This window comes from Pituophis catenifer, unplaced genomic scaffold (genome assembly GCF_029215685.1).
Source record: "Pituophis catenifer annectens isolate HBS135680 unplaced genomic scaffold, rPitCat1.0.hap2 SCAF_2, whole genome shotgun sequence".
Lineage (NCBI taxonomy): Eukaryota > Metazoa > Chordata > Lepidosauria > Squamata > Colubridae > Pituophis > Pituophis catenifer.
In genome coordinates, this window is record NW_027256882.1 from 132056497 (window position 1) to 132314183 (window position 257687).

General features: G+C 39.4%; 9 protein-coding genes across 14 annotated transcripts; 7 read left to right on the forward strand and 2 right to left on the reverse strand.

Annotated features, from left to right (window-relative positions):
• Positions 1–5781: 5781 nt before the first annotated feature.
• EVPL (envoplakin) lies at positions 5782–52814 on the forward strand. Its single transcript, XM_070937538.1, is given in 23 exon segments — positions 5782–5806; positions 5809–5992; positions 21608–21710; positions 24456–24610; positions 24767–24890; positions 26185–26310; positions 27699–27737; positions 28838–28999; positions 30118–30225; positions 32991–33086; positions 34884–35009; positions 36597–36743; positions 38075–38229; positions 40799–40896; positions 41608–41789; positions 42444–42622; positions 43260–43398; positions 44916–45109; positions 45990–46140; positions 46460–46543; positions 46641–46751; positions 47524–47616; positions 49162–52814. Coding segments are annotated over 23 exon segments (6207 nt in total). The 3' UTR covers positions 52588–52814.
• A 1996-nt stretch (positions 52815–54810) lies between these two features.
• CDK3 (cyclin dependent kinase 3) lies at positions 54811–67422 on the reverse strand. Its single transcript, XM_070934610.1, has 8 exons — positions 67393–67422; positions 63800–63948; positions 62485–62562; positions 61591–61711; positions 59568–59738; positions 57803–57904; positions 55249–55452; positions 54811–54930 (listed from the first exon to the last, which is right to left on the reverse strand). Exons 1-8 carry the CDS (start codon positions 67420–67422, stop codon positions 54811–54813), a joined length of 975 nt encoding a protein of 324 aa, XP_070790711.1.
• Positions 67423–68196: 774 nt separating this feature from the next.
• TEN1 (TEN1 subunit of CST complex) lies at positions 68197–79059 on the reverse strand. Of its 3 annotated transcripts, XM_070934613.1 has the most exons (6): positions 78925–79059; positions 78564–78619; positions 78351–78444; positions 77379–77496; positions 73207–73364; positions 68197–69759 (listed from the first exon to the last, which is right to left on the reverse strand). In XM_070934613.1, the coding sequence occupies exons 4-6, from the start codon at positions 77465–77467 to the stop codon at positions 69626–69628; spliced, it is 381 nt and encodes a 126-aa protein (XP_070790714.1). In that variant the 5' UTR covers positions 77468–77496; positions 78351–78444; positions 78564–78619; positions 78925–79059; the 3' UTR covers positions 68197–69625. The 3 variants fall into 3 exon arrangements, with proteins under 3 accessions (XP_070790714.1, XP_070790713.1, XP_070790715.1); XM_070934612.1 differs by lacking the exon at positions 78564–78619; XM_070934614.1 differs by lacking the exons at positions 78351–78444; positions 78564–78619.
• A 224-nt stretch (positions 79060–79283) lies between these two features.
• Positions 79284–111235, forward strand: ACOX1 (acyl-CoA oxidase 1). 2 transcript variants are annotated; one of them, XM_070937553.1, is made up of 14 exons: positions 79284–79437; positions 80569–80728; positions 89125–89285; positions 95104–95211; positions 95690–95809; positions 99711–99826; positions 100649–100818; positions 102201–102363; positions 104018–104208; positions 105347–105526; positions 107090–107195; positions 107291–107434; positions 108154–108360; positions 109756–111235. In XM_070937553.1, the coding sequence occupies exons 1-14, from the start codon at positions 79329–79331 to the stop codon at positions 109804–109806; spliced, it is 1986 nt and encodes a 661-aa protein (XP_070793654.1). In that variant the 5' UTR covers positions 79284–79328; the 3' UTR covers positions 109807–111235. The 2 variants fall into 2 exon arrangements, with proteins under 2 accessions (XP_070793654.1, XP_070793653.1); XM_070937552.1 differs by lacking the exon at positions 89125–89285 and adding an exon at positions 92974–93134.
• A 996-nt stretch (positions 111236–112231) lies between these two features.
• On the forward strand, positions 112232–155696 carry FBF1 (Fas binding factor 1). 2 transcript variants are annotated; one of them, XM_070934615.1, is made up of 30 exons: positions 112232–112735; positions 114746–114852; positions 117225–117252; positions 120852–120893; positions 122495–122582; positions 122909–122969; positions 123170–123220; positions 123696–123837; positions 125359–125442; positions 128751–128867; positions 128956–129091; positions 130673–130806; positions 132323–132422; positions 132508–132939; positions 133556–133633; positions 134532–134629; positions 138596–138654; positions 139619–139774; positions 140721–140821; positions 141790–141996; positions 142217–142324; positions 143383–143522; positions 143925–144043; positions 144865–144987; positions 145897–146082; positions 146372–146548; positions 148066–148203; positions 149553–149691; positions 155014–155144; positions 155505–155696. In XM_070934615.1, exons 2-30 carry the CDS (start codon positions 114778–114780, stop codon positions 155586–155588), a joined length of 3534 nt encoding a protein of 1177 aa, XP_070790716.1. In that variant the 5' UTR covers positions 112232–112735; positions 114746–114777; the 3' UTR covers positions 155589–155696. The 2 variants fall into 2 exon arrangements, with proteins under 2 accessions (XP_070790716.1, XP_070790717.1); XM_070934616.1 differs by having other exon boundaries at positions 128757–128867.
• Positions 155697–158413: 2717 nt separating this feature from the next.
• On the forward strand, positions 158414–169687 carry MRPL38 (mitochondrial ribosomal protein L38). Its single transcript, XM_070937555.1, has 9 exons — positions 158414–158503; positions 160022–160201; positions 160777–160911; positions 161006–161214; positions 162854–162926; positions 164364–164409; positions 166391–166549; positions 167518–167654; positions 169300–169687. The coding sequence occupies exons 1-9, from the start codon at positions 158437–158439 to the stop codon at positions 169434–169436; spliced, it is 1143 nt and encodes a 380-aa protein (XP_070793656.1). The 5' UTR covers positions 158414–158436; the 3' UTR covers positions 169437–169687.
• A 4412-nt stretch (positions 169688–174099) lies between these two features.
• On the forward strand, positions 174100–189670 carry TRIM65 (tripartite motif containing 65). Its single transcript, XM_070937554.1, has 6 exons — positions 174100–174559; positions 177068–177163; positions 177402–177635; positions 179639–179804; positions 181492–181575; positions 188529–189670. Exons 1-6 carry the CDS (start codon positions 174104–174106, stop codon positions 189104–189106), a joined length of 1614 nt encoding a protein of 537 aa, XP_070793655.1. The 5' UTR covers positions 174100–174103; the 3' UTR covers positions 189107–189670.
• A 2174-nt stretch (positions 189671–191844) lies between these two features.
• On the forward strand, positions 191845–224685 carry TRIM47 (tripartite motif containing 47). Its single transcript, XM_070937556.1, has 6 exons — positions 191845–192531; positions 202335–202430; positions 204526–204756; positions 205503–205698; positions 221232–221306; positions 222207–224685. Exons 1-6 carry the CDS (start codon positions 191866–191868, stop codon positions 222830–222832), a joined length of 1890 nt encoding a protein of 629 aa, XP_070793657.1. The 5' UTR covers positions 191845–191865; the 3' UTR covers positions 222833–224685.
• Positions 224686–229038: 4353 nt separating this feature from the next.
• WBP2 (WW domain binding protein 2) lies at positions 229039–246112 on the forward strand. 2 transcript variants are annotated; one of them, XM_070937557.1, is made up of 8 exons: positions 229039–229185; positions 231178–231286; positions 232410–232545; positions 236456–236548; positions 238046–238186; positions 238747–238866; positions 241414–241490; positions 243926–246112. In XM_070937557.1, the coding sequence occupies exons 1-8, from the start codon at positions 229127–229129 to the stop codon at positions 243977–243979; spliced, it is 789 nt and encodes a 262-aa protein (XP_070793658.1). In that variant the 5' UTR covers positions 229039–229126; the 3' UTR covers positions 243980–246112. The 2 variants fall into 2 exon arrangements, with proteins under 2 accessions (XP_070793658.1, XP_070793659.1); XM_070937558.1 differs by lacking the exon at positions 241414–241490.
• Positions 246113–257687: the final 11575 nt, after the last annotated feature.

Genomic DNA, 257687 nt, shown 5'->3' on the forward strand with positions numbered 1-257687 from the left:
ATTTCCTCATAAACCTTACCTTTTGCAATAACTACGTTTCAGTAATGATGTTGATAATCAATGATGTTGATTACACTTGCTTTTAACGTCTTCCTTTCAAAACCTTCCAATGTTCCTATGTAGATGTCCCTACCAGAAACAGTCTACATACATAGAACCAAGAACTCTTAAAGGCAGGGCATCATATTATGCCAAGAATGAGTAAATAACTGCTACTTTTGTAAAAAAACACAGGTATTCTTTATTCCATTGTGAGATTTTGAGCAGTTTTGCAAAAGGTTTATAATTATAACCATCAAATGCAATTGCTACTGGAAACATCATTTCTATTCCTTTACCCCGAAGCCTTCTGTCTTCTTTTGTTCTGCACAACATTTTGTTGCATTTAGTAGGTGCCTAAAGGGTTTATTTGCAACACCCTCTGTTATTTTTGCCAGATCCTGCTCAACAAGTACAATATAGAGTGATTTCTGCCTAGTATGCATAGAAACTCACTGACATTGCAGTCCTTCCAGTTAAACTACTTGCCCAAATTCCATCATTAGGTCACTTTTCTTACCTTTGAAAAGATCCTCTCAGACACTCGTCCCTAAACTGGCACACTGCAGTTATGTTGGGCTTGCAAATATCAACTGGAAAAGATTTCTGGGAGTCACAGTCTCACTCTCAACATGCCTGCAAGCATCAGTTTAGAAAAAGCTATTGTCAAGTATATTGTGTGACTGGTAAATTCTTAGAAATGCCCATTCCGAGTTCTATGCCCACAAATTCCCCAGCACAGTTATTGCGAGTGTTCTCACTACTATCTTTGCTGCACTTCTACTTCCCCTGAATCCAGACTGTTCTCCCTCCAGCTAGCCAATAGCGGAGCACAAAAACAATGGCTAACTGGTTTCCTCTCCTGATCATTGTTCTTCCCATGATGCTTTTGCTTTTTATGGAAAAGGAAACTACCTCAGTTACTACGAGGGGGGAAGTAGAAAACTCCCCCACTCCACACAGTGTAACCAGAAATGACAGGAAAATGGTGGCAACATGCTATGGTACCTTGGCTTCAGGGATGGGGACTCCAAGTTGGGAGGTGGAACTAAACAGGAGTTATTATCTTACTACCTTTGAGATGTTTCTTGTGGGACAGTCATATGTTAACCATCTCCATGTGGAACAGGCCGCCATGTTCAAAATGGATTGTGGCTCTGGCATTGGAGAGGGTGGGTGCTAACTTTCAGCTCATAAAATGCAATAGCAAATTTAAATTTAGCTGACAATTTGAACCAGCATGATACAATGAGATGCAATGAGTTCCCTTTCTCGGTGTCTACTCCTTCATAACATAATATTCACGTTAGTAATAGGAGTATTTAATGATCACTTCTATGAAACAAATGTTAGGGGTTTAATGTTATAGTCAGGGGATTTTCACTGGATCTGTTCTTTCTTCTAATAAAAGCTAATGCAGACTTTCTAGAGTAGGAACTGTTGAATACTCAAGTCAGAAAATGCAGTGTATGTCCCTGTAGGAAATGATCGAAGAAAAACTAAAGAGTTCTTCATTTTCATTTCATATGCCTATTAGCATCAGCTATTGGCTGTTTTTCTTTTAATCCAACATGTTAAAATTGGTTGTGATGTCCAGAAATATCAGATCAAGACATGATCACTTCCTATTTTGTGCTTTCTTCTGTTCTCCGGTGATGAGAAAATTGGAATAATAATGAAAAAAATATTTGGGAACATTTAACATCATTGAACCAGTAATGCGTCTGATACCCTTCCTCTGGTCTCCAGCTGTGACCAGATCAGATGGCAAAGATGGCAAAGAGCAAACACAGGATGTAGGATTTTGTACCTCTTGGTTTCTAACACAAAAAAAAATCCTGAAATATGGATGCTTATCATATAATACTGTATCTCGTCCTTCTGTAACACAACAAATACAATCTCAATGGTTTTCAGCTATTTACTAGTATTTACTGGAAATTATGGGAACTGAGCCCCTAATCTCTAAAAGGCATCTGGTTGGAGAATTATGTTGTATCTTATCTTAAAGAGATGCATTAATACAACGTGTTTGAAATGAACAGGATTGCCATTTGTGATCTGCAAAGTTCCAGGTAATATTAAGCAGAAATTGCTAAGTCTTTGCTCCTATCTTGTAGTCTCCAAGATTTTCTGCAGTTTAGATATTGCTACTCTAGCAGAAATGCTGTAAGAATCCCTGCTACAAGCAATTTGTGAATGCACAGAAACACCCTGAATCCTGAACGCATGTGAAGTATTTGCATTCATATTCAGCATTCAACAAAATGCTCTGATTTGTTTCCCTAAGCGGTACCAATACGTTCTAATTAAATGGATATCTTTAGATTCTGCCTAGATCAACACGTGTATGTCTCACTTCTTCAACTTCAATTCCAGAAAATGACACAAACCGCACACAAAAACCATTTGAGTTCTATGTTTATTTTGCCTGTGAAGGAGTGTCATGCTCTGATATTATTTCTGGCAAGATTTTTCTTTCCAGTCAGATTCTTGGCAGCAGATGTAAAACGAGTTGCATTTTTTCCTGCACACCCATATCAATTGTATCACAGATGGCATTGATCACCAAAGCCAAAAGAGCCTAGCAAACCACTAATGCCAATTTTGACTAAACTTGATCCACTCTAAACTTCCGCCTTGGGAGGCAGAAAGAAATAGCTAGTGCAGTTTGCCTACATATTTGTAAAGAGGAATGTTAAATCCATTGAAACCAAAATGTAGGTCATTGTTGGATCTATCTACTATCCTATGAAAGTATCAGAGGATTCTTTCTCTCTCCCTCTCTCTCTCTCTCTCTCCCCCCCCCTCCCTCTGTGTGTTTGTGTGTGGTGTGTATTTGGGGTACTTTAGAATGAAGCCACTTCAAATCTCACATCTATACAGTGAATTCAATATCACTGAATTATTAGTTGTGAAGAAGGCTGCAAGTTGCCAACTCACTTACAGTTGTGCTGTGGGCTGTGCATTCTATAAACTAGATCAGTGATGGCTAACCTTTTTGCCATTGCGTGCCAGGAGAGGGAGGGGGTGGGGGAGGTTCGCGTGTGTGTGCGTGCTCACACCCATTCTATGCACCCTGCCCTGCGCATGCACGTGCTCCCCCCCCCCCCCCGCTCTTGGCACGCGATGGCCTGGTAGGCCTCTCTAGGAGTCTCTGGAAGCTGGGGACAGCAAAAAATGTCACTTCCTGCCCCAGCGGGAGTTGGGAAATGGGCCGTTTCAGGCCTGCAGAGGGCCTCTGAGGGAGTGAGGAAAGCTGTTTTCACTCTCCCCAGATGCAGAGAGAATCTGGAGCCAGGTGAGAAAGAAAAATGGGCCTTCCCCCACCACCCGGCCCTCCGGAGGCAGGAAACAGCCTGTTTCCCTACTTCTGGTGGGCCCAGAACACCCGAAAATCAGCTGGCTGGCGCGCGCATGTGCACAAGAGCTGAGCTGGCATGCCCACTGATATGGCTACGTGTGCCAGCTGTGGCACACATGCCATAGGTTCGCCATCACAGAACTAGATTTTCATCAGATAACACAGGAAGGTCCACAAATGAATGCTCAGCCTCAGTGAATATCCTAAATACGGTAGTCTTCCAAATGCATATATTTGGAAGACAGGCAAAGGAAACAATAAATATAAAAAAGATATGTGGCACCAATGAGGTACACTTGATAGATACCGTAGTAATAAATAATGTAATGCTATAATGCTGGTCAATGTGTTTGTTTTATTCTTTATTACTTTCCTATCCAACCTTTATCCTCACAACATCCCTGCAAGGCAAATTAAGCTGGTTCACCAAGTGAGTTTTGTGTCTAGGTGAAGGCAGGAACTGACAGGTGCAGAAAGTTTTTGTTTGTTTATAATTGGGCAAGCTCTTTTCTGTTACAGAAGATCAGTGGAAAACAGATAAATAGTGAGAGAAATCAAGGCATCAGTGTTTTTTGCCAGCTGCTCCATTAGAAATCTTAGGGCATAATGTGTTGTTGATGTAATCTAGGCTTGCCTGGGCAATGAATGGTGGCAGTCAATCCCTTTGACAGATATGAGTTTGGGAAAGACTAATCAGAGATGTTGCATGGCATGTCAGGAGAATGGAGGCAGAGGACATGCCTAAAGGATGCAAGTCAGGAATAAATTTTGTTTAGAGACGTCCTAATATTGCAGCTGGGGCCACATAGTCTGTAGAACTCAATTTCCATTTGTTTCCACATTGTTTCCTTGTGCTGAGCTTTTTGTTAGAGTATAATATGCAGTATGTAGTGTGTATTTTGTTGTATATTAGTCTATACAAACTATGTACAGTATATACTCTGTGTTGCTCTTCAGCCCATTTTAGATTGAAACCAAATAAAGTCTGTTCATAACACACTGAATTCAATTGGTTTAGTAAGGCATTACATTTTTGAAATTCCTATTGTCAAACTTGTGAGCACCATATGCATGTTGAATTACCTTAGGACTTGCCAGGAGCTGTGTCTCACCTGGCTTTTCAAATATTTTGATATATGTTTAAAGGCCATTAATGGGAATTTGGAATGCTGCAAAACTAAAATCCAATCTCAACATCATCATTTCCAAAAATGCTTCTGGGTTCTTTAGGGGCACCATAAGATTTTTTTAAGTATATAAAAATGTGGTTGGCTACATAAACTACTTGAGGGATGACAAGGAGGCCAGAGCCAATAGGAAGCCTCATGTATCTTCAGATAAATTCATGACTTGTGATTGGTAATGCCTAGGACTACCAACTCAAGGTTGCAGAAATATGAATGACTATCAGTAGATAGAAAAGAGATACATAAAATATATATACTGTGTTTCCCTGAAAATAAGTTCCTGTCTTATATTGTTTTGAACCCTGAAATAAGCGCTTGGCCTTATTGCAGGGGTGGGCAACTGTGGCTCTTTTACAACCTGTGGACTTCAACTCTCAGAATTCCTGAGACAGCCAAGATAGATGTCTTGTTTTGGGGGAAATGGGGTATATATTGGCACCATGCTACCATCTAGTAATCTTCTAAAGTTTTATAGATAAGAGCTGATAGTTTTACCAACTTTATCAAGAATGAGCATGAAAAGCCAGTTGCTATATGATCTTCCCATTCCTGACAGAGATGATGGTCTAACAAAATGTTAAAGGAGTATTCCTATTGGGCACTCTAAATATAACTAAAATATATATTTTCACTACAACCGTGGGCTTCCAATGTGGCAGATATTGAAGCAAACAGATTTATTGTAAGTCACTTCTGAGGCATGGGTTCTTGATACTTTTCTTAATTAAGCCTGCTTTATGGAATACTTGCTTCCTAAAGGAAGATACTTCCATCATAGATAGGCAAATATACAATAATGTAGAATATCTCTCTCAACATGAATATATAGCTTGGACAGCACGTTTTGTAAACATGTTATCTATTCTGTGCTTTAGCTATGAATAGGGTTGCACTTTATCCTTTACTATAGACAAACATGATTTGCAATGAGATAAGCCTTTGCAGGCAAAGAAAGGTATTGCATGAAATGGCTGTTGAAAACCGTGTGAACGTAGCTGGGAAAGTCTCAGCTTGTACAGAGGCACATTCTTCTGAGTACCAGGGTGGGGTCTCCCACTCTCCCTCTGGCTTTTACTCATTCAGTCATAAACTGGTTTTTCAAGTCCTTCTTTTTTTTTTAAAGCAAGTTTTCATCACTGCTGTTGATCACCTGCACTTTGGGGTGGAGTTTTCCAGATTCCGCTTTTAACAATGTGCACACCTTCTCAACCTTTCCTGTCAGATCATCTCAACAGGAGCAGAGGCAGAAGCAGGTACAGCACACACACGCCTCCCATCACGACCCTTCCCGATATCAGCAACAGGGAGTTTCCCAGGATAACGCTGAGATGTTCAAAGGGGTGGCCAAAGGCTCGCCAAGTGGGAGCGCCCCAAACAAAGGGTCCCCAACCAAGCAATTCAAGTAAGTTGCTGAGTCTGTCAATTTTCTTTTTGCAGAATTGAATAAGAGCCGGTGTTAATAAGATAAACCTAAAGGGAGAACAATTGCCTACATATATCTTTAAAAAAAAAACAAAAAAACCTTAAATAATGTAAAGGCTAAGAATCCAGTCTTCTGTCTACTTGTGGGGCATAACCTCACTGAATTCAGTGGGATTTATTTATGAAGAGGCATACGTGATAAGGTACTCAACAAGATGCTAAGGAAAATAGTTTTTCCTGTTTAATAAAAGCAGTCCAGGTTCCTTCTTAGTTGCTTAAATAGATTGCAAGGAACAAGTATTATTTGCCTAACAGGATACCTGAAAACTAAAATCTGTTTTTGTCCCTTGTGCAAGTAGGCCAAAGTTGAACGTGAATTCTGTTTCTCTCATATCCGCCCATCAGCTCATCCCAATCCAGTATCCATGCTGGATGGGAATTTTAGGACTTGTAATTTAATATGCCTGAACGGCTTTAAGACTGGACAAACTTATAGCTCTTTTTCTCATAGAGAAACTTGTATATCAGTCAATATCTCTAAAGCAAGGAAATCTTAAAAGAGGTACTCTGTAACAATGATTGCCCCATGTAGTGGAAGAAAATACATACAATGGACATAACACTAGTTCTACTTTAAAGAGGTTTCCAGACTCCTTATTGTTTGAAATTATATTGATTATGGTCAGATTTTCTTTTTTAAAGGATGTGTATTTAGACAGCATGGATTTGACATTTCAAACACATGCACCCTCTTTTCTATTTTCCATTCGTTTAATTCCTACAAATATTTTCTAGTAGACATGTTATTTTTTAACATGTCTACTAGAAATATAATCCATCTGTCAGGTACCCTCTTTTGATCATCAGCTAGATTTGGCTACCTTTTTTTGTACACTGTAAAGACTAAGAATCTCATATTCCAAAAATCATATTGGGAGTTATCCATGGAATGTGGTATTGCCTTTTTGCTGGCATCGCTACAACTCTAAGAAGCATGTAATTCTTTTTTGCATCATACTAACAGAATAAGTAGCTGAAAAAGTGGGGAAAATATATTATCAGAGGGGCATTAATTTGTTAATTTCTCACTTTTCCTTTGGGAGCTCAACTCTTCTTATTTCTTCCACCCCCAACAATACCGTTGTGATGTTGGCTGAGCTAAGAGAGAATGAATGAAATGAATCAAAGTCACTCAAGATAGTCAATAGTTGGATGTTGATTAATTGTTTTCTTCTCTACCCAATTGTTCTCTCCATTTTGTTCCTGGTCTGGTGAAAGGCGGCAACTTTATCAGGAACTTAATTAGTCTCCAGAAGAAAATTTCATAATGCTACAAGTCTAATAAAAAGTAAAATCTGCCAAATTTAATAACCTTTGATCTTAGATAAATGCATAAGTAACGTTGCACTTGTGCCTACTGCTTCTGTATTTAGATAGATGGTGTACTTGAGGCTAAAATGTTGTGCAATATCCAGCCTGTCATTTCATATATAGTACACACAGTTGATAAAGTATATTATAATTATCATTTTAGAATGATTAATTCTCATATTTTTAAAGCAAAAAAAAAATATGAGTGTTGCAAAGGAAACAGCCAACAGCCAGGAAGTGATTCAGCAATAGATCAAATCACTTCCTGGAACAGGGACAAAAAATCTGGTTTTGCTTTATTTTCTGAAATGTTGAGAGGAATGGGTTTGCTCGATTTCCTGAGTTCTATTTCCTTTTTGAGAAGGAAAAAGATGTTACTGTTAGAAGGCTCGTCTGCTGAAGTCTCAGATGAAGCTGTGCTCATGAAAAGACGTGATTTGTAATGTTGATTACTTGTATAGTGGATACAGCTGCAAACACTGTATCCATCACAGATATCAATTATCAGATATCAATTATCAATTCTCCATGCTATGATAGCTTCAGGGTTTGTTGTTGTTGTTGTTGTTGTTGTTGTTGTTCTGTTTATTTTCTTTCTTAACTACACTTTTCAAAATGTATGCCTCCCCTGAATTTTTAGATCCCTCCATCTTGTTGAAAGGTGGAATCATTTTGACACAACAAAAGGAGCAGCACTTACAAAAATGATTTTCTTATTATTATGAACATCTTAGACTAGCAACAAAATATTGTACTGATTAGAACATTGCTGGGTTCCATCAGCCATGGCGTCTTCCAGGAGATTCCATTCCACTCCAGTTTTTTATCTCTTCTCCCAACCAACTGAATGTTCAATCCTCAATGCCTATATTAGGAATTCATTCCTCAGATTTTTGTCCTTTTTAAATTTTCTCATCCATCTGAATTTCACTTGTTTTCTTCTGAAGTTTGGGAGGAGCAAGAAAAAATGATGGAAATACTTTGGTTAAAAAAGAAAACATTTACTGCAGTCTTTCCATTCATCGCCAGCATCTATTTTGCCTTTTTATTATAGTGCCTAACCATGGATTTGCGAATATATTTTTTGAGCCTAAGAATACTGTGGGCTAGTGAAAAGCCTAGAGAAAAGGCTTCTATTCAAATGACAACTGAAAAGAGAGAGAGAATTCATTAGGTTTTACTCAAAGGTAGCAGAACTCAAAAATAATCTTGGTTACAAGTTCTTACTTTACTTCTCAAATTTTACAATCAAATGTCTTGATTTTATGGTATAGCATCAGCTGCATTTTTTTGGGTAGTTTATCCAGAGCATTATGAAGAATGTGATTGTTTGTTTAGGTGACTTTCTTGAAGCTAATCAGGTAGCTTATCTTGAAACAAATTGAAGGTATAATATTGTTTCTTTACTTTTCTAGATTGCACCTCACTTATGCAATAAATGTGCAATATGAAGTATGTAGCTGAAGTAGATGTACAATGTTAGTACTTTGTCAAAACTAAAAGTCTCTCAGCTATGAGAATTCTTGAATGTAAATTATGTGGGACTATTTCATTGCATACTCTCTATGCAGCATTTTTATATTGTATATACTTATCTGAGAATTAGTCCTATAGGGCATTAACATGGTACTGTTGACTTCTCAGGGGAAAATATACAGCGGATAAAGAAATCCATGGTGATGTTATAAAACCCATCCATCTGAATTAGAAATGTTTCAAGAATTCCACTGATTTGCAGTATATATGTTTGTAATAAACAATGAAAAGAATTTGGTTTGCATCCCTGGCTGATGTATGCATGTGGGCAAGGGTGTGTGCTTCAATGTGCACAATAACTCCGTGGTGAATGCTTTCACTAGGAGAGAGTTCTACCATATTGCTGGAGGAAGCTGTCTTGTATTTACTGACACTATGGCTATATTCCCCAATCATGTTAATCATACTTGGCTCTGTTTAGTGCAAGATGTGAATGCAGTAATTGTGGCTTTTAAATAATTATTTATTTTATTGCAAAACCGAGTCAATTAAGAAGCAGCTGTCCAGGATTTTAGCCTGCAAGGAATATTTTTACTAATGATGCTAAATAGTAAGGTTTCATTTTTTTAAACATGTAAAGTATATTCTATTCTAAACCAAAATACAATGGTCAGTTCAAAAGAACAGCAATGATAAATTTTAATCCATTTTCTTTTATGGGCTGTCCTTGAGATGTGGGCTTTCTGATAAAGATCAGCAATGTGGTTTTCTTGTGATAGTTTTCTCTGGTAATTTCAATAAACATGACCCGGATTCCAGAAAGATGTAGAATTGTGATATGCTATGATGTAAAGTAACACCTCTGAAAATGTAGAATATCTATATTAACCTGATAATATATTCTTCCTACTTTACAGTATATCTAGAACATCTATAGTTAGATACATATGGCTTTATATTCAGCTGAGTCTGTGTATTCTAAATCTGTTATTTGTTCTTTTGTGTTGTCAATTGGTTTTTCTTCACCAAAACAAAAGGCAAATGACACTGGTGGTGTAAACCCATGCAACTATAAGCAACTATAAGATGCATGGACTTCAACTCCCAGCATGCTGGCTGGGGAATTCTGGGATTTGACATCCATGCATTTTAAAGTTGCTGAGGTTGAGAAACACCAGTTTAGACTAACTGGGATTGCCTTCCCAAAACTCCCCTCAAATGTGAGCAAATTCCAAACATATTCAGTGGGCTTTAGTCTTGGGAAAGTCTGGTTTAGATTTTGGATCCAAGATTATGATGTTTCATTTAGTTTTCCAGATTTTGCTTTTGATACAAAAAACTTTTGTAGCTTCTGAATCCATTGTAATTTAATATAAATCTATCCATGCTATCCCTGTTTTACAGTCTATGTAACATGGCTGGCAGTGTTCTGAACATGTTCACTGTTTTTATTTATTATGCCTGCCTGCTTGTCATGCAGCTCAGGGCAATGAACAAAACAACCGAGAGGGCAAATAAGCTAAAAAATGTAATTAAAAACATTTCATGCCAAGGGCAGTTTAGGCATTGAAACAATTAAGATGGGCTTCTGATTCATTACCTGAAGGATGAGCTGGATCTTCAAGGCTTTTTAAAAGACAGGCAGGGTCAAAGCCATCCAGGGGGAATACTGTTCCGAATAGTGACAGAGGAGGCACATCGGCTTGTCCAACAAGATAAAACTTGAATGATGGAACTTGGAGAAGGTCAACTCAATCAGATACAGGCAGAAGAAATAGGAGACCTGAAGAACTTTATAAATGAGAACCAGCACCTTGAATTGGAAGCCCATTGGCAATTAATGCTGCTTGTATAGTAGTGGTATTCCATGGGAGGGGATATCCATAGCTACTCATGCTATGCTGCATTCTACCTATAGCTTGAGTTGTGTTGAAAGGCAGTCCCAGGTAAAGAGCACATCCCAGTGGTCCAAAGACAAAAAAAGGAGCGCACAGAGGGCCAGTTCAGCAGTTCGGATCCTTAGTGCAGGTTTCCTACGTGAGCAGGGGGTTGGACTAGATGACCTCCAAGGTCCCTTCCAACTCTGTTACTGTTAATGTGTTAACATGCAGCTTCTTCAAGGCTGCATCTAGCATCTCTTAGCCTCTCCTTAATCTAAAGACATCTTTTCCTAGGATTAAGGTCCACCATAGGTGAAGGATGATCTCAGGAGACCCTGCCGCTTTAAGTTTTTGCTCTTTGCATGCTCTGAAATAACATTTTGGCTTTGAATTTACATATAGATACACCATACATAATAAGACATGCCAAGCAATTATGTTATATCATGTATTCTGAGTTCCAATCTTTATGCTCCTGAGATCAGATTTGTTTTAGGAAACTTATTAAGCTCCTCCATATGCAGTCTGATGCGCAAAACATCCTCAATATGCTTTATTTCAATGGTGTTTTACAGTATTACCACCCACAAACCACCACCACCCAGCTCAGCTTTCATTCAGTAGTTGAGTGTAGAGAATGGCAGCCTAGCCTGAGATATCAGCTAATCAGCATTCAGTTTCTCTGTTCAAACATGCCACAGTTTACAGTTCCACTCCCTGGACCTGTTTCTAGAACTCCGTGAATTCATAAGCAGCACAAAGGAAGCAAAGATTTATAAAGAGGCAAAAAAAAGTTTCAGGCATCTCCTCCATATGCACAGTCCATGAATTTGTCTTCATGAATTTCATTGCGTTGCTCTATTGCCTTGCAAAGCCATTCACTAAGGTAGTCAGTTACGTGGGAGATGGAACAGGTAAATTGTTTGGAGGACCTGTAGCAAAAGCAGAGAATCTAAACATGGCTTTTGGGTTCATGGTAATGGTAATGAAGTTATTGACAAACTGCATATTTTGCTACAAATCTTTCAGGTAAGTGTCTGCACTTGGCAGGAGCTGGATGTCAGGGACCACAGTGGATAGTCTGTCCATTCGAGAATAATATATTTTCAACCATAGCAGAATCAGAGAGAAGATGAAAAAGATTTCACTTTTAGGATGTTAAAAGAAGTATCATATTTATGATTTTGCAGAACATACCACAGCTTTGCAACTGGAGAAATGTGATTGGCTTGGTGCAGGGTATTTCAAACTACCCATAATTGTTGCCAACTAGTTGACAGCTATGAACAAGGCACTTTTCTTCAAGCCTAACTTTTTGGGAGAGGACAAAACTCCTTGATACAAAAGCAATTGCATAACTAGTTGGCATGGAAGCCTTTGTATTAGCTGAAAACATTTAGGAGTAGTAGAGGTGAGAATAATTACTGATTTGTAAGAAAATAGAAGATTGTAGATAATCTGACATAGGCTGGGCTGATACAGGCTGGCTGCAGTTATTTTACCTTGGTAAGGAAATATAAAACAAACAAACAAACAAACGCATTTGGTCACTCTTTTAGAAAAAGACTGTCCTGAATGCAGTTGGTAGTTATTTCTGAATCTGTTATTCCAGAGAGATGCTTTGAAGCTGCCCTGGCTTGATTTCATTATATAAGCTTTGAGGAGAGCAAGCATCGGCTTTATCATGTACACCAAATAGGAAACATGATGAGATAAGCTAATTCTACTTTATTGTAAAGCTACATTAACCAAACTTTACAAGTTTGAAAGTACAAATTTCCCACCATTTTCTTCACAGCTTAAAAAACTAGCGAGTGTCCCTTCTGAGCTTCTTGCCCTGCCCAATATCCAGCTCTGTCTCTTATCTCACCATTCCCTAGGCAGCATCACTTTCAGAGGTGGGTTTCATCAGGTTCTGACCAGTTCTGGAGAACTGGTAGCGGAAATTTTAAGTAGTTCGGAGAACCTGTAGTAAAAATTCTGACTGGCCCCGTCCTCATCTATTCTCTGCCTACCAAGTCCCAGCTAATTGGGAGGAAATGGGGATTTTGCAGTAACCTTCCCCTGGAGGGTGGTGGGAATGGAGATTTTACAGTATCCTTCCTCTACCATGCCCACCATGCCATGCCCACCAAGCCACACCCACAGAACCAATGGTAAAAAATTTTGAAACCCATCACTGATAACTTTGCCCTGTCTCCCAAGGTCTCTCCTGCCTACTATTATAGGACATGCGTGCTTGGGATGGTAGGAAGGATCCAAAGGAGAGGATTCTGAACTCTCCAATTCAGACAGAATAACAGAGTTGGAAGGGACCTTGGAGGTCTTCTAGTCCAACCCCCTGCTCAAGTAGGAAACCCTATACCATTCCAGACAAATGGTTGTCCAATCTGTTCTTTATAACCTTCAGTGATGGAGCATTCACAATTTCTAAAGCCAAGCTGTTCCACTGATTGATTGTTTAACTGTTAGGAAATGTCTCCTTAGTTCTAGGTTGGTTCTCTCCTTGATTAGTTTCCATCCTTTGCTTCTTGTCCTGCCTTCAGATGCTTTGGAAAATAAGTTGGCTCCCTCTTCTTTGTAGCAATCCTTTAGTTATTGGAACACTGCTATCATGTCACTCCTAGTCCTTCTTTTCATTAAATCTCATTTCCTAATTTGATTTCCATTTGGGAACTCCCACAACCAGAAAATGTATCTCCAGAGGACATATGTATGGGTTAAATGGTGGGAAAATCATGGAGTTAAGGAAGCAGCTAGCAAAAAATATTTGATGTAAATAGACAGGAAGAATTATTTAAATGAGAGGAAGAGTTAGCATAAATCCTGCAAAAGAGAGACCAGCCTCGTCAACTATTTAGAACCTTTTGAAATATAAACCAGGAATAAGAAGGGGATGATCAGTTGTCCCTATGAGTAGTTGGGCTTCCAGACAAGTGATGGTTGTTAGATCCACCCTGTACCAAAGACTCCTAAGTAAGGCGTGTGTGTGTGACTTCAATTCATATCCTACCTTTTCTTCAATCAGTTCATGAGGACAGGTGTGATTTATTTTGCCCAGATGTTTTTTTCTTGGAAAGCTAAGTAGGAGGCCTCTCCCTCTAGCATTTGAATTTCCCACAGTGCCCTAGAGCATCTGGTATGGCATGCAATTTGCTCAGAAATTGCAGAAACCTTTGGATGATGGGCAGCATCCCAAACTCATCAACTATTGCCAGTTAAATTCAATGACTTGTAAAAACAGGTAGACAAGCCAAAATAAGTGAGTCAGTAATGGCATGTTACTAAATGCTAGACACTATCATTGTCCTTCCTGGCCATCTTAAAAGAAGCACATAGAACTTTTCAATCCTGTGCATTTAGAGAGAACTTCTGCTGATGGGGAAAGGCCAAAGTCCAGAGAACAAGAAAGAATTCTCTGTGAACATACATTGTTCTCTCCCCCCTAATTCCTGCATGGGTTTCTTTTATTTAAAAAAAAAGGTGGGTCAACATAACACCCTGAGTCACAATGTTATGGTTTCTTACATTCCATGCCATGAACAATAGAGTGTGAACAAGCATCTTGAAACTGTGACTTTCCTTTGGTTGGTCTATAGAAAGGGACTTCATGAAAGCAAATACATTGATAGATTTGTCTCAACATGCCTGAGAAGCAATGTAGAATGACTCACATTCCTTCTAGTTTGGCAGGAAATAACACTGGAATTCTGGGTGGTGCTCAAGTATTTGCTACCATGTCTCCTCCTCATTCCTGGGAGGGGAAGGCGATGAGGCTGAGCAGGAGACAAGCAGATTGTGCAATTGACTGAAAAGAATGACAAACTAGTTTCTATTTCCAGGCTGCGGGGGCCAATGACCTCTGAGGAGTGGAGTGGGAGAAAAGAAATCATTACACAGGTGTATAATTTTTTCCCCCAGCTACAGTGTTCCTGTTATTATTTAAGTGCTAACAAGTTGACATTAGATACAAGAAATTGCAGTAATGCAGAAGCAGGGGCAACCTTATGCTTGGAACTCCAAAAGGTGGAACTGGAGCCATTTGGTGGTAATTTTAGGGTGCCAAATTTCAAGTTAAACAGTAGGAGAAAGTTTTGAATGTTAATCCTTTTCTACAGTAAAAACAAATCTGCTTTAGGAGGTAAGTGTTGCTGAGCACATTGTAAGCCGCCCTGAGTCTTCGGAGAAGGGCGGCATATAAATCAAATTAAAAAAAAAAAAAAAAAAGTGTGCCCTCTTTTGCCTGACACATTTTGAGCAATGGCTGGGAAGCTATTTTTCAGCAATGTTATCGCTGCATTCTGTACCTGAATTTGGTATCGAATAGGAGCTGGCCTCCCATGCCTCCCCAAAAAAATCATCCAACATTATAACTATCTTTGTATGATATGCTAAACTAAAGCATACCAAGGTTAGGCTTAATATGCTGTCCAAACTTGCAGTCCTGACTTGCCATAATCACAGTTTGGAATCATAGTTTAGAGCAGTGTTTCTCAACATTGGCAAGTTTAAGGTGGGTGGACTTCAACTCCCAGAATTCCTCAACCAGCTTGGGAAAATCCACCCTTCTTAAACTTGCCAAGATGGTTTAGAGTATGTTTATTTTCCTTGACTGTGCTCTCAAAACTGTAATACCAGAAATAATCCCATCCCTTCATCCTCTAGAAACAGGGTCAGGTAGCAAGAACATACCAAATCTGCTCCTATGGTATATGTAGCTCAAGTTGAACTATTACCTGTTTGGGGCTTTTTGAGAGTATTCTGAGAAGAGTAAAAAAAAAAACAAAAAGTGAGAGACTGCCCGAGAAAGAATGACATTGCTTACTCATGTATGGGCCTGTCCTGCAAACACAGTTTATGCGTCTATGAAAATATGATGTTCCTGAAACATAAAAGCTTCCTTTGAAGAACAACATCTAGATTGAATAAAATTAATTAAACAACATTTTGTTGCAATGTCAACCATTTTTTCTGGAAGGGCTGGTTCATTTCCCTACATATTGCCAACGGTATTATTTTCACATGCTTATGTATCAATATCCCTCCTTTCTTTGGAGGATCAGCACACACTATTCCACAATAATAAGTTATTCTAGGATTATTACTGTTCTAGTAATGTATGATTAACAAATGAGAGGGCTTAAATTGGATTTTAATTTTAAAGACCAGTCAGCATTTTAGTTGTAATGCCATGAAACTCTTTGTGAATCTCTTAAAGGTTTTGAGTTCTAACTATTTATGATCCCATTGATTTTGTCTCATTGAAATGATAGGATGTGTTTTAAGACATACAACCCTGATGTACAGAAAGCTTTTGATTATTTTCTGGTCTACTTAGAAAGGCTACTACCTATTGTGAGGAGAGGGTGCTTCCAGATGACCAGCCTCTCCGTTGACTTAAGGGCCAAACTGGATTTTGCACAGCAAATTAAAGAAAATGCTCCAGTGTAGGAAGAATTAAGACTCCTTCTGTAAAGTGTATTATACTATGATTCTTATTAGGGATGTTCACAGGGTGTGGACAAACAAAACCAAGATGGCAGTATAGTCAAAGCTCCACCTATTTTTTTATGTGCCTCATGGAGCTTCAGTTGTATTATTGTCACTGCCATCTTAAGGTTCTTTGATCACATAAAGCCCAGTTTCTTATACTTTGTTTTCCATTTTATTATTATGTTCTTTATGTTGCAATTAATATCTCTGCAACCTGGAGGCTGTTCTTTTCACATGGTTACGTGAAGGTTTTGTAGAATGCCTGGTTCCCAAATAGTAATAGCACTTAGACTTATATACCACTTCATAGTGCTTTTACAGCCCTCTCTAAATGGTTTACAGAGTCAGCATATTACCCCCAACAATCTGAGTCCTCATTTTACCCATCTAGGAAGGATGAAGGCTGAGTCAATCTTGAGCCAGTGAGATTTGAATTGCCGAATTGCATCTAGCAGTCAGCTGAGGTAGCCTGCAGTACTGCACTCTACCCACTGGACTACCTTGGCTCAAATGGTTTAAACACACCTGGTGTATGATATTTTACAATTTATGATGACAATGGGCACCACTTATATTGATATTAACATTTATTAGTTGATATAAAATGGCTTTGTTTTATCTTATAGTAGTTGAGAGGTTGTATTATCTGCCTCTGATATTTAGTAAGCATTAAAATTTGATGGAAAAATGAAGTAATAATTAAAATATGGGACTTAACTGTCAATGAGTTCAGAGTTTTTGAGTTTGTTTGTGAATATCAGAGTTGTCAAACTCGCGGCCTGCGGGCCAGATGCATCATGCACTGGTCACACCAATGCCCAGTTTAGCAAAGGGAGAAAAAGTCACGATACGTCATGTGACAACACCGTAATGATGTGAGTTTGACACCCCTGGTGTATATTATATAATTCCTGCTCAAGATACAAGCTTAGTTGTTGAAAAGCTAATGAAGAAAATGAGGTGGTGTCTAGAGGAGGTGTCATGAACTGAAGATGGCGCGGAAATGTAGAGTCGACAATCACAGCCAAAGACCAAGGAATTAATGAGTAAACTGATTCCTTGGAACCTCTCCAGATAAGGAGAGAATGAGAGATCATCCACATGTGCTCTGGACAGCTGCTCCTCATAAGGCGATCGTGTGACAGATGTTTTCTGAGGTTCTGAACACTGGAAAACAGTGTGATTAGCCATCTTGCTTGTGACCGTAGCAGAACTTTTTAAAGGACACTAAGTTTGCAAACCTCACTTTTTATCCACTTTCAGAAATTTCCTATAAATAATCTTTAATCTATTAAGAGACCTTTGGAACAACCAGTTTGAAAAATCTTAACTACGTGAGGCTATCTTCAACCATGAACAAAAGAATAATTAATTACAAGCTTAAGAACTTAAAAGAATTTGAAATAAATAGCAGAAAGCTAAACAAGATTTTGATCTCAAGTAACTTCCAAATGGATAAATGGTCCAGATAAATTTGGAATATTGTGTTTTACTGTAAAATGTTGGTATTAACTATAAAAAATAAACATTTTTTATGAGAAACATTTTTATTTTTTCTATCCTGGCAGTTGCAAGTTAATAACAAAAGATAATTGATTTTAGGAGCTGGACAGTAGAGGAGACAAAAGAGTTTAAGCAACAGAAAAAAATACAAGCTGGATGAAACTTAATACTGGGACTTATAAAACAATACAAAACACAATAAGATCAGAAATATTAAAGGAGATCTTTGATGAATGGAGCAGGGGTGGGTTCCACTTAACTTTACTACTGGTTTGCAGCGGGGACGCGTGCGCACACGTTTGCTTCTGCGCATGCAATATCAATATTATCGGTCATAATGCCTGCCCCTATGGATAGACTATGAACAAAAATTGTTAACGAATGACAAATATGGAGAAAATTTATTTGACAAAATAAAAAAAGTACAGAATGTGAAACTATAAATGACAGGCAAAGAGAATGATTTGGAAATACAAATGATAAACTAAAATGACCTAAAAAATGTTATCTTATTGGATCTACAAAAGAAGCTTGTTAAAGACTTGAAGCTATCTGTATGATGGGATAAAGGAGAATGGAAAAGAAATCAAATCCTATGGTAATATTTGATTGAATTAAAGATTAAAATTCTTAGGAGTAAAACGAAAGGTTGGTTTATTTGAGCAAGGTTAATATAAGATTATTTTTTTTTCAATGTTTGAGCAATTATTTATCGAATTTTTGCTGATACCAGAATTGAATTTATGTTTTATGAATTTGCTTTTAGGTAAGGGATGAGATATGAGATGAGGAGATATCTGTTTAACTTTAAAAGGAGTGAATAATTATTAAATTTGTTTATACTTAATGTAATGAAGATTGGAAATAACTTTTTATATAACCATTTTATTTTTCTTTATCTATTTCTTATTCTTTTTTCTTCTTACTTTTTCTTTCTTACTGCTCTTTTTATTTTTTTCATTCTCTTCTTTTTTCTCTAAGTTTAGTCTGTATTAGCTTATACATCTGTAATAATTATATAATATATATATATGCTGAAATTTGAAATGTAATCAGAAACTAAGTATAAAAATTAATTTCTACTCTTAGCATTTTCTTTCTTTCAGGAAAAACTTCAATAATTTAACACATCTCTTTTGTAAATCCAAGATAAGAAAATTCCAAATTATTCTTCTGATTTGTTATTTGCATGTCCTCTTTAGTTACTAAGACATCAGCCAGTTTTAAAGGTAAATTCATTTGGTATCTTTTTCCATATCAGTCTTGTAGTCTGGGTTTTTCTTAAAATCCATTTTCAAATCCACATTCAAATCAGATCCAATCTCTGTTTTATCCAATAAAATCTGTTCTTCTATAGTGTTTGTTGAATCTATTTTTATAATATTAGACAATCTTGTGAATAATTTCTGAGTATATTGTTCCCAAACAATCTTAATTAGAGTATTGCTCCATTGCATTAATGGGTCTTTTCTCTAATAGGCATCCTTAGTTGCCTCTGGTCAACCTTCATATCTCCCTTTATCATTATTCTTTATTCAGCAAAACTTTTCCATGGGAGAATTTCTTACAGTTAAATTTAAAATTTTCATATACTCTTTTATAAAATGTTAAGTGCCTCACCTCACACTGAATGTAGATCAATATCTACATTCCGATTCTCACGGCCCACTGGAGCACAAAATGGGAGTGATGAAAACTCTACACCACTGGGCTAAACATTTGCCTATCAGCAAAGATGGAAAAGAAAAAGAATTAAAACACATCAAGGAAGCCCTCAGAACTTGTGGCTATCCCAATTGGATCTTCATCAAATCCAAAAAAAGACCCAGCAGGAGCTCCTCCATAACAAACAAAGAAGAGAACAAGCAAAGCAATGTTGTCATTCCATACGTTGCAGGAATATCTGAAAAGCTCAGGAGGATTTTCAACCAACGTAATATACATATACACTTTAAACCCCGAAATACACTATGGCAGGAGCTTGTTCACCCCAAGGATAAAACACCCAGACACAAACAGACCAATATGATATATGCAGTACAATACACAATGATGTGTACATTGGAGAAACAAAACAACCACTTCATAAAGTCATGGCACAACATAGGAGAACAAACCCACCAGGACAAAATTCAGTAGTCCATCTGCATTTGAAAGACTTCAGTCTTATGAAGTCCAAATTCTGTGCAGAGAGGACTCCTGGTTTGAAAGAAGGGTCAAAGAGGCCATCCACATTAATATTGAACAGCCCTCTCTCAACAGAGGGGGAGGGATATGACACCACCTATCTCCTGTTTACAAGACAATCCTTTCAGCAGTTCCAAGAAGCTTCCACATCCATTTGCACTGTTGAGGGTACAGATAAATCCCCAAGTGGCCTCAATGACTCTCAGAAAGAGTGCTAACAACCAGATGACTGCAAGGAATATAATTTTTTCCATCCTCCACCATTCAGTCAGAACTAAAGAAGCTTCCTGGATGAGAAGCAAAACATCTTCAAGGAAAAACAAAGTCCAATTGCCTTTTCGGAAAAAAAAAGCACCTTTGGGTCAATTCAAGATTACTTGCTATTCATAAAATTCAACAAGCTTCAACAATTAATACTGTCTCGATCCCTCTTTAGTTGCCAACCATTTACTTCCTTGATTAAAATTCTTCTTCCCAGAGTTCTTCTGGATTTTTAAGACTCCAGTTTCCTTTGGTAGTTCATTAGCACCTTTGCTGACTCCAGCTTCCTTTGCTAACTCATTTCTGCCTCCTAAGGGAAAGTCATCTTTTGGGAAACAGAGCTGATTCTAACTTTCATTTATAAAATAACTTTTATTTATAAATAAATATTTATAAAATAACTTTTATTTATCTCCTTTCTAAAACAGTTTGTTTTGTGGTATAGACTGCTTTGTGTCTCTGTGACAGGTTCACAGAGAGGTATGGCATCCTGTAACTTAAGGGTGTCAAACTGGTGGGCCGTGGGCCAGATGCGTCACGTGCAGGCCACACCCACCCCAGCTGCGCGAAGGGAAAAAAATCATGAAACGTCACATGACAGCAACATGATGCCGCGAGTTTGGCACCCATACTGTAACTCATCACAGACATCATTAGACAAACATCAGAAGATTCTAATTTGAAAGTTATTAGATTAGAAGATTTTGGACGGGGAGGTATCTCATGGTTTTCTTTGACTTACGTGCACATTAAGGACATAAGAGCGCTAATCATTCTTTCTCGCAAAAGATTTGTGTTTTATTTGTTACTTATTATTTAGAACATTCAGATAGTCCTCAACTTGCAACCACAATTGACCCCAAAATTTCTGTTGCTAAGCAAGATGTTTGTTAAGTGAATTTTGCCTCATTTTACGACTGTTCTTACCACACCTGTTAAGTGAATCACTGAGGGAACACAGTTGTTAAGCGAATCTGGCTTTCCTATTGACTTTGCTTGTCAGAAGGTCACAAAAGGGGATCACATGACCCTGAGGCACTGCAACCGTCATAAATATGAGTCAGTTGCCCAGTATCCAAATTTTGATCACATGATCATGGGGATGCTGCAATGGTTGTAAGCGTGAAAAATGGTCATAAGTCTCTTTTCTCAGTTGTAACTTTGAATGGTCACCAAATGAACTATTGTAAGTTGAGGAGTATTATCAAGTAGATCATAGGTGAATTTATACTTCACTGCTATGTAATTATTGATTCTGGAGATTTTTAAAGGAATTTACTATTGAAGCTAATGTTCCAGTTTGGGTTCTAATTCTATGGTATACTGAGCAAAAGAATTGAGCAAAAGAATGTGGCTTCAGTATGAAATTCTGAGCAAAAAAACTGGATCTTTAATCTACGTGATTTCTATATCCTTATCTGCAGATCATCAAGCAGCAATGATCTAGCGGTGCTCATCTCACGCATGCAAAAAAATGCTGACCAGGTGGAAAAGGACATCCTTGAAACACAGTCCAAACTTAAGAAGGTAAAATTGGAACTTGAATACAAAAATCATGCTATATGTTTGACTCTAAAGTTTATCGGAGAAAACTCCGAATAGAATAGTAAGATCTCATATGATGGTTGGGCAAATACATAAAATAAATCTAATCAGATACAAGGGGAATATGTGTGTCCTTTATTTCAAAATGACAAGATTATAGAAAATCAGAGTTGCCTGGATGTATGAAAAATATTAAAAAATAAAATTAAGAAAGTGGACTGAACTCATGAAATAGTTTCTTGTAACAAAATGGTCCTCCAGATACCTTCATTAGAAACTCAAGAGGTTTCTTCTTTGAAACTTCTTTAGTTTTTTAATATTAGATAAAATACAAACTGTGTTTTATTTTTATTTATTTGAATTCATTAGCCACCTATCTTCAGTGGACTCAGTTAATGGATGATGTTAAAGAAAGAAAAATAGATATTTTGTGCTTTTTAAAAAACTATGTGGAAACCTTTAATAGATCTGAATGGAGGTGGTCTAATCTTGTGAAGAGGACTTCATGAATACATGTATGAAAATGAAGATTGGAGTTAATTGTGAATGAAATATATGTCAGAAGAATGAATTACTATCTTCTAAATAAGAGGAAATCAGGGTTTTTCAGAATGTATTATACAGAATCCTACTGGCCAGTCATAGATTCATATATGGAATGCTACCACATGAGAACTTGATGGGGTTCCATGAGAGACTAAGAAAGAGAAAAAAAACTCACTTAAACACAGTGAATTTGTTTCTTAATCAAGGATTCTGGGAGTGGAATGAAAGAGCTAGACTTTTCTATATTGTACAGACAATGGGAGAGTGTCTTCTATAACAAGTGTGTCAGTGGACCTCAAATTACAAATCATGCAACAAAAAATAAAATTAAAAGAGAAAAGAAAATGCAAAGCAATTTTAATGAAAAAGTGTTCTGGCGGTATGTGAAAAGGGCTAAAGAACAACTTTTGTAGGAGGACTGGCAGAGTTTGAGGGCGGAGTGAAAATGGGATCAGCAGTGATGTATTAACCATTAAGCAGACTAAGCACGTGCTTAGGGCACTAGGCCCAAAGGGGGCACCACAAAGTTGAGAAAGAAAAAAAAACCCAATGAAGATGGGTTCTTCATTGAAAGGAGGGGGGCACCAAGATTTGTCAGTGCTTAGGGTACCAGTGAGCCTTAATCCGCCACTGGGGATCAGCCTAGGATTGTTACGTAGCTACAAGCAACCTTAATCCAACCGTTGATCCTTATCTAACTCCAGACAGGTGCTGTTAGTTGAGAAGATTTCTATGTATAGGCTTTAGCAATAAATTAGTTTAACTGAACCTTCATGTGAGGACTTGATCTTTCACAGACTGGTCTTTCGCACCTGACAGCCTTTGGCAGAGTGAACAGAATGATTGAATAATTTGGGAAGAAACATTGGAAATGTTAAAAAAAATATTTCTTTGGGAATGCTAGTGAGATGTTAGAGAGTGAAACTAAAATCAGTGCTATGAACCTCACACTCACTAGTACTGATAATGTTACCTAGTCAGGTAATGAAACATCTGCCAGCAAACAACCAAGCTCAGAAAGCATCAAGGAGAGCTGACATATCGAAAGAGTAAAGTCAGTGTTTGAATCAGGATGTGAACTTAATGGAAGCAAGAATGTTTTGCAAGGACAGAGAACTATAATTATGGCTGTTGGAGCAAATTCGAATTATTTTTCCTTTCCTTTTCTTTTATTTCTTGCCCTTGGTTTCTTTTGCTGACTTTTTGCATTTTATACAATGCTGCTATCTGAAAAGGGATATAGTGATGGTTATGTTTGAATGTATGATAACTCTAAGCTTGGAACTAAAAAGACTATGACTAACTCTTGAAAATATTTTTTAAATTTTTTTTTATCTTAGAATGAGAGGACAGAAGCTCAATGATTCTTGATGACTGTTTACTTGGTGTAGTGTACCTCAGTTGCTAATCTAGTATTACTTGAGCCTCTCCTTCCATGTTTGATAGAGGATAATCATTCAAAAGTAGTTCTAGGTACTTTCATGGCTACTATCAGGGAACTCAGAATATATGAAACATGGCTTGCCAAATCAAAACAATGAATATTTAATTCAGTGTTCAGCCAAAGTTATTTTTCCCTTAATCTAAGAAGTTTATTCAATGGGATGAATTCTGTAAATTAACTGTATAAGGTAAAGGTAAAGGTTCTCTTCACACATATGTGCTAGTCGTTCCCGACTCTAGGGGGCGGGGCTCATCTCCGTTTCAAAGCCAAAGAGCCAGCACTGTCCGAAGATGTCTCTGTGGTCATGTGGCTGGCATGACTAAACACCAAAGGTGCACAGAACACTGTTACCTTCCCACCAAAGGTGGTCCCTATTTTTCTACTTGCATTTTTTACGTGCTTTCGAACTGCTGGGTTGGCAGAAGCTGGGAAAAGTAACGAGAGCTCACCCCATTACGCAGCACTAGAGATTTGAACCACTGAACTGCCGACCTGTCGATTGACAAGCTCAGCATCTTAGCCACTGAGCCACCATGTCCCAAAATTAATTGTGTACTATATGATAAAAGCTGACATGATAAACTATACAGAAAACCTGCATTTATGGAATTAAATCAGGATCAATAATTACATACTTACAGCCTAAAACATTACCTTCTAGATTGATAAATGCCACTTCCTCTCTGTCTTCTCTGCTGGGAATGAGGCGTATGCATATTATGCTCTTCTTGTTGTAGGATGCTCTTAATCGTCAGCAGAACAAGCCTTTGGAATTCCAGCAGATAAATGGTAAAAACTTGAAAGACGCCGAGACACTTTTGAAAGACCTTTTCCTAGATGTAGACAAAGTCAAACATCTGAAACATCCTCAAGCCTTTGAAATTGAAAAAGAGTAAGTAATGCTTTATATTCCATGCAGCCCTCTTGAGAAATAGTAAATGCATAGAGACACCCCTACATGACAAGCTTCAGATCATGTTTGGGCAATTCTTCCTTGAAGAAGCCCATTTTCTAACAAAGAAATTCCCTTTCTTCTCCCCTCCAAAAGTATCAAGCAGCTCCATGTCCGAATGACACATCAGTGTGCAGAATATCGAGAGCTCTATGAAAAATTTACACTTTCTGAAGTTGGTTCCAAAGTGGACTGGGCAAAAATTCTAGAACAAAAGCAGGTAAGAGTTGCTGCTTGGGTGTGTGGCATTTCATTTGATCAAGTGCATTTCTTGATCAACAAAATTCATAAGGTTGAACATGAATTCCAGCTTTACTTGGAGACCACAGCAGAAGGACAAATGTTTTTTTTATCCTTGCAAGGCAAAGATGATACCGGCATAATAAAAAATTACCTCAATCAATGCTTATCAGAGCATACATGGCTTTGACAATGCACTGATTTGACATAGAAATACAATATTTTTTTCAATAACCTTTTATCCAAATTCATGATGAAACCAGGAAGTTTGCTTTGTCACAGACAAATCTTTAAGGTGGACCAAGTCATATTGGCCACGTTTACACATGATAGTGGTTTGTTTGATCTTAACTTTCTATGTTATATAAACATAACCAACTGTAGCTTATGAATGAACCACAGTTACGCAAGCTATAGTTTAGCTCAATGGGTAAAACAAGTTGTTCTCATATACTGAAAAACTATTATTAAGCCAAATAAAACTAACTCTGGTTTAATCATTCATGCCAGACTAGGTTTCAGGAAATATTATCAAGAACATGCAGTTTGACTGGTAATGCAACCTAGCAACTATATTTCAGCCCACTTGTCTCACCATCGTGGAATTAATTACAGAAATAGGGATGTGTATTGTTGTTAAATGCAATTTCTCAGCAAAGTTTTTTTAAAGTGCAGTAAGAATATCCTTGTTTTACAGAGCTCCATATAATGTCATCTCCCATTTGTATTGCGTTTAGTAGGTTATCAACACACCTAGATTAAGGGTGGGAGAGTTTGCATGTCACCTCATATTGCTGTTGCCTTGGGTATCAACATACTCAACAGCTTTATTTGTGTAAGCTTTCAAGATACCAGGTTTTCTTCATTACTCGACATGAGTAATGAAGATACCAGATTTTCTGCCTATGTTTTCACAGAAATATAATATCATAATTGACTCTTTGTAGCAAATGGGTCACTTCTGCAAGGTACAGGTTTATCAGTAAGAGGAGTTTTTTAGTGAGACAGCTACAAAATCTTTCAAAATGATCCCATCAGTCTTTGCCTGTCTCACTTCTTCCCATAACCACTTTTCCTGCACCTTTTTTTGGTTTTGACTTCCACTCGCTAACATTTCAGGATCATTTGGCTTGAGTGCTAGCAGCGGTCACAACTATTAGGAACAACATTGCAATCATTTGGACAAGAGATCAAAGAAATGAATTACATTTTTCTTGCAGTTGAATAACTCTAAATGTAAACAGTGTGGTGACTTACTGGTGGGTTTGTTGCAGAAACAAATCAGTGGAGGGCAATATGGACCTACGATGCCTGAGCTGGAAAAACAAATTGCAGAACACAACATTCTTCAGAAAGAGATAGAAGCATATGGCCTGCAGATCAAAAATCTTCACAGTATGGTAAGATGGCATGTGGTCAGTCTTTTCACTGTAGAAATGAATATATGTACACGTCTTCCCAATGCTGTGTGGTTGGAGAGTGAAGAATAATTAATCTGATCATTTTAAGTAATATCCAACTTGGAAATCACACACCTTGAACCATTACACATTCACAAGACCTGTTTAAATAAACCAAATTCTTAACTCCTGGTGAATTTTAGTATTCTAGTGGAGGTTTCTAGAATTGATAGTTTGTATGAAGTTCCTATTTTTGTGAAATTCACAAGAAAGAATATATATGAAAGAAAAATTTATGAAAATATCAGAAGTCTAAGACAACAAACTTGGAACTTGATTCTGCATATAGAGATATGATTATTGTAACCCAGTAATAGGATGGAAGAACTGACAGTGTTTATTGTGAGCATTTTTGTGTTGCATAATTGTGGGTGTATTAACAGTGATGGTGAAGAAGAAAAACACAAAACAAAGTCATAATGGACCACAAGTCCCATCACCACTAGCTAACCAGTAATTGTCCAAAGCTCAGTAGGGATATTTTGAACTGTAATCCAACACATATTGGCTGAATTTGTGAAGACAAAAGGGGCAGGCAATCTGATGCCCTTCAGATGTTGTAGTCTACAGCTTTCAAAGTCTTCAGCTTTGGCCATGCTCTTTGAAACTAAATTCAAACTCAAACCATCAGCATTTGAATGGGAATGACTACTTTTTCTTCTTATCCAGCAATTCATTCCAAAGCTGCAAGATAAGAAAAATCGTAAAATTTCAAATGATTAATGTTTTAATGTTGTAAGCTGCTGGGAGTCATTTGTGTGCAAGCTGGACAGCCATATAAATTTGTTTAACAAAATGAATGGATAAAATTTGCAGAACATAGTTGAAAAGATTTCTTAAATGTCAGCATACTGGAAGTCCAGTACTAAAATGTTCCATTACTGTAATGAATGTTTTCATAAAAAGATCTCTGCAATCTTATTATAATTAAAGGCCCTTTAACAATACTTGCACTTCTGCTATCAGTGAATTATCAGACAATAACAGTTTATAGACTGAATCATAATTAGCCTTTAAAAAATGAAATATCTATTCACAGTACTGACAGTCAAAAGCAAATTTGATTTTTTTTTTAGTTAACAGTTTAATTCCTTCAATATTTAAACGGTAAATATTGACTAAAATATTGACTACATTATGAAGGGCTCAGTTTGCTCGTGGAAATTGGTTTTTTTTAAGCAAAAGGCCATATTAAATCCAAATATTATAGTATATATTTGTAATTTCACAGTAAGATAAAGCAAAATGGTATATCTTTTTAACACATAATGTAAACCATTAGTATTGTCTCTTTCAAGAATAAAATTGTTCTCATTCTCTCCAAACAGGAAGCTGGAGATTTAAAGACTCAATACAAGGACTTGCTGGTAAGAATTGTATTCACTATTGTAACCTATAACTTTTTAAAAAGAAAATATTATTAAATTGCTATTTCAGATTCATGTAAGCTGTCATCAGAAAATCTGGCTGTTAAAGATAGGAGTCATTTGGTTTTGAAAGAATGTGATGACACCTTCCCAAACTGAGTGCCATGATAGACATACCTATATACAAAATGGCTGCCATAGTGGTTATGACCCTTTACAATACTCCCATTTAATGGAATATGAACTAAACTCATAGGTGCGCTCTTCTATTTCATTGGGACCTTAATCCAAAGAATTTACTGCAAACAAATATGATATTAGAGGCTGGGATTGTGCTTTGCTGTTTCCAGCTTTTTCTTTAATTTTGTAAAATTAGGATAGGAGAGAAGATCTGATGGACACTAACAGAAGTACCTAGAAGCATATTGGTGTTGTGTTGTACAATATTGCCCACTTCTGATTTGAGGACTCTTTACAAGAACAAAAAATAAATAAGAGCATCAACACTGCTGAGTGTTTTCCTGTCCTACACATATGACACACCATTTTGGAGTTTCATCCATTCAAACCAGAGACATGACTTACTGAGAGCAGGCCAACATACTCTCCTGCCTCCACCAAGCAGCCAGCTTCTGCAGAGGATCATGAGGTAGCTCAAGCGTGATGCTGGAGAGAGTTATTCTCCTGGCAGAGAATTCTAAGAGCCAGCATGGTGCAGGTGTGGGCACAGTGTTGGACAAGGAATAGGAAGACTCAAGTTCTAGTCCACTCTCAGCTACAGAAGCAGGTGGTTGTGGGGAAAACAGGAGGAAGAAGTATTATGTTTGCCATCTTTAGCTTCTGGATGAAAATCAGGATAGAAATCTTATTAAATATCTGACATTAAATTAGATGGGAATTATAAAAATCTTCAGCACACTTTCCCAAAATGGCGTTCTCCAACCTTATTAGAGTACCATTCCTGGAAACCTCAGACCATAATACCAAGAGCTGTAATGCTCGAGAATGCTAGGACTTGTCATTGCAATATCTGGTTGGTGACAACTGGACAACAACAATGAAATGAAACGACAATAATATTTTTCCCCTCAATCTGACAGAAAGCCTCTATCTGGCGAGGCCAGAGCTTGAATAGCCTCTATACCCACCTCCAAGGCTGCATGAAAGAGCTGGCGTATCTCTCAGAGCAACAGCAGAAGATCTTGAAGCAGGACTGGAGTGATCAAATGATTGATCCCCAGTCAGTCCGGCGTGAGTATGAGGTAAATGAAAAGTTGGATGTCAAACTGTATCTGTAGGTGTGGAAAGTCTTGGTTCATGAACTCTGTTAAGGAACATGATACTCCTGCAGCATCCATTTCAGATGTGCCCAATGGCACATATACTACATACAGTTTTGCAGGAAAACCCAGGCAAAAATTTCCTCCAGCCATATTGATTTCAACAAAATGTATTCATTGTTAAATGTAGAGGTTAATGTCCATTCTTTCAGGGACCAGTCAAACTTGTGATGGTGCTGAATGAGTGATACTTACAGCTCCAGCTGTTGCAATGCCCCCACACTCACATGATTGCAATCCAGATGCTCAGCAACTGGCCCAGATTACGTGTTTGTGATTTGCAATATTCTGTGCCAGTTTCCTACAAGAAAAGCCAATGGAGAATCTGACAGGAAGTTGGAAGTCATGGTCATGTGAAGTCCATGTTTAACAAGCTGTGATGATTCATTTAAAAGTGGTAACCAGGAACGGCCAGAACTGTCATCACTGGGCAGTGTCATCATGTGACATCATGCTTTATAACTGCATTGCTTAGTGCAGGGGTCAGCAACCTGCGGCTCTGGAGCTACATGTGGCTCTTTCACCCGTCTGCTGCGGCTCCCTGTCACTCAAAATATGCATCACAGCCGTCAATGTGCGACACCCGCCAGCACACGATTTATTGAGCTTTTCAACCCCTGGTAGGCCAACCATGGATAAATCCAAGAAAAGAAAAGTTTCAGAAGAAAACAGAATGTTTAATTCAACTACATATGCTAGTTTTGTGGCCGCTCAAGAAATAGTCAGGCACGGGAAGGGTTTTGTGGCTCCCGCTGTTTTCTTTTCTGTGGGAAACGGGTCCAAATGGCTCTTTGAGTGTTTAAGGTTGCAGACCCCTGGCTTAGTGGTTGAAATTCCTATCCCAATTACCATCATGATGACCCCCCTATACTTGAATTTCATAAATAACCTACTAGTGCTCTGGCAGGGTTGTGGTGGCTTCCAAAGAAGTAAATTGCCTTTTCCCACTAGTCCATTTGTGGCATATGTATCATTTACATCACTCAGCTCATTCATTGTGGCCACATTAGTTGTATTAATTCTTTCTTCCTTCTCTTCAGGAGTTCAGAAACAATGAGCTTCTTAACCAGGAAGAGTATGTGAATATGCTTCAGGATGATGGAGAACGGATGATTGAACTGAAGCATCCAGCAGTGACCCCAATCCAGGTAAATAGCAAAATTATGTAATCTAAAGGACCAGACTCTTTTCATTAGTTTGATTATCTGAAGAATATTTGTCCTATTCTTCTCAGGAGCTAACAAAGTTTTTTGGTTTTTTTTTTTTGTTTTGTTTTTAAAGAAAAACAAGAACAAAGGTAAGTTCCTGCCTTCAGACTAACAAAATTAGATTGGGACCAAAACTTAATAGCAAAAGGAAAACAAATATTGCCACCTGTTCTTAATTACAAACATCATCTCTGGAGCAACTGCTTTAGGAAAAGATCAAAGGTAAAGAGGAGCCACAAATTACTGGCCTCTCAACAATGATATGGACTTTCCTCTTTTCTCTCTCACCTTGCCCTGAGGGAATGGGTGCTGCCAGGCATCGGAAAAAAAAAATGCTTCTGAATGAGGGTATAATTAGGGGATTTCACTGTTTATGAGATATCCATATAAATTTTTCATCCTTTTTGTAAACCTCTTGGCTTTTTCATTAGTAGTTCCATCATTATTCTTTTCAGACAAATTTTGTCAAGTAGGAAAAAATGGAGTGGCTGAATAACTTTTTTTTTTTTTTACTAATAGTTGAGAATCCATTTGTCTGGAAGACAGAATGTTCCCCCATTGCCTCTGTACAATCGGTATAGAAACTGAAGCTTGAAAAGATCTTAGGTATTTACACAAGACAATGATCTGAAACAATCTTCCAAATCAAACAATTTGCAGAAAGGAAGATAAAGGATTTTGGAGTGGCCTTTTCTAACTCCAGATTTGAATATCATTAAAAATCTATGGGGAGATATCAAATATATACTACATGCAAGAAGAACTAAAAATATTTCTGGGCTAGAAAAAGTAGGTCTACAAGGAAACACAGAGAAGAAACCAGGATAGCTGGCAGGAAGTGTTTGTAACACTTGTCATGATACAAAACATTAATTTAGTTCCATACAGGAGTGGCTTCAGCTTATGTTCATTTAGGAACTGAAACCTACAATTTGACCAAGAATGTCTAAATGTTATCTACAATTGTCTCTAATGCTGAAGTATTAATAAATGCTATAGATAACTATACAGCTTCCAGAAACGCCTGTTAAAGAGAGGCATTTTGGCATATTGGAGAGGATTTAGGTATGCCTTAAATCAGGGGTATCAAACTCGTGAAGTCGACATGTGATGTATCACAATTTTTTCCTCCTTTACTGAAATGCAGGTGGGCGTGGCCAGTGCATGACGCATCCAGCCCACGGGCCATGAGTTTGATACCCCTGCCTTAAATGTTCATGCAGAAAAGGGTTTAGCAAGCATAAACTACCTCTAGAACTAAATTAAGAAATTTAAGAAATGTTTAACCATAGATGTCACTTTAGAAATTGAATGTCTCAATAAATTTCTAGATTGAAACAGTATGATCCTCATCCTTTTCTAGAAGATTTGCTTCCAGAAAACTAGAAAGGCGAGATGACCAAATAACAATATTCTAATTTGATTAGATAATAAATGAATGAATTTGCCTCAAATCTATATTAGTATACATTCATGTCTATTTATTGTAGCAGCCATCAAGATATACTACATATCAGATAATGTGATGTAACATATTTTTCCCTGAATATCTGTGGACTGTAGGCCTGCTTTACAATTAATATAGCTACTACTGATGAAAATGAAAATACATACTATCTGATATAGAAATAAGGTTAAAGGCACACTTTATTAATGACGCAGTACACTGTTGAACAAGTCAGGAATAATAATTTTAAAATTATTATCTTTACAGTATTCATAGTTCCAAGTATACAAATTAATGCAAATTCAGATTAAAATAGAGTATTAGCACAATATTTCCTGTTAGTGAAAAACTAAGCTATAATTAGCAGAATAGGTGCAGTATTGGTATTAAACTAATCAAAACTTACCATAATTTGAAGAGCATAATCACAAAGAAAATTGACTAAGTCTTATCACTGTAATTACAACTGAGCATTGAGATTTGTTGTGATGGACTCCCCTTACTTTTATTTTTATTCATTTACTTATGACCCACCTTTATAATTTTTACAAATAACTCAAGGCAACAAACCTATCCAACACACCTGCCTTCCCCATTACCAACCCGGTGAGTTGGCCTGAGAGTTACTAACCCAAGGCCACCCAGTTGGCTTTCATGGCTAAAGTGGGACTAGAACTCACAGTCTCCTGTTTGTAGCCTGGTGCCTTATCCACTAGACCGAATAGTGTTCCAAATAAGCAATCTGTGCTTCAATGGGCAAACTATGCTTAATAAAATAAGATTTCACAGCAATTTTAACTATCCCAGTAAAACAGAAAACCTCATAAGAATTTTTGAAAGTATATTGTAAAGAGACTCTTGGAAAATACCATACTTTAGAGTGCTGCACAGTTTATGGCCCAAAAAATGGCTGTAAAACCAAACAAAGCTTTGCTGATTCTCTAGGCATGGTCACCGTCCATCCAGAAGAAAATGTTTATATAGATACCCGAGGATATATTCTGTGCAGACAACAAAACAAAGTGTGCTCCAAGATAGATATTTTGAATGTGGCCTTGAATATAGCCAAATTTGAGATGAAATTTGATTGATTTATTTTATATTTGATCAGCCATGGTTATCTGTTGCTGCTAGAGAAGAAATTAAATTAAAAAGTAACAGATGTGAAAATTATGCTTATCTGTCTGTCTGTCTGTCTGTCTGTCTCTCTATCATTCATTCATTCATTCATTCATCTATTTATCATTTATTACTGCAGGCCCATCAGGAAGCCCTGAAGAATGAATGGCAAAATTTTCTCAACTTGTGTATTTGTCAGGAGCACCATCTGAAGAGCATAGAGAATTATAGAAAGGTAAACGGACGATGCAAAAGAAGAAAACTGAATGCAGCTTATTTTTCAATTTGTCAATACCTTTCCTAGAATCCAGTGTCCAGAAATGGACATAATATTCTAGATATGGTCTGACTAATACAGTAGAGAGGAGAATTATAACCTCTCTTCAGCTTGACATGTTCCTTCTTTTAAATTTCCTTTTTTACAGCTGAATCACACTGCTGACTCATGTTCAGCTTGTGATCCACCCAGATACCCAGATTATTTTTGTATGAATTACTGCCCAATATGATATCCTCCATCATATAATGCTATTGTTTCCACCCAAAATGAGGTCCTTGCATATATAAGGGTGTTGAAATTCACTCTTTTTTTGTTTTCTACTTACTGTTCAAGCTTGTCAAGATCCTCATAAATATTAATACTTTCCTATAATATATTTGCTATTTCCTCTTTGTGTCATCTGCAAATATTGCCAAATTTTCTAACCCCTTATTTCTGTCATTTATAAATGTACTAAAAAGCTTAAACAAAAACAAATCCAATTTATTTATTAAATCCACGTTGCCAATATTTGCTAATTTCAATCTTATTATTATTATTTTAATGTTCCCCAAGTTCCAATTTTAAAATCCAAATCCAAATCCAGTTAAAAAGAAAAGAAAAGAAACCCTCTGTTATAGGGCTTTAGGATTAAACTTTTCTTTATGTTCAAAAGTTTTAAAATTATTTCCAATCCTCTTCATCCCTATTTCGGGTTTCTTCTTCTAGTAATTTAGATATCTCCAGACAAATTCTAAACCAAAGCTCAAATTCCATTTCGGCTTTGACACTTTAAACTTCTGTTTTGTTCTTCTCTCTGCATTGACATTCCCCACCGCCCATTAGCTGCTGTTTCTTCACTGGAGCTTCTTTTAGCAATTTAAAAGTATTTCTTTTTTACCTATGAGTTGGACAATCACTCATCCGGTACCAGTACTCCCTCCAAATCACCACTCCTGCTCAAAGCTTTAGTCCGGATGCCCCAGTTTAGTGACGGCCGCAATGGCCGCCACCGCCACCACCACCAAGTCGAAGAATTTCCTCCAACCTCCAAGGAACCTGCCTGTTCCTCTTGGTCTTCCGAGGTGCCTCTCCTTCTTCTCCATCCCTATAGGACAGATTTGGTCCAAAGACCCACGACAGCGGCTTGTCAGCCCAGGTTTTCACGAGGCTCATCAGAGCCCGCTATTCCCCGACTGTATCGCCACAACGCTTCCGGTCAAATCTCCAATCTCACAAGAGACTTTGTAAAGGGTTTGCTGAAGAAGTCACAGTATACTTTCCGTCATATTCCCATGGTCATCAAAACTAATCATCCCCAGATAACCTCTCCAGAAGAGCATGCCAAAGAATGATACTGAGATGTCCCAATAAAAAATCAAAATGTTTCACTCTCCCCTTTTTTCTTTCTCAATTCATCCCGGAAGTTCAAATTCAGTTTAAATTCTAAACTCCAATTGAGTTGGGTTAAATGAACCCAACTCCAATTGAGTTGCGTTCATTTAAAACCAAAATGAACATATATGCAAAATAACATGCATGGATTCTTGGAATTGCTAGGATTGATTTAATGGTACAGATATCAGACATCTAGTTATGCAATGCAAGTAAAATTAGATAATACCAGCAGGGATCTGATTTCCTGAAGTTGATTGGTTTGCTATAATGAGACAAAATGTCTCTGTCCCTGAAAAATGATCCAGTCTTCATGACTAAAGAAGTACTTCTTGATCAATCTGTTTTTCTGTATTTTTTTGTTTCTTCTCTCTTTAGTTCTATGATGATGTTGATGACATGAGCCACTTTTTAAACAAGCTGAACAGTGATCTTGATAACAAATACAGCAAGTTCAATAAAGACAGTCCGGGAATAGTGTCTGACTTAATGTGCCAACTGGAGGTGAGAGCCCAAGGGAGAACTGAAAGATATCAAGCTCTTGTCTTAATAACCTAGAATAAATAATGATTTTGCTAAACTACTATGGCGACCAAACTTGTTTATTATTTATGGCTTCATCTAAGTTCTGTTAAGTGTAGTTCTGCAGGACCAGGAATTATTAACAAAACAGACCCAAAGGAAGGAAACGCTGGCAGCAAGAAAAACTGTATCCTGTTCAGTTGTTGCAGCTGGATTTGCAACCCAAAATAATAAGTTAAACATGAGCCAGTAATGTGCTATTGCTGTTGAAAAGGCAATTGAAATGCAATAGAATAGAACAGCACAGCACAGCACAGCACAGCACAGCACAGCACAGCACAGCACAGCACAGCACAGCACAGAACTTGAAGGGACCTTGGCAGTGGTGGGTTGCCCCTGGTTCACACTGGTTCTATAGAACTGGTAGTAAAACCAGCGGGAGGCTCTGCCCACCGACCCCAATGTCATCAAAACGCTTCTGCATATGCGCAGAAGAGCGGACAGCCCCGCTGCGAACCGGTAGTAAAGGTAAGTAGAACCCATCCCTCAACCTTGGAGGTCTTCTAGTCCAGCCTCCTGCTCAAGCAGGAGAACAAGTGGTGGTTGCCCCCGGTTCGGACTGGTTCGCAAGAACCGGGAGTAAAACCGGCGGGAGGCTCTGTCCACTGACCCCGACGTCATCAAGAAGCATCTGCAGATGCGCAGAAGTGCGTGAGCATGTATTCACGGCCCCGTTGTGAATCGGTACCCTGTTTCCCCCAAAATAAGACATCCCCTGATAATAAGCCCAATCGGGTTTTTGAGTGTATGGCAATAAGGCCAAGCGCTTATTTCAGGGTTCAAAAAAAATATAAGACAGGGTCTTATTTTCGGGGAAACACAGTAGTAAAGGTAAGTAGAACCCACCCCTGAGGAGAACCTATACCATTTCAGATAAGTGACTGTCCAGTCGCTTATGGAATGGATTGGAAGAGCACTTTTACTTGAACTGGTTTGCCCAGTCCTAACCACTCTACCATGATGCAGAATTATATGTAAATTGTGATCGGCCCTTCATATCTTCACAGCCACGCATAAGATAGAAAGATGAATAATATGTATCTCCCATGCATTCTTTTGAATATGGGAACGTACTTTAAATTATTAACCCATAAATATTCTCAACATAAGGATTGGTCCTTTTATTGCTTCAACATGTATCAAATATAATATAACTAGTGTTTCACCAAACCAAACCCATATTCACTGGCCAGTAAGTCAGCCCTTCATAGAACATAGACTGAAAGTGCTGAAGGGACCTCAGAGGTCTTCGAGTCCAACCACCCTTTCAAGGCTTACAGAATAAATGGCATGCTCTATAAAAGTGTTTTTTTCTATATATACTACGGCTGTTGAATTATATTTCATGGCTAAACCTCATAGCAGGGGTTTTTCATGGTGGCAGCCATCTTTTGATTTTTTTTTTTTAAAGTAAAGTATTTTCCCATTACTGGAGAAAAATAACTCTGGCTGCGTAATTTTTCTCAGATACATACCAGCTCTAATTCTCCACTCTTCTTTCTTTTTCAGAATGATGAGAAGACTGTGAAACAAGCTGAAAAGACCATTGCAGAACTGAAACGAAGGAGTAAAGAGATTAGTCCTTTGAAACTGCGAAGAATCCAGTGTTCTCAACCAATTATAATAGATGCCATTTGTGACTGGGATTTGGGTGAGGTATGAAACATTTTATAATGGGTGATAGAAATTGTTCCCTCTGCCATTCTGCTTTGCTAATATGTATCTCACTGTATTTTTTAATTCTTGCTTATGTCACTTTGGTGGTGGTACTTCTCAAGAACAGAAGGGAAAGGAGCTGTGAAGTACTCTAAAAAGGATACAGTATGGTGTGAAATCACAGCATAATGACCTGTCCCTCTGCAAAATATTTATCTCTAATACAGTAATGTCATTCATTTTAGTTATCTAATGGGTTACAAACCGACCATGTAGATTTCCTGATGGGTTTTGTGTGTGTCTGTGTGTCTTGTAGAACAAACTCTTAAATCCTCATTAACTAATTAATCTCAGGTTTATTATATAGAAGAGCATGGAAACTTGGAAGATCTTAGAACAGAGCTGTCAAACTCGCGGCCCTCAGGCCGGATGTGTCACGTGCCGGCCACACCCATGCTCGGTTTAGTGAGGGGGGAAAAGTCACTATACGTCACTTGATGCCACCATGAAGACATGAGTTTGACATCCCTGCCTTAGAACTTTGATTTCTTGCACCGAGCTAGACTCCTCTAGGTCACAGTCCCCAACCCCTGGTCGTCTGTGAACCGGCACCGGTCCGTGGCATACCAGAAACTGGGCCACACAAACAAGTGAAGTTCCATCCACAGGATGCAGGCAGCATGCAAAACCACACCCCGTCCAATCCATGGAAAAACCTCTCTCCATGGAACCGGTCCCTGGTGCCCAAAAGGTTGGGGGCCACTGCTCTAGGTCCTGAAATAACTCATAATATAACAATACAGATCAGACGTGGTATTCAGCAGGTTCTGACCATTTCAGGAGAACCAGTAGCGGAAATTTTGAGTAGTTCGGAGAACCAGTAAATACCACCTCTGACTGACCCTGCCCCCATCTATTCTCTGCCTCCCGAATCCCAGCTGATTGGGAGGAAATGGGGATTTTGCAGTATCCTTCCCCTGGAATGGGGTTGAAATGGAGATTTTACAGTATCCTTCCCCTGCCACACCCACCAAGCTATGCCCACCAAGCCATGCCATGCCATGCCACGCCCACCAAGCCACGCCCACAGAACCGGTAGTAAAAAAATTTGAATCCCACCACTTATACAGATATACAGTAGTGTGCTACAACATCAAACAGACATGACAACACAAAATACTTGTCTTCTAAGGACACATAAATACCCCCCCCCCCCCAATTCTGGTGATCAAGAGAACAATGCTCTGAAAAAAGTTGAATTTGTACTGCTGCAGAAGTTGAAATCCATCAGAAACCAAACTCCCTTTTTCCCCCTACCTTCATTCTTCTAGGTACAGCTTGAAAGAGGTGAAAAGTATACTTTGAAGAATAATAGCAACCAGGAAAACTGGGCGGTGCAGAATGCCAAAGAAGAGAGTAAGATAGCACCTGCTGTTTGTTTCTCCATTCCACCTCCAGACTTAGAGGCCATAGACAGAGTTAATAGGTTAGTACAAAGCTCCTTTGCTCTTTTTCCTGCAAATATATAGCTAGTATTGCTGTTTCTGTTATAATTCCATCTTTCAGGATAATGATCTTCCAATGATTTTGATGAGCAATATAAAGAAGCTTCTTTCCTGCATCTTTTTCCTGCCCGCTCATTAATTAAAAAAATAAATAAAATAAAAGATATCCAACAGAACCAAATACTGCTGATGAATGCAGATATTAAATCTTCATTCGGGGTTTTACCTTGGATATAGAATGGGAGATTCGGATTAAAACAAAAACAAAAATTGGAGATGGAACTGAATATGCGGTGATGGGAATATTCTCATCACAGCATTTTGTTTACCTCTGTAATAATATACACCCTGAAATATAATAAAAATATATAATATATAATATAACATGTATAAATTTTTAAATTAAAAAAAACTGTTTTTTTCTCTTTCCTGTTTCTAAGCACATAAGTAGAAAAATATTCAAGTAGCAATTAGTGGTTGGGGGGGTGGGCTGGGAAAGATCAGGGAGAAAGTGAAGGGTGGTACCAAAGTGGCATGTGTGTGCGTGTGTGTGTGTGTGTTTCCATTATTTGTTTCATGTTTAGTGTCAGGTGGCATGTCAGAAGGCTATATATATTATAGTGTTTTCCCGCATCATTAAAAGTCTGTTAGTTGAAATGCTTAAAATCCTGGCTAAAATCCCAGTTTAAGATCCTCCAAAATCCCAACAAAACACTTTGTAAGGTCTTTTGAAACTCTGGCTAAAATCCTAACCAACTCTTTAAAAGTTTTCTTTCTAGCAACGTTTCGACAAGCTCTCTAACTTGTCATCATCGGGCCCCTACTTTCAGTTTAGAAGCTGTGGGATTTTAGCCAGGATTTTAAGCATTTCAACTGACAGACTTTTAATAACGTGGGAAAACACCCGAGATTTTAACTTTTTACATACACACACTCGTGAAAACTTGAGAAGACACACACACACACACACACATATATAATCATAATACTAGATAATAAAGCTAAGCATTGTAAAACTGATTACTGTAGTAAGGATTAAGATCAGGTGGGCGCATAAACTGTCCAATCATCTTGATAGCTCACAATTTAGCAAACACAGAAGGAAGAGGAGACATCTCAATCTCTGCTTCCCCACATTCCCCCAAAGGTTTAATAGTCAATAAAGTATGGCTACCAAGGCAAGCAGGAGCCTGGATAGCTCTGCAGACTAAGCACTGTAATTTAACACCAGCTGTCTGCAATTAAAGTAAGTTCGAATCTTGCCAGGCTCAAGGTTGACTCAGCCTTCCATCCTTTCTAAGGTAGGTAAATTGAGGACCCAGTTTGTGGGGGCAATAAACTGACTTTGTATAAATATACAAAAATATGAAGGCTATTGCTTAACTCACTGTAAGCCGCCCTGAGTCTCCGGAGAAAGGCGGCATATAAATCAATTTTTTTTTAAAAAAAAAAAAGCAATCTGGAAGACTCTGTCCTCTATACTTGCAACCATTCCCACCAGCCAACCCTGCAATATTCTCTGTAATAGGGAAATTGATATACTTTACTCAAAAACAGATGGAAATCATAATCACCCCAAAACACCCTGAGGAATAAAAGCAACTAAGTGGCAAAAAAAACCCCAAACAGAATACAGACAGTTCTCAGCTTACAATCATTCATTTAATGATCATTCAAGATTACAATATATTCCCAAAGGTGCTTTTTTTCAAGACGCAACTGGATTTTCTGGTTTTTCTTTGAAAACATTTTGCTTCTCATCCAAGAAGCACCTTTGGGACAACCATGACCTGGGTAACTGAGAATCTCCATAGACAATGACAACACACTGGGGAAAAAAGTAATTTACAATCAGCCCTTGCATTTACAACTGTTGCAGCATCCTCAGGGTCCCATGATCAAAATTTAGCCACTTGGCATCTGGCATGTATTAATGACTGTTACAGTATCCCAGGGTCATATGATTGCTGTTTACAACTTTCCTAAGGGGTTTCCAAGAAACAAAGTCAAGGAGGGAAGCCAGCTTCTCTTAATTACTGCAGTGATTTGCTTAATGACCACAGCAAAAAAGGTCATAAAACCCCATGGTTTAGCGATGGAGGTTCCATCCAAACCCATATGTGGTTGCAAGTTGAGGAGTACCTGTACTGAGTAAAAGTAATGTCACAATGACACGATAAGAGCGTTGGGCGCTTTATGCTTGAATTAAGGTAGGCGCTGGTATAATTTGGCAAAGCAAGCAAAAATATTGTTGGTTTATAAATGCTTCTGGAATCGTATGGGAAGAATCTATAAAAAAGCATTTGTTACAGTGTTCATCAACGTATAAATAGGCCTGTGTCATAAATAGTATGTTCAGATGTTGCACTTCCAATTATGGATCTAATCCACATACTTCATTCATGGGATGAAAATACATTCTGTTCATTTTAAATTATTCTTTAATTAGAACCTGTGATTGTGTAGCTTTTCTAACAAGTACCTCCTATACATAAGTACTGTAGGAATTCTCTGTGCTATGTACACTCTTGACTCCTTTGTTGTGCTTAGGCTAGAAGGTGAGCTGAACTCAATAAAACAGAAGAGAGCTTCCATCCTGACCACCCTAAGAAGCAGCAACAAGGAATCAGTGAAACCCAGCCATCAAGGTCACTATCTTAACCAGTTTTTGTTAGAAATATATCATTGTGTAATAAGAATGCTAAAGTACTCAGGTGTTGCTCCAGAGACTTCAACCTGTGACTTCAACCTTCAGCCCCAAAGATTTCAAGACCATGTGATGATATGCTTCTTATAAAGTCACTACTGGAGCCAAAATTCAGAATCTCAGACCTCCCATGGAAGGATTGTTTTTTAAACTCGAGGTGAACATGGAAGAGTTTAGACACAGCAGTTATTTAGTTTACTTTATTGTCATTGCACCTTGTACAACAAAATTAAATGCCATCTTCAGTGTACATCATACATAAGAAAACTATAAAAATAAAACAAAAACATCCTTCACATTCTATACAATTGAGTTGAAAACCCCTGATATTGCATTAATATTACACTATACAGTAGAATTCAATATAGTTACTGCCCTGGGATAGAAGCTGTTTTTCCAGCCTATTTGTCCTTGTTTTTATTGTCCTGTACCATCTGCCAGATGGTAATAGTTGAAAAAAAGGGTTCCCAGGATGAGATGGATCTTTAAGAATGTTTTGAACTTTCTTAAGGCAGCGGGAGCTATAAAGCTCTTCCACAGAGGGGAGAGGGCAACCTGATGGATTAATATGTATGTGAATGAGAAATTAATGTGGACATTTTATTTAATTTGGACCATGCCATAGGAATGCCAATGTTATTTGTCATTCTAGCCACAATCAGAACCTTTACTGCAGTTCAGGATGACTCTGAAGCTGACCATTTGCTCCATAAACTGAATAAAATTGATAATGATTTGGAGCAAATTAAGATGGATATTTTTAACCGCACAAGGTCTCCGCTAAATCACAGTGACCCTATAGAAGATGTTACTCAACGGATCAAACATCAGGAGGCAAGTACCGAAGGAGTTTGACTGCTTACTTGTCTGTGATAGCAGATACTCTCATATTTGGCTGGATACTACCCAAAGCTAAAATATTTATATACTGCACATGTCAAAAAAGAATGGAGTGCATTTACTGCTGATGTAAAACCAAGCAAGAATTAATGCTCACTGACATGATTGAATACTAAAGAACAGAGAGAGGCCTTATAATCCAATATTTTTAGTTGTTTGATTAAGATTAGATTCACATTCTATCAACTCCCCTACTATTTTGTAGAAGGGATTGTTTCCTGTCTTTTTCTATTTTTCAATGCTTTAATCAAATGTGTGACTAGCTATACTGTTCATCAGTACAGAGAATACAAAACAGTACAAAACAGAGAATACATTGTGTTTTGTGTTCAATTGGGTATAAACTACTGCATTATGGAATAGTCTGTTGGATTACTTTGGATTAGCTACCATCCAGAATCCAGAATCTACTGATTGTTCCAGGTTTCAGACAAAACAAAATATGGAGGCATCTAGGATAGATATTATAGGACAAGACAAGGTTGGTGTACATCATCCCCTCAACTCCATCACCCTGCCATACATATAATCATTGCAGCCCATTCAGTTGAACTAATTTTTTTTTTTAAAAATCTTCATTTTTATCAGGGAACAAACTGGAGAATTCAGATTATAGGAACAGAAAAAGAAGCTGCTCAGAAAGCATGTGAGACCTATCTTTCAAAAAAGCCTGCTGGTACCTCTGCCTCTCAAATTCCTGTGATGCTCAACAACATCAAGAATAAATACAATGATATTAAAGTACTCTCCAGATTATATGATGAAAAGTAAGTAACTTCCATAGTATCTTTTGGCCAAAAATCTTTAGCGGTAAAGAAGCAGCCTTCTTCAAAATGTTTCTGTAAATACAAGTTGAAAGATGTAGGGCAGTGGTGGCAAACCTTTTACTCACTGAGGGTCAAACATGTATGCACTTTGTGTGCGCTGTGCTATACATGCTAACGCGCAGCTCCTCCCCTGTACGCTGTATGTGCAACCGCACCACTGCACGTGCGCATGGCTTTCACGCGGCTCCCCAGCACGCTGCGTGCATTATCACACCATCTGCAAATGCACAGTTTTCACATGTGCAATGCACTCGCACGAATGCCATCTATGCATGTGCACACTGCGCAAAAGTACTCTTGTGCACATGCACAAACTCACACGCATGTGCAGGATAGCTCCAAAGACCAACTAGGTCCCCTGAATTGTGCGGATGCGCACCAGAGGCCTGAACACCAGCTGGGGCGCATGCTCAGGTGAGTTGCAGTGACAGCTCGCATGCCCGGAAAGATGGCTCTGCGTTTCACCTCGGGCACGTGTGCCATAGGTTCGCCATCATAGATGTAGGGAAAGAACTTTTTGTTTTATTGTGCTACTGATGAAAACAGTCTTAGTGTGAAATTGTCTCCCACTCCTCAGAGCCAAAGCAAGTATAAACTTGGAAACTCAGATAGAAAATGTGGACAGGATCATTAGCACCATTGAGGCCAAGCTATCTCATGATGGTACCATTCCAGCTTCACCTAAAGCATTGCAAGATCGGGCTAATGAACTTCAGGTAAGAGTTGTCTGAAGTCATGGATACCCCATGTAATAATGCTCATCCATCCAACCATCCAATCTCACACTCTTACATTAACAGAATAGAGTTGATCAACTAAAAGCCCAAACAAAGATCAAACCATTAAGATAAACTTATTTGTTTGCTTACTTGTTTGTTTTTGAACCACCCATCTCCAACAGAGAGGAGCTCTGGGTGGCATACAATAAAATTATGGAGAAGAACATATTAGATATTCCACCTTAAGCTCATGGAGGAAAGATGGGATATAAATGGTCTTGTTCAATTTATATGGCTGCCCACTCATCAATGAATAAAATGTAGTTAATGTTGCTTTTGCCCAGCCTTATTATTAATCATTTTCTCCTTTAGTTATGTTCAAAATTAAAATTCTGTATTTATGTTTAAAGGATATTTAGAACTCACTTAACCCTCAAATTGTGCCCTTTGGCCATAATATGTAGGTCACACACATTCATGAATGATTAAAATGGTATACAGGTTGCGTTTCTTTGCACTAAGACTCTTGTGGGAAAGATTTCTTGATTTAAAACAATTAGTCCCTTTTAATAATTTAAACAATACAGCCAAAAGACGAACAGAGGTAGATGCAAGCATTTCATATTGACTCATTAGTACCTACGCTACAATAATTTCTTGATTTGCCAATAGAAGAAACCAGACACAGTCAGAGGCACTGTGCTTGGAGCACAACATTTTCACTGATGCCCTGCAATCTCTTTCATAGATCTCTTTTTTTAAAAAAAAAAGAGAGAGAGATTTAATTACATTAATAATATATAAAAAGAGTAGAATTGGGAAATGGGGATACTGAAAAGAACTGTGCCCTAACATTTTTTTATGTAGAGATGTACATTTGGAGCCCAGAAAAATCCCAAAAGTATTTCTGGCTGCAGTGTGCATTACAGTTCCGAAAAAAATAAGTTGCCTTCACAACAGAAACCCATCTAGAGGGGAGAAGGAAAAAACAGTGTCACCAATCATCTTCTGTTAAATGGCTGTTTTATGAGCAACATAACTACCATCATTTATGAAAGACAAACTCTCTTCCATCTTCCCCACTTGACAGTCATTTAATGAGAAGATGCAATGATGTGCTGTCAATAATCCAAATATGTCCTTGGCTCAAAAAAACACATTATTCTTGATGCGAGGCATTTGGTTCCAGCATCCTAACTATAAAACAAGGAAAATTATTATTTTCTCCCACAGAGCCTCTTCCCGATCTCTTTCTGCATTTCATTTCTCAATTTTTCCCTCAGCCTTAGCCACTTTTCTATGCTGTTTCTTTCCCCGCGACTGAATTTACAGCTCCTTTCTTTTCTTAAAATCCAATTATTTGTCTATGCTCTCTTTCCCCTAATAAACCGATCGAAAGAGAAAGCAGATAGAACACTTTCAAAGATCAGATGATTTGAGTAAACAGTTGCACAAATACATATTTATGCCATTTGTATGTCTCCATGACACATGTATCTTTTCCCTTTTTTCAGAAACTGAAACGTGATTTGGTGAAACAGGAGAACTGCTTGCTCAAGTTAAACCGAAGCCTTAAGGATGCAGAGCACAGCTGCAGTGCCGTGCAGAACAATTTTCAAGAATACTGTCCAGATCTGCCCAGGCAGAAAAAGGAAGTCCAGCTCATTAATGATCGGTATCATATTGTAGCTGACCAGCTGGATCAACGGTGAGAAACCTCGCTTACTCTAATGGCGGAAATGATTAGTATGAAAGTAAGGTCATAAATGTAAAAAATGGCCATGTCACTTTTTTCAGTGCTGTTGTAACTTTGAACAATCACTAAATGAATTATTGTAAATCAAGAACTATGTATACTGTTTCTTGGTGTTTTTAATTCTTTCAAGCCACACAGAGTTGTGTTACATAATATAGTGGCCATGTAAGTCTTTTAAACAAAGAAACAAAGATATTGAAAATGTTGCTTTTGTAAGATCTTAGCAATAGAGGATTGACAGTTTTTATAAACTCCCTTCTCATATTCTCAGGGGATTTTAAAGCTGGATAGGAATTTTTTGCAGTTTTGCTCTTTCTTGGATATTCATACACTGCAAATCATGAGCACTGTTCATTGCCATTAATAATTTAAAATTGAGTTAAATACTTGATAAGAAGCAATGGATGGAAACTAATCAAGGAAAGAAGCAACCTAGAACTAAGGAGAAATTTCCTGACAGTTAGAATAATTAATCAGTGGAATAGCTTCGGAAATTGTGAATGCTCCAACGCTGGAAGTTTTTAAGAAGAAATTGGACAGCCATTTGTCTGAAATGGTATAGGGTTTCCTGCTTAAGCACAGGGGGTTGGACTAGAAGACCTCTAAGGTCCCTTCCAACTCTGTTATTCTGTTAAGAGATTCTGACATAAAAATGTCAACTAATTATTAAAAAACCAATCTGTTTATAAAGCCTTTCTCCGCGTATTGTAAAAGCTGAGTTTACTTTTACCTTTACTTTTATGACTATTTCTGGACTTTGTTCTTCGTAAGTTCTTTTCTTGAAGTCATCCAAAGAAGTTTGCTACTTAATCTCAGCCATCTTGCTGTGCAGGGAGAAGACACTTTGGGATACCAGCCTCATTTACCAGCAGTTCCAAAATGCCAATGAGAATCTGATATTCTGGCTCAACAATCTCCCGAAGCACAAGGTCAAGACCACAGATGGACCGAGCCAAATTAACTACAAGCTCGAGGCCCAGAAGGTATGAGAGCATTGCCTTATGCTCAAACAAAAGGATGGAAGGCACATTCCCACTAGGCATCTTTCATGCAGGAATTGATGAAAGAGAGATATGCCTGCATGTAACATTCACACATGCTTGTTCTTTACTCAGTGACAGCAACAGTAAACGGCAATGTACAATGTCTGAAAAATTCACAAGCGCAGGGACTGTTACAATATATATTGCTTATAAAGCAATAATCATAGAATTAGTGCTTAAAAGATAGGCAAAAATCTAATTATTAATCTAACATTGTGCAGGAACGTATCCTAACTCCCTATCTCTACTTCTCCTACAGAGGCTGGCAGATGAAATCCAGAGTAAAGAGTCTGACAAAAATTCAGTGATTAACTTGTCCCGGAATGTGCAGTCTATTCTCAATGTATGTTTGCATGGTTCTACAGTTTCCATTTCCAATTAGCAAACCTACCTATCCTCCTCCAATTATATGACTGGTTGGTATTTATTTAAAAAAACAGGATTATGAACTTCAGGCAGGAAAATATCGATCGTCTCTGGATCCTTCTCTGGCTGCTTCATCTGCCAAGCGTCTCCGGGTAACTCCACTCCAAGAGAGCATTCAGGCTCAGGTGAGTGACTAAGCCCAAAGCCTGGATTTACTTATAAAAATATATGCTCTTCCTAAATTGCTACTTCATGCTCAGGAAGCAGTTTTCACAATATCAAAGAAGCACAAGCACAACAATTTTGAAAAACCATAAACAATTTGGAACATTCAATCTAATATCTGGCAGTTTAAAATATTGGGTTGAATGAAATAATTCTGTAATATGCTATTTGAAAAAAGAAAATCAATAAAGTATTTTTTTTAAAAAAGAAAAATATTTGACGAACTAATGAGGGGAGTATTCAAAATTGGTATAATTAAATAAAATCTATTAGGGAAAGTTGGTGGCTAAGGGAGTTGCAAGTTCTTAGAATTAGCTGGTAATAATTTTGAACTTCTTCCATTGGTGAAAATCTTCTGCACCTACATTTTTCTGACATTCACACAAACCGCATCTAACATACTCCCAGCAAATAGCAGGAAGGCCAAGACATCAAAGATGGGTTGCAGCCTAAATATATTTTGTCATATAGTTACCTGGCAGTAAATCCCTTTGAACATGTTGAAATTTACTTCTGAATAAACATGTAAAGAGTTGTATTTCTGGTGTTTCAAAATAAATAGGAAATATTATTTCCAGATTTAATAGCATTTTGCTAAATCCACAGAAAGCTATTTGTTCAACATTGTGATCTAGTATTAATATTTTTAAAATAAATATTGTAGTTTACGGGGTGTTATCTTGATAGAGGGAATCCCATATCTGAATAATATTGTGTGTTAATTGGCTTTAGGAAAATGATATGACAAAACTCTATGCAGAGACTGCCGCTGAAAACAAGCAACAAATCTGCTGGTTGGAATTTGCCAAGAAAATTATGAATAAGGTATGCCTAAATCATTTGAAATTATATGGATAATGCTTAATATTAGAGCATCTCTTACAAGTGAAAAGAAAGTTCATTAGTTTTTCTTCAGGATTATAGCAAGTAAGATTGTTATTTTGAATTGCTTTTGCCTCTCTATATGTAAATGATACAGGAACTATAATTTCCTAACATGCTTTACCAAAAGAGGAAAGCAATGTTTATATTTTATTTCTTTGCATTCCTAATCACAATTGCAACATTAATAATAATATCCCATATCTCATTCATCACAACTTTGCTTTTTAATATTTGATCCAATTTGAAAATTGTGTCTACTTTCAAATAACTTCAGAAAGCAAAACTGCACTTTTGAAAAAGTAATTTAAAATATGGAGGCAAATTTCAATTCTACATTAAGTAAATATAAAAAGCCAAAAATCTCTGAGGACTGGGGTTTTTTCAATGAAATAAAATTCATAACCTTCAGGGTTTCATCCCATTTGTAGTTCTTTGGTATAACAGTTCATATTTACCGTTGCTGGCATATTTTTGTCATTGTCCAAGAATGTTGAAATAAAATTGTCAATAATGTTTGGGCAGTACTTTTTCAGTTCAAAGCGCTTTATATTAATAATTTCAGTCATTAAGCCAGTATTGGTAGCCCTATGTTATAGGAAAGGGAAGAAAGGTTGAGACAATTTTTTTTTTTATTTGATTTATATGCTGCCCTTCTCCGGAGACCCAGGGCAGCTTACAATGCGTTAAGCAATAGCCTTCATACTTTTGTATATTTATACAAAGTCAGCTTATTGCCCCCACAATCCGGGTCCTCATTTTACCTACCTTAGAAAGGATGGAAGGCTGAGTAAACCTTGAGCCTGGTGAGATTTGAACTTGCAGTAATTGCAGGCAGCTGGTGTTAATAACAGTGCTTTAGTCTGCTGCGCCACCAGGCGTATTGGAGCTTCTGAAGAATGTTAAAACTTCTAAAGTTGTATTTTTTATCTTATTGACCATTAGAAACAGGTAGGAAAAACAAGAGACATCTTTCTTCCTATAATATTTTCTGCTCTCTTTTCCCTGGCTGGAAGCCTAATATTTTGCTTGCTTCCTACTGAAAGAACAGAACATCCTCCTTTTCCTTTTCCCTGTCGTAAGGGGAACACAAAAAGGTGTATATGTGATGCAGGCTTTATATCAGAGGATATAATATTCTTAATAAGGTTCATTTGGTTTTTTTAGTGCTGCACTTAAGTATCCGTCCCCATATATTCTTAGGCATACTGTGTACTTTGCTAAAAACAGAATCCAGTGAATAATCTGAAGGATTCCATGTAGGTTTTTTAAAAAAAAATTCCCTAGAAGGATTTAGTGAGTTCATGGCTCAGTTAAGATTTGATTCTTAATCCCAGTTTAATCTCACTTTTTGTGGGTTCACCAAATGTTGCCACATACTCCAAGGAACCAGTCATATAGAAGTTGAGGCCTGGAAGTAAATTTCATAGTATTAAGAATCAACAATACTTTCTTTTTGTTTTCTTTTCCCCCCCTTTCTTTCTGCAGAAAGAAGTAAGTGATACGGTGCAGGTAATGCATGAACAAACCCAGCAGTCCAAAAACGTACGTGAATCCGAAATCCTGAAGTCTCAGCTTAAAGAGGAACAGAGCAGGAAAGCCAACCTACAGCAAGAACTGGAGCAGCACAGAACTAAACTTCTGACATTGAAAACCCAACGGCCCATTGAAAGAATCGAGGAGAAAGAAGTGATTGATTATTATAGAGATCCAGTTCTGGAGCGTGATCTTGCTAAAATCTCTAATCAAATTGAGAATGAAAAGAAGAAAAGAGCTGATTTACAGGCAGATATTGAGAAAGTGAATAATATATTCCTTGAAATGGAAAAAGATAGAAGTTTTGTGAAAAGCCAGCTGCTTACAAAAGAAGTTACAAAAACAGAGAAAGATCCAAATCTAAATGCCCAAGCAGCAAGACTCCAAGAAGAAATCAGGTATCTACGTGATCATTCAACTTCTTCTTCTGAAATTGAACAGCTCAGGAAAGAGTTGCACCTCTTGGAGCAAAAGCAGTCAAACATCAGAGAGAAAATAGTTGTAAAAGAGGTGGTGAAGTTAGAGAAGGATCCAGAAATGCTAAAGGCGATCAGATCACTGCAAATGCAAATTGATGAAGATAGTTTCAAGAAGAAGTCTGCAATGGATACGATAGGGAAAATGAAAAGCAAAATTGAGGATCTTGAGAAGCTGATTGAAGCAACTGAACCCAAAGTCGTTGTGAGAGAAACAAAACAAGTGGAGCAAGATCCGGAGCTCCTAAAAGAGTCTTCCACTCTTCAAAAGCTTATTGATGAAGAGAGGAACAAGAACTTGTTATTGTCTAGTGAACTGACACAGCTGCAGAGCAAATACAGCACTATGGAGAAGTCAAAGCCTAGGGTGGAGATAAAAGAAAGAGTCAATGAGATTTTTCACCTAGACCCAGAAACAGAGGAAGAGATAGCACGTTTGAAGCGAGAACTCCAAGAAATTTCAAGGAAAAGAAAAAAAGTTGATCAGGAGGTAGAAACAGCCTTGACTGAACTGAAAGTTCTTAGATCTCAAGCACCTTCCGTGGAGTTTAAAGAAGTCATCCAAGAGGTGGTGAAAACAGAAAAGAGCCCAGAGATATTGAGAGAAATAGACCGGTTGAAAGAGCAGCTAAATGATCTTGTGAATGCAAACGGTCGATTCCAAGAACAGCTAATCAGGTTAGAAGGAGAAAGGGATGAGTGGAAAAGAGAAAGAGCCAAAGTTGAAACCAAAGTTGTTACTAAGGAGATTGTCCGATATGAGAATGACCCTCTATTAGAAAAAGAGGCTGAATGTCTTCGCCAAGAAGTACGTAACATATTACAAAAGAGAAGAGCAACTGAAGATGCCATTTATGACCTGCAGAATAAGTACATGCTTCTGGAGAGAAGAAAGCCTGAGGAAAAAGTGGTGGTGCAGGAGGTGGTTGTTACTCAGAAAGATGTGAAGCTTAGGGAAGAGCACAAGAGGCTGAGCAGGAATTTAGATGAACAAACAAGCAACCGGCGAAGGATGGATCATGAGGTCCAATTGCTTCGGGCAACAGTGGAAGACAAAGAAAAAATGCTGAACCTCCAAGATGACAGAAACAAAAGGCTTGCTCTGGAAAAGGAGATGCGGCAGATCACCCTGAGGATAAAAGAAATTGAAGAAAGCCCAGTTCCAGTTCAAGAAAAAATAATCATGGAGGAAGTAATCAAGGTAGAGAAAGATCCGGTTCTTGAACAATCTAGTACCAATTTGCGAACTGAACTAGATAAGGAGAAAGTTCAAGTATTAAGCCTCCAGAGAGAATGCAAGAACCTTCAAGCCCAGATTGATGTTCTACAAAAGACAAAGTCCCAGGAAAAGACAATATATAAGGAAGTAATCAGAGTAGAAAAAGATAGAGTGCTTGAAAATGAGCGAACACGTCTTTGGGATCTGCTAAGCAAAGAACGAACTGCTCGGCAAAATGCAGAAGAAAGTATCAGACATCTGAAAGAGAAGATTGAGAGAGCAGAAGGCATGAAGTGCACATGGACCAGAGAAGAAGCTGACCTCCAGAAAACTCGGAATGTGACAATGCAAGAAAAAGCCAGTCTTGAAGATGAATTAAGGGAACTGGAAAAACAGAAGCAACAAAAAGCCCTTTTCCTTAGAGAACAGACCAAGCTCTTGAGCCAAAGGACTGAAAGTGACAGGCAAAAGAAGATCCAATTTGGCCAGGAGGTTTCCCGTCTGGAATCAGATATACTTATGGAGAAGGATAATATTTATGAAAAAGAGAGGACTATCCGGGAACTCCAATCCAGAATCAACAGAGAAGAACTGAACAATGAGACTCAGATGAGAGAGACAAATCTCTCTACCAAGATATCTATCCTGGATCCAGACACTGGTAAAGATATGTCACCCTACGAGGCTTACAAGAGAGGCATGATAGATAGATGTCAGTATATCCATTTGCAAGAATTAGAATGCGATTGGGAAGAAATTACAACCCTGGGATCCAAAGGGGATGTTTCTGTTCTTCTCGACAAAAAGAGTGGAAAACAGTACTCCATTGATGATGCTCTGCGGTTCAAAAGGATTACAAAAGAAGAATACCAACTTTACAAGGAAGGCAAAATCCCTATCTCTGAGTTTGCTCTACTTGTAGCTGGGGAAACTAAGCAGAATACATCCCTTTCTTTAGGATCAATTATTTCCAAGTCTCCAATTTCATCTCCTGTTTTTCAACAAAAGCAAAGTTTCTTCTCTTCTGGTCCACAGATGGCTTTCTGTGATGATACTTTTCCTATTGCTGGAGTGTATGACACAACCTATGACAACAAGTACAACATTAAGTTGGCACTTAGCAAGAAATTGGTGGATCCAATGACAGCCCAAAAGCTTTTAGAGGCACAAGCTGCTACTGGAGGCATTGTTGATCTTATCTCAAGAGATCGCTACTCTATCCACAAAGCCCTTGATAAAGGACTGATCGATAATACTTACACACAGAGGTTGTTGAATGCTCAAAAGGCTTTCACAGGGATTGAAGATCCTGTCACCAAGAGAAGACTGGCTGTAGGAGAAGCAGTTCAGAAAGGATGGATAACTCAAGATAACGCCTTTCCTTATTTGCAAGTCCAACACCTAACTGGAGGACTAATAGATCCTAAGAAAACAGGACGCATCCCAATATCAGAAGCTATCCAGACAGGCCTGATTAGTAGTGACCTGGCCACATTACTACAAGATGAATCGAGTTATGAAAAAGATCTTGTTGATCCTATCACCAAAGAGAAGATCCATTATAAGGAGGCCATGGCTCGTTGCCAGAAAGATCCTTTAAGTGGGCTCCTCCTCCTCCCAGCTACCTCCGAAGGATATCAGTCCGCAATCCATTCAGCTGCTCTGCCCCGATTCAGGCACTAAGCGAGGCAGTATAATTTTAAATTTGTAAAAAGTCTGAAATGCTTTTCATCCACAGGAGAATTCATGCCCTGTCATGTTCAGATGAACAAAGTGTCTGGAAATTATAGATAGCTGTGTATTATATTAGATAGCTGGATTTATTTCTTTATACCAAGTTAGCAGTGCTTCATAGAGAAACATTTCCAAAAGTAGAAGGGATCTAATATGGGAGTAAATACAATATCTAGTATAGGGAATAAAGGGTTTTTTGAAATAGAAAAAAAACTTCAAAATGCTTAGGAAATAGCTCCTTCCTAAAGGGATGCATGTCACAATAATTGCAGTTTAAAGATCATGCATGCAATAAAAGTTAAAATACTGACTGCTATCCTGTTATTTTTTTAAACCACTAACAATCCCTTTCCCTCTGATGTATATAATGCTTCACATGTTCCTGAGTCCCTAGTTGGGACCTAGAATTCAGCAACATCTGGAGAACCACAGATTCTCTATCCTGATGTAACCATAAAACTATAGAACTCAAAAAGTAACAGCGACAAACATTACATGGAAACACATGGAGAGAATATACACTTTCTAAGTCTAAGGTAAAACTGTTTGTAATAAAAAGCAAATCAAATTAATAGCAAATATAGAACACACCCCAGACATTCCGTACATATTGTAAAAGAGCTATATATCTAAAATTAAACATTTCTTTTCATATTGCACTTAACTATTTTTCTTGGCAACAAAGAAAAATGCCACATTCTTCTTTTAAGACTTTTTTTTCTTTACAGTCTCTAGTCTATAGGTCAGTATTTCATAGTGGTTTCCCATCTGAAGTACTTACTAGTTCTGACCCTACTTAGTCCTTTGAGATTAGCTATACGTGGCTAGGTACTGCCATTTACCTGGGCAACAGGGCTAGAACCTAGATTTAAAGTGATAACTAGATACCTTGCTATGAAGTTTCCACTGCGTTGTTATGGTATATAGTAGTTCACATTCAAAATAGGGATGTTGATTATAATTGTCTTCAAATTCTATTTTTGACTGTTTTACAACCCTCAAAACTCCTTAATGCAAAAGTTACTGATGCATGTTTTTATTTATGCAAACAGGAATATTAACAGCAACATCAACAATTAATGATAAAATTTCTTAAGTATTAACAACCATTTTAAAAATAAATCCATAGAAAAGAATTACTATTGGATGCTAGGTTGCCTTTCTACAAATGCAAAAAAAATAAAATAAAATACAGTATTTGCATAATGGAACAAGGACTTCTGACTTCTTCCAGATTTTCTTTGTATACTGTAATTTCCTATACTGTTCTCTAGACCACAAAAAGAAACCTGAATCAGTGTAAGGTTTCCATCTTTCTATCTGTGTATTGTCAAGTTTCCATCAGAATCCAGAGATTTCAAGGTCTCCACCTTCAACCAGTATATTTGGCTAAGATTAACAAATATAATTTTTCAAATATTTATTTATTCATTTATTTTATGTCCCACACTATCTAATTCAGGTCTTGGCATATTGATTATCAGATTTTGATATTTTTATTTAATTAGAAACTATAATATTTCTGAAAACCCAAACTGCAGCTAAAGAAGCCTCTTAATTATTTAATAGTCTAGAATAGATGATACAAAGCTCTTGTTTTTTATGATGGATAAGTATAGAAAGAAACTCAAGAATAACATATTTCTGTGTGTCTCTGTAATATCTTGTTCCTCCACACACAAACACAAACACTTTTTTTTTTGGCATGGTTAGTTTTCAGTAGTGTTGTGAAATATAGCATGAGTTCATATTAAAAAAAGAAAAATAAACATCGGTGCCTAGGCTACTGTAGGATGTGCTAGCCTAATCTAAATAATAATAACCATATCTTGTAATGCTAGTACTTGAACTGCAGCAAAGAGTGAATAATATATTACAGAAACTGGATTTAGTTAAACTTTTTTCTCTTTCCACTTCTCTGATAGCATGTCGTACTACTCTTTTTCGTATACTAAAAGTATCAAGCTTTTTCACTTTTGTTAAAGAAGAACTATCAGTCCTTACAAGGATCTGTACCATTTACAATTGTCAAAATGTTTGCATGAATATTAAACTGGGCAAAAGGCCAAGAACATTTTTAATGGTGGTTACAGCTGTTCCTTTGCTACGTTGTTTAGAATGAGACGATCCGGTAGCTATTTCCAGCAAAGCATTAACCAGAACTTCTTAATCTCATGGCCCATACTGTTCTACCACACACTGTTTAGCATCCCGTGGAGCTTGCCAGAAATATTGGTGGTTCAAAGCTGCTTTGGCTGAGATTCGCTTGTTGGGATCATACATTAGTAGTTGCTGTAATTTAGAAAGAGAGAAATATGAGCGTGCCTCAGTCTTTAAATCCTGCCCATTTACAGCAAACCCTTCAAGTAACCCTGAAATAACCCTTTGCAGTCCTCATTTTTTTCAAAAAGAACGAAGACAAACGAAGCTAGTCTACTTCTGCCCTGCTAATGAATGCTTGACTAAATGGGCCTTTGGCTTGATTTAGTAAGCTGCCTCGTACAAATGTGAGATATATTGGGCACAGTCCAATTTTTGTAATAGACACTTTCCAATTCTTGTCATAAGTATTAAAAAACAACCCAACCCCTTTACAAGTCTTTTACTCACCAGCAGTAAATCCCGTCCATCTTGATCCAAGTTTGGAATTATCACCTTCATATCTTTCCTTGGCCATTTGGGGAAATTTCCTTTATAGTCAGGAAGATTTGTGACTCCTGGCCACAGTGGTTCAGTAGGAGTACCAAGTGTGCGGAAAATCCGGAATAATTGGTCGATTTCAGAGTCTCCAGGAAACAAGGCTTTTCTAGTCACCTGAACCAAGGAGAAGAAGGTTCATTCACCTGGATTATTATACATATGATCTTCATTCTGGGTAACATTACTCTCTTCAAATAAAATGTTTCCATTATAAAAAGTCTGGTATATCAGAACAGACCTATCCAGTAGCCTACCAAGTATCAATGGGAAAAGAACAACAGACTGCGACAACTCTTCCAGGACACAGTTTACAAAATATTCATAAAATTCTTAATTATCAAGTTGCTATTCTCTGTCTCTCCTCTGCTCCCTCCATCACCAAAAATTGATTATGTTCCCTCAAATTGGTATCAACTTTCTGACACCACAGATAGATTTTCTCTAGAAAGACCAAAAGAATTATAGATGATAAAATACTGAATATACTTTAAGATTCTATGTTTTAAGAAGAAGAGAAATATATTAACCCAATATGTTATTAACCCAACACATATCCTGTTCATCGGGACAAGTATAACATTAATATATGAAACTGAATTATACCGAGATTTTGTAAGCTTTTAGACTTCAGTGTTTTGCATCACTTTGAGATCAGCTCCCAATGCTTTTTCAGTGTCTGTTTTTGGGGAAGTCAGCCTATCAGTTTCTGAAGCAGTTTCTAATTTATTACAAACCAGAGCAAAGTTAATACTTCCTCTGAAATGAAGTGGTTGTGTAGACTTTGTGGGCAGCCTCCTTGTGAGCTCTTTTGCCTCACATGCCCTGGACTCAGGTTAGGCATTATTCTTTCAGTTCAGTAGTGAACTGCCTAGAGTTCATTACTTTGGACCAATCTATCTAATCCTGCTTTCACTTAGAATTAATTTCCCCCTCCAAAATCCATCCACCATGGCAACACGCAGTCACTGTTAGAGCTATTGGGAAATGGGACCAAGTGATATAATTGCACGTTCGCAATTCATATCAATTTATAAATGCAAGAGAGGAACGGTGGCAAAAGGATCAGAAAATCTTTGAAGAATTTCAGTGGGTTTGTTTAGACTTCTTAAAACTGACCTTCAGTTACAAAGCTCCTCTCAGATATTTTTGCAAACTACCAAATGTAACAAACACATGTACTGAAAAAAACGGAGGGATTTTCTAAATTTCAGTAGCTCAGTTTGGGGGAATGAAATTCAGACAATCTGCTGGGCAAAAATTATGCAATTTGCCACTGATCTTTAGCAGGAGATGAGCCATTCTAATAACTACTTCTACTTCTGGTTCTCCTTCTGCCATTTTCCTAGTTCTAGCTACCTGGAAAAAAGCAGCACTCTTTTGGCTAGAGATCTAACTGATCTCATGTAGAGAGAACTTTAGAAATTAGATTAAGTTCATCTTAATCTAAACTTTTAAATTCATCTTTCAAAACATTTATGACTCTTGCCATTTCAAAATTCAGTATTGCAAAAGATACCTGGAGAAGGACTTTATACACATTTAATTTAATATTGTAAAATCATGCTTATTCTCTTAGACACTAGCAACCTCTAGTGGTTGCTTTTATACTGTACTCCAGTCTTATAAACCAATGAATGATATAAGTAGGCAAAAAGCAAAGGGAAACAATGTTTATGAAGCTCGAGGGAATTTAGTTAGATGATGAGACTTAAGACTAATGAAGTAAACTTAAGTGTAAGCTTTTAATAGCATTTTGGCAAATAATATTGAAACATAAGGATTTAGGAGTTATGGTGCTGCAGTGGTTAGAATGCAGTATTGCAGGCAAACTCTGCCCACAGCCAAAAGTTCATGCCTGACTGGATCAAGATTGACTCAGCCTTCCCTTTCCCAGGTCGGTAAAATGAGGACCCAGATTGTTGGGGGTTATATGCCGACATTGTAAACTGTCAGAGAGTGCTGTGAAGCACTATGGAGCAGTATATAAGTCTAAGTGCTATTGTTATTGCTGAATTTCCTCACACTTCCTTTTGTAGTTACAGCTGCTAAAACTAATCATCTGTCTAAGATAGACAAAGACAACCCACAGGCTACTTGCAGTCTCATTATCATCCTGAGGCCGTCCTTGTATTGTCCTGTGAGGCTTAATGCATATTGTTTAGTTGTACTCCTCCAACTAAAAAAAAGAAATTCTTCAGTAATACCATGATTTCACCAGACATGGCCTCTGCAACTGCCAGAAGAAAACTGTCCAACTTCAAATTAGGGTTCTGACAATTAGAAATGATAGGAAGAGAAAGCAAGATAGATTTCATAGTATCTTTTAGAATGTGTAGTGATGAAGAAAAGGGAATTTAAAAAAATACATGGGCACTCACAAAGCCCTTTTTTGCATATGCATTTTTCATCATTTATATTATGATTATAATGTTTCTCTGAAATAGAAAATGATGAAGAATGTTACCATTTCTGCAAAGATACAGCCAATGCTCCATATATCCACAGCTGTCGAGTAATATTTACAACCCAGTAAAATTTCAGGAGCCCGATACCATAAGGTTACCACCTAAAAGGAATCAAATTTAATGGTTGTTTGATATATAAGGCCTTCTCAGGTTTAATTAGAAACATTTATTATTCAACCATAAGTCCAAAGCACATTGAACATTTTTCAAGTGATTTACTAGAAATTCCAAGTCATTTACTAAAAGTCACATCAATACAACCTGCTGGAATTCAACGTCCTCTATTACGTTACATCAAACAAGTTTCATATCCCTTGATATTCTCTCTCTTCTAGTTTCTCCCTTTACTGGAAAGCACTCACAGCTGGACAAAAAGCAATAGCATGTGGGAGATGGACAAAAATATAGGCCAAAGATCTGGTGGAGGAATAGTCTCAAAGGCAAAAAAAGAAAAAAAAATCTAAGTCCCGAATTAACCATGTTAGGTGGCTTCAACAGAGATTTCTATGAAATCAATAGACTTATTGGGATATGCCTTTTTTTGGAAACAAAAATCCAGGAAAGTTCACATCCCAGTTCATATGAAAGTGTTGGAGGCTACATAGAGAATTTAAAAAGACATAAACCCTTTCTCTAATTTAACACCTTCCAATTCTAGACTGGCGGAGATTTTACAAAATTTACCTTTACCCTCCTCCATTTGCAAAATAAGCTTGTCCACTCTACTCCCTGAAAGGACCCTTGCCTCTTTATGTCAAGATAACATAATGCATTTGGTTGAGAATATCGGCCATAATGATCCGAAGGGAATCACTTTTTATTCTTTCCAACCCAATTGAATATTCGGAAGATATTCCACAAAACGGTTCAAGATCCATCTTCAGGATAACTCTGAAAATAGACTAGAATGGGTCCATATTTAATGCAAGGGAAGCCCCCAAACCAAAAAATCAGTAGAATCTGACTGGAAGCTTCATTTAAAAAGATCCAGTCCTTCAATGCTGCCAACTGCTCCGTTTAACACACACACACACACACACACACACACACACACCACACACACTTTCTCCCCAGACATGAGATCCAGAGTAGAGCTGCAATTAGAAAACATTCTAGAAGCTATGTTCTGTATGCTTTCCCTATCTTGTTTATATGAATCTTGATCTAAAATCTCAACTAGTTTGACACATCACAGTAGTTTCTTTTCATATAACTTAACAGTTTAAAATCCCTTTAGTTTTCTAGCGTTTTTCTCTATAAGCAGGCAACAGTTTTACTCTGGGCGGACTCTTAACATACTGCAACAACCATTCAATCTGCTGCAGTCAAGTGATCTTTATAGGGTGAGATTATTGCCCTTTCTATTCTGACAGGGGGCCACCCTTTCTTTTATGGCCCGTATACACATCTTCTAGCACCAGTCTGCTTTGGGCAGTAGAAGAGCCTAACTCTTTTAAACAGATCTCTCCCCAGGTCTATAATCTCCGGGTCTCTGAAACTGTCACAACCCTAAATGATATACTTCTTGTGTGTGTTTAACAAATTCCCCTTTTATCATACTAAATTCCCCCATTTTCATACTAAAAATGAAAATTTATTGGTAATTTTCAAGAGGTTCTTAGGGCTACACTTAAATTTTTTTATTTTTTTTTTTGGAAGGGGCTACAAACATAGCTCCCTCTTTCTCGCATGCACACTCATCTCTGTGTGATTTCTTTTCAGGGGCTGACCCGGCAACCTATATAACTGAGAAACAGACATTACCTCATGTGTGTAAGTACGTAGGGGAACTCCAAAAGCTCTAGCTAGGCCAAAATCGGCTAGTTTGATGGCTCCCATTTCGTTTATGAGCAAATTCTGTGGCTTCAGGTCTCTGTGGATAACTCTATGAGAATGGCAGAAGCTTACACCTTGTAACAGTTGGTAAAGATAGCTCTAGAAAGAAAAAGTTCAGAGAGCACGTATGAAGAAACTGTAAGGTTGACACATCATTTCCTAAGCAAAATAGCAATAGCACTTAGACTTATATACAGCTTCACAGTGCTTTATAAACCTCTCTAAGTGGTTTACAGAGTGAACATATTGCCCTCAACAATCTGGGACCTTAGGAGGATGGAAGGCTGAATCAACCTTGAGCCAGTGAGGATTGAACTGCTTGCAGTCGACAATACTGTATTCTAACCACTGCACCACCACAGCTCCTATGTTGTATCTCAAAATTTTGCTACCATATATGGGCTTCCAAAATAGTGACAGCTAATAAGTGATAGCAAAGGGTTAGAATAGAATTTATATCTTAGCTGCCACATGATGATTGTCTACATTTTTTTGCTAACTAGGTGACTTCATCTTAATTAGCACACAAAATAAAGAGATTCCAGGTTAGTATCTTTTTTAGCCCTGGAAAATGACACTATTCCCCTTCAAAAAAACAATTTGGGTGGTCTGGAGAAGTATGATGGGCACTGTAATTCTGGGAGAAGGGACTGGAATAAAGCTTTCCCTCACTCTGTGATGGCCCAAGATCATGAATCTGACTTTAGGCAGGACTAGAACTCACCACCAGCTGATTTTTAACCTAGTGCTTTTACACCCAGAAGCAGCATTTACTTAACTTTGGTTTCAGATATATTATTCCACACTGAGAATTACATATAATTTGAATGAAGACAACGTTACAGGCTTTTCAAATATTATACCACATATCAACATTCTACGGCCCTTTCCCCTTAAATAACAGCTTCAGGATAACATTGTTATTAAAAAACAGTATGAGGTAAAGCTGTTTAATACTTTTGCACAGCTGCTACTTTTGCAATGCCAAATCACTTCCTGAAATCTTTTTTTCCTTCACAGTTAAAAATGAATTTCTAAACGTGGGTTGGGAATTCCATGTAGATTTGAAAGGAGATGCAATTGGAAGCACAATCTCAGCAGGAAGAATAAAGATTAAGTATTTAATTCTTCCCATAACAACTTCATAACTGCTGTCAAATCTAGGTTTTCTATCATGAGCCAGAGGAAAAAAGAATAAAGTATATGTCAATGATTTTGCAACACTCCAGGTAAAAGGAACTGAAAACCTTTTTGACCACAAGAATCACATGGGATACCAGCTGGTCAGTTAGGAGCCACAAACAACCTGGGGCACATAGTCAGCCTTATGAGCTGCACCCAATCAGAAAAATAAATTCATTGGTATACTAAAACTATATTTTATTGAGCCAGGTTATGGTAACAGAATCTTGCAACTCAACCTGTGGCTTCCCTTCCTTCCCACTTATACCCCAGAGAGTTGCGGGGTGAGCCATTCTGTCTTTTTATAACACTTTCCTGCCTCCCTGGACTCAGTGCATATTTCTGCACTTGTTATTGTCTTAATGACTTCTGGGTGGTTTCTCCAAGATTACCTCCCTGGGTTCCTACAACCATACATACATATGTGCAGATAAATACTGTACAATCACCCACCCATCTTCTTTTTCCTCTTCCTTTACTGAACAGTCCTTTCCTGCAGCTTCCAAGACATCTAACTGTATAGCTGGTGGGGTACTATGACATTCCTAGGAATATGACAGTCATTTTTCTGCAGGCAGACAGAAAGTACTGTTGACTGCAGTGGGCCAGAGAGACGATTGTTGATCTATATGAGTTGTAGGTTGAGCATCCATGTTGCAAAGGAACAATCTGAAAAGATTGAAATTGTGCTAGCTAATTGCCAGAGACAGATAAAGGATAGTTCTCCAGATTGGGGCCCGTGAGGGAGGGTATTTGAGCCAATTGCTACCTTGACTAAGCTTAGAGGAAGCTCTCCTGTACGAGATGAGTCCATGTACTTTTTAAGATCTTGATTCAAATATTCAAAGACTAAGTATAGCTTCTTTTGATTATGTACTACATCAAGGAGCCTGGAAAAAAAGTAAACACAATGACTTGAGTATTTAGATTTAGATAAAATATGTAAGCATGATTACGGCAAGCTCTTCAATACAGCAGAAGGAGAATCAATATAAAAGGGTGATTACAGTGCAGAGGTGGTATTCAGATGGTTCAGACGGTTCGCCCGAACTAGTAGCAGAAATTGCAGGTGGGCCCAACCACCTAGGCTCTATGTCATCCTATTTAGGCACGTTTTTTAGTTTGGACACATGTGCGGAAGGCTGGGCGCATGAGTGGACAGGGCGCGCATGAGCGAAGCGAGCGTGCACACATGCATGCTCACATTTGCGAACCGGTAGGGAAAGTAAGTGAATACCACCCCTGTTACACTGTCTTAAAATTAAGGAAAATCCAATCTGAAATCTTTACAGGAAAGTCACTGGGTGACCTGGGGTAAGTTTCTCACCTCTCAGAGTTTTTATAATTGATGTTATGATTGTTTGCTACCCAGAGTCATGGGAAATAATCAAAACCATAAAAAAGCGAAAGTTAGAATATTTTGGACATGTGATGCGACACCCACAAAAATACGGCATTCTTCACTTAATCCTCCAAGGAAAGATTGAAGGCAAACGAGGTCCAGGCAGAAGGGGAACATCATGGCTTCAAAATCTAAGGGACTGGTTTGGACAAAACTCAACAGCACTTTTTAGTGTGGCTGTTGATAAAAATAGGATCGCCAACATGATCGGCGACGTCCGACGACGGATACGGCATTAGAAGAGGAAGAAGTTTTTCTTACCTCACTATATTTGGATGTTTCAATTCTTTTAACAGTGAGATTTCTCTGATTGCTGTACTAGGTACTCCTTCTGTCTCCCTGTGGAAGAAATATATTTCATGATGAAGCAATCCCAATCTTTCTAAGGAATGTTTTAGGCAGGATAGTTCATCATCCTCATCTTCTATGGGGATTGTTACATGATTGATCATAAATTCCATCTATGGATTTAATTAAAGTTATACAGTAACTACTCTTGATCTATAAATTACTACCTGTCAAGATGAACCATCACCCCATAAGTTTAAAAACAGGGGACCTAGTAAGTAGTGGATTAGTTCTAGGAATGCACAGAGTTGTTGTTGAGGGGCTTAGAACACAAAGCAAGAGAGGAATTCTGCCATGTAAAATTTAATTTAGTAAGCTTCAGAAGCTTTTGAAGTACCTATCATATATTAAGAATTGTTATGGTCAGATTGTTAATTATCAATTATTGATTAATTGCTTGAAGCAGCCATATTTTTATAGAAATAATGCCAGGGATAAAAAAAACATTTTTCAAGTTAACATTCTGCATTACTCTGCACATCCTGATAGAGAAGTTTTGTTCACTATTTGAGATGATCCAGAAAGACTGTTCCTGCAGAGAGGTATCCCATTAATTCCACTGCTATGAAACTGACATATAGGGCATGGTATAAGGGAATATAATATAGTTTCTTACTGAAAATAAATAAGACCAAATATATCTAGTGTCTGGATAGCAGTGGTGAGTTGCTACCGGTTCACACCGGATTGGGCGAACTGGTAGCAGTGGTGGCAGGAGGCTCTGCCCAGCCTCCCGGCCACTTCTGCGTATGCAGAATAGGATAGGATAGGATATTTTGGGACCTTTCTAGTAAAAGATAGAACATAAATAGATTGAGATGGTTTCTGATACAATTTCTCTATCTGGCCCAGCTGTGTCTCAAAGGTTTGCCACTTAGAAAAATTGTGAAATGCAAACAACTATATTCATACATCCAGTTTGAGCCTAAATTCATCATAGCTTACGCTCCTGAGGTACTTGCTCTTATATTATTAGAGATACCTTAAAATATACTTGATCTGGAATCTGTTAGGAAAGTCATATTATCACTATGAACAAATTCTAACCAAGATCTTCCAGAAGAGTTTTTAGAAGTCCACATTTCCCTCATCCCAAACATGTTTCACGAAATACCAAAACTTTTTCTTATAGTCTATTCCAAAATTCTATTTGAAAATCAGTTTAGGAGTAACAGATTTAGGAGTAACCTTGTGAACTAAGAGTTCAGGGTTTAGTTTCAGTACTTACGAATCAAGTCGGATTTTCTTCAGAGCAACTAACTGGCCTGTTTGCTTGTTTCTTGCTTTGTACACGACTCCATAGGTGCCCTCTCCAATCTTCTCTACTTTCTGGAATACATCTTGGAATGTGTCCATTTTTTGCTTTCTGACTTGGTGCTATAAAATTTATTCACAGCTTATACAAATAATACAACTTGCCATTTTTATACATCTCAATATTACATGCTGTCGTTACTTTTATCTCCTACAAAACCAGCTATGTAAATTTGCATGAATGTTATTTAAAGACCTCTTTTAACAACATCTTTAGAATAACTACCATCGTTTTTCTTACATTTTAGCTTCTGTTAGTAAAGCCAGTTTGTACAATGTTTAGCTTTTACAACATTTATTGTGTATTTTTTGTGTAATATTTTTTGCTTGCCAGTGAGTTTCATGAACATTTCATGTACAGTTTCATGTACAATTATGTACATTTATTTTGGCTGTCTTGCACTCCTTCCACCTCACAAATGGTTTAAGGTTAATGAATGATGTTTGACTATTACCTCTGCCAATTTATGCGCTCACATCCTGATCATAACAAATGATTATATCCATGAAGGGCAAAAACTTTTCTGATATGAAATTTTAACACACAGTGTTAAAAAGTGTTAAAGCACAGTGTTTGTGTCTTTCTATTTCCCTCTCACTCCCTATCTACATGAGTCTAAGTTAGCTAAACTAGCTAAATTACTCTGGAATATAAAAGACAGAAAATCTAACTTCCCTGACAATAAAAATAAACAATTTACTGTCCCATAGTGGCTTCCTCATTCTACCTACAGTAATTGGTTGGCCTATCTCTAGATGGGCCGCCTAATGGATATATTAAACCTGCTCCAAAACCTCCAAGAATAGTTAGGACTCATTCTAATAAAATAAGCAAGATTGAAAGGCAATAATTTGTATAAGCAAACCTGGTGAATTTCATCATCTAGCTTCTCCCAAGGTGTAGGGGTTCTTAGGTTTACAGTATTCATTCCTCTCAGTCTGCCAGTGAAGGACCAATGTTCCACCAATATGTGGAAAAAAACATGCTCTTTATTATAAAAGGGTCACTCATGAGTTTGTCTATGGAGTTGGCCATCCTTTTAGGCAAGAACACAGCATCTGAGAACTGCTGCTCCTGAATTCCCTAAAGGTTTCCCACTGTTGGCTGGCTGGGGAACTCTAATCCAGCATATCTAGATAACAAGAGGCTGGGGAGTAATCCTCTGAAACATGGTAGAAAACACATTATCTCACCACCAGTAGGAAAGTAAAACACCCTTCCCACAGATTCTATATATGAACTGGAAGTGTTGGAGAAAAAACTGTAAGAGGCAACTTCTCATTTCATCCTGTTTATATTTTCTTCTCCTTTCTCCCTTGCCCTTCAAGATGAAATTTATTTTCTCTACTCAGGTACGACAACACAGAATATATCAGTCTCTGAAACTTATTATAGGTTTCCAAAGTTAGGTCAAGCATGCATGGACATGTCTAATAGCATTCTATGGGCAAGATCCTGAAAATAGGGTGCTATAATTGAGGAACAAGGAACTAAAGGAGTATAAAGTAATGGGTTACAAATCGATTATAAAAAAGCTAGGTTTAAAATTGACTTTCTAGGTACCTGTTAAATGAACCATGACTTCAGCTTGTTCCAAATGCTCTGCTGAACTTCCTCTAATAGAGATTAGAAGTTATTATGTACAGGTAGTTCTCGACTTACAACCATGCATTTTCCAATGGTTCAAATTTACAACAGCACTGAAAAGAGTGACTTATGACTGTTTTTCACACGAATGTTGCAGCATTCCTATGGTCACATGATCAAAATTTGGATATAAAAAACTTGGGGAAAATAGAATTTGATGTTATATATGCTGAGAGCAGCTAGAATACTCTCTGCACAAAAATAGGATATTTTGATTCCCCCAACGAACAAATGGCTGCAAAAGTTGTTGGAATTAACAGAGATGGCTAAATTGCCTCCTTTGATTAAAGAAAAGAATACAATTAATTTTGTTTCTATTTGACTTTTGGAGGTTGTGATTGAAGTTGAAAAAATTAAACTTTGACTTTGGGTTTTGCTGTTGTTATAGAAATGGCTTGTATATATTATCACACAAAAGTAAAACTTGAGGCTGTTATCTTATTTTACTGCGCCAAAGAGATGGAAGTCAATGCTTTTCTTTTTCTTTTCCCATTTCTCTATACTTTTTCTTCTTCCTCCTTTTCCTCCCCTTTCCCATTTTTTTCATTTCTCTACATATTTCTGTATTTTATATTATGATAAACTAATAAATATATGAAGATTCAGAAAAGCTTTTTGGACCAAGTTGAGAATACTTGCCTAGATAGCTGAGCTATATAATAAATTCACATGAATGAGACAGGATGAAATACACTAGAGAAAGGAATTGCTTCCTCACGGAATTCCAAACACATGGACCTCTTCACAATACTGTGTAACATGTATTAGAATTCTAGAGTTGCCATATGTAAAGTTATTTAACTGTAAATGCTGTAACCCTCCCTTCTTCCTTTCATACTGTGCAATAAAAATACTACAATGATTTTAAAATTGATCAAAATTTAAACACTTGGCAACTGGCATGTATTTCTGATGGTTGCAGAGTGCTGGGGTCATGTCATCACCTTTTGTGACCTTCTGACAAGCATAGTCAGTGGGGAAGCCAGATGGGGAAGCCAGATTCACTTAACAAACTAATTTAAGAACTGCCGTGATTTAATTCCAGATTGACTTAACAAATTAACTTAAGAACTGCGGCGGTTTACTTAACAACTGTGGTTAAAAAAGATCATAAAATGCAGCAAAGCTCACTTAACTATCTTGCTTTAGCAATGTAAATTTGGGACTTAAATGTGGTCATAAGTCGAGGATTAGCTATACTTGCTAACTAATACCTGCTATATTTAAACTTCTGGCTATGCTCAGCAGCTCTTTGGGCAAACCTGTATTAATATTCAAATTCTTTAATTCTTCTATAAAACCACATGCCACTTGTTCTTGGGTTGCAAAATGTCCTGCCCAGCCCCCCGCCCCCCTCGCCAGGCAAGGCTGATTTACAACCAGGACAGGCATGGAAAAAAAACCTCTTTATCCCACAGGGGGGGACCTCATGGCCAAAAGATATGACGATGGTTGTTTTGAGGAGAAATCTTCAGGGAAAGCTATTATTTTCAAGCCTCTTTGAAGGCTTTCAAGAGGCACTTCCTCTTAGGAAGCAACTCCTGAGCTCAATCGATTCCTCTCTTCAGTGGTTCAGAGCTACAAGCTCCCACAATGCTTCCTGACACAAATAATGAAGAGTTGGTACTTCAAGAATTACCCTTAGGAGATTCTCTGGAATGTAGCATTTTTGAAAGGGACACACATCGCTCTACTAATCGGAGCAGGCCTCAGGCCAAACCTTGAACCAAACCTAGAATATTAGCTACTGACCAAGCAGTCACACATATGCACTCCATGTGCGTTTATGAACCACCCTTGCCAAAATTGGTTATTCGTGTGTAAAAGTCAGCTCCTGCTCTCCTCAAGAGGCCTCTCACCTGCTGATCCAACCTCCCATTAGCCTCCATGCCTTCCTTCTTGCTGAACCACAGACTTCCCAAAGGATCAAAATTCACCCTGTTTCTGCACCACTAGAGGGAGATACAAAAGTATATATATCGACCTAAGCTAGGCTGGGGAGGCCTTTAGATCCTTCCCCTCAAATTGCAGACTTTGCCCTCTGAAGCAGAATATAGAAAGTCAGAAGAAAAACGAAGTACAGGGAGAACTTTATGAGGCTTGCAATATAAATGATTAAGCATTTCCCTTTATTTTATTTTTCTCAGTGTATACTGTAAATTTCTCAGACAGAAAAACAGAGACGGTATCCTTGCCTCTCCAGAGTTCTAGTTGGATCTAGTTCTCCTGATTTTTTTTTGTTTTTGTTTTTGTCCTTCATCTGTTCAAACTACAAAAGAAAAAGAAAACAACCATTCCTGTGAAGAGAGAATTATAAATCAAAGTAGGCTTGCTGTAGGATGCAGCCTAAATAAGTAATGCATTTTCTCCCAGCATGTTTCCATGCCCTAACAGTTTTTTTTTTTTCAGTCTGGAGAAAAAAAATATTATTTTGAATATATAAAATGGCATGCCAGCTAGGAAAAGCAAGCATATCCCTCCAAGTCAAGATCGTTTTTGAAATTGTAGGTGGTCTTTCAGGCAAGGAAACAGTTTGTGCTAAATTTCAGTATATGAATGATTTCAACAAACAAACTTCAGACTATATATATCAACTGTTTTTATATCCCACAATGGCAAATCTCAACAGATGACCCATTCAACATAAGCAGCACTAGTTAAAGTTATAACTTTTTCATATTTTATTTAATTACATCAAACTAATTAACAGAAAAGTAAGCATACACACTTCAACTTTAAGATAAAAAATAAATAGGAAAAAGCCTTGGTGCAGTCCAGATACTAACAGGCATCTGTTAATTTCTTAAATGTTGTTTAAGAAACTATGCATTTCAACTATTACTAAAAATCAGATGTAGATGTTGAGTAATAATTCTTTTAACCATCCTATGTGATAGGTAACTAGATAGTGAGACATTTGGGGCTTTTGTATTTAGCCAAGAGGCAAGCAGTGCTGCTTTTAACAAATCTGATATTATACGGTCTTATCAAGCCAGTCCCCTAGCCATTCTTAAAGGCAGCTTCATAAAGCACACATTTAAAATTCTACTTTGGAGTTAATTAGACCATGAGTTATTATGGACAAATTACCTCTGTCCAGAGATAAACATAATTGGAAAATCAGCTGTAGCTGGGGAAAGATATTCAATAACCCTGTAGGGCTCTGTAAGATAGAAACAAGATAAGACCCTTCATACCATGAGTCTGCTCTCTCATGATCAATGCCCAGCTCATATAAAGGACCCATATCACTGATTCCAAGGTCCAGGAACCACATCTAGTCAACAAATTGGATAGTATTCAACTTCTTTTTCTAGCTGCAAACACATAAGAGTTTTATGATGGTCCTGACGAAAATTATTAAGATGGATGCCATTAGCACATTGATACAAGCTACCTAAAGCCTAATGATCACATCTACAGTGTCACATAAATATAAATACATGCAACAAGACAGATCTTAGTAGGATTCTATAATACAAATTGAAAAATAAAGGAAAAGTTCCTTTTATTTTCTTCCAGAACCAGCATTATTATTATTCCAGAACCAGTTTTATTTCAGGCTCAATTTAAAAGCTGAATTATTTTCACAATTCTGATATATTCTGAAATGGAAGATTAAGGTGTTCAACAACTGTCAGGAAAACAAGGAAGTTGTATAAAGGGAAATGGGGGCATTCCAAGCCAGTGAAAACACTTTTTTCTATCAATAAAATTAGAATTAAAAGCCATGCCCCTAGCCAGCCACCAACCGTTCGTTTCTTTAGCATATTAAGAAACTTCTTTGCTTCCAAACAACTTAAGGATCAAGCTTCTATGATTTCCAAAAATCATCTTCCAAAATAAAGATTTCTATTAGCCCTTTGCATGCTCTATCGTTTATATGGGTTTCTAAACAAAATTATGTATAAGATTCACAATCTAATACAAAGACCAGTTTGAATCTAACGCATTGTATCAAACCAATTTTAAATAAGTATTCACAAAGCAATATAATCCACAACAACACCAGGAGTAAAGGCAAGAGATGAGTGATCATATACAGAACAGCAAATTTTGTGTTCGAAAATAAATCCTGGCTGAAGCGTAGCATTAACATATGCTTCCTTCATGATCTTTCCTTCTCTCCTGGAAATATTTTCTCTGTTCCTCTATGGCTTTTTCCAATAACTGAAGATTTATTCCTTCTACACATGTAAATACACGAGCCTTTATAATAATCTCACCTGCAATAAAAAAAATGAATAAATAAATCACCATTTGAATTAAAGGATCTTTAAAACAATTTCATAGTTAATAATGCAATTAAAACAAAATGTTCACCCAAATCATACAATGTGGCAGTTCCACTCTTTGTTACTTCAGTATATATAGCACTTTATTTTGTAATATATATTTTATACAGCTTTTTCTAATATACCATCTCTAAACGGTTTATAAAATGAAAAATATGCAATTAGACCCAATAAATTGAAAGCAATAGGTGGTTCTAAAAAAGATGGTGGGAGAGAAAATTCATATGTACAAGACCTAGATGAAGAGACAGGTCTTCAGAGGGGGCCTAACAATTGCTACTTTATAAAATGTAGGTAACAGAGAATTCCAGAGTGCACAAACAGAATTAATGAGGAATAAAATTCTAAAGTGGAGTGTAGATTCAATGAGATCTAAATCTATGGTATATACATCAGTCATTTTATGTTTTCTCTGTTCTCTTATCCTCTTTGGGAATCTATATTCAAAGGAATATATGCAATTCTTTCTGCCTCCAAGCAAATATTCACAGAAGAAACTTAACCAACAGTGTGCATAAAGTGGAAAGCCTCACCCAACTAGAACAGTGTACACAAGGAGAACTGGAAATGACAAATATGCCTGTACTACCTGTTCTAAGCTACAATAAACAAGTTTTATACTCCTAAAGGATATTTCTGATTTAACATTTGAGTAGACATTCAGTATCACGAGAAATCTGGAAAGCAGTGACTTTTCATCCACAAGTGCTCAAGACATCTGCTCCTCTTGAGTGGACTGCAAGACATACTGAAGGATATAAATGAACGACAGGCCCACAAGTTAATTTTATCAGAGTCTGCCTAAATAGATAGTGTTTAAAATATATTATTGAAAAGGAAGTTGTATCTGACAAGACTGAGACTGATTTAAAACTGGATTTTACAAGTGGCAACCAACAAGAATGAAATGGAACACGATGTTACACTGGACATGCAAAAGAAATTGGCTGATGTCTTAATAATTAAAGGACTATACAAATAACAATTCAGGAGAGTGACTTGGATAGTTTCCTTATATTGGATTTACAAAAGAGATTTATTAAACCTTTGAAGAATTTGTTGTGAAGAAAAAGACAAAGAAAAAAAGAAATCAAGTTTTAGGACAGTGGCCCCCAATCTTTTGGGCATTAGGGAGAGGTTTTTCTGTGGACAGGAGAAGCAATGGTTTTGCATGCTGCCTTCATCCAGGAGAAGGGGGGTTGCTTATTTGCGTGGCCCCATTTCTGCCATGCCAAGCACTGGTGCCAATCCACGGACCAGGGGTTGGGGACCCCTGTTCTAGGGCACTATTTGAAGGGATTACAGATCAAGATTGATATATGTAGAAGGAAAGAATATAAAATTAGTATATCTGATCAAGATCAAATAGATGTGATATCTCTGTATTAATGGACTTTTGCTGACATCTACATTGAAATGACAAGGCTTTAAGGATTTATTTGTAGATATGGGAAGGAGAGATAATTTGCTATATTTTAAGAGGTAGTAAACTTCTAAATTTGTTTATGCTTTTTGTGGAAGCTCTTTGTATATTTTTCTTTTCTTTTTCTTTATTCTTATTTTTTCTTTCTTTTCTTTTTCTTTCCATTTTTTCTCCTCTTTTAGTTTTATTAGTTTTTTATTATCGTGATTTAATAAAATTATTATTTCAAAAAAGCAAGTGGCATGGAAGAAGTCCTTTACAGGACAGGCAAGATATTTTAACCTTCCCCACATTTTTTCTCCCACATTTCCCCGATTCTCCCACCTGAGTTTTCAAAAACAGGTCTACAAAAGAAGTAAAGTTCTCAAATCCCAGTCAGAACAGAAAGAAGCAAGTAGGAGAAATAAAGAAAAAATTCAGGTGCTTTGTCTACTGAGTGGCACTGTTAAAGGTAATCAAACACTTGAGATAATTCTCCAGGAAGAAAGGGGAATTTTCACATCAACATCTCACCAGCAGATCAATGCATGAAATACTTGGCAGCTATAATCTGTGTGAGTTGAAAGTCATGAATGCACTTCCACTATTAATTTATGAAAATGTGCCCTGCCCCTGAAGCTCAGAAGGAGAACTCTGCTACTCAACCATTAACATATGAAGAAATGCCTTGCCCCTGGGGCCTCAGAAGCAGAACTCTGTTACTCAAAATTCCCCTCTGAAGTATTTAGTGCTATTGCAGCATTCCAAATTCCACAGAAAAATATTGAAATCTTTGCTGCTCATGTTTCTGGGATTAAAAAAGAATCAACTTGATATGATAGTATGATGAAGCCCAAGATTTGTTTAGCCTAATCTTTCAAAATTCTCCTGAGCTTTCCAAGGTAGCTATCTACCCCTACCTCAATCACCACCCCTTTGTGAATAAAGAAAAGAAGTTCTAGTAGGAACTCTGACATTTAACTGTTGCAGTAATGGTTCTTTTCTTGCCTACACATAACCATTTTTCATTAAGAAAAAGCCAGAATGATATTTAAGCCTGGACACAAGACGAAAATCATACTGGTCACTCTCATGGATGACCTGCGCTGGGACATGAATGAAGGAAATGCAACTGTCTTGCCAGAATACATAGCAGCTTTCAATATGGTCAACTACAGTTATTATTCTGGATTACCTGCAAATTTTGGGAATGGAGGGCATTGTACTATCGTAGTTTTACTCCTTCCTAAACAAGGGATTGTAATTGGTAGTTATGAAGAAGAAGTCCAGCCCTTGGGCACTCCAGGATGGGAGGTCCTCAATCTCAATGCTTACCCCAGAATAAACATGTTTAACCTATGCACGAAGCCACCTTGTTGGTTCAGGGTGAGGTATTATCAGTACAGCTATGATACCCAGTTTATTTATTTACAGTATTTAGTGTATGGATAGTCCATCATACATGAACTAGCAATATATATTAAAATTTCACCTAGATTAGTAAAACACAGTAAAATATGTTTAAAAGATCTTTGTTCAAATACAGCTGATAGGTACCCAATTATATACCGGCCCAAACAGCAATATAGTGGAAGTCTGGATCTCATGTTCAGAGACTTCCAAGGCCTGGATGGGGAGAAACAGACTCCAATTCAACCCAAGTAAGACTTAGTGACTTAATTCAGAAGCCTAGTAATTCCGGGATTATCCCAACATGGCCTCCGGCTGGGGTAGAACTACTGCCTAGAATGACAGACGTACAATCTGCATCTTTTTTCTCTATTATAAAGCACCTATGATAGTAGCATTTATGTTTAGCTACCCTTAAGTATGAATGATAGTAGCATTTACGTTAAGCTACCCTTAAGTATGAATTGGCTTATTTTTTTGCCGAGTCCTTAAGAATGGTTCTACTTGTTCATATTTATTGGGAGACTTTTTGGTCCCATAGAATTAAAAATCATAGATATCCTTACCATCCTTGAATTCCGTTTCCCCCAGGACAATATACAAAGACCCAAGCTGGGCCTGAAAGGGTTCTACGAACTTTGTGCAAACTGGAATACAGTGCTGATCAGATGCATGCTGAGCTGTTAAAATGGCTTGGGAAATGGCCATATCATAAGAGTGAAGCCTGAAAGAAAGAAAGATTCAGATGTTGTTAATAGTTAAGATACACACATTCATTTCTAGAATACTAATAATACTAATAATATGTTTATATCATGGGGTAGGGGTAGAAATATTAATTCATATCAAATAATACAGTGGCTAAAAATATGTTTTAGCCATGTTTTATTTTAATTAGACAGACATAACAGTCAAACAATGTATGACAGAAATAGAATATGTAAAACAATATACATAATATTCAGAAAAAATAGTTTAAAATCTACTTGTTGGTCTAAACCAGGGATGTCAAACTTGATTTAATTGAGAGCTGCATCAGGGGTTGTGTTTGACCTCAGAGGGCTGGTAGTGATGGGGCGTGGCTGGGGGTGGGCGTGGCTGGGCGTGGGCGTGGCTATGGTGGGTGTGAACAGACACTAAACAAATGGTTGTAAGTCAGGGATTCCCATTATTTTTGAGTTATAGCATACACTCATTGCCCTTTGACTCACAGAGCTGTTTTGAGATATTTTCAGGTGAAGATGAAGGGAATGCTTACCTGGATTTTCTAACTAATCTTTTAAAAATTCCAAAGAGGATTTTGTGTTTGGGATAGTAACTGCTACATTTCACCCTCAAATATTGTTCAACTATAAAATACTCTCAGATTCCTTTCCTTAAGAGAAGTAATAAAACTTCATGGGAAGAGTGGTAAGGCATTACTGTAGTAAATTAATGTTTACTTAAAAAAAAAACCCTCCTTATGGCTTCAGTTAGTCCTTCTAACTCAGCCTTTCTTGAGGGTTTTGAGTGCATTGGCTGCCGTCTCACAACTCACTGGAGTAACGAAGAATAATGAATTTCTTTAGGGAATATAGTAAATGCCAAGGGTTGGTGATACCATTCAAAAGGTAGATCATATATCTTACCATATAACCACTCATTACATTGTGCGAGCCCCCCTTCCCCTGCAGCCCGTTTTTGGCTGGCAGAATGCTGCAGGAGGCCTTGAAGGCCAAAAATGGGCTGCGTGCCGGCCCATTTTCGGCCGGCAGAGTCACCGCAGGCCGGTCCTTTGATATTTCCAGGCTGGCCCCACAGGCCAGAACTAAGCAGCCCACTGGCCAGATCCAGTCCACGGGCCTTGAGTTTGACACCCCTGGTCTAAACTGAAGGCAAGTTATTGGTCTAAATTTGAAAGGGAATGCTTTCAAAGTAAGTCTAAATGCAATAACATTTTTAGTTGTTGTTCCGTTGCCAAATCGTGTCCAACTCTTTGTGAACCATGGAACATAGTGTGCCATGGTCCAATAACATTGGATAGAAGTAAATCTCAAAGCTAAATCCATACCATGTGCTAAATACAATTGAATCATGCCACATTATAGTCCAATGCAAAATACAAACCCAGCTGAGTATAGTTCCTTAATCCTATGTTAAGGAAAACACTGGTTTAATATTTTGGCCATTACAAAGAATGCCCTTCTCTTAAATGGTCTATTTCTTTTCTTTAGAACCAAATCTTCTTTAATCTCTAGTCAAAAAAGGAAGTCAACTATTGATAATTGTTGAGAATGAGATCATCTAATTTCTTTTAATTTATCAACACCTAACATACTGCCACAATATTAGCCCAACAATACAAAGGCATACATACGAGTGCATGCACACGCACACACACACTTCAAAATACAAATAGTCCTTGACTTATAAAGTTCATTTAGTGACTGTTCAAAGTTACAACAGCACTGAAAAAAGTGACTTATGACCATTTTTCACACTTATGACCTTTGCAGCATCCCCATGTCACGTGATTTACATTTGGATGCTTAGCAACTGGCTAACTGGCTTAGCAACTGGTTGCAGTGTCCCAGGGTCCTTTGATCTCTTTTTGTGACCTTCTAACAAGCAAAGTCAATGGGGAAACCAGATTCACTTAACGACCAGGCTACTAATTTAAGAACTGCAGTGATTCACTTAACAAATGTGACAAGAAAAGTCACAAAATGGAGCAAACTCACTTAACAAATTTCTCAATTTGGGCTCAATTGTGGTCATAAATTGAGGACTACCTGTATAAAAATTCTCTTCTTACCCTTATGAGCGGTCTGTGTCTTCCTCAATCTCAGGTCCTCTACTTCTCCCAGAGAAGTCTGGGAGTTTGAGGGTTCTTCTCACCTTTTCCTAGCACTACACTTTTCTGGACAGCTCTGATACCATTCCTGGGATCTGTTGGAGCCACTCCTCAAGAGTCACAATCCTGAGTATTCCTACTACCACTGGGATAGCTTTATGTTTCAGTTCTCCCTGGCACTTCTCCAGTTTCTCAAACTCCTTCTTCCTGGCACTTCTATGTCTATCACCACTGCCATCTTCTGGTCCTTCCTCTATTACCACAATGTCTGGTTGATTGGCCAGTACTGCCTGTCTGTCTGGATCAGGGGTGGGATTCAGCTGGTTCATACCGGTTCGGGTGAACTGGTAGTTGTGAGCTCGGGTCGCCATCTGCCCTGGCGCAATGCCGTCCTATTTAGCTGTGTGTTTTAAGCCACGTGCATGTGTGCAAGCGCACGCATGAGCAAAGCGCATGTGCAGAAGACCATGCACATGAGCAAAGCGAGGGTGCACACACACTCACATTTTCGGTGCTGGGGGGAACCGGTTGTTAGATTATGTGAAGCCCACCTGTGGGCTGGATATGGAAGTCCCATAGGATTGTAGGAGGTTAGCACCCACCCCTTTCCTGGAAGAGTGAAATATTTTAGGAAATATGAAAAAGGCAGAATATTATATTTCCCTGGATGAGAAATGGATAAGTATGTTTTGAAGCAGCTCCCATCTTCCTGCCCCCACCCTTTGTCAATGGGCCATTAAGGCCTGGGCCAGTCTATTCTACATAAGAAAGATCTACCTCCTTCAGGCAGAGCCATAGTAGGAATTGCCAAAGATCCAACAAAGATAGGATTAGCCCTCTACACAATAGCAGCAGAAACTCACCTCATGTGACCTGGGAAGCATGTGACCTGGGAAGCACATGTGACCATCAGCCAGCAAGGCTAGCTAAGACCCCCACCTCCTGGGAGTCTGACAACCAATCAGGATACTGTTTCAGGGCCCCAGGAAATGCAAAGCCAGAGAGGGCATAAAAACCCGAGGATTTACTGTATCTGCCCTTTTTTGTTCAGGAACTCAAGCCATGTGATCCTGTCCACCATTAAATCATCTTTCCAAGCAGTCTCCATGTTTCCAGTGTCTTTTTCCCCACTTGGAGCAGAACCCAGGAGGAGATTTCTTCCTACAGGATCTTAGCTTTCTTATTCTCTACAACCTTTTGTGGGATCTCCCATCTAGACCTAGGAGGGTCTGACCCATATTTTGTACAGATGTTCCTGTATGCAGTGCCAGCTACTTGGTGGTGCCGTTTAGCGTATGCTGTTGTGCTGTTCAGTGTATCCTGCTCCTGCCTGCATCTTATACCCTGCCATTTGTTGGACTATCTCTGTTACCCCTGCATAGCCTGGACCTTGGATCCTGTCTAGTGTGGTAGACCTCTGCTTCCATGCAGCTGTTGCTTAGTGCTTGTTCTTGTGCTGCTACGGTCAGTGCCTCAGTGCAGTCTTTTAGTCCAGCCTTTTTCAGCCACTGGTAGGATTTCCCAACATCTGCTACCTCAGCTATCTGTCGATGGTACATCCATGGAAAATCATGTCTTGCCATAGCACTTCTTCTGCTTGATCTTCCTCCCACATCTGGTGCTGCCTCAGATGTTCTCTCAGCAGCTAATCTTTGGGTGCCATCTAACTGGCCCTAGCTTGACACTGCTGGATATCTGATCATCTTTGATTTGGACTCTCAAGCACAAGTTATCTAACAAGTGAAAGGAAAAACAAAACAGCCGTTTCCAAATGACGGCAGGAAATCAGACCAGTGACATTGTCTCCAATAGTAATTACAGAAAGCACAAACAGATGTTGCAATTAAAGAGAAAATAAGCAGATACTGTATTGACCAAATTAAAGAAAAATAGACATACACTTACCTGCCATATGTTCTCACGGCTTTCCCTTCCGGTAGTGAAGTAGAGTTTATTTCCCAAGGAAAGTGATATGTTCCAGCATCTGGAAGCATTGTGTAGAATGGCTTGCAAAAAGCAGATCCTGTTGTCAAACAAGATTAAAGAACTTTCTATTTTCAGATATCTCAAATATTTTTCTGCTCTGAATATTTATCCTGCTATAAAACTAAGCAGCTTTTTAGAGTATCGTCCTTACTAAAACATAAGTTTAATCAGAAACTATAATTTAATAACCCTAATCAACCATTATGGACTTTCTGTTACTTTTCTGAAGCTACTGGACTCCATTATTTTTGCTTTTCACCGATTCCCAGTTTTCTTGTTCCCAGGGCCGGATTTAGACGAAAAGAGGCCCTAGGCTATTCCACTTATGAGGCCCTTTCACCTATAGTGAAAGTGTAATTTTAATTTTGCTAACAATTTGAATGTAGGCCCCTCTTGATCTTGAGACCCTAGGCTGAAGCCTAGTTAGCCTATAGGAAAATCCGGCCCTGCTTGTTCCCCTGGACTTTTCTTTTTTCCCTGTTCCCTTTCCAAGTCTGGCTGGCTAAGAAAAGAGAATCCTGCTTGATCTGCCATAAATTCAAATAACAGTCAGTCTGAAACCTAACAGTACTCTTAACTTTAAAAACCATTGTTCTAATAGTTAAGGCACCAGGCTAGAAAGCAAGAGATCAAGAGTTCAAGCCAGAGGTGGTGACCAGTTCTGGAGAACCGGTAGCGGAAATTTTGAGTAGTTCGGAGAACCGGTAGTAAAAATTCTGACTGGCCCCGCCCCCATCTATTCTCTGCCTCCCAAATCCCAGCTAATCGGGAGGAAATGGGGATTTTGCAGTAACCTTCCCCTGCCACGCCCACCAAGACACGTCCACCAAGACACAACACGCCCACCAAGACACACCCACAGAACCGGTAGTAAAAAATTTTGAAACCCACCACTGGTTCAAGCCCAGCCTTAACCATGAAAGCCAGCTGGGTGACTTTGGGTCAGTCAGTGTCTCTCAGCCCAACTCATCTCACAGGGTTGTTGCTGTGGGGAAAATAGGAGGAGGAGGAGGAGGAAGGTGTGTTAGATATGTTCAGCTCCTTGAGTTATTTGTAAAACTAACAAAGGCAGGATACAAATAAAATAAATAAATAGACACATACCAGGCGGCGGGGAAGTTTTAACTTTAGATCCCTCCAGTGAATCTTTTGTTTACACTCTGGAAAGTTACAAACATGTATTTTTTCGGTCAATAACCAGGCAGATTATATAACGTCTGTAAGGGGGGGGCGTGCATAAGAGCACCAGCGTGCCTACCGTCCCTGTCCTAATGTTTCTTCTATTTGTATCTATTTTCTGTATCCAATCCATGCTTATACTTATTACCAAATACGTTCTCGACAAAACAAACAAATAAATTACTTAATTAATTAATTTTAATTTTTAAAAAACCGTGATGCACGGGCAAAGCGAAACTTTCGGGTGGCAACCCTTGAATAGGTCGGACTGTACGCAAACAGATACCTGGACTGAAAACAGGATGCCATTCCAGGAACCAGTGGTTTCACAAGGGCGCCCGGTGCATACCTCTACGAAATGAAACGTCGACGGTGCAAATTAAGCATTTGCATAAAACCATTGGATTCTCTCCTCCCCACCTCCCCGTTTCCTCCTAGCAATGAAAAGGAAAAAAAAACCTCCCACCTCGAGGGGACGCCTCCCTACTGGAAGCTCCGCCTTTGCAAGAGGAAACGCCTCCGCGGTGTCACGCGGGTGCTCAGCGGCTTCCTATTGGGCCTCCGAGTCGTCACGGGGCGGGGCGGGGCGGGGCTAAGTCTACATTTCGCCTGGTCCGGAAGCTTTTTCCCGAGTGGAGTCGGCTGGCGGTTGTTTCTCGGGCTGGTCGCAGAGGATCCCCGGCCGCGAAGATGAACGCGGATCTGCAGAAGGAGCGAGAGGCGGCTTCTTTCAAGACGGAGCTGCTGACTTACCTCTTGGACGGGGGCGCCGAGCGGACTTTGCGCCGCAAGGAGATCGGTGAGAGCGGGCGGGCGGGAGATGGGATGGGATGCAGAGAAAGCCCCGCAGCCCAGACAGAGGCGGTGGCTGCAAAGGCGGATCGTTGCCCTTCCAGAACTTTACCGGCGTTTTTAATCCATTAAAAGTGCACGTTTGCATCTGGACAAGCACCGCTTTCAATGGGGACGCCTTCTCTCCCTCCCCCCCCTCCCCCCAAATTTTTGGACGATGCTCGCAAGCGGTGTCTCAGGGTGTATTTTAGAAAAGAGGCATTCCCACCCAGGTAGCCCCCCCAAAAAAAACAATGTTTCTGTCAAGTTATACAAGATGTGATGGTATGCCTAAAGCCTAATTTACTTGATGCCTATCTAGTGCCTTAAAGGATTAATCTAACTGGGTCACCAAGTAGATATAGGCTTCATGCTTCATGCTTACCGTGGGTAATGTCAGATTTCAACCATAAATCTTCCAGACAATACCTTATTGTCTTACCATTTAAAATAGGAGACCTAAGAGACAGGGAATTCCACAGCTGAAAGGTGCTATGAGAAGAGATGGCTTTTAAGAATACAGCAGTTGTCCCATCCGGCTGTCAAACTTTCCTTTCTTGTATTCAATTAATTGACCTGTATCATTTAACCATGTAATGTGAGAAATGATGACATGTTTGAAATCCTCACCAAATAAGAAGAGCATAGACTCGCTCTGGTGAGATCCGGCCATGAATGGCATGAATGAGTTTTTAATGTTTTTAATTTTTAAATGTTTTTTTATAATGATTTTTTAAAATGTATTGTGAGCCGCCCTGAGTCTTCGGAGAGGGGCGGCATGTAAATTGAATTAATTAAATTAAAATTAAATTAAATTAAACTTCCACCCCACCCACCCCTTTGCCAATCTTCATTTTTCCCAAAGATAGGAAAGTAAATCATTTGTACTGGTTGTACTTTTCTAGATTTTGTGACTACAGCTTTATGTTGATTATGATCTGCATTAAATTATAAAAGCGATTACCAGAATGACAGCTGCATCTAAGAATATTAAATGTATTTCTAGCAGACTTGTTTAAATAAGAAACATGCTCTTATTTAGCAGGATATGGTCTTATACCTTTTTGAAGAAAACAATTAATATCTCTTCTTCCCATAGAAGCTATTATTACAAATGATCCCAGCTTCAAGCATGAAGATGTAAATTTCCTCTCCCGCAGCGAACGCTATGAAGTAGCTATCAAAAAGAGTGCTCTTATGGTGATGAAATTAAGAGAATATGGGATTGCAGACCCTGATGAGATCTACTGGTTTAAAAGGTACTTGTGCTCATTATTGGGTACATTAAAAAGCATAAGATTTGTCCTATAAATTTAAGGGATGGTCATGCTTAATTTCAAAAGACCCCTACATGGGACTTTTAAATATACTCATTTGAAGTCTTCAATTAGCAAAGTTTCCCTAAACATAGTTTTCTGGAAAGCCTATGCAACCTCAGTTCCTTTTATTGTAGCAGTGGAAACTAGATATATGAACTGTAGCATTCATGAAGGCTAGGAACATTGTTACTTTTTAACCAAGCAAGATAATGTTGCTTTCTTTTAAAGTACTTAATGTCAGCTAAGGACATGATACATTCACATTAACAACAGTTCTCTAGTTTGTTTTCTCCTCTATCACTTTTGTTTTTCTATCCTTTACATTGCGCCACAGAAAACTTCCAATGTTGAAATAGTCTTGCTACTTTAAGCTCCTTGATTTTCCATTCCTCTCTGGTAGAGAGCCAATAGAAGTAACCAGTAGAATGAACTTGATGGCAGAGATAATGTTCGAGGTTATTCATCCAGTTCTGAACTTAAACCCTAATTGCTGATCTTTGAGCCTTTGGTTTAATAATTGTTTGGAAAAGGTCATTGCACTGCATTCAGTCATGTTCAAGGATAAACATACATTAGTGGGTGGAGCACTTCTTTCCTTGACATTGCAGCAGTCTTACTATATGTACTGGATATAGTATATATAGTGCACTTACTATATGTACTATGTACTGGATAGGCAGATGGTGGGGTTTCCCTCTGTAAATTTGGGGCAGGAAGCTCTGTTATGTATAGTAGTGTCCAAAATTGTGGCAACCTTTTGGGAAAAGTGTATTTTCTAAAACTAGCTAATAACACCATTTTTGGGGGGGATAGTACCATAAAATTATATATAATGGAAAGATAATTTAATCAAGAATGTAATGCAATAACCTTTATGAAGGATTTGCTATTAGAATAGCAGTTACAGTATAAAGAAGAAAAGTGAAACACGTAGAAAAAATGAGATCTACAAAAATTATCACGTCAGTTAATATTTAGTTGGGTAACCTTTAGCATGAATTATGGCCTTACATCTTCCCATGGAGTGAACCAAGTCTTTTGGTTCTGCAGCTGTTATAATGTAAAACCAAGATTGAATGATTGCTTCTATTAACTGGGTTTTATTGCTTGGTTGCTTCTGACTAACAAGTTTCTTTAGTCGGCTCCATAGATTTTCAATTGGGTTAAGGTCTGGGCTATTTTCAGGCCATTCCAGCAGTGGAATATGATTATCTTGAAACTCAAAAAAAAAAAAAAAAAAAAGTGGTGCTATTAGCCATCAAATCTCAAAAATACACTTTTCCCAAAGATTTCCACAATTTTGGCCACTACTGTATATACCAGAAAATGCCATTGCAAATAAAGTTTTGCTACTTAAAGCAAGTGACAGCAAGCATCACTACCAGAAGCAGGAATGCCTTTGAATGCTAGCATGACATGGAAGGAGGGGGATCCATTTCCCAGCTTGTGGGATGACTTAATTCTTCTTTGAAGTGCTTGTACTGGGTTTGTTGCAGATGTTCATCCCTCATACAGAAGGGAAGAAAAGGAAAGTGACTTTATTTAATGAGACTTTATTTAATTAGTCTTCTCACTTATGACTGTCATAGTATCCCTACAGTCACGTGATCAAACTTTGGGTGCTTGGCAAACTGGCATGTATTTGCAAATGTGGCAGTGGCCCAGGGTGATGTGATCACCATTTGTGATCTTCCCAGCTGATTTCTAACATGCAAAGTCAATGGGGGAAGCCAGATATGTTTACTGACCATATGATTCACTTAATAACTGCAGCAGTGGTGGGTTGCCCATGGTTCGGACTGGTTCGCAAGAACCGGTAGTTAAACTGGTGGGAGGCTCCGCCCACTGACCCGGATGTCATCATAGGTGATCTGCGCAGGACGCAATGTGGGCGCAATGCGAACCGGTAGTAAAGGTAAGTAGAACCCACCCATGAACTGCAATGATTCACTTAACAATTGTGGCAAAAAAGATCATAAAATTAGATGTGACTCACTTAAGCACCTTGCTTAGGAATGGAAAATTTGGTCCCATTAATGACTATAAATTGGGGATTACCTGTATAGTTTACACTACGTTGACTGGGCTGAACAGATCTATCCCCAGATAATAGTAGCCAATGTGTATTTTTCTGGGACTAATTTACAGGTAGTCCTTGAATTATTACCACAATCAAGCCCAAAATTTCTGTTGCTAAGCAAGACAATTGTTAAGTGAGTTTTGCCCCATTTTATGACCTTTCTCACCATGGTTGTTAAGTGAATTAGTACAGTTAATTTAACGGTTGTTAAGTGAAAATCTGGCTTCCCCATTGACTTTGCTTGTCAGAAAGTCACAACAGATGATCATGTGATCCCAGGACACTGCAACTGTCATTAATATGAACCAATTGCCAAGCATCCAAATTTTGATCACATGACTATGGGGGATGCTGCAACAATTGTAAGTGTGAAAATGGTCATAAGTCACTTTTTTCAGTGCCCTTGCAATTTCAAACGGTCATTAAGTGAATGGTTGTAAGTTGAGGACTACCTGTACTTTAGCTGAGTTTACTGCAAATTTTATGCATGCTGATTCCATATTTCCTTATACTCTCTTCTGTTTATATACATTCAAGAAAGGGGAGCAGTATGTGCAAATGAGGGGTAAATTAAATTTACAAAAGAGGTGCTTTATTTTGCAAACAATTTCATTGGTAATTTTTAATACTATTACTAATGTCACTTTTTTATTTTGTGTTGCCTTTTTTTGTTATGCTCACCCTGACTAATGCTTGTGTACACATAATGCACACTGACCTAAAGGTGGGTCCCATGCCCACATTTATTGTCGGTGGGGGGGGAACAACTTTAAGGTTGGTTTCGGTGGTGAGAGCTTGCTTCCATTTATAACAAGGATGGAAAGTTGGGCAGCATATTGGATTTTCCTCTGTTTATAAACTTTTTTAAAAGGATAGATTTGCTATTATGTTGCATTACAAACATAACTCAGTTCTTTGATGCAACAATCTACAGTTTCCAAAAGCAACAGTTCTTTTGATTTAAAGCAGCAATCACTGATTCTTGTAGCAGGTAGTAATGTTCCAAAGAATTAAATCATTCCATTTTGGGCCCATAAGGGTTCTCATAAAATGTGAGATTGCTGACCAGTGCAAAGCCACGGGGATCATATGATTCTACAGAAAGATCTGCACTGACTATAAATTGTCTACTGGTTAATGAATGTTGCTGTAGGTAGGGCAGTGTGTTTGGCTCCAACTTTCCTGGTTTAAAGAAAAGTAACAAAACCATATTTCTTTCAATCAGCTTTTAATCATTAATTGACTTTAATAGAATTAGTGGTACTGTTATGTTCCAAAGCTGCCTTGTGAATTTATAAATAGAAAAATGGGAAATGCGCCAGACAAAGAAGCGTTCTGTTTATCTTGTCTATTGAACAAATTCTGTTGCTGGCACAACTGTTTTTTTTTTTTTTTTTTAATGGCAGCAAATCTGTGTCTGGCGTTTAGTAAGCTCAATTCTTTTAGCTTGCTACCGTTCCATTTCTTAATTTCACATTTAGGTTTACTCTACATTCTCCTACAGTTTTCTAAGTGTAAGCTTGAAGCTAATTAGTGGAAGGAGTGAAATGCTATTCCTTTTGTTGTTTATGGGTAAAAATGGTGTAATAAACAGGCTCGCATTGAAAATAAATCAAGATAAGTGAAATATGAATACTTACCCCATTATCTTTTCTTGGGTAAAAGAATAGGCAAATTTTGTTGCTATTTTTTCATGCAGGGTATGTCCCTGAAAATTTGTGGTAGAGGCTCCAGATTTAGGTTTTGAGGATTAGAATAATTTTATTATTGTAGAAATGGCTTCAAATATGAAATGTAAAGCAAAAGACTTATTTTGTATTTACTGCTTTGAAAAAAGTAGGAAGTCACCACTTTTTTCTCTCTCTTTGGACTTCTTTCTGTAGTTTTCAAATTTTTTTTTTCTGTATTTTTATCTTATAGCAGGGGTGTCAAACTCGCGGCCCGCAGGCCAGATGTGTCACATGCTGGCCACACCCATCCATTTTAGCAAAGGGGGGAAAAGTCATGATACGTCACATGACAACAATGTAACGCTGCGAGTTTGACACCCCTGTCATATAGTGAAACTTAAAATAATTTAATTTTTTAAGGGATTATTTGCCATTTAGCTGTTAATTGTCCTGTGTCCCAGGAGTACGAATGTTACTTTACATTGATAGTTTGTTACATATTTTACAGTGGCGTGCCTTAATAACAAATACTGATAGGAGAGAACAGGAGGCAAATTATTATCAGAAAGTGACTATGGGTCCTTCTGGCACTAGATCTGCTGATGTACTGTTGGTAACCGCAAATTTGATTAGATCCAGCAAAATGGAAATTACTATGTTTTTAAGGAAAAAACTCTGTAAGTAAAATCAAGTGATTCTGCCTATAAAAGTACTCGGCCTCAACATCTTTAAGATGGGCTTCAACTCCCAGAATTAAGATGGGTTTCAACCCTCAGAATTCCCCAGCTTTTGTGCAGAAGCTCATACATTTTAAAGCTGATGAGGTTGAGAAACATTGGCCTATACGTACCACGTACGAACACACACACACACACACACACACAATGTGATGGTGTGTATAGCTAGTCTAACAGGTTTTGTGATCCGAAGCTCTATTAAGAGAATTGCAATCAGATGGCTCCAGTGTTGCAGCACAATATAGAGCAGATCTAATTTTTAAAACTCTGTACAAAGTTTGTGTGGCTAGGTCATCTGTTAAGCTTCACTGCTTTAGGAAATGAGCCAAGAGCTTCTCAGAAGGTTATGTCCTGATTTTATGATTGGTTTTAAATAATTTTGATATGGTTTTAATTGGAATGTTTTAAATTAATGGGCCAAATTTATTTAATTATTTTAAATTTATTTTAACTTTTGTATATAAAATGTTTTATTTTTTGGCTGTTCACCGCCCTGAGTCCGAAAGGAGAAGGGCGGTATAGAAATTTGAATAAAGTAAAGTAAAAGTAAGTAAAGTATGTACCTGTGCCCTTTCACACCAAGATAAAATGGTTGGCTGGTAAATGACTTTGCAAACTTCATTGCTACAGCCATCTGTTGTAAAGACAAAAAAAGGCAAAAACCAAGGAGATTTTTGCATGTATTGCATCACAAGATCTTCCAGTTGTTCCCATAGAGCTAAACCACCATGCTAGTTTTTTTACAAAGCACAGTAACTGAGTGGGTGACTTGATTTAAAAAATCTAAGACAGCAGTGTTCAATCAGAATAAGGAAGAAAATAAAGAAGTCTATTCATAACAAACTTATGTGTGCATGAACACCCTTTCTTGAAATGAAAATTCATCTTAGAAAGATTTAAAGAAACAGCAGATGGAAAGAAAGGTTCCCCAGTTTTACAATGTTGTGAGGGTGGTTTTAATTGCCTGCAAGAGCTCTTGATTCCTTTCAGAAAAACATCAGTACTGAATGTCAAGAGGTGCTCAGCAGAATAATTGAAATGCTGTTAATTTTTTTTTTTATTTGATTTATATGCCGCCCTTCTCCGAAGACTCAGGGCGGCTTACAATGTGCTCAGCAATAGCCTTCATCCTTTTGTATATTTATACAAAGTCAGCTTATTGCCCCCACAAACTGGGTCCTCATTTCACCTACCTTAGAAAGGATGGAAGGCTGAGTCAACCTTGAGCCTTGGCGAGATTCGAACCCTGCAGTAATTGTAGGCAGCTGGTCTTAATAAGCTTAATAACAGGGTGCCTTAAACCCCTGTACTACCAAGGCTCTTTTAATTATTCTGATAACTAGTCCAATTGTCAAATGTGAATTTGATGTCATGCAGTGCTGTTCTTAATCCCATTTGCTCTTGCAACTGTTGGAAAGTACTCACACTCTACGGTAATACTCTTGTTGGATATTTGAATTTAACCAGAGTTCTTGTTAAAGGATGTGCTTTGGAGCATATGCAGAGCACTACAAGAAAACTGATTAAGTAGTAATACGACCCATTCCAAAAAGTACAGGTAATCCTTGACTTATAACCACAATTGAGCCCAAAATTTCTGTTGCCAAGTGAGACAGTTGTTAAGTGAATTCTGCCCCATTTTTATGATCTTTCTTGCCAAAGTTGTTAAGTGAATCACTGCAGTTTTTAAGTTAGTAACACATTTGGCTTCCCCATTTACTTCCCTTGTCAGAAGGTTGCAAAAGGCAATCAGATGACCCCCCCCCCAAGACACCACAACCGTCATAAATATGAGTCAGTTGCCAATTGTCTGAATTTTGATTACAGGACCACGGGGATTCTGCAATGGTTATAAGTGTGCAAAACGGTCATAAGTCACTTTTTTCAGTGCTGTTTGTGTTATAAGTTTGAATGGTCACTAAATGAACTGTTCAAAGTCGAGGACTACCTGTACTCAAAATGGCCTTGGATCATCTTAATACAGCTTAGCCCTATAATCAACAAATGCTAATTAACATTAATTACAATTTATCAAGAAATATATCAAATAGGAAAGCCTCACTTCTAATTAAGCTATATCTTGAAGAGAGAGAAAGGCAAGAAAGAGAGAAATAGGATATTTCCTGGCTCTTAAACACATAGTAGGCCAGGTGAGAAACAGACACAAGGCCAATATCTAAAGACTGTTCCCCTTTATTGATTTCTTACTCTCATCAAAGGTACAAAAGATGATGCAAGTCCCAACCATTCTAATCAAGATGGATTGAATATAATTTCCATATATGTAATAAACAGGAAAACAGTAATCTTGAAAAATATAGTGGAAACTTTTTCTCATTCCTCAGGGAGGTTAAACATAATAGATTTGCACCAAATTGTTTTTTTTTTTTAAATTAGGGAATAGCTTGAACACTATGGGATTTGCATTGAGTTAGCTGTTATTATGGAAGATATCCAAGTTTGCACTCCTATTTTTTTAGGTCATAAGTATAAACACCTCTCTAAACATGTACATGCATGCATATGCATATGTATTGGAGCTGTTAAAAACATGGTTGATATACTTTCCACCCACCACTTGAATATGTTTATCTGATTAAATTCTGATTAAATCCAGAATTTAATTTGACACCTTAATCATGGATTCCATGCCTCTTTCACCAAGGATTTAGAAACCACTTACACAACTGTATGTAACTCCTGAACAAACCAAGCTACCCAAGCTTTATTATACAACATAGAGCAATGGTTTCATGACTGCTATTTGTTGCAATATATGGAATCTACAACAACCTGTTGAAATTCCCCCACTATGGGCAACCTTGCCCTCCTGCCCAGTTTTCCCTACTCACCAAGGATTCTCAGTTCTCATTTTGGGGCATCTCCCTTTTCTGATTCATGAAGGCCTGGAGAAACCTATTTATTTATGTAAAGCCAATGTTGTTTTGAAATTCCAGAAACTAACTTCAGGGGAAAATTAGTACCAATGAATATATTCTGCCCCTTAATTGAGAGGATGCCCGTAATTGGCACACAATGAGGTGTAGCTACATGACTTATCTGTATTCATGATTACTTAAACCTTCTTCTTCTTTCTTACTCTCAACAACTACTCAGTTGACAAAATTTAGTTGAAATTATCATAACAATGGCTGCATCATTAGGGAGCCGAGGTGGCGCAGTGGTTAGAGTGCAGTATTGCAGCTACTTCAGCTGATTGCTAGTTCAGCAGATCAGCGGATCAAATCTCACCAGCTCAAGGTTGACACAGCCTTCCATCCTTCCAAGGTGGGTAAAATGAGGACCCAGATTGTTGGGGGCAATATGCTATTTAGTATATTGTCTTTGGTGTAAGCCACCCAGAGTCCTCGGAGAGTGGGCAGCATAGAAATATGAATAATAAATAAATAAATAAAATAAAATAAAATAAATCATGTTGCAGCATACACTTTATTTTGACCCACTATGTGGGTCAACTGTGATTAATGGCTTTGTTTTGTGTATAATTGAGGTCATTGCAAGTATTTAAATATTATGGCGATCCATAAGTTTAGCTTACTGGGAGTAACAGAAAAAAGCTTAAATACTGTTTTAAGGAATTCTGATCTGGACTTGGATAAAAGTTTGTCAAGAAGTCTCAGGGCGGTAGACTAGGTTGGGAAGAGGGCTAAGACGGTACCCAGAAAACTACATGGATGTGATGCTTTCTTAGCATCATTGCTAATATCACCGAAACTGAAAGAATTAAAAGAAACAACATCTGCCTACATGCCTATTTACAATTGAGCAAAGGTCCTTGGCCCTTGGAATAATGGATGTGACCTGATCTGCCATCTCTCTCTCCCCTAGAACATGCATGGGCAAACACGTTGCACCCATTGACGTGCACCTCACCATGTTTGTGCCCACCTTAGAGAGCCAATGCACAGATGCTCAGAAAAAGAAGTGGCTGCCCCTGGCCTCCCGCTTCCAGATAATCGGCACCTACGCTCAGACGGAATTGGGGCACGGTTAGTTCTTTTCAGAAATATATGGGTATTCCAATATAGTATTATTCAAATCTGCCTGGCAGTGGGTTTAGAGATAAAGAGCTCCTTGCGCCTTTGGCATTGAGACATGCCAGCCACATGACCACAGAGATGACTTCAACAGTGCTGGCTCTTTGATTTAGAAATGGAGATAAGCACTGCTTCTAGAGTAGAAAACGACTAACAGGCATGTGCGGGGGAACCTTTACCTTTATACACAAGAATCTAGTCAACTAAATTGGCACTAGATAGGAGTCATCGAAATTCAAGGAGGATTGGATTTGGAGCATTTGTGGACACATAACAATTTTTAGGCTGAGTCTCCTCTTGACTCCACCCCCAGACTCTGCCTCTTCTTCCTCGACAATAACATAAATAAACTAAAATGAATTGCTACCAACTGTCTAATTGGTATGGTCCTGTATGATTTGCATATAGAATATTGCAACATGGTATACTGACATTGGATAATTTGATCTAATAAGGCCTTTGGACAGATGAGTTCACTGTAATAACATTTTACTATAAACATTATGTTAAAATGCCTTCCTAGGAACATCTACCATTAAGAGGTTTTTCTTTTCATTTAGACTGGAATCGTGATTGGATAATTTACTTTCTGGAATCTTATTTTCTTGTTGTATCTTCTTTGTCAATGGTTTTATACTTAACTGAAATAAAAGAGAGGAGACAATCTTGACTCGCTTCCTTCATTATAGTATATGTTTATGGGAAAAGTTCATTTACTATTATCCTGGCCATTTTTATATTGGAATCTACATATTTTAGATACATCTCACCTAAACCAGTCTGGAAAGAGTGAAAGCATTGGTTCCCATGTCTTCATTTTCATTTGATTGGCAAGAAATAGGACTGTATTCATAAGTATTTGTTGAACTGATTAGCTCAATGGATATTAACTGGCAGAAAATTATCTAATACAGGATGAAATAGAACAGAAACACCTATCGGGAAAGTACTGTATATGGCCTTTTGTCTCATTTAGCTACATCAAGAATTAGTGCTGTTCTTTTTGAAAACCACCTTCTCCTTCTTCTTCTTCTTCTTCTTCTTCTTCTTCTTCTTCTTCTTCTTCTTCTTCTTCTTCTTCTTCTTCTTCTTCTTCTTCTTCTTCTTCTTCTTCTTCTTCTTCTTCTTCTTCTTCTCCTTCTCCTTCTCCTTCTCCTTCTCCTTCTCCTTCTCCTTCTTCTTTTTGTCATCCCAAATTTAACTAAAGTGTTTGATGAGTATGCTGCATTGTAACAAAGCTAGAAACGTGCCTGGATGAAAAGTAAAAAGGCTCTGGTTTCCAAATGTGCTTTCTGCAATCAGTCCTGGAGAATGATGTATATGTAGTCTGGCTTGTTAGGTTTCATGACTACTGACACCTCTTGAAAAATCTTTCACTGTTTTGAATCTAAGCATCCATGAATTTAACAAGCATTACCACTTGAATATAACAATTGTGCCCCACAAGCAATTTATCTGAATGGTACAGACTACAAATAAACAAAGTAGAGCACCATATGAATAAGCATATTACTGTTGGCTTTGTTTGAAACTTTGACCATAGCTGTACTTATTTGGGGCTTGAAGGGTTTTTTTGGGAGGGGTTGCGTGCTATGCATACTAACTTATTTCTGCATCTGTGTCAGTGTAATATTGGTGTTCGGTCAAGTAATCCATATGAGGTGTGGTGGCTTAATGATGCTGGATATGATCTCTGCTCCAGCGGTTTACTGACTCTGCTATTGAAAACAGATGGCAGACTATCATAGCTGTAACTGTTACTATTCTTTTACTTTTTACCTTTGTTTTGCTTTCTTAAATTTTACACACAAGCTTTTTAGTGTAACTCTCAGCCATCAAAATTTGCTTGTCTTGGCTATAAATTATCACACTGAGCATTGCTACCTAAACTTAATTTCATTCTTCTCTCCTATTTGTAACTGACAATTATTTGATTATGGTATTTTCTGGCCTTTAAATACTATTTTAAAATTGTTTGTCACTGTTCTACTAAACTGCTATAGATATTTGAAAATAAATAAAGATTTTGGCTTTCACGTGGTGCAAATGCCATACAGTCTTTTAGTAACATAATATAATTTATATATATAGTTATTCCACATTCATTAGTATGGGGACATCTTATGTGCCACTTTATAAATCCTGAGATAATTTTAATAAAGGATAGTTTGGAATTTTAGTTAAACAGAAGTCTCCGCTACTGTTACCATGTTGGTAGCAAGCATAATAGTATTTCCACAGTAAGTTTGCTATTTTATATTTAATGTGCAATATTTTATCATGGGCCTTAGAATTATGGACACCTGGGATAAACATTTTATTCATTTACTGATAACCTTTTCCATCTCCTTATTGTAAAATGAGCTGGATGCAAAACTTGGCAAACCCACTGGTTGCTCTCAACTCCCTTTCAACATCTATTGTCACCCCAGCTCAGAATGAAGGAGGTTTCAGCATCTCTCTCTTTTGTTTCATACTATTTTTCTGAGCAAAGATTTTGTCAGCAAAGGGCTGCGTACTACTTCACAGTTGAAAAGCAGAATGCATGTGAAAATAAATAACTCTTTGAATATTCAGATTACTTAATTAATTATTTTAGTTCACATAGCTATAAACTTATAAATCAGGCCATTATTATCCCCATGTTGATGACAGCCTGCATAAGGCCATCTGGAGACTTCATGATAGATTTCCATTGAGGATGCCTTGGCACAGTAATCCATATAGTACAAGTACTGTAACAGATTAAGGATGTCCCAGACTGAAGGTTGAGTGGAAAGGATGTTGGTTTAAGAATATCATAATACACTGCAAAATGTAATCACTTTTTTTTTAGTCTTAAAAAGTTTTTATTACATATAAAATATTCCATTTCTGAATAAACAGTGTGTTGTCTGTGTACAATTAATGTAATGTAATGTAAATGTAATCACTTTGATTATAAAAAGCCCATAGTATTTGAATGTGCTTATTGGATTATCATTAGGAAGCATGTTTTGCTGATTTGGGGAGCTTTTGGTGATGGTTTTTCTTTTTATAAACGTTTTGGTACAAAGCTATGAACAGGCTTACTAGCTTTAATTGCTGATTCAGAGCACCATCCTTTTCTTCCCGGAAGGACCTTTGAAAAATCATTTCAAACAACAGAAATATGACAGATTGAAGCAACACAAGAAAGAGGATAATTGTAATGTAGACTGAATAAGAGCTTTTGAGTAATTTCCCTCTTCCCCCAAATTTGGGTAAAGTTTTATTGCTTCAATTTCATTGTGGAACAAAGTTAACGAATTTGTTCCTTTTTCAATGTATGTATAGAAGCTAATATTTATAGTCTCTGTTTATTTTCAGTATGTTTTCAGGGAACACAAGGACATTATTTTAGAATTTCTAGAATAGTATTGCCTTTTATTAATCACCTGAAACCAGTCCTCCTTTTGTGATCAAACAGAGTATCCTCTGTCCTTCAGATTGATGTAAGGTTCTGTAACTCTGGGGAAAGAATGGTGCTTTGATAAATATGCTTTCTTCATTCTAATTTATCACATTATTTTTGTTTGCCCTCTCCAATCGGCACTTCTAATCTCCCCTGCTTCCACCTATAATACCCCTTCACATTCCCTTCCCTGGCATTCCTTTACAGCTACCTTCATCAAGGACGGCCTGAGCCTTTGGACCTCCACCTGGGCATGTTCCTACCCACGTTACTAACCCAGGCAACCCAAGAACAGCAGGATCGCTTCTTCATGCCTGCTTGGAACTTGGAGATCATTGGCACATATGCCCAGACAGAGATGGGACATGGTACAGTACTTCCAAGTCTTTATTTCACAGGGTAGACTAGCTTTTGCAAAAAGTACCGGCTTTGTTTCTTGATAGCCTAGGTCAGTGATGGTTAACCTTTTTAGTGCCAAGTGCCCAAAGCAAGTGTGTACACGAATGCACATGCGCAATTGCACGTGCGCGAATGCACGTGTGCAAATGCACATGCGCATGCCCGAAGCCCCAAAATACAATGCAAGCGCTCCCCCACTCATATGCCCCATGTCCCATTTTGGGCCTGGAAAGCCTCCTGCACCAACCTGGAAGCCAAACCGGGGCATGGGGCACTGCACAAGACCCCCCGCACCGCGTTTTGGGCCTGGAAAGCCTCCTGCACCAGCCTGCACCCCCCCCCGCACATGCGCCCCGCCCCCCCCACGCATGCACAGCAGATATCCGAAGACCAGCTGGCCGGTGGGAGGCGCATGCGCATGCGTGGTGGAGCTGGGCTGGGGTGACAGCTGGCATGCCTGCAGAGAGGGCTCTGGGTGCCACCTGTGGCACACATGCCATAGGTTTGCCATCACGGGCCCAGATTCTTTTGGCTGTTCACTTGGCAGCAATATGCTTCTCATCTTAAGAAAAAGAAGCTGTTCAGATGGACATAGAGGCAGAGGTTTCTGATTATACAAAGACAGCTTATTTGTTTTAAAAAATGGCATAGCTAAAGATTCAAAGCACATTTTCCCTTGATTTTTGAATGCCTTATGGTTGGCATATGTAAAGTAACTTTCTAATGAAAATAAATAAACTTGAAGAATAACAATTAGCAAATGCTCCTGAGCAAGAAAGTTATATAACTTCTGACAAGTTAAAGTACCTTTTAAAAACTATTTCAGCGAAGTATCTTTCCCACTGGCCCTTATTAATTCCATCATTAACTTATACACTCATAAATTTTCTGGGAAACATCTTGGTTTCTCAAACAGTCATTTTTATGACCTTTAAATAAAACAATACCTTTTGCAGGCCACTCGGAATAATTTCTCTTCCTGCGCCTTCTGATATGCCTCTGAAGTAAACTGTCCTGTCAATGTTATGAAAGGGAGAAATTGAAGATGTGATAGACATACAATGCTCGAGTCTAAATCTAACTATTACCATACAACCATACTTGTACATCCAATGCAGCATATATATTTAGAAGTTATGCTACAATCAAGAAAAGGAAACCCTGGGAAGCTTTCTACCTTGCTCCAAAACGAGTTCATGTTCTGAAGAAAGGGCTGAGGACACATTAAATGTCTTTCGCTCCAAAAATCAAAAGTGCTGTCACGTTCTCTAAATCTATAAGACCAATCTACCTATATGAATGCAAGATGGTTTTTATCAGTTAGGTTTTTTTAACAGTCCCTCAGCATATTTGGCAATACATTGTCTCTGTTGGATTTTGCTGTTCAGTTTGAAAATTCTGGATGTCGAACTGCAACCAGGATATTGACAGTGGCTGGAGGAGGAAGAAAATGAACACGAAGACCTCAAATTGAAAAACATTACAGAAGCAAAGGTTGAAAATTTAAACCTGGTTCTGAAGGTTTTTGTGCAGGACAATATCTGGATTTAGAGAAAAAGCCTTTTTTATCCTCAAGCTTCTTTGGGAAGGAATTATCATGGGACTCTTTCATTTGCCTTGTCAGATACCTAAAATATATATTTGCACATCAAGATAAATCATCAAAACAAAGGAGCTGCATAATTGTATAGCAATTTGACAGCATTCTTACATTAATAGGGCAATTAATACAATGGCGTGCACCCACTGTTTCATACATGCCTTTCTTGTAATGTGTCTGCTTATTAACCATTATGTAAAATGTACATTTGCAGGCAGTTTTCTTATTTGCACTGCTTGGCTTTGCATTGCTAATGAAGTTTGTTGAAATAAATCTAATTATGTACATTTGTGCTGAGCTGTGCAACTGTTGAAATAAAATTTGCTACCTGCCTACAGGAACTCATCTCCGAGGGCTGGAAACCACAGCCACCTATGATCCTGCTACCCAGGAATTCATCCTCAACAGCCCAACTGTGACTTCTATTAAGTGGTGGCCAGGTGGATGTAAGTGTATTATTACACGATTAAAGCTAAAGGAAGAACTGTTGTTTTTTTTCTGACTTTTTAAGTGTGGAGTCAATTAACTATTGATATGTTTTGAAATATAACTTTGGCTGTATAATATTTTTGACTATTCTGTACTGTAGAAAGTAAGAATGAAAACTCTGGTTTCCATTTTAGGGCTAAGCCTTACATTCCACATAATAAAATTAACATTAAGTTTTGTTAGCCTAAGAATGAAATGTTTATGTGTCACTAATTCTACATATTCCTCATTTAATAATTCTGCATATTCTTTATTCCTTCTATTTCATTTCAGCTTGGGAGTAAAAGGAAGTAGTTTTACATCATAAAATCTACAACAGCCTGTTGTCTGTATTATTATTTTTGTGATGAACATGTACATAGGATGCTTCTTGGACTGTACAAATGAACTTCCACTTACTAAATTTTCTTTCTCTCCCCCCCCCCCTTCTTGCAGTGGGCAAGACATCAAACTATGCCATTGTTTTGGCTCAGCTTTATACCCAAAACAAATGTCATGGGTTACATGCTTTCATTGTGCCTCTACGTCAGTTGGGAACCCATGAACCACTGCCAGGTATTAAGTCCATCACTACTATGTTACTACTCTTTCTCAACTAGGGTTGTGTGAGAGACTAGCAGGGATTCCTTAAGAGATTGCGATTTAAAAACAACAATGTTTTCTTTTTTAAATTTGTGCTTTCGGTTGTGAGAATTTTTACACATCCTGATTCAGCTGCTGGCCTGCTGTTTTGCTGTTGTCGTAATCATTGCAAGATTGTGTAGGCTAGAAGTAAATAGCATTTTGAAGTTTTCATGGTTTTTGTCATTTTTATACAGAGGTTCCTTGAAATCTGAAAATTATTTCAAGGTTTCTTCCTCGGTAAAAAAAGGTGGAGAAATTCTGCTCAAGTGAATATTTAGCGTATTTGTAGATATTTATGTTGCCAAATTAGCTGCCATATAAATGAATCACAAACTCCATTTTGAAACAATATGTGATGTCCAACGTGAAACATTTGGCACCACAAATCTTCAAGAGCTATATTGTGTTGGGAAAAACTGAATATAAGGAAGTACTTGCAGTCCTCAAGTAGGTGATATAAAGGAAGCAATGTTCATAAGAAAGCAAAATATACATACAGTGCTGTAGTTTTTCAGTTCCATATTGCAGCATATCAAGGAAAATTGGTTTTTATAGTTAAAATGCTTTAAAAGCCCTGACTTATAATTAACAGAAGTTACCAAACTAGATACAGACTTTTTTTAAAGAGAAACACAAAAGTTTACCTTAAAGCAGTGGTTCTCAACCTTCTTAATGTCGCGACCCTTTAATACAGTTCCTCATGTTGTGGTGACCCCCAACCAGGGGTGGGTCTAATTTTTTTTACTACCGGTTCTGTGGGCGTGGCTTATTTTGTGGGCGTGGCTTGGAGGTCATGTGACTGGATGGGCGTGGCTAGCTGGTCATGTGACCGGCTGGCCATGGCTATGTGTATAGGGACTACTCAGAGGGCTGAAAAAAGTCATTTCTGACAGGTCCTCGCACTTTTGACTGGTCCTCACAGTTATGACCATCCTCACATTTATGCCTGTGCAGCATTCTTAACAACCATGTCACTCGTTTCACAACTGCTTCTCTTCACCATGGTGATAAGATAGGGCAAAAAACGTAAAATGTGAGGACAGTCGTAAATTCGAGGACTGGTCAAAAGTGCGAGGACCAGTCAAAAATAACTTTTTCAACTCTTTGAGTAGTCCATGTGCACAAAAGGACTACCCAGAGGGCTGAAAAAAGTGATTTCTGACAGTTCCTCACACTTTTGACAGGTCTTCACACTTATTACTGGTCATCATTTATGCCCATTGTAGAATTCTTAACAACTGTGTCACTCATTTCACAACTGCTTCTCTTCACCATGGTGACAAGATAGGGCAAAAACGTAAAATGTGAGAACAGTCGTAAGTTTGAGGACTGGTCAAAAGTGCGAGGACCAGTCAAAAATAACTTTTTCAGCCCTCTGAGTAGTCCATATGCATAAAAGGATACAGCAATAGAGATGGATGAAGGAAGGGAAGAGAAATTAGAGTAGGAGTGAGGGTAAGAGAGGGAGGAAGAGAGGAGGAGAAGGAGAAAGGAAGAGGAAGTAGGGAGGAGAAGAAGAGGGGGGGAAGAGAAAGTAAGAAGGAAAGAAAAGAGAGGTGGTAGGTTTGAGGAAAAAGATTGCTGTACAATAAAAAAGATGAAAGGGAAGAAAACCAACCCCAAACAAATATAAAGATATTAAGATAAAGAATGAATTGTTAAACTTTAAAGAATAAAAGAGAACAAATATGAATAAATAGCAATAATTAGAAACACACATACAAACATACAACGTATTTTCTTTGAACAGATTATTTGGCTGGTTCACAAATTTAAACAGTGTTTAGTCATTTCAATTAAATTTACAATTTCTATATTTCCTTTTTGCCATATTTATTCCTCATCTATTTTTTTAAAAAACCAATATTACCCTTCATCCTCATCTCTAATCTTAATCAAATTCAATTTTTCCCTTCTATTCTATATTATACCCCTTCGCATTGTCATCTATTTTTATATCCATCCTCACATTGGTTAATTATGTAATTATGTAATACAGTTGTTTAATACAAATTCAACATTTTAATATAAATCAATTAGTTATATAACTATCTTTTTTGTATATTAATCAATATGAACATGAATATTCCAATTATTTCCATGCAATCCAATTTCTTACAAATCAATTAATTATATTTACCAATAATAATAAACCAAATAATTTCCCCCATATATTCCTCCAAACCACAACTTAACCATTTCTGTTTTCAATACAATATACAATTAATAGTATCTCAATTATTACAATTCCCTAGTTAAATAGAGCTTTTTTTCTTTTGTGTTTTAAAATCTTGAACTCTCCTCTTTTGCCCTAAATTTCCCATTGTTTGCAGTTTTGCACCTACCTTTTTTGGTGAGGAAAAAGAAAAAGAAATCTCTCTCTGCCTCATTTTGTCATGTGGCAGCAAAAACCCTGCTTTACTTTCAGTTTCCTTTTTCAGCATAGCTAGGGGAAAAAAAATCTGCTCCAGGAACTCTTTGCAGCTAGTAACAGAACAGAGCCCTGCGCAAAACAGCTGAGAGCAAATCAGCTGAGAGTCTGGAGGCTGATCAAATCAACTTATGGTAATTAACCTATGCTGAAGCTTTAAGGGGCTGTTTTTTCTATTTTTGCAGGCACCAGTCTATTCATTTGTTTTCTTTTAACACTGATCAGCTGTAGGGTGGCCCTTTGAAGCCCAGCGGCAAGAATTTAAACAGTTTTTTTCCCTCTAGCCATCAGCTGGGACTCAGGAGGCAGCAATAGATTGGGAGTGGGCGGGGTAAGCGAATGGCAAACGGCGATCCAACAGAGGCAGAGGGTGAGGGTGAGTGAAGGCATGGGGGGGGGGCGAGAGAGGGCTTTGGCGACCCCTGTGAAATGGCCATTCGACCCCCAAAGGGGTTGCGACTCCCAGGTTGAGAACCGCTGCCTTAAAGCATGTTATTAGCATTACAAGAACAGTAGTTTGTAAAGAATATGGAACTTGAAACTGCCATGGTGCGATTGCTGAACAGAATCCATTTTTACAAAAATAATCATTTATCCATTAATTAGATTTAATTTGTCATAATTCAAGTAAGGTTCAAGTAATATTAAAATTCCCTAAAACTGTGTGTATTAGCCCATGCTGCAATGATAACATAAAGTTGTAGCGCCTTTTACATTTGATGTCAAGAACTTCGGCAGTTCGATCTGCACTGGCTCAAGGTTGACTCAACCTTCCATCCTTCCGAGGTCAGTTAAATGAGGACCCAGATTGTTGGGAGCAATATGCTGACTCTATAAACTGCTTAGAGAGGGCTTTAAAAGCACTATGAAGTGATATACAAGTCTAAGTGCTATTGCTATTAGGTAGTATTAGGTAAGAACCCATAGCCGACTCATCTGGATAGTATGAAAGCCTTCGTGTACATTGATGAATGGACAGAGTTTGAATACTCACTCCTAACTGAAAATCACAGCCAAAACTTATTTTAAAAATGCCAGAGTAAAAATAATATTATTAAAACCTGATTTCCAGTCTTAAAATTTGTGAATTTAATATCACTTTGTTTTCAAGATGGGAACAAAATGACACCAATGCTTTAGGGGGCAAAGAAAAGAAAAGAAAGCTATATCTATGCATCGCTATAAATGAAATGAACATTTTTGCACCTGTGGCCTTAAAGTCTTATTTTCAGGACACAGTTTTGGAATTGGCAGCATTGGTGCTTCCACCATTCAGCACTTTGAACTAATTGATGTTGGAAAAAAGGATACTTTATGAACACCCCCCCTCCTCATCCCATTCAATTTTGTATTAAGAATATTAAGAACCAAATGAATTTCTTTGGCTTATTCTGTTTGCAGGTATCACCATTGGTGACATTGGCCCAAAATTTGGTTATGATGAAATAGATAATGGCTACTTAAAAATGGACAACTTCCGTATCCCCCGGGAAAATATGCTAATGAAACATGCCAAGGTAAACAGTGGGTCTTGTTTTATTTTTGCTATTTATCTACGCCCAGCTGTTCAGACAGCTTACAAGAGAAACTACCCAAAGTCAAGGCTTCATATTCTCGGGAGGTAAATGATCATCAGTCAAAAGCAATCCCCAAGTTTGTGTTAAAGAAAGGACCACCCGAAGTAAAATCCAGCTATGTCTCATTTTTTCTGGGAGTTCTGTTTTCTCACTACCAGCTCTTGAACTCAGCTTTCTCTAAGTGTGTTCAAGAGTGTGTTTGTTGCAGTTTATGGTAACAGAGGAGGAAGAGTCCCTGTCAAATGAAGGCAGTAAATGGGAGGGCATGGTGACTATTAATGTCAAATAGATTCTAGCTTCCTCCCCACCTCTACATAATGAATGGTAATAACATGTTAACTATCTGGTCTTCCTTTTCATAAATTTACTAGTCATCTATATTATTTAACCACCTTAATGTTATCTATTAATTCTGTTGTCCATGTACACGAAACTGCTTAGATAATATGACCTAGTTAGCATGGGAATGATGTCATTGGCTTCACACCATGTGCCAAGCACGAGACAATTAGCAAAATAGATTTATGCAAATCTATTTACCTTAAATTATTTACCTGTTACTTCAGGTCAGTGATGTCCAAAACATTCATTTATAACACCAAGGAGTAGGACTACTTCTAAAATGCCAAATACTTTTGAATAGGGTCCTAACAAGACATTTTTAGTGGATTCAGTGACACAGCACAATGTTAATTTTTATAACCTTACAAACCACAGCTCGGTGGACAAACTCTTTCCACCTTCACTATTTTATTTTGCTAGGTTGAACCAGATGGCACATATGTGAAGCCTCTCAATGCGAAGCTGACTTATGGGACCATGGTATTCATCCGTTCATTTATCGTTGGAGATGCTGCTCGCAGTTTAGCCAGAGCTTGTACAATTGCCATCCGCTATAGTGCTGTGAGACATCAGTCTGAGTTAAAGCCTGGGTAAGAAGCCTGTATTAATATCCCTAAGGCCAGTTTTCGTAATGCTATAACAATTGGCAAACCTCTCTGCCACCTTGCCCATAACACTTTTGTCTGTGAAAAAATATGTGTGTGACCTCTTTAAAAAAACAAAAAGTTTGACTTTCAAAACAAGTTTTCTTGGGAAGTGCAATTGACAAGAACAGTGTAGAAAAGCCTAGCGATGACCTTGGAGAAGATGTGCAGGATCTATTAGCAAAATGTAAGCTCGAGGAAAACCACTAAGCATAAGAAACAGACTTGACTTCCCTTAACTCTCTTTGGTATAATAGGAAGGAGAGAGAAAACCCTGTCAGACTTCCAAGGATCTGCTATCATAAGTCCTAGTAAATCCTTCTGGGGTCTATTTGTTGACCTGACTTACCTGGAACATCTAACAAGCAGAATTTGCTGGTAAATTATGCAAACCAATTTTAACATCCACTGTAGATCTTGTGAGTCAGAGAAATAGTTACTTTGTAAAAAGAAAACACGTTTAACACCCCCACCCCACCCCGAAAATCTAACACACACACACCTTTTTTTTTTCTTGGTCATTTTGACTACACACAGTTGAATCAGAGCTGTCGTCAGGACTAGCCCTATATTGGGAATCATTGTTATTGGGAATCTGCCAATTTGTGATGATACAAAAGGGTCAAGGAGATGGTAAACAATTGCATGGCAACCACAGTATAAGCTACAATGAGTCAGGAATCAGATAGAATTATCCCAGAACTGCAGCCATTTGTTCACAATTAAATTAGTGTCCTAAACTATTTCACTATTTCCATTTTTTTCCTTCCCTCCCCCTTTTGGACTTCTCGCCTGTATTTTGCTAGTTGCTTAACCTCTTTTGTTGAAAAAAAAATAAGAAATACCATATTTCTCAGACTATAAGACGCACTCCCCCCCCCCCAAAAAAAGTGGGTGGAAATGTCTGTGCATCTTATAGAGCAAATATTGTGGTGGGGGGTAGGGGTTGCTGCGGCGCCAATCAGCTGTTCTAGGCACTGGGGATCGCTGCCGCCTATCGCTGCCCATTCGCCACTGCCTGTTTGCCACCAATTGCAGCGAACAGGCCACAGTAAACGGGCAGATTTTTTTTCTTGTTTTCCTCCTCTAAAGCTAATGTGCGCCTTATAGTCCGGAGCGTCTTATAGTCCAAAAAATACGGTCATTTTATTGGCCACGTATTGGACCAAGCCAATATTACTTTTACAAATAAATATGTTTGTGCTTTAAATGTATATGTTATCAGAATATACCTTTAGGACAGTGTAAGTCTTTGGTTTTCTCCATTACTAAGGAATTAAATCATAGCAATAATGGTTTAGTTCTCTATTTTATTTGCTTTGTTATAGGGAACCAGAACCTCAGATTTTGGATTATCAGACTCAGCAGTACAAACTCTTTCCTCTCCTAGCAACAGCATATGCTTTCCACTTTGTGGGTGCATATATGAAAGATACATATCATCGCATCACCGGGAACATCCAGGATGGAGACTTGAGTGAACTGCCAGAGGTGGGGCTCATGATCTTACAGAATACTGAATTTTGCCATTGACAACTACATGGTTTAGTTTGTTCCTTCAAGATAACGGAATAAAGAAAATTCCTGGGAAGGAACTGATTAGAATCAGGGGGAGAAAAAAAGGTTGAGGGCCTCTGAATATCACAGATAAATTCTTAGGCATGATTGATACTCTCTCAGTTTAAATCCCTTTGTCTTCCTCACTTAAATTGAATTCAAGATGGCGTCAGCGGCTGTCTCGGTGAAATGCTCTGTGATAGTTCTGTTGTTTTTTTACAATTTATATTGTTTACTTAGTATCCTAGTATGATTTATGTTGATTGCTTATTTAGTATCCATGACTATCACTAAGTGTTGCATCTAATGTTTTATGATGAATGTATTTTTACAATGACTATGATAATGATCTATCACTTTTGTTGTAATAGTGTACACTGAGAGCTTATGCACTAGAGAAAAAGTCCTTGTGTGTCCAATCACACTTGGCCAATAAAGAATTCTAATTCTAATTCTATTTGGAACACCTTTATGGAATGTTCTTGTAATAAGAATGGATGAGAGGGATAAACTGACCACTGGGATGAGGGCTACAAGATGATTTTTGTAACCTCACTGTTTAGACCAACAAATCAAATCATTAAAAATGATTTGAGTTCCACTTGTGGTTTGCCAGTTATTTAAATTATTATTATTATTTACAAAAGCTTGATAATGGAACCTAAATTCTGATTTGGACTCATTCCTGAAAATTTCTCCTGCAAATTTTTGTAAGCTGTTTCCTGATGTTTTCGCGGTGGTTTGTATGTAGGTCTTTGGTTATTTGGGTTTTCTCCCACGTAACATTGGAAGTGTCTTGGCGACGTTTCGATGAAGTCTCATTCGTCATCATCAGGCTGGTGTTTTCGGCTTTGTGCTTCTAGGAGCAATGTGTGATCACAGCTGTTTCTTCCTTTTAACTGCCAGTGGGGGTGGGAGCTGATTGGGTGGGAGCTTGGCTGTGTTCTGATTGGGTGGAGGTGTGTTCTGATTGGTAGGGGGTTTGCTGTGCTCTGATTGGATGGGGGGGGTGTTCTGTTTAGGTGGGGGCTTGGTTGTGCTCGGGTTAGTGTGAGTTGCAGGGGGATTTGAGCTGGTGAGCTGTGTTGCTGTTGTTTGGCTTCATGTTCGTGGTCGTGCCACATCTTCATGGTGGGTGTCAGTTTGCTTCATGTATAGATTGAAGGGGTTTAAAGTGGCTAATGATGCAGCTGTGGTCTGGCTTCTGGTTTGTGGTTGTGCCTCATCGGTATGGGTTTGCTTTTTGCGTGGATGTGTGGTGGTGACATCCTGTGTGGTTTTCGTGAGTGTGGTGTAAATCGAAAAGTGGACATGACAGATTATGGGAGGAATTCTTATGATTTGCTATGCTGGTTCGAAGTGTTTTTAAAATCTAGATAGAACAGTATGCTTTATGTCTTGACAGAATGTCCCTTCTTGGAGTTTTAAAATCTCTAAGGAAGAATTTTGATCTTGGAGATAATCTGGATTACCATTCTTAATCTCGTCTCTCTTCCACTCTCCACCAAAAATTCAGGAAGATAGAATTTAGTGACAGGACAAATCTGGAAGAAATAATTATTTTGTTCTTAATTACTTTCTTTCTCAGTTGCACGCACTGTCTGCAGGGCTCAAGGCTTTCAGTACCTGGACTGCCAGCTCTGGCATTGAGGAATGTCGGATGGCATGTGGGGGACATGGCTATTCCCGCTGCAGTGGTTTGCCTGATATTTACGTCAACTTCACTCCTTCTTGCACTTATGAAGGAGAGAACACTGTGATGATGTTGCAAACTGCCCGGTGAGTCATACCACTTATTGTTAGCTGTGTGACTTTTTGCATGCACTCTAACAGCAAGGAAGAAACATAATAACTTGAGCTGAAGATACTATTTGAATAACCCAAAATGCAAAGATATGCAACTAATAAAAGTCAAGGAACATGGTGAAAAATAATGGGACTACAATTAAATGAAAGAAGACCAAACTAATGACAACAGGTAGAACAACCACCCTTAGAATGATAATCAAGATATCAAAATGGTACATAGCTCCTGTCTTTTAGGGTCAACCATCAACAATAAACCCAAAGGTGCTTTTTCAAGAGGCAACTGGACTTTCTGATTTTTCTTTGACGAGGTTCAGCTTCTCATCCAAGAAGCTTCTTCAGTTATCCAAGAGCTGAAAAAGCTTCTTGGATGAGAAGCGAAATCTCTTCAAAGAAAAATCAGAAAGTCCAGTTGCCTCTTGAAAAAGCACTTTTGGGACAACCGTAACCTGAATCTCCATAAACATCAACAGTAAAGGAAGAAGTAATCAGGAAATATGCCCCAGATTAGCACATGATAGAGTAGTCATTAAAGCCTTGGAAAAGATATTTAGATGCCATGGTTGTCTATATCTACCAAGATCAGAATTGTGCAAGCAATAGTATTCCCTGTGACACCCTGTGGAAGTGCAAGTTGGACTTTTGCTTGAAACAGGATAGGAAAATATTGATGTTTTTAAACTTTGGTTGTTGGAGAAGATTCCTGAGAACACCATGGACAGCCAAGAAAATAAACAAGTGGATCACTGAACAACTCAACCCTGGTTCACATTTGAGATAACAAATTATCAGGCTCAAATTATTCTACTTCAGATACATTATGTGAAGACCTAGCTCTCTAGAGAGGGCTCTAATTCTGGGTGGAAGGTGGAAGAAAAGAGAAGAGTGTGACCAGCAGATCAATGTATGAAATATTCTGGTTAAGTGCAGCTTTTGACCGAGTCTAGGTTTTATGTCTAAACTGACAGAAGCTATGTTGATTATTGATATCTTTTCTACTTTCATAATTTTATCCCATAAACATTTTTTGAAATTATAGTGCAACTGTAGATAAAAATTATGCTGATGATGATCCATCATATGACATTGAGATAATTTTGTTTTGCTTTAGATTCCTTGTCAAAACTTATACCCAAGTTAGTTCTGGACAAATAGTTAGTGGCATTATGTCTTACCTGAATGACCTATCAGGACAGCATATTCAGCCCCAGCATGTGGCTGCTAGACCCACAACTCTGCATGTCAACAATCCTTCCAGTTTGGTGGAGGCATATAAATTGAGAGCTTCAAGGTAGGTCAATATAAAAGGTTATGAAATTTCTCAGCGTAATTTCGGACTGCTCATCTTGTCTCCCTCATTTTTATTAACTAAGCTGCTTCCTTGGTTACTTCATTCTAACAATTTCATATCCGACTGATTTGATCTGGGTGGGATTGGCCAGTTGCTGCTAACATGGCCTTACATGGTTCAAATTATGGACCCAGCTCTAACTGATGAATGCAAGCTACTAATTGACAGTTACCAGAAAGATGTATCGGGGTGTAGCAACTATATGTTGCTAGGGCAGAACCTCCCAGAACATTGCAAGTTTGAGAGGAAGACAAGGCAGAAGACAGACTGCTCAGTAATTAATCTTTTATGGAACAGTTTGAAATGGGCCTTGCAGGAGATGGAACACTGTAAAAAAAAAAGATTTGTTTAGAATAGCATGATTTGGGAGATCAGTTATTTCAAAAATTGATCAAGGGATAGTACCCCTGAAAATCTCTTTAAAAACACTACTACTGACCCAGAAAATAAAAGTCAAATCCCTTTTTCATCGTTTTCTAAGAAAAAGGGCCAGTGCTATCTAATAGATTCCAGCATTCCTGCTTTGTTTCAGAGCAGTGATACTAAAACTGCTTCTGTACAGTTATATCCTGGGGTGACTTTTGGCCAAGGTCAGATGCAATTGCTTCCTTACTGTGAACTGAGATATAGCTAAAATTCCAAACTGGGAAAGTATTATTATGTTCAATCAAGTGGTAACACAAATTACGTTAACATTATATCACCTTTTGACTTTGGATTTTGCTGGTGAGATAAGTTTGCTATAGAAATGGCTGGTGTATATTAAGTATGTAAAAGTAAAATGTCGCTGCTGTAATGTTACTATTTTCTTCTATTGTGGTAAAAAAGAGTCAAAAGTCAATGCGTTTCTTTTCCCACCCTTATCCAGCACTTCTTTCTCTTCCCTTTTGCCTCCTCCATTTTCCCACTATTTTCATTTTCCTTTGTATTTTATAGCTTGATAAGTTTAATAAAATTATTAATAACAACAGCATATTACCCTCAATTCTCAACATATGACTAATAGAAGGAATAAATAACTTTTCACACAGTGATGTTCCAAATATTGTTATTACTATTAAAATAGGGCACATTAGAAAGCAGCAAGCAAAATAAATGGGGAAGTAAACCAGAACAGCTGTCACTGTTACTATTGAAGTGTTAACACTCAAAGGCCTTGGTTTCATCCATTATGATCAACTGAGAGCAATATTAAAAGTAGCATTTAGGCCATAAGAATGAGACTGTCTTCCATTTAATGGCAAAATCTACATTGACAGCTTTGTGAGAGAATGGGAATTATTATTGTTCATCTTACAGACTAGGAATAAAGGCCAAAGTTCACTAGGAATAAAAGCTGAATTGAGTTTGGATTTTAAATCTTTGGCTCGGTCAACCATCAGACATTTGAGGCTATGGCTATTTATCCCTGCTATATCAATTTTCAGATGTCACTAGCTGAGTGTTATTTATGGCCTCAATTCCAAGTATAATAAATTGTGCTCATGTTTTTCTATGATACAGGATGGTTGAGTTTGCAGCAAAAAATTTACAGGCTGAACTGAACCGTCGGAAAAGCAAAGAAGATGCTTGGAACCGGACTTCCATTGATCTAGTACGAGCATCTGAGGTCAGTAGCACCTCAGAATATGATAGATACTCTTGGGTAGTTGTTGGGTTTTACAACACCTGAAGTCACTTCAATCTGTCATCTAACTTTTTCAGGCACACTGTCACTATGTGGTGGTCAAACTGTTTACAGCGAAGCTTTCAGAAATTGGTGACCCAGCTATCCATGCTGTCATTAACAATTTGTGTTTACTGTATGCTCTATGTGGGATTATAAAGAACTCTGGAGACTTTCTACAGGTGGGTAAATAATTTCTACTTTGAGCTGAATGGTTCTGTTAGACAGAGTAGTTGAGATATAAATTAACCAGACCTGTAGGGAAAAAGTGAGCAATCTTATGAATTTAATAACAAAGGCAAAGTTAAATTATCATGGATAAAACAAAGACACCTTTGTTGGATTTGGACTACATCTTTGCCATACAAAGCAGTTGTTTATGGAATGTAAATAAACATATAAGCCCTATTTTTCCCTTGGGAATTGCAAATGTCTAAATTGAAAATATTATGCTGAAATGACATTTTCAGCCCTCCAAAATTAAGTGAAAATGGTATAAAAACTGTAAATGGTTGAATTCTTACCATAGCTCACAGGATAGTTGCCAAAGATCTCACAGTGATATCACTGATGCTTTGCTAAATCTGGATCTTCTTAAAATTGGGAGCAGGAAGGTATTTTATCATACCAAGGACCTAAAAAGTTTGGTAGATGAACATTGGAATAGATGAAGATTAATCACGATAACAGTAATTTTATTCTTAAGAAAAGCAATGCCATTTTTTTAAAAATACAGGCAATACCCATTTGCAATCTTCATTGTTTATTTAGAATTAAAGTTCAGGTCAGATTTGTTTACAGATCTAAAAGATCAGCTTTTGTATTAATTCTCCCTGTAATGATTGATAAGCACTTAGAGGTGTAGAGCTCTGACTGTTTTGAACTATTCTTTTTGCTTCAGGGAGGCATTTTGACAGAGGCTCAGCTAATTCAAGTGAACATGCGTATAAAAGAACTCTTGGCTCTTATCCGTCCTAATGCAGTAGCTCTGGTGGATTCCTTTGATTTCTGTGATGCTGTGCTTGGATCTGTGCTTGGCCGGTATGATGGTAACATATATGAAAATATGTTTGAGTGGTCAAAGAAGTCACCACTAAATAAAACACAGGTAAGTACATAATTGCTTTTGTCAACCAGATACTAAAGGCTCATAAGACATACAGGAAGTCCTCAATCTATGATCATTCAGTCAGCTACAGTCTGATGTTACAAAGGTGCTGAATGAATGATGGTGTTGGCTGGTCCTCAGAATTCCAGCCATCCAAGACCCCCCCCTTGGCAGCTAGCTTGCATTTATGACCAGTTGCAGTATCACACGATTGCCAACATTCCCTGCCAGCCTCCCCAGAAAGTCAGTGGGGTAGCCAGCAGGGAAGGTTGCAAGTCATTGGGGTAAGTCTCCCCACTCATACAATCTCCTTCAGCTTCTCTGTCTCCACACTGGCTGCTCCCATATACCTTCTCTGAGCCACATTGCCTCTCCCCTGACGCTCATGCTCTTCATGAATCCTCTCCAAGCCTAGTCCTTCCTCCCTCGCACTCTCCTCCACCCAACAGCATCCACTTACCTGTCTGCCAGGTTGCTTGTAAGGCATCTGGGACTTACAACTTCTTGCTGGTTTCCCCACAGACTTAGCTGTGGGAAGCCAGCAGGAAGTTGCCTTGCCTAACAACCATGAAATTTGGTTAACCATAATAACAGGACTACAGGAATTTGCCATCAGTAAACAATGTAGTTGTATTGCTTAATGTCAGAAATTCCAGTCTCAATTGCTGTTGTAAGTCAAGGATTACCTTGATTTACAATAAAATAAGAAGTGATTAACTAATATTTTAAAAATGCATAGATTTAAAAATCAGTTCACAAATATACTTTATGAACCTGCAGACGTACACAAATGATCATCTGCAGATTCATGAACTATTATTTTATGAAGTTACAGAAATATATTATGATTCTGTGCTTTCCTTAGGAGGAATTCCTATTGTAACTTATTTAGATATAATGGGGAATTAGTTTACAGAAGCCAGGACTGCCATATTGAAAATAATGGCAGTTAGAGAACACGTGGTTATACTGATCTACAACTTCATAAACTGATTGTCCAACATAAATAAAAATTGCTATATGTTTTTTTTTTTGCTAATGATGAAAATGGCTTGTTTTATGTAATTCTTGAATACTTGTATAATTTTCTCTGATTATGGGGATACTTATAGCAACTAAAGCTATCTGGATAAGGAAGTTACTATGAATCTACTTTTTCTGCCAAAATACTAGAGAATGCTGGACATTTTTCTTACTTCTCTTAGAAATGGATTTGATGCTATTATTTTTCACTAGATATGGTGTTATTCTTAATGGCAATTGCACTTGTATAGCTGAAATCACTAAAACAATAGTCCAGTGTGCGCTTATTGGGAAATGTATTGTCCTAGTAAGAAGCAAGGTGTGGTATGTCTTTAAAATTAATGCCTTCTCTTATTTATTTTTTCCCTCTAGGTCCATGAATCTTTTCACAAACACCTGAAGTCATTGCAGGCTAAACTGTGATAACATTTTGTTTGGTTTTGAATGTACTTTAGTTTCTTGAAATAATATAATTTGCCCTATGAACATCTGAAGCGCTTGGCAAATCCAAATAGCCATAGGATAGTAATTGTAGTCTTTTTTTTAAATTAATATTGAATGAATTAGAGCAAGGAAACACAGTGATGAAAATGCAATTTTAATTATGTTCAGAAACTATTATTTTTAATGAGGCAGAAAAACTATAGATTGGTGTACAAGGGTCAGTCTGTGACCCTTTTAAGCCTCTGCAGAAGCTGTGTTATCTATAGCAGGTTTTTCACTACTAAGTAGTTCTAGAAAGCAGTTATTGAGTAGAAGCAACTTCTCCGGAAGCTCGTTTAAAAATGATCTTGCACATTTTTTTTAGCATTAATGCCACCTTAAGAGGCAGTTGTTGTCAAAGCCCTCCTGCACTTAATCTACCACTGTAAGATTTTCACAGCCTTGTCAGGAATTGGGCTTCAGGGACCTTGCACAAATATTATGTGTGTATGTATATAACTGTTTGGTGTTCCAGGAATGGATGATTCTTTGCCTTATGGGTGCAATCTGTCCTAGTAAGAGTCATTCCTAACTTTTGTGTACAATTTCATTTTCTGCATTCCAAATGGCATGCAAGTGTTCTATATTACATTTCCCATAAAACTGTCTATAGCACACAGGCAAGATATCTCTCAAGCCGCTTTTTTTTTTCCTTTTTAAAAGTGTTGCCTTGTCCTCTGGGTGTTCAGGAAAATTGAATGGGAAAATGTCAGGAGTCCTTTTCCATAGCAAACAATGTCATAATTTCTAACTTGCAGAGCCACTGGGGAGGGAAAATCTTTGCTCCACACAAACTATAAATAGTATTTAAGATTCCTATGTCTGGTTATAATCATAGACATTTTTTTTCCTGAAACACTCATTTTTTTTAAAACAGTGGAACATGGATTTTTGCCCCATGTAATCATAGATGAGAAGAGGGTCCAGACTGGTAGACCCATCAGCCTACACGGTCTGGCTCTCAGAAGGCTAGAGAGAATATGTAATCACATTAAAGGACCTCAGCTCTAGATTACTGTTAGCAGGCTAACATTTTAGCATTGTGTAGAATTTTATTGTGTGAAATTACCATGACAAAATTGCAGATCAGTTGGATTCAGCTTCAGTAACAAATCAAGACTTGGATCACAAACCAAGGAATTTCATTAACATTGGAGAGTTGACATCTTAGATATGTATCCCTGTTCAAGAGCTAAAGGTGCTCTTATACTGCGAACTTTGAGCAAGAAGAAAAAATATTACAACTGAAACAAAAACTCTTTATAATTGTAATGTCCTAACTATTGATATATCTAATACAGCTGTACTTAATATACTGGGTTTCTGTGTACAATGCTGACTGGAAATGAAAAACTGCAATAAAAGACTATTTGACATCTTGTGCAGAAAATATGGTGTACTTAATAAACTAATTTTCCAACAGTAAAACATACTTTTCCAAGTATTCTCCAAGCCGTCTGCTCATTCCTACTAATAGTTTTTGGTGTGTAATTTTCATTAGCTTAAAGGTCACAGGAAAAATGGTTTGTCAGAAACAACCCTGCAAAGGGGGACAGGCCAAACTGAGGACATGACAAAAAATTTAATTTTAAGCGGAGGATTTTTTTCCCCAGGGTGGGGGTGGGGGACGGGGGGGGGATGAAAAGAGATCCTATAGATAGAAGTTGCAAGGTATGAAGCTTTCTAGTTTGGGAAGAAAAAGATGAGAGGGTGAAGCAACGGGTCTTGCTTAGAGATATGACACATAATGTTCACCGATGGCAGTGCCAACAGCAGCTTCACTTTAGTGCTACGGAAATTCAGCAAACTGGGTGATATTAAAAGGCTGCAAGAAAGAAAAATATGGCTCGGTTCTCTTAGCTTTCTTTTGAAGTGGATAATAATGGCATTGGGAATAATTTCCAAGAATCGTCTGTGTGAAAGACCAGGGTGAGTGAAGGGCCAGCGTTTAGCTGGCTATCCTCCTCCGTCTCTCCTTGAAGGTGTGTGGGGGGGAAGGCGTAATAGAGGCGTGCTTTTGCCCTGGATCACCAGTCCTCACGGGCCCTTCTAAAATCCGATCCTGCTCCGGTCAATTAAGTTCAATAGCAATTTAACAACGCATCGTCGGTAGGCGGTGAGAAGGATGAAACCCGCCTACGGTTTAGCAATGGCTGAAAATTGCTGATTATGCAGGAATAATTCAAGCTCTCAACGTTTAGGTTAAAGCACCATCACGCACACACCCCGACACCGAGCCCAGTTCCGTGCATAATCCCCGCGGGGGAAGCCCGGGATTTCCTGTTTCGTCAGTCCCGGCAAGCACACGGGCTGAGTTAGGCGGGAGTCGGTCAATCGGCATTTCCTTTGCAGCGGTTGTGGGGGAAGAGCAAGCGAGTCGGTGGTTTGATAAGTAGACGGTCATCCGGGGAGACGGGTGTTAGTTAGGCTGTTCTCCCTTTTTCAAAGGAGAAACACGGGAAAGGGCGGTGGGTAAACGGGGGATCGCAGAGGCTCTAAGTGGGTCCTAGTCCGAGGACTAGAAGATTGATTCTGCTCTGTGCGGGGAACCGAGTGTCTGTAGCGAGTGCTGCTCATTGGCTACTATGGTAACTGAGTTGTGTTCCAGTAAGTAACGGTGAATCAGGCTGTAGTAGGTAGAAGGCAAGGGAGCTGCAACCGTCGTTCAAGTGGATCACAACGGCTTGATTCGATACACATTGTGGCTTCCGGCATCTTGAGTGGAGACCTAACTAGGACAAAGTTAATCAGCATGAATCGGTCCAAACACACAGCCTGCTACACAACCGGCTAATCTGCAATGTGGTTGGTTGGTTAGGATGCAGTTATGTGAATCCTGTTTACATTTCAACCCTTTGTGCAAATGCAGGTAATTGGATTCATTTAGTAAGCCACTGGTTAGGGGTGTGTTGAGTATATACAGCTACAGTAACACTGTATAGTTTGGTAGGTAGGTAGATAGGTAGGTAGGTAGGTAGGTAGGTAGGTAGATAGATAGATAGATAGATAGATAGATAGATAGATAGATAGATAGATAGATAGATAGAGGGTTCCTATGGGGTGTTGGGTTTATATAGCTTCAGTAACTGTGTTTAGTTCTGTATGTATATATATCTATATATATATATTTTTTTTAATTTGATTTATATGCCGCCCTTCTCCGGAGACTCAGGGCGGCTTACAATGCGTTAAGCAATAGCCTTCATCCTTTGGTATATTTATACAAAGTCAGCTTATTGCCTCCACAAACTGGGTCCTCATTTAACCTACCTTAGAAAGGATGGAAGGCTGAGTCAACCTTGAGCCTTGGAGAGATTCGAACCAGCAGTAAATTGCAGGCAGCTGTGTTAATAACAGGGTGCTTTAAACCACTGTAGTACCAAGGCTCTTATTCTATTTTGATATAGATATAGATATATGTTATATATAGAGGGGGGGGTTCTAAGATATAGGTAATTGTCTTGAAAAAAATTGAACTTCTGGTGTTTTCTTTGACACATCCTTGTAGATTTCTTGGCAACAATTAGAATGAGATTTGCCCGTGTTATGGCTTGACTTTCTAACCTAGGCCCTGGGATCACTAATTTTGGTAGTAGATTCCTGAAATGGCTTGTCTCTAGATATATCTGAATTAAAGAGTTTTACATAATGTAATTGCCCAGAGTCCTTGAAGCAAAATACAAGTTTAATGAAATAGTAATAATAGTGTAAGAGAATCTTATATTTAGGAAAAATTCCTTCTCCCAACTCCATCTACAGAGAATGAAAACAAGGCCACACGCTTCTATCATCATTATCTATGCCCATGATGGCGAACCTATGGAACGCGAGCATGCCCTAGATCAGCTCCAGCCCGCATGCGTGTACTGGCCCGCTGACTTTTGGGCCTTTCAGGCCCACTGGAAGTCAGGAAACAGGCCGTTTCTGGCCTCCAGAGGGCCTCCGGGGGAATGGGAAAGGCTGTTTTCACCCTCCCCAGGCTCCTAGAAAGCCTCTGGAGCCTGGGGAGGGCAAAAAAAATGGGCCTAACGGGCCCACTGTGCCATCACCTACCAAAAGCGGGGTCGCACGGGGGGGGGGGTCACACGTGCATGCATGGGGTGTGAGCACATGCACCCTCGACCCTCCCCCCTATGCTCCCCATTGCTTTTGGCACGTGATGGCAAAAAGGTTAGCCATCAGTGATCTATGCTCTCAATTTCGGTGGCCTGTTTTGCTCATAACTGTAGATTAACCTTCCCCAAACTGGAGCCTCTAAGTGCTGGATGATTGTAAGAACTGAGATCCCACACACTTGGAAGACACTAATTAGGAATAATTGTGACAAACTATCAGGATGTAATAAGTATCAGAGGCAACCTGTTGATCTGATGATAGTCACATGCCATTAGAAAGAATATTAGTATATTAGCTAAGGAAGCATTCTTTGCTCTGGTATGTTGGACTTGATGATGGAAATTTGGAGAGCCCCAAATTTTGGACCCTGTAGTCTACTGGATTTAGAAAGCTCTGAAGTTTGTACAAGCTGTGTGAAACTGGGTGATAATGGGAAGCTCACAAGCTGAGTTTGCACAACAGACAGAATTGCAAAAAACATAGCAATATTTTAGCTTGCTGTGTTATCCAAACCCAGTTAGGGCAGTTTATGGCTCACACAGTCAGGATTAATTAAATTAACTATGTTAAATGTTGTGCAAACAGCCACAGTGAGACCTCATAATTTACTAGGCTACAATGTGGTCAGCTTTTTAATGGATCAGTGTGTCTAACAAATACATAGGGCCTGCTGCAAGATTAAAATGCTGCTGTAAGGTTATAAATATCAGCTAGGTTTCTTTAAAAATCCTAATAAATTATATTTTTATTTTGCATTGTTAAGTGAGAAAGGCTGGAGAAATTGTTGATCGATGTATGTCTGTACATGAAGAAAACTTTGAGAAAATCACTTGCAAGAGATACAGCAATGCAATTGAAGACCATGAGATGGTAAGAATGAACATAGTGGTCAACTGATTCTGTTGGATCATAGGCATACAGGTTGTCCTTGCTTAGCAGCTACTTCTTCCATGACTGTTCAGAGATGAAACAGCGCTGAACCAATGGTCACTTCTCAAAGTTCTGGCTCTCGCAGTACCTCCACAATCACATGATTGTAATATGAGTACTTGGCTGCAGTGCCTTTCAGTCACATGATCACTATTTGTGAACTTTCCACAGGCAAAGTCAACGGGGAAGCTGGCAGGAAAGGCTGCAAGTCAACGTGGCAAGTCTCTTCCGCCCAGTAGCAGCTACCCCTAGGCCCCAAATTGCTCACATGCACCACTGCAACTATCTGCACACCCCTTCCACTTGGCACTTAACCTGCTTGCCAGCCTGCTTGCAAGGTGCCTGAAAATTAAATCTACCTGTTGGCTTCCCTATTGACTTTGGTTTTTGGAATCTGGCAGCAAGTTGCAAGGAGATCCTTGCTGAACCATCTATGATCTTCCCTTAATGATGGCAGTGGGACTTGCTATGATTGCCGATGTTAAGCGATGCAGTGACACTGCATTTTAGAAATATAGCATGATGTAATGTGACTGCATCACTTAGCATCCCCAGTACAAATTACTGGGGTAATTTGTTAAGTGAGAAGTATCTGTAATGTAGAATGGTCTACTTTCAGCCAATTTAGCCATCAAGAAAACAAGAACTCCATCTCTCCAAGCATGTCTCTTTAGAGTAAATTAGGTAAAACAAACTTTCCCAAGGTTATTAGATGACACCGTATCGTATTAGACTGTGTTTGTTAGAATTGATAAGATTTCAAATTCAGCAATTCTTGGTGGGTCTTTTATTGTCCATTAAAAGGGAGGTGACCCTTTTAATGTACACAGAAAGAGTCTAATGAAGAGATATCACACTTGGAGTTCATCCTGCATCTTTACTTCTTCATTTTAACTCTCTTCTCATAAAATCCTTACTCAACCCAACTCTTGGGCAACCGAGGCTCATGAATACTTCAGTGAAATGGTTCATATCACTTATATAGAAACCAATATAAATAATAACCATGCTGTCCTCTATATTATCCATTGCCCTTAGAGTACAATAAGTCAAGACAAGTCCAGAGTGAAATCTGTGGGAAATATATTCAATAGATGAACAAACCAATCCCTTAGATTGCATCAGTTGAATACAAAACAATTCTTAATTGTTTTGAAATCAAATTCACTGTAGTCTTTTTTTTCAGCAATATCTTGGAATCTAGCTACCATTCTCCTGTTTATCCATTGCAAGGATCACCATATTTGTGTAGCATAGACGTCCACATGAATCAAGATGATCATTTACTTTTTAGTTATCTTGTTAGCAGTTGTAATGGTACATGACAATGACCTTGAGGGGCAAGGGGGAGAGATGTTGCCTAGAAAATGAGTAAACAAAAGAGGGAGGAGTCCCCATGGGCTTAATCTTATCTGATCATTTCCCAGGTAGCATCTCTTTCCCTCATCCCTCAAGATCATTGTCACATACCTTTACAACAATAGATGGAATGTGGAACTCCACATTTGATTGAATTTATCTTATGAAAATTGTTTACTGATGCTAGAAGAAACAAATGTTGGAAGGTAAAAGAAAGATTAAACTTCAGACACGCTAACAATATCATTTTGGTAGCTGCAAGTGAGGAAGATTTAAGAAATCTGTTGTTAAAAGTGAAAGAAAGCTCAGCATTAAAAAAAAACCCAACCTCCTACAAATCTGCCAATTAACCCAATGCAAACTGCTAAAAAAGCTAGCCAAAGCAATAACACACATTATCTTCCTGAGCTCAAGAATCTACACCACCAGGGGTGGTGACTGTCTCCATGAAATAGAGACAGCTACTTCTTGGAAGAAATAGGACAAATCTAGGCAAAATTTTAAAATATAGATTGTCTATTTGGTCACAAAGAGTTGGAAGCAACAGAACAATATCAAAAGTAGCCTTTGTCCAATCAGGCAACCTCCAGATGTCTTGGCCATCAAGTCTGATAATTCCAAGACCTTTGGGGATTGTGCAGAATGGTATCTGATGTGTTTGAAAAGTACCAGGGTGCAATACTTTCATCAGTGAAGCAGAATTGTATATTGTATCTTTTTTTAGGGTAAAATGTATTCACATTAGAATAAATAAAATCTAATTTATATTTGATCTGGATTGAATAGAAACTACCTTCAAGTATAAGTCAGTTCAAGGTTTATAAGAGAGAGAACCAAAGGTTCATAATTGTTCATTCTTGTATCTGTTTACTTCCAGTTTTAATCCAGCTTGGACAATTTGCCCTCTTTGCTTTATTTTTTCTAACCAAATATTTATCCTTTTTCTTCTTTAGGCAAAGAAACTTAAGAAAAGTTTAAGAAGTAAGTGCATTTGTGTTTCTACTTTCTTGGGATCCATTAAGTATTAGCCTCACAGGTTGCTCCGATGGATCGTGCAATGTCATTGGAAGCCAGTTTCAAGAGATTGCATCAAGAGCAGCTTTGAAGTTCCTAATCCTGTCCCTCCCAGTAAAATCAGTTGGGTTAACTGGGTGAAAGACAGGCATTTCTCAATAGTAGTTACATAATAAAAAAAAAATAGCACCATCATCCTGGTAAATTGTGTTTCCAAATACAGTAATAAAACATGCAATGTTTATTTTTTCTTAGCAGTATATTAATTGATGCATTTAATTAAATTCTTCTAGTTATCATTAAGATCAAAGATGATCCATAGAGTAGGCTGCACTAACTCATTTTTGAGAAATGAAAGCCAGAGTGGACAGGACCATATGCTTATGAGCAGAGATAGATAGGGGAAACTCAATTTAGGATTTGCACTACAATGTTCAAATGTTTTGTACTTTAGAATATCAGAAAGTGATGCCACCAGTTTGTAGCAGTTGTGCTTGGAAGGGACTTTGAAGTATTTGGGGCATTCAAATTGCTCTCTTGTTATTTTCATCTCTGTGGCAAAGTGCTCATTCTGCCATGTTTTGATTTGATGACTCTTATCTAATTACATGTGAGCTAGTTTGGTGTAGTGATTAAAGCACTAGGCTGTTGTGAATTCTAGTCCCACCAGTCTCTCTTTGTCAGCCATAGCAAGAAGGCAAAGGCAAATCACTTCCAAAAATCCTGCCACTAAAACTATACAGGTAGTCCTTGACTTACAACAGTTCATTTAGTGTCCATTCAAAGTTACAAAAGCACTGAAAAAGTGACTTATGACCATTTTTCACATTTATGATCCGTTGTAGCTTGCCTATGGTCACATGATCAAAATTTAGACCCTTGGCAACTGACTATGATGGTTGCAGGGTCCTGGGGTCATGTGATCCCCTTTTGCAACCTTCTGACAAGCAAAGTCAATGGGGAAGCCAGATTCATTTAACAACTGTGTTATTAACTGTGTCAGCCTCCGCTTCTATATTGCTTGCTTGCTACGGCTGCCATTGTAACGGAGGGGGGGAGCTGTATTGGTAGTTGGGTGGGGGGAAGCGAGCTGGTGGAGATGTCTCGTAACAGGGAGTGAATTGGAGAAAGTTTCCCTCAGCGCTTTCTCTGCTGCTGGGAGGCGTGCTGATAACCAGTCAAGGTTAATCGCCCTGGCATACCAGAAGGATGGAGCCATCTGAAGCTGCACCCCACCTGACACCTTGGGGGGATGTGGATTGGTCAATCCTGACTGGTCCCTTGGGGGGAGGGTTTTGGGGATGCTTTCTGTATGTGATTTTTGCACCTACTGCCTCAGACCTTGCTATTCTTTGGTTGCATTCAGTTCATATTCAGTAAAAGTACCTTTCTCTATAAAAATGGAGTCGGGGTTTTTCTTTCTTGAGTACTGAAAGGAGGCATACCTGACAAACTGAACAATTGCGGTGATTCACTTAACAATTTTGGCAAGAAAAGCCATTAAATGAGGCAAAGCTCACTTAATTGTCTCACTTAGCAACAGAAATTTTGGGCTCAGTTGGGGTTGTAAGTCAAGGGCTACCTGTATTGACTCCTCCAGGCACTTGCCTGGAGTGGAGACTGACTCAAAGGTACAAAAGAAAATGTTTTCTATTATATATGCTTTGTTACAAAAATTTTGATTTGAATGGCATCCTATCATTTTAGGTAAGTGGCATAAAGCAAGAGAGTTGAAAAAGAATCTGCAGACATAGTGGCTCACTGAGAGGCATGTTTTACATTTGACAGAGCTTCCATGTCCTAACTTGCATAACTCTCTTCAGCTTGCATCACAACTGTTGTTTTGGTCAACCCATTCCAAACCCTGATTAAAAAAGAACATGAAGCCAATATTATAACTGGGTCAAACATGTTAAAGCATACCTTGGTTTATTTGGTATTGTTTTGATGTATACCTAACCATGGTAATTTGGGAATGGTGTCTATGCATCCAGATAGTTATGTATTTCAACTGCTGTAGCTAAAATAAATGATAACATAGAATGGGTATTGGGTTGACACTGAACATCTAAAATATATTAAATTAACTGGCAATCTTTAATTGGTTTCATTCCAAAAATAAAGCAGTCTGCTCTGTGGATTTCAGGCAAGCCAATTATTAAAGAGAAACTCCCAAATATGACATACTACTATTTTACTGTTACAGGAGAAGTGAATCAAAAGGAACAAAATTTGACAAATATGATATGATATGATATGATATGATAAATCACTCATACTTCATCATACATTGGGTAGCTGATCTAAACTGATGTGGTATGCTAGGGAAGATAGGTTGATCCCATGTTCCATGGCTATAGATGGGATTTCCTTCTTTCTTGGGCCAAGTATTCTTAGCTGGAAAAGTTGAGACAAAAGCTTTATATTGTGTCCAACTACTTCATGTTTTCTTTGATTGGTCATTTGTCAAATATGGAGATTCCCAGGTGTCTATCCCAGGTGTTTTCTATACTTTCTTGTCTTAGAAAGATGTTATTACATTTTTGCTTATACTCTAAGATAGGCATGTCCAACCTGTGGCCCACATGCAGCCCTGGACAGCTGGTAATGCGGCCTCACAAGATATAATAAAAAATATGTAAAATTAGAGAAAGTTTGTTATTTAAATACATGAACTAATGTCAACTTGCAAAGCTTTCAAGTTGCCATGAGCAAGAGGGAGGGAGAACTGATGGAGCTGATTGATTTCCCTAACTGAAACTACATTCCACAGATGCTTTCTTACCACAATCAGTAGGAGTGTTTTGAGTTTCACAGCCAGCCAAAGTGGTTAATTGGAGAATGTGATTTATGACATGGCCAGGGAGGAGGCCAGCCAAAGTGATTAATTGGAGAATGTGATTTATGACATGGCCAGGGAGGAGGGGAGAGACAGGGTCATAGGGGAATGTAAATCTATGTGGGATTAGTTCTAACTGCATCCAAATATTGCCGAAATGGTGCTCCTAATAAATGACTGTATTTCTTTTCAAGTTTGGCTCGTGGCTCATGAATTAATTAGGACATCTTTCAGAAACTTCACAACTATATTATATAGTTTATATATGACCCAAAACAATTCCTCCTCACACACTGTGGCTCAGGCTAGCCAGAAGGTTGGACATCCATATTTTAGGATGTGATATTGAATCCATGAAAACCTTCAGATTTCTGATTGAATCCTCTGATAGTATATGAGCTTATCATCAGATTTCCGGGAGCCCCATGTCATTGATCTGGGAACACTGAAAAATTTATGCTCTCTAGGACAGATCTTCCTTATGAGAACCTTGCTTTTCAGCACTTCCTTGCTGAATCCAATTGGAAGCAGGTTTTCAGAACATTCTGTAACATACTCTGTAGTCATTTTATTTGGCCCCATTCTCTCTATGTGACATCCATGTAGACTTGACTTTATTTTTGTTATTCACAACTGCTGTCTGGAGTCTTCCTTTCAAGATACGGTCTTGAATTTGCTTCAGCTATCCCAGAATTTTCTACTCATTCTTTTGTCTGGCTTGTTGTAGGTTCCATTGATGATGTCCTTGGTGATCTCCTTGGTGATGATGGTAAAGTGGAAGAAAAAATATAATGGGAACTTGTGCATGAAGAAATAGTTTCAAATGTTCTGCTCCACATGGCTTCCCTTCCTCCTTTAGAGTTTGGGTGGAGGCTACTGGAAATCATCCCATTACTATAATGATTTAATCAGAGGAATTCTGTCTTTTAATAATGACTTCCTCAGTCTTGGCTGCTTTCACAAATAACATTGTACATTGTCCAATTCCATCTCTAATTTGGAGATTTTAGTCAGCATGGCTATGAATTTATAATATATTGATTTATTTAAAACATTTATATGGCCACCCGCCTCATGCACTATAAGATGGGTGGCTTGTAGTAACATTTAAAAATATCAAAACACAAAATAAAACTATATTACACAATCAAGCACCATAACATTCTGATCCCAAATATAGATGTGCTAGGCTCAGTCCCCATCTTCGTCCAATGCCTGGACCAGAGCTATGTCTTAACAGCATTATAACGTTTGGCTTTGTAATCAGAATTGAAACCACAATTCCTAAAATGATCAGTTTGCTAGCCTTGTGCTAAACCAAAATATAACATTATTTGCATCAGGCAAAAGAAGCTTTTGCAAAACAACACACTCCCATTTTCTCTCACCATTTTACTACAGACAAGATAAAGAATAAACCAGGATTTGGTTTCTCTTTGGATTGTTATGTGCAGATCATGGTATGTAATTTCAGATGAGCCTTATTTAATGATCAAACTGGTCATTTAAGCTATAGTCCCCATAACCATAAATGTCTATTGACATGACATAAATTGCTGTTGCTTTTTCCTACCTGGCTGTGCAGGAAAAGGAAAGAAGAGGGGATGCTGTATAATCCCAGGACTTCTCACAAACCTCTTTCTATTTACGCATAAGTTCTAAATCAGCATCTGGCATTATATGCATAGTTTTTGACTGCTTAAATTCATACGACAGACTAAATCATAATGTGGTTTATTTGGTTCTGGCCTATTGTGATGAATTAGATGGCTATGACATGTTCAAACTATAGTTAAAAGTACATTTTGTATGATGGGACCCAAATTGTGTTCTTTTTATTCCTGCAGTTATGTACTGCTAGCATTGTTTTAATATATTCTTTTAATATAGTTCTATGGGCATACTGTCTTTAATTTTGTAAGCTATCCTGAGTGCTACTTTAGGAAAAACACAGGGTTTACATGTTTATGAATATACATTTGTACTGTACATCACTTATTTAATAGCAGCCATGCAATGAGACAGACGTTGAGGTATAGCCATAGTACGTACTCATGAACTCCTTCCTTACCTTTTTGGGGCCTAGTCATTTACTAATTAACATGTTAGAATGATGTCTCTACTTGCTGTTCTTCAGTTTTTCATCTTGAGGTAGTTTGGGATACGAGAGGGACTGGCTCAAGTCACTGACTAAAATTTCGTAGGTACAAGTGGACTTGAGCCAGTTCTCTCCGCACTGAGTCTGTTTTTAAGTCATGTACGTTTACTCCGTCTCTACTTTGCTGAGCATATCAGTTGATTAAAATGCATCTCTTAGAGCAAAGGATACAACTGTACTTAAATGTTTACATCTTCATCTCTCATTTTAAGATGATATTCCTGCTAATTCGGGCAAACTTACCTCATTTGGCAGCACTGATGGAAAAGCCAGAGAAATCGTGCCACAGACCAGCAGAAAGTATGTAATGGTATTGTACTTTAATTCTGAGCATGTTCAGAGTACGGAATGGCAGTGGGACTGACTAACGGAGCCTCTTGAACCTATTACTAATATTGTTGCTGTTGTCGTCTCCTCTTTAACATTTCTTGCTGTGAACTGCATATATTGATGGGTCTTTCCTTAAGCTGCATTGCTTTAAAAATTCTTCTACATTGAAATGAGATTTGGAAACTACTCCTTGATTAAAATATCTGAGCAATCTAGGGACTTTTGGTAAAACCTGCAACAAGTGCTGTTTGCGGCGGGATCCATTCTTCTCCTTACTTGTTTCCTCTGTATTTCAGGGGCCTATTGGATGATGATTTCTTTAGCAAAATGGCTGTAGAGGAAGGAGCAGATGCAGAGGTGAGAATGTATAACAGTCCAGGTTCTTTGTCTGGGAAACCTGTGCCTGAAAATACAGGATGGATTCAGTTGTAGCTAGTAATGATGAGCGATGAATTCTGCTCGGTATGCCCAGATTATTGTCTTGAATGATTATTGCAGTATTTATTTGACATTTTTCCATTGAAGCCTCATCTATTAATTATTTGTTCCTTTCTCAGGAGTTTGATATCTCAGATGTGGATCCAGAAGCTGTTCTAGAGACCTTGAAGGTAAACTGAAGGATATATCTTGCAGTGTATTAAAAAAAACAATTTTACTGTGTTTTGCAAATGATGCAAAACAGCTGAATGCACTCATCAAGAAATGGTTGGTTTGTTTTCAGTTTAGCATAAAGTGCAAATGGGAGGTAGGAGTGAGATGGGTTAGGGGTAGAGAACCGATTTGCTAGTATAGTGAGCACAGCTCTTGCATAGCATGTTTTGTTAATAAGGAGGCACTATTTATTTATTGTTTGCTGAAATGTTTTTAGTTTAACTCTCTCAAGTTTTTGAACCAGACAACGGGGTGCAAAAGATATGCAGCTAAAAATGGAGGTAATAGAAACTGTCTTACGCAAAGAAGCCATGATCATTTTTTTCAAAAGAAAAGCCAGACCCTAACATATTTCTGATGTGTTTAGTGAGCTATTGTTAAATCACGAACTAGCATACACAAAACAACAATATATGTTTTCTCACTGGTCAGGATATGGATGAGATGGAAGCTGATATTTTGGGCATAAAGAAAACAAACCCAAAGTCTCCTCAGAAGGCTGTTAAAGGTGTAGGAACAGCAGAGCCTTTAGCTGAGGCAGCAAAAACTAAGACAACAACCAAGATAGAAAGAGGTGAGTGTTTAGCCTTTTGAATCCGTTTACAAAATGACTGTGATGTCTCGGAATGCAATTGTTAATGTATATAGACATTATTTCCAGTCTGAACTATTAAAATAGGTATTTTTAACGGTAGTTCTTTTCCCATCTTTTTCTCCTTGATGCAATATCGGTGATAAACATTTTACCCTCATTCATTCAACAATAATGCATAAAAGCCAGCTAGCATTGTGAAACTGAAATTGAATTTGAAATTGAAATTGGAAGATCTTAAAGCTCACCATACTGAACTCCTGGGGCAAAATCTGGATATAAATGAGACAAAATTGAATAACATCAGTTTGTTGTCTCATAGTACTGTGTTTCCCCAAAAATAAGACCCTGTCTTATATTTTTTTGAACCCTGAAATAAGCGCTTGGCCTTATTGCCATGCGCTCAAAAGCCCAATTGGGCTTATTATCAGGGATATCTTATTTTGGGGGAAATAGGGTAGTGCCATAGAGACTGCTAAGGGGCTGTTGACATTTAGAGATCACTTCTGTGCTATGCCTGGCAGCACGAAAAGGTGACCTTCAACAAAAAGGCCTGGCTACAATCTAGAAGAGAGTCATATTAGAAAAACTTCTGCACCTGTGAGGACTATGGAGTGCCTTGGAATAAAACAAAAAGATGCATAAGACCATGCAGGGGCTCTAGCACCTCTCTGCAAATCTATAAAGCAACTTTCTCTTTTTCTGAGATTGTGTGACTGGTTTCTGCAGTTGCAGCTTGATACTGGAAACACGTTTGGTTTAAAGCAAAGGTCCCAACCTTTGCGGCTTGGGGCCCAGCAGGTAGGGAACCGGACTGTACACAGGCTCGTGCGCACCAGCCATTGCTCATGAAAGTCAAGCTGCCTGTGCACATGTGCACACTAGCCTGCCTGTCACAGGGCCCAGTTCAGAATAGTCCATGGGGGCTGGGGATCCCTGGTTTAAGGAACTGTTGATAATAGCAATAGCAATAGCATTTAGACTTATATATCGCTTCACAGTGCTTTTATAGCCCTCTCTAAGCGGTTTACAGAGTCAGCATATTGCCTCCAACAATCTGGGTCCTCATTATACCCATCTCGGAAGGATGAAAGGCTGAGTCAACATTGAACCGGTGAGATTTGAACTGCAGCTAGCAGTCAGCTGAAGTAGTCCGCAGTACTGCACTCTAATCACTGCACCACCTTGGCTCTATGCCGATAAGTACTACAATTGCTCTCACAACACAACCCGACCTCCCAAAACATTGTGAATTCTTTAGATTTGCCTTGCCAAGTTTGTGTTGGACTCCATTGGCCATGGCATCTTGGAATTACGGGTACTATAAAATAGCTGGAAGGTATTGAGTTCTTTTATACAGTTCACAACTCTCCAATTAAATCAACTGTTCTTTAAATCAGAAAGATTTATTCAGGGCTTCTTGCTATGTGAGACCTGAAAATTGGAGACAATATCTACTATGTCTTTATTTTTTTTTAAAAAAACTACAATCTTTATATTCAGGAGATTCTGCAAGTGAAGTCAGTAAGGATCTTGGTTCTGTTCCCTCTGCTTCCAAACCACTGAAACAACGGTTCTCCCTTGAAGGTAGGAGTTTGCGTACAATATATTTTTAAATTTATGTAATTTTGAACATGAAGGGAATTTGGAAAGATCAGATCTTTATGTGGCAATATTTATATCTGACCAACAATCAATCCAACTCTGAACTTTTGTTGATATTAATATCTATTAAATTCAAAAACCATAGATAATATTATCCTAATACAAACATTCTCTGACTGGTGCTTTCTAAATATGTTGAATTGTAACACATACTGATTCTGTTTTTTCTTTTTAGTTTTAATTTAATTTAATTTCCAATTTATATACCGCCTTCTCCCTGAGGACTCAGGGCGGTGTACAGCCAAGATAAAAAACATAGAATACAAATATTAAAACATTTAAAAATATATATAAATTTTGGCCCGAAAGTTAAGAATCACAAACTAATTAAAAGAATTTAAAAATTTCTTCTTAAGCCAACCCGGCTTGCTGAAAAAGATGGGTTTTCAGGGAACGACGGAAGGCATTGAGGTCATGGATTCTTCTTATCTCCGGGGGCAACTGATTCCAGAGGGTGGGAGCCCCCACAGAGAAGGCCCTCCCCCTGGGGGTCACCAGCCTACATTGATTGGCTGATGGCACCCTGAGGAGGTCCTCTCTGTGGGAGCGCACGGGACGATGGGAGGTCGTCAGTAGCAGCAGGCGGTCTCGAAGATAGCTAGGCCCTATGCCATGGAGCGCTTTAAAGGTGATAACCAACACCTTGAAGCGCACCCGGAAGACCACCGGGAGCCAGTGCAGCTCGCGCAGGAGCGGTGTTACATGGGAGTGCCATGTTGCTCCCATCACTACCCGCGCTGCTGCATTCTGGACCAGCTGGAGCCTCCGGGTGCTCTTCAAGGGGAGCCCCATGTAGAGAGCGTTGCAGTAGTCAAGGCGAGAGGTGACGAGGGCGTGAGTGACTGTGCACAAGGAATCCCGATCAAGAAAGGGCCGCAACTGGCGAATCAGGCGAACCTGATAAAAGGTCCCCCTGGTAACAGCCGTCAGATGTTCCTCCAAAGACAGCTGCCTATCCAGGAGGACTCCCAGATTGCGAGCCCTTTCAGTGGGGGCCAAAGACTCGCCCCCAATAGTCAGTGATGGAGTCAACTGACTATATCGGGATGCCGGGAGCCACAGCCACTCAGTCTTGGAAGGGTTGAGCTTGAGCCTGTTCCTCCCCATCCAGGTCCGCACAGCCTCCAGGCACTGGGACATCACTTCAAGGGCATCGTTGGGGTGGCCTGGGGTGGAGATGTACAGCTGGGTGTCATCAGCGTACTGGTGGTATCTCACCCCAAAGCCACGGATGATCTTGCCCAGCGGCTTCACATAAATGTTGAACAGAAGGGGCAAGAGGACCGATCCCTGCGGCACTCCACAAATGAGAGGCCTCGAGGTCGACCTCTGCCCCCCTGCCAACACAAACTGTGACCGGTCGGAGAGAAAGGAGGAGAACCACCGCAACACAGTGCCTCCCACCCCCAACTCTTCCAGCTGGTGCAGCATGATACCATGGTCGATGGTATCAAAAGCCGCTGAGAGATCTAATAGGACCAGAACAGAGGAATAACCCCTGTCCCGAGCCCTCCAGAGATCATCCACCAACGCGACCAATGCCGTTTCCGTGCTGTGCCCAGACCTGAAACCCGACTGGAACGGATCTAGATAGGATGTTTCCTCCAGGAATTGCGGAAACTTTTTTATTTTTTTCCCCTCTATTCAATATGGTGCAGCCTATAAAATCTCCTCCTTCACTCTCCTTTCTTAAATGCCCCCTATACACATACCAAAACACATTCAGGAACAGACACTATCTCACACAAGAGCAGTAGAGGTAGTCCTCAACTTACAACCGTTCATTTAATAACCGTTCGAAGTTACAACAGTACTGAAAAAAGTGATGTGTACTTTGACTTAACATCTTTTGCTGAAGGATAGAATAAATTGTGCATAAAATCATGATCTCTCATAATATACACATGGTCCCCGACTAATGACCACAATTGAGCCCAGAATTTATGTTGCTAAGTAAGAAATTTGTTAAGTGAGCTTTGCCCCATTTTACAACTTTTCTTGCCACAGTTGTTAAGTGAATCACTGCAGTTGTTAAATTAGTAACACGATTGTTAAGTGAATCTGGCTTCCCCATTGATTTTGCTCATCAGAAGGTCTCAAAAGGGGATAAGATGACCCCGGGACACTGCAATCGTCATAAGTATGAACCACTTGCCAAGCATTTGAATTTTGATCACGTGACCACAGGGATGCTGCAAATGATTGTTAAGTGTGAAAAATGGTCATAAGTCACTTTTTTCAATGCTGTTGTAACTTCGAACAGTCCCTAAACGATGTGTTGTAAGTCAAGGACTACCCATAGGAAAAATAAAACCCTGAATTTTATTTTGTTACATTACCAATAGTTTTTGCTTAACGACTACTCGTTCGGCAACCATTTGAAGCTATAGCAAATAGTACTTATGTCCAGCCATCAAAGGTTTCGCCATATCAGCTGCTCTGCAGTCACATGACTGCGATCTGGGCATTTGGGGTTAAGTCTCCCCTGCCCTGCTGCAGCCATTCCCAATCCACTACGCTCCTGCCCTACCTCACCAATCTCCTCCCCACCCCACAGCAACCACCCCAAGGCCCCACTGAAGTCCTGCACTCTGCAGCGGTCACCCCCAAGCCCCACCAGGCTTGTGTTGTGCCACCTTCCTGCTTCTGCAACAGGCACACTAAACTACACTCATACCCTGCCACACCAGCCCTTCAAGCACCCTTGTGCACACAGCAACAACCACTTGCCGGCACCCTAGCTTGTTTCCCTAAGATTTAAAACTTCCTGCCAATTTCCCCTCTGATTTTGCTTGTTGAAAGCTGGCAGGAAGTTGCAAGGAGGTCCTTGTTTAACAACCCATGATACTCGCTTGATGGCGATAGGGAGTGCCAAGATTCCCATTGCTGAGCAATGTAGTCATGTGACATCACACTTTACACCTGCATTGCTTAGCAACAGAAATTCCTGTCCCAATTACAAATGTTAAGCAATTGTTAAACTGCCTGAATTTTACTAAAAATCATTTTGTGGTAGCCTCCTTAAACCCGTTGATTGTTTTAATGTATAAGTCTCCTAAGACTATTGTGCTGAGTTAGCCTTCAAGGTGGTTTGAGTTTGGGCCTAATTTCTGACCTATAAAATCTCCTAATTGTACAGCAGTTCTACAGCAGTTCTTTTCATTTTCCTCAGTTGTGCTTGTTTTGAAATTATTGCTCTCTTGAAGTTCATAGATATGTCCTTTTTCTAGATATAGATGATCCTTTGGCTGGCCTTCTGTCTGATGATGAAGAAACCCCAGTGAAGAAAACACATTCCTCCATCACCAAAACTACTCCAGAAATCAATGGGACCCCTAATGAGAAAGGTAAAATATGGTTCTAGAACTGTTTTGCTTGAGACTTCTTTGGCTTCTACAAACTCTAGAAAACCTGTCCATGTATCTCTGCCTACAGTTCATGGCCATGCTGTTGCTCCTAAGCAAAAACAAGAGGAATTAACCTTTGAAGATGATGGAGATGATCTTATGGAGGCTCTGGGGTTTGGTGATACCTCGAAGGCAGAAGTGAAATCTGGCAGAAGGAATGAAGAGTAAGCTAGACAGTTAGGCTTAGATTCATTAGAATTTGCCTCTGTTTAATGAGCTTTAAATGGTGTTTTTTTTAATTGTTAACCACCTTAAATGCCTTGTAGGTAGAAAAGGAAAGCATGCATTGGAAAAAAAATAAGAAATAAGTCTCTGTTCAAAACATTTTGCAGAACATTTTTAATTGTTAGTTTTATTATATGCCATCCAAAATCACTTTGTGTGAGGTGGGTAGTCATATAAATTTGACAAATAATAAAATAAAATGAGCCACTAATATCTTTCTCTGGAAGAGGAATCATGGCATTATTGGATATGCAAAATACTACAATAGTTTCATAGTAGGAGTAAATTAAAATACCTTTCTCTAATTGGCATGATCAAAACCTGGGAAATCTGGCAACTGCATTTCCATTAAGATGAAGGTCAGCTGAATAAAGAAGGATGAATTATGAGCAACTTCATACTACCACCATTGATTTTATTGTACTATCTGTAGCATAACAGAAGGACCAATTAATTAAGAATTAACTAACCTCTTTTTAAAAATCCCAATTGTTGATTATATCACTTAACTATTCGTTTAGAGACCATTCAAAGTTATAACAGTGCTGAAAAAAAAGTGATTTATAACTGGTTCTTCTACATACAACCATCCCAAGCACCTTTGCAGTCACTTGGTTGCCATTTGGGCTCTTGGCAACCATCACACATTTATGATAGTCACAGCATCCTACGGTCACATGATCACCATTCATGCCTTTCCCAACTGGCTTCTGATGAGCAACATCAATGGGGAAACTGGCGAGAGGTTGCAAGTTATCACATGATGTCTCAATGACTGCTGGCAATTTGCTTAATTGCACTGGGACTTCTAGAACTGTTGTTGCTAAGTGGGGCAATCATGATGTTCTGCTTAACAACGGGTTCATTACATTTATTTATTTATTTATTTATTTATTGGTTCGATTTATATGCTGCCCTTCTCCGGAGATTCAGGACAACTTACAATGTGTTAAGCAATAGCCTTCATACTTTTGTATATACCTGCTTAGTAGGGCTTTCAGCCCCCCAAGTGGTGTTCTTTTTTATACAAAGTCAGCTTATTGCCCCCACAAACCGGGTCCTCATTTTACCTACCTCGAAAGGATGGAAGGCTGAGTCAACCTTGAGCCTGGTGAGATTTGAACTTGCAGTAATTGCAGGCAGCTGGTGTTACTTAACAGCACTTAACAGTGCTTTAGTCTGCTGCGCCACCAAGGCTCTATATCCCAAACAATGCCACTGATCAGTCCTACTTAAGAGGAAAGAGAAGAAAATTTCCCAGTGTAGTCTGTAGATCGCATCTAATCTCTTACTTGGTATAGTGGCATCAAGACAGACTTTTATGGATTTCTGGAAACTCTCATCAAGTATTCTATTTCTTAGCATTAAGCAGAAACCACCTATGAGTTTCAGTCTGCTGTTTGTCAGCCATGAAGTAAAAGCTGGAATACAACATAGAAATCCTGAGAAAAGCCATTCTCTTTCTGTCATCCTCAGTTTCTTTAATTCATAACATCGTTTGGTTATGTTTTTTATTAAAGAAAAGAATCTGGTCCTGTGCGAGCAAGGCAAGATGACTTGCTGGGTCTAGGAACAGCAAAAAAGCTGCTAGAGCGACCAAGCACAGGAGAACCGAAAGAGTTTAAGCTGGATAAGAAATATCAGAAGCAGACAGGTAAGCATGATAGGGACCGCTATCATACAAACAGTACTCTTACTTTTTTGTTGAAATAATTATGGTGTTGTTTATCTGCATAAGAAACCTGAAGGAGTATCTGTTGTTTGAAAAAAAAGAAGGAATTTGTTACCTCATGTGTTTGCTTGATGTTTTACTGGAGGCTCATATCAGTGGTGAAATCTGAACCGGTATACTACCAGTTTGCTGGCTGCGTGCTGTGCGCCAAACAGTGCGTACCACCAACCAAATGCGAGGTGTGGGCACGCCCATGCGCGCGCAGTGCACACCAAAAGAAGGCTTGCGAAGGTAAGTAGAACAGCGCACAGGGGGAGTGATCAGCTGTGGCGCGCAATTGTTGGAACCTTTTTTTTTTACCTTTTAAAAGCATTTTTTTACTACCTATTCGCCTGAGCCGGTAGTAAAAAAATGCATTTAAAAGGTAAAAAAAAGGCTCTGACAATTGCACACCACAGCTGTGATCGTCAGAGCCTTTTTTTTACTTTTTAAAATCATTTTTTACTACCTAGTCACCCAAACTGGTAGTAAAAAAAATGCCTAAAAAGTAAAAAAAAAAAAAAAAAAAAAAAAAAGTTCCAATGATCAGCTGAGCGACGCGCGATTGTCGGAACTTTTTTTTCTTACTTTTTAAAGCATTTTTAAGTACCGGTTCCGGAGAAACCACATGTGTGAAGAGAACCGGTGGTAACACCGGTTGGAACCCACCACTGCATTTTACCCAAAATCCATGAGCTCTTCTTTTTATTTCCTTATTGTTCTGCCCTAGCTACGGACCCCAAAGAATGGAGCACACACAAACTCTATACAAAGCTTATTTTACTCAAATAACTTAGTCTTTATCATTCAAAGGCTGTTAATGAACTGTCTTAACAGCCTACCAGAATTCTAAGATAAGATAATCACTCTTACTAGAGTTGGCAGAAAGCCCAGAAGCAATTTTGCAGACACGAAGGAGAGTGAACTAAAGTTGTTCTCTACAGCTTGTTGCAAGTGGCGTTCCTTTTTAAATAGGCTAAGGGAGTGGCCAATTAGCCCCAAGCCTTACTCTCGAGGAGACCTCCTCCTGAGGAGCCATTCCTGCCTTTTGGCAGCTCTGCGCACCCGTGCATTGAGAAGAGGCTCCTCCTCTTCATCCTCTTCACTTAAAGGAGCTTCTGGAGGTTCTGAAGGGCCTGGCTGAATCTCTGCCTCTGGCACCACATCTTCTCCAGCCTCCTCACTGTCCAACTCGAGCACCAGCTGCACAGGCTGCTGGTGCAGCACCACACCAGTCTCCTCGTTGTCGGAATCAGCTACAATCTACACAGGCCGCTGACAGGCCACAACACTTATTTAAGAATTGAAAACTGATATCCCGGTGGGGGATCTACAATCTCCACATTATATTTTATCTTCTGTTTTGACCTGTTTGGGCTTCAGTCTGGAGACTCTAAAATTTACAACAGCAGCATGAAAGTTTTCTTTTTAAAAAATATATCCCAATGCCATTGTACAGATAAGGAAGATGCTCTGGGAGATGACTTCACCTTTGGCGCCTACCAACCTACTATGGCCTCAACTCCAGAGGGACGGAGGTCGAGACGGCAGTCTGTCAGGTAACAGTAGGCCAGGTTAACCTTTTGATTTTGATCCCATAAGTCTGTCTTTAAAATTATTTTCACTTGGCAAAAACTTTTGTAGGTTTTCCTCCGAGAACCTCAGTGACCTGAAATCAGAACAGAGATCAATGCCTTCCCCCTCAGCATCTAACAGTCCCGTACGCAACAAGTCTGGGGCTGACTGGCTGGGATTGAAAGATGAAGATAGTGACTTGCTACCATCATCTCCACTCAAAGAACCTAGCAAAAGCAGCGCAAGAGGAACCACATTGGATATGCCATCATTTCCTTCAGAAGCTAAGCATCCTCCTCCTCCACTTCCAACCACCATCCAGGGTCCTTTGACAACCAAACAAGTTACTGAAGAAGTCATTCAGAAGAAAGAACCAGCTGAGAATGATGGTGATAGCTGGCTGAATAACGTATTGTCTCAAAAAATATCTCAAACACGGGAGAAAATGAAGAAGAGATCTGGATCCTTAGATGTTCAGACACATGGGGATCATCCCACCAGGTAAGAGTAGAGGGCTTTTCATTTGTCCACTTGACATTTTTCAATTTCTATAAATGAAAAATCTCATTTCCTCTCAAAGGCTGTCAGTTACTTTCACTGTCTCAAATAAATTCAATATATCAAATTGTCCCAAAGGTGCTTTTTCAAGAGGCAACTGTAGTTTCTGTTTTTTCTTTGAAGACATTTCGCTTCTCATCTAAGAAGCTTCTTCAACTCTTCTTCAGTTCTTCAAAGCTGAAGAAGCTCCTTGGATGAGAAGCGAAACGTCTTCAAAGAAAAGCCAGAAACTCCAGTTGCCTTTTGGAAAAGCATCTTTGGGACAACCATGACCTGGATGACTGAGAATCTCCATAGACAATATATCAAGTTGTATATTCCATGCGGGTACTTAAGGGAAAGTAATCATCAGTATTTGATGTGTCGTCCTCCTTCATGACAGATCTTGTAGCTTATACTGGAGGAGCAAGAAAGTAGTTTCTTTAATGCAGATTTCCAAATCCTGATGGTCTCCGCATGTGTTAGACTGATTTCTGCCATTCCCATTCAAGGTAGCCAGATCTTTGCTTTAATTAACACATGACAGTTTGAATTCACATTTTTGTTTTCTTTTTATCAGCCAACAGGTAATCTCCACTCAAGAACAACATCGATCTGCTGCCACATCAGATAAACCTGCCAGATTGGAACAATTGGAGTAAGAACTTGCATGATAGTTTTTCAAAGGCATCTGATTCGGTGTTTCTCAACCTCATCAACTTGAAAATGTGTGGACTTCAACTCCCAAAATTCTGCAGCATATTGGTGGAAGGGAGCTCTCACATTAGGGAATACTGGGAGTTAAAGTACAGGTAATCCTCAATTTACGGCCACAATAGAACCCAACATTTATGTCAAGTGAGAAATTTGTTAAGTGAGTTTTGCTCCATTTTACGATTTTTCTTGCCACATTTGTTAAGTGAATCACTGCAGTTCTTAAATTAGTAACACGATTGTTAAGTGAATCTGATTTCCCCATTGGCTTTGCTTGTCAGAAGGTCGCAAAAGGAGATCACATGACTCCAAGACACTGCAACGTCATAAATTTGAGTCAGTTGTCAAGCTTCCTAATGTAAATCACGTGACCATGGGGATACTGCATTGGTCATAATTGTAAAATGGGCATAAGTCACTTTTTTCAGTACCGTTGTAACTTCCAACAGTCACTAAATGAACTGTTGTAAGTCAAGGACTACCTGTACACACATCTTAAAATTGCTGAGGTTGAGAAATACAGATCTAACTGATGAACCAGGAGACAGAATGCTGGATCAGATACTTATCAGATGTTTGGCTAAATCTGGCAGAATAGTCATTATTTAGCCTTCACCTTAATTGGAGCACTGATGTTGGAAAGGCAAGGTCAGGATACTTTCCCCTCTTCCCTTCCCAAAAGACAGTTGGCTCTGGCAACAAAGTCATAGGGGACTCCACCACTTGCGACTACCTTATTTTCATTGGCTTCGAAGGGTTATTTTCACAGCCCTTATTCCAAAAATGAGAAACTGCATTTGATTCCTCTCTCATTTAACCTTACCATCCTCTGCTTACTTCAGGTCTTTCGTTCCTTGGGAAAGATCTCAGGAACAAAGTGCCCCTCCTTTTCCATCTGATTCCAGAAAAGGGACTCCCTTTGGAGATACAATTTCAAGAGGTAAGATTCAAGCTCCAGCCGGACTATCCAAGAAATGTACATTCACATTATAGCAGAGTCATCATTGATAGACGAGGCATCTAATAATGTTATAAGATGGCCTGTTCTACTGGCTTGTTTTCAAGGCAAGCTGCTTAATTTTCATTGTGGGAGGTGGGGGGGAAACAATGATAGAAACATTTCATGCTTGGGTTACACAGTAACACAGTATGAGTACTGTTAGATTCAGTTACAGAGTGAGATGCAAACATCCTGATTTTATCTTCATTTCTTTCTTTGTTCCTCATCGGTTTTCTTTGGGCTAGAAGTACATAATCTATCCCACCCCCACTCCCCTACTACACAGCTCCTGAAAATCTTGAGGTTGGTCTGCAAATTCTCTCTAAATGTTGCCAACAAATTGTACATTTAAGTGAAACATGATTAAACACAGGGGAACTAAATTACATTTGCAGTTAAATCATATTTTTAAATCCTCCATTTCCTCTTATTGGAACGGAGCTTCATTTAATATAATGGCTCTTGGCTCAAAGACATATCTCTGCTTTAGATCTACCTCAGATCCATTCCTGCCATTCTCTTACAACTCTGTCATCCAGGGTGTGACACTGTACTATTGCATCTGATCTTTCCAGTAAACTTCATTTGTTCCTGCTTTTAGAAAGCCTTTGGAAGACATTCTTGGTTGAGTATAACAGGGAAGGGGGAAGTATTTAATACCTCCAAGAGCCAGACTCTAGTCTTTTGGAGAGCTGCAGGAAGTGGAGCTATAATCCAGTGAAGGGAGCAGGGCAAATCTTACAGCCTCTTTAAAATGTATTGATGTACAAGTAATCCTCGACTTACAACAGTTCATTTAGTGACCGTTCAAAATTACAATGGCACTGAAAAATATGACTTACGAGTTTTTCAGAGTTGCGACCTTTGCAGCATCCCCATGTTTATGTGTTCAGAATTCAGATGCTTGGCAACTGGTTCACATTTATGACAGTTGTTATGTCCCAAGGTCATGTGATCACCTTTTGCGACCTTCTGACAAGCAAACTCAATGGGGAAGCCAGATTCACTTTACAGTCGTGTTATTAACTTAACAACTGCAGTGATTCACTTAACATCTGTGGCAAGAAAGGTTGTAAAATGGGGCAAAACTCACTTCACAAATGTCTCACTTAACAACAGAAATTTTGGGCTTGACTGTAGCCATGAGTCAAGGACTACCTGTGAGTAGCGTTTAAGCAAAATAGATGTCTTAAGCACGTTGGGGAATTGATGCATCTCTTCTTTGAGAGCTTGGTTTTACACAAAATAGCCTTTGTTGTTGATTTGCTGCCAAATCGGTTGCTCAATCTTAGCTGGTCCACGATTGGAAGATGGAATGAAAGAGTTCATGGCTGGTATAATGATTGTCCACCCCCCTGCTCTGCAATATAAGAGAACAGTACTTTTTAGTTCCTTCCATCTCTGTTACTTCTCTATTAAGTTCTCTTCTCCACTCCATACCAGCTAATTTAGAACTTGCAAGTTGAATATTGAAGAGGCTGTACACTGTACACAGGAAAAGATGTCAGGGTGCATCTTTAAATGTTTATTAACATGACCTCTATGTTTACAGCAGTCAAACTTGGGGGCCGCGGGTTGGATGCGTCATGCCCTGGCCACGCCCACTCCCATTTTAGCGAAGGGGGGAAAAGTCATGATACGTCACGTTTGATACCCCTGGTTTAGAGCATCAGAGAGATTTCTTCTATAGCTCCAGTGGTGAGCCAAAGCAGTAGGGAGGAAATTCCATGGAATTAATTATGAAAGTGTTTACTTTACTGAGCAGGTCTTCTATCCCTTCAACTTCTCCCTCTCCCTGAATTATTTATTTTAGTCACCAGCAAGGACAGCTTACATATTTATGAGGGTTAAGTGTCTATTTTGCATGGAGTACCTAGCTAAGACAAAAGAGGGAAATAATTATCTAACTAGGGTTAGAGCAGGAAGTTTGTGATCTCACAACTTTTCATAGGAATTTTATTTTTAAAATATTGTAATTATAATTACAATGATAAAAAAACGAATACACATACCCCCAAAAAGAAAAGAAAAAAAGAAAAGAAAAAAAGAGCACAAGGAAAAGTAGAAAAGAAAGAAAAAATATATAGTAAAGAAAATAAATAAATAAATGATTTCTTCTTCCAAATCCCATCTCTTAGCTATAATCAAATCTTTAAAGCCTTGTCATTTTAGTCCTGATGTCCACAGAATTCCATCAAGGGCTTGCAGGATATCTATTTTAACCTTGATCAAATGCAGTCCTCGACTTTCATTTAGCGACTGTTCAAAGTTACAGTAGCAGTGAAAAAACTGACTTATCACCATTTTTCACACTTGCGACCATTGCAGCATCCCCATGTTCACATAAGGAAAATTTGGATCCTTGGCCAGCTGGCATGTGTTTATGATGGTTGCAGTGCTCTGAGATCATGGGATCACTTTTGTGACCTTCTAACAAGCAAAGTCAACGAGGAAGCCAGATTCATTTAACAACCGTGTTACTAAAGTAACAACTGTAGTCTTTCTTTTAAACATAGTCTACTTATAGAGGCAGATACTCTTAAAATTAACTTCTGGATCTATGGTTCAAAAACAGTCATTATGTCCAATGTTAAGATTTTTTACTCCATTCCGTATTGGTAAATTCAGACTAAGCATTCTTCTCCTTTAAATTGAAATCTTTAGTTCCATCTAGTGTCCTATCCTGGGTTTGTTTTTTTTAAGAATTCAAAACACAAGCATTTTCCCATGGGAAGGATTCTTATAATTAAATCCAAAATCAAATCCATCTGGACTTTTAGTCTATTTGTAACTTTCCCAAAACAAAGTTCTATTCAATCTTTTGCTATTTGTTTTTTTAAAAAATCAGTCCTTAAACTTGTACTTAAAACTTCTTGTCAGGGTTCCAAGTAACACCCCCAACTAAATAAGACTCTGAGGCAAGCAGTTCCTCAAAGTTCCATTTTATTAGAGATATCATATTGGCACATCTGGGAAAACCCAAATCTGAAAGCTCCTGGGTTTTCCCCACCCAAAGGAAAGTCCAAGTTCTTTCCCCTGCACCCACATGTCCATCACATGTCCAATCAATCCACTGTCCCAATTGGAGATGCCCCTCAGTCATGCCTCCCCAGGTGCAGGCGGAACGCCTTTGACTCCCAGAGAAAAGAATGTTCTTATGTCTATATATCTCCACCAACTCCATACAACCTCCCCCCCCACTTTTCCACAGCACTAAGTGTGGCAGCCCTGAAGATCCAAAGAAAAAGATCGCCTCCGGGGCTGACACTTGTTTTGCTAAGAATTGAAGGAGATTCCCCCAGAATCCGCAGACTTGATGTTCCAAAGATTTCTAATAGCTGAAAAGCAATTAACAAGCAATTTCCAAAGGTGATTAGAAAACTAATACGTGAATTCAGTGTCTTTTTGACTGCTGAATGTCTCTTCCCTTAGCTCCCAGAGCTCTAAACCTGTCTCAGAGTACAGTCTTGCAGTCTCCTTGCAAGGTGCAATTATCTGGAGCACTTGTGGGCAATCTCAAATCTTTTCCTTATCCAGGGAGGAATTACAAAGAGCTGCTCTATTGGCTCCACTTTTAATAGCGCTATCTTCAATTTGCCTTTCTTCCCTGTTATCTTACAACTTTGCAAGAGTAAACAGGAAGAGCTAGCTTGTCTAAGCAGCCTCTCTTCTAGACGTTAATCCAAAAATGCAAGTCAATTACAGGATACCAGACACAGTGATTGCTATGCAGGAACTGCAGGAAATAGCATGAAGGCCACAAGTATCTTAGTTCTTAAATCTGATAAATAACAGTGGACATTATGTGCTCTTAATAGCAATATTTTCTCCCTATAATTCAGTTTCTCTGAAATGAGAAACCTAAATTGGTTACTACATCTGATATTTTTGTGGCTTGGATTTCAGCATCTGCAACCTTTTGGCAAGGACATCAAGAAATTACTAAGGTTCCTGTTAATTCCCAGGTAGGTGTGGAGTAATGCACTCATTTTAAATAATGAATATCAGCAGGAATGATAAATTAGTATATCTCTTCAACATCTGGTTATCTGTAGTATCCTGGACCTTGTGCTTCCTGGACTTTGCAAATGTATTCCTTTTTTTTTTCTTTTTTTTTTTTTTGCCTATGTTAAGAAGAAACATTAGTCCAGAAGATTGTGCCTTGAGTTCTGGAGTAGCTACATAAAAAACCCAAATAATAATCTAGAGGAGTTTCTTTCCCTTCCAATTATAAGAATCAGTTGAAGCATACATTCATATTAATAAATGCTCTCAATTTTTTTTCTAGCCCAGAAGGAACTTCTATAGCATCCTGATTTAAATAATTTCAAATAATAACCTACCTATTGCGGTTAAATAAATATCCAGGGAAAGGAATTCCTTTTTTTTTTCTTGTATAATTCACTCCTTGACTAGTTTTATGTAAATTAAGACTTACTCCTATGTATGTTTATTCCGGATGCGTGGCTCTGGGGATTTGCAGGGAGAAAGGTGCTTTGGAATGGCAGCCACTCACATCAAACCAGCATCTCCATCTTTTCCCAGGCTTGCACATCTGACCTTCGCAGCTATAGCTCAGGTGTGCAGAAAGGCACACTAGGTTTTAAGGAGCTGCAGACACTTTCCCTTTTTTGCTTGTGAAACCTGGAGAAGCAGAAAGAAAAATTCACTACACAGCCCTTCAGTTTATGTCTTAGAAACACTTATTTACATCGCTTCTAAAAAGGTTTCATAGCTCTTGGTACTTAGGGGAGACTCCACACCCGACTTCCCTTTATTAAAACCAGTGAAATGAGTACAAAACTTTGCACAGGTTTTCCAGAAACCTTTATGAAATTGGTAATCGATAAAGTGGAATAGAGAAGGATGTCTACCTTTTTAAAACTATGCTGTATATTTAAAGCTATGATATTTTTCGTTCTTTCTTAGGCTCTGATCTCGGAACCCCATCTCCTGAGCTCACCTAATAATGCTGACTATGAAAAAAGAATGGCGGGAGTGCAAGCGCAGCTCCGAGAGACCCTGGGAACCTATCAGGCCGAGCTTTTGAGTGCCCAGACTCGCCTCACTGAGCTTGAGGTTCAGGTAAGGGCATTGTGCAAATAACAGAATATCAGCATTGGAAGGGACCTTGGAAGTCCTCTAGTCCAACCCCCTGCTCAAACAGGAAACCTCATACCATTTCAGACAAATGGTTGTCCAATCTCTTCTTTAAAACTTCCAGTGATGGAGCACCCCACAACTTCTGGAGGCAAGTCATTCCACTGGTTTATTGTTCTCACTATCAGGAAATTTCTCCTTAGTTCTAGCTAGTTCTCTCCTTGATTAGTTTCCATCCATTGTTTCTTGTTTTGCCTTCTGGTGCTTTGGAGAATAGGTTGACCCACTCTTCTAACAGCCCCTCAGATATTGGAACGCTGCTATCATGTCACCCTTAGTCCTTCTTTTCAGTAAACATATCCTGCATCTTTCTTCATATGATTTAGATAGAAATGGGTCTTCTTAGAAATAAAAAATTTAGGTAGAAGTCTCCTTTTAATACAAAAGCACTGGTTTATATATCAAAGACTTGCAAAAATTTTATTTTATTTTTATTTTATTTTATTTGATAAAGGACTATGCTTGCAATTGAGAAGCTCTACCAATAGTTAGAGTAATAGAGAGCAAGTCAGGACTTTCATGCACACATATTGCATTCTTGTAATTGTTCCTATAAGCAGATGTCCATTCTCACATACGCCTCGATAACCATAATGCTATGCATGGTCACAAGTACACACTTATTTTCTTTTCGAGTATCTACACATATAGCTATCTCACAATTCTCTGCAAGAAGAGGTTTGAATTGCTCCCTCAGAATGATTAGATAGGGAGCAGGTTTTGCCTCCTCTTCTTTTCACCATTCTTATCAAGTTTATGTTATATTACAGTTATGTTTATTCTACATTGTGATCTTTCCCCCTCTCCCTCCCTCCCTCCCTCCCTTCCTTCCTAAACATGCTTTAAAAATAACTATTAAAAAACATTTCAGGTAAGGCGACTTGAACTGGAGAAGAACCAGCAGAAACTCTTGCTGGAAAGTCTACAACGACGTCACCAAGAGGATTTGGAACTTATTGAGAATGCACACAGGTAGAAATGGAGGAAACCACTCAAGATTATTAAAGGTTATTGAAGTATGTCTAGTACTACATATATAAAGTACTACATATATAAAAATTATGAAGTGGGAACCACATGGAAAATTGGAAGGGGACGCTTAAATATAAATACTAATCCCCTCACCACTGGAAGTCCCATAAGCAGGAACTCTTGCGGTTTCTATGTTTGCAGGGCTTTGTGGGTTATTGTTACAAGAGCTATTTTTATAGAATCTTCTCATAATTTAGAATCGAGACAGATTTTTTTTTATTATTATTTAGAAGAGGTCCCATCCTTGAGACTGAGGTTGAGATTGTATTCTAGGAGGAATGCACATTTATCAAATACTCCCAATTTTAGTATTATCCTACTCAGAGCTAAGGTTATATTGATTTAGATTCCTGCTTTCAAATTCTCAGGAATATTTTAGGGAATTCTGTCTGGGTCTTATTTCCGAGGACCAGGGTTCTTTATTGAAATGCTTTAATTATATCCTTGCATTGTAGTTCATTGTCATTCCCAAACAGAGCATGAATATTTTGGAGCAAGTGGAAAACCTAGCATGAAAGTTTATAAAACTACACCATTAAGACACAAACAGCAGCAGATAAAAATATACCTGAAATATACATGAAAAGTTATTTCTCCTACTATCTTTATCTGCATTTTCCAACCTGGTACCATCTTGATATATTCAGGCTCAATTCCTGAAATGTATAGACAGCTTAGACAAAGAAATTGTGGTTTACGTACGTCTGGATAATACCACTTTTGGGAAGGGCAAGGAAAACATAGGTGTAAACTGATATGAGGAGCACAGTTTTCAAACATGAAACCAGCTCCAAGATCATGCCAGCTCCTTTTAAATGTAGACTTGATCATCAGAAAATATTCCCATGGCTGCACAAAAATATGTTGCATTCTTCCCCTCTCCCCAACACTGCCAACTGGGGAGCTAGGAACCGTGTGAAGGTGGTTGAGGACTCGTATCGTCAGCGTGAGGATCGTCTCCGGCAAGAAAATGAGGAGTTGGTTGCACAATACCTTTCTTGCTGTCAGAGCGCAGAGCAGGCGAAATCGGAGATGTTAGCCCAGCATCAGCGTCGATTGACTGAGCTAGAGCAGGAAAAGGCCAAAGAAATTGATCGCCTACAGGAACTTCAGCGGTAATATTGTGGGGGAAGATGAAAGAAATTTTCTTAGACTTTGAACGGATGGTTATGTTACGCTTTACAGAAGCAATAAGTCAAACATGTAAGCTTGTTTTGTTTGACAAATCTGAATCTGAGTCTCTATGCATTTAGCCAAGCTTTATGTATACATTGAAATAAATTAAGAAGCAGTGTTTGTTTGTTTGTTTGATTATGGCCCTTTGGACTTTTGCAGGATGTCCATCCTGGAAATGCGCAAGGATCATGAAGAGCAGTTACAACGGTTGAAACAACTGAAGAGTCAGGAGATTGATGCAGTGACCAGTGCCACTTCTTACACCAGGTAACAGGAGCTAATTACCTTAAAGCATTAGAGCATTGGAACAGTGCTGAAACGTAAAATTTGTTACTACCGGTTCTGTAGGTGTGGTTTGGGGGGGGGGGGGGGTTATGTGACTGAGTGGGCATGGGCAACTTTTTTTTTTTAACTTTTAAAACCATTTTTTCTACAACCTCTTCAGCCGAAGAGGTTGTAGAAAAAAATGCTTTTAAAAGCCTCTGACGATCTGAGCTGTGTTGCCTGATGTCAGAGGCTTTTAAAAGCATTTTTTTCTGCAACCTCTTTGGCCGAAGAGGTTGTAGAAAAAATGTTTTTAAAAGCCTCTGACGATCTCAGCTGAGCCGCGCGATCATCAGAGCCTTTTTTTTTTTACTTTTAAAAGCATTTTTTTGGCCGAAGAGGTTGTAAAAAAAATGTTTTTAAAAATAATTTTAAAAAGCCTCTGATGATTGCGTGGCTCAGCTGGGCAGAGGGGGGGCAGGGATTTTTGCTACTGGTTCTCCGAACCACCCGCCGCCATCGCTACCAGATCGGGTGATCCGGTCCAACACCGGGAGCATTTCACCCGATTGGAACTTATACCCAGTTATAAGGGGCATAAATAGTTATATCTGGTAATCAATGCAGACTTGGTAAGTGGAATAAGCTCCACAGTTCGCTTCTTTAGTTTACAGCGCTCCTATGAAAGAAAAAGGATGAGGGGTACCTTTGACTGCATCCATGGACATGTGCAGTCCATATTAGAGCAAAATACCAAGAGTTTTAAGGCTGTATTAAAAGGTATTCAAGTCAATAATTCCAGCAACGCTGACCAGAAATGCCACATGGGCAATTTGGATACAGAAATCTACAAATCAATTGCTAAGTTGCAGAAGCCTACAGCTCAAAAATAAAGTCATGTATGAGCCCAGGTCCCCAGAAGTGATTTGGTTCATATCCAGGGGAACAAAATAATGTATACATTATTGAAGGTACTTTTGATTTTCATTCTTTTGTTATGAGAAGTCAGTAAGAAACATGGAAATGGCTAGGCAATGTGGTGCTCTGCTTGCCTCCTGCAGGTCTTTGAATGGCATTATAGACCAAATGGAGAAGTTCTCCAGCAACCTGAATGATCTTGCCAGTAAGGTGGAGGCCACTCATCATACTACCCACCAAGGTCTTGAGATGGGAGCTCGCCAAAGAGATGAGCAGCTTAGGGGTATGTGCCTTTTGATGATTGGGACCCTAGTTGCTCTAGGTCAACTCTTATTCTTGGGCACCCTATTTCAATCATGTTATTGTAATAATGTCCTATTCTGTCCCTCGTCCTGAGACAGGTGTGCTGCTGCTCCTGGTGGATCATATGGCTGAGTAGCATAGGAGTATAATGGGAGGGGGGGTAGGGTAAGTGCTCCTCTAGAAGTGCCTCGTCTTCTGTCTTATCTCCATGATCATGATAACTTTTTTGAAAATCAGTGCAGATGTTCTAGTTCAAGAATTTGAGGATTTTGAGTTTGCTTCCCCGCCACCGCCACGCGCCCCCCCTCCCCAAAAAAAGTTCTGCCTACCACCCCGGTGGCTGCAAAAAGGTGCTAATTCTTTCCTTGTCCCAATTTGAAAGTTTTGCAAGACCGTTTGAACCGGCAACAGAGAGACATGGAAGATGAACGAGGCCGGCTACAGGAGGTTATTTCTAAGATGGAGGCCAGACTAAACGAGCAAACCCGCCTTCTGGAACAGGTGAGCTGATGCTAAACTGGCTCCCGGTTGGTATTGGTGGCGGCAGAAATGTGAGAATTGAAGGCAACTTTTAACTTTAGGACTACTCAGATTTAGCATTTAATTTTTTTTTTAATGTTTACTGTGACAGAGATCTTAATGAGCTTCTATACCGAGTGATTGCCATATCCGGTCACTATCCCTTCAAGATAAGAGTCAGAATGGAGTTAGGTGAAGTGAATTTTCTCTCTAACAACTGGCAGGTGTCTTCCCCAGTTCTTCCCCTGACTCTTCCTCAGTCACGAAGTCTGAATATTTCCTGGGAAGGTCAATGTAAGGAAATGACAGATAACCTACAGCTAAGTGTTGTGTATTGGGAAGAGTGGGGTTTGCAGATCTGCACAGAATGTGCAAGCTAATGTTACACTTGACAAACAGCATTTGTAAGAAAGGACCCAAGAGTTTATAATCCAAACTATCTTCTTAGTATTACATAATGGTCAAGGTTTTATATTATTATTACTACTTGTCATCAAGTTGTTTTTGACTCCTAACATCCATATAAATAGATTTTCTCAAATTGCCCATGCTGGGTTTAAATGGTATATCTTGCAGTTTTAAATAGTGTTTCCATTAACAATTAATTAAGACATATAGAAAATATTTTCCTTTTGGATAGGTACTGCTTCTGTGACACAGAAGGACTTCAAAAGAAAACTCCAGTTGGAATTTGGGGTGGCTTAGTCTAATTATGCTTGCCTTTCCTGCTTGTTTCACATGCTATCTTGCTTAGAGGTGGATTAAGCCTTTTGGGAGCTGACAAATGTGTTCTTCTGCTTTAGGAACGTTGGAGGGTCACCACTGAACAAGCCAAAGTAGAATCTTTGCAGCGCTCCCTGGAGGAACAGAGAAGAGTCATGACCCAGCAACTAACCATGGAGAGGGAAGAGTTAGAGAGGGCAAAGGTTAGAAGTGCTCCTGTTGTTTGTGTGATTAATGAGTATGTTGTGAAGTGAGGACTAAATGCAACTGGGTATATGTCATTTACTGAATTTTACTAAAAGGAGGAATCTGATATCCTCATCCACTTTTTATTCTCCCATATTTTCCTCACTGCTTTTCTGATTTTTTAAAATTGCTTTTACTGCATAAGGAAAAGCTGACTAATTCCACGGTAGTTTTTATAATGCTTTATAATACTAGAATCCACCCATCTGGAACCATATTGTACATAAATACATTCTGTACAGAAACTCAAAAAACTCAAGAGCAATATCCTTGTACTTCCATTTATATTTTAGCTATTCCTTGATTTATAGAGAATTTTTATAATGGAAGCAGAGAAGATTTAAAATAGAATTCATATTCTGTTCCAAGGAGAAAAAGTACTTTTCTTTCAAAGACACTATGAGGAAAAAAATCAAGATACATCAATTAAAGCCAAGTAAAGTTGCAGCAGCCTTTTTAAAGTGACTATAACAGGTCTTGTGGTTGGGGTGAGTTGTCACAGGGAAGAGGGGCTTGATTGATTCTCCAAAGTACCTGAGGCTAGATAAGAAGCAATGGATGAAAGCTAGTCAGAGGGAAATCCAACCTGGTACTAAGGAGAAATTTCCTGATAGTGAGAACTATTAGTCAATGGAACAACTTGCTTCCTGGAGTAATGTTCCATCACTGGGGTTTTTCGAGAAAACTTTGTGCAACGATTTGTTCACGATGGATTAAGGACTTCTACCTTGGGCAGTGGGGTTGGACTAGAAGATCTCCAATGTCCATTCCAGCCTTATGATATGATTTTTGCTTTGGTTCACTTTTTGTAGTGCTGTCAAAAACAACACTGATTTCCCGGTCCTTCTCCTGTTCCTTGTTCCTAGAATTCTTTGCTTGAGGAACAGAAAGCAGTCATGCAGAAATGTGCCGAAGAGCGCCGTAAAGTGGCGGCAGAGTGGTCAGAGCTGCACGTCCAGCAGAGGCTGAGCAAGGAACGTTCAGAGCGGGAGGTTGACCGGGCTTTGCAAATTGACTCTCAAAGAGAAGGGGCCATCATGAGTCTTGCAAAGGTAAAGGGCTGCAATCTTTGTCCCTTTAATTAATTCTTAGACGGTCTTTTTACTGAACAATCTGGGAAGAGAGTCCAGAAGAATATTTGGGCACTGAAGCAGTGGTTAGATTGCAATTATAACTATTTATCATTTGTATTGACATGGAAATGGAAATACCAAGTGTTGCGTAAAAGGTCTTTTTTCAAGTGTTTTTTAAAAAATATGATGCAAGTGGATTAAATTCAGTATAAAACAGAAATATAAAATAGCAAATCTCTACAGCTATTTTTCCTCCTCCTCCTCTTAGGAACAAGCAGACCTGAAGATCAAATCCAGTGAATTGAGATCAAGGGAGGAGCAGCTGGTGAGGGACCGAGAGCTTCTAGAGCAAGAGAAACAGGAGCTGAGACTGGAGAAAGAAAGAGTTAATGCAACAGCTTTGCATGTCAAGCAGAGGGCAGATGAAATCAATAGCATGAGCAAGGTAGAGAAACTGCCTTTCTATATCCACTATTCAAGCAAGAAAAGCTGATATGACTCAGCTAGGCTACATATTCTGGAAATTGCATATCCTGGCACTTCTGGATGTATCAGATAAAAAAAAGGCTGGATTGTATCATAGGAGCCAAAAAAAAAAAAAAAAGCCTTGGTCAGCAAACAGTCTTTAAAGAATCTGTAATATGCTCCTTTGAAAGCTAGGGAATAAGCTTTTAAATTACTGATTCCAAATCCAAACACTAAATAGTGTAATTGCCACATTTGCAGAGTTATTGGCAGGTGGTTTTTGGGGAAGGCACCTAATGCTGTCTTGCATTTTTGATTTTCCCCGATTTACTATAATGAAAAGAGAGGAAAACCTCACAGTGACTCTTGGTTGTAATGCTGAAAGTCATTTACTTGAAAATAAACTAATCTGTCCTGGTTGATTTTATAAGAGAACCTTAAGTATGTAATCTTAAAGCCAAGTTTTCCACAGACAGCATAATTACATAATATGACTCCCTAGGAAAGGGGAAGGGGGAAAATCCAGCCACATCTGCATCTCCAGGTTTTATCACCTATCAAGGGTGATAAACTACCCTTAAACTACACTTTTCGAGATGTGGGGAAAGTTCAGATTAATGAACTAAGATTTGTTGAAGACAGACATGTGAAGGAAAGTGGTCAGAGAACTGTGGCCTAACATTAATAGCATGTGGGTTATTGAACAAAAATGATGTCATTTAAACCAGATGCTATATTGCAAATTAGCCCCCCAAAAATTTACAAATACTTTCATCATGAAAAATATGCACTAGAAGATGTATAATAAATATGCTACACATCAGACACAATTAAGATAAAAACATGCTCTATGAATACCGTATAAAACCAGTCACAACTTGCTGCTGGTTTCTTACATTCCACCTTTATTTTTAACAATAATTTGTAGACTAATACATAATGGACAGGGTCATACTCAGTTAAGTAACTCTTGTGTGGTTATATAAAGGTAAAGGTAAAGGTAAAGGTTCCCCTCGCACATATATGCTAGTTGATCCCGACTCTAGGGGGCAATGCTCATCTCCATTTCAAAGCCAAAGAGCCAGCGCTATCGTCTCCGTGGTCATGTGGCTGGCATGACTAAACGCCAAAGGCGCACGGAACACTGTTACCTTCCCACCAAAGGTGGTCCCTATTTTTCTACTTGCATTTTCTACCTGCTTTCGAACTGCTAGGTTGGCAGAAGCTGGGACAAGTAATGGGAGCTCACCCTGTTACATGGCACTAGGGATTCGAACTGCTGAACTGCCGACCTTTCTATCGACAAGCTCAGCGTCTTAGCCACTGAGCCACTGCGTTCCTATTGTGTGTGGCTATATAGCACACGCTAAACCACAAACAATCCATTATTTAGCATGCTGCATGAATGCAATTATATCAGGTTAAATCCTAAGGCAAAAACAGGTTTAAGACTGTAGCTCAGATCAAAACCTGGCTCTTGCTCCTTCTGCCCTAAAGCTGTCCTCTCACAAGTATGAAGAAGGAGAGAAAGCCCTGGTGGAGGCCAAGAAGGTAGAATCTGAACATCAGGCCAGACTCCAGACTCTGCAGCAGCAAATGGAATGGCTCAGACAGCAGGAGGAACATTTGCATCAGGTAATCTCTTCCAACCTATGGAAATTTTCAGTTCCTACGGACTATAGTTACTGTCCATGGAGATTCTCAGTCATTCGGGTCATGGTTGTCCCAAAGGTGCTTTTTCAAGAGGCAACTGGACTTTCTGGTTTTTCTTTGAAGACGTTGAAGAATGCAAATGACCAGCTGTCTGCAAGGAATATAAATCCTTCCATTCCCCACTATACAGTCAGAGCTGAAGAAGCTTCTTGGACGAGAAACGAAATGTTTTCAAAGAATAACAAGAAAGTCCAGTTGCCTCTTGAAAAAACACCTTTGGGACTACTATTATTACTGTTTATTACTGTTTATTTTATTATATTTATTCTGTTATTACTTATCTTGTCATCTAAGAGAAGCAATTTTTAAAGTAGAGAAACCTTTATTAAGGCTTCCTTTAGATGACCAAATACTTAAAAACAGAATTAAAATACAATTAACATATTAAATCAATGTTTGAAAGTATAGGATATCCAAATATTGACATATATGCCTCAGAATACAAAAATCAGACAATCCTGTTTTATTGAATGAAAACAGTTCATGCTGTTTTGATTTGTGTTGCATTTTAATTGCATGGCTCTATAATTTGATTTAATAAAATAATAGTAAAACAGATCAGCTCATTGTAAAATTGCATGAAGTCAAGGTAAGCAACAGCATGCCTAGATTTAAGAGGTACATAGGCACACTATTTTTTAAATCCTTTTCTTACTTTACAGATTAATTTATCTCCAGATTATACAAGTGTGCTATCACAGAATGGAGTTGAGCACTTTCAAATGCTTTTATTAAAAAAAAGTGTACATGTATATCTCATAATTATTTTTTGTGGAACACTGAATGCTTAGATAAAGAAGCTGAGAAAGATCAGAAGGCTGCCTCCCAAAATTAGAAGTGATAAATAGCGAACAGAAGACACCATAGCTACCTGGTCTCAAGTTATGATGGGTTTTAGTAGTCCGTACCAGCCTCTTAAACTGCCTAGAAAGTGAATAGACCATCAGTGCAAAGAGCTGTTGCTTCTAATAACTTCTGTATTACAGTCTGTAACATAATTTCACCAAAAAGGGCTTGAAGTTTCAGAAGCATAGATGCTGCTGGTCATACTGCAGCTTTCCAAAACGGACCACAACTTGCACATCTGAAAAAAATCATTCTTAAGCAAGAGCGGGTTCCGGAGCTCTTCCTAAATTGGAAAATTACAGTTTGTTCTGATAATCTAAGAAATTATGGCAAATTTAAAAATGGTCTGCTCAGCATGAGATGGTTGAGGTATGATACACCAGAGCCTACTGCTACAATATTTTTCTTCCTTTGCAATGAGCCAGGAGCGGCTCAGTTTGTCACACCAGAGGAGGCAGCTTGAACAGCTACGGATGGAACTTCCAAGCAACCCACGGGCATTTCAGAACATGGCTCAGGTGCCATTATCGGGAACTCCTGACAAATTAATCTCCAACGTGCATTGTAAGTACCTGCACAGCCATTTGGGATGGGCATTCTTGATAGGCAAAATAAAGGAAGAAGGTAAAATTCCATTCTATGTATTTTAAAGGACTTTTATATGTAAATGACTTTCACTGAAGGGACAGAGGGGGACTAATTCATGTATTATTTAAATAGTGGGTCTTGGAGCACAAATTTCAGTTTCTTCCACACAAAGTGGTCCTGGCACTCTTAACGCTGGCCCTCAAAATACAGAGGAGCATCTGACAATAAGCTTGTTAGGTTCAGCTTGCAGCTTACTCCTAACTTGTTGGTCAGGCAATATCTGTTTCTTTAAGAAACAACTGAGCCATGTAATCAGGGTTTGCTGAACCCTGTAATTAGGCTACAGTGCATAAATAAGCAGCACAGAGAAGCGTTCCTTCTTCCTGGTTCTTCCTGCTTCTTCCGGATAGATACCTGATTGTATCCTGTTGCTTACTGAGTCTGTTATATGGTACTGTATACCAAGAGTTACTAAAGTCTGTTTGCTTTGGTAAGGGAAGATACTTACTGGACTGATATTACTGTTTATGACCTTGGACTGTTTTACTTACACCAAGACTGTTATCTATAAAGTATTATTCTCACAAGAGCTGGACGTTTATCTCCTTCCCTGTGTGTTTCTGCTCTGCTCGTTGCACAAGCAACAAATACCTTTTACACACACCCTAACATTGGTTATGGGCCCAGAACGTTCCAGGGCTCTTTAATTTGTTTTTGTGGAAGTGAGAAGTGCAGGCAGTGGGTGTAGTAGTCAAGATGATGGCTTTTGAGCAAGGTACAAGTTATTCTACCATAACCCGGTTGGATGGAACAAACTATGTTACCTGGTCCACAAAATGCTGTCTACTTTTGCGAAAAGAAGGACTGTGGGACATGGTTAATAATCCACCGGACATAACTGCATTGAATGCTGCTGACGAAGAAGATGCCAAAAAGATAGCGAAGTTTCACAGGGACAACGAGCGTGCTTTATGCATCATTGGCCTGACACTGGGAGACCAGCAACTTGTCCATTTCCGGGGCGAAGAGTCTGCTGCGAGGTGTTGGTCAAAGCTAAAGAAGCTCTACGTTCGTGACTCTGTGGGTGTCCATATCTACCTGACACGGAAATTATTTCGCTTACATCTTCAGAAAGGAGGAGACATGATGGCTCACCTGGACTCTATGACAGGGCTTTTCCAGGAGCTACATGAGAAAGACCTTGTGTTTACTGAACTGCAGCAAGTTTATATTATCCTTTCATCATTGGATGACAGTTATGACTCTTTTGTTTCATCATTAGAAGTATTGTCTAGAGATGAACTAACATTGGCCAGTATAACTGGTAGGTTACTGGATGAGGCCAAACGTAGGCAAGAACGAGACCAGTTAAGGATGCAACAGCAACCAACAGTGGAAGCTGTATATGAGAATGTCAATATTGTTAAACGCTGTTATGCATGTGGGGCTAAGGGGCACATTGCAAAATATTGTAAAAATAAGAAAGTGTCTGCTAGAAACTCTGCTAAACCCAGGAAAGGGTGTAATTTAGCAACCAGTTCATCTAATAATATAAAAGATGATTGGTGGGTGATTGATAGTGGTGCCTCTCAATCCATAACAAAAAACAGAAAACTGTTTCTAAATATGAAGAAAAGTACTAAAAAGGTCAAATTAGCTAATGGCTGGAATGTGACTGTAGCTGGGGAGGGACTTGTTCAATGTTCTATTAGTAAGCACCCTTTACCCATGCTTTATATCCCTAGTTTGAAATATAACCTTTTATCTGTAAAGTCATTACTACATTCTGGGTTTACAGTAACTTTTAAAAACAACAAATGTTTGCTGGAATGTGAAGGCACTGTAGTTACTGCAGAATTAGAAAACGACTTTTTTGTCATTAGGGATAAGTCATTACTGTTAGTTCAGTCAAAAGCTAAATTTGGAAATGTAAAGCCTCATGATGAATGCTTACATTTATTACATAGAAGGCTTGGTCATCTGAATTTCAGGTTGTTGAATTCGACTGTTAAGCAGTCTAAAGGCATAAAATTAAGAGCTTGCAGCAAATACCTGAACTGTAATACTTGTAACCAGCATAAAAGCAAAGTTACACCTGCAAACCGCTGCAATGGGTTTAAAACAACTAAACCTTTGGAGGTAGTCTTTTTAGACTTAATAGGGTCAAAGAAACCCAGTTTAGGGGGAGCATGCTATATTTTGAGTATAGTTGATCACTTTACCAGATATGGTTTTTGCTACCTTATGAAGTCCAAAAGTGATACGTTCCAATGTATCACAAACTGGCTTCGTTTTGTTGAAAGGAAGCAGAGGTTTAAGGTGAAATGCATTGTTACTGACAATGGAACTGAGTTTACTAACCATCAGTTGGCTAAGTTTTTGAAGGATGCTGGGATACAGCATAAACGTTCTGCCCCTTTTCGGCCAGAACATAATGCATATATTGAAAGAAGAGGCCAGACCCTACAAGCTATGACTAGGACTATGCTGGCTGATGCTTGTTTACCTGATAAATTGTGGGGAGAAGCAATACTATGTGCCAATCATATTTTAAATAATGTGGTGCACTCCTCTACAGGAAAAATTCCTTTTACTTTATGGCACGGCAGGAAGCCTGATTTAAGTTATATACATACTTTTGGTGCACCAGCCTGGGTGCATATACCAGTTAGTCAGAGAAGGAAGGACCAACAGAGAGCAAAGAAAATGATTTTTGTTGGCTATGAGGCTAACCATAGGTCCTATAGGTTCTGGGAAAAAGGAACAACAAAAGTTTTGTGTAGCGCTAGTGCTAAATTCCTAGAACATGAAGGCTGGGACAGGTTAGAAAAAGCAGACTATGGTTTTACAGATGTGGATGTTAAGATAGACCATATTCCTGATGATAGTTCATCTGAGATGGATGATAAACCATCTATTAAGGTGGAAGAACAGGAACAGGAATCAGGGTTAGGGGAGGATGAACCCAATATACCTGATGTTAGTCCTGTTATGCCTAGACGATCTTCCAGGGACCGGCATCCACCAGATCGCTATAAAGCCACAGTGGTTTGCCAAGTAGATATCGAACCATCCAGTTATCATGATATAAAATTATATCCAGAAAAGGAGCAAAAAGCCTGGCAAGAGGCAATGGATAGAGAAATTGATTCTTTGAAGAGGCTTGGTGTCTATGAAGTTGTAAGAATACCACCATATGAGAAACTTATAGGCTGTAGGTGGGTCTATAAGGTAAAGAAAAGTGTAGATGGGGTAGTAACCCATAAAGCTCGGCTTGTTGCACAAGGGTTCTCACAGACAGATAGAGACTATGATGAGGTTTTTGCTCCAAGTTTACGAGCGAGCACTTTGAGAACGATGCTTGTTTGGGCAGCTAGAAATAAATGCTCAATTACTCATATAGATGTCGAGACAGCTTACTTGAACGCTCCGTTAAGGCATACAATATATATGAAGAAACCTCCTGGTTATGATACACAGGATAGAACTGAGTGTTGGAGGCTACAAAAAAGCCTATATGGTTTAAGGCAATCAGGTTACGAGTGGAACCAATGTATAGTGCAGGAATTACATAACATTGGGTTCTATGAGGGCGTAGCAGATAAATGTCTGTTTAAAAAAGAACAGGATGGATGTGTTTCATTCTTGTTACTCTTTACAGACGACATTGCCATAATTACCAGAACTGACGCTGAGGCCAGAGAGATTATCGGTCAGTTGCAAACAAAATTTAAACTTAGAAATCTAGGACATATACGGCATTATCTAGGGCTGGATATCCTGAAAACATCTAGAGGATTTAAAATTTCACAATCTAATAAAATCTGCAAATTGTTGAAAAAATATGGGATGGAATTATGTAAACCTGCCAAGACTCCTATGGCACAAGAATTCCAACAGGATAGTTTGCAGAGTCCACAGTTCAGTAAAGAACTGTATCAATCATTAATAGGCAGTTTGTCGTATTTGAGCAACTGGACACGGCCTGATATAGCTTTTAGTGTTAATCAACTAGCACAATATAGTTCAGAGCCTACTGATAGGCATTGGCAGGCTGCTAAACGTGTTCTTAGGTATCTTAAAAGAACATTGCATTTTGCTATGTATTTAGAACCAAATGCCAATATGATATTAAAGGCATATGCTGATGCCAGTTTTGCCAGAAAATCTACGTCTGGAATAGCAATCATGTTGGATAACTGCCTGATTGGATGGAAATCAATTTGCCAGAAACACATAAGTTTGTCTACCATGGAAGCGGAGTTTTCTTGTCTATCACTTACATGTACTGAACTGATTTATTATAAACAGTTGATGGAAGATATTGGATTCAAAATGGATTATCCTATTACGGTTTATGAAGATAACCAGGCAGCCATTAAAATGGCAACGAATCTTGCTGTAAAGACAAGAACTAAATACACTGATATACGTTATCTGAATGTTCGGCAATGTGTTAAGGATAACATGATTACATTGGAATATTGCGCATCAGAGGACAATATTGCCGATAGTTTTACCAAAGCGCAAGGTGCCATTAAACACACCAATTATTGTGAAAGAGTTGGGTTAAGAATCTGAAATGTAACTGATACCACTGTACAATGTATGATTTGGATGTGTATTTTTGTTTCTGTAGCTATTGTGTATATTGTCCTGTCCAATGGGGAGAATGTTAGGTTCAGCTTGCAGCTTACTCCTAACTTGTTGGTCAGGCAATATCTGTTTCTTTAAGAAACAACTGAGCCATGTAATCAGGGTTTGCTGAACCCTGTAATTAGGCTACAGTGCATAAATAAGCAGCACAGAGAAGCGTTCCTTCTTCCTGGTTCTTCCTGCTTCTTCCGGATAGATACCTGATTGTATCCTGTTGCTTACTGAGTCTGTTATATGGTACTGTATACCAAGAGTTACTAAAGTCTGTTTGCTTTGGTAAGGGAAGATACTTACTGGACTGATATTACTGTTTATGACCTTGGACTGTTTTACTTACACCGAGACTGTTATCTATAAAGTATTATTCTCACAAGAGCTGGACGTTTATCTCCTTCCCTGTGTGTTTCTGCTCTGCTCGTTGCACAAGCAACAAATACCTTTTACACACACCCTAACAAAGCTAATAGGGAAAATTTAGTTAAACGTTGCTTCATTACATTTTTTAAAAAGTAACTAAAGAGCAAAATAAAAAGAGAGTTCTACAACTTGTTTCATTGTTCCATTGCCTCTTTGATCTATACAAATATCTGTGTAGATGACACAGATGACTATATACCATATCTAACTTGTTTTTCTTCCCAGTTTTGCCTCTTCCAGTTACTGTTCCACCTAAAGTCAACCCTGGAAACACCGGAGCTTCTCAAGGACTTCCAAGACCAGATACAGCAGATTTATGTGCCAAATTGGTGTTGCATAAAATTACAGCTGAACGAGTAAGATTACATTGTCCAGCTTTTGGTCTACTATGAATTGAGAACATTAACATCTGTCCTGAGATTATAATTTACAGCTGTTTTTATTTTATTTTTTAAATTTATATGCAACCCATCTTGCAGTCATGTAACAATACTATTCTATTTAGCATTAATTTCATCTAATTTTATTTCACTGTCTTTCAGGTAAAATTATTATCTGAAAAAGAGCTCAGTTGAATTCAAAATTTGCATGAAACACCAAGTTATGGAAATGGGAAGGACAGTGAAATTCTGATACGTGGTCATGAAGCTTATATGTTTTTGGTTCACTTTTGAGCCGTTTCACTATTTTCATTCTGTTTTTGTTTTTTCTAATAGGATCATGACTTCTTGGAAGAAGAGCAGTTCTTTTTAGAAACCTTGAAGAGAACTTCCTATAAGACTTCCTTCCAATCAGCATGAGAGAGGATCAGTCCTAAAGATAGCTGTGCCAAGATTCACATTTCCTCCAAATAAAAAAAAATGATGTTATCACTTTGAATGGTTAACATGAAATCAAGCACATAAATAACTGCCAAATTCAATTTAGGCAGAAGCTATATTTTGTAAAATAAATATTTTTAAATGTTTCCTTACACTACTGTTGGCAGATCAACAGTTTCGTGTTTTGCTGAAACTCTTTGCCTATTAGCTGGCTTTGAAGAATGGTCCTTCAGAACAGTGGTCTGTCTTTGTATATCCCCAATATATTTTCACATCACCTTTGTCTCTTGTAATAATTTAATTTATTTATTGCACATATATCCTGCCACAATCTGATGCCTTTCAGCAGCTCACATAATATAAGACATTGAGATTGTTCCAAAATACTGCTACTGCTGAGAAGCAGTTTATCCTAGTTTCAGTTCCCCTTCTATCCCAGAATCATGAGACTACAAGGATTTCCTTCATACATGAACAGCAGGTCAAGCTGATTCAAGTTGGAGTAGGCAATCCAGAGTGTAGAGATTATGGAGTTTAACCGTGAAGGAGGAATGCAAGAATGTTTATTTAAATATTTAGCCCTAGGAAGAAGAGAGACTCAGAAAGAACTGCTGGATAACTCTGCCTTAATTCTCTTTACTATTAGTCAAAGTAGTGGAAAACGTTCTGTTATACTCTACAACAATAGAATTCTAACAGTCTTTGTGATGTCTGTTTCCTCACCTAGCCTATTTTGAGGAGTTGATATCAAATTTTAAAGCTTCCACACACATTCAGAAAAACATCAAACTTTGTCTTGGATTGTGTCAGGGCACCCCTTTATCTGAAGAACAACTTGCTGAAGCACTATTACAACCAATAAAGGAAAATATTTGTACCTCAATGTTAAAATGAGGGGTCCTTGGTGCCTTCTGAGCTTGGTTTTTTTCTTACAAATGTTTCATTGCCCATTTTGACTAGCACTGATGATGTTACCTAGTTTGTTACTTCTGCAAGAAAACAACCAAACTCGGCACCAAACACTATTACATTAATAAGTGGATATACAAATCACTCTGAACAATGCCATGGTTCAATTGGCATGATAATTGTGACAATGCTTACTTCAGTTAAAAGCAGTCCAGCCCAGCCAATATTTCTTCACTCTTATGGGAGTTTGCTGAAGCTGAAAAGCCCAGAAAGAATTGTTTATGGAAGATCAACCAGCAGAACTTCCTACAGATCACTAGGGTGACCTTTGTTCCGAGTCTCCTGAAATAAAGAGCTGTGTGCCAGTAATGGGATTCATTTTTTTTTACTACCAGTTCTGTGGGCGTGGCTTGGTAGGTGTGGCATGGCTTGGTGGGCATGGCAGGGGAAGGATACTGTAAAATCTCCATTCCCACCCCACTCCAGGGGAAGGCTACTGTAAAATCTCCATTCCCTCCACTCCAGGGGAAGGTTACTGCAAAATTCCCATTTCCTCCTGATCAGCTGGGGCTCCGGAGGCAGAGAATAGATGGGGGCGGGGCCAGTCAGAGGTGGTATTTACTGGTTCTCTGAACTACTCAAAATTTTCGCTATGAGTTCTTCAGAATTGGTCAGTACCTGCTGAATACCACCTCTGGCTGTGTCCCTCATTGAAGGCCGTGATACTTTGCTGGATAATTATCAGAACTTCATGCAAAGATTGAGCTGCATCTCACAATCTGATCAGGAGAGCAATAGCAATAGCAAATGATGAGATGCATAAACTGAAGCAGGACTGACATTGTGAATCTGGTATTTTCAATTATATGCCAGAAATGTGGGATGGGATGATCTTGCTCGAACCTGTTTAAATTATTGAGACAAGACATGAAAGAACTGTTATAATGTGCATCAACCAGTGGGTGATTGTGGGGGAAATAAGGGGGGAAATTTTCCACTTTTCTTCACCCCTATCCTACCTTATAGTCTGCGTGGGCATCAAGATTGGAGAACCATGCAAATAGAAAAAGAGATCCCTGTCTGCGCCAAAGAAACTGAGGACACCTTGGTTTGTGTTTCTGCTGTAAAGTCCCAGGACACCTAGCTAAGGCTTGCACCTTTGAATCAGATGCTAACTGTGGAACTGTAAATCATATCATAGCAAGTGCCCAAATCACTTTTTTTTTTGTCTCAGAAAAAAAAAGAATTATTTTGAGACCTGCTCCTGGTTAGACCCCTTAACTGTATGGCCATTAAGGATCAGTTTCCCACCGTTCTTATTTCAGATCTGCTGAATTACCTTCAGTAAGCAGGTATTTTTTTTAAAAAAAAACTAGACTTGACCTTAGAAGTTAATCAGAATGAAAGAAGGCCCTGGATATTTAACTATCTTGTTTAACACCACCAATGGCATCAGCTTGACTTGTTCCTTAGATTATAATTGTAAAATTTATACTGTAAAGTGATCCTTACCACTCCAACAAAGTAGCAAAGTTGTTATATGAAAATTCTAAAAGAATAAAATTAATTATTACAGGGAGTTTTCTGTGTGTTTATACATTTTGCTCCTGACTGGCAATCCTCCTTTTAATTAAATACATTTTAACTAAGTACATTTTAATTAAGTACATTTACTGTACTGTAGCCTCAGTGGAAAGTCAGCTAATTTCAAAGAAACACACTGCTTGTTATAGCATACGATTTTACGAATCGACAGATGAAGCGGACGCTTAGGAGAATTATTAAAAGAATTAAAATATTTTTTTAAAAAAAACCTTTACAGGCACTCGGGGAACAACTTCGGCGTGACGTCACTCATATGCGCCAATAGCGCCCTGAGGGACCCTTTCCAAGAGAGGGAACCTAAGATCCTACAAAAATGGCGGCGCCCGTTCTAAACGTCGCCCTGCGCGGATTCCGGAAGAGCAGAGGCTTTAGTACTACTGGTGGGTGATGCTAGAATGGGAGAGAAAATTGGGGCATTTTTTTCCCGGTGATCTTTCAGCGCTTCGTGAAACGGGCTTCCCCGCTTTAGAAGTCCACCTCTGACCATTCCTCCTGTTAAATTTTGTTCCATTATATTCCAATGTCGATGGAGATTCTGAGTCATGCAGGTCATGGTTGTCCCAAAGATGCTTTTTCAAGAGGCAACTGGACTTTCTTGTTTTTCTTTGAAGACGTTTCGCTTCTCTTCCAAGAAGCTTCTTCAGTTCTTATATTCCAGGGCATCCCTGTGTCTGGAATGTTGATATCACCTTTATAGGCTTTGTTGAAATATCCCAGGAATGGTGGTCTTTTCACTTAGAGTTGGATGGATTTAGGTTTTTCTGCAAGCATAGTATGCATCTTAACTTGTAAGGTTCTGCTAGGTTTACACTCTCTGAACTGCAGATACCCAAACAATCATACAATAATAGATTACCGAGACTGAAAATATTTTGATAGATGTGGTTTAAACCTTGCACCAGTGGTGCACATCTCTGCTGTTAATTTGTTGATTTTTTTTAATGCTTCTGTGCAAGAAATTTGCTCTGAAAGGAGGATTCTTAAAGCTGTCTGTAATTTGCTATGAAAGGTGGATCCGTAAAGCATTTTTTAAAATGCAGTCATTTTAATAAAGGCAAGAAAGGTCTTGGATGCATGAGGGCCAAGGCATTTCTTTAAAATCACTTTTGAAATGAGGACAGTGCTCTCAACTTGTATGAAGAGATTGGTTATGGATATATCGTTTTTTCATTCTGTAAAATGCTTATCAAAAATGCCCACAAAGGACTGGTCCCAGGTTGAAGGGAACAGTAGTCATTCATGTTTACTTATGCCATTAATAACTGCAGTATTTGGAAACTAACATAAAACAGATTATTAAAAGTGGCTAGTAGTATTGGTGCCTTTTTATGTATATAAACATATTGATTTTGATTGCAACTAAAATACATTGTTTTAATGGTTAAAATTAGGTATTCTGTGATCACTCATTGTGTATCTATATTTCCAATAAACTAAATGTAGATACAGATATAAAGGTATCTAATCTTCATTTTAGAAGAAGAGTACAGTTACTAACTACTCTGTTTTTAAAAATCATCTTGGAAATAGATTTTATACTTTTGCAAATGGAGAGACAGAAAAATTGATGGTATGTTTTGGTGCTATATTATGCTATTTATTTCATACAGTTCACAGATAAATGTAGAAATAAGTGTCATGATTCAGTATTTGATTCTTTCACCTTTTTCCATACTGTGTTTAAGTCTAACAATTTAAACATGTAAATTAAATGTACATTTTAATATAATTATCTGTTTTTGCAGTCTTTTTTCTTCATTTTGCTCCTATGTCCATTGTGGAATGGTTACATTTGAATAGGAGAAGCCCAAATGAAGATCTAGCTTACTGTGTTTTTGATCCAACAGGATAATTTGTTACACAAATACAAATTATTTTGTTTTATGTTTTTGTTTTAGCTGTCCTCTGCAAACTGGGTGTACCTCTGGGACCAATGCCTAATGAAGACATTGATGTTAGTAATTTGGAAGCACTGGAAAAATATCGTGTTTTCACTCGCTATTTCAAGGTAGCAGAAAAAGAAAATAAAAAAACTCCTTGGTGGCGAACATATAAGAAATACATCACTCCAGAGGAAGGTATTGACCATCGAAGGGCACAAAATCCCAGCCCAGTTTTTTTTTCCCTTCCAGTAGCTTTGATCAAATAGTTTAATATTTTTCCCAAGGGAAATATTGCATTTTGTATACTTATACATTTTATTGACCATGATAGAACATATTTTTGAATACACATACAATGAATTGGATTGTAACATTCAGTTCTGTTGAGAAAGTGAACAGGAAAGTATAAACAAAATAAAGTTGATGATTTGGCTTTTGTAATTATATCTTGAAAATGAAACAGAACAATTGTTTCTGTTCAAAAAGCAAGGCATCTATTAGAAAAATGCACTGATTTGTTTCCCCCTTTAACTTGTAATGAATTCTGCAACCTTAAGAGTTCTATAAATCAGAGATTTAAAGTCTACAACAGGCACTTTCTACATATTCTAAGATAGAAAATAAGTGGTTATTTTCATCTTTAAGGTCTGTTATTTAAACAAGACATTGACTCTGCCCAATTTTTCAAGTAGTTATGGGTTGTCCTTCAGTATATTGTATAGAAAGCTACAAGATTTATTTTGCATAATCTCTTTTCTTTTAAATCTTAGATAAAGAGGCAAAGATCGACATTGGTCTGCCCAGTCTTCCACTATCACGAAGAAATATATATAAAGAGAGAAAGGCTTTTAGGAAACAAAATTTAACTAATCCAGAACTGGAAAAGGCAGCCTGGCTCAAAACATGTATGTTAATAACCACTCTCCCAACATTTACTTCCTTTGCATTCACAAGCGTTTATCCGTTTTGTTTACTTAACTATTTTGTTTCTGCTTGCAGTGCAGATTCCGCTAGATGATGTCAAAGCTGAATGGGAAAGAACCAGTGGCCCATATCACAAGCAACGATTAGCAGAACACTATGGACTGTACCGGGACTTGTTTGATAATGCTATGTTTGTTCCCAGAGTGCTTCTAAAAGTGGAATATAACCAGGATGAGAATTACGTTATGCCAGTTTATTATGGAAATGTGGTTACTCCCACAGAGGTATTTACCAAGAATAGGAGCTTTGAGATAAAGTACATCCTTTTTTGGTTTTGGTTTGTCTGCTGCTCATGCACGTATTAGGTATAAGACACTAAAGTAAATTTCCTGGAGGGTTTCACAAAATTGTGCCTAATGAATATGTCATTACTCTAAACATGTTAATAGTTATATGTTCTCTATGTACTAATATAGTGCTCTGCCAGCAAAATACTCACCTTGCAGGTCTACAGCTGTTAGGGTTAAGCTGCATGAAATCAGATTCACTATAAATTAATTCTACAATTAGAATTAACACCTAGTAAATAGGAATAGCTATAATCAAAGATACATGCAGTGTTCTCTTTGTCAGATTAACTACTGTCAGGTTAACTATTAACTTACTTATTGACCACTTGTTCAGCAACTGTCCAAAGTTACAACAGTGCTGAGAAAGGGGACTTACGGCTGATCCTAGAGGATGTGGTTGTCACAATTACATATTTGCAATTTGGGTATTTGGCAACCAGCATGGATTTACAATAGTCACAGTGTTCTGCAATTATGTGATCACCTTTTGTGACCTTCCCTACCAGCTTCTGATCAACATAACATGTTTAATAATGTATGGTAATTTGCTTAATGAACTGGGAACTGACATAACTAATGTTTTATTTTACAACTAGGTTAGCTATGCAATTTCCAGTCTCAATTGCATCAGTGAAGTGAACATAACTTTCACTTATTAAATGTTTGTGTACTATTTCGGTAATACAATACCTGGAGCAGTTTTCAACTAAGTACAGACAAATGCTAAAAATCAGCAATGAATTGTTTTGTGAAGAAAAAACAGTATCAGTTGCACAGTAAAGCATGAGTAAAGCAGAAACTACCATCATCTTAAATATCTGGGACCATAAGATGCTCTATCACATAATCATGACAAGAGATGCTTCAACTACTGACTCTCAACCTTACTTGTAAATTTTGCATGGGCTGGAATAATCATACAGAATGAGATAGCTTTTTGCAATACTGTTGGTGTTTGGGTGAGACTTCTGTTATCAATAACAGCAGTATGACCTTTTTTTATTGTCCACAGAATCTCTCAAATTCATGCAGTGAGGAAACTTGTCAGTTATTTTCTCCTATTTGTAACCTAAAATGGAAGAAAAGGGGAGTGTAAATCATCAAGATAGTTATTGTACACATCCTGGTTGAAAATAATCCCCTCCCAAATTCCCCAAACATCTTGAAATATACTTTCTATCCACTTGAGTGATATAATGGGGGTGGGGGGATGGGGTGTGTCACTACCTTTCCTTTTGCAATCCATGGCTCCCAAAATTTGTTCCCATCCCCTACCTTTTTTTCTACCGCATCTTCCTTTTTAACTCCCAAATCCCTTGAGAATGTTAGTTTTGGTTCTCCATGCTGCAGTTATCAAGAAATGATTTAAATGTCTGTTGGCTGATGTGAAAGCTGTGAACAGCTAGGAGAGCAAGTTTAAGAAATTATTGTTATTTCAACTAAAGGACTACTCAACTACATCACCGACTCTGGATATCTTACAATTAAAGTTGTAATTCTTTATTCAAGACCATGGTGGGGTGGGGGTGGGGGAATAGTTTTTTAATACTCATTGTCATATTTTCTTGTTTAGGCTTTTAATCCTCCTGAAGTCTCATTTGAAGCAGATGAAGGAACACTTTGGACATTGTTGCTCACTAATCTAGGTAAGTGCCATTATGTTAAGAATACTTTCTTAGTATGATAGGATTTCTTAACAGTTGGAAAAGATTTTCCATTGCACATTTTGATGGAGCTTCTGATTAAAATCCAGTTGCTGCAGCTGAAACAAAAATCTATAGAGAAAAGAAATCAGAAATCATACAATTAAGAAAAACTGCCTAGATTGGGGTTCCTCAGAGTGGTTAATATTGACCCTCAGAGTCAGTAGGACTATTTGATAAATGGCTTGGAATCAATAGCAGGTTGATAAATGATCAAAGGCCAATTGGGGGTCGATCTTTTGGGGTTTCTTTGGAGCTCCATTTTGGTCTCTAGTCCAGTGAGACAGTGTTACCCAGGGTTGAACGGTTAGTCGCTGGTGAGAGCAACTTTGAGTTGTCTCTTTTATTATGGTTCTTTGCATAGTCAGCTAGATGTTTAGATAGGACTTGGTATTTTTATCCGCCTATTGAGACCTTCCCAAGAACCTGGGATAGGCAGATTTTGTTTTTGATGGTGTTAACGTTTGTAGTATTAGAGTACCTGTTAAATTATTTTTATATAATGTTTGGGAGTCAGTGAACAATTTGAAAATCCATGAAGGGTTGATGAGGTAAAGAGTTTGGGGATACCTGGCTTAGACTTTTGTTCGATTTAATTTAGATAATTCTTGCTTTTGTATGGTAGGACTTGGCATTTTAAAGGAGGATTTTGCAAGTTCTAGATGTTTCTTTGTCCCTAGAGTCTAGACTGTGTTTAAAGCTTGTAGAAGTTGTGAGCAATATAAAAAAGGCTGCAATTTTTTCCTCAAAGCTGATCAAATTGTACCACTATCCAAACTCACTTGCTGCTTTGCCTGTCCAGGCCCATGGTAGGCTTTTGCTGACATATTGCCTGCCAGATCTGGCAACCCCCATGAGTCAGAGATTAAAATTAAAATGCTCATAGTAAATAGCTGTATTTATTTATTTAATTAATCTATATGTCAGCCATCCCACACTATCCTAGTGATTCTGGGAAATTTATAATCTTTATCCAGCCTGACCTCAATCCCATTTTTTAATCATTTTAGGCATCGAGGACCACAGAATATGAGTTTAAAGAGATCATACAATAGTTTGAAATGTTTTGCAATTTTAAAATATGTTATTATAATTTAATTTAGTTTTAAAATCGGATGACTATGGATTAATATGTGGTACAGATGTATCAGAACTGGGGGGGCGTTGTTTTGTCAAATGTTTCTTTATATAATATTCAACCTTTGTCATTCAGTTTTTAAAAAGCCATTGTGAAACTTTTTTATAGTAGCATGAAAAAGGAACTGTTGTAGTAGTTAAGAAAAAAATCTGAATATGCTATAGCCAAAATAGTATAATAAAGATATACTTTGTAAGATAAGTTGTATATTTACTGGGTTTTTGTATACCTTGTGTGTACAGATGGACACCTGTCTGAGGGCAATTTGGAGTACGTCCATTGGTTGGTGTGAGTATTAGCACTGTATGGAATACAGAATAACAGAGCTGAAAGGGACCTTGGAGGTCTTCTAGTCCAACCTCCTGCACTGTGGGCATCATTTTCATATTCAAAGGGAATCTGGAACAGAATCTCAACATTTAGCTTCCAATGTACTATCACGCTAATTTCCCTGATCCACACATTATTATAGAATCATAGAATATATGGATTAGATGGGATCTTAGTCTAGCCTATTCCACTTCTCAGTGTATAATCTACTAGTATGGCAAGCCCATTACATGGCCTTCAAGTCAGCAGACTCCATTGACTTCTGTTAATGAAGCAGCTTATACTGTTAGAAATGTGCCCTTAATAATTAGCTAGAATCTACTCCTTTTTCATTTAAAATTATTCTTTCTTGCCCTGGAACATGTTTGACCACCTCTGCTCCATGTTCTGTAACTTGAAGCCATTAGTTCTTAAATAAAGGTCTATGATCTCAATGGTCCAAAGCTAAGAAAAGAATGGATATTGGTTCTTTGGCTGTTTCTATTTTTGAGGAGCCAATATATTTGCCAGATGTGATCAGAACTGGACCATTCTAACAAGTCAAGGAAGATTTTAGTTGTAGTTGGCTCTGAATACTTCTTAGTTGGAATGAAAATACACAATTTTGGGGGAGTTTGTATAACAAGTCTATTCTCCTCTTTGAGCCCTAGAAAATTATTGTATCCTACTTCTTTCCTCCTTCCCCTTTGTGCAATTTTTTTCCGTCTTTGATTAATTAAGACCCATGGTTTAGTGGTATGACATGTTCTTTGCATGTCAAAGGCCCAAAGTTGAATGTCAAAAAGCATGGCAGTCAGAGTCAGTTGGCAGGTGGATCTCTGATCTTCCAGATGGCATTACACACAAAATACTCAGCAAAGCCAGACTGCGTGCTCAGAAGTGAGTGATGCTAATGCTGTAGGTTAGCAGTATCTGGAAGGTGAGAGGCACTCCCCATATTAGTCTTGATGATGCATATTTCTTATCTGTACATCCTACCTTTCCTCTAAGGAGGTTATGATGGTATGCATGGAATAGTTTGTCATTTTACCCTTGCATAAAGAATAAGCTCCATAGATGAATGAGGACTTGAATCTGGATCTCCCTTATCCTAGTCATGCTCCTTAACCACTATCCCACATTGTCTCTTTCATCTATTTAATATATATCCAACAATATTCTACCTAATATAAGGCAATTTTAAATTGTTTATTATTACTATGCCAAAGAAACACCAGGTTCAATAATGCTATAAGATTATATATAAGTGACTTATTTTCCCTCAAAAGGCAAAAAGAGGGCAAGAATATATGGAACGAGAAAACTAAGAAGATGGTCTGTATTGCAAAAAAATAGGAAGAAAAATATTAGAAGGAAGAATTTGGAAGGGCCTTCCAAATTCTTAACCTCAACCTTCCCCAGACGGGATGCTTTCTGAATGTGAGGGTTTCAAGTCTTAGAATTCTCTGTGTGGCCACAGCTGAGAATCCGGGGAATTTAAAATCCATACATCTTAAAGTTGGCGGAAAGCTGTCTGACCTTCAGTAAACTTTATAGGATTTGAATTGTCTAAATAGGAATTTTTGTGAATTTGACAAAACCCTGAGGATTGCATTGATTTCTGAGATATGCCCTATAATGTAACACTGGTTAAAACAGAGATGAGATCCTTGGAATCCAACAGCACTCCGTCTGGTAAACTTAAAAGACCCTGAGGGATGAGCTCAAAGTTTCCCCAGCACTGTACACTGCCCAGTTAAATTGCTAGCAGCTTTTGCCAAGTAGCAAATCAGTTTTGCAAGGGAACTTGCTAACCTTTATTATTATCCTCATTGGAATAGCTCCAACTTCCCCAAGATAAACTGTAATTTTATCCTTTGGTGGCTGTAGAATGAATTCTTTGTTTGTTCAGGGGAATAATATCAAACAAACATGTTTGGATCCTGTTTTATATCAACAGGGGAAACATTCCGGGCAACCAAATAGAGGCAGGGCAAGAAATCTGCCATTATTTCCCTGCATTTCCAGCCAGAGGAACGGGATACCACCGCTACGTCTTCCTTCTATTCAAACAGCACCAGCCAATTGATTTTACTGAAGATGTGCGGCCAACACCATGGTAACTCTTCACGTTTTCCATCTAATGATGAAAGAAAATTATATTGGGATGTTACATCTTATCTCAGGAGATGACAGATTTAGGAAGGAAAACTGACAGTTTAAGATTTTTTTAATATTAAGACCGAAAGGTGCTTTTTCAAGAGGCAACTGGACTTTCTGTTTTTTCTTCAAAGACGTTTCGCTTCTCATCCAAAAAGCTTCTTCAACTCTGGCTGGATGGTGTCAGAGCCCATCTAGTCAGAGCTGAAGAAGCTTCTTGGATGAGAAGTGAAATGCCTTCAAAGAAAAATCAGAAAGTCCAATTGCCTCTTGAAAAAGCACCTTTGGGACAATTATGACCTGGATGACTGACTCTCCAGAGGCATTTAATATTAAGAGTTTAAAACAGTTTAGTTCAGCAGAAAAAAAAATAGACACAGCACAACTTGAAAACAAACACAACTAGCCAAATGGCTTTAAATGTTGGAACCTTTTTATTGGACAGTAGTCTGTACACACAACTCTTTGGGCTGCTTCTTTGGGTAGAAATCAGCATAGGGCCAGTAGTTATATTAAATAACTCTGGGGTCTTCCAGTGTAATTCTCACAAATAGAGTGGGGTACAGGTGTTGATGCCCACTAAGCTCTGTTTTTTAAATGGCTGTACAATGAATGTACAATGGCAGGCAGAGGGAACACAGTCAAGATAAAACTGCTTATAGGAAGCTGTTGAATAGGAGAATTGGGTATAATTCTCTCATTCCAGGAACCCCACGTTTAAAATTTAAACCAGTTTTAAATTGTTTTTTTTCTCACTTTCACTCTCATTAAATTATTATTTCTAGGGGGAAAACATAGTACTCAACACATAGCACATCTATATTTTCAATTTAAGAGTTCAGAAATTGATGTTTGAACAGGGAAATAATAATAGATGAAGCGATTACAAAACACAAACCCACTGCATTTGTATTTTCATCTCTTCAGTCACAGCCTCAAGATGAGAACATTCAAAACATTTGACTTCTACAAGAAGCATCAGAGTGACATGACACCAGCAGGACTGGCGTTTTTCCAATGCGAGTGGGATAAGTCTGTTACAAACATCTTTTATGAGCTTCTTAGTAAGTAATGGATCACATGTAAAATATCTACAGTTTTGCATTTTATTTAGAGTTGAAATGAAATGTTGGGACAGACTTAAACTTTGTTATCCCAAATAAACCATATAATTGGGTGGGAATGAGGTGTAAGCTGTAGTTTAAACCCAAAATTGATAGAAACTGGAAGCTTCCTCTTCAAAAAAATCCCTTGATCAGTCACTCTTTTATGGGGCCTGTTTTGGGTAATTGGCACTGAAATAGTATGGGAGAGAACTTGCAAATGTACTCATAATTTAGCACACAGTAAATATGCATGGAATAGAAACTGCAAGTGGGAGCCATGTTTAGTGGGGTGCTGGGGGGAGTCGCTGAGCATTCTACTCCTAAGGCTTCTAAGAGCTCCAGTGTGAAAATCTTTACAGATGCAGCATGAGACTCATCCTATCAAGGCTCAAAAGTTAAACAGGGTCATGCCTGACTTATATTTGGATAGAAAACCACTAGGGAATTTCAGAGCCTGTAGACCAGTTTACAAAGCTTGAAGGAAACATCCCTGAAAATACAATGGTAAATCATGTCCTTACCACTAGCAAGAAAACATCACAGACAAATCCTCTAAGCAATCATACTGTGGATTAAGTTCCCTTTATTCCCTTATTAGTTGTATGATAAATTTGAGGAATATCTATTGCTGTTTCATTATGTACTTTCCAGTGGCAGTTTCTGTAAAATTATAAAGAAAGTCCCCCTGTATATATTTCAGGTTTTCAGTAGTAATGATTGATTTATTATGTGCCATCAGGTCATTAACTTTTAGCAACCACCCACATCAATATTCTCCCTGATAAACTGTCTTTAACCTTTTAGGTCCTCCAATAATGAAAATATCACAACTGTAACTGAGCCCATCTATTTTATTGCTGGTTGTCTTCCTCTTCTTTTTCCTTTCTCCTTTCCCAGCAATAACACCTTCTCCAGAGTGTTAGGTCTTCACATAATGTGTCCAAAATAGTATAATTTGAACCTAGTCATTTGTGGCTGAAGTGGGAACCTTGGATTAATTTATTTGATAATCCATTTTTTTGTTTTCTTGCCTGTCCACAGTGTACTTGGGAATCTTCTCCAACACCAAAACTGAAAAGTTTAATACTCTTCCTATTCTGTTTCAAAGTTCAGGCAGTAACTTTAGCTTGAAACTATTTTGTTTTTTGAAATGCTAATGCTAATACTATTGAGTGTTATACTACTGGGTTATATTTTAAGCCATATGCCGTTAGTTGGTGCAGCTTCCAGGCCCCAGTGGTTTTATCAACTAAGTGTAGAACTTTCAGAATTATTTAGTCCAGGAATTTCTGAACTTAAACAGAAAGTTACTCCAGCAAGAAATAAACAGAACAGATAGTAACCAGCAGAATGTAACTGTGGATCAACCACAATCTGGATATAGATTTATAATTACTGAATTCGCTTCTTTTCACTTTATTAGGAAGAGAAGGAAGCATATGCTTTTTCAGGGCACAGTGAAAATACTGCAGACCATGACAGATAAAAGATAGAAAACTGATGAGCCATTAATTGGTCAACCATTGAGATAAGAATCTTAAGATCAGAGCTTGTTATGTTTGTAATTGTTGAGAAGTGCTAACATTCTCTCTTCCTTTTATAGACATGAAGGAACCAGTGTTTGACTTTGTTCGGCCACCCAGATATCATCCTCCCCAGAAGAAATATCCACACCGCGAGCCTCTGAGGTACCTGGACAGGTACAGGGACAGTAATGAATCCACCTATGGCATTTACTGAGCAAACGAATATACTTATTTCCATAGGAGATCTGAACAGAATAATTTGTGTGTCTGGTTTCCCCCCCACACCCAAAAAAAAAGAACAGAAGACCATAAAATATCATTGAAAGTGATCCAGCTTATCACCCACTTGGAAGAAAATCCAGTTTTCATCTCTCTTGTGTATATGTGTCTCAGATATTTTGCTAATTTGTTTCCAGTATTTGATCAAGAAAACTTAAAGAATAAAATATTTTTATTTGAATAAAATCAGACAATACAATACAATACATGTTGCAAAATGTTCGATTGCTACAGAAGCTGGACTATGCATTATCTTTCATATTAAAGAAGAAAGAAAAGCCTGATTTCAAAATATTTGAAAACAGTTTCCTGGGAAGAAACACATGGAATCACTTGCAGGCATAGGTTGCTGGGACTGACTTGCATAGGCATGGGCAGCAGCTTCCCTGTAATTCCAATGTTCCCGCTTTAAAGCCTCCAATTTAAGATTGTATGGGAGTGTTTTCCTCTAAGCCAGTCTTGACTGCTGATGACTACATAAACAAGTCCCTGAAGTTTCCTTGGCAAGATTTTCAGAATTGGTTTACCATTGCCTTTTTCCTAGTGCTGAGAGTGGCCTAACTGACTTTGGGCCTAAGGCAGGACTAAAACTCAATCGTCTCCAGGTTTGTAGCCCAATGCCTTAACCACTATACCAGACTGTCCCTCAGGGCCCAACCATGATTGCAATTGATAATTCTTCAGGGGTGGGGAGTTACTGCTTTTGATGGTTTTTATATTGGGTTTTTATTTTTATAATCACCTGGAGTCACCGATGGTGAGTTGGGCAGCCATATAATTTTTAAAAAATAAATAAATAAACTCAAGAGCATTATCAGGTTCAACACAGAATGAAGTACAATGGATTTGTCCCACTAGCTATTAAGACTGAAAATTAAGTAAAAGATTTACCATACCAGACATGGTCACTAAACAAACAATTTTATGTTTAATGAAATCAATTTTTGTTCACATACAGGAAATCTAGGAGTCTAAAAATGATGTCAGATGTTGAATGTTTTGAAACATGCTGAAAAAATTTCTTTATCATTTTTATATCTGTTCCACTTTTACATGCTAAAATAGGTTTCACAACCATTATAACTATCATTATTGTTAGAATAGCAATAGCACTTAGATTTATATTCCGCTTCACAGTGCTTTACAGCCCTCTCTACGTGATTTACAGATTCAGCATATTGCCCCCAACAATCTGGATCCTCATTTTACCCACCTCAGAAGGATGGAAGAGTCAACCTTGAGCCTGGTGAGATTTGAACTGCCAAATTGCAGGCAGCTGGCAGTCAGCAGAAGTATCCTGCAATACTGCACACTAACCACTGGGCTACCGAATACTTAGATCCATGATGGCGAACCTATGGCACGCATGCCCAAGGTGGCACGCTGAGACATCTTTCCGGGCACATGAGCTTTCGCCCAACTCACCAGCAGCTGCGCATGCACGCACGCCCCAGCTGGTGTTCGGGCGTCCGGTGCACATGTGCACAATTCAGGGGACCCACTGGTCTTCGGAGCTCTCCTGCTCATGCACACATATTTTCAAAAAGTTAACCAAGGTCTTTGAGAGAAGAATATTGAGGATTCTTTGCAAGATTTTGGTTATTTTTTTTAAAAAATATTTTTTTTGACACATGCAAAAGTTACTGCCTCATAAGAACTGCATCTATTCTAGTAAATTCAGGGGCTAAGCAAGCATTGCCATTTTTTCTGCTTCTAGAGGGTATTAGAATTGTGGTATCTTGAACTTTTTGTTCAATAGGGTATGGATAGATCTGTGGTTTAATTATGAGAAAAATGAAAAACACCTCTTTGTAGCTAATCTGTGCTTGACATACACTAAAGGATAAAGCAGCAACCAGGTAAATATAATTAATTACCATTATTTATCATTTGTGTTTGTGTCCATTTAAGTATCTTAGAATTGTAGAATCGGGGAGGTTTAGTTTCTGATCTGGCCAATCTTGACTGAACTCAGTGATTCAAAGCTATTGCCATCACTGCATTGAAGTCAGCTCAGTTCCAGGAAAGACTTAACCAAGAAGTCTCCGGCAAACTCTTACTGTTTTACCTCATGGAGACTAGTCCAAATAATCACTACGGATCGAGTGTTGACCTTTGGAAACTTATACAGATAACTGCTACAGAAACAAACAAGCCTTTACATATTAGCCAACAAAACATACGGACAAAGGTTCTAGCTAAAAAATTCCAAAATGAGATGGAGCCCATTAAATGGCTAATATGAATGTGTGTTGTCGCCGGGGTGGGGTTATTTTATTATTTTTCTTTTTTATTATTTTTATTTCTTTCATACATTTTTTATATCCTTGAAAGCTGCTTTGAGTCACCATGTGTGAGTAGGCGGCAATATAAATTTTCTAAATAAATAAATAAATTGGATTAGGATGTTTAAGATTGGGCAGGATTTATAGACTAGGAAAACTCCTTTAGGAAAATTGTCCAATCATCACAATTGAAGAGTCTGACTAGGATCAAACCCTGAACAATGAGCCATAACATAGTTTAATTTTGGTTTAAGGTATTATATGACGCCAGCCATTCTGGTTTATGTGCTTGGGATTATGCTTTAGTTTAGCACAATGTGGGATCCCAGCCATTTACAGATGATTCAACAAACCATAGTTAGAAATCATGAATTAGCTTTTGTGGGACAAGGAGGAGTGACTTGTGGACAGAGCCATGGGGAATTGACTAGCAGAGTGTTGGCAAACATTTTTGGCACCGAGTGCTGAAATGGGAGAGCGTGCATGCGTGCCAGAACCCGAAGACCAGCTGCCTAGAATGATCTCACAATATCCGCCATGCACATGCGCACTGGCCAGCTGGTCTTCCCATGTGCATGTGCACCAGAAACCAGGTGGCCATTGCGCATATGCACCCTGGAAACTGGAAGATTGTCTTCTCGGCATGTGCATGCACACTGGGCAGCTGCTCTTCCGGTTTCCATCACTCCTGCATGTGTGAAGACCAGCTGGCCAGTGCGCCAGAACCCAGAAGCGCAATGGGTGACGGCTCACATGCCCGGAGAGATTGCTTTGCATGCCACTTCCAGCATGCGTGCCATAGGTTCGCCATCACGGAACTAGCATGTAACTGAAAGCAAATGTTGAACTCCAGAGACGTAGAAATGTTTCTAAAGTTTATTCTCCCCTTCAGCATTCTGGAACAAGATTGGCAAACAAAATCAGACTCTTTGGAGATTTAGCCAGCCAGACAAAGAACTCAGTTCAAAATGTAATGCCAAACTCCACTCCAGTGCTTTCTCTGTTTTCTCTCTAGCAGCACCTTCCTTGGCCAGGCTCTGGTTCCCCTTTTGCCCCTCCTGACTGCAGCTTGAAGCACCAGCTCTCTTCTCTGGAAGGCAAGCAATGTAAAAAGAGGAGGTTTATGTGTGTGCCAACCTGAAGAAGATAATCTAGCAGACACCTGCAGAACATGGGCATCATGTTCTACCTCCTCTACATGTTCTGCTTTATCAGAGTGGCCTTTATGCTCAGAAGGCACCGAGTCTGCCAACACTCAGTGCCTGCTGAGGTTTAATTACAAGGAGGCTGGAGTTTTTCCTCCCCCCCCCCAGATGAGTACACATTTTGCACCAATTTGATTTGAAAAGACCTTGAAAGATGCTGATCCTAAGCTATCTCTGGTTCTAACTTGAAAGCATAGGGGGTTCTTTTTCCAGATCGAGGGTTACTTATACCAGGAATCGCCAACCTTGGCAACTTTATGACTTGTGGACTTCAACTCCCAGAATTCCTCAGCCAGCGTATGAAATTCTGGGAGTTGAAGTCCACAAGTCATAAAATTGCCAAGGTTGGAGACCCCTGACTTATACTATAAAAAGGAATAAGAAGGCCTGGGTGATAACTAGAGTTGCTGTTTCATTTACGCTTGGTTAAAATAAATATAGTTAATATTATGCTCCAGCCATGCATTTCCTCTTATGACCATTAAATGTTACAATTTGTTATCAACTTTTAGAAGCCTCATGAGCTCAGCCAATACTTTAGGAGCTGTGGGTGACCTCAGAATGGTGCACCTTCAGAGAAAATAATAAAGCTCAAGTTAACTAATTAAACATCGAAATAGATAGCACTGGTCTAAAGATTGTTTGAAATAAGGAGAGAAAATTCAAACCCAAAGCTTGGTTTTTTTTTTCACTTACAAAAAGGACAATGCATTTAATATTAGGGCATCTGAGATGACCTTAAACCAGTGGTGAAATCCAATTTTTTTTACTACTGGTTCTGTGGGCATGGCTTGGTGGGCATGGTGTGGCTTGGTGGGTGTGGCAGGGGAAGGATACTGCAAAATCTCCATTCCCACCCCACTCTGGGGCCAGCCAGAGGTGGTATTTGCTGGTTCTCCGAACTGCTCAAAATTTCTGCTACCAGTTCACCAGAACCTGTCAGAACCTGCTGGATTTCACCCCTGCCTTAAACACTGTACTGAATTGTGTAAACTACAGAATAGCTTCTGTCCCTTTAAGATTCACTCTTACATTCAGGACCTCCCCTTGGACAGGATTCTGGGTTTGGGGCGTGTTATTTTCTCTTTCTCTACTGTGCTTCCTCTGGGGAAATGGCTTCCTCTGAATCTCAGAAGCTGGAAGAGAAATTAATATGCTGCATTTGTCTGGATGTATTTACCACCCCTGTGACTGTGCCTTGTGGACACAGTTTTTGTGAGAAGTGCATCAACAGCCACTGGGACAAAGAGGAACAAGGACTCAATGGCCAAAAGATCTACACTTGTCCTGAATGCCGACAATGCTTTCCAGAGAGACCCAAACTTAGCAAAACTGTCCTGCTTGAAAACCTGGTAGAGCTGCTGAAACAGGAAGAAGTCCTCCCAGGTGCCTCAGAAGGGGAGATTAGGAAGGCAGCTGGTTCTCAGGCAAGGCAATGCGCAAATCATGGCCGGCCCTTGGAGCTTTACTGCGTAACTGAGAAACGCTGCATCTGCTGCGTGTGCACCGTGAGAAGCTGCCAAAAGCACCAGAGGGCTCTCTTTGAAGAGGGACGGAAAGCTCAAGAAGTAAGCAGGGTGGTAGAGTCAAGGAGAGTGGCTGGTGGGCTAACAGAATTCACCTATAGCAGGGGTCTCCAACCTTGGCAACTTTAAGCCTGGTGGACTTCAATTCCCAGAATTCCGAGAGTTGAAGTCCTCCAGGCTTAAAGTTGCCAAGGTTGGAGACCCCTGACCTATAGCATATACAGCCCAAACTTAACAGAGGCCGAGACTGTCTAGTGCTAAATGGGACTAGGCTGTGGTTTTCTCTGAACAGATAGTCCTCAAATTACAACCATTTGTTCAGCAACCATACAGCATTCAGAACGAAAGGACTTAATGACTGGTGGCTAAAGTACAGTGCCCCCAAAGTCGCCTGATCAAAAATTGGGTGCTTGGCAGCAGTGGTGAAATCCAAATTATTTTACTACTGGTTCCGTGGGCGTGGCTTGGTGCGTGGCTTGGTGGGCGTGGCAGGGGGAAGGATACTGCAAAATCTCCATTCCCTTTCCATGCCTGGAGGAAAGATATTGCAAAATCTCCATTCCCACCCCATTCTGGGGACAGCCGGAGGTGGTATTTGCTAGTTCTCCGAACTGCTCAAAATTTCTGCTACCGGTTCTCCAGAACCTGTCAGAACCTGCTGGATTTCACCCCTGCTTGGTAGCCTGCCCACCTTTACAATCACAGGGGAACTTCAACTTTCCCCTGCCTATCTCTCTCCCCCCACCTCCCTTTTTGGCCCCCTGTACACCATGGCCCATGCTCTCTTAGCTGACATTCACCATCTTCTTGGTCGCACTGCTGAGCAAGTGTGCCCAGTCTGGCCCTTTTGCAATTCAGCTGCTGGCCGCACAAGACTTTCTTCCCCAGGTTGCACACTGGTTTCCTCCCAAGAACTGGGGAAGATGGCTCCAGATGGCAATAGCAAATGGCCAGTGTGATTCTTGTCAGCATCAGGAGCAAGATGATGGGAAGGTCAATGGAACAGCAGAATGCACTGTGGCATAGGCTACTGTGGGTCAGCTTGAGCTGGGCTTCATGCTGCAAAAGGATTTGTGCTGCTCTGGGGCTCAGGCATTGGAATGGGGCTGAGGTTCCCACTGCACAGTGGCTCAGGAGCTGCAGGAAGCCATAGCGCTGCAGCATGTATGGCTCTAGAGTTGCTTGCTGCCTTGCAAGGCAGGGTCCAGGACAACCACAAGGGCAGAAATGTGTGGGGATAGGAAGATCGGGGTAGTTGAAGGGGAGGCGGTCCCTTATCTTGTAAGAACCCAGGGTCAGGGCTGGGAAAGACCAAACCCTGAATGGCTTGGATTGGGGTGGGTCCTTGGTTAACAACCAATGGAATTTGGTTGATGATGGCAACAGGGGTTGCCAGGATTGCTGTTGCTAAGCAATGTACTCACATGACATAAATCAAGGACTATCTGTATAATGTGCATATACCCGTACGAACCAGAGCATGTTGGCATGGCTCTGATTTTCAACTACTATAGTCAACTATTGCACCTCCAGTTAAGACCTATAGACTGGGATGTGTTCATAGATCCTGCTGTGGTAAGAATACATGTTGGTCTTCTTAGGTATCGGATTCCATTCTTTTCCGCTCAATAACACTGAGGTCCCATATTGGGACCTCATAGTAAAGAGAACAATGTCCCTGCTAAATGCCACATTTGTCTCAAATGCAAGCAGGCAATTATATTCCAATGTAATGTAATTAATAAGCTTAACAGTTAATAGTTTTCTGATGTGCCTTAAGGTATCTTAGCAAAGGTCCAACATCTCATGAAATTATATTTATTTATGTATTCACTTCAAAGTATTGATGATTTACTCTAGCCCCAAAACACTCTGTGAGCTAACTGCAAAACAGGATTAAAAATAAAATATAAGGAATAAGAAAATAATAATACAACAGCCAGATCTGTGATCATTGCCCATAATCAACTCAGGCATATTGGAATAGTACTATACAGCTTTACAGTAGTTGTTTTCTGAGACTGAATAAAAGGGCTATTGGGTCTCTGAGGAAGAGGATCCTACAAGGCAGGAGCTATCACAGAGAATGCCTGTTGTCTGGTCCACAAACCATGCACAATTTGAAATGGGTAATGGTTTTGCTTTCACGCTATCTCACAAGAGATATGATCCTGACTTGAACACAAGTCTAGATCTGAAGGTTTTGCTAAATCCAAACTGTTACCAAGGTTCAGAATGAATGTGACTGAACCCAATTGACCCATATACCATTATATTTTTCCTGAGCCCATCGCTCTTTCTGAAGTAGATAGCAATTCCAGGATCTTAGTCATTTTGTTTCAATACAACACAATGGAGGCAAGGTGATATTACTAGAGCTGCAAAAGATTACATGGGTAGCAGTACTTTGGTATGTTTCTTTAGATGTTTCTTGATCAATGTGAATAGACCAACGTGAATTTGCCAAATGAAGTATTCTCTATAGGACTGGAAGTATCAAGGAAAAGTATGAAACAATTGCCCATTTGAACTTCAAGTCTGCTTTGACAGGAATCAATCAAGAAAACCCTGGAAGAAAAACGAAAAGAGGCAGAAAGAATCACAGCAGAAATCCAGAAACTGGAGCAGCAGATGAACCATGTTTCAGTGAGTCATGTAGAAATAGTTTGTGCTTTGCCAGTGCACATTTTAATCGCTCTTGTGGTAGCTGCTGAATAAGCAAAGCGGTTGTCATTTCCTCCCCATTACTAGCTTGTGTCCACAAAGGCCAGTACCCCTTCCCTCCATATTTTATCTTATCGCCATATGGTGCCTTAAGAAAAATGGAGAGAGACATTAGCTGCTATAAGGATAACTTGATGCTTTGAATGTTGGCTTTCTACAGGTTTTCTCAATGAAGTTCAAATCAGGAATTTTGCAAAAGTTTGATCATCTCACAGAAATCCTAAAAGAATGCCAGAAGAAGGTGTCGGAGATGGTTACAAGTGAGCATGCTGCTTTGCTAAAGCAAATGCAGGAGAACCGGAACTGCCTACAGCATCATTTGGAGACTGTCACGCAATACAACAGGACAGCGGAAGGGCTGATGAGCTCGGCGGATGATATTGTGTTTCTTGAAGTGGGTAAAAAATATGTGGGCTCTGTGCATTGGGAGAATGTTGCTGTCATTGTTCGCTTAATACTATTTCTTTGCCAAAATGTACAATTGGGATCACGGTATCAAAAGCCAGAAACTTCAGGGGCCTCCAGTTTGTTTGTTTTTTTTAATTCTATACATGCATTTGGAATGCTGAGAGCATGTTATAAGCACTAGCACAAATAGATTAACCGAGTTGGAAGGGACCTTTTAGGTCATCTAGTCCAACCCCCTGCCCAAGCAGGAGACCTTACACATTTCCAAAAAATGCCGGTCCAATCTCTTCCTGAAAGCCTCCAGTGATGAAGTTCCCACAACTTCCAAAGGCAAGCTGTTCCATTAGTTGATTGTTCTCAGTGTCAGAAAATGTCTCCTTATTTATAGGTTGAATCTCTCCTTGGTCAGTTTTCATCCATTATTCCTTGTCTGGCCTTCAGGTGCTTTGGAAAACAGGTTGACCCCCTCCTCTCTATGGCAGCCCCTCAAATTTTGGAACACTGCTATCATGTCTCCTCCCTCTTCACTAGACTAACCATGCCCAGTTCCTGTAACCATTCTTCATATGTTTTAGTCTCCAGTTCCCTAATCATCCTGGTTGCTCTTCTCTGTACTCTTTCTAGAGTCTCAACATCTTTTTTATAGTGTGGTGACCAAAACTGGATGCAGTACTCTAGGTGTGGTCTTACTAGGGCTTTATAGAGTGGTATTAGTACCTCACTTTATCTTGATTGTATCCCTCTGTTAATGCAGCTTACAATTGCATTGGCTTTTTTGGCTGCCGCTGCACACTGCTGGCTCATATTTAGCTGGTCGCCCACTAAGACTCTAAGATCCCTCTCACAATTACTGCTATTAAGCCTGGTTTCACCCAATGTGTATGTGTACTTTTGGTTTTTCTTGTCTAAGTGTAAGGCTTTACATTTCTCTACATTGAATTTCATTTTGTTAGATAGGGCCCAGTGTTCAACTCTGTCAAGATCCATCTGGATCTTGAGCCTATCTTCTAGGGTGTTAGCTATTCCTGCTAGTTTAGTATCATCTACAAATTTGGTAAGTTTCCCTTCTATTCCCTCATCTAAGTCGTTCATAAAGATATTGAAGAGTACTAGGCCTAAGACGGAACCTTGTGGTACCCTACTGCTTACTTCCCTCCATGTAGACATAAACGCATTAAGGACTACTCTTTGGGTATGGTTTGTCATTCAGTTACGAATCCATCTGGTGGTGATGCTATCCATCTCACTTTTTTCTATGAATCGGTGAGATTATTTCCTAATGTTTTCTCTGGTCTCAGGGCATTTCTTAGTATATCTTCCTCCCTCCCTCTCTCCCTCCCTGTTTTTAAAGCTTGATCTTGTGTAGCATTACACTTTCAATTTTTTTTTCAAATTTCCAGCCTCTAGCCAATACCAGGTCTTGTTTTCTCTGCTTTGACTGCTAGTTTTTTTTTTTTTATGTACTGTCTGTGTAATACTTTGCCTTGCCATATCTGTCTTCTATTCTTCCTTTGGCCTTTCTTGTAAACCAGTTTGGTTTCATTGGTATTCAGTAAGCCTTCATGATGTAGCTTTGATGCATCTTCTTCACTGTGCTCTTGCTATATTTTACCCTGTTTCCCCGAAAATAAGACCTCCCCGGATAACAAGCCCAATCAAGCTTTTGAGCGCATGCACTAAAATAAGCCCCCCTGAAAATAAGCCCTCCTTGAAAAGAAGACGTCCCCAAAAATATTTCAATGCATGCGCAGCTGGTTCCCGCCATTTCCTCTGGTTAGGGTTAGGGAGACAGAGCTGGAAATCAGGTAAGACGGCAAGAGGACGGCTCCACATGCCCCAAAATAATAAGACCTCCTTGAAAATAAGGCCAAGCGTTATTTCAAAAAAAGTTCAAAAAAATATAAGACAGGGTCTTATTTATGGGGAAACATGGTAGTTTATCCATCTTTGCTCTATTATAGTGGAATAATTATTTTCTATTTTTTGCAGGAGCAACATCTCCTTTCTCCACCTACTAAACTGGAAGTTCCTCCAGTCATTCAACTTGACTTGGATAAGAATGCAAATACCGTCACCAAGTTCTTCACTGAATTCTTCAGGCTTTTGGAGACACTTCAGTCAAATCTTTTGAATCCACAAATGGGTGACAGAAAAAGTAATTATCGAGCTGTTTTATGGCAATGAGAAAATTGAGTCACAGTTGACAGGTCAATTTCTGACAGATATATAAGAATCTGGTAGCACATTTTTTAAAATCTCAATCTAGCCACATCCAATGAAGTGAGTTGCAGCTCAGAAAAGTTCATGCCTTTGAATAAAATCTGTTAGTTGGAAAAGGAGCTACCAGATTTCTCCTTCTTTTGTGATACCTGAGACTCAGATGGCTTTCCTCCAATGTCTGGCAGGTGCATGAAAGTATATTACAATAAAATAGGGGTTGGCAGCTTTGTTGATGGTGGGAGGCACACTTTTTGTAATGGCCTTTGTGTCATGGCCAGAGCCAACTCCTTTGGCTCTTGTTTCCTTTGTAAAGAGGCTGAGTGAATGTAAAGAGTGGAATCTGTGCCTTACAGTGACTTAAGCAGTTTTCCCCTTAAGTCTCACTAAAAAAAGAAAACACTGGACATTTTGAAATGTTTGGATAGGTAAAGGAGAGAAATGAGTACCTTCAGCCCTAAACCTTTTATATCCCCACCAGGGGTGGGTTCTACTTACCTTTACTACCGGTTTGCAACAGGGCCACGTGCATGCACTTCTGCACATGTGCAGAAGCTTCCTGATGACGTCGGGGTCAGTGGGCAGAGCCTCCCGCCAGTTTTACTATCAGTTCTTGCGAACTGGTCCGAACCGGGGGCAACCCATCACTGATCCTCACCCCACAAGAAAAGAATACGAATTTTAGCTCTGCTCATTTAGCTCTGTTCAGGAGGCTGCAAAGGAAGCATCAGGAGAGCTAAGCTACATACATGCACTACTGTTAACTGCCTACCACAGTTGTGAAAAAAAGAATTTTGAATGTAAATTTTTGTGATAGAGGATAATACTGTAAGAATACCGTAATAGGAAAACTGTTTCAATTAGCCTATCGAAACTTGATTTATATAGTAAGAGTATTCAAATGGATGCCTACTCCCCATAATAGTCTGCAAAGTCCAGGTCACCTAAGCAATTTTTGAAACGTGTTTTCACAAAGAAGATGTAATTCAGAGATAGCAACTCATCAAGATTTGCCACTTTAAAAAAATCTTTAGTAACTTTCAGATTCATACATTTCTTGCCACTTTTTCATTTACCGTACGAAACAGATCACATTTCTGTTCTTTTTCCTGAGGGATTAATATAATCAAAGATGGGATTTTCCCGAATGTCTTTGCCGATTTTGTTGATTTATTTCAAGTTTGTTCCTGTTCAAAGCTATAAACACGTATGTGCATTGAATGGCTTTTACAAGTGCTATTTAATCATTAGAAACTTTAAAAAAAATTATTCCTTCCATTTTCCCACAAGTGCAGGGACTTCCCCCCATCCCCCCCCCCGTCCCCCCCAGATCAACCAAGTGTTCCAATGGTTGCAACAAAAATTGACCAACCAACTTGTTGCCTGAACATGATATTCTGGGCTGAGAAGAGAGTGACTGACCCCAAATAACCCAGCTAGCTTTCATGTCTAATGTGGCACTTGAACTCACAGTCTCCTGATGTCTAGTCTGGTGCCTTAACTACATGATCAAACTCTCTCTTCTATTATTTTTAATAGCTATATTCTATTACCATTTGGAAATTTTTGAAAGAAGTTTGCCTTCTTCCTGCTGTTGAATTTTTCTTCTCTATTGTATTGTGCAGTCAAACTTGAGCCAAAGGTATTTGTGAAGAGGATGTCTGAACCTTGTCTTTCAGAGAATGAACTAAGGACAAAGCTTCTAAAGGGTAAGAAACTGGGCTGATGTGGGGTCTCATTCTTTAATATTTTATTTTATTTTTATTTAGAAAATTTATATGGCCACCTACTCTCACAAGGCGGTTTACAAAGATATAAAGATACACAAAGATGTCGCCCACTGATTCTGTTTCGTCAGTGAATACACTCTCTCTTCCAGCAATTTTAGTTGCAATCCTAAAAGGAATTTATACAGTTCACCAAAGACTAAGAGTGGAACAGCAATACAAAGTTATACAAAATACTGCTCCTTCTCCATTAAAAGAAGAAAAACAAACTCCTTATTTACTCCAAGTTGTAGCATGGTGACAGCATTGGCCGAATTTGCTGCTCCCTGTTCATGCAAAAAGTTACTTATGCAAATAGGGCCTTGCATTTGGTAATTCTGAAAAAAAGACCTCAGAAAAAGATCTGAGTTTTCCAGCTGAAAACTTGCTTCCCCAATAAAAAAAAACTGCTTGTCTCAGTGATAAGGAGACCACACAAAATAGGAGAAGATGACAAACAGTAACCCAGAAGAGGAAAAACATGTTTTCACAACAGCAGGTCAAGTGTCCATTACTAACCCTCAGAAGTTTTTATGTTCCCCATTCTGTTTTTCCTTGGCTTTACACTTTAAATATATTCTCTGTGCTTATATATCTTTTTGTATGAGCGTGAAATAAATTCCCAGATTTCCCTGTAAATTCTCTTTTGCCTAAACATTATCTGGGTCAGTTGCCTTAATAGTAATTCCAGGTAAGAGTTCAAACGTGCTTAAGAGGGATGGGACAAGTACCATAGAGAACACTTTTGCAGCTCTTCCTGCTCCCTTCTTCTGAATGGAAGTGTTTGTAATCTAGCCAGCTCTTAGCTATGAAAGTCAGCTGGGTGACCTTGGGCCAGTCACTCTCTCGCAGGGTTGTTGTGGGGAAAATAGGAGGATGAGGGTGTGTTGGATATGTTTGCTGCCTTGAGTTATTTGTACAAATAATAAGGGGGGGGGAATAAATAACTAAATAAATAAATAAAATTGCTAGACCTGGGAGTCGAACTGTAATAAACAGCCCTGGTACAAGTAAATACCAGTATACAGTATATCTGAGTTTCTCTCTTCCATCTGTCCACAACATTTCCCTGCTTATGGATATTGTGTGAGGGTTGGATATTTTTCTGTAAATTGGAAAAATGAAAAATCACTCATTTCTTTGATATCTGGATCCTATACATACAATCCTCGACTTAATTGAGCCCAGAATTATGATTGTAAATTGTGTCGGTCATTAAGCAGTTCATGTGGCAGTCATTAAGTAAACTCATTGTCTGTAATGGGCATTTGTTGCTGGAGACTGGAAGTATTTTTTTATTTTATTTTATTTTATTTTATTTTATTTTATTTTATTTTATTTTATTTTATTAGTCATATTTCTATGCCGCCCACTCTCTGAGGACTTTGGGTGGCTTACACCAAAGACAGTATACTAAATAGCATATTGCCGCCTAACAATCTGGGTCCTCATTTTACTCACATCGGAAGGATGGAAGGCTGAGTCAACCTTGAGCCGGTGAGATTTGATCCGCTGATCTGCTGAACTAGCAGTCAGCTGAAGTAGCTGCAGTACTGCACTCTAACCATTGTGCCACCTCGGCTCATTATAAGTATAAGTAAACATTATACATAGTAGTCAGGTGACTGCAGAATGCTGCAACAGCCATAAATGTATGCTAATTGTTGAGTGTCCACAATGCGATCGTGTGACCATGGGTGGGTGGAGACATCCACCAGGACTTTGAATCCAGGTTATAGTACTGTTTTTTTTTTACTCTATCATAATTTCTAATGGTTGTCAAGCAAGCATAAGTCAAGCACTACTTGTACGTAAGTTCTGATGCATTCAGTGGGACTTCCCAATATTTGGCCTGCAGAGTGAAGAATATGATAGAAATGAATTTTTGGGATAAATTCCCTAGGCTTGATAAGTGATGTTTCAGAAATCTTATACAAATTTTCTTTGTATGGAGTTGACATTGTTAATTTATAATTTCTATCCCACAACTTTCGCCATTCATCTAATTCTATTGTATAACCAAATTTTTTTGCCCATGCTATCATTGTCTCCTTCACTTGTTCATCTTCCAATTTAATAGCCAATAAGTAGTTATATAGCTTTTTTATCAGTCTTTCTTCTGTCTCTGTTAATATTTTATCTAATTCTGCTGCTTCTTTATAAAAACCATATACTGCAATTTAGCATCTTTCTCATATCTAGAATGTATCTGCACCTGTGAATACCATGCCATGTTTATCCCTTGATCACTGAATTCTTGTTTAGTTTTGAGTTCCCCCTTTTCATTCAAAATATCTTTATATCTAACAATATTTCCCACATTAATAACATTTGGATGAATCAATGCTTCCATTGTTGAAAGCCAAACTGGTATCTTCAAATAATGTTGTTCTCTAATTTTCTCCCATACTAGCAATAACACATTCCTTATATAATGTCTTTGAAAATAACCGTGTATTCTGCTTTTCCCATACCATGAAAAGGTGTGCCAACCCAGTTGTAGGTCATGTCCCTCCAGAGTCAATAGTCTTGTATGTCTCAATGCAATCCATTCTTTCATCCATGTTAATGCCGCTGCCTGGTAGTACAATTCCCAATTAGGTAGTCCAAAGCAGGGGTTAAATGCTATCAGTTCAGACAGGTTCAGGTGAACCGGTAGCGGAGATTGGGGCTGGTTCGCTGAACCGGTAGCGTCCGCGGCTCACAGTCCTGCCATGCTTTCCTGCCTTCCATGTGGCCTTCCCGCCGTCCCCGTGGCCAGCTTGCAAAGGCAGGAAAGTGGAAGGCCATGTGAAAGGCAGGCAAGCATGGCAGGGCTGCAGGGAAGGGAGCTAGCAGCTTACTCTCTTCCCCGCAGCCCTGCCATTCTTGCCTGTCTTCCACGCTGCCTTCCCGGTGGTCACACTTGCCTTACAAGGTCAGTGTCCAGCTAACCCTAACCCCCACGCCCTTGGGGGAGACACAGCGGCTGCTACCTTTGCCCGAAATGCCTCTCATGTCTTTCGGAAGCAATTGGGAGGAGCAGGGGGGGGGCATAGTGCTCAGCAAAGGTCAGGAAGACCCAGCTGCCCCCTCCCTCCCTCCTCCCCCACTTTCTCCTGTCTGTCTGGCAAGAAACAGGGCGTGGACAGCCATCGCCATGCTATTCTATCTTCTCTGCAAAACTCCTCCGTGGCTCCACTCGCCTCCAGCACCCCGATGCAATGCCCGTGGCTTGCGCGGGGCAGACCATGGCAGCTGCAAGGCTGAGATGCTGCAGAACAGAAATAGGTTCACAGTCCACACTGCCCAAAAGATAGACACCACCTTAGGAAATGCAAAAAATTGCCCCCTGCCTTACTATCCGTATTCAAATCAGAAATGCATATTGATTGTACATCAGGGTTAGGGTTACACATATAATACTGTATCCAGTAGTGCACAGAACAAAAAATTGCCAATGAGTCATGCACACTCCTTGATCAACAAAATAGCTCTTCATTTTAAACTTAAAGAGCTACAGATGATCTCTAGCAAACGGGTTGAAACAAGCAAGTTCAAACACACCTTTGTAACAAAATGCACCACAGAATGCACCAACCGTGCACAACCATTTTAAAAATGTATTTATCTTAACAAATTTTATAGAAATAAATGCACTGGCCACACACATGAAGGTTTGTTGGCTATGGCAATGGGTTTAAGGGAAGAGAAGGAACTATGGGAGAGATGTCCCAAAGTTGCTTTTCAAAAGGCAACTGGGCTTTGTTTTTGTTTTCCTTTGAAAATGTTTTGCTTCTCATCCAAGAAGCTTCTTCAGTTCTGACAGAATGGTAGGATATAAAAAGATTTAAATCCTTTTAATCCCCCCCCCCATTCAGTCAGAACTGAAGAAGCTTCTTGGATGAGAAGCAAAACATTTTCAAGGGGGAAAAAAGCAAGAAAATCCAGTTGCCGTTTGAAAAGCAACTTATGAGGCAATCATTTGGATGACTGAGAACCTCCATAGACATAGGAGAGATGTAGGAACTAAATAAACTCACATGGAAATTCCACCAATGTGAGTCTCGGTGATGTTATCCAGAGACAGAAAGAGACATGCAGATTCTCTTCTGGTGTTGTCCCATTCAGTAGCTGATCAGAAACAAGACAGGTGAACTTGCTTCATTGAACAACTGACTAGCTCAGAGTGTGACTTGGTGGAATTGGCATCTCTGGAATAGCTCTCCTCATAGTTGATTGCATTTTGCCAGTGTCCTAGAGAACGAGGCAAGGGGCTAACCCTTCACCTCCCTCATGTGGCACTCAGAGAAATATAACAAAGGCTTATCTTACAGAAGATGGGTTATTTCAGAAGGTCAGTGTTCATGTGTGAGTGACAGCTTGCCATCATGTTCCTTGTCCTGTAGAACACCTCATTTAGGATGTTGGTTAGTGAGTAAAAGGTTTATTACCAAGTGTCCAATGCTAAGCCTTGGTAGACCTTGGCCATTGCCCCAAACAAGAACAAATCCATTCCCTCACTTTCCTCTAACAAGTTTGTTGGTATAGGACAGGCCATTGTGCCCTACTAGCTGAGCACAATGTTGCATCCCTAGCAACATAGAGGACAAAACATGCTGTCTCAAATTAAGACTGGTACATTTGGGCCTACTAAGGAAAATCCTACGCCAGAAATAATACTTAGGCTGCTGTTACAGGGGGAGGAACATTCAGTGGATGGCCCTAGTCTTATCCTCCATTTGGGCTATTTACACTATCTATGACCCTCTGTGGCAGAAGAGATTGCAATTATGAATTCCCTACCCCTCTGGGTTAACAAGGAGAAAAACAGAAATGATTATTCTGAACTTAACAGTTCAGCCCTTCAAGCAGTGGTGAAATGTAAAATTTGTTACTACTGGTTCTGTGTGGGGGGGTAATATGACTGAGTGGGCATGGCCAACCTTTTTAAAAAAAAACTTTTAAAAGCATTTTTTCTACCTCTTTGGCTGAAGAGGTTGTAAAAAAAAATGCTTTTAAATGCTCTGATGATCCAGCTAAGCCACGCCATCATCAGAGGCTTTTTTTTTTTTTTACTTTTAAAAGCATTTTTTCGGCCGAAGAGGTTGTAGAAAAAATGCTTTTAAAATTTTCTTTTAAAGCCTCGGATGATCACGCAGCTGAGCTGGGCATGGGGGGGGGGCAGGGATTTTTGCTACCGGTTCTCCGAACCACCCGCTGCCATCGCTACCGGATTGGGTGATCCGGTAGCATTTCACCCCTGCCCTCAAGTCCAGTGTGAAGTTGGATGACTATGCTTCTGCTATCCGTGGAGTGCAGCTGGCCCTAGAGGTAGCAAAAGACTGCTCTAAGAAAGAAATCAGGGAGGAACTTGATTCAATATAGCTGTTTCTGAGCTTGACATTTATTGCAAAGATGAAAATAAATCACTTTCTATCCTTTGTAACTGAATGAGAAGATCTTGATGTGCAGGTAGGAGTACAGTGGCATTGAAGTGGCAATGCTGCATCATGCTTTCCAGATTTCTTTACAGTTTATATAATTTATTCCCATTTAAAAAAAAAATAAAGTGTCTGTCTCATAAGTAAAAATAAAATGTAGGTGTACTGTCATGACTGCAGAGGTGTGTGTACATTACATAACCCAGTAAATAGCTTGCCCTACAATGATGTTGTCTGTGGAACATCCAGCCAAAGTTAATTTATGACTGTTGATTGCACAAACTCATCACTCTTGATTGTTTCTAGTGCATCTGGTTGATAAGGCTCCATTTACACGCCCCTCAGTCTATCTCATGGTTGATAGAGACAATTGTGACATCAGTTATTTCCTCTTATTCTTTTTTTTTATTATTTTTAAGGCTTCTGCTTTTAAAGAGACTTTGTATGCAAATTAACACATGAGGAACCAGTTAATTGGATCTCTTTAATTTAGAAGTTGCATCTAATTTTCCATAAATATAGATGCAGTCGTTCCTCTTCTTTGGCAAAGATGAAAACTAATCAAAGTGGAAAACCATAGCTGTTTCTCATAGAGCTGTTTGTTTTCAGTAACTAACAACAACAAATACAAGATCATCTGTGATGTGAATATACTTGGGTATACGTCTATCTACTTCCTGTGTTTGGCTTCTGGTTTGTATCTCTAGGGGAAATAATTATCTCATTAAACATATTTAGGCAGAATGCTAAGCAAAGGATTCCTGAATTGCCAGTAAGAACAGGCACTCTTTATCATGGCTATTGTGAGCTCTTTAGCTAGTAGTAATCCTTGGCCCTGAAGCTAGTTTTCAGTTTTCATCAACTATATCATGGGAGCCAAGATAGAAACCAGAGACTCTTTTAAGTTCTACTCCTGCCTTAGGCACAAAGTCAGCTGAGTGACTTTGGGCCAGTCACTTTCTCTTATCCCTAGGGAAATAGCAGGGCCAAACTACTTCTGAAAATGTTGCCAAGGAAACAGCAGGGACTCATCCAGGAATCAAGACTGACTTGAAGGCATCAAACTATTATTGTTGTTGTTGTTTTTATTTTCCTACTTATTACACTACTATGGTTTAGTATTTTCCAACCCTAAAAAGTTAATTTTTCATTATGTATATGACATGAATAGGTAATGTCAGAATCCACGTTAAAGACTCCACATCTACAGTAAAAATAATGCTGACTTGTGATACTAACAAACAAGAAGCAAAATTACATTATATCAAAATGACATGAAATCTAGAATTTGGAAAATAAAGAAGGATCTGTTCAATAACACAACTCCTAACTTTTAAAAATATACTAATACTTTAGTAATATTATCCTGCTTTAATGAATATGTAGAATAGAAAATATTCCAGGGAGGAGGTAAATTGGTGATTTTAGATTCTTTTGCTTTTTCGTAATATATTATCATTGTCACTCCCACAGATCAGCAGAATTTGACATTTGATCCAATCACAGCCAACAAATACCTGCAGATAACTGATAATAATCAGAAAGCAACTCATCCCCAAGTTTTTCAAAAACCAAAGCCAAATGACCCTCAAAGATTTGAGCCATGGCAAGTCATGTGTACTCAGAACTTCAGCCAAGGCACTCGCTACTGGGAAGTAGAGTTATCCGACCACTCCGTCATTGTTGGCGTAGCGTGCAAAACATTCACCAGATTGAAACAGGCTCATCAGAAGTTCACCATTGGGTTGGATAAACTCTCCTGGGGCCTGCATATCCAAGAAGACAGCTACATGGCTTGGTACAATGACAAGTCTACAAAGATAAAAGAACCTCTTTGCAAATTCATTGGAGTTCTATTGGATTGTGATCAAGGAACGATATCCTTTTACAGCATAGAAAACAATATGAAATGCCTTCATGTTTTTCACACCACCTTTACGGAGCCTCTGGTCCCCATTTTCTGGCTTTGCGAAGGTACAGCTGTGACACTTTGCCAAAGGCCACCCAGCCAGATTATAAGTGATGAGAGATCACCTGATTTACAGGTGTAGGCAAAGACTGCTCCTATGGAAAAACTCTGAGCAAGCAAATAAATCTTGAACGTTGAAAAAAAAATGGCTACTTGGCTGTATAGACAATTCTTTCTGTCTTTTATAGCTCTCTTGTGAATTGTAAATCCACCTTGCCCTTCCAAGTAAAGATGCAGTTAGATGCTTATACAGCACAAAATCTGATGCACATATTTTTGTGGCTGCATAAAGCTTTGTGGCAAACTACAAAAATTAAGGAATGAATATCAATAAAGAGGTAGTGTAAACAAAAAAATAATTACCGGTAATTTTTAATTGGGAAATTGTCACAGCCAATAAAAGAATCAAGTTGGACAGAAAGGAAATGCACAGTAATGTTTACCCTGGACAGATCACTGTTCACAAGCTCTCTGTAGTCACTTCATTGTGAAGGTATGTTGTAAAACAGTTAAGTACTATATATATAGTTTCTCATGTGTGTGACTGGATACTAACATGTTCTTAAGAATTCATTTTCCAGAAAGCAATTTTTAAAATTTATTTTGTACCCTTTTTCCTATTAGAAGAGACTTTGGTAGAGCATTTTACTAAAGAATGAAGCCAGTCTTCAACATTAAAAGCATTAATGTTTTATTTTTTTTAAAAGTAGTTTATAAGGAAATCTAGATCTAGAACAGGTTTTGTTTTCCCAAGTTCGTGAAAATTTGCAGGGAAATAAAGCTTATTTTTAGATGTTTAATAACGTCTAAAACTAGCATTACAGATTCTTGTCATGTTTATTATCGTTTTTATTCTGTTCATTCAAAAGGAAAGTTGGAATAATATTATCTAAAGATTCTCAGAACTGCCCATTAGCAAGATATCTCTTAGAAAATTGAACAGAACAGGACCATATTTGCTTTGTGTTGTGGGGGGAGTGCTGAAGAGCAGCTGGAAAAAGATCAAAGTTGAAAATGAGTCAGATCTGGCTAGAGGTGGTTGAGGAAAAGATCCAGGAAAAATCTTAGTTATTTTTTTGCTAAACTCTTGCATTATATTTTCCTTGTCTGCCTATAAATTGGACTATGCTCATAATCTTCCAAGGCCATAATATCCCAAGAAGAGTAAAATTTAGGGGTCCATCTAATCCAGAGATGGCAAACCTATGACATATGTGTCAAAGGTGACAAGTCATGACCTTTTGGTTCCCCAACATTCAACAACTATTCTCAAAAGTACATTCCATTCCTGCACAATTTTGGAAGCTGTGGAGACATTCTCCACTTCAAGAAGGAAGGCCTCATGTAACAAATAAACTGCAGGGGCCTTAAACAGAAAGAGAACATTGCCTGAGGGCAAGCAGCACATGGCAATACCTGTGGATTACACACAATTGGTCTGCATGTTTAAAAAATGTGTAAAAAATTATTTCTTTTTTGTTGGGGGGTAATGAGACACCAGCAGAGTAAAGTTGGGCATTTTCTGAATTTTTGACCCAAAAGGTTATCCCATCACTGATTTAATCCTAATACCTTTTAGAGTGTAGTCTTTATATCTTGCCTCCTGCTACTGGCTACCTCTCAAATAGCCATCTTTCCATTCATTAGAATGGTACTTTTGATTCTGAAGGACCTTTCACCAACCACCATGTTGCCACTGAGTCCTTTGATGACATGTACTAATTTCTTAGTTTTAAATATCAATAGGTATCCACTATTACAAACCCATCCAATTATGCACAATCCAACGTTACCAGCTTGTAAAAGGCTTAATTGCTGAGGAAGTGTGGCTCCAAATATTTATTCTGCCTCCCCCCACAGTTTATAATAGTGGTCACAGATTGATTAAAAACAGAGAAAGGAAAGAATAACATATTTCAGCTGTGTTTTGAGAAACTAGCACTAGGTGACGCTGGCCAGAGGTCAGGAACTGCCTTTTCAAGCTTTCTTCACCTGTACATCTTTCCTAGGGAATAAAATCAATTCTTGGATGCTTTGAAGACATTAAGAACACCTAATCTGCACAGCAATTGTATGTCTGAACATGGCAATTGTATAAATATGGTCCAAAATAGTCAGGTTTCATAAAAAAAAAAAGTTAAAACAGAAATTTAAGATAATCTTTGTCATTTTTTTTTTTACTGTGAGTGCACTGGGCAACTTTAAAAATGAAATTGTTGCCTGCTCTCCAAAGAAAGTATATATCTACCCATACACGTTATATACATAGGTACAAAAATACACACACACACGCAAATATTAATCACTGTCCATTTAACTGCAGCAAAACTGGGTGGGGCGGGAGGAATCTGTCATTTATTACTCCTAATACCCTCGCTACCTGCTATCACCCAACTATCTGCTGCTAAATTGGACGGGACTCGTGAGGAGTCATATGACGCAAATGTGTCCTGTTCGGAAAACTCGACGGCAGTCGGGAGGCGGGAACGGTCAGCTTCCCATGTTCTGACAAAAATTCCCTGGGATTCTTTCACAATTACTCACACATTTTAATAGACTACGAAGGCGGGAAAAGCTTAACGTGGGTTCATTTCGCGCGCCCCGAGGAGAAGCAGCACTTTTATTTTTCTTCTAACCGAGGCGGGCGCCTCTTATAGAGAAACGCCGCGCACTGAGACGGCCCCTCGCTCGCTTTTTGGGGGCCGGCCGCGGCTGCCCGGTGCCGGGCTGAGTTGTTGCTGGGCGGAGTTGGCGCTTCCAGCCCCCTGCCCTGCCCTGCCTTGGGAAAGGGGGCCAACCCAGCGTCGCGCTCTTCGCCTCCTACCAGCTGACTTCAGCAGCATGGACGCGGGCTCTGGCCCCATTAGCTCCGCTCTCAACTTTCAAGAAGGTCCTTTCGGTTGCCCCATTTGCCTAGACGCTCTGAAGGACCCGGTCACCACTCCTTGCGGCCACAATTTCTGCTTGGAGTGCATCGGGGCGCACAGGCATCACCCCGGGGGCGTTACAGGAACCGGAGGACAAAGTGCCTCCCGCTGCCCCCTCTGCCAGGAACCCTTCCCAGCCGACCTCCCGCTCCGTAAGAACCACACCCTGGCAGAATTGTTGCAGCTCCGACAGCCCGCGCCGAGCAGTCCGGGCCTAGCTATGGCACCCGAGGAAACGTCGGAGCCGTGCGCTCCAGAGAACGGCGATGCCCACATCGAGGAGGTGCTATGCGACTTCTGCACCGGCGGGGAGAGAGCTGAAGCGGCTAAATCGTGCTTGGTGTGCTTGGCGTCCTTCTGCGCCCCCCACTTGCAGCCTCATCTGAAAAGTCCGGCTTTCCAAAACCACCGGCTGGTTCCGCCCTTGCGGCACATCGAGGAGAGCCTCTGTAAATTGCACCTCAAGCCCTTGGAGAGCTTTTGCCGGACCGACCGCAGCTGCATCTGCCAGCTCTGCCTGACCCAGGAGCATCGGAGCCACGAAGTGGTGGCAGTGGAGGTGGAGCGGGAACACGTGGAGGTGGGTAGGGCTGCCGTCGGAGGTACAAAGGGGCTTCTTTGTGCGCCCTCATTCCAAAAGAGCGACGAAGGGCGCAACCTGGCCCGGCTGGCCGAAGAAAGCCCTTAAACTGCGCTGGCGATTTCCAGCCTCGGAATAAATGGAAACACGCTGGCTGCCACCGTCGCTGGAAAGTTTGGCTGGACGTGTTAGGATTTAGGAGCGTTGTTAGGAGTGGTGGTTGAAAAAAAAAATTACACATTGGAATGCGAGTAGGGGTTGAGGAATGCTAGAATCCGCGTTGGAAAGGGACTGCAAAACCTGACTCAAAGTCCACCTAATAAAACCTATTTCTATTTTAGGGGTATGTGCTCGTTCAACCAAAGAGGAATGAAAGGTAGTTTGAAGGCGATGGGAAGCACATTTCAGATGCTTAATTTTTAAGAGAAGAAACGTTTAAGGATTAATGTTTAGGGATTACCTAAAATTTAGGAATTTTGAGGAAGGCTGTAATTACTGTAGGAGAGATGATTCACAGATGTTTGTAGTTAAGTTTCTGAAAAAAAGAGGGATAGGTTCCTGGCTGTTTGGGAGTTTTTCTTTTGGATAAAGAATGGGAAAGCATTCTGCTCAGTCTTGGAACCAAAATTAGCCCTGGTGTATAAGGCTGACCAGACAGTCTTTTCTCTAATAGAGATAATAGGGTAGAGTTAGGTTTAGATACTGAAACTAGTGGGTGAAGAATCCTGCTCTAGGCAGCTGATTTAATTAAGTTAGATTCTCTTCAATCTGCTGGTTTCCAAGCATGCTGTGTCCACCAAACAGGAATGGAACTTCTGGGAGTAGCAATTCCCACTTGTATGTAGGAGTTCCACATTAGGGAAATCAGGATTACAAAATTGACTGCCTTAACCAAGGTTGGGGAACCACAACAGAGTAAAAGAGAAAGGGAAAGGGAGAAATCAGAGGACATTTTATATTTTTCGGGCTCACAAATAATATGGGACATAGGACATATCTGTTGCTGGTCTGAGACAACTGTAAATGGGAATGAATGGGCTTCATGAGGACCCTAATTCTGTCCTGTAATGTTTCATTGCAAAGGAATTCTTGGCGTGACTATCACATGATTCTTGATAGTCATTATATACATAACTTAAGAGAAGCAAGAGGTTTAGGGGTAAAAGTCCTGGGGAATTACAGATCTTTCATGTTGAAAAGAGCACAAGAAACATTTGGCAAAATGAAGGAACTATACAGTACTCTAAAATTAGGGAGCGGATATTTTTGTTTTTATTTTAATTTTTCTAATTTAAAATGTTCATAATCCTCCACTTATGACCAGTCACGTAACAACTATTTGAAGTTAAGTTACAGCAAACCCCCCCAGCTATAATCTGGTTTTGAAATTGCAATTACTGCAGAATCCCTATGGCCACTTGAACAAAATTTGGGTGGATTCGCCCTTATGTCCAACTACAGGGATGCTGCAATGCCCCATCACCTATCTCCCCCCCACCAGCTCCCTGCAAGCCTTGGGCCTGCTTCCCACCACACTAGATCCAGTGGTGGAATTCAAATTTTTTTACTACTGGTTCTGTGGGCGTGGCTTGGTGGGTGTGTCTTGGTGGGCATGGCAGGGGAAAGATACTGCAAAATCTCCATTCCCACCCCTCTCCAGGGGAAGGATACTGCAAAATCCCCATTCCTTACCCACACCTGGGGGAAGGATATTGCAAAATCTCCATTCCCATCCCTCTCCAGGGGAAGGATACTGCAAAATCCCCATTCCTTACCCACACCTGGGGGGAGGATATTGCAAAATCTCCATTCCCATCCCACTCTGGGGCCAGCCAGAGGTGGTATTTGCCAGTTCTCCGAACTACTCAAAATTTCCGCTACCAGTTCTCCAGAACCTGTCAGAACCTGCTGAATAGCACCCCTGACTGGGTCCCACACCGTCCTCCCCACTCCTCTCACCAACTGCTTACTTTTGTGCAGTATATTGGTTAATATTTGATATTCAGGTGACTGCTAAATGGTTTATAATTGCAAGATTGAAGTCAGTTTATAATTTGTCACTTTTCTGTTTTGTTTATTGCTATACTTTTCAGAGGTTTGTAGTTATTTATAGTTATATTTTTACTAACTTAAAAGTGAAATAAATAAAAGGGGTTACACTTTAAAGTAAGTTATGAACTAAATAAGAAGGTGGCAGGTTTTAATCCTGGCATTGTCTGTAAAAGGAAAGTTGATTAGCCTAGTTGAGAAAGATTGACTGTCAGAAGCCTTAGGGAACTAAGAGCTTGATCTTTGCATAAAGCAGCCCTGTAAGCTTGCATGATGAACACATAGTGCCCAAGGATGGGTGGAATAAGTGTTACAGAGCAAGATTAAGGCATAGAGGTACAAACTTCTGACCCTGCATGGCCTTTTGGAAAGTCTTTTTGTTGGCTTAGGGGCAATGGTGGGTTGCTCCCGGTTCTGTCCACTTTTTAGAACCAATAGTAAAAGCGGCAGGAGGCTCTGCCCACCCACCCAGACATCATAATTGATGATCTGTGCATGTGCAGAAGCTTCTGCGTGCACCCTCCCGTCGTGAACCAGTAGTAAAGGTAAGTAGAACCCACCCCTGCTTAGGGGTCAGGGTGTTAGTTGAGCCCATAATATGTTTTTTTTAAAAAAATATTTTTTTATTTTTTAAAAACAAAAACATAAAATACATCTTTTAAGAACGAAATCTTGATCCGGTCATGAATAGGTACATTTGCGTAAGACTCTTTAACAATTCTTTCCCGAATTTCCTCCATTACATCTTTTAACATAAAAATCAAAACACAAATTTTTAACAAATATTCTAACATCTTAATCTAAGTATTTACCATTGTTTTAACTAATTTCCAGCATTTTTATATTTAAGCTAATTTTCAGCATATTCTCCTCCACGCCTCCATCTATTGTTTTGGCTAATTCCCAGCATATCTTACTTTGGCTGTTTTCCAGTTTATTCTCCTCCACCCCTACATCTATTATTTTGGCTGATTCGCAACATATTTTATTTTAGCTGTTTTCCAGCGTATTCTGGAGCCCATAATATGTTGATTAGGCTTCCTTGGTTGCCATTTTCTATTTGAATTGGATACTCTTTTATTATTTTGTATTGATATTTTGCATTTATTAGCTGCTTAGAGCTGCATTTGCACAGTGGGCAGCCATATAAGTAAATTTAAATTAAAAAAGATCATATATTTTCCTATTAGAGTCATGACTAGTTACTTTATACTGCAAATTATTCTTGTTCCCCTTATATTTGTTCTTTGGCATATTTCCAAAAAACTCCAAAACCCTAAACTCTGGGCATTCAACTGCAGTATTCTATTTTCTAAGACAAGAACAAGGGATGTGTAGCCTAAAAAAGAGAGGGCCAATGGAAGAAATGACAACAGTCTTCCAATGCAAAAAAAGGCTGTCACAGGGAAGCGTGGGTAGCTATGTTCTCCATAGAGCAAAAGGATAGGGCAGAAACAATCTCCAAACAATTGTTTACAAATAAAGATCCAAGCTCAAAATGAGGAATTTCCTAACTTGAAGAGCGATTAATCAATGGAAAAGCATGCTTCCTGAAGACATGGGATGGAGATTCAACATTGGAGGTTTTCAAGCAAAGGTTGGACATCTGTTTGATTGGGATGGTCTGAGGATTCCTGCCTCCGGCAGGAGTTTGGACTCAAGGATCTCCAGGTCCCTTCCAACCCTACGCGACTTTGAAAGTTTGTGGCGCCTTTGAAAGTTTGTGGCGCCTTTGAAGGGCCTGAAAGCGTTCTTGGGGATCAGTAGTGCTGGAGACTTTTGCTTTGCAGCTTGTGGGTTTCCCATTTATAAATTAAAATGATTTTTAAAAATACCTAGCAAGCACCCAGGGAGAACTTAGATACCTGCAATCACATGTTGTAGACTTCAGTCTTTGAGGATTTTTTTCAGATTAGTCAGTTGCAGGAATCATTTTTGTTTAGGGCAAAAACAACTGCACAATAACTTATATGGAAATATTTCCAGCTACCAAGCCTTGGGTTTGGCCCTGTGCAAGGTAGTTAATGATGGATGGGAAATCCGTGCTTGGGAGGGAAAAACCTCTGAGTTCTGAATTGCAGCCAGACAAGTAAATACAAAAGTCACAATGACTGGAACAAATGGGGGCGGGGGGGGGGGGAATTGGGTGTAGTCAATTTCCCTCTGACGTGAAATTTTGCACTATTATTTTCTCTTTAAAATAGTGCTGAGTTTACTAACTTGTAAGGGATTAAATATCTAGGTAGGAATTTGAATAGACAAGATTCTAAGATTGGGTTGTGAATGGGTTTGTAAAGATGTACATCCATTTGCATGCATTAAGCAAATATTAATAAAAATCCCAAAAATGACTTGGCATAGAAAAGAAATATTAAACATAGGAACTAGCCAACAGGTGTCAGTCACAATCATTGTATTTTTTTATTATGCTGCTAATTCCATTAAGCTTTCTCCCAGATGTACAAACAACTCTGTACAGATTATCATGTTGAATTTTTTTCAAGAAAAGGCATGCTACTGAACATTGGCACTAAACTAGGGAAATAATATTTATTTTACACAGGCTAATCTTGGATTACACATCTTTTTTATTAAAAAGTAGGTGATATTGCAAAAGAATATTATTCTAATGCAGAAAGAGCTTGGTTAGGTAACAAAGGTTTAAAACAGCTTCTAGAGAATGAGTGTGGGGAAGAACTTTAAAATCTAGGAAGTGTTAAGAGTATTGTCTAAAAAGTTTGGAATGCAATTAACAGGATGAAGCAATATATGGATAGGAACAGTTTGAAAAAGAAGGACTTCTCAGGAGGTAACAGTTACAGAGTTCATCAGAGAAAAGAACTGTCAGGACTATAGTATCATCAGAGCTGCAGTTTTTAATATCCTCTTGATATCTTCTTAAGCAATAATTTGGTTATTTTCAAGAATAAATCATTAGATGCAAGTTTAGATGATAATCTGGGTCATGAAGGTTAAGCCACCCACAATCAGGTTTGCTTACCATCCTGTGAGAACCAGCCATAAAATGATAGAGGTCCATAGAAATGTCAGTCCTGAGAGCCTTTCTGAGGATACATCCTGGTTTTGGGGGTGGATTTGGTGAAGATCAGTCAGGAAAAGCAGATGAAGGTGATTTGACTCAAGGAAGTTGTTTGGAAGGAAAAAGAGAAATTGAATGCTTAGCTTTCAGCAGTCTTCCCTAGAAAGAATTGTTTGGGGATCAAGAGAATCCAGAAATTAGTGTTTCAAATAATCAGAAAGGTCTTGGGAGAAAGACAAACATTTATTTGAACTTCTGGTAATTTGTGCCTGGCTTGCCAAACCATACACATAAAAGTAATCTATTTTGTTTGGATTTGGAAAGAAAGCGAAGAAAACAAGGAGCAGGGAAACTATATAGTCTGTGATTAATTCCATCTGATGCTAATTGGGCCTAGCCTAGTCTGATAGCTTTACTTCAGTGTGATGGCAGCAGGAGTTCATTCCTTCCCTTGTAGCCCTTTCCCACAGTGTCTCAATCCAGCTCCTTTATTTCCGTTGGCTTTTCTCCCAGGTTCCAGTCCTTGCTCTGTTTGTCTTTCAGATTGCACTACTGGCGTTATTTTTTTCAGACACTCCTCTTCCCAGATGGCTCTGACTAAACTCCTGTCAGTTTTAGTTTAAGTCATTCTAAATTGTTATTCGGGAAATCCCACATTCTTTGGGCGTGCTTGACTTCTTTGGAAGGATTGCTAAAACTTGGAAAAGTTTTCAGGGAGTACTTTCACAAGTCATTAAAATAAATCAATACATTAACAGAGAAGCATTAAGTGTTGGTAAGTTTCTTAATTGGCAACATTCAGGTACCAGTAGTGGTTAAGTGTTGGATTAGGAATGCGGAGACCCAGTTTATCCTCAGCCACAGAAACTAGGTGATTTGGGGTGAGTCATGCTCTCGGCCCAGCCTACCTCCTAAGGGAGGATGCCTCCACTAGTGTACAGTACATTATGTACATTACACTGAGCTTCTGTACAAAAGGTGGGGTGTAAAACCAATTAATGTAGTTTCAAAGGGTTATATTGTACACGCTGGCAAGTTTCCATCTCATCAAAGAATCTTGTCTATTTTGTTCAGGAGTGAGCAGCTTTCCCAAAATTCAGGACAGAACCAGTGGTGGGATTCAAGCAATTTAACAACCGGTTCTCTGCCCTAATAATTTCTTCCAACAACCAGTTTGCCAAACTGCTCAGAAAGTTAACAACCAGTTCTCCCAAAGTGGTGCGAACTGCCTGAATCCCATCACTGGACAGAACTTGGTCTCCTTCACCAGTTTGGTTGTAAAATATAATGAGATGGGAAAGAAGGGGAGATCACAGAAAGAGGGGAAGCAATCATTTTGACTTATCATTGACCTGTGGTTGTTTTCAAGTATGAGAATGGCTGTAGACCAGGGCTCCTCAAATTTGGCAGCTTTAAGACTTGTGGACTTCAACTCCCAGAATTCTGGGAGTTGAAGTCCACAAGTCTTAAAGCTGCCAAGTTTGAAGACCTCTGCTGTAGACAATTGGCTTTAAACAGCTGGTTTTCAGCAGAGTAATTTTGGCCATTTTGGTGTATTCATAGGGGTTAAGAATAGAAATAGGAGTAGTTGTGCTCCCAATGTCCCCTCTCTACACTTTCCAACCTTATTTTGGTGGAAGGAGGTCATGTTTTTTTTTAAAATGGCATTTGGCTGTTGAATATTAATACAATCTCTAGATTCTGGGTAAACTCAGATGCATTTAGAAGGCGTGCTGAGATGATAATACTGAAGATTCTTTTCATACTTACACTGTCTTTATATAGCATAATTATAATTGTTTGGGAAGTGGAGTAGTTTTTAAAAACTGGAAAGGAGTATTGCCTACAAATATTCATAAGCTGTAATGAACCATTTAAAGTGCCTTAGTATTGTGATAAAATCTTTCACCAAGAAGCCCATGTAGACTAGTATATGTGTTTTGAAGAACCAGAGAATCTGGGTGTAGCCAAGCAGTCTATAGCAGAAGTACTAAGCCAGCACATTATCCCTGAATTCTTTCTCTTTGCCCTGCCTTCTTTCCAATCACTTTGGACTTCTGTTTCAGCATCCTTGGAAGGTAAAAGTATTCTTGCACAGAGATGGAAACTACTATAACCTTTATAGTGGAAGCAGGCAATCATTATAGATATATAGAGAAGAAAATTGGTTTCATCACTCCTAACGTATCGTTGCCTTCTACTTTATTGGATGCCCAAATGAATTTGCTCATCAGGGAGACTAGCTGATATGTTGGGAATTGTGCTCTAAAAATTTAAGGACATGATGGGAAGGGACTTGGAAAATCAATCACCTGCTTTTTATATATACTGTATAATAAGCAGCTTATACTATAATTGAAGAGACTGCTGAAGGTTGTAGCAAATGCCTGTGGTTATCACAGTATTGGTGAAAAAGGATCCCAGCGGGTAATGCCATGACACAAATTACACAGCTATGATAACTACTACTATGATAAAAAGGATTTTCCAGGGCCCAGGGTTTTTTCTAGTTTTTTGGAAATATTGAGTATTTTAAACCATGTTTAAAAACTATGTTTAAACTATATTTAAAATCTTGGTTTTATACTTCATTTTCACTTCAGATAGCAGAAACTTGCAAAGGGAGAGAATTCAAGGGTCATGTGGTTAGTACTTCTGCTATAGACTGCTTGGCTACGACTGACACAAACATGACTAGATTATCACTCAATGGTACCTAGGAACTAGAGAGTTTATTGTCCCTGGACAAGGAGGAACAGTAATTCAGAATTTATACTTAGTTAACTCTCAAACACGGTATAATCTCTTGCAGGGCTGCCCTCTCAGAAGAGAAGAGATTTTTCCTTGTTTCTGAGTCTCATATTTTTCTGATAAATTGCCTCCTTATATTTTCTGCATCCCTGATTCCGTTCAGATAAATCATCCAAGAGAGGCTGAATTATTCCAGCCAATCACTGAGGCCTACCACGGGCAAGCTAAAAGTTCAGAGATGTTTTATATCTTTGACATACAGAAGTTCTTGGGCTCTTTATCCAGCAGCTCTAATTATAGAAACATGAGTTGCAACAAATGGAAAGACTTTGCCATGAGGCTATGAAAATCCATTTTTAATCACAGTAGGCATTACTGGAATAGGTGGACCATTTTCTTAGTTGAAATAAAGCAGTTCTTTGTATCCTAGACGCTAATTCTTTTTTCTAAGCCAGCGAGCCATAAATTGCCTCCAGTTCTGAAACCAAAGCAGCTTGGAGCTGTTGAATGAAAAGGAACATATCTATTAATTGTTCTCTCGCGGGAATAAAATGTTATCGCTCCTGGTGGAACGGAGGAAGCAAAGATCTTCCTGTTTGGCAAAAATAGATGGCTTTTGGCTCAAAATCAAAGATGACTGCACTTGGAAAGGCTTAAATAAGTTGACTTAGTTTAAAGATAAATCTGAAATAACATTTGGTAGTTTATGAGTGAATATAACATACATATAACACATACAGAAACAACCTAAAAGTGATTCTTCAGAATTCACCCCGCTACCCACAACAGGTGGCAGTATCCAGCTAATCCTGGCTGATGTTGAAAACAAAAACAAGGGACAGATTTAGGATTGGGATGGGAAATCAGGAAATCCCAGGACTGAACAGAAGATTCAGTGGCAAGACGTGTCCCTGTTATTTCCAAGAAACGCATAATTGAATTTGTTCCCCAGGGAGTCTTATCTTCATGCAAGACCAGTATCAAGCAAACATGATCTTTTTCCCCCTGTATTGTTTTAATGATAGCAGCAAAATATTTTCTATATACTGTAGTTAGCACATATCACTTAGGAGCACATTGGTCACCGATCTGGGAAACAGTTGTGTTTTCAGAACTGTTTTCTGTTTAAGAAAAGGGGCAGCCTGGAGTGCTTTACCATTTAATCTTTTTCTTTTCCTCCCCTGGCTTTGTTTTAAGAGATCAGTGGGTTATTATGGCATCAGCAGATAAGCTCTCTTCTTACCACTCTAATTTCCTTGTTTTTTTAATAAAAAGGGTGTTGATTCATTCTGCCCTGGTTCTTTCTTGATAATGCAACAATTGGTCTTTTCATGGCAGCCCACTCGGACTGGTCTTTATCTCTGTCCAGGTCTGCTTTTTATCTCAGTCCAGCACATGTCATGGAATAGGAGGGGATCTGAATGGAGCACTTGTTCCTTACAATTCCAGTCGGAATAGAACAAAGCGATAAAGGAGGAGGAAATTTAGCCTGGTTTAAAGGCCTTGTAGGGAGAAGAGTGATGCTTTTGCCCAAGTAAATCATAACAATCCTGAATTTAAATTTAAATCTAAACCAACTCCGTGTATTTTGAGTTGTTCACCAGGCAGAGGGTTTGTTTTATGTTTGTATTACTTAAAAACAAAATAAGTAGGATTGAGAAAGAACTTTAAAAGCACTTGGTTTTGGATATAAGCAATAATAATGACTTTAGGGATAGAGAAGGATGAAACAAAATGGAAAATGCGATCTTACACCTGACCTTTGACTGCATTTTGCACCTCCAGATAAATGGATTTATTTTAATCTTTAGAAAAACAGGACAGTTATAATATATATGTGTGTAGTCGTGATGATTGAACTGTAAATGTCATTTCTATACAAATTGTATAAAAATAATTGAAATGTAAATTTCTGTAAAGTTGAGATTTTGATTCTCTCTCCTTTTTTTTTCCTGCCTGAAAGGCTCAGAGGCCCAAAATCCTGAACAATATTGAAAATCAGCTGGATGAACTGGGAGCCACAATAGCGCAAATGAAGAGGATAGTGGACCTCATCAAAGTATTTCACCACTTTTATTTTTTATCCCCAGTAAAAAGCAAAATGTTGAACCCTCCTCTGAAACCTTTCCTTTCCACAGACTTTCCTCCCTTTATTGTCTGTTGTCAAGAGGTAACAAAAATAAGCCATCCTTCCCCTCAGGAAGGGGTCAATGGGGTTAAGATGCTAGAGACTACAGTCCCAACATATCTGGAAAAACTGAGGAATGCTGTCTTCAAGAAGTGTCCACTTAGTGATTATAGGTCTGTTCTATAATTCTCTGTATTAATTAATTCGCATATAAATAAAGAACAAATGTACTGCTCCCCCATTTCTTATGCAAATATGTTCCTGAGAACTAAATTACAAATGCAACAAAATCACATGAGGCTTCTTTCCTTGTATAGCAGATATGACAGTGTTTAATGTTTGATCCCCTGGAGTTGGGACCCCATATCCATAGAAAAGTAGTACTGTAGGGCAAAGATAAAGTTAATAGATAATTTTTATAATAGAAAAAAAAGCTTCCTTATTCTATGAAATGTAGTAAGGATTCGATGCTCTTCTTTAGAAATGGCAAAACTCTACAATTTTACAAAAATTCCCTCAATTTGGGAATGGAATGTTCCTGATAATTCCAGAACATTCTATTCTGAATTTGCTACTTTTTGCGGTATTTCTAGAACAGCCATGGTGGTGGGTTTTTTTTTTTAAACTTCTTCCAGTTTCTTAGCCATAGTTAAGAGATGGGGAGTATTCTCATATCCCTCTCTTCTTTTTTCAGCATTGACATTCCACTTTAATGTTAGTTTTAAATTTTCCACAGCAATATGATTACCCTGCAAAGAGAACGGCACAGTAAATTGAATTAGGAAAAATTATTAAAATGAGGGATGGAAAAGAAACTTGTGAATCTGGAGGACAAGGAAAGAAATGAAAAACACAAAGACCTTAGCTGTACTCAATTTGTCAAGAGATAGAGCCCTAAATGCATTTTTAGAAAACTTTCTAAGAAGCAGCTTTTATAAATTTTCAGGAAGAAGCAGTTTATGTTTTTCTTCTACAGTATTTTCTCATGAAATCCTCGAGTTTTAGAGAAAAACTCTTCTTTGATTCATTTGGGGAAGTTTATGTCGGTAGGAATGAGGGCACTTTATTTTTTGAACAGGGAAAAGGGAGAGGAGAGACAAACAGTTGAAATTCAGTTATTTTGCTGCCAAATTTAAGGCAAACTATCTTCAGATGCCATTAGCAGCAGATGGAATGATGGAGGCAGGGGTGAAATCCAGCAGGTTCTGACAGGTTCTGGAGAACTGGTAGCGGAAATTTTGAATAGTTCGGAGAACCAGCAAATATCATCTCTGGCTGGCCCCAGAGTGGGGTGGGAATGGAGATTTTGCAGTATCCTTCCCCCAGGAGTGGGGAAGGAATGGGGATTTTGCAGTATCCTTCCCCTACCACGCCCACCAAGCCACACCCACAGAACCAGTAGTAAAAAAAAATTGAATTTCACCACTGGATGGAAGGTTGTATGTAACCCATGAAGTTACCTTTACTTTTCAGTGATAAACACCTATCTCACCCACTAACTTGGTTATTAAAAAGATACACATTGGATAAAGGATAGTTTTTCTCTAAAACTGGGAGATTTCGAGAAAATACTATAAAGCCAATTTTGCCATAATTTTTCTCTGATTAGGATAGGAAGCTTTCTGTTCCCATTCCTGTCTTTAACCTGCTTAAAGCTCTAAAAAAACAGTCACCAAATCTTCATCCCTCCTCCTCCTCCTCCTCCTGGATCATTGCTGTACTAGTGGAAAGCCTTCTGGAACCTTCAGCAAACTGGAAGGCTCACTTCTCCTGATTTCTATATAATAGCCAAACCTGAGTGTAGAGTTTGGGAGAAAGGGTAAAAATTGTTGATTGCCTACTCTCCCCGTAGTTGTTAGTAATAAAAAAAAAAAGATTCTTTCTTTTGATGGGTTCCATATTGTATTTTCACAGGCTACTTCTTAAAAGTAGGTTTCACGTGATAATTCATTCGTTCTTATTTGGGAAAGCTTGGTTTATTCACATTTTAGGCAATGATTTTTGTTGTCCATCTTTATTTTTTTAGGCTACTGCTCAGAAGGAGAAGGAAAAGGTCAGCAGTCTCCTTACCGAGGCCACCAAGGTCCTGGCAACCTTTAAGAAGGAAGTGCTTGGTTTCATTGAGGTTGATGAAAGAGCCATGCTAGGCGGAGCGGAGGAGGAACTGCGGCATAAAGAAAATCGACATGCCCTGCTGATGGAACACAAGCGGAACCTGGAGAAAGTCCCCAGTACGGACACCATCACTTTTCTCCAGGTGCGCTCCAAGAATTATTTTTGTAGGTGATTCAATTGCCAGTAGAGACATAGCATAGGCTTCATTGCATCTCTTCTCCACCTGGGCACTCAGGATGCATCAGCAATCTCCAGAGAAGGTCCAGCAGTAACTCTGGAGCTCTTGCTTAAGAGCCAACTCCATACCCATATCTATTTGCACAGTACAAATGTGTTTGGTTGGTACCTAAAAAGCCCATTATATGAAATAGCATCCAGAGGTCTCCATCAATATAGTCATAGGGCAGCAAGAGCTTTGTGCACTTGTCTTTAATATAAAGGGCTAGTGAAAAAGGATGCTATGCTTAATAGTTTGCGTCTATCAGGGGATGGTTCCATATGAGTGGATGAATGTGCTCCATATGTTTTTCTTATATTGTCCCACCACTTCTCTGCTTCTTATTCATCCAAGATCACATGTTCATTCCCATCAAGATCTCTACTAGGGAAATGTTTTCCCATTTCTTTCACTCTTGGAGGCAAGGGGCCTTCAGTATCAGGAGAAGGCTCTCTTGGATTTGATGCTGTTCCAGATGAAGATCCAGGAAGAGAGTGTGCCAGTAGTTACAGCCAGTAGAGCTTGTGTACCCCTTCTTCCCCCCACTTCATCTCCTGCCACATCTGTGTTGAGTTTTTAAGACAGTTAAGTGTTAGTGACTTGAGAAGAGCTGTATCTGCTAAATAGACCTTATAGACAAACAATTGCTGTAACTTTGTTTTCTTGACCAGGAATTCCAGGCATTAAAAATAGCAGCTGAGGAAAAAAACTTTGCATGTTCAAACTTCCCCAGAGAGCTGAGTTTTATTAAATCCAGTCAGGCCGTGTTTGCTGTGAAGGAACTGCTGGGAAATATTTGCAAGAACCAATGGGACCAACTGTCAGGGAAGGGTGAGAATGGACCTTTTCTTCATGGGATACCAGAAGGTTTGTAATTTATTTGTTTACTGAATTTTTATAACTATCCATCTCATAATGGAAGAAACCCTGAGACTTGGGCAGAATTCTTGTCCTTCGAGAGTTGCCCTTCAGCTGAAGTACCAGATCTTTTTTTTTTTTATTTCAAAAGTTTTACAGTTACATTTTCACCCCATTTTTCCCCCCCACCACCCACCCCAAACATCCCAACCTCCCTAACCCTCCCTAACCCTCCCCTCCCCCCAGACTTCCACACAATATACTCATATCAGGTAGAAAACCCCCCTTAGTATAAAACTTGTATAAAACTTGAACCCCTCCCTCCCCCTTATAATTTTTCTTTTTATCTTCATTACATTAAAATATTTGTAATACATTATTTTCAAATAAAAGCTATTTGATACTTCCTAGTTTGATATTTGTTCTGAACATATTCTAACCACTTTTTCCATTCCCATTCATAAGTCTCTTGTGAACAATCTTTTAAGTATGCTGAAATCTTCGCCATCTCTGCAAAACTGGCCATCTTCAAAGTCCATTCCTCAATAGTGGGCAAAGCTTCGTTTTTCCAATATTTACCTATCAACAATCTTGCTGCTGTTATCATATACAATATCAATTTTGTTTCACCCAATGTAAAACCCTTAACTATACCCAATAAGAACAATTGTGGAGAGAATTGACGCCGTGAGCCTGGCCAAGCCAGGAAGAAAATGCTACAAACAGCAGTTGGATGCTTCAGCAGTTTAATTCGTTCAGGCAGCTCCGGCGAAAGCAAGCAGTACAAGTGCGATTAGCACAAAGTCGGCGTTGGGAGCGTCTGCCTCCCAACGCCCTTTTAAATCTTCGCGCCAGCCGCACCCACGCCCTTCCGGGTACGGCGGTCCTGGCGCATGCGCGGAACGGCTCGTCACTCATTTCCAACGAAGAGAAGGTGTCAATTGACAAGTTTCCCTATGCCGGCCGCTACGTGACCGACCGCCTCGGATAACAATCACCCCCACCACCAATGTGTCTGTGAGTCCCCAACCACCCCCCAACCAACCCCCACAGTTCTTTATTTTTGATAGTTGTCAATCAGGGCTTCGTATGTGCCGCTATTGGTTGTATTGTCGAGAAGTGGTCTCGACAGGCGGCTCCCCCTACCAAGGGTGCTTCTGGAAGATATAAAGGAACATGTTAACAACCTGTTAGGGCACTATAACCCCCACCCTAAGGACCCGGTTTTTGTGGATAGCGTCTATGAAATCGTTTAAGCAGGCGATGGGCGTGTACATCCCTAGCCCCCACCCAGGATGCTTCTTCAAATGGGTACCCCTTCCATTTTATCAGATATTGTACATTACCCCTACGGATCCGAGAGTCTAACACATCTTCTATTTCATAATGGTCCCCCTCTACAGGGCCTGGTTTTTCTAACTGTTCCCGGACACAGTCCGCTGGCTTTAATAAACTGCTATGGAACACCGGATGAACCTTACCTAGTAACGATGGTAACTGTAGCTCTACAGTTACTGGATTGATTATCTTTCGTACAGGGAAAGGTCCTATATATTTAGGTCCTAGTTTTCGACTAGGAGTCTTTAATTTTAGATATTTTGTAGAGAGATAGACACGATCTCCTACAGCAAATTGTTTGTGATCTGCTCTTTTTCTATCGGCCTGCGCTTTGTATGAATCGGTTGCCTTGACTAAAGCTTCTTTGATTTTTGGCCATTGGTTTCCGATACGAGTAGCCCACGTATCAGGAGACACCTTTTCTTGATCATGTAAATCCAATTCAGGGATGGCAGGAAACTCTTTCCCTGACACAACTTGGAAGGGGGTGCTTCCTGTACTACTATGGACTGCGTTATTATACGCTATCTCAGCGAACGGTAGCAAGTCTGACCAATCAGACTGTTGATACGACACGTAACAACGTAAGTACCGCTCTACCATGGCGTTAGCCCTTTCGGCAGCTCCGTTGGTGCTTGGATGAAAGCCTGAACTCAGTCCTTGCGATGACCCTATCATCTGAATGAATTCTCGCCAGAACTTAGCGGTGAATTGAACACCCCTGTCAGAAATGATACGGCGGGGTGCTCCATGTAACCGATATATATGCCAAATGAACATCCTCGCCAACCTCCGAGCTGATGGCAAGCCGTGACATGGTATAAAATGGGCCTGCTTAGAAAAAAGATCAATTACGGTCCATATTACAGTATTCCCATTGCTTTCCGGAAGGTCGACAATGAAATCCATTCCAATCTCATCCCAGGGCCTTGTGGGTTCCGCTACAGTCTGTAAAAGGCCGAGGGGCTTTCCTGGCCGTGGTTTTGCCACGGCACAGCCTTTGCAGCTGTGGACATATTGCTCGATTTCTTTCCTCAAGCGTGGCCACCAAAATTGTCGTCGTACTAGGTGTAATGTTTTGAGGAAGCCAAAATGGCCGGCCGTTTTAGCATCGTGACATTTCTTCAATACGGCTTGACGTAAAGACTCGGGAACGTATAATTTATCCCCTACCCAGGCAAAGCCGTTACGACGTGTCACCATATTCTCGTGGTTTAACAACCAATCATCGGTAGCTAGTGCTCGTTGTAACTCTTCCTTCCACTTGGTAGACGGTTCATCGTGTGATGTCCGGCCCACCTGTTGCTTTCCTGGCATCATCGCTTGCACTACATCTTCCCGTTTACTAGCAAATTGTGGTAACCGTGAGAGAGCATCAGCCAAAAAGTTCTTCCCACCCGGCACATATTTTAAATCGAAATTGAAACGCTGGAAATACTGGGCCCATCGTACCTGTTTAGGGGACAGTCGTCTGGGGTTTTGAAGAGCTTCTAAATTTTTGTGGTCTGTCCACACTTCAAACCTGATACCGCTACCTTCCAACAAATGTCGCCACGTAAGCAATGCCCACCGCACTGCGAAAGCCTCTTTTTCCCAAATGGCCCAGCGTCGCTCAGTGACGGTGAACTTACGAGACGTATAAGCGCATGGGTATAGCGTTCCTTTAGGGTCTTTTTGTAATAAGACCGCACCGACAGCCACATCGCTGGCATCTGCTTGTACAACGAACGGTAATGCAGGGTTGGGATGTCGCAAAATAGGAGCTTGTGAAAACATGGTCTTCAATCCCTCGAAAGCCGTTTGACATTCCGTGGTCCAGAGTAATGTTTGTCCCGGCCTTGCCCTTACACCTGTATTTTTCGTGCGTAGCAATTCAGTTAATGGGAGAGCTATATGAGCAAAGGCAGGTATAAACTGACGGTAGAAATTGGCGAAACCCAGAAAGCTCTGTAATTGTCTTCGCGTCTTCGGCGCCTGCCATTCTAATATTGTATTTACTTTTTTCGGGTCCATTCCTATCCCAGCCTCGGATATTCGATACCCCAGGTAGTCCAGCTCTGTGCGATGGAATTCGCACTTTGACAGTTTTACAAAAAGTTTTGCACGCAGCAATTTGGACAACACCTGTCTTACCAGAGATATATGTTCATCCATTGTCTCGGTATAAATCAGGATATCGTCTAGGTAGACTAGCACACCCCGGTATAAATACTCATGCAAAACTTCATTTATCACCTGCATAAACACGGCTGGAGCGCCCTGTAAGCCAAAAGGCATCACGCGAAACTTATAGCTTCCTAAGGGACAATTAAAGGTGGTTTTCCACTCATCACCCGCCTTTATTCGCACTCTATAATAGGCTTCTCTGAGATCCAGTTTTGTGAACACTTTCCCAGTCGCCAAGGTAGACAGTAAATCTTTCATTAGAGGTAGTGGATATAAATGCTCGACGCACACAGCGTTTAATCCCCGAAAGTCCACACACAAGCGTAAGCCTCCATCTTTCTTTTCCCGGAATAACACAGGAGCGGCCATATGTGAACGACTCGGCTGTATAAAGCCCCTCGCTAAATTCTTATCAATGTATCGCCTGAGCTCCTCCAACTCCGCTTTGGTCATGGCGTACATACGTGGCTTGGGTAGCTGAACACCTGGTTTTAACTCTATGGCACAATCGGTGGCTCTATGAGGGGGTAACACCTCACATTCTTCCTCTTTAAACACATCTGCTAAATCCTCATAGACATCAGGGTAACCTGAGTGGGGAGGGTTGTTGGAATCGTCACACTGCACCCCTGCCTGGTCCCCATGGCATTCCGGCTCTGGTTCCGGGCCAACACCTAGGCGGAGCCGTCTGAAACCTCCCTCCCACCATATTCTAGGTCTCCACTTATCCAGCCACGCCAACCCTAGTATGACGGGCTCAACCATGGCATCCACTACCACAAAACGGATAGTTTCCCAATGCTCCCCTATTTCTAGTCTCACTAACTCAGTTACCCGGGTCGCTGGTTTACCACCTAGAAGGGATCCATCCATCTGTTCAAACCTAATGGATTTTTGTAACTTCAATGTTCGTAATCCCAGTTCTTTTGCCACTGCTTCCCGGATGAGACATCGGGTACAGCCCGAATCTATCAGGGCGTGTTGCTGAACTACCCTCAATGTTTGGGGATGCCGTAACACGATAGGGATTACGAAGGGGTGTATCGGGTCACTCACCATAGGATCCGCTGGAGCGTCATCTCCACTGCTTTCAGACGCTACCTGGGGCCCCTCACGTTCAGCAGGTGTCTCAAGCTCCAGCCGCGGACCTCGAGCCGCCGTCGGCGTCGTTGCTCTGGACCAGTCTGACGAAGACCGGGCTCTCTCGCGACCTCTGCCAACCGATGGTGGAACCCGGGATGTGGTAGACGAGACGGCTGGAGCAGGACAGTCAGCTGCTCGATGCCCTAGCTGATTACAGCGAAAGCAACGAATTGATCCTCTCCCAACAGGCACCAGAGAGCGAGGTGGAGAGGAGCTCACACCGCGCTGAGGTGATGGCTTCTCTGTGCTACGTCGAGGAGGGAGTGGATAGGTAGCCACTCCCCGTGAACGAAATTCCTTTAACCCAACATCTAGGTCTACTGCAGCACTAAACCACTCCGACAGCTTTGGTGGTAAGCCCCTATAAACACAGGCCTGTCTTAGCTCCTTATCCAGGCCCATCCGAAATTGGTGCACTAAGAGCCGTTCAGGCCAGGACCGTAGGCGTCCGGCTACTGTACGGAAGTCCTTAACGTATTGCCTGGCAGGACGCCCGCCTTGCCTTAGTGCTACTAGCTCCCCTTCTAAAAGCTGTGTTCTTGAGTGGTCCTCGAAGCGGGAGCGTAACGCCTCCAGGAACAACCCTACGTTTGCTAGTTCTTTTGCATGATCACTGTGAAGGTCCGCAACCCAGTCCGCTGCCTCACCTGTGAGAACAGTTGTAATGGCAACCACAACCGCCCACTGTGATGGGTACAAATGGCCATAGAGGTCCATATAACTCAAAATTTGACTTAGAAATAAAGACACTCTGTCCGCACTACCGTCGAAGGTTGCTTGTATAGGGGGAGGGCCCCAAAGGTGTTGTTGCGGCTGGCCCAGTCCAGGCACCCACAAAGGAGGCGGGCCAGCCGCCCGGGTATCCTGGATATTACCCGCCCCGCCTGCCGGCGGACCGGAATGGTCGCGGGGCCCTGAGGGACCCACAGGTGGGGCCCCATGGCGACGCATGGTCGCCCGGTCCAATCCACGCGCGGGCCCCCCCCCACGTTGATGGAGCCGGATCAGCAGGGGGAGGCTCCCGCCGTCCAGGGCGATTCACTCCTCTCTCGATGCGAAGCTTCGGACTAGCGAGATGGAACCGGGTCTCCGTACTGCTTCGGGTGTCCCCTTGCCAGGCGTCCTGACTTGGCGCCCATGGCTGCCAAGATGGGGCGTCTCTGAAGCTTGCTTCCCCAAATTTCTCACGTAGCACGTCCAGGGTGGAAGCCCCCACCCCCGTGGAGTAACTCCAATCACACTCTTCCTCCTCCATCCAACGCCGCTCCCTCCACCCCTTGAACGAGGGTTCGCTCGACTGGGGGGTCAACTGCTTAGTCCCAGCGATAGCGGAACTCTGCCACCACTCCCCCACAGCGAGCTTCCCATCGCTAGCGCCGGCTTGCCCCGCTTCCGTGGGGAGGGACTCTTGCAGCAGTGGCAACTTTTCTCTGGGACGTACCACCTGCAGCTCCGTCTCCCCCGTCGTCTGGACCGCCTCCACGACGGTGTCCTCTGCCGACGCCTCCTCCAGCCCCGGTGCACCGGTCTCAGTACCTTCCGCCATGCCAGTCCCGTCGCCAGTCAAACCGGGATAAAAGCAACGCCGACTTTCTGTCAGACTTGACGCCGTGAGCCTGGCCAAGCCAGGAAGAAAATGCTACAAACAGCAGTTGGATGCTTCAGCAGTTTAATTCGTTCAGGCAGCTCCGGCGAAAGCAAGCAGTACAAGTGCGATTAGCACAAAGTCGGCGTTGGGAGCGTCTGCCTCCCAACGCCCTTTTAAATCTTCGCGCCAGCCGCACCCACGCCCTTCCGGGTACGGCGGTCCTGGTGCATGCGCGGAACGGCTCGTCACTCATTTCCAACGAAGAGAAGGTGTCAATTGACAAGTTTCCCTATGCCGGCCGCTACGTGACCGACCGCCTCGGATAACAATCACCCCCACCACCAATGTGTCTGTGAGTCCCCAACCACCCCCCAACCAACCCCCACAGTTCTTTATTTTTGATAGTTGTCAATCAGGGCTTCGTATGTGCCGCTATTGGTTGTATTGTCGAGAAGTGGTCTCGACACATTCTGCATGACCCACCAAATTTTTATCCAAAAAGCCTTAACTTTCCTACAGGTCCACCAAACATGATAATATGTAGCATCCAAGCATTCACATCTCCAACATTTTGGCTGAACATTAGGGTACATACATGATAACTTTTTGGGGTCTAAGTGCCATCTAGAAAACATTTTGTAGAAATTTTCCCTCAAATTCTGCGACTGTGTAAATTTAACGTTCTGAACCCAAATTTTTTCCCATGTTTCCAACATCACTGGTTCTTCAAAATTTTGAGCCCACTTAATCATACAATCTTTAACTAATTCGGTTTCTGAATCCCTTTCTAACAAAACATTATAAAGCCTTTTAATATGCATTGGACCTTTCTCTTTTATGTGTCTAACCAATTCTTCCTCATGCAACATAATACCAGTTTTTTGATCCTCTTTCCATCTCAATTGCAATTGATTATATTGTAGCCAGGTTAAATTAATCCCTTCAGCCAACAGTGTCTGTAGTGTCTTCAGCTGCCATCTGCCCGCATCTGTAAAAAGAACCTCTTTATATAAAAACCCCCCGAGTGACATTATATTTGTATTCCACAAAGTATGACCAAGATCCAGCCATAGCGGTATTTTATAATCCCATTTGAGTCGGTGCTTCTTCCAAACTCTCATCAAAGAGTCTCTAAGTATATGGCTTTTAAATACTTTATCGACTTTATCATCATAAAATAAGTAGGCATGCCATCCAAATTCAAGATCAAAACTTTCTACGTTCAATATTCCAGTCTTTTTCCTTCCAAACCAATCACTTGTTAAAGTCAAAGCTGCTGCATCATAATATAACTGTAGGTTTGGTAATTTAAGACCTCCCCAGCTGAAGTACCAGATCTTTATGGCTGTAGAATAGGAGCTGTATGTCACCAGTGGAGTCTGGCGACATCCATTCACTGAGACTGTCCATTATGCTAAGAAATGGTCCCAACCTTTGTGGCTTGGCAGCCAAGCTAGAGGGGACAGGGGAACCGAGCTATGTGAGCAGTGGGCCAGTGCACGTGGTCCGCTAGCGCAGCCAGTTCCAAATAGGCCGTGACCTGGGGATTGGAGACTCCTGTGCTAAGCCACAGTATGGTTTCTTCAGTTTAGCTTAGTTCATTGGGTTTGCGTATTTAATTCTTGGCTTATTCAGCATTCTATGATAAAGTATTCATGATACTTGCCCTAAGATGTCAGTTTTGTTGTTATTTACATGTAAGTCTTAAAAGCTCTGTCAACTGTTCTCACTGTGAGGTTCTTGTTTCTTTTCTTTCATGCAACTTTTCAGAGTTTCATATGTATAACTTTCATATTACTCTCTGATTTTTTTCTGAAAGTACCTAATTCTTTTTTTCTTGTGCAACAGTGGCATGCAAACTTTGCTTTTTATGGTAAACTATTCTGTAGAGTTTTGATAAGTCTTTATTTTAGGACTTAGATGGGGGAGGATATTCAAATCCATTGGCTACAATTTATATCTCTTAAGTCCCCTGTGGCACTATAGAAGGGGCACAAAAACAATTTTGAGTTAGCATTTGTGATTAGCAGATCAAAATGAAATGCTAGCCTTTCAAGGTGAAAAGAAGCAAGATAGGCACCATCTAAAAGAGATGCAACTAACAAAAAATGCAAGATAGGAAGAATCTAAGCGGTCTTAGCTATTTAGGCTTTTAATAGCACTCAGATGTTTCAAAAATGACTCAAATATATAAACAGGCAACAAACAGACATCACTAGGTGTGGTTACTGGTGGTTTGGGAAACATATCCAAAGCTGGTGTCCTTGAAATAACAGAACAGAGACAGGGTTTTTACTTGTTAGTTTTTGATTTCCAGACTCTTATCCTGCCAGATTCAAAGCTCATGTTGCTTATTCAGTTGAAGATGAAGATTGCTGGCTCATTTCTAAGTTTGAAATCTTAGTTGTTTGTGTTTTCTTTGTGCAGCTGTTTAAAACATTATTACATTAGAGCTGTTCCGCATCTGACTGTCACTGGCAGGGAAGTTTGGATTTTAATGGTAATTAACAAATGCTTATGTTCTGTAGCAAATTAAATAGAAATATCTAAAAGAACTGCCAGAGCTTTTTGCAGTACATACTGTCACTTCACCATCTTGCCAGCATTACTACCTTCTCCACTCACACCCCTATTACATTTAGGTAGAACTACAGATAGTCCTCGAGTTATGACTACAATTGAGCCCAAAACTTATGTTGCTAAGTGAAACATTCATTAAGTGAATGTCCAGGAGCCTGGATAGCTCAGCAGACTAATGCATTGTAATTTAACTCCAGCTGTCTGCAATTAGTAAGTTTGAATCTCACCAGGCTCAAGGTTGACTCAGCCTTCCATCCTTTCTAAGGTAGATAAATTGAGGATCCTGTTTGTGGGGGCAATAAGCTGACTTTGTAAAAATATACAAAAGTATGAAGGCTATTGCTTAATGCATTGTAAGTCGCTCTGAGTCTCCGGAGAAGGGCGACATATAAATCAAATTTTTTTAAAAAAGTAAGTTTTGCCCCTTTTTACAACATTTCTTGCCACGGTTGCTAAGTGACTCACTGCAGAGGTTAAGTTAGTAACACGGTGGTTAGATGTATCAGGCTTTCCCATTGACTTTGCTTGTTAGAAGGTCACAAAAGGGGATCACGTGACCCCGGAACACTGCAACTGTCATACATACCATATGAACCAAGCACCCGAATTTTGCTCACATGACCATAGAGATGCTGCAACAGTCGTAAGTGTGAAAAGCGGTCATAAATCACTTTAGTGCCGTTGTAATTTTGAACAGTTAGAACTCAGATACACATCAGGGATGAAAATCACTGCTTTTCCCTGAAGGAAAATAAAATGTTTGCATTCCTCCCCCCACCCCACCCCACCCATTTCCTTACATCATGTTTTGTACATTTGTTTGATCATATGCAAAACAAAAATGGAAATGGATTTTATGAAAAATTATTTTTCTCTTTCAAAGATCTGCTCAGGCCAATAAGCAAAAAGCAGGGTGAGGCAGTTTTTTTTTTCTGCAAATGGTAAAAACAGTTCCCATGCAAACTCCACAGAGCCTGTGTCAGCCCTTGGATGTAGGCCAGGTCAGGAAACAACAGCACAAGAAATAATAGATCTCCATTCTATTGATATACTGTAGGCTATATTAATAGACCCTTGAAAGCCTGACGTTTCTCATCCCTGCTCTCTTATACCAAAGAGAGTCAAGGTGGGACAGTCTTGAGTTTTTTTCTTGTCTTTCCCAGGCTAAGGTCATGTTTTCCCAACACTTACCACTATCTTCTTCAAGATAGTGCGCATGCCTCAAGATGGCGACGCCCGTCTAGATCGCGTTTAGAGATGGGCGGCTCGTGGACTGGCAGGGGTCTTCTGGGGCTGCCATGAACATCGGCAACCCCGTTTCCAGTTTGAGGACTCTCTCCCCAGCCTGATGAGGGCTTTTTCGCCCTCCGGAACCTCGTGGCTGGGGAGAAGTGAGCGGAAGACGGCGCGGCTGTAAGAACGCCGAGGCTGAACGCTGACAGCCCGGCTGCATTGGCTCCGCCGTTTTTTTTTTCCCCTGTTTTCTCCCTGTTTGACCGAGGCGGCGGCTGCTAGAGCGGTGGCGGCGGCGGCGGCGGTGATGCCCCTTTATCCAGCGAGCTCCCCCCTGACCCTGGATGCCCCTGGGGGTTTCTTTTGGATGTTCCGGGGGCGCTGGGGAACGCTGGGAGCTCGGGTGTGGCCGGCGCCAAGGACAACGCTGTTGCAATGGCGGCTGCTGCATGGCAATCCAGGTCGAGGGCGGTGGTGGCTGATGATGGTGCTGGAGAGCTGGAGAGCTGCTGGCGTTGGAGGAGAGGAGAGGAACATCAAGCCTCGACATTGAAATGGGGGAGTTGAACCCCATTGTGCTCAGGGGTTGAAGGATACATGGCTAACGTTAAAGGTTGTGTGGAAAGACCTGGGGTTGGAGAGGCTGGTGGACGGCTCAAGTATTGGGTCGCTATGGATGGCCTCCCCCCCTCCCTTTTTAGGCCCTGTTATCGGCCTATCGGCCAATGTGGACTTTCTTCCCCAGAGCTTGGGACCTGGCTCTGTCTTTCGTCCTGTCTCCTGGCTGTATGGAGGACAAGGCAGTTATGGGAGGATGGATGGAGCCAGTTCTACTACGACTACGTTCGCCGCGGACGGGACTCATCTTTTCAGGGCCAGGAACGCCAAACCACCGTGAGAGGGTGGTTTGGACTTTTTCTGACTCTTTCCATCTTGCCTGATTAGGATGGCCAACCACCGTGAGAGGGTGGTTGGATAGTTCCCCTCAACTGGACTGAACGTGAGGACTCCTACCCATTACCGTGAGAGGGTAATGGTGACTCTTCCGATCATCTTAGTCTTGCTTCCTGGACATTTGAAACCATCATTATCGACCCCTAGGCCATGTCTAGGCCAAACTTGTATTATTTTGTATTTGCCAAACTTGTATTATCACTCTAGTGTTAAAATGTATTCTAGGGCAAAGCTTCTTGTGCTGCGAGATTCCCCCCTCTCGCAGGCCTGGCCCTCTATGTTATCGAGGGCCCACCTTAATGACGGATCTTGGGACCCCGAGAGGTGGCATGTCGCAAAAAGGGGATTGAGGGGTTTTTTAAAGACTTTTTTAATTAGACTTTTAAGGGGTTCTGAGGGTGGGGGAGGTTATGTGGGTTTGGGGGAAAACCCATGGGGGTTGGAGACTAGTCCGGCTGCTATTAATGGTGCCGTAGGGGGTACGGACTCTGGGGGAAAGGGGACTGTTAGAATGCCCTCTAGTGAGGGCTTCTCTATTAACACGCTGAGTGGGAGGGGCAGGTATGGCGGGAGCAGGGGGCCATATCATGTGGTGGGGGCACGTGCTCGCTATCTCCGAGCGATTGCGTGCCCCGGTCCCCTTAGCTCTTCCCATTCCCCAGGCTGCTTAGAGTCTCAGCGCCCGAGTCTCCGGCTGATGTTATGTAATGCCAGGTCCGTAGTAAATAAAGCCCCCCTCATTTGTGATCTTATTCAGGAGGGGGGAGCGGACCTGGCAGGCATCACGGAGACCTGGTTGGGCCATGAGGGGGGAGTTCCCCTCGTGGAGATGTGCCCATCAGGCTTCCGTGCATTTCATCAGCCGAGAGCTCAGGGCAGGGGCGGGGGGGGTGGCGGTCATTTTAAAAGAGGGTCTTGATCCGAGGGAGACCACTGTACCTCAGATAGCCGGATGTGAGTCCCTTTTTGTGAAGTGGGGTCGTGGGGTGCAGATGGGTCTGTTGATCACGTACCTGGCTCCCTGCCACGTGGCAACGACCCTGCCCGAACTCCTCAATGTTATAGCCGAGGTGGCGGCTGATACCCCCAGACTTGTGGTCATGGGGGATTTCAACCTGCCATCCATCGGTGAGACATCTGAGGTAGCTCGGGAGTTCATGGCTTCCATGACGGCCATGGACCTGACCCAAGTAATTCACGGCCCTACTCATATGGGGGGACACACTCTGGACTTAGTTTTCATCTCTGGTCAGTGGTTGAGTGGCCTTGATATAGGGGATGTAGATATTGAACCCTTGTCATGGTCTGACCACTCGCTCCTTCGACTAGACTTTCTGACCGCCGTACCCCGTCGCAGGGAGGTGGAACCGACCAGGTGGTTCCGCCCCAGGCGCCTGATGGACCCTGATAGGTTCCAGATGGAGCTTGGGCCATTTCCTGAGACTCTAGCTCACGACTCGGCTGATGACCTGGTGGCCGCCTGGGATAGTGCGGCTGCCGGGGCTTTGGACCGGGTCGTGCCTTTGCGGCCTCTGACCCGGCACCGAACTCACTTAGCTCCTTGGTTCTCTGAGGAGCTGAGGGAGATGAAGCGCCGGAAAAGACGCCTAGAGAGCGGTTGGAGGGCCAGTCGTTCCGAGTCTGACTTGACACTGGTAAGGTCTCATATTAAGACCTACCTAGTGGCGATAAAAGCGGCGAAATCTAGTTATTTTGCCGCTCTTATCGCGTCATCAGATAACCGCCCAGCCGCCCTGTTTAGGGTGACCCGCTCCCTCCTCCATCTGGGAGCGCGGGAGGACCCCTTGCAGGGCCGAGCTGAGGATTTTGTACAGTATCTGGATGATAAAATAACTCAGATTCGGGAAGACTTGGCCGCCGACTGGGTTAGTTCAGACGAGATGACTGAGGCAGGCCTTGAGAGTGTTATCTGGGAGGAGTTCGATCCTGTGGCTCCCGAGGACATGGACAGGATCTTGGGGCGGCTGAACGCAACCACATGTTTATTGGACCCGTGTCCCTCCTGGTTGGTGCTGGCTTCCCGGGAGGTTACACGAGGCTGGCTCCAGGGGATTATTAACGCTTCTTTGAGTGAGGGTGTCCTGCCGCCTGCCTTGAAAGAGGCGGTGGTGAGGCCTCTCCTCAAGAAGCCATCCCTGGATCCGGCTGTTTTGGCTAACTATCGTCCAGTCTCCAACCTTCGCTTTATTGCGAAGGTTGTTGAGAGTGTGGTGGCGCGACAGCTTCCCCAGTACCTGGATGAAGCTGTCTATCTGGATCCGCTCCAGTCCGGCTTCAGACCTGGGTACAGCACGGAAACGGCATTGGTCGCATTGGTAGATGATCTCTGGAGGGCCCGGGATAGGGGTTCTTCCTCTATCCTGGTCCTATTAGACCTCTCAGCGGCTTTTGATACCATCGACCATGGTATCATGTTGCGCCGGCTGGAGGGATTGGGAGTGGGGGGCACCGTTTTGCGGTGGTTCTCCTCCTATCTCTCCGACCGGTCGCAATCCGTGTTGACAGGGGGGCAGCGGTCGACCCCAAGGCGCCTTGTTTGTGGGGTGCCGCAAGGGTCGGTCCTCTCGCCCCTCCTGTTCAACATTTATGTGAAGCCGCTGGGTGAGATCATCCGTGGTTTTGGGGTGGAGTTCCATCAGTACGCTGATGATACTCAGCTGTACATTTCCACCCCAGACCATCCCAATGATGCCTTGGAAGTGATGTCCCAGTGCCTGGAGGCCGTGCGGGTCTGGATGGGGAGAAACAGGCTTCGACTCAACCCTTCCAAGACCGAGTGGCTGTGGCTGCCGGCGTCCCGGTATAGCCAGCTGACGCCATCGCTGGTTATTGGGGGCGAATCATTGGCCCCCACGGAGAGGGCCCGCAACTTGGGTGTCCTCCTGGATGCGCGGCTGTCTTTAGAAGGGCATATGACAGCCGTGGCCAGGGGGGCTTTTTGTCAGGTTCGCCTGATACGCCAGTTGCGCCCCTTTCTGGACCGGGACTCCCTACGCACGGTCACTCAAGCACTCGTCACTTCTCGTCTGGACTATTGTAACGCTCTCTACATGGGGCTCCCCTTGGGGTACACCCGGAGGCTCCAACTGGTGCAGAATGCGGCTGCGCGGGGGATTATGGGAGCGACGGGGCGCTCCCATGTGACTCCTCTCCTGCGCGAGCTGCATTGGCTTCCGGTGGACTTCCGGGTGCGCTTCAAGGTGTTGGTGATCACCTTTAAAGCGCTCCATGGCTTAGGGCCAGGGTACTTACGGGACCGCCTTCTGCCACCAATAGCCTCCCACCGGCCGGTTCGCTCCCACAGAGAGGGCCTCCTCAGGGTGCCGTCGGCCAGACAATGCCGGCTGACGACCCCCAGGAGGAGAGCCTTCTCTGTGGTGGCACCTACCCTATGGAACAATCTACCCCCAGAGATACGAGTGATCTCCGACCTTCGGATTTTTCGTCGGGCCCTAAAAACTCATTTTTTCCAGTTAGCCGGTCTGTCTTGATTTTAGGGTTAGTTTTTAAAATTTTAATATTGATTTTAATTGATAAGTTTTAAATTATGGGCCAAATTATAAATTATTTTAACTTTATTTTTAAACTGTGATGTTTTGTATAGATGTTTTTATCTTGGCTGTTCACCGCCCTGAGTCCGAAAGGAGAAGGGCGGTATAGAAATTTGAATAAATGAAAAAAATGAAATGAAAGACATCCCCATACTCATCTATATTATTTAGTTCTTCAAAAAAAAAAAAACCCCAAAAAACCCAGTTTGGCAATTCTTTTAGCTGCCAGTGACAATGTATGATCACATAGCATGAAGTGGAATGTGGAGACTTTCCCATAAATACCATTTTTTGATCCCCCTAAAGTCTTGGCAGTAACCCACAGAGTCCTTTGAAAATTGGCTCCACCACTTATGCCCAGTCCAAAAAAGTTGTGCATTATATATAGAAAGGGACAAGTTCTTGTAAAATCAAGGAAAACGTGCTACCTCAACTGAGTTTTCTGCTGGCATCCCTACCTGTAGTTTGCAAATTATACAGAATTCACAATACAGCATTAGAATTGGGACCTTATGTTAACATATGTAGTTGTTCTCTTGTGATGCATTATCAGCTTTAAAATGTTTCAGGATCCAATCTGGGTCAATCACTGGGATCAGAGGTTTAGTCTTCCAAGCTTTCAGAATCATGATGGAGCCCATCCTCAGGGAACTTGTCTCTCACCAGAAAGTGAATCTGACCAACCCAGATTGCATCCTGCAACATTATCCTGGGACACATATATCTGCCTTCATTCCTAAAAATGTTTTGCACAGCAGGTGATTTTAAGCCTATATATGTTCTATGAAGATCACAGAATGTAAGGCATAAGAAGATGTGCCCTCATCTGGCTGATATCAATTTGCCTTCCTCTAAAACCAGGAAGAAGTTACTGTTTTGGGACAAAAGGCCTCTTTATGGAGATGATATTTTCAGTTCTGTCTGCAATGTTGACATTATATATTGATGACAAATTCTTCTTTTCACAGTGACAATTGAACCGCAGGTTTCAGAAAGGAGCATCAACCCCGCCAGTTTGGAATCACGAGATTATTTTCTCAAATGTAAGGTCATTTGTTTTCTGCATTTTTCTCCTTGGTTTTCATGCCTTGTTTTTGACTGATAAGATAACCTTTATTGTCATTTTTTAATGGATTGAAAAATCATACAAAATTCTAAGCAGTGGTATCTGCAGCGATATATCTTAATTTTTTCGGCACTATAGAATAGAATAGAATAGAATAGAATAGAATAGAATAGAATAGAATAGAATAGAATAGAATAGAATTCTTTATTGGCCAAGTGTGATTGGACACAGAAGGAATTCGTCTTGGTGCATACGCTCTCGGTGTACATAAAAGAAAAGATACGTTCGTCAAGAATCATAAGGTACAACACTTAATGGTAGTCATAGGGAACAAGTAAGCAATCAAATCATATTAGGAAACAGTCAGTATAAATCGTAAGGATACCAGCAACAGGTTTACAGTCATACAGTCATAAGTGGGAGGAGATGGGTGATAGGAACAATGAGAAGATTAATAGTAATGTTTTATGTAGCGTTTTATGATGTTTAAAAGTATGTTTTTAATTGTTACCTAGCTTTGTTTTATTTGCTGATTTTTAGTGTAAACCACTTTGAGATGTCTAAATAAGTAGTAGTATATAAATATTTTAACTACAATAACTAGCATTTTAAAATAAATGCTCCTACCACTCTGAAAATATTGTGTGCATGTATGTATTTATATATAGCATATATTGCAAATACATACATACATCTCCTGTCACTCTGAAAATGCAAATATTGTGTGTGTGTGTGTGTATCATATATTGCATACACACACGCATATATAGATGGTTTAATATGAGAACACTGCTTTTTGTGGAGCGGGAGCTTGCTTATTCTCTGAGCCTTCCTTGTTTATCATTTTCAAGCTTTTTATATATTTGCTTTTGTACAGCTGCATTCATCATTGATTTGGACAGTGATACTGCTGACAAGTTCATCCAACTCTTTGGGACCAAGGGGGCTAAGCGTGTGCTGAATCCCATTGCTTACCCTGAGACCTCAACCAGGTTTATCAACTGTGAGCAAGTATTGGGTGAGAATCTTATGAACCGTGGCAGCTATTACTGGGAAGTGGAGATCATAGATGGTTGGGTGAGCATTGGGGTCATCACTGAAGATTTCAATCCCCAGGAATCATATGACCGGGGCCGCTTAGGCAGGAATGAGAAGTCATGCTGTCTACAATGGAACGGCCAGAACTATGTTGCGTGGTTTGGCGGATTTGACTCTGTTATACAGCAGCCATTTTTTCATACTATTGGGGTGTACTTGGAGTATTCAGAGAAGGTGCTGACATTCTACGGAGTCAAGGATTCCAAGATGACTTGTCTCCAGCAGTTCAAAGTGGCTCGCTTCAAAAAGGGGCATTTTGACCCTTTCCAGAATAAGATCAACCACCAGTTTCCAGCACTGTTCACGCACAACCTCAAGCCAGCCTTTTTTCTCGAAAGCGTAGATGCTCACATGCAGCTCGGGCCTTTGAAGAAAGACTGTGTTTCAGTACTTAAGCGGCGATAATTTGGTCAAGGATAAATAATTGGACAAGTAGGATGTTTGTGACATCTCTGCTGGAGCACTGCATCATCTTTCTGAGTTAGTGTTGATGAATTAATCATACTTGTTGCTGCTCTTTTTACTTATTTGATAAGTATCAACATTTAAAGACGCACTTTTCAGCAAAATGTTTTCTTCTCTTGGACATAATTAGGGATCGTTTACAAAGAGCTTGATCTAAAGCAAAAGACATCTCCATTTCATCTATATGAACCAATGGTATCTCCAGAGACCGAGTTCTGTTTCATAAGTAATACATGGATCAATAATCAATGGTACCATGGAAACCCATCTTCATAATAGCAGGCAGAAAAAATACTACCACTGATCAAAAATGTATGCTGAAGGCCATCACTTGTTTTTAAATGTCGCTAGATGAATACTGCTCTTCCACTGCATTTGAAAAAAAACCAACTGTGGAGAAAACAATGTTGTCAGCTGTCAGCAGAGCAAATGACATACATGAACAAATATATTCAGCTTTGGATTACAATAGCAAGAAAAACAATATGGGGCTGTGGGGAGTTTAGTTGATTCTTAGCTTAAATCTAAATTTTAGTTTAAATATTAGAAATATAACTTTGAGATTAAATGAAGCATCTATGGCTGTGTGTCAGCCCCGCTAGGTAGACCAGTTCAGGAAATGATCCACAAAGGAAGAATACAATTTTTACTGAGATCGGCTATAATAATTGAGTCTTGCAAGTCTGATTGTAATATACCACCACCTCCTTGTAGTTCAGTGAATTAGGGTGCCATCTGCCTGAGCTGCTTCCAAATGTTATCTCGTTTTGGATTTTAAAATGTTCCTGTTACTTTTGTCTAGGTAATGATTCCTGTATGTTTCCATCACAGTCACATTGCATTCTCTGTACTTTAATGCTATATGTGCCTGTTTATTAACATTGGGTTAAAAAGTGTACAAAGTAAACTGAGTTGCAGATCTGAATGTGAGATACTCAAGAGATGAGTATCTGCACAAGAAGAGCAGAATGTTTAAGACTGGGTTGCAAGTTTCCCTTTCCTTACAGCATCTTACAGGCACAGAAGTATTATAAAAATGGAGATTCAGTAGCTTTCTGCAATCACTGGCTGGTTGAATCTGATGGAAGTTGAGGCTTATTAGCCTCTGAAGGACTGCAGATTCCTATTTCTATGATATATTCTGCTTTTCTTAGCTGTATTTTGAGTACATATCCATTGAAGTACAATGGAAAAAAGACTATCAGAGAATAGGGATTGAACTTTCATGTATAACAAGGATACGAAGTATATAAAATCCATCCTTTTCAAATATACTAAGAGAACACTGTAAAACATTTATAAATTTACCATAATTTAGTAATGGTGGTAGAAGTGGTGAGGAAATTCTAGCTGCTATTGTTAAAAAAAAAAAAAAGATTTCAACCTATGAGGAGACCCAAGTTTTTCATTAAACTTAGGCTATTTTTAAATTGTTTTGTGACTTTTTTTAGATTGTTTTGTTTAGAACAGGATTGACAGCTGAGTTCAAATAAACCATCCATTGAATTCCTTTCTTTCTAGAAGATAATATGCTATGAGCATTCATAATGTAAATTAGAATTGAATGAGGAGAAAATTTAGAGACAGTTTTTTTTGCAATCACAGGAAGATTTTGTTCTTTGAAACGTTAATCTAATGCTAGCCCACTTCATTAATTCTGTGATCTCAGGATTACATTGATACAAGAGAGTTTTGCAGTATTAATGAGTAAATTATTTGCCTTCAAAACGTATTTTGTTACATTATATCCTGTATCCAAACTGAAAGTATAGTAAATTTGATTAATCATGAAATTAATTTAATAGCACTTTTCTTTGCTGCTGGGCCTCACTGAAATGTTCCTGCCTTTCATTAAAAAAATGTGGGGTCCTTATAGTTTTGTTTGTGTATCCTTCCCTTAATGAAAGCACTGCAGCATAGTGCTGAAATACACGCCTTGTGTTTTTTTTTTCAAAAAAAGTTTTCACCATCTTTCTATAAAGGAAAAAAATGATATGTACATGATGTACATATTGAATTGCATGTTGCAATCTAGTATCTTAAATTTATATCCAATTAAGTTAGGAAGGTTACAGAATTTAATAAATAGATTACATACGTTTGAATTTGTAAGAAAGTCAAAGTAGTACATAATCCACTCTACTTTGAAATTAGGACTTTTTAAATATTTAAAGATGGTTAGTTACTGAAATAGATGGAGCCATCACTGCAGGACTTGACAGAAGGGGCACTCAAGATGGTGGAGAGGATTTCATTGTCCCTAACACAGGGGTGTCAAACTCAAGGTCTGGGGGCCAGATTTGGCCCACAGGGTGCTTAGATCTGGCCCGCGGGGCCACCCTGGAAATAGCAAAGGACCAGTGAAACCAGAGTTTGCAAGGGCCGCACATGGCTCCCCCTAGCTCCGTTTTCACTGGCAGAGGGTTGCAAGAGGCCATCCTAGCTGAAAATGGAGCTTGGGAGCCCATTTTCGCTGGCAGAGTGCTTGGGCCACCACATGCCCCCACCCGACACAAGTGATATCATGCTGGCCATGCCCATCATGATCCCCCCCAAGGTCAAACACAATCCTTTTTTTTTTTTTTTTTAATTAGATTTTATTATAACATATAGTAATACAATCGGTACATTTTCGGTTCATTGGTGCAGTTATATACATATATACATCTGCATACATTATTGCTTGTCTTTTGTTGATATTGTTTCTTGGAGCTAGATTTAATTTCAAACACTTAAAAATAATAGTGCTCAGCTCCCTCAGACTAAATCTAATACTATTCATATAGATTTTGTTAATTAGTTAAAATTTAATCTCTATTACCTTCTTTATTTCTTTCCCCCATCCATTCGTACCACATGTCCCACACGCTATAAAATTCTGAATCTTCTCTGTCATTAATTTCTGAAGTCAATTTGTTCATTTCGGCGCACTCCAATATTTTTCCAATAACATGTTCTTGAGGTGGTATTTGTTTTTCTTTCCAATACTGGGCAAAGGAAATTCTAGCGGCTGTCAGAATATGTATAATTAAATACTTTTTCTTTTTTGCATATTCAGTTTTCAAAATTCCCAGGAGAAAAGCTTTTGGGTCAAAATCAAAATTTTCTTTTATTATTTCTCTAATCCACACCCATATCATCCTCCAGAATTTTTGTGCCTGATTACATGTCCACCAGCAATGATAAAAAGTACCCTGCTGATGGTCACATTTCCAACATTTAGGGCTCGAATTGGGGTAGATCTTCGCTATCCTGGCTGGGGCCATATGCCATCTATAAAACAGCTTGTATTGGTTTTCCTTATAAGCCGTCGCCTTTGTCATTTTAAGGTTATTATTCCATATTGAATCCCATTCGTTCAAATTTATATTCTGTCCTATATTTTTGGCCCATGCTAACATCGGTTCTTTAACTACTTCCTCTGCCATATCATACTCCAATAAATAATTATATAATTTAGCTAAAATTTTGTCGTCCGTACCCATCCATATCTTATCAAATCCATTTATGCTCATTTCAATGCCGAATTCCTCCTTATCTTTTTTATATCTGGATTTAATTTGGTTATATGGCCACCAGTCTATAGAAATACCTTGTTCCATCAATTCTTCCCTTGTTTTAAGGTTCCCTCCCCCATCTAATAATTCATTGTATCTGAACGTTTTACCCATTTCTAATACATTTGGATATATTATAGCCTCCATGGTGGAAAGCCATCTCGGAATTTTCCTATAGTGCTTCTGTCTCATCTCTCCCCATATTTGTATCAAGATTGTGTCAAACACAATCCTAATGCTGCCCTCAATGAAATTGAGTTTGACACCCCTGCCCTAACAGGACAGAAGGCACAGTTCTGTGAAGAGAGGATCTACATGCAGATCATCCCAGTTAGGGGAGGTAGACACTTTGTTCCTTCATTTTTATGATGCAGCTATTGTAAGGGGGGAGGTCCTATATTTTGTGATTTATGGAACAACTGGTTGATGGAAGCAAGGCCACACTTAAATTGAGGAGTTTGTAGAGTTGTGTCAGACATGACTGGGACAGGATTTTCTTTTTTTAAAAAAAATCCTGTTCTCATCCCATTCAGGATGAGAATTGATTTTTTTAAGGTGTTAAAGTGATTTAAAGTGTACGGGTTTTTGAGTCATCTGCTTCAGCTTCTCAGGAAACTACATCATTATATTTTATCAGTCATGCTGCCAAGTTTGATAGCAGAGAGGGAGCTTCAAATGTTATGAAAAGGAAATGTGGAGGCTAGACACCAGTGAGAGGCTGCAGACTGGAAATTCCTTTATATTTCCTGGTTAAAGATTAACAACAATACAAATCTTTAGGGCATGAAATCATTTATAATCACATGATAATTATTCTTAGACCATTGAATACAGCAGGTATTCTAAGCTTTCTAAACAATCCAGCATTAATCTTGTCATAATGTGGTTAAAAATTAATATTCCTAGCTCTCATTCATTACATTCTGGTCTTGCCTAGTTATTCTTCCACATCTGATCATAAGGTTTCATTTGTACACAAGGTTCTCAGAGCATTTAGTTTGGAAGAAAGCTTTGGAAAAATGTTTTTTATCCACAGCTGGGCCAGCCAGGAAATTTTGTTATAAAAATCCATGGCATAAACCACAATAAACTGGAATTAAAAAATAGTTCAAACCACAAAAATATGTTTTTATTTATTTTGCTTTGGCAGTATATGTGCCTGTTCTATGTGGCAAAGACTAAAAGTCAAGCTTGTCTCAGTTCCATGTGCTTTCTGCTACCTTTATGTGGCCTTCAGATCATTATTCACATGACTAAGCAACTATGTATGAGTGACAAACTACACATTATGTACAAACCACAGAATGGGTTCTGAAAAGAAATAGAATGAGCCAAATTGAAATAAACTATTTTACACCTTTTTACTTGAGCCCTGAGAGCATCTGGCAATTTTAGAAAATACAAAATTAAAACAACAGAAATTCAAAGGTATACATTAAAACCAAAAGAAGTATTCATTAGAAGAGCTTGGTTAGAGATGCATCTGGGCGAGGGTAGGCAATTAATTTTCCCAAGAGACCACATAAAAAATTGGGACTGTTGTGGAGGGCTGAACTAATAGAGATCTGAAAATGTGTCAGTATTCATACACTAACATATATACACACATTTTAAAAGTTGCATCCAAAATAAAAGCAATGCAGTTGTATGCATGGCGGCACTTATTTACATTTGATCTCTTAATTTTTTATTGATCTCATGCAGGCTGGATAGGGACAGCCAAAGGGCCAGATGTGGTTCATGGGCTGTAAAATGATCTGAGCTTTCTTTATAATGGAAGAAAGAAGGCATTCTACTGTTTAGGAGCAACACAGAAATAAACCCTCTTCTATGTGTCAGATACTATGAATGAGTCTGACAAAAGGAACAATTTCTCTTGCAGCTCTTACTGGTTAGAGCTAGATGTGGTCCTAACAATCAGCAGTCTCTGAGAATCAGATTGCAAGCCATTTAACATTGAAACCTTCGATTGTGCCTGTGTAACAGAAATAGGTTCAGTATCCATCCAATATTCTTCAGATGGAACATGAGTTACAAGGTGACCTATATTTCTAAATATGTCTGGAAGCAGCAACTTCCATTATGTCCTACGTTCTTGCCTTTTATTTTTGCAACATCTTATGAGAGTTGCCCATTAATACTTTTTTGCATAAGTCCAAGGGCATACTCCCCAAAATATGCAGGAGTAACCCAAAATGCAATAGGGATAGTTTTAAGGAAGCGAAATAAGTAGTATCAGAATCTGAAAGTATTGTATCTAATTAGCAAAACTTAGACTTAAAACTTAAACTCTCTCAGACTAGCATGAAGTAACTTTAAACTTTATTCCGACATTACACAGTTGTTTCCTAAAGCATCAACTATTGTGAATAGAAATCCAGTGTGTTTATCCAACGTCATACACAGACAGGAGTTCGTGATTAGAAACTTCACCCCTCCCACTTTCCTGCAAATTTTACCGTGGTCAAAAGCCACCTTTTTAACCAATGAACTACATTTCCCACCATGCCTTGGCATCGCCCCTCGTTGCTGTATTCCTCTTCCGGTCCTGTTTGTTGCCTAGAGCTCCTCTAAGCCGGAAGTCGCTCGCAGAACTTGCGTAGAGCCGCTTTATTAACGGCTGGAGCCTCTCAGTCCAGCGGGTGTTGGATAGAGAGTCATCAGTTGCTTAGCGGCCATGGCGCTGAACAGGAACCATTCGGAGGGAGGCGGCGTCATTATCAATAACAGCGAAAGGTATTGGGGGCGTCATTTGCGGCTCGTGGGGTCCGGTCTGAGCATACTGCGTCAGCGGCTCTTCCCCCTTTACTCCCCGGCTCCTGATTCCCGGGGCCCCGCCCTTTCGCAGATGCCCCGCCTCCAGGGGCGGAGAGAGAAAGTTCGCCAGCCGTCCTCCCTGATCTCGCCTTTTCTTGCTTTTTCCATTGTGGGGGTGATCCACTCGATCCTTTCGATCATAAATAGGTTTAGTCTTTAGAGTACGACGCCCTTTTTTATTATGCTGCAATATGGTCATTTTCCTAGAAATTTCTTAGCTGAAGGCATAGTAAGATTAAAGCAAAATTAGCTAACAATGGAAAAACAGCTAAGAATTGTGTGTAATAGAACTTTTCCTGAGCATAACATATTTTTCTAAATATCCTCAGCTCGTAAAATTTTGTAAAGAGTGTTTGTTTTTTGTTTCCAAAGACTTTAATTTATTCCCTCAATTCCCATGAAGATACTTTGAAACAAATAAGATTTCTTTCTTATTCCCTTTCACCTATGGCAGGATGATATTACTAGCAGTAAATATCAATCATATAAGATACCTTTTTCCATTGTTGGCAATATGCGCAGATCTGAGCAGCTGGCAATTGCTTAACGCATTGTAAGCCACCCTGAGTCTCCGGAGAAGGGCGGCATATAAATTAAAGCAAAAAAAAAAAAAAGTCAATAGATGCAAGCCAGTTGGAGAGTCAGCTTAAAAATCACAGTTTCCACACACTCTTTTTGGAGAAAGAAGTTGGAAGGAATACCAGCTGCAGTAAACAAAAACAGCTGGGAGAATAAATAGTAAAATTCAGAAAACAAATGAGAATAAAAGTTGGAACATTGGCAATGAATGTAGTGGCAACACTCCATTTGTAAATGTACCGTTAAAGGGAACAGGAATTGCAGAATGTATAACAGTATCAGCTTTGGAAAGCTGACACAGGTAAACATTCCAAATTACATAGTGATTTCTTTTATTCCAACTTGTTTTAGCTATTTCTCATATATTTATAACTTTATTCTACTCATGTATTGCTGAATCAGTACAGATTTCCACAATAGGAAAGCGTTTTTGCCATAAGAGTCTTATAATAATTTTGTCCAATGCAAAGTTAAACTACAAGAAGGCTTCTTTATGTCATGTTAGTATTATGAAATAGTATAATCTACCACCATGTCTGCTCTTCTTATCTGAACATGCTTTTGCCATTCCTTTTTGTTCTTCTGTCAAAAAAAGCATTTTGCATTTTGGAAATGGCAGGGTATATTGAATATCCTCACATTACAAAGTTTTCTATATAAATTTCTTCACTGGAAGCAATGAAAGAGAGTGTGTAAAAATGAAAATATGACTTTAGCATTAAAAGGTAATAAATCATCAGGCTGATGACTGATTTTTAACACCATTATAAGCAAAGATTATAGAATAATGGTATATGAAGAGAGTACTAGTTTTATTTCTGTAGAGCTTAGGAACTTATACAGTACTGAGAAAGGCTGATAGGAACTTTTTCAGTCAATCCTACCGAAGAGTAGAAGACTAGGAGAGCTGAAAATTTGTCTCAGTTCAGGCTGCACAAAATACATGAATTGAAATAACAATCCTATCCAAGTGACAGATGGAATAGTTTGCATTGCTGCTACAGTATTAAAATTGGGTGGAATAAAGTATTCATTTTACTGAATTATGCCATTTCATACATAGTAGCTTTGGCTGTGTTAAGAATACTGCCTTTGGTATTACTCATGCGGAGTAATGTTGGTTCATTTTTTGGTGATATTTTCATGTACATGTTTTTCAACAAAAGGGATTGCTGACAACCTCACTGATAATCATTGTGTGCCTGTTTGTATTTAGTAATCTAAATTTGTTGAAATCTTGTGCCAGTGGTGTTAAAGTTTATATGTCTTAGATATAAAAGAATGTCTAGAAAGTAAAACTTTGTATCTGATGTCTGTTTTGTTTGAGTATAGCATCTTGATGAATTACGAGCACATTGAAATGACATTCCATGATATGGAACATATGCCAGAGGCATTTAAAGGGACCAAGAAAGGCAGTGTCTTCATGACTCCGTATCGAGTAAGTCAGCAATGTATATTTTTTACACGCACACTTGGAAAGAGAAAAATATCCTAAAACTCCTGATAGTTGTCTCTATCTAAACCTTTGTTATTCTGGTTTAACTGTGTTGATATGGGAGAAGTATCAATGTAGCCCCTTCTGTTAAAAACTGGATAATTGCATTTAATATTTGTGTTAAGATGGCTGACTTTTGGAATTAGCATTTTTATGCTTGGTACGTCCAAAAGCCAAAGGAAAAGGAACATAAAATGAGTTGAACTTTAACATAGGAGCAGCAAAGGTGGTAGTTATAAGGCTGGCCTTGTCCTTTCTTCTCCTTTTCTGTCCCATAATTTGAAGTTCAGATCTTCTAGGCAACATAAAGAAGTGGCTGAGGTCTTACAAAAAAAAGATTTGGCCTTGTAACAGATGGCATGATTTTGCAGTGCCCTTATCCCTTGAAGTTTTATGATGAGTTTTCATTTCCAATGGCTAGTTTGAGTATTCTCGGTTGCAGTATGAAGCAGTATTAGAATTATATTGGGAGAGCAAGCTGGAGCTAGTAAAAAAGAGGTGGTAGAATGGCTGAATTGCTTCAGTAACTTAAAAGTACATGGGCAGGTGGGTATTTCAAGCACTTTGGATAAGAGCCCTGGTGGTGCAGTGGTTAAGTATTGCAGGCAAACTCTGCTAACAGCCAGGAGTTCATCCTGATGAGGCTCAAGGTTGACTCCCAACCTGGGAAGGTTCCATCCTTCCCAGGTTGGTAAAATGAGGACCCAGATTGTAGCAGCCAATATGCAAATAATGCTTTGATATTGTAAACTGCTCAGAGAGTGCTATAAAGCTCTATGGGGCGATATATAAGCTTAAATGTTATTGCTATTGCTATTTGATTAATATTGTACATCAGCTGAGCTTCTTGAGTATTTAAAAGCTATCTAGAAATAGATTAATATTGCTGTTTCATAGTATCAATCAGATAAATTGTTGGTTCCTATTTTCCAAAGAATTTGGAAGCATTAATTGAAATATTAGTTATAAAATATCATTTGAGATTTTCTTAGCGTGTAGCAATGAAATCTAGTGTTTTGGTTTTCCGATTCTAAACATTAAAAATCTGTACTCATTTTGCCTGCAGGTTATTTTTGTATCTAAGGGAAAAGATGCAATGCAGTCTTTCATGATGCCCTTTTATTTAATGAAAGAATGTGAAATTAAGCAACCCGTGTTTGGAGCAAATTATATTAAGGGCGTAGTAAAAGCAGAGGCAGGAGGTAAGTACCCCTGTGTTTTTAGCATTTGATTTATGCTGTTCGTACAAAAATCAATTCACAAATTATTGGGATTATTCTACTCCATTGTCTTCGCAATGAACTATGAATTCATCTTAATTTACTTGCAAAAAAAATTAAATGAGTTCTGAGTACTGGAATTACTTTGTGATAGTGAAATGTTTAGAATAATTATGCATTGGAGTAACATGTTGGTGACATATTCAGAGGGTGAAAATAGAGAACATAGAACATAGAGAGTGAACATGTTGTGGACAAATATATTTGGACTTCAGTAAGGTATTTGACAAAGTAGACCACAACCTACTTCTTGGTAAGATAAAAAAATGCGGGATAGATAGATGGATTCTGACCAACCACACTCAGTCCTCAATGGAACTAAATCTACATGGAAGTGTGCAGTGGGGAACCCCAAGTTTCTGTCTTAGATCCAGTATTCTTCAACATCTTCATAAACTATTTAGATGAGGGGATAGAAGGGTAACTCATCAGATTTGCAGGCAGCATCAAGCTAGGAGGAATGGCCAATACTTTAGAAGATAGGCTCAAGATTTGAAAGATCCTGACAGATTTGAATTCTGGGCCCTATTTTAAAAAATGCAGTTCACTAGTGAGAAAATTAAGGTTTTATACTTAGGCAACAAAAACCAAATGCACAGGTATAGAATAGATGGTACCTTGCTCAACAGTGGTAATTGTGAGACAGATCTAGGAGTCCTAGTGGACAATCACTTACATATGAACCTGTGTTGCAGCTACCAAAAAAGCCAATGCAGCTAGGCTACGTCGACAGAGGGATAGTATCAAGGTCATTTGAAATATTAGTATAGCTATACATTGCCTTGGTAAGATCACACTTGAAATAATGCATGCAGTGCTTTCCTGACAGAACCATTAATCAATGAAATAGCTTGCCTTCAGAAGTTGTGGGTGTTCCATCATTAGAGGATTTTAAGAAGAGGTTGGACAGCCATTTGTCTGGGATGGTATAGGGTCGCCTGCTTAGGCAGGGGGTTGGACTAGAAGACCTCCAAGTTCCCTTCCAACTCTGTTGTTCTGAATATTATTATTCTTGCTACTTTATTTATAACGAAAGACCAAATAAGCATGTTTGTCTCAACAGTCATGATTAAACCAAATCTTCTATGCTAAAGAAGAGAATGGTCTTTCGTACCCTGTTTCCCCGAAAATAAGCCCTCCCTGAAAATATTGAAATACAGAGCTGGAAATCAGATAAGACGGCAAGAGGAGCCCCATCTTGCTCCACGCAATAAGACTTCCCCGAAAATAAGGCCAAGCGCTTATTTCGGGGTTCACAAAAATATAAGACAGGGTCTTATTTTCGGGGAAACACGGTAGTATCTGAACTGATGGGAGGGATACCTCCAAGATCAGCAGTATTGTTCCCATTCAATTCTCTGTCTCTGGTCTCATCTTGCAAATAATAATAATAATAATAAATATTATTATTATTATTATTATTATTATTATTATTATTATTAATAATAATAATAGTAGTAGTAGTAGTTGTTATTATTATTATTATTATTGTTGTTGTTGTTGTTGTTGTTGTTATTTTGGGAAACTCCAGTAGTCATTGTTTACATGAGTACAAAATATGTATTGTTTTATATTTCAAATTTTATTTAAATTTTGAATTTTTTAACATTTTTATCTTAAACCGTGACTGGATTTCCCTTGCGTGAACAGTTGTCCCCTCCCACACACACACTTCTTGGCAAACTATAGAGCTCAACTAGAAGCATTAGGAAAAAAGTCATAATACAGAATATGGAAACTTTTCAAGAGTTTTCAAAACTGATGAAAACATTGACCACCCCCATTGCCTACTTTCATTAAGTAGGATGAAGCAAGATGTCATAAAAATGGATCTCATCTTTTTTATTTTTGATAGTAAAGCTAAATCAGACACTGTACTTCATCTGCTTAGGTTAAATGGCTTATGACATGCAGCATTCTGAGATCCCACAGAGGTCATTATCTTATCTCGGTTGCTTTTTGATGGCTGTGCAGTTCTATTTGATTGCAAGTTTCATATCTAATTGTCTTGAAAGCTCTTAAACAGTTTTTTTTTCCCTGCTGTATCTCATGAAGTTTGTCTTAGCAGAAGAATGGAATATGACAATGTCCATTTATGCCATTTTATACTGTATTAAAAGAGCCGAGAGCCTTACTTCTGAGTGATGCTCAGTATCAGTCCGCTTCAAATATCCAATCTTCTAATCTAGCTGGGAGATAAGGGATCTTTTAAAGTGTCTGGTCATACTGAACAAATCTTTTCAGTATTTTACTTTTAGGGTGATGTATGGGCAATGATTTAATTGTGCTGATGAGCACATTTGGAGTTTCGAAGGCATACTATTAAAAATGGCTACAATAAAGGAGATATGGCTACTGTCTATGTGGTTGTGACTACTCACATACACCTGTTTACCAGGAGGTAAAATAATTCATTATATCTTGACCCGCTTAGGATATTTCTTATTACCCCAACACACTTGTCCTTTTTTATGGGCACATAGCCAGACTTCCAAATCCAGCACTTGGCCTTCATTACTACCACTTTATGTATGGAATATAAAAGTATTTGTTGTTAAATAAAGATAACAGCAGAGGCTGAAGTTTTATTTTTCAGTATCTTCACTTCCCATTTAGTTTCTTTTAACTAAAGTGCACGTCAGATGATTGGAAGCCTAGCAGATGCCAAGGATATATGTACATGGATCTCCATGGGCATCACATTGCTTTCCGTACACAGAGGTTGAAGTCAACTAAGTAATTCAGAAACATTGTACTTTTACATGATTCTTATGTGATGGATGATGCCTGAGGACCAGGGGCTAAAACACAGCCCCCTTAATTTTATGGAAGCTCCCAAATTTAAAGGACTTCAGCCACATTGATGATATGTTTGGTGGTTTTCTTCCAGTCTTGCAGTTCTAAATTGTTCCTATAATCCGTATAATTTTTAGCCCAGATAAACTCCTATTTCTTATTTAATTTCACTTCACATGGTTGCCATTCTAGACTGATTTATGGCTATCTGAAGAATAATTGCGAAGATGTTTTAACAAATCAAATTTGCCCTGGCTCGCTCAGAACAAATTTAATCTATGTAATGTTATTGTTTGCAAATTGTTGTTGTTGTTTTTCTTTCCTGGCCTTTGATGGCTCTTGAAAGCACAGATCTTTTTTTGTTGTTTAAAATCCATCTCCCTGCAACATTATCATCATTCCACTATATATATATATATATATATATATATATATATATATATATATATATATATATATATATATATATATATATATATATATATTGTACTCAATTACATTTTTGTACTTTGCTCAATCATTATAGAAAAAAGATTTCACCCAATTCTCCCTGCCATTAAATAGTAACCAGTTTTTTATATTTGTTTTGTAGAGGTAGGAACAATTATATTCACAAATGATCAGAATTAGCTAGCTCTCAGTTTTTATTATCTAAATAAAAAATTGTTATTATTTCTGGTTCCACAGTTTGAAAGTGTGTATCTGCTCTTAAAAGTAGCAAGAAGTAGAGAGCATGTTGGTACAATGGTTAAATGCTGGCCTAGAAAGCAGGAAATTATCTGTTCTAGTCCCACTTTAGGCATGAAAGCCGGCTGGGTGATTTTGGTCTGTCAGCCCAACTCTGTAAAATAAGGAGAAAAAGAGAATACGACCCTCGTTTTCTAAAGTTGCTTTTATACATGACTCTAAAAGGCTGAAACTGAATGGAAAGATGATAGAAGAGGAGCCTTATAAGGATTTCAGGAGCCTTTATAAAATAACCTGTAATAGACAAGCTCATTTTACTTTTTCCACCTATCTTATCTTATTTTACTAGGTGGTTGGGAAGGATCTGCAACGTTCAAAATGACATTTTCAGCTGGAGGTGCCATTGAGTTTGGACAGCGTATGTTACAAGTAGCATCTCAAGGTATTTATAACGGAAGAAGATCGGCTAAAGTGGGAGAGAAAATCTGGGTGTTCCTTGACGAAGAGTTGAAAATGTGTTTCAGATTAGGATAGATGCCTGGATTATTTAAAATAGTTGAGGGAATTAAAATAAAGCTAATTACAAAATAATTTGTAATTCATATTTATGATTGGTTGCAGCATCCTTGCAGTGGTTTTTTCCCCCTATTTTCCAGCAAAAAACGGCCATTGGATTCATTGGATTAATGACCACATAGTATGCTTAACAACTGTAATGATAAAATGGTTTTATAATGACCATCATAAAAATGGTTGTAAAATTGAGTCAGGTCAACTGCAACAATTTATGACCAAAATTCTGGGCTCAGTTGTGGTCATAAATCAAGGACCACCCATGTCTGTTATTCCATAAACCAATGGATTATCAGTTGTCAGTTCTGTTTTCAGATCTCCTTTCTGCTAAGGGCAGAATGACAGCCTTTCTTCTCACTCACCTTTCTAATCAACCACATCCTTTCCCCGGCCCCTCCTGCTGCCTCTGAACTCTTACTAGTACCAAATCAACTTTCATGAGACAGAGAAAAGTTTCATTTCTCCAGTGCCCTGTTTTCTTCCACTGACTAATTTAATGCTGGACTTAGGCGGTTCTGCTTGCTCTGTGTTTCTGCATTTCTACTCTGTTTCTATCTGATACATTAGAGCAGGGGTTTCAAACCGGAAGCCCACAGGCCAGATGCGTCCCATGCAAGCCACCCCAGCTCCACGAAGGGGAAAAAAGTTGCAAAGTGTCACGTGACAGCAACGTGATGTGGCGAGTTTGACACCCATGCATTAGAGCCTCTAAACAGAAAGCCAGACCTGTATTGCAATGCTGTTGGCTTCATTTTTTTTGCTACTGCACCAGGCTTCACAAATCCTGTTGTGAAAAAGACGTGATAGAACTAAAGAATACAGCAGAATTTTAGGGAGTCTTCGATTTACAACTACCATTGGGACCCTAATTTAGATTGCTAAACAAGGCAGTTGCACAACCTTTCTTGCCACCATTGTTATGCAAATCACTATTGTTGTTAAGCGAACCATACAGTCATTAAGTGAATCCAGTTGTCCCCATTGACTTCGCTTGTCAGAAGCCAGCTGGGAAGGTTGCAAATGGCGATCACATCACCTCAGGACGCTGCAACTGTCATAAATACATGCCAGTTGCCAAGCGCCCTCTGATGGTCCTAAGTGTGAGGACTGGTTGTAAGTCACTTGTGTCAGTGCCATTGTAACTTCAAATGGTCTCTTAATGAATGGTTGTAAGTCAGGGACCATCTGTGTAGGAGACTCAAGACCTGTAATTTACTGATATTGCTAGTTGTTGATTTAATTGGTATTGTGATGTCAGTGAGTTCCATGCATGCCATTGTCTTATGGAAGTGGGTTCTGGCTATTGTATTCCTGAAACACTTCCTGTCCGTTCGGTTGAATTAACTTATTCATCTTTGTTTTCTAGCTTCAAGAGGAGAAGTTCCCAATGGAGCCTATGGTTACTCCTACATGCCAAATGGGGGCTATACCTTCCCGCCACTTGCTACCAATGGGATGTATCCTCCTCCTCCTCCTTCGGGATACCCTTATCCACCACCGCCACCTGGTGAGTTTTGAAAGTAAAAGAAGGCAACTTTTAACTAATGTTTCAGTTAGAAATATGTTAAGGAAACCAAGTTTTTATCTGATTTTTCATCCTGATTTTTGCCTATTTTCAATTGTCACCCAAACGGGCAACTCCCTTGTTAAGTGTAAGCAAGGTTTGTTTTGCGTAAAAGCACTTGCTTTTAGTTCTTACAAAGTTTCTACTGGGTAATACATGGTTCAGCCTTGTCCCAATACTTCTCCATACCTTTCATAGGTTGATGAAAGTGTTCAGACGCCGTGTAATCACAAGGGAGCCAATCTGGACAAGCTGGAAGCAGTTAGCATGGTCAGAAATATATCTGAAATAGCTCTGATTGCAGCATGAGTCATATTATGGTATAATATGTCCGTTTCTGAATTCTTCTTCTTCTTCTTCTTCTTTTTTAATATATGTATAAATTGGGCTCTTTAATGTACCTAAAAAGGTCAATTTGAAGGTAGGCATTTCAGTGAAACTGAGGTTTGTCTCAGCTAATTGTTTTTGCAGTGCTTCACACTTGTCTTTTTCCATTGTCCTAGAATTGTATCCTGGTCCACCAATGGATGGTGCTATGGGATACATGCAGCTTCCGCCTCCTCCCTATCCTGGGCCTATGGAGCCACCTGCTGCTGGCCCAGATCTTCCCACCACTCCAGCAGGTAAGATGTTTGCACACAGGCCAAGATAGGAAATTTTCTGAAAAATGACAGATTGGCACAAAGCCTTTGAATCAGGGTTCACGTATGCAACCTTTCTAACTTGTGCCTTGCCAGTATGTTGGTATACTACTCTGTTATTCCCAAACAATACATTGTGAAGGCACCAGATTGGGAAAGGCTGTTCTAGGCTTAGCAAACCATATTAGCATTTGTTTTGTTGATAAAGCCCATTTAAAAGAAGACATGTTTTGGAAAGCTGTTCTGTAGAGACGTAATTTTAACTCGGATGGCTAATTTCTAAAAATGGTACAATTGAAACTCTATTAATCTCCCTCTATAAATCTATTTATAAAGGAATTGCCTATTGTTATTGTCAAGCTTCGCAAATCCAGTTGATAGAGAAAGGGAAAAGGGGATTTGTTCACCCTGTGTATCACCAGTAAAAAGGCAAAACATCTAGCAAATTTCACCATATATAAACCTAGGAAGGGCTGAGTTTTCCATAAAAAATGGCAGGTGGTTAATTCCTACATAGACAGAATAACAGCACAAGTTTTATTTACATGGCTTTTTAATATAATATGTTTTCAATTAATTGAATACAAAATAAAAATAATAAACCACACTAGAAAGAATTTAGAAAAAATATACAAGAAAAAGAAATGCATGCTGGGCATATATTCCTATGTGCATATGGATACAAAGTGTGCCAAAAGCCAGGCCTCACGGTTCATTATATAAATTACATTATATGCTTGAATTGATTCCATTTTCTCCTAAACTCTTCCCTAGTCATTTGACTAATTTTGTCCAACAGCACAGACTAGGAGTTTTTAACAAATATTACAAAACAAAGAGGAAACTTTCACTGTATAATATGTATTATTAGCAAAGAACAAGAGAGAGAAAATTCTAGAGGCAAATTCAATGTTTGGTGTTGGAGTCAGTGTTTGGCAACAGGCCTGTTATTGTTGAAGAGTGGCAGTATGTCAGAGGGTATGATCTTCCTCTTGTGCACAAAAACTAGACATCTGCCTGGAGAAGAAGGGAATCAGGAAAGACTTCAGCTTTTTACCCTGACTGTGGCTTTTAGAAACTTCTAGTTTGATTCTTAAAATAGTAAGGGTCACAGTTCTTGAAACATATCCCTGCAGTAGGTCTGAGTTGAATACTGAGCAGGACTATATCCAGGGGTGGGCTTCAAAAATTTTAGCAAGGGGTTCTCTGCCCAGTTGCTGAGTGGGCGTGGCCTAGTTGGCTTCCTGCACCATGGTGGGGAGGGGCGTTTTTGCCCTCCCTGGGTTCCAGAGGCTTTCCTTAAGCCTCCGGGAGGGTGAAAATGGCCTCCCCAGGCTCCGGAGGCCCTCTTGAGGCCGGAAACGGGCCTGTTTCCAGCCTTCCCGAACTTTCGGTAGGCCTGTTTTTTGCCCTCCTCGAGCTGCCGCGCGCACCCTGCACTTACCTGTATCCAAAACAGGCCGTGTGGGGACTCCAGGGAAGGGAGGGGAGAGGTGGGCAGGGCCAGCCAGGAGTGGGATTTGTGGATTCTCCGAACTGCACAGAATTTTAGCTAGAGGTTCTCCCAAACCCCTGCGAACCCCCAGCACCCCACCCCTGACTATATCACAAAATACAGAATGGTGCTCTGTTTGCAATTGGAAGTAGGTGGAAACAAGCCCTTTTTAGCTAAACAGAATAATCCTATTATTATATGATTAAAGGACAGTAGGGTTTCTGTGCTTAGCTTACACTGCATTTAGGGAAATATGAGAAGCAAGTTCAATCCTGTGTAATACAAGAGATGATGGTTTGCTAAAGCAGTATTCCTTCTTTCAAGCAAGAATTGAATGACACCAACTGCTGCCTTGTTTTAGCCTTGTCCTTTGAATAACTTTAGAGGACTTCACAGAATTTGAGTAGCTGATTGCATTCCTCTAGAAAAAAAACATACAGCAGCTTTGGGCAAAAATGGCAAGAGAATTACAACAGGGATTATACAATGTATTAAATGACGGTTGGATCTGTTTGATGTGAACTAGCACAGAATATGACAGTGATTTGAACATTCAGGTTCAACTCTAATTTCCAGCTTAATAGTTATCAAAAAGACTTTTATATTATGTATTTACTTGATTAAACCACAACTGCCTAGATTCCTACACATGCTAAGCATAAACCATGGCTTACAGGCCATAATATATAAATTCACCCATCACGTTAAGCCAAAAGAAAACAAATCATTTTATTCAGCAGCTGAGTACAATATGCACACTCAGCTCTTATTTCTAAACCTACTGTAAGTGCTCTGGTTTTTTTCTATCTATTTGAATCTATGGAACTCATCCATAAACGGCTTTCACACAATTGTTGGATGCTCAGGTGCTGTGTGTTTTTATTTGTTATACTGTATCCGTTTTATCTATTTTTATTGTAAGCCACCTAGAGTCACATGTGTGAGATAGGCGGCTATATAAATTGAATAATTAAACAATAATCACTAATATGTGTTGTTGGTTGTTGTTTTTTTTTTTTTTTTTTTTTTTGCAGCTGAAGCTAAGGCTGCAGAAGCTGCTGCAAGTGCATATTACAACCCAGGCAACCCTCATAATGTCTACATGCCCATGGTAACTTTCAAAAATATATTTAGAGCAAGCAGAAAAAAATGTGTCTCTTGGTTGCAGCTCAAAACTTCCACATTTCCTTTCTTTGAAAACACTTAACGTGCTGCTTTCTCTTTAGTTTTTTTTCTCTTCTACCTTTAACTTTGGTGGGTTCTTGTTTTTGAGTCTTTTTGCATTTCGCCATCCCAATGATACCTTCCTCTTCTCGTGAATTTTTCTAGAAATTTGCCTATGTCTTCTTTACTTCTTCTTTCTGTATTCCAACCTTCTCCACTTCCTTTTTTCTGATTTCTCAACTGCAGCTTCATTGGCTTTCCTCATATCTGCCCAATCTACTGTCTATATTTGTTGTGGAGGTCATAAATATATGTACAGTAGGTCACAGAAGTGAGTTACACCCCCTCACATTTTGTAAATATTTAAGTATATCTTTTCATGTGACAACACTGAAGAAATGACACTTGGCTACAATGTAAAGTAGTGAGTATACAGCTTGTATAACAGTGTAAATGTGCTGTCCCCTCAAAATAACGCAACACAAAGCCATTAATGTCTAAACTGCTGGCAAGAAAAGTGAGTGATAATGTCCAAATGGGGCCCAAAGTGTCAATATTTTGTGTGACCACCATTATTTTCCAGCACTGCCTTAACCCTCTTGGGCATAGAATTCACCAGAGCTTCACAGGTTGCCACTGGAGTTCTCTTCCATTCCTCCATGATGATGTCATGGAGCTGGTGGATGTTAGAAACCTTGTGCACGTCCACCTTCCATTTCAGGATGCCCCACAGATGCTCAATAGGGTTTAGGTCTGGAGACATGCTTGGCCAGTCCATCAGCTTTACCCTCAGCTTCTTTAGCAAGGCAGTGGTTGTTTTGGAGGTGTGTTTGTGGTCGTTATCATATTGGAATACTGCCCTGCGGCCCAGTCTCCGAAGGGAGGGGATCATGCTCTGCTTCAGTATGTCACAGTACATGTTGGCATTCATGGTTCCCTCAATGAACTGTAGCTCCCGAGTGCCGGCAGCACTTATGCAGTCCCACCACCATGCTTGACTGTAGGCAAGAGACACTTGTCTTTGTACTCCTCACCTGGTTGCCGCCACACACGCTTGACACAATCTGAACTCACTTTTGTTGCCAGCAGTTTAGACATTAATGGATGTGTGTTGCATTATTTTGAGGGGACAGCACATTTACACTGTTATACAAGCTTTATACTTACTACTTTACATTGTAGCCAAGTGTCATTTCTTCAGTGTTGTCACATGAAAAGATATACTTAAATATTTACAAAATGTGAGGGAATGTACTCACTTCTGTGACATACTGTATGTTCAGATTTTTAAAGAAAGGGCTGGAAAATGAGGGAGATACAGATGATGATTAGGTGTATATAGTTTTATAGGTGGGTTGCACTATCTGGGGATGTTTTATAGAAATTATTTCTATAATTTCCATAATTATATAGTTAATTTTAATAAGATTATATTGCAGAGGCTCTATCAGAGGAATTTGATTTGCTTTTGAAAAAAAAATCCAGTACCACAATGCACTGCAATGCCTTTGCTGTATGTCTCATGAACATGAATGCATCCTTGATTGACAGTGTTTGTGGGTGTCATCTTCTCATGGAACTCACAGCAACTTTGAAAGGATTCCCAATGTCTCTTCTACCCAGGCATTAACTCAATCCAAGATTCTTAGTTCAGCAAGTTGGCTTCATTGTATGCCCTCAGAGGACCCTTTACCGTGTATGTTCCTATTGGCTTAAATCAGGGGTGTCAAACTCGATTTTATTGAGGGCCTCATCAGGGTTGTGTTTGACCTCGGGGGGCGTGGCCAAGGTGGACGTGGCCAGCTCGATGTGACTTGTGTCAGGGGCGCCTGTGGCGGCCTGAGTGCTCTGCCAGCGAAAACAGGCTCCCAAGGTCCGTTTTCAGCTGCAATGGTCTCCTGCAACTCTCTGCAGAGGCACCCTGGGCTGGTCCTTCACTGTTTTCAGGGCAGCCCTGCGGGCCAGATCTAAGCACCCACGGGCTTGAGTGACACCCCTGCCTCTTATACATAATAGAGACACCTCTTCCAACTTGTACATAATAGCTTCGTACATCTATATATTGCTATATATTACATGAACACTTTTAGCACATGACCCTAATTATTTGGGAGCCTTATTCATTTATTTAACCCTGCCCGATACCAATAAGGCAAGAGTAGATGACAGGACATAAATGGTGCCTAAAATAGATCTCATGAAAATTACATGATAGTACAAGAGAACACCCCTTCCCCCCACATCAATTCACTAACATGGTTCATGCAGTATAAGTCTAATTTATATCTTATTATTTATCTAAAGCATAAGAAATGCTCTGCAGTTGAAATACGTGTAATAATAAACTGAAGTTGTTATTGTTTTCTCTCTCGTACATTTTAGGACCAGCCTCCTCCACCTCCTTACTTTCCTCCAGAGGACAAGAAAACCCAATAGAGAACCATCATCACATGTTGCATCCTTTATTGCCATATGGCTAAAAATTGATTAGGGATATGACAGCGATAAGAGCCATCTTGTCTCTCCTCTCCCCTCCCCACCCCCCCAGTACATGTATCTCTCATGGACAGAAATGACAGATATATATGCCAGTAGGAAAGTGTTTCTAACGTTTTCCTGGATTTGGGAATGCACAGACACTTAATACATTCTTCTCCTCTGTAAGATATAATGAAGGAGTCTTTTTCCCTATCCCACCTTTTAATTGTCCCAGAGAACATTCTTTCTTGAAGAAAGACTACTTCAGCTGAAACTTATCAACAGCTATTGAATTTGGTAGGTGTTGATATTTTAGGTGCTGCCCAGCTCATTCACGGTGAAGCTTCAGAAGAAAATTATCTCTGTGATCTTTTGATTGGTTCTTCGTTGCATGAACCCTGCCATCCTCTGATTAAGGAAGTTCACTGATTTTCTGACAAATTTGACAGCATGTATTAGACATTTGATTCTACTTGGACAATGGGATTTTCTGCCATTTCTTCTACAAGATGCATGTATGGTAGCACAAACACTTCACACTACGGACAGTCTTGTCTACTCTCTTAATACCTTGGCTCTTTTCAGTTTTACCATAACAAAGTGGTGGCTGCACAGTTTTAGCCAGGAAAGCATCTTTACCTCTAGAGTTAACAGGGTAGTTGATTTGACCAAATGGCTGATCATCCTAGTAGTAGATGATATGGTTTCTAAGAAAGAAGATAAGTCATATATAAGCTTATTTATGTGTTTAGTTTAATATTGCACAGATTTTATTCCTTTAATTTTGAGTGTATTGCAACTTGAAGGAGCAGGTTTATTTTATGGCTTTCACCCATCACACTCACTGTGTGTGGTGAACATCAGATTACCTTTCAATAACTCTTTGGTTTAACTTGATAACTTCAAAGGCTTTGCTAAAAAAAAGAAAAGAAAAAAAGTCAAAGCCTTCTAGGGCTTTGTGTATTTCCTCAAGTACAATTCATGAGTAAAACGCCATATTCAAATCACAATCAGGCAAAATTCTTTTCTTGAAACAAAACATGGGGGAGGGGTGGGTAAGAGGTAGGGTTTTAGGAATTTTCTACGGCAGTAGGTCTTTAGACGTATGGCTTCCAAAGATTTTGGAAACTTATCGGAACAGTTGAAATTCTAGTGCTGGCATCCCTTCATCTGTCTAAACCAAGGAAAATCTACTCTTCATTCTTTAATTTTGAATCTGGTTTAATTCTGAAATGAAATAGATAAAAAACTGCTGTAAAACTGTATATCCTTACTGCCCTTGATAGTAAAAATACTTGAAATTGCCATTTCCAGTACTGACAATACAAAACCCCCCCCCCAAAACCCCGTCCCCACAAACTTGGGCCTTTTTTCACTGTTGCTTCAGTTCTATGTAGTGCTTGAAGCAGCGCCGGTTATTTCCAACTTTGGGTGCATGTCCGCGCTCTCCCACTTGGCAATAGATACAAATTGCTTCCTGACTTTTGCTCCAGATTGTCCTGGGGCAAAACACAGCATCCGGTAACAAGACAGGGGCAGAATAGGATGGTCTTTCTGCATGTTTCTGCAATGCTTAGTTTTTGCTTCCCTGACTTAGCACAAATATTTTGCTTTTATTAAAATTTGTGAACAAGCAGACTTATTTATGACCCATTTGCATTATTCTGAGCACTTTGCTACACGTTTGTAGACTTGAGAGACAGCCATTTCAGTTCAGGTTGGAAGTACTGCAACACAAAAATGCAGATGCTTTTTCAGCAAAAAGGGTTGCAGCGCTCTTTCCTCTAGAAACTGAAACGCCATCTAACTGATAACTAGGTTTGCAGACTGACTACAACATATTTTAGGTTCCTTTAGTACTGTATGGTTTTTGCAAATGGTTTCTAGCTGACCTATAATATATTTTTTAAAAAAGCCATGCATTTTTCCCTAGATTTGCTATTTAAATGAAAGTGATGTGACAAAATTGTTATATGAAAAATCAGTATGTATTTTGGAGAAATTTTGTTATATATGGATGTGAAATGGCTCTCTTGAATGCAAGGTTATCTTTTGGTTTGCTGAGACTGTGAAATAAAATACATGACATCACATTGCTTTGGTTCAGTGAGTCAACATATTGAAAAAAGTTACTTATGACTTGTTTCAACCCTGATGACCGTTGCAGCATCCTGGTCACGTGATCAAAATTCAGGCACTTGGCAACTGGCATGTATTTATGACAGTTGCACTATCCTGGGATCATGTGATCACCATTTATTTATTTATTTATTGGATTTATATGCTGCCCTTCTCCCGAAGGACTTGGAGCGGCTCACAACAATAAGAAACAGAAAATACAAAAGTTAAAAGACAAATTAAAACAGAATATCCAATAAATAAGATTAAACGTGGGAATACCAATTCAAATTTAAGATTTAAGAATTTAAAAAGCTACAAAATCAGTTTAGAGTCAACCCAGGCCCGTCCGTTGAAAGAGCCGGGTCTTCAATTTATAACCTTCCCAGCTGGCTTCTGACAAAAGTCAATGGAGGAAGCCAGATTTGCTTAACAACTGCACAGTTCACTTAACACTGCAATGATTCGCTTAGCTGAGGCAAAAAAAAAAATTGTAAAATGGGACAAAACTCACTTAACAACTGCCTTGGTTAGCAATGAAACTTTTGGGGCTTCAATTGTGGTCGTAAGTCAAGGACTACCGGTAACGTTTTACCTGTCCAGATCTGAATGGGTAGAATGGCTTGAATTGCTATCAGCCTTCTGGAGATTTCGAAGAGGCTGCCAGTCTTCCTTTTAAGACTGTGTTTCCCAACTTCAGCAATTTTAAGATGTGTAGATTTCAGTTCCTAGAATGTTTAGCCATGGCCATGCTGGCTAGGAAATTCTGGGAGTTTATTTTTAATCTTTTATCAAATTTAGATGCCACTCATCTCCCAGTTTGAGGGGACTCTTGAGTGGCTTATATTAAAACATAATGGAAGTAAAAACAATTATAGATTAAAATTACAGAAGATTAAAACAAACTGAAAACTATGGTTTTAGACCGGAGTGGTGGTGTTGGCTTCTCTTTTAGTCGAAGTACCCATATTTTAAAGTTTCTGAGGTTGGAAAATACTGGCCTTTGGTTAGCCTCTCCACAAAGGAAGGGAACTTGTGGCTCTGTAAATGTTGCTGAATTACAGTCCTCGGTTTCCCATACTATTAGCCATGCTGGCTATGAAGATCTGGAGAATCACAGGATCCCTACCCTTGTTTCTGACAGAAGTTCCATTATATTCACAGTGACTAACTTTCGAATAGGCATAAATAGCAATTATTCTACAGTAGTCTTTGCTTACAAATAGTCACACGATCAACTTAGTCTCCACCTGCCCTGCTACTTGTCACTTTCAGAGAAATCATGTTGGTTCTTCCTAAAACATCACTGCGGGAGGAAAGGTGTGTTAGTCTATGGTGGCAAAAATATGTGGAGGAGCCTGATGGCACCTTTTGTGATGAACCCGTTTTATTAAAAGGCATAGGGTTTCATGAGGCAGCTCCCTTCTTCAGGAACCATGGGACCAACTTGGCACCTTGTAGGTACTGCTTCCATCTGTCTGATTTGTATGGTGGCCTATCAGAGTGACCTCTGCATTTGCTTCAGAGGAAGACAAGGGTTCCTGTTGATAATGCTCACAGAGGGGGCTGCACACTGCCCGTAAAGCACTTAGCTGAAGCCACACATTGGCCAAAAAAGATTTCCATAGCATGGCTCTTTGATTTCATTTCCTGGTATGAGTCATGTGACATTTGCTCCAGTACACCGAAGGGTTGGTGGCTTATAAGCCTATGTAAGCACTAGTAAAGCCAGGTTGTTCCTCCTGAACCTGCTGACTGCCAACACCAATAACACTTGTTACTGGTTCTGCCATTGTGTAAGTGGGATAAACAATGTACACCCAGAAAGATAATGTCAAGATTGCATAAGACTCTTAGCCATAGTTAACTGATCCATAATTCACTCAGTTTTGGGGAGGGGTGTCACATAATAACTAAATAATTCCATAGGTTGCATTCATACAAGCTAGGTTGAAATGTGTTTGCATGGTGCAACTACAGACTGAATTTGTATAACATTAAATGTGCACTTTTCAATACTTTGGCCACCTAATGAGAAGGAAGGTCTCAGTGGAGAAGAGCCTCATGCTGGGAAAGATTGAGGGCAAAAGAAGAACGGGACGACAGAAAACGAGGTGGCTGGATGGATTCACTGAAGCAGTAGGCATGAGTTTAAATGGACTCCAGAGGATGGTAGAGGACAGGAAGGCCTGGAGGAACATTGTCCATAGGGTCGCAATGGGTCGAACAAGACTTCGCAACTAACAACAACAAATGTGCACTTATAAGACGCAAGCCAGGCAACTGAATTATCCTAATTAATTGTGCAAACCCAGACAATTTTTGGAATCTGGCATTCCCTGTATTTTGAAAAGTGATGGCTTCACTTGGATTTTCATTGCTGGGACTTCTTGCAATACTTGTATGGCTAAAAGAAACACATTGCTTGGGGTATTTAGAACCAATTTTAGACGATTTCACAAGTTTTATTTACACACACACACACACACACGCACACACACACACACACACACACACACACACACACACACACACACAGCATGCACATGTCTCCTCCCTACCAATAATCTCAGAAGGATTTTTATTGGTGTAATGTTGCCTGTGTTCCTGCCTCATAGCATTTTGCCCAACCCTTTACAGTAAAACAAGTCAATAAAGATCTACAGCTGTCAACCTCCTCTGCTTATGAGGGAAAGGCACTTGATGCAGAACCAAGGTGAGTTTTGTCTTTCCCTTCCTTTCTATCACCATTAGCAAGCTGTCCTGCCTGCTCCTGTTAAGCGGGAGATCAGACTTTAAGCAGGGAGATCGTCCCTAAAGGGCGGATGCAGTGAAAAGCCTGAAAGAGAGCAGAGCTTGTGGGGACAGGCCGCTTGGGTGAGACAGCTAGAGAAGGGCAGGATGCGTTTCAGTTTGACAAGCAAAAGGAAGATTACTTAACCCAACTGGTCAGATTAAATCAGCATGTGCCACAGGTTTCCACAAAAATGCTAGTGCTTCAGGGGAAAAAAACCAGCATGATGCCAACCTCTCTAGGCAAATGAGATTCTATATGTTTTAGTCCTCTTCAGAGGTACCTCAAAATATACTTTTAGAAGCAGGTTGTTTCAGCGTAACAAATGGTAGAATGCTACAGACACATTGCAAAACGTATTTCTTGTCAAATAACACATCGTATTAATAGTTCCTTATCACAAATTGATTATGATGTTTTAATGATTTTTTTAAAAAGAAAAATGTTTCTGGACATCCCTTTATTTCCTGTGGCTTGAATAAGGACAAAAACTTTTAACATACATTGTGTGATAAAATCAGTGTACCCACAGTATTGTGGCATAGTTCACAGAATATGCTAATCCGTAAAGAGGCAAACTACATTTGCCTTAGTTGGTCATTTATACACGTGCAGCCTATGTTTATTATTAGCTACCTAATAATTGTTTTGTGAATGTTTACAGTTAATAATTGGCCTCTTTCTTGCTATCTTTCATTTCTCTTTGATATCATTGCTGTGTAAAATTCACCTCCCCCAAGGCTATGTCTATATTACTATAAATTAATAAGTATTAGTATTATAAATACCATGAATACTAAATTAGTATATTTAATTCTAACACAGGATAAACTTTCCTTCATAGACTGGGGGTCCATGAAAGTTTACATATCAATCCAAAATTTCCACATTAGATTATGTGGAAATCTGGATATAAACTTCACAGACCTGGCTTATATAACACATTAAACCTTAATGTAGTTTGTTTTCTGTTCTTGACCTTGAAGTTAGTGAAATAATCAAATTACTGGTACTTAGTCATCATCTAAAAGTCCATATCTGAGAGTGACCAGTTACAATCAGTATTTTCCCTCTAAGTCATATAGCAGGGAGGGAAATTAATTGACAAAATTGAATATCCTTCCATGCTATATGATGTATCTTTAGGTTACAGTTATAATCTTACATGGATATGCTATATCCAGAGCTTATGATCATCTTGGATACCAGCTTAACTTTCTATTAAGAAGTTCTACATTTTTAGTTGGTTCGTGATTAGATCACATTTCAGCAGAAGTGATTTTTATTGTAGTGTGAATAACTTCAAATTACAAGCTTCTTTCTGCCATGTAATTGCTAATGGTACAGATCCCCTTTCTGGAAAAAATACTGATAATCAGAGCTGTCCTTGCCCCCCACAGCCTTGTGCAACTATTTTTCCTATGAATAATGGAGTTCCAAGCCCTTTCTACAATTACAAATTCTCAATTTCGTTGAGTTTTTCATGTGATCTGAGATAACTCTGAAAATTTAAAACTTCTTTGGACTTGCTGTTTTTTGGATTTTGAGAATAGTAATTCTAACATAGAAGTTTGCTAACCACCAAGAAAAAAACACGTATGTCTTTTTCTGCCTTTAGCAAATCTTTAATCTTTGTTCATAGCAGGAAGGTAACTGGTATAACCTGCGAATATCTACTGATAAACAGCTGTTAGAAGCACAAGATCAGATCCTTGTGGGTATATTAAAATAGATAAATTTAGCTGAAATTGTTTACCCTCACTGCCAGTGGCTTTCCAGAGGGTTCCCCCACACCCCCAGAAATGGAAAATACCCAAAATTTGGATAGAGAGTCATCTCAATGCAGTGTAATCAAAAGTTTCACAATTAAACATATGGGTTTTCCCCTGTTGTTCTTTAAATAAGGACTTCTGTAATATATTTTTGATAACCCTTTGCTTTAACATTTTCATCTAGAAAAATCCTGACTGAATTTTGAGTAAGAATTTAATTATTCATGTGACCCTGACTTGAACGCTAATCTTTTATTTCAGCAGAGCTACCATATTTGCACTTTACATTTTGGAATATCTTTGTTGCCATCTAGCACTCACTTGGATTTTTGCCTTCAAGATACCGTATATTAGCCCTAATTTTAGATTTGCCAGTCATCAAAGCAGGACCAGACATAATCAAGAAAAAGCCTGAAATTTTTGAGAAAAAGAAAGAAAATTGGAAATAGGCATGTTTGTTGGAATTATGGATTTGAAGCTGATCATATTGTTTTTTATTGTTGCACATCTTTAATCATGTGCAAGTGCTGTAGGTTATCCAGAGTCACTATGGAGGTGGCCATACAAATGGAATGAATGATAAATACTGTACATTCTGGATCAGTAGGCCAGTATACATTAGATTTGATTAGCAAATCTCACTGCAATTTTGGTTACTAGTTATCGGGTGTTTGGGATGCACACTGAATGGGGGTGCTTGATCATTGATCACGGGATTGCCAATTGGGACATAATCCATAAGTGGAGAAGTCAGCTGGGGACCCCTCAGGTTGAGGGGTACAGTCCTAGAGAGCTGCCTGTTTGCTTTCATAAAACAGGGAAACTTCCTCCTTAAAAGCAGAAAAGAGCTGCATTGGCTTCTGCCTGGGAAATATGTTTTTGGTGTAAACAGTACAGGCCCAATAGAATTAAGCATCCTTTGGCAACAGGACAAGCTGTTATTTGCTTGGATTTGGTCACATGAATGTAGCTGTCGGTGCTTGCTTTAGGGAAACTATACCCTATTTTCCCAAAAAATAAGTCATGCCCTGAGAATAAGTTCAATCAGGCTTTTGAACGCATGGCAATAAGGCCAAGCGCTTATTTCAGGATTCAAAAAAAATATAAGACAGGGTCTTATTTTTGGAGCAACACGATAGTTTGAATTTGGAGGTATGACTTGAACCTTCCTTCTCCCAAAAATATTAAAGTTGGAAAGTGAGCCAGGCAGCTACCTTAAATTAACGTTTTAACTCCCCCCCCTTCTCTTTTTTTCTCTTTTGCTAGGATTCAAGAGGAGACCAAATGACGGCCCGTTGATTTGCATTAGATCATTTCTTGGCTGCGAGCAGTAACAGAAATTGCACAGGATCTTAATCGGTGGGCTGCTGGCAAAATCCAAAGGCAAACTTCCTGACAAGAAAGATGACTAGCTGTCTGTTTTATAATAATCAACTGATAACAAAATAAGCAACTGATGTATGTTTCCGCCCTCCACAGGATGGGATTATATGATCCTTAGCGAGCTGCCTACCAGTCCTACCAGTCCTGCAGGGAACAGGACGAAGCTTACCGTAGTTGAATGCATGGAAGAGGCTGTTGCTGTTTGCAGAAATGCTTGGATAGATCCCGGCAATCTTTTTAAGTAAGTATCAACTAACTGGATAATTGGAGAGGATTCTTTTTGTGGGTGCTTTTTACAATAACTCAACTTATTGGGATATTTCTAGAGAGATGGATGAATGCCTGGAAAGGGGGGAGAAAAAACTTGTCCTCTGTGAGTCTAATAATGGTCAGGGCTACTTTTTATGGCACAGAATTAAGATCAGGTCTAGGTGAATGCATTAATTAGAATCACATATACCTTGCATGGATCACCTGAGGGAAAGAGAATCAGGCAGCTTATTATGGGCAAATCACTTTCACATAGTAGCAAATACAGCGGTAACAGGTTAAACCTGTTGACCGATCTGGTCTGGGAAAATGTGCATTCCTAGAGTGTTTGCCTTGCGGGGGTCCTTCTAGAAAAATAATAACTACAGAACAGTCAGTTTCAGAAGGAGAAGATGGGCAGGGAAGGGACTGAACAGAGCAGCTCTTTTTCCCTGGGTTTGACAGTCCCCTGGCTTTCCAGAAGTCAGAGTATAAACCAATCTGCTGCAGTCACGTGCAGTTTAGCATCTGGGTGGCTTTTCTGGCCCCCATGGAGATGGAAGATCTTGATCACAATGGTAGCTGAAAGTAAGTCTTGTGTGTTGGGGCAAGAGCAGTGGTGAAATCCAAATTTTTTCATTACCGGTTCTGTGGGTGTGGCTTGGTGGGCGTGGTGTGGCTTGGTCGGCGTGGCTTGTGGGCGTGGAAGGGAAAGGATACTGCAAAATCCCCATTCCCTCCCCACTCCTGGGGGAAGGATATTGCAAAATCTCCATTCCCACCCCACTCTGGGACCAGCCAGAGGTGGTATTTGCTGGTTCTCCGAACTACTCAAAATTTCCGCTACCAGTTCTCCAGAACCTGTCAGAACCTGCTGGATTTCACCCCTGGGTAAGAGCCTAGGCTTTGGAAGATGTATGGGCTTCAAGAATTGGAGGAAGGCTCTCTGGATCCTTAAGGATTATGTGCAAGACCAAGTTAAAGGGAGACCAAATATTCAGTTATATATGGAAAGAGTCCTACTGTTGTTCTGCAGGATTGATAGCAACTAAAATACAATTGCCATCAGTTCTGACACACTACCTATTAACTGCACTACCTATTAATTTGGTTTTACAGACTACTCAGCCAAGAAAAAGAGTAGTACTAAATGATATCTTATAGGCATGACTTGTGTGTGTATGATTTTTTAAAATTGATCTTGACTCCTGGTGACTACATGGAGAAGTCCCTGCAGCTTTCTTCACATTTACAGAAGTGGTTTGCTCTCACTTCCTTCCTAGGGCTGAGGGAGAGTGTGAGTGGCCCAAGGTTACCCTGCTGGCTTTGTGCCCAAGGCAGGATTAGAATTTACAGTCTCCCAGTTTCTACTCAGTGCCTTTAACTGCTACACCAATCTGTCTCTCTAGAGATAGGTTAGACAATGTCTAAAAAAATAACTACAAGCCTTCATATTATGGGGCTTTTGAGAGAAGATTCAGGGGAAATTTGCTTGTCACTCTTCCTAGTTTCTCATCTGCAAGAGAGGTCTGTCCGGATGATGTTTTGGGAAGCTATCGCTCTGATTCTGTTCTGTTCTGTGTAAATGGGCAGGATGAATAATAATACTGTGTTGTGAAAGCATAGAGATTCTAAGTAGGCAAGGCATTAATTAGCTCAGCTTTCTATCTTAATCATACTTCCTAGTATTCTTTTCTCTTTTCCTCTTTTTTTGAGCAATATTTAAACTGTTTTAAATCTGCCTAGAAATCATACATTGTGATTTTTTTAGCAGTAGAAGTTTAAAACCTGCCAATGGATTGTTTACATATTTCCAAGATACTTCTATCAATCCCATTTTTGTATTTCCTATATTTATCTTTGGCAATAGCAATAGCACTTTGACTTATATACCGCTTCACAGTGCTTTACAGGCCTCTCTAAGCAGTTTACAGAGTCAGCATTTGACCAGAAGTGGGTTTCATTAGGTTCTGACCAGTTCTGGAGAACTGGTAGCGGAAATTTTGAGTAGTTCGGAGAAAGGGTAGTAAAAAATCTGACTGGCCCCGCCCCCATCTATTCTCTGCCTCCCAAGTCCCAGCTGATCAGGAGGAAATGGGGATTTTGCAGTAACCTTCCCCTGGATTGGGGTAGGAATGGAGATTTTACAGTACCCTTCCCCTGCCATGCCCACCAAGCCACGCCCACAAGCCATGCCATGCCCACCAAGCCACACCCACAGAACCGGTAGTAAAAAAATTTGAAACCCACCACTGATTTTGACCCCCAACAATCTGGGGCCTCATTTTTCCCACCTCAGAAGGATGGAAGGCTGAGTCAACCTTGAGCCTGGTGAGATTCAAATTGCAGGCAGCCAGCAGCCAGTAGAAGTAGCCTGCAGTACTGCATTCTAATCACTGTGTCACCATGGCTCTTGTCCACGGCAAGCCTTATTCTGAGTGAATTGGACTGGGTGAAATTTGACATTCATATCTTTAATGGGCAAATAACAGATGGACAAAATTGTTTTCCTGAGGCTCAAAAAAAGAAGATAGAACATATTTCTTTGCTAGACTTTTTTTAACCCAGTGTTCCTTGCAAGCTGGGCAATGCAATTTTACTTCAGCTAAAACTTAGCATCGAAATAGTGTCTCCAGTTTTCTCAGACCAAAGAACCTCCAAATTGGTTCTTTTTTCACCAAAAAGTGTTCAGGTAGGACCAATCCTTCCCCCAATCTTTGAAAGACACCAGTTGGCTCCTGGATCTTCATAAAAGAAGAAATTGAAATTGGCTTTTCTTAAAGAAAGCAATTCCAATAAATATATTTTAATTTAAATACCAATATACATCAGATCCATGAGCCTGAAACAGGGCCCAAACTGAGTTATAAGTGACAAATACTGTACTGAGAAAAATTCAAGCTTACTTATCTTAATCTTCATTGACACTTTAGCATTTTCCTGCATTTTAACATTGTAGTATTTTACAGTATTTTATCGTAGCGTTGTTTTTTGTGCTGTTAAATCATGTTACCATAACTTAGTAGAATAGTCCCCCTGAGTATATAATTAGCAGCTGTTAGCTTGGTTTAATGCTATTATTCAGTGATCTGCAAACTGAACTTTCCATGCGCACACACAAACAAATGGGCTATGTAAATAAGCTTGGGAGACAGAAGAGCAGCAACCTGAGCAATGAGCTGACAACGTATCTCAGCCCACAGAAGGAATGGGGATGGAGAAAGCATCTCAGGGGACCTTTCTTAATTCTCTGAAAAATAAAGGCAAGAGAAGGGAGAAGTACTTTCAAATTTGCATGATTCTGTTCCTGTGGCCTTACAATAAAGGTAGTGTTAGGACACTTTTCAGTTTCCTGTCTAGATTACACTGAAGGGCTGACATCCAGACACAGCAATTACAATAGTTGGTTAGCTATTATAAATATATTTATTGGATAACTATGTTAAACATTGTTCTATTCATTTTTTTGCACCTTCTTCTCTAAGTCCTTCAAATGGAAAGAATGTTAAGCAAGTTTCCAGTTCTTAAAAGCAGTGGGTTCATCTGGGCCTCTATAATTGCAGAGAACATCCACCATAAAGGTGACTAATAATATATAAATCAACCCAATTCATTTCAAAATTAGACATACCCTGAAGTTATACACTGTCTGGCTTTATGGTAATGAATAATGTGGCTTCAGGAGATTGGGTATTGCTTCCTTTGAAGAGGTAGTGAAGCAGTGCTAAATCTTTTGGTTTCTTATAAATGGCTTTTCTTCAACATCTGCTGTTTATTGTGAAATGAGGTGATTTTGGTTTTTACACAGCAAAGTTTTTCCTTGAGTATCATTGACATTTGCGTAATTATCACATTGAACTTAACCACCCCCACACCAGCTCTATAGCTTTGAACTAAAAAGAAGTGAATCATTTTGAAAAATTTCCCATGGATGACTGAGAATATACAAAGCTAAATTCTTCTATTTCTAGGTAACTATTTTTAGAAGAATCTAAGGAAATTCAGATCTGCAGAACGATCGACACAAGAGAGGTAAGCCAAGTTTTTTGTAAACCCCACAAGTTTTTTTTTTAAATTCAGGCTATTGTGGTATAAAAGAGGATTCCTCTTAAAAGTTGTATATAAGAGGTTTCAAAATCTATGCAGGATGTTATAACAGTAATTATACCAACAAGGAAGTATTAATTAATGGACTGGTAGAATTATAGAAAATGTTTAAGCTCAGGGCTCTGTCAAGTAGATCTGAGGCAGCAGATTGGTGAATTTAGGAAGGGTACCACAGTACCCATATTCAATTGTCTTTAATGGAATTTAAACCCATTTACACATTTTTGCTAATCCTGCATGTGAGCAGGAATCTACCCTGAGCAATGACTAATAAAGTATTGTAGGTCTTATATAGTAACTGCAGTATAACAGATTTATATGCAGGAAATGCCTGATGAAGATGAGCAAAACCAAGTAACAGGCTAGCTACAGATAGTCCTAGATTTGTTACAATTAAGCCCAAAATATCTGTTGCTAAACAACACACTTGTTAAGTGAGTTTTGCCCCATTTTAGGACCTTTCTTGCCACAGTTGTTAAGTGAATCACTGCAGTTGTTAAATTAGTAACATGGTTGTTAAATGTATCTGGCTTCCCCATTGACTTTGCTTATGAGAAGGTCGCAAAAAGTTGATCACATGACTCCAGGACGCTGCAACCATCATAGATATGAGTCAGTTACCAAGTGCCTGAAATCTGGTTACTCAATCAGGGGGAATGCTGCGATGGTTGTAAGTATGAAAAATGGTCATAAGTAATTTTTTCAGTGCCCTTGTAACGGTCACTAAATGAACTGTTGTAAGTCGAGGACTACCTGTACATCCTATTAAGGAGGAGAGTCTGAAAGCATGTGTTCTGTAATCATGTGTACCTGGGAGAAAAAAAAGTAGGAATTGACTTGAGATTAGCACCCTTTTAGACAAAAAGCAGGCAGAGTGACAAAATGGGAGACACAGAGGAAATCTTTCGCTCTCCACATCACACTGTCCCCTTGTGGTCAGTAAGTCATGTAGTGCTAAAGCGTCATTGGATTCCTCCCTCCAATCAGTGCAGTGAAGGTGTATGACAGCTGGCTCAACATATCTACAGGGAAGACAGGCTTAGGCCTATTCTTTGCCCCTAGGCAGAGAAATCAGAATGAGTGAGCAGTCTTTGGCAGCTGAATGCCTCTTATTCACTTTTGTTGTGTTCTCTGGTCAGTAGGGCACAGGGAGTGAGAAAACAGAAGCTACAAGAGCCAAGGGGCTGCAGCGAAGCCTGAGCTGGTAGTAGAAAAACTATTGACTTGTAACATGGTCTGTGCC

What these genes read in the sequence shown, in the direction of transcription:
- CDK3 (XM_070934610.1), bottom strand. Translation starts at nt 67,422, where the DNA reads ATGGAGGCTAATGGGAGGTTGGATCAGCAG. An exon ending in AAGAAAATCCGACTTGATTC is followed by an intron (nt 62,563 to 63,799) that starts GTAAGTACTGAA and finishes TTTCTTCCACAG; the next exon opens with GGAGACAGAAGGAGTACCTA. An exon ending in ATGGACGGGATTTACTGCTG is followed by an intron (nt 54,931 to 55,248) that starts GTGAGTAAAAGA and finishes TCTAAATTACAG; the next exon opens with CAACTACTAATGTATGATCC.
- TEN1 (XM_070934614.1), bottom strand. Translation starts at nt 77,467, where the DNA reads ATGCTTCCAGATGCTGGAACATATCACTTTCCTTGGGAAATAAACTCT. An exon ending in GCCGTGAGAACATATGGCAG is followed by an intron (nt 73,365 to 77,378) that starts GTAAGTGTATGT and finishes TCTTTCTTTCAG; the next exon opens with GCTTCACTCTTATGATATGG. An exon ending in GGAAACGGAATTCAAGGATG is followed by an intron (nt 69,760 to 73,206) that starts GTAAGGATATCT and finishes TTTTTATTGCAG; the next exon opens with GTGAGATTATTATAAAGGCT.
- ACOX1 (XM_070937553.1), top strand. Translation starts at nt 79,329, where the DNA reads ATGAACGCGGATCTGCAGAAGGAGCGAGAGGCGGCTTCTTTCAAGACG. An exon ending in TTTGCGCCGCAAGGAGATCG is followed by an intron (nt 79,438 to 80,568) that starts GTGAGAGCGGGC and finishes TTCTTCCCATAG; the next exon opens with AAGCTATTATTACAAATGAT. An exon ending in CACCACTAAATAAAACACAG is followed by an intron (nt 108,361 to 109,755) that starts GTAAGTACATAA and finishes TTTTCCCTCTAG; the next exon opens with GTCCATGAATCTTTTCACAA.
- FBF1 (XM_070934615.1), top strand. Translation starts at nt 114,778, where the DNA reads ATGTCTGTACATGAAGAAAACTTTGAGAAAATCACTTGCAAGAGATAC. An exon ending in TGATCTCCTTGGTGATGATG is followed by an intron (nt 120,894 to 122,494) that starts GTAAAGTGGAAG and finishes TCTCATTTTAAG; the next exon opens with ATGATATTCCTGCTAATTCG. An exon ending in TCACTGAGCTTGAGGTTCAG is followed by an intron (nt 139,775 to 140,720) that starts GTAAGGGCATTG and finishes AAAACATTTCAG; the next exon opens with GTAAGGCGACTTGAACTGGA.
- MRPL38 (XM_070937555.1), top strand. Translation starts at nt 158,437, where the DNA reads ATGGCGGCGCCCGTTCTAAACGTCGCCCTGCGCGGATTCCGGAAGAGC. An exon ending in ATACATCACTCCAGAGGAAG is followed by an intron (nt 160,202 to 160,776) that starts GTATTGACCATC and finishes TTTAAATCTTAG; the next exon opens with ATAAAGAGGCAAAGATCGAC. An exon ending in GAGTACGTCCATTGGTTGGT is followed by an intron (nt 164,410 to 166,390) that starts GTGAGTATTAGC and finishes TTATATCAACAG; the next exon opens with GGGAAACATTCCGGGCAACC.
- TRIM65 (XM_070937554.1), top strand. Translation starts at nt 174,104, where the DNA reads ATGGCTTCCTCTGAATCTCAGAAGCTGGAAGAGAAATTAATATGCTGC. An exon ending in AGCAGATGAACCATGTTTCA is followed by an intron (nt 177,164 to 177,401) that starts GTGAGTCATGTA and finishes GGCTTTCTACAG; the next exon opens with GTTTTCTCAATGAAGTTCAA. An exon ending in ACAAATGGGTGACAGAAAAA is followed by an intron (nt 179,805 to 181,491) that starts GTAATTATCGAG and finishes TGTATTGTGCAG; the next exon opens with TCAAACTTGAGCCAAAGGTA.
- TRIM47 (XM_070937556.1), top strand. Translation starts at nt 191,866, where the DNA reads ATGGACGCGGGCTCTGGCCCCATTAGCTCCGCTCTCAACTTTCAAGAA. An exon ending in GGATAGTGGACCTCATCAAA is followed by an intron (nt 202,431 to 204,525) that starts GTATTTCACCAC and finishes TTATTTTTTTAG; the next exon opens with GCTACTGCTCAGAAGGAGAA. An exon ending in ACACCATCACTTTTCTCCAG is followed by an intron (nt 204,757 to 205,502) that starts GTGCGCTCCAAG and finishes TTTCTTGACCAG; the next exon opens with GAATTCCAGGCATTAAAAAT.
- WBP2 (XM_070937557.1), top strand. Translation starts at nt 229,127, where the DNA reads ATGGCGCTGAACAGGAACCATTCGGAGGGAGGCGGCGTCATTATCAAT. An exon ending in TCTTCATGACTCCGTATCGA is followed by an intron (nt 231,287 to 232,409) that starts GTAAGTCAGCAA and finishes TTTTGCCTGCAG; the next exon opens with GTTATTTTTGTATCTAAGGG. An exon ending in AGTAAAAGCAGAGGCAGGAG is followed by an intron (nt 232,546 to 236,455) that starts GTAAGTACCCCT and finishes TTATTTTACTAG; the next exon opens with GTGGTTGGGAAGGATCTGCA.